Source organism: Lagenorhynchus albirostris, chromosome 4, assembly GCF_949774975.1.
Source record: "Lagenorhynchus albirostris chromosome 4, mLagAlb1.1, whole genome shotgun sequence".
NCBI classification, from domain to species: Eukaryota; Metazoa; Chordata; class Mammalia; order Artiodactyla; family Delphinidae; genus Lagenorhynchus; species Lagenorhynchus albirostris.
The window spans coordinates 40,241,462-40,529,819 of NC_083098.1; the positions used below are offsets into that span (position 1 = coordinate 40,241,462).

The 288,358-nt window shown below is 39.1% G+C and overlaps 4 protein-coding genes, 1 long non-coding RNA gene and 1 pseudogene across 15 annotated transcripts; 2 read left to right on the forward strand and 4 right to left on the reverse strand.

Moving 5' to 3' along the window:
• Window positions 1-8,344: 8,344 nt before the first annotated feature.
• Window positions 8,345-107,310, reverse strand: LOC132519252 (uncharacterized). Its single transcript, XR_009540129.1, has 3 exons — window positions 107,240-107,310; window positions 74,576-74,727; window positions 8,345-8,462 (listed from the first exon to the last, which is right to left on the reverse strand). It is a non-coding gene; the product is annotated as an uncharacterized LOC132519252 (long non-coding RNA).
• A 9,716-nt stretch (window positions 107,311-117,026) lies between these two features.
• GPAT3 (glycerol-3-phosphate acyltransferase 3) lies at window positions 117,027-174,692 on the reverse strand. 4 transcript variants are annotated; one of them, XM_060147894.1, is made up of 13 exons: window positions 174,553-174,692; window positions 173,680-173,966; window positions 166,022-166,088; window positions 136,490-136,760; window positions 133,174-133,248; window positions 132,554-132,643; window positions 129,901-129,994; window positions 125,394-125,509; window positions 124,491-124,546; window positions 123,859-123,944; window positions 122,873-123,001; window positions 122,293-122,372; window positions 117,027-118,272 (listed from the first exon to the last, which is right to left on the reverse strand). In XM_060147894.1, exons 2-13 carry the CDS (start codon window positions 173,818-173,820, stop codon window positions 118,161-118,163), a joined length of 1,317 nt encoding a protein of 438 aa, XP_060003877.1. In that variant the 5' UTR covers window positions 173,821-173,966; window positions 174,553-174,692; the 3' UTR covers window positions 117,027-118,160. The 4 variants fall into 4 exon arrangements, with proteins under 4 accessions (XP_060003877.1, XP_060003879.1, XP_060003878.1 ...); XM_060147896.1 differs by lacking the exon at window positions 174,553-174,692 and adding an exon at window positions 174,388-174,482; XM_060147895.1 differs by lacking the exon at window positions 174,553-174,692 and adding an exon at window positions 174,181-174,373.
• Window positions 174,693-203,657: 28,965 nt separating this feature from the next.
• Window positions 203,658-227,697, forward strand: ABRAXAS1 (abraxas 1, BRCA1 A complex subunit). 5 transcript variants are annotated; one of them, XR_009540268.1, is made up of 10 exons: window positions 203,658-203,835; window positions 205,922-206,012; window positions 210,472-210,508; window positions 214,227-214,293; window positions 216,247-216,440; window positions 217,366-217,485; window positions 218,472-218,556; window positions 221,185-221,299; window positions 221,674-222,207; window positions 226,494-227,697. XR_009540268.1 is itself a non-coding variant. In XM_060147901.1 (9 exons), exons 1-9 carry the CDS (start codon window positions 203,749-203,751, stop codon window positions 222,108-222,110), a joined length of 1,233 nt encoding a protein of 410 aa, XP_060003884.1. In that variant the 5' UTR covers window positions 203,658-203,748; the 3' UTR covers window positions 222,111-227,693. The 5 variants fall into 5 exon arrangements, 3 of the variants coding, with proteins under 3 accessions (XP_060003884.1, XP_060003885.1, XP_060003886.1); XR_009540267.1 differs by having other exon boundaries at window positions 226,524-227,696; XM_060147901.1 differs by having other exon boundaries at window positions 221,674-227,693.
• Window positions 209,075-209,962, reverse strand: LOC132519253 (E3 ubiquitin-protein ligase RNF138-like; annotated as a pseudogene).
• HELQ (helicase, POLQ like) lies at window positions 222,150-277,495 on the forward strand. Of its 2 annotated transcripts, XM_060147898.1 has the most exons (19): window positions 222,150-222,207; window positions 229,103-229,426; window positions 230,444-231,161; window positions 234,793-234,971; window positions 235,530-235,730; window positions 236,590-236,662; window positions 238,599-238,696; window positions 239,841-239,939; window positions 241,243-241,388; window positions 244,396-244,635; window positions 255,490-255,631; window positions 256,015-256,119; window positions 263,724-263,982; window positions 264,865-265,022; window positions 266,092-266,190; window positions 268,976-269,149; window positions 272,247-272,360; window positions 273,210-273,344; window positions 277,313-277,495. In XM_060147898.1, the coding sequence occupies exons 2-19, from the start codon at window positions 229,232-229,234 to the stop codon at window positions 277,418-277,420; spliced, it is 3,243 nt and encodes a 1,080-aa protein (XP_060003881.1). In that variant the 5' UTR covers window positions 222,150-222,207; window positions 229,103-229,231; the 3' UTR covers window positions 277,421-277,495. The 2 variants fall into 2 exon arrangements, with proteins under 2 accessions (XP_060003881.1, XP_060003882.1); XM_060147899.1 differs by lacking the exons at window positions 222,150-222,207; window positions 229,103-229,426; window positions 230,444-231,161; ... (1 more) ...; window positions 235,530-235,730; window positions 236,590-236,662 and having other exon boundaries at window positions 238,638-238,709.
• MRPS18C (mitochondrial ribosomal protein S18C) lies at window positions 224,035-229,499 on the reverse strand. 3 transcript variants are annotated; one of them, XM_060147906.1, is made up of 6 exons: window positions 228,711-229,499; window positions 227,898-227,950; window positions 225,928-226,011; window positions 224,822-224,879; window positions 224,221-224,280; window positions 224,035-224,136 (listed from the first exon to the last, which is right to left on the reverse strand). In XM_060147906.1, the coding sequence occupies exons 1-6, from the start codon at window positions 228,808-228,810 to the stop codon at window positions 224,060-224,062; spliced, it is 432 nt and encodes a 143-aa protein (XP_060003889.1). In that variant the 5' UTR covers window positions 228,811-229,499; the 3' UTR covers window positions 224,035-224,059. The 3 variants fall into 3 exon arrangements, with proteins under 3 accessions (XP_060003889.1, XP_060003887.1, XP_060003888.1); XM_060147904.1 differs by lacking the exon at window positions 224,822-224,879 and having other exon boundaries at window positions 228,711-229,493; XM_060147905.1 differs by lacking the exon at window positions 224,822-224,879 and having other exon boundaries at window positions 224,035-224,280; window positions 228,711-229,494.
• Window positions 277,496-288,358: the final 10,863 nt, after the last annotated feature.

A 288,358-nucleotide genomic window follows, 5' to 3' on the forward strand; every position in this document is an offset into this window, starting at 1 on the left:
GACCTAGCCTCTCTGGAGGAAGCAATCAGAGAGATGGGAGAGGATGTCACAAGACCTGGGAATAACAAGATGCAGACTTGAACAAAGACCTGCTCAAAATACCAAACTAAAATAATCTCCACCAGAAAAGCAGATGAGGTATCTCCTCACTTCCTCATCCTGAGAGACCAACACCCTTTCTAGAAAAAGATGATCAGTGGTCTGTGAGTGAAAGGACAGTGACCACCAGCCCCCAAACAGATAGTTAACATAAAGTCACTAGGTTTCTAAAAATTAGCACAGGCAAGCTATTAAAAACAAATGACTGACCCTGGTCCAGTCTAGGTCTAAGCAGGAATCCTAATGTCTGGTTAGCTTCTTTGAATTTTGGCTAAATCATTTTCTGTAATTGGATGATCTTCTTAGGCAGTATTCACCAATTCATCTTGGGGGAAAAAGCATTTCTTCTTGGTGATGACTGTGATAGTACCAAAAAATAGAAAATTGGGATTAACCAGATGGTACATTTTAGCCTATAATGGTTTCATGTTTGTGCACTAGAATATTCTATGGATTCCCTGTAAAATTAGATTTTTATTTTAATCTAATTTAATTAAAAATAAAATGAAAGTATACCAGTCCCCTATCGGATTTCAGAGTTATTTAAAGGTAACAATAGACGTATCAGTGAGGGTCTCGGCACAAAACAGATGGTGGGCTTGAAAGGCTTGAACTAAGAGAGATTTTGAAGTAGTTAAGAGAGTTAAAGAAACCCACAAAACATGGTGAGGGCTCCAGATATCAGCAACAATGGACTCCATTACCTCCCGCAAGCCTGAAAGGCATGAGGAGGGAAGTGTATTTCTAGAGCCTGGAGAAACTCAGGGCCTTGAAACAAGTGGTCAACTGACAAGTGTTATATCCATGCTAGTCTCAACCTGAGACCCTCTCCTTAATGTAATCAGAGGATTACACTGTGATCAATATTAATGTTATTAACAATAATAGCTAAGAATGATCAAGGTGGCATCCACTGTGATAAGCATCTGGCTTGCATGGTCTCATTCAGTTCTAAAAAAAGAACCTTATGAGGTGTATGCTATTTCTGTCCCCACTTTGCTGAGATTAAATAATGTGCCCAGTCACACAGTTTGTAAAGGCTGAATCCAAATGTGAACCCAGGCAGTCTGACTGCAGAGGCCATACTATTAACTGCCAAAAAAAAAAGGTTTGTATAATTAGAATCAGATCCCAATGTAATCCTTACATTGAATCAAAAATCAGGAAATTTGCTCCAGACTCCACTCTCTGATTTGGTTGGTTTCCTTTAGGCAGAGAGATTTCTTTAATTATGTAAAACCTATCTGAGGAACTGTTTCCTGATTCATCCCATGAGAAAAAAATATCAACAGCAACAACAAAAAACACAGTATCTTTGCATCTTGAAATTGTTGAATATTTTATCTTTTCAAAGCTGCTGGTATTTCTGTGCTTATCTTCAGGGATTTTATACACAGTTGGATCAGAGGCAGCCAGTCTGTATTTGGTCCCCAGCTAGGTCTTTCCATCCACTACATCCTGCCTATATCCAGGCCCTATGTTAACTCTGACAGGGACACTCAAAATACTGTCTCATGAAGGACTTGTAATATAGGATGAAGGACCACTTCTCTTAGAAAATGCTAGATTTTATTCACTTCTAACCTCTCACCACTCCCAACTCTCATCCTCAATGCCATTCCTGTTTTTAAGCAGGGAAATTTGCATATTCTTCTAACTTGTATTGCCCTTTAGAAACAAATTATAATCCAGTTTTAGAAAATTCATCATCAAATACATTTCATCAAACTATACAGTCCAATAACATTTTTAACTTTTTATGGATATCTTATTTAATATGGAGAAGTGTATAAATCAAAAGCATGCAGCTTAATTAATTATCAAAAATTAATAAACCCCTGTAGCTACTACCCAGGTCAAGAAATTGAAGATTAGCAGCATTTCAGAAGCGCTCTTATGTGCCTTCCTAATCATTGCCCACCCTGTCTCCAAAAGTAACCACTGCCCTAACTTCTAACACCATAGATGAGGTTTACTTGTTTGGGGATTTATATAAATGGAGGCATGAAATATGTACTCTTTTGTTTCTGGATTCACCCCTGTTGCTACATGTAACTCTAGTTCATTTATTTTCATTACTAGATAGTATTCCATTATATGAATATACCACAATTTATTTAAATATTCTACTATTGACAAATATTTGAAAGTTATAATACATAACTGACAAAGGGCCTTTTATATAAAATACGTAGAGTATACAACATAATAAAAATAGCAATAACCAAATAGAAAACAGTCTTGAGACACTTTTTTTAAAGGATATTTGAATAATCAAAAAACATGAAAAGATTCTCAACCTCATTAATCAACCAGGAAATGTAAATTTAAGCCATGATGAGATACCACCACACACCCACGATAAAGGCTAAAATGAAAAGGCTGACAAGATCAAGTGTTGATAAAGACATGAAACAACACAAAATTCCTATATAATCTTGGGGTGTAATTGGTACAGTCACTTAGAAAAACAGTCTGGCATTATCTACTAAAATTGAACATATTTCATTTTTAACTATAAATTCATTTATATTTTTAAATGCATTTTAAAAATACATCCTTAGATAAAAAGGCTAGGCAGTGATTTATGAAAAACTACTTCTGGGGTCTTAACTTCTCACAGACTTAATATGTGCCCTTAGAATTATATAGCAGCTAAAACAAAACAACAACTGTTACTTACATTACATTAATTTTTAAAATACTATGCAATTCAATCCCATTATACTCTGTCAAGACTATACTTCATGTAGAGTACTGCAACCAAACATGATATTTTTGACAGCACATTGATAATTTAGAAATGAAAGTGGAGAAGGGTTCTGCAAACTCGTTCAGTTAGTGATTAAATAGTGCATTATTCATTACACACCAACTGTGGGCCAGAGATGGCACCAAGCAATGGAAGTAGGTTGGAGAAAAGACAACAAAAGGCAAAACCTTTAAGTATTTCTAAACCTGTCGCATTTCAACACTCTACTCATTCTCTGTAGGTGATAACCTGTACTTTCAGTCTTTTCCTGAGTCTTTTCCTGTGACCTGTAGGCTTATGATTCAAAAATCCTTTTATTCAGATACCTTCTTTCAGTACCAGACTTCTGCCTTTGCCCGCATACTGGGTGTTCAGCTCCTCAGGCTACTACAGCTCATCATACTTAAAAGTAACTCATCTTCTCCCAAACTGTCTACCCCTGGGTAGGTGGTTACAGAATCCATATAGTCTCTGAAGCTAGAAATTAGTCAGTCTTTGAATTCTCCTTGTCTAATCCTCAGCATCTATTGAATTACCACACCCTGCTGATTTTAACTCTACCTTACCTGCATCCTCTTTTATTAGTGCCTGCCTGGAAGACAAAAACAGCCTCCCAGTTGTCCCTCTGTACCTCCAGTCAACACAATTTCAGCAGTACCATGAGTTGATCTATTTGATCTCCTTCTTCAAACCATTTGATGGTTTTTTGTCACCTTTAGCACAGAGCACAACCTATATCATCTTAGTTTATGTTATAAGCACAGAGAATATTCAGAAACTAGTAACAGTGGTTCCTTCTAAAAGGACAACTTGTTGACTGGGAGAATGGGACAAGAGAGGGACTTACTTTTCACTGTATACTGTTTTTATATTTTTTAATTTGGTACCAGAGTCAGATTCTGGTACCAAATTTCGAAAGTACCTTTTAATGTATGCCATAAGATTCTGCATTCTGAGCATCCTGATAGCCAAAGGAATGAGGGAAAGATGATCAGGTTTAAGTGACACATCTATTAAGATAAAATCAAACTAGCTCCCAAGAACAAGCCAAGTGCTTCCTGGTTTAAAATAAAATTTAAAAAGAAATTCCCCTGTGAAAAGAACATTGCATAGGGGAAATTTTCAACAATATTCCCAAATAATTTCAAAAGAGACTTTCAGGCTGCAGATCCTTAGAACATCCCTCTAGGCAAGCCAAAAGCATAACCCAAAAGTACAACCTGGTAAAGCAGTTGTCCCATGGGTTAATCTTCTCATTTTGGTGGTTTCAGATGCTCCACTCAAACTGGACTTTGTAATAATATGGTCAGTACATGATAACAATTTTTTTTTTTTTTTGCGGTATGCGGGCCTCTCACTGCTGTGGCTTCTCCCATTGCGGAGCACAGGCTCCGGACGCGCAGGCTCAGCGGCCATGGCTCACGGGCCCAGCCGCTCCGCGGCATGTGGGATCTTCCCGGACCGGGGCACGAACCCACGTCCCCTGCATCAGCAGGTGGACTCTCAACCACTGCGCCACCAGGGAAGCCCGATAACAATATTTTGCATTAATATTATATATGAAAGAACTTGGCGTGAGCCAGAGTTGCCAGTGATGAAACAGTCTGATTCTGAGGTAATTAGCCTACCTTCAATATCAGGGATATTATAGAGCAGATCCTTGCCTTGCTAGAAGTTTGGAGGAATAAATTCTAGGACCCCTTCAAACATTAAGATTCCACAAGGTGATATGTCCATGCATCTTGAAATTACCTCCTTAAAGTCTAAGTGCATCTCTATGTGTAAGGAGTTATTACTTAAATAAATTTAAGAACTTGAACATAGTGCCTCCTTATATTTAGGAAATTCCCTGAATACAATTAGAGGTGTTACTAACATTGGTTTAAAGGAAGCCTAAAGCTAAATTTGTAACTAGTGAGGCATTTAAGAAGAGGAACCAGGAGCCCTGGGTCCCAGTTCCACATCTATCAACTACCCTCCATGCTTAATAAGGTTAAATAATTCTCCAAAAACAAGCAGCATGACTCCACCTCTTGCCCTAGATTTTCTTACACAAGACAAGGAGAAAGTATCTCAGCCTGAGTCTGCACTATAAAGATCAGAGGGCCAATCCCTCTTTTAAATACACACATGCACAACTCAAAATTGAAATTTATTTCAATTTCCTTTATTTTAAAGGAAAAAGGAAGGGAGGGAGGGAGAAGGAAAGAAGGAAGGAAAGAAATGAAAGAAAAGACAGGAATTCATGGCCCCAGTTTACAAGGGACAAGACGGGGAGGAGATGAATGTCCTTTCCACCAGGGTACAGCCTGGCGCTGGCTTTGCCAAGACTCCCCGTCTCTGTCTCCACATTCCACTGGCGCCTGAAAGGTAAGTACCACTCCTTCTAGCCTGTGGCTGAAGGGAAACCAGAGAGGGAAAAAGGTTGAGAACCATCTGGCTGGGAGTATATACAAACTAAATCAAATGTATTGTTCAAAATTTACAGTGGGTCATCTCTTCTTTTCTCTTATTTCTTTTCAATATCGAATGAAGGGCTGACCAGCAAGGTCAAACTCCCCTTATTAATGAGGCATTGCTGGGGCTCTGTCTCATTAGGGCACTCAGAACTGTGCATTTACTGCAATTTGCAGCACTTAATAGAGAAAGGTCAGAGCGGGTCACGTTCAATTTCCACTTGGAAGAGGGAGGAAAAATGGAAGCAATTCATTTGCACAAATTTGAATAATTCTTCTCAGTCTCCTTTTCTTTATCTACGTATAGATAATTCCTGCATCTTACCTCACTCACAATCATTTCAGAACTGCCAGCGGCCAGATTTCTATGAAGGCTGTAATGGAGCTGACAGATTCTATGAATCCAGGTGTCAAAATAAAGCCGCTGGCTTTGTCTCCCGCCCCCCCTCTCACAACAGGGAATAGGAGCTGCCTCTAGTGAGCTCTTAAACTTATCATAAATGTATCAAGATTGCTGTGGGCCATGAAACAGCTGTAGACAATTAATCTTTCCACAATTCTTCGGCAAAGAATTGCTTTCCCCGCAAAGTAACATCTGCCGTGCCGAGGTGATTATTCACGGCCGAGGGCGCCACCATAGTTTCATGCATAGAGCCATCAGTGGCAATGAAGCAAAATTTATAGTTTTCCCTGGTTCGGTAAAAAAAACATTTCAGCTGCATTAAAACATCATCCATCAGCATTGTCCCAGAGCCCAGAGCCCCATCTCATCCAAAGAAATTAAAAAGTATTCATTTTAATGCTACCTTCTGAAGCTTGCAATGACATTACTGCCTTTTTTGGAAAGGGTTGGAGAGGGGGAGTAATAGTACGAGGAAGATGGGAGGAAAAGGTGATGCAGCACAGCTAGGCTGAGTATTAAACATGCTACTAGATAGTAGTGATATCCCAATTACCACACTGCAGGTTCTCATTTATTCATGACCCCTGAATGCTTAATCAAAAATTATTGAATCAAATTGAACAACTAAAGAGGGAAAGTTATTTCACAGAAACAAGATAACTCTTTGGCTTCAAGGGAAAAGCATAAAATGGATACCAAAGCAATAGCTGCCTTTTCCAATGCAGTGGGCATATTATTTCTTTAAAACAGTTGTTTAAACATTTGTCTGAAGGAATAAAATTTACCTAGAGAAAAAAAATGGTATTTGCTTTGAACCTCCCTCAGCATTATGCTAAGCTCAGGGCTTGCTCTCAAAAGTGAAAGGGCCTCCTAGTACTTTGGAACTCTATCTACAGGAAATTACCCATTTCAGGACTGGGTTATGGATATTTGAATATAATTACATAAAGGAAGAGAAAAAGGGAGTCCTTGGGGTCATCTGATCTACATAGGCCTTCATACACAGTGCAGGTCTCCAAATACATTAATTTGCAAATAAAATATAAATGATATGTTACACCCCCACTCACACTCGCTGCATTCCACTGAGCCACCCTTATAATACTTAGGTTTTAAATTTTTTAAATAATGAGTCCATAGAGTCAACATTTAGTTGAGCACTATATTCCAAGTCCTGTGCAGTATGCCAGGAGTCCACGGACTCGTTAAAGGGAACTTCTGCCTTTAAGCAGCTTGCAGTCCAAAGGGAAAGCATATAAACAAATAACTAAAATACAGATGACAAGTGATATAATAAAAGCATAAATAAAGTGCTATGGTTACACAGAAAATACATCTGCTCTGCTGGGGAGAGTAGAAGAAAGAAGGTGTCAATTCAACACAATCCAGAGAAATAGAGGGTATTTGAATACCCACCATTAGTAAAGATCATCTGGTGATTGGTAATCATATCTAAAAACACTACTATTCAAGGTCGTAAACAAACTCACTTATAAAGTCACCCCAAAAAAAGAAAGCTGAGAGGCAATGACCTGGAAGGTGAAATGTTGGCACCAGTGCCATAGCTCTGATCCGCCTCAGAGTGAGGTTTTATAAGGTGCAATGCTCTATAAAGGGTCTCAAAATCAATGTTTGTCCTTGGCATGTTTTCATCCAAAAGTGAAAGCTAATCATTTTTTACTCGTTGGAGATTCTCCTAATTTCACAGTCAATGAAACACAGATTTCAATGCAAGCCAAAACTTGAGTTTTACAAAGGTCAAAGGGAAAGTTCAAGTTGCTGTGTCAGTGAGTCTCAAACCACAGCATGAGATGTGCTGATCTGTCACAGCACAATAACCTCAACATAGAAGTGACTCCTAGCCTGACAGGTAGCATTCAGAAGAACACATATCCCAGGATACACTCATAGTACAGCAAGGTTCTCCAATATTTTAAAATGAACCTTTTTTCTTTTGTTTTCCAATGTAAAAATATTTTTGGAAATTTTGGAAGGGCTTTGTGCCTTTCGGTGAAAGAATTTTTAAATCTCCTCAATAAACTTATACTTAATTAAGTTTAAGGTTTATATATATTTATATATAATAGAGTTATTTAATATAATTTTTAAAGTTTTATACATATATAAATATATATTTATATACAACGTATATACAAACATATAAATTTATATCTAATAATTTATATATACACATATAACTTGAAAAACACCTGTATGATATATAAATATCATAAACAACTCTATATAGATAACTAGATAGATGTCTGAATATTTATACTCAATTCTCATCACATAATTTTCCATAGCACATGTCTCTTCAGCCCTTACTGAATGTATGTAAACAGAAACTCTGTGAGGGAAAATGGTTCTGGAAGGATGCAGGACTTTCAACCAAAAGCTGACAATGCAATGAAAAATTATTCTGATGAAAAAGAAAAGTTAGCTGAATAAGGAGTGTACACTAATAAACTTAGGTTTAAAACATCATGTACAAACAATGAAAATAGAAAGAGGACATATAACCTAGAAGGAATTTTTCTAATCACACAAAGCTGAAGGAATATTGTTTTGAAAGCTAAAATCCAGAACTAATTGAGGATTGGGAAAAAGTCTGTAGACAAAATGTGCTTGTTTAAGCTGTGTTTATTGTCACAAGAACAAAGAAAGCATCATCGCCAACTCACTGTGTGAAGTCAGAGTTATTCAACCCTTATTTAGTTTCAGTCTTCTCTATCGGAGCATGACCTTCACTCTGGAAAGGAAAGTGCCAATGTTGTTTAAGAAGAATTAAAGCCCCCAAAATGTGAAGGACAGTAAGGACACAGCCAGCAGTTTTAAATAAATTCAAGTTTCAGGACCCAAAATAATTATATTGAAAAGACCACAGTAGTGATCCCACACCCGTGGTCAAAACTTGAGAAATTTTGAGAATAGGAAAGACTCCCAGGAACCAGATGGGAACAATTGTCTATATTTCTAAAAAAAAATGAAATGGAATTCAGGAAACATTTTATATTGAACCTCAGGATAATTGGTGTGCAAGCATTAGAAAGTGAAAATAAACTGATAAACTGAACTAGCCTCATTTCCTCTGGGATTACTAGACTGATAAGCAGGTGGGTGCCAGAGGTTTATTCTATCTTGATTGCATCAGAGCATTTAATAAAATGTCTCAGATCTTTGTATTCAAGATAGAGAAATATGGGCTGAATGAACTAGAATATGCAGGATCCATAGCTGTTGAACAGTGTTAATGAAGTAACAGAAGGAAGCTGGTATGAGGAGTGCAGGGACAGGAATCTGTGTGCAGTATTATCTTCTTGAAAGAAGACCTATCTCTTGAGCTGCAGGTGGTCCAGAGAGAGAAGAGAGGCTAGCAACCGCATGAAGCTACCTGCCTCGTCACATTTACATAAGAGCTGGTTCATGGGTCAAAAGTAATAAGATAAAATGTATTAGATATAGGGGAGGAGCTTCAAGATGGCGGAAGAGTAAGACGCGGAGATCACCTTCCTCCCCACAAATACATCAGAAATACGTCTACATGTGGAACAACTCCTACAGAACACCTACTGAACGCTGGCAGAAGACCTCAGACCTCCCAAAAAGGAAGAAACTCCCCCACGTACCTGGGTAGGGCAAAAGAAAAAGCAGAGACAAGAATAGGGACCGGACTCGCACCTCTGGGAGGGAGCTGTGAAGAAGGAAAGGTTTCCACACCCCTTCGTGGGCGGAGACTGCGGGTGGCTGAGGGCGGGAGCTTCGGAGCCACGGAAGAGAGCGCAGTCACTGGGGTCCGGAGGGCAAAGCGGTGAGACTCCCGCACAGAAGATCAGTGCAGACCAGCACTCACCAGCCCAAGAGGCTTGTCTGCTCACCGGCCGGGGCGGGCGGGGCTGGGAGTTGAGGTTCCCGCTACGGTCAGAGCACAGAGAGAGGACTGGGGTTGGCGGCGTGAACACAGCCTGAAGGGGTTAGTGCGCCACGGCTGGCTGGGAGGGAGTCCGGGAAAAAGTCTGGAGCTGCTGAAGAGGCAAGAGACTTTTTCTTGCTTCTTTGTTTCCTGCTGCACAAGGAGAGGGGATTAAGAGCGCTGCTTTAAAGGAGCTCCAGAGATGGGCGTGAGCCGCGGCTATCAGCGCGGAACCCAGAGATGGGCATGGGATGCTAAGGCTGCTGCTGCTGCCACCAAGAAGCCTGTATGCGAGCACAGGTCACTCTCCACACCGCCCCTCCCAGGAGCCTGTGCAGCCTGCCACTGCCAGGGTCCCGGGATCCAGGGAAAACTTCCCCGGGAGAACGCACGGCACGCCTCAGGCTGGTGCAACATCATGCTGGCCTCTGCCGCGCAGGCTCACCCCGCATCCGTACCCCTCCCTCCCCCCCGGCCTGAGTGAGCCAGAGCCCCCGAATCAGCTGCTCCTTTAACCCCGTCCTGTCTGAGCAAAGAACAGACGCCCTCCGGCAACCTACACGCAGAGGTGGGGCCAAATCCAAAGCTGAGCCCCAGGAGCTGTGCGAACAAAGAAGAGAAAGGGAAATCTCTCCCAGCTTCAGGAGCAACGGGTTAAATCTCCATAGTCAAATCTCCCTGCATCGGTGGAATACCTGAATAGACGATGAACCATCACAAATTGCGGAGGTGGACTTTGGGAGCAAGATATTTTTCTTTTTCCCTTTTTGTTAGTGTGTATGCGTATGCTTCTGTGTGTGATTTTGTCTGTATAGCTTTGCTTTTACCATTTGTCCTAGGGTTCTGTCTGTCGGTTTTCTTTTTTTTTTTTAATATAGTTTTCAGCACTTGTTATCATTGGTGGATTGATTTTTTGGTTTGGTTGTTCTTTCTTTCTTTCTTTTTTAATTACATTAAAAATTGTTAATTATTTTTTGTTTTAATAACTTTTTAATTTAATTTAATCTTTTTCTTTCTTCCTTTTTTATTTTCTCCCTTTTATTCTGAGCCATGTGAATGACAGGCTCTTGGTGCTCCAGCCAGGTGTCAGGGCTGTGCCTCTGAGGTGGGAGAGCCAAGTTCAGGACATTGGTCCACTAGAGACCTCCCAGCTCCACATACTATTAAAAAGCAAAAATCTCCCAGAGAATTCCATCTCAATGCCAAGACCCAGCACCACTCAACGACCAGCAAGTTACACTGCTGGATACCCTATGCCAAAAAACTAGCAAGACACGAACAAACCACACCCATTAACAGAGAGGCTACCTAAAATCTTAATCAGGTCACAGACACCCCAAAATACACCGCCAGATGTAGACCTGCCCACCAGAAAGACAAGATCCAGCCTAATCCACCAGAACACAGGCACTAGTCCCCTCCACCAGGAAGCCTACACAACCCACTGAACCAACTTTAGCCACTGGGGGCAGACACCAAAACCAAAGGGAGATACGAACCAGCAGCCTGTGAAAAGGAGACCCCAAACACAGTAAGTTAAGCAAAATGAGAAGACAGAGAAACACACAGAAGATGAAGGAGCAAGGTAAAAGCCCACCAGACCTAACAAATGAAGAGGAAATAGGCAGTCTACCTGAAAAAGAATTGAGAATAATTATAGTAAAGATGATCCAAAATCTTGGAAATACAATGGAGAAAATACAAGAAAAGTTTACCAAGGACGTAGAAGAACTAAAGAGCAAACAAACAATCATGAACAACACAATAAATGAAATTAAAAATTCTCTAGAAAACATCAATAGCAGAATAACTGAGGCAGAAGAACGGATAAGTGACCTAGAAGATAAAATAGTGGACATAACTACTACAGAGCAGAATAAAGAAAAAAGAATGAAAAGAATTGAGGACAGTCTCAAGACCTCTGGGACAATATTAAATGCAACAACATTCGAATTACAGGGGTCCCAGAGAGAAGAAGAGAAAAAGAAAGGGACTGAGAAAATATTTGAAGAGATTATAGTTGAAAACATCTCTAATATGGGTAAGGAAATAGTTAAGAAAGTCCAGGAAGCACAGAGAGTCCCATACAGGATAAATCCAAGGAGAAATGTGCCAAGACACATATTAATCAAACTATCAAAAATTAAATACAAAGAAAAAGTATTAAAAGCAGCAAGGGAAAAACAACAAATAATATACAAGGGAATCCCCATAAAGTTAACAGCTGATCTTTCAGCAGATACTCTGCAAGCCAGAAGGGACTGGCAGAACATATTTAAAGTGATGAAAGAGAAAAACCTACAACCAAGATTACTCTATCCATCAAGGATCTCATTCAGAGTTGACAGAGAAATTAAAATCTTTACATACAAGCAAAAGCTAAGAGAATCCAGCACCACCAAACCAGCTTTACAACAAATGCTAAAAGAACTTCTCTAGGCAGGAAACACAAGACAAGGTAAAAACCTACAATAACAAACCCAAAAGAATTAAGAAAATGGTAATAGAAATATACATATCGACAATTACCTTAAATGTAAATGGATTAAATGCTCCAACCAAAAGACATACATGGCTGAATGGATACAAAAACAAGACCCATCTATATACACATACAGACTGAAAATGAGGGGATGGAAAAAGATATTCCATGCAAATGGAAATCAAAAGAAAGCTGGAGTAGCAATTCTCATATCAGACAAAATACTCTTTAAAACAAAGACTATTACAAGAGACAAAGAAGGACACTACATAATGATCAAGGGATCAATCCAGGAAGACGACACAACAATTGTAAATATTTATGCACCCAACATAGGAGCACCTCAATACATAAGGCAAATACTAACAGCCATAAATGGGAAATCAACAGTAATGCAATCACAGTAGGGGGCTTTAACACCCCACTTTCACCAATGCACAGATCATCCAAAATGAAAATAAATAAGGAAACACAAGCTTTAAAAGATACATTACAAGATGGACTTAATTCATGTTTATAGGACATTCCATGCAAAAACAGCGGAACACACTTTCTTCTCAAGTGCTCATAGAACACTCTCCAAGATAGATCATGTCTTGGGTCACAAGTCAAGCCAGGTAAATTTAAGAAAATTGAAATCATATCAAGTATCTTTTCTCACCAGAGCACTATAAGACTAGATATCAATTACAGGAAAAAATCTGTAAAAATTACAAACACATGGAGGCTAAACAATACACTACTTAATAACCAAGAGATCACTGAAGAAGTCAAAGAGGAAATCAAAAAATACCTAGAAACAAATGAGAATGAAAACACGACAACCCAAAATCTATGGGATGCAGCAAAAGCAGTTCGAAGAAGGAAGTTTATAGCAATACAATCCTACCTCAAGAAACAAGAAACATCACAAATAAATAACCTAACCTTACACCTACAGCAATTAGAGAAAGAACAAAAAAACCCCAAAGTTAGCAGAAGGAAAGAAATCATAAAAATCAGATCAGAAATAAATGAAAAAGAAATGAAGGAAACAATAGCAAAGATCAATAAAACTGAAAGCTGGTTCTTTGAGAAGATAAACAAAATTGATAAACCATTAGCCACACTCACAAGAAAAAAAGGGAGAAGACTCAAATCAATAGAATTAGAAACGAAAAAGGGGAAGTAACAACTGACATGGCAGAAATACAAAGGATCATGAGAGATTACTACAAGCAACTATATGCCAAAAAAAATGGACAACCTGGAAGAAACGGACAAATTCTTAGAAATGCACAAAGTTCCAAGACTGAACCAGGAAGAAATAGAAAATATGAATAGACCAATCACAAGTACTGAAATTGAAACTGTGATTTTAAATCTTCCAACAAACAAAATCCAAGGACCAGATGGCTTCACATGCAAATTCTATCAAAATTTAGAGAAGAGCTAACACCTATCCTTCTCAAACTCTTCCAAAATATAGCAGAAGGAGGAACACTCCCAAACTCATTCTACGAGGCCACCATCACCCTGATACCAAAACCAGACAAAGATGTCACTAAAAAAGAAAACTACAGGCCAATATCACTGATGAACATAGATGCAAAAATCCTCAACAAAATACTAGCAAACAGAATCCAACAGCACATTAAAAGGATCATACACCATGATCAAGTGGGGTTTATCCCACAATTGCAAGGATTCTTCAATATACACAAATCAATCAATGTGATACACCATATTAACAAATTGAAGGAGAAAAACCATATGATCATCTCAATAGATGCAGAGAAAGCTTTCGACAAAATTCAACAGCCATTTATGATAAAAACCCTCCAGAAAGTAAGCATAGAGGAAACTTACCTCAATGTAACAAAGGCCATAAATGACAAACCCACAGCCAACATTGTCCTCAATGGTGAAAAAGTGAAACCATTTCCCACTAAGATCAGGAAGAAGACAAGATTGCCCACTCTCACCACTATTATTCAACACAGTTTTGGAAGTTTTAGCCACAGCAATCAGAGAAGAAAAAGAAATAAAAGGAATACAAATCAGAAAAGAAGAAGTAAAGCTGTCACGGTTTGCAGATGACATGATACTATATACATAGGGAATCCTAAAGATCCACCAGAAAACTACTAGAGGTAATCAATGATTTGGTAAAGTAGCAGGATACAAAATTAATGCACAGAAATCTCTTGCATTACTATACACTAATGATGAAAAGTCTGAAAGTGACATTAAGAAAACACTCTCATTTGCCATTGTAACAAAAAGAATAAAATATCTAGGAAGAAACCTACCTAAGGAGGCAAAACACCTGTATGCAGAAAATTATAAGACACTGATGAAAGAAATTAATGATGATACAAATAGATGGAGAGATATACCATTTTCTTGGATTGGAAGAATCAACATTGTGAAAATGACTCTACTACCCAAACTAATCTACATACTCAATGCAATCCCTATCAAACTACCAATGGCATTTTTCAGAGAAGTAGAACAAAAAATTTCACTATTTGTATGGAAACCCAAAAGACCCCGAATAGCCAAAGCAACTTTGAGAAAGAAAAATGGAGCTGGAGGAATCAGGCTCCTGGACTTCAGACTATACTACAAAGCTACAGTAATCAAGACAGTGTGGTACTGGCACAAAAACAGAAATATAGATCAATGGAACAGGATAGAAATCTCAGAGATAAACCCACACACATATGGTCACCTTATCTTTGATAAAGGAGGCCAGAATATACAATGGAGAAAAGATAGCCTCTTCAATAAGTGGTGCTGGGAAAACTGAATAGCTACATTTAAAAGAAAGAAATTAGAACACTCCCTAACACCATACACAAAAATAAACTCAAAATGGATTAAATACCTAAATGTAAGGTCAGACACTATCAAACTCTTAGAGGAAAACATAGGCAGAACACTCTATGACATAAATCACAGCAAGATCCTTTTTGATACACTTCCTAGAGTAATGGAAATAAACACAAAAATAAACAAATGGGACCTAATGAAACTTAAAAGCTTTTGCACAGCAAAGTAAACCATAAACAAGACAAAGAGACAGCCCTCAGAATGGGAGAAAGTATTTGCAAATGAAGCAACTGACAAAGGATTAATCTCCAAAATTTACAAGCAGCTTTTGCAGCTCAATATCAAAAATACAAACAACCCAATCCAAAAATGGGCAGAAGACCTAAATAGACATTTCTCCAAAGAAGATACACAGATTGCCAACAAACACATGAAAGAATGCTCAACATCATTAATCATTAGAGAAATGCAAATGAAAACTACAATGTGATATCATCTCACACCAGTCAGAATGGCCATCATCAAAAAATCTACAAACAATAAATGCTGGAGAGGGTGTGGAGAAAAGGGAACCCTCATACACTGTTGGTGGAAATGTAAACTGATACAGCCATTATGGAGAACAGTATGGAGGTTCCTTAAAAAACTAAAAATAGAACTACCATACGACCCAGCAATCCCACTACTGGCCACGTACCCTGAGAAAACCATAATTCAAAAAGAGTCATGTACCACAATGTTCATTGCAGCTCTATTTACAATAGCCAGGACATGGAAGCAACCTAAGTGCCCATCGACAGATGAATGGATAAAGAAGATGTGATACATATATACAATGGAATATTACTCAGCCATAAAAAGAAACGAAATTGAGTTATTTGCAGTGTTGTGGATGGACCTAGAGTCTGTTATACAGAGTGAAGTAAGTCAGAAAGAGAAAAAGAAATACCATATGCTAACACATATATATGGAATCTAAAAAACAAACCAAACCAAAACAAACAAACAAACAAAAAAAGGTCATGAAGAACCTAGGGGCAAGACGGGAATAAAGACACAGACCTACTAGAAAATGGTCTTGAGGACATGGGGAGGGGGAAGGGTAAGCTGCGACAAAGTGAGAGAGTGGTAGTGTATATATGGACATATATACACTACCAAATGTAAAATAGATAGCTAGTGGGAAGGAGTTGCATAGCACAGGGAGATCAGGTCAGCGCTTTGTGACCAGCAGAAGGGTGGGATAGGGAGGGCGGGAGGGAGGGAGACGCAAGAGGGAAGAGATAGGGATATATGTATATGTGTAACTGATCACTTCGTTATAAAGCAGAAACTAACACACCATTTTAAAGCAGTTATACTCCAATAAAACGTTAAAAAAAATGTATTAGATATAAATGTCAACCCCAACATCTACATTCCAATGGTTGTGGCCCACACACCAACCTTAAGCTAATCAGTGACCTAATAAAAGAAGTCCCATTAAATGCAGGAGTAACATAACTATCATTTCATATTTAACAAAGTTCCAGTCAACTTAATAACACATTATAAATAAAGAAAAAAGTACAAGGAGAGATAAAAGATTGCTATCCAGAAAGTCCAAGAGAGTCAAACTATTAGAATTAGTTTTAAAAACCAATGAAAGTCGTAGTACAAGATGAAGTTACAGAAATTGCATGTTTTCTTTATGTCTAAGAAAAACCACTTTGAAAATAGAAGTATTTTTAAATCTCGTACAATTGTGAAAAAAGTTAAAAATAAGCTATCTATGGAAAACCAAAAATAAATGGCAGGATCCATATGAAAAAAATCTAGTAAACTTCTACAAAGAGTTTTTTAAAAGATTTGAATAAGTAAAGAGATATGACATTTCTGAATGTTAATGAAATTCTTACTAAAATCTCAATCAGATGGTTTTGAACTTTAAAAGTCTAAATTAATGTGGATGAATAAAGGAGGAGGAAAATCTCATTTTAAAAATAAGCATCATGAAGCAATAGCAGTCCCATCAAATATTTTTTTAAAAATTGTAAAGCTATAATAAATAAATCAGTATGGTACTGACTTGAGAGTTGTTAGATAAATTGAAAATAATAAAGCTATGACACATAATGCGGACTGCTTCATCATTCAGGAACAAAAGACAGCTTTTTAAATAAATGGTGCTGCTGAGAGTTGTCAATTGCTTCAAAATTGAAGGCAGCCTTAAAAAGCCAAAGGGAGAGGCCTCAGAAGAAACCAAACCTGCCAGTACCTTGATCTTCGATTTTCAGCCTCCAGAACTGTGAAAAAAGAATATATACTTATATATACATTAGGATCTCAACTATGTTTGAAAATTTTCCTACACAAAAGACTGAAGGGAATATATACCAAAATGACAATGGTTGTTACCTCTGAGTGGTAGAATTATGAGTCAATATTTTTATTCTTCTTTATACTTTACCTAATTTTCAAATTCTCTACAGCGAACTTATATTGCTCCTGAAATCAGGGAGGAAATGTTGTTGCATGTGAAAGCCATCTTCAAATATGAGATCATTACACTGAGTAAACCTAGAACCAGTGAGTGAAAATTATGGGGAGACAGATCATGGTTCAATATCAGGAAGAACCAACTAACAGAGCATTCCAAATAAGTGAGGCTGAAATTACCATGTTTGGAAATGTTGAAAGAAGGTATATTATTCAGTGTTCTCCAAAGAAACAGAAACAATATGTGGAGAGAGAGAGAGGTTTATTATAAAGACTTGACTCGGGCTTCCCTGGTCGTGCAGTGGTTGAGAGTCCGCCTGCTGATGCAGGGGACGCGGGTTCGTGCCCCAGTCCGGGAGGATCCCACATGCCGCGGAGAGGCTGGGCCCGTGAGCCATGGCCGCTGAGCCTGCGCGTCCGGAGCCTGTGCTCCGCAATGGGAGAGGCCACAACAGTGAGAGGACCGCATGCCGCCAAAAAAAAAAAAGACTTGACTCACATAATTATGGAGGCCGGCAAGTTCCAAGATCTGCAGAATGAGTTGACAAGCTGGAGACCCAGAAGAGTTGATGGCATAGTTCTAGTCCAGGAAGCGCCAATGCTTCAGTTCTTGTCCAAAGGTAAGAAGAGCTGATGTCCCAGTTTGAAGAGGGAGGGCAATCTTCTTTACTTAGTCCACTGATTTAAATGTTAATCTTATCCTCTAAAACCCTCACAAAAACACCTAGAATAATGTTTGACCAAATATTAGGGCACCTCATGGCCCAATTAAGTTAACCATCACAGGGGAATTCCAAAATGGGATAAAGGTTTGACAGATAACCGATACAATCATTTTGCAGTGAGACTAAGGATACTAGGTCTACCAACATATTCAAGATTCTTTCCGAGTACACGAAGTGCCTCTGTTTCCAGGAAAATTGAGGCTAATAATTAGTTTTAGTATTTTTATATCCAGTATCATGATATCTATGATGCTTGAGAAAGTAATGGAAGGATGCAGCCTCACAGAACTCAGAAATGTTGGTGAACTTAAAAAATTAATGAAATGAAATGAGCTTTTCTGCTTGCTGCTTTTCTGAAATATTCTTATTTAAAATAAAAACATAGCAGCAACTAGGAACTGTTCAGAATTCCCCTTTGACATCATATGTACCATAAAATATACCAGATTTAGTGCTGTAAGATCTGAGTTCAGATTCCTGCTCTGTCTCTAACACTGTGATACTGAGCAAATCAGTTAATCTCTCAAGACCTTCTTTTGCTTCAACTCTTTCAAAGTATGTTTCAAAAGCTAAAAACATGACTCTCATGCAAATATATAATGAATACATGTCAAAGATATTTTAACTCATTAATGGGGCAACCAGCAGGATGGTAAAGTTACCATCCTACCCCCAGGTGAATTAGATAATCCTGTTAAACCCTTTGACGTGAAAAGGACATGTGGTCATCTTTTTGCCTATCTCCAAATTTTGAAAAAGTTTCTTCACATCTGATTATTATGAATAATAATGTCTACCTTCCAGTTGTTATGAGACATAAGAAAACGTACATGGAAGTGCTTTGCTCTGAAAAGCACTACCCAAATATAAAATATTGTAATCATTACCAATGGCTTTCTAATTGAATCAGCCTCTGCTAAATACTTTCAACCTGCTCACTGCCTCTCCCTCTCCTCATTATGTTTTCCCAAACTCATCTACTAGCCATAAACCCATCGGTAACTTGATGGGTTACCACCCCCAATATCCTATCAACCACCCCCAGTATCCTATCAACTACCAAGCCTTGCCTATTGACCTCCTAAATATCTCCATTTGTTTATTTATCTCCTACTTGACTTTCAAGCCTCTACTTAAATGCCACAACCTCAGGTTTTCTTTCCCAGTCTCCAGGAGGCAGATGCTCATCCCTTTACCTATTTGATCCCACGACACCCTATATTTCCCCATTCTTTGAACTTCACACTACATGAATAAATATTTTAATTTTTTGGTCTGCATCCCCTCTTCTTTGAAGGGATGCCTCCTTTATTGTCTTGTTCAGTATTTACATGCTAGGACTTGGCATACCGTAAGAGCTCAATAAATACTTAAATATATGAATGGAATGAAAATGATCCATCCGCTAGAATAAAGTACATATTTTTTTAAAAATAAGAAGCTATCATAAAAGGATATAAGGGAAAGAAAATCATAGTTCAGGAAGGAAGGAAGATTAAGGAAAATAAAAGGAGCTGATATTTAAGACAGTCTTAAATTTTGAGAGTTGTAAAGACCTCAGAAATCATGCTGATTCCCCTACCCACTTTACACATGAGGGATCCAAAAAATTAAAGCAATTTGCCCAAAACCACACAAGTTAGTGGCAAAGCAAGGATGTCAGTCTTGGTCTTATGACTCCCTGGCACAATACCACCATGCAATGAATGTCTGCAGAGAAGAGGAGGGGAGAGGGGGAACAAACTGAGTCTCTTCTTTACTCTTAGCAATGGTGCTGACACCCAGTCACTTATTGAGTTTCAAGGTTTACAAGCTAGAGAGACAACATTCTGATTCATCGTTCCCTGGGTTCATGCCTATTCACCTTACATCTGAGTAATAACATCTCCCTATGAGACCGTGCTGTCATTTTCCTAGGAGTCCTTGAATACTCTCAACGGTCTTGTGGGAAATGAAGAGTTAGGAGTTGCATTTCCACAGAAGATGCAGAGTGGCTAATTTCCTTCTTTCCTCCCCCACACACCCATTTCAAACTAATCCATCAGATCTCAGGAAAGTACAAGACATGAAACAACAAGAATAAAAGCCTTATATTAAATTCCTTGTGGGTGAACTTTGCAGATAAAGTAGAACAATCTGATTTTAGCAAGTTAAATGGTTTGCAAATCTCAATGTGCTGCACCTTTCAGATGCACCCTTATGTAAAATAAATCACCTAGTGTTATCAAAACAGTATCTGGGAAATTTGCAAGGGCAGTGGAGTAAGAGGGCTTGCTTCAGAAAATCTGTATATATATATATATTTAATTTATGGCAGGGGTCTCAGCCATTTGGTAAGAGACAACTAATTTTTCATTTACCAAAACCCATAATTGTGTGATAGGAATACTGAGATCAGGGAAAGGGGGACTAGAATGTAGAGGGAGGGAAGGGAAGAATAAAGGATGTTGTTATTGAGTCCCTGAGTATATAGAGTCAGAGACAAGTACAGAAAAAGATGGCTTATCACTCCCTTATGAAAATCAAGGGAAAGTAAGCTTCATAGAAAGATTGTAGGATGGGATAAGGCTGTAAGATACTCTGGTTGATATTGATCTGTTGATTGCAGACTAAATATTTTCTATGTATGTATTTGTACACATTATACAACTGCATGTATGTAAATATATATATATGCATTTTTGTATATACACAAACATACATAAAGGTTGTACTTGCTATACAAATAAACAAAAATGTTAGCAGTTTGCTGTTTGTAGGACATCTACCTTCAAACCATGCCTTGACCCTACCATATATTTTCCCATCATTAGTATATGTTTGAAAACAACTTGCCAGTGTTAGAACTTCAACTTGCATTTAAGAGATGAACACAAAGTAAATTGCACAATGATTAAATCTACAAGAGGTATATGGGTGTTGTGCATGTGCACAAACAAACATAAACAAACCTACATTGCTTCAATTAATGAAGGCAGCATTTACTTCAAAAATCTGTCCAATAGCAATCTCACTACTCTGTCTATGACTAGGTAGATCATACTCCCAAACAAAAACAATAATACTAAAGGAGTTTTTTTAAGCCAATTGAAAAAATTTTTAGACTTTTTAAATTCTATAATTGTAATAATAATAGCTACCATTTAGTAACTATTTCCTTCTATACTGGGAACTGTGGTTTACACAAAGCTATATCACAACAACTCAGGCATAAGACCTACTGAAGAAAAGTTAGTAATATCATCTTTATTGAAAAAGACAGTGTGTATATTACTGACTTTAACATACAATGATCACATATGAAAAATTCCCCCAATGCTGATAAGACAGAAGTTGATTTATTTTACTTACACATGTACCTGAAAAGTGCAGCACATTGCAATTGCAAATCATTTAATATACCAACTTCAGATTGCTCTACTCTTATTGCAAAGTTTAATCAGATAGTATATATTAGAAAAAATCACTCACCAGTGTTTTTATGCCATATTCTCGTAAATTCTAGTGGGGTAGGTGAATGTTTTTTTAACTAAGAGCTGAAAAATTAAGTTAATTGAGATGGCAATTTGTTTCACACAAATAATTCAAGATTAACAACATTCATTCTATAAGGCAAAGAGGCTTCTGGAAGGCTGTAAGCTCTGTATCTGGTGAGGAATCTGAAGTTGCTGAAGGTCAATAGGATAGGCAGTCAAGAAGAAAAACTGGATGCAAATTGGGGGAAAGCAGGGGCAAATTGGAACGTGTACCTGCCTCTCACATCACCTAACCCAATAATGAAGGTGACTTACTGTCTGCCTTTGAGCTGCACAGGGACCTGGCCTACAGTTCAGAGAAGCAGAAGTTGCTGATACAGACAGAGCTGTCGGAACTGGGGGCCCAGCTGCTGCCCCCACCAAGGACGTGAGCCAGCAGATCAGTCTTCTCCACAGGTCCTTCCAGCACATCAGCAACACTAGCTGACTTGCCAAGTGCAGTGGCTGCTGCTGTGTGTCTGCCTGCCAGCTCTCACCCAGCCCTTTCTACTGGTCAACCCTAACTAGAACCACAGAGGGAAGGAAATTCTGGGAGCCATAGCTCCATCCTAGCTAAGTTGACACAGTGCAAAACCAACCTTTTGAATTAATGAGATTTTTCTTTCCTTTCTATGATATGTTTCTGCTTACTGTGAACCACATCACTGAGCCACTTGGCATTAGGCCTTTGTGTGCAGATAAAGTCAATGAGTTGGATTTCAAAGTTCCAAAACAGGTGAAATAAAAGAAAACATTTTGCTTTTGGTTCATGATTCCACTGCATTTTAGCCCAAAAGATGTTTCTCTAATAAAAAGAATTAGCTATGCATCATCTCACAACCTTGCAAACTCTACCAAAAGCAAATGCTCCTTCACATACCCACAGCAAAAGAGGAGAAATTCAGCAGTTAGGATTGGAGTAGTGAGGAAGTCAGTTTAAATGTTCACCTTTACCCTACAATTAAAAAGTCCATCTTCTTTTATATACAGTTATTTACTGTAATGTAACTTCATTAGTTTAAAAGATATTATTTCATGTTAAATGTTGAGGTCTTTTAAATACAGAAGACTCAAAAATAAATGACAGCTTCTTTTTTCAAACACATTGTTAAACCCTTATCTCTATGTGATTTTTCAAAATTGTGAGGCACAAATTATCCAGAGCAGAACACTCTGAGTCTATTTTCTGGCCTGTAAAGTCAACAGTTACGGTGCTAAAGTTTAATCAATCCCATAAAATGTTACTCAGAAAGTGACCTGGTGTTATGCCTGGAGTACATCTCCTACATTAAAAAGCACTTTCAATGCAGCCAGAATAGCATTATTGAAAGAGATAACTAATAGATACCTGGACGAGGATGGGGGAAAGGAGGGTAATGGTGGGGAAGAAAAGTCAAATGGGAGAGAAGGCCACGGAAATTCCATTTTCCAGCATTTCCCTAAGGAGATGTGGTTGCATAGATGAATGCCCAGGTTGAAAAATAAAGGTCTTTTATATTATTTCAAGCAGAGAGCTCCATGAATTTTGTAGTGAAACCAGACATAGTGTGTCATTCTGGTACAAACTAGAGATGCCAGCGCATAAAGCAGGAGGAGTGCCTGAACAGAGGTCACCAGTACAAGTGCCAACTGTGGAAATTTCAGCACTGCTCACACCAATTACTATTTTTTTAAACAAATAAGGCTTTCAACAGTAGTTACACAGATCAAGGAATAAACTCCTTTAGCTCTGAAATCACACACACTCACTCATTATGTGTACAGACAATGATTGTTTATTTAAATAAGTATACATGCATAAGAACTTAAAATGTGTTTGATTTTGAAAATGCAAATGTAAAAAAGTAAAATTAATTCAAATTCTACCATTCTGGGGGGGGGGTGGAATACCCATAGTAAAACAGGAAAAGTGCTTCCATTTCCCATGTCTCCAATTCTGCCTTTAAGAGGTAACCTGTTTGAACAGTTGGATGTTTGTCCTTCCAGACATTTTTCTACACTTTTACAAGTAAATGCAACCAGTACGTCTTGAGTGAAAACTCAAGTGTCTCTTAGATAACCAGCCACACCTATGGTCACTTTAAGCTCCTAACAAACAAAGGCTCAAATATGTATTTAATGTGTCTAAGTAAGGTAATAATCAAAACTTCATTCTTGACGTGTAGTTCAGCTTCTCTCCTGCAGATACGTGGATGCTGCCTCAGACTAGCCTCAGGTAGAACAGCTGTTATCTGGGGAAGAGAGTATGATTGATTACTTCTCTCTTTCACCAGTCGTATTTCTACTCATCCTTCTAAACTGCATCTTCTGATTCCTCAAGGGTTACTGGGTCAGAAGAAGGGAGATGGACATCTCTTAATTGTTTATTGTTGTCGGCTGACTTTGGGCTTCCAGGCCTTCAGGAATCTAAAACTGGTCCCCCTTCCACCTATATTGTCGTGGCTCTCTCATCTGTTGTTCCCTTAATGTTGGTGAATTCATCTCTCTTCCTGCTGGTCGTGACTTCCTTCTCAGCCCCAGGAATCCAGCTATACCTGCAGTTTCTCTCTGCTGTGGTTTGACTGTTCCTCCAAGTGTTCTTGGGCAGGCTCTAAGTGCTCGATCTGTGTGTGTGTGTGTGTGTGTGTGCATGCACATCTGTCTGTCTGTTTTTCTCTCTTATGCATGGCCCATATTCAGTTCATGGGAAATACATATGGATCTTCTACCCATGGGCAACCAAAGCAATAGCCTTTCCTTTGGTTTTGCTAGCAACTATCTCCCACCCTTTCTATTTCTCAGATGGAAGTCAGACCTCAGTCCACCTGGCCCCCACTTTCAGGCCACACACACCATACTTTCCAGTGGCCCTACTGAAACCCCTCTCACCACACTCAAGGTAAGGGCCGGTACCCCACAACCCCCATTCTAGAGGAAAGGAGGGGAACTTAGCACATCAGTAGGTCTCCCCAAATATCCTCTTCATAAATCCACCTTCAGTTTTCTCACCACTGAATTCTGTATATCCTCGAGGTATACAGAGGTTTAAGAATCATCCAACTTTCAGCTTTATTTTTGTAACTCCTACAGGATGGTTGGTTTTATCAGTCACTTTTTTTAGATAAAGTTATTTAATAATAATAAAATTGGTTCTTTAATAACCATTTAATTGGTTTATTTGTTTTTTCACTAGTCACTTTGATATCTTTCAATTTAGAATCTTGGTTGAAACTCATATTTTAACATCTTTTTTTTTTTTTTTTTTTTTTTTTTTTGGCAGTACGTGGGCCTCTCACTGTTTTGGCCTCTCCCGTTGCGGAGCACAGGCTCCGGACGCACAGGCTCAGCGGCCATGGCTCATGGGCCCAGCTGCTCCGCGGCATGTGGGATCTTCCCGGACCGGGGCATGAACCTGTGTCCCCTGCATCGGCAGGCGGACTCTCAACCACTGCGCCACCAGGGAAGCCCTAAACATCATTTTATACCTATATATGGATGTGTATGTGCATTCATGAATGTGTGCATATATCGTAGATATAAATAAAATTATTTGTTATATTTATACTCCAGTCTTACAGAATGTTTAGGCAATGGGCATACTGGCTAATTTGAAAATTCTCATCATTTTGAGCACAGTTGTTAAAATATAAGATGTTACAATTATTTAAATTATTTGATGCAAATAAAGCGACTTCTCATATAAGCTTTTGATTCATCTGTTTCTTTTTAAGTTGAGTATAACTGAGAAAATCCAGTTAATTCAGAGCAGAAATGAGCCAGATTCAAGTTAACATAGGTTTTGCTCTACAGGTCTTTTTTAAAACTCTTCCTCCCCTCTTTTTCTAAACATATCAAATGTATTTTTGTTGTTGTTGTTGTCGTTGTCACGAAGCCAGCAACAAACTTCGGTTCATGGTCTGATCACTCTGAAGAAAGCCTCTCCCCAGCATTTGAGTTCCCCGAAATGTTATACAAGAGAGAAAAAATATTTTCCTAACTTTTAAGAAACTCCATCTAGGACTTCCCTGGCGGAGCAGTGGTTAAGAATCCTCCTGCCAATGCAGGGGACACGGGTTTGAGCCCTGGTCCAGGAAGATCCCACATGCCACGGAGCAACTAAGCCCACGTGCCACAGTGCTTTAGAACCCATGAGCCACAACTACTGAGCCCGCATGCCACAACTACTGAAGCCCACGTGCCTAGAGCCCGTGCTCCGCAACAAGGGAAGCCACCGCGCAGTGAGAAGCCCCGCGCCACAACAAAGAGTAGATGCTGCAACTAGAGAAAGCCTGCGTGTAGCAACGAAGACCCAACGCAGCTGAAAATAAATAAATAATTAATTAATTTAAAAAAGGAAAAGAAACTCCATCTATTTCTGTTTTCATCATGGAAGATAACTATAGTTCTCTCTAAATAAATAAATAAATTCTTAATTTTTCAACTTCTTACAGTATGTTCATTTGCTGCCTTTAATACAAAGGACTAGCAACTTCCCTCCTATAACCCCAGGAGCAGAAGGGATACTGGCAACCTACATAATATTCTGCTCAAGAATGTTTTAAGGCATCCTAAAGGAAACATTCTCCAACAAAGTCTGTTTCGTTATGTATTCAATAACCATATGTTCGTTTCCATGTGGATAATTTGCAGCATAATAGATACCTGCAATGATTCAAGGAGAAGGCAATTATGGACTCAAGGGGCTTTTACTGATTAGACTCTGAATGGCTCAAACATGACCAGAACTCCAATTGGGCATTATTAAAAGTTTGCTTTGATTCTTGGGTATTTGCTCTTTCGTGCATCACTAGCTTCTAAAAAGCACACACACTATCTTCCACGTTCAACGAATGCTATGGTTAGTTATGATCCAAAACCACAATGTCATTTTACATTTTGAATAAACCTTACTAAACTTGCCCCCAGTTTAATACTTTTCACACATGAAATCATAACTTTAATTCAAAATAAATCCTCTGAAACATTTACAGGACAGTAAATATGAGTCTAGTGAATGGATACATGAAAAAAATGAACAAAGCAGTCCTACAACGCAGGTAGATAAAAGAAACCTGAAAAGTAAAATGGGAAAAATACATTCCTGGGCAATTCTTCTGCCCCAGAGGAAAAAAGGGGGGGAAAAAAAGTTAAACCACAATAATAATCTTATCACTTGTTATAGAAAATTCTAACATCTCGCAAAAGCCTGTATAGTGGGTGTGGGTAGAGGATCATTAATCACAGATAAAGCTATTGAGGTTTAGAGAGCTTATCTTTTCCCTAAGTTCATATAATTACTGAGACTTGTTCATTCAACATATATTTAAGTGCCAGGCACCTAGAAGTAAAATAACGTGATAGAATAGAGAGTAAGAAAACTGCTGTATATTGAGTGATAAGTGAAGGTCTCTCTAGAGTGGTAACATTTAAGCTGAGATCAAAAAAAAAGAGAGGGTCAGCCAAGAGAGATCAACAGAAAAAACACACCAAGGAGAAGCCATGGGTGCATAGGCCCTGAGGTGGGACAGAATTGGTGGGTTCAAGAACTAAAAGCAAGCTAGTGGGCTGGAGAGACTGAGTAAGGAGTTCTGGGGTATAGCCACCAATGATCCCTGCCTTTGGCATTCATACCTATCTACAGTCCTCTCCCACACTGTACCAGAGTCAGCCTGTATCACTAATGGTATACAGCAGAAATGACGGTATGTCATTCCTAAGGTTAGGTTATAAAAACTGCAGCCTCCATCTCTCTCTCTCTCTCTCTCTCTCTCTCTCTCTCTCTCTCTCTCTCTCTCTCTCTCTCTCTCTCTTCTCTGTCTCTCTCTCTCTCTCTCTCAGATCATTCACTCTGGGGGAAGCCAGCTGTCATCTCATGATCTCACCCAGGCAACCTATGGAGAGGCCCATGTGCCACAGAATTAAGGTCTACCAATAATATGTGAGTAAGCTTGGAGACGGATCTTTCAGTACCAGTCAAGCCCAACAAAACTGGCTGATATCTTGACTGAACTAGAACGACCCAGTTTAGCTGCTCCTGGATTCCTGACTCAGAAACTGTGAGGTAATAGATGTTTGTTATTTCAAGCTGTCAATTTAGGGTAATTTATTACACAGCAATAGATACATGTAAGTCCAAACTTAGTTCACACCCCACCTTAAATAGCCATCCTGTAGCCACTCTTGGGGGCTAGGGGAAGGTACTCTGGCTGTGTGGCCTGCCTACAGGAAAACAGACCAGAGAAGAGACCAGCAGAAATCCTGGAAGTAGGTTAGAAACTTTTTGGGCAGGAATCCCAGGATTTCATGTACCTGGTGCATGGTCTAAAAGACAAAGCATGGCTCTTTGTGGGCATACCTATTGATTCTGCAGACTCTTCACCCCATTGAGGGGGGTATAGCTGGAGAAAAGCCTTATAGCTGGAGAAAGGGGCCCTCATGGCTAGGTCAAAGCACAGAACTGCAGGATTCCCTTTAAACAAGTAAAAATCATGTTTTATCATAAGGTTTCTAGGATATCCCACAGAACTCCAGAGAAAAGAAATGCACCAGCCATCAAGAAGCACCTGGAACCAGAGGTTCACAACACTTTCAGTTGTCTCTCTCCATCTCTGATCTATGCGATCTGCTTTGCATTTGCTCTATTTATCACTTGCCCTCTCCCTAGACTCACTTTTTCTATTTTCTGGTCAATTTAGCAGAAAACAAGGTCACTAGGATTGTCAGCCACCAAAGAGAATGCTCTGTTTGGCCCATCTTGGGCCAGATTCCAACTCTTGGACTAATCAACCAATTTGGAGATAGAGTTATATTGTACTAATACATGGCGATAATGGCTGTAAACTTGAGGACTGAATGGAAGAGGATTTCCTAAAGGAAAGGAGTTCTTTTATATGTGCTCACCGTGTTCTTATAAGGTAGAATTTAATTATCAAGATCATGAACAAATTAAACAGTTTAAATAACTGAATGTTTTCACAAATAAAATTAAAGCAAATAAAAAATATCCTGGAATACTGGCAAGAAGTCTTCAGGAGACTAGAGAGATAAAGAGAATAGAGCAGGGCTGTGCATACAATTTAACAGGCTGTACAATGCTCACCTTCTAGAATACATCATTCATTATGACCCTATATTGCAGCCCCAGTCAATGAAATGTTTAGGGGAAAAAAACTGGCTTTCTGTGGCAGAGATTGCTTGGTCATGGATCATGAGTCCTTGGTATATAAGTCATTACATTTTTTAAAAAGCCTATATTTTCAAAATTTCTAAAATAGTCTGCATATTCTGGACAAATGTATCCAAATGACTGTTATTCAAATTATTTGTTAATTTAGATTTACATAAAGCTGCACACACAACTTTTTCCATATCAGCCTAAAACAAAAATAGAGTACTAATTTAAATGAGAAACAATCAGAATATCCATCTTTTTGGTCTTTTTCAGAGACAAGGCAGAAATTTCTTGAGAGGAAATGCCATTGACTCATCTTTGTAATGTGAGCTGCAGAAGGATGGACTTCATGCATTAAATTCTTCAGAAAGTCAAAGTAATTCACAGAAAACATCAATTACCATGAAGTTACAGAGAAAGTCTGTATATTTTAAAGAAAGTTAATTGGAGAAGTTGGTCTCCTCCTGGGAAGTTTAACCATGTAATCTCAAATAATTCACTGGAAACTAACTCAGCAGAACCCTCAGTTATCAAGACATTTCCCAATACTAAACTTGCAAGACAGGAAAAAATAAATCTTAGGAATATAAAATGTAACAAAATTTATTCATAAAAATAATTTCCTTTCCACCGATATTAACCTCTTATGTAGCCCGCCCACGTGTACCATGTTTTGAATGATTTTGTGTTCAAAGTTGTAATTATTAAATATTATTTAATATCTATTAGTCAATGATTTAGTTATCATTCTGAGTTTCTGATTTACCATTTAACAAAATTATGGTCAAAAACAAAGAATCTAGTATGTCAGTTAATCTGGACAACCTCGTTGAAGTTAATATATAATTTCTGTTATTTTTTTTACGGTAGTGAAAATAATTCAGTGATGCCCGTTATTACATTTGAGCCTATTAGAGTTCAAGGATCTTAGTCTAGTAACCAGAATTCTAAAATTATCATAAATTAAATTTACTCTTCAAAACTTATATCCATAATTATATATCAAAAAATTATATATTGGAAATGTTCAAGATAAAGACCATAATGTAATATCTGAATGATCAAAATTAAAATTTTTCACCACACCAAAAAATATATTTGCAAAGCGCCTTAGTAAGCAAGGAATACAAAAGCATAATGCATTTTCCCAATGAGCTCAGAGGACACTGAGAGTTATATTTATTCATTTATCTAACCAGCAAATAGTGGATACCACTTATGCACCAGGCTTTGTTAATGCTTTGTTAAATCTCTGCCCTCAAAGTACTCACTAACCAGTAGAGGGAGGAAAATAAGTGCTACAATAGGTACTGATGTAGAGAGGATTAGAGGCATGAGGGCAGGAGTAATCAGCAACACTTGGAGTTTTAGGAAATTCATTATAAGAAGGTGATATGAACAGAAAAAGTAGAAGATACTATACATATGGAATTTGAGTAGGATATTCCTGGTGATAGGAAAATGGCTAGTGAAAAAACTAAAAGACTATCACAGCCTGGCATGCTTGGAGAACTGCAAGCTGGATATCAGTAATATGATAAGATGGGAGCAGGAGAAAGGGTACAGCAAGCGATAAGAATAGGAAAGTTTACAAAGTAAAGCATATACATTTTAAATTTTGATGTAAGGTAGAATATTGTCAAAGGTACTGCAGACTTAGTTTCCTAGACAATGGGAATCTATTGTAGATATTTAAATAAGTAACTGACATGATTGCTATCTTGTATTTTCTAATAAAATAAAAGTAAATTAAAACCTTTGATACCAAAACCAGAGAAGGAGAATACAAAAAGAAAACTACAGAACCAGATATCTCATGAACATAGACACAAATTTCTCAAAAAAAAAAAAAGAAAGAAAGAAAAAGTAAATTGAACCCTACAGTACATAAAAAGAATCAGGACTTCCCTGGTGGCACAGTGGTTAAGAATCCCCCTGCCAGTGCAGGGCACACAGGTTCGAGCCCCGGTGCGGGAAGATCCCACATGCCACAGAGCAACTACTCCCGTGCACCACAACCACTGAAGCCAGTGCACCTAGAACCCGTGCTCCGCAACAAGAGAAGCCACTGCAGTGAGAAGCCCATGCACCACAACAAAGAGTAGCCCGCACTCGCAGCAACTAGAGAAAGCCCACGGACCGCAACAAAGACCCAATGCAGCCCCAAAATATTAATTAATTAATTTTTTAAAAAAAGAATCATACACCAAAACCATTCAGAGTTTATCACAGGATTGCAAGAACGGTTCAATATTTGAAAATCAATCAATCTAATTCACCATACTAACAGTTTAAGGAAAAGAAAACCATATGATCTTATCAACTGATGCAGAAAACATTTGACAAAACTCAACAACCTGGGCTTCCCTGGTGGTGCAGTGGTTGAGAGTCCGCCTGCCAATACAGGGGACACGGGTTCGTGCCCCGGTCCGGGAAGATCCCACATGCTGCGGAGCGGCTGGGCCCGTGAGCCATGGCCACTGAGCCTGCGCGTCCAGAGCCTGTGCTCTGCAATGGGAGAGGCCGCAACAGTGAGAGGCCCGCGTACCGCAAAAAAAAAAAATGTAAAGCAATACCATTTACAATTGCTCCCCAAAATTAAATACTTATGTATAAATCTAATGAAACATGTACAAGACCTGAGTCCTAGACTTTCAAGAAAAGAAATTCCTTTGAGCATCTGGGAAAAGGAGAAAATTACTCATAAGGGAAAATAACTAGACTTTCATCAGACATTTCAACAACAAACTTTATTCTAAAATAAATTGGAGTAACATATTTAAGATACTTGTATTAGTCAGACTTCTCCAGAGAAACAGAACCAATAGGATTTGGAGAGAGAGAGAGAGGGAGAAAGAGAGTGTATTTTAAGGAAATGGCTCTTGCAATTATGGAGGCTGACAAGTCCAAACTCTGGACTTCAGGTTGGAAAACAGGGAAGAGTCGATTTGATTCAAATCCAAAAGCTATTAGTCTGGAGAAAAGGGAAGAGACAAGTAGTGGAGACAGTAGTAGTGCTATCAAGTAGTGGAGAATTTCCTCTTGCTTGGAGGATGTCAGTCTTGTTCTATTCAAGCCTTCAACTGATTGGGTGAGTTCCACCCGCATTATTGAGAATAATCTGCTTTACTCAAAGTCCACTGATGTAAATCATCCAGAATAAAGTTTGACAATATACATGGGCACCATGGCTCAGCTAAATTGACACTTAAATTAACCACCACAATACTTGAAGAAAAAAACACTTGAACTAGGAATTTTATATCCAGAAAAACTGCTTTCCAAGTATAAAAAGGCACAGACAAAATATTAACATCAGGAACTCAGAGAACAATATGCTCATGAGTCCTTCCTGAGGAATCCATGGATAATGAACTGCAGAAAACCAAATTAACTAGAGAAATATTAACATAAGAGTTAGCAGAATTGAGCACCAGTGTCTTCTTAAATTACGAAAGGGAAGACAACCTGCTTCCCGAGGAAGGAACGCCACGCCACATATATAACATTGCTAAAGGATTAAACCTGAGTATGATCGAGCCTCTGGATTCAAGGACCATTTGCAGAAAATATAGAGGACAAAGGAAAACTAAACTGCCCCTTGAGATACAATCAGCAAGAGCCAGAAAATGGAAAATACAGGTCCCAGGACTCAGGTTCTTCAACAGATCTTAAGGCAAAGAAAGGGATGAAATAATGACTATAGAAGAAAAGAAATATAAATCCAAAATGTTTAAAAACAAGATAAAACTAGTATTTAGGGATGCACACTGGAGTGATAAAACTGTAAAGGAATGCAATGAGCGATTACAATAAAAATTAAGACGGTGATTACTTTTGAGGGTAAAAAGGCCCTTGTAATTAGAATGCTTCTAAGCAGGACCACAGTGTGACTTTGGTGGGCCTGAGGTACTTTGCCTTTTATAAGTTATAGTTTATGACTGTGTTGGTATAAAGAGGAACATATTCATATATTAATATTGTATACTAAAATATTTCTTCTGTTTTTCTTAAAAGAAATTAAGGCATTCCATAAGCCCCTAAAATAATTCAAAATATTTTAAGAGAAATATAAACATTTTTATGGCCAGCATGGTCATTCTTCGGTGAAGTCTCTCTTCCTTGTTCATAGCCAGTACCTTTTCATTGTGTCCTCACATGGTAAAAGGGGCTAGGGCATCTCCGTGGAGCCTCTTTTATAAAACACTAATCCCATGATGAGGGCTCCACCATCATGGGATTAGTGTTTAGCACCTTCCAAAGGTGTTATCTCCTAATACCATCTTCTTTGTGTGTTAGGATTTCAACATATGGATTTAGCGGGGGACACAAACATTCAGACCATAGCATAGACCAACAGAACAGAATGGAGAGCTCAGAAAAAAATCTACACCCAGAGATAAATTTTTTTTTTTCAGAGATAAATTCTTGATCTTCAACAAGGTTACCAAAAACACACAAAGAGGAATAAATGTTCAATAGATGGTGCTGAGAAAACTAGATATCCAAATGCAAAAGAATGAAATTGTATTCTTATCTCACAACACATATAAAAATCAACATGAAATGTATTAAAGACTTGAATATAAGACCTGAAACAGTAAAACTATTGGAAGACAACATAGGAAAAAATGTTTCTTGAGTCTGGCTTAGGCAATGATTTTTTGGACCTGACCCCAAAAGCACAGCAACAAAAGCAAAAATAGACAACTGGGATTGTATCAAAATAAAAAGCTTCTTCACAGCAAAGGAAACAGTCAATGGAGTGAAATCTACAAACTTATAGGAATTTGCTGAAATCATGACCAAGTGCTGAGCTTCTTACAGAATATTGGGAAGTCTATTTTATTTATCTCATAGACAAGGTGACTAGAGTTAACATCTGGATCAATTTCTTTTTGCTTTTTCCTTTTGTTTTTGTTTTTATTTTTTACATCCCCGCTACCACCAAAAGCACTGGAAAGAATATCAGAGAAACACAGGCTTAACTGAAGATAACAAAGCTATCATAATATTAGAAATGATAAAAATACAATAGTCTCATGAAACAAATCAATATCCAAAAACCTGTAATAAATATCTTCTAGATACCAACATTATTTCCTTCATTCAGCTTTGACTCCAATCCCTGATGCTATGCCTAGCACATTATAGGTGCCCAAGAAACAATTGTTGAACTAAATAAATCTATAGACTAAAAATCTGTCCTTATTAAGGCCTTTTCCTTAATATAGAATATTACTGCATTTGAGTTTTCACTAGACAGTTGGTATTCATGCAAGCAGTCATAACTAGGGACTTTCAAACTTCTTAAGGCATAAAAATACCAGTTTAGAAATTCCTTGTTCCTGGAATAATTTTTTTTAAGAACTGCCATTGAAAGCCTGAAAAAAAAAAAAAAAGATCTGATATTGTATCCAAAGAAATGTACTTACTAAAGCAGAGTCTGCATGCTTCTGAATACTCACGCATGTGCATAGTGAGTAGAATTCCAGAAATGGTGAATACTCCTTCTTCTCACTAAATTAACATTATGAATGTAAATCTTACAGATGAGACCACCGACAAGGAAAAGAGATTGAGTGGGTCATTATATAACTGGTATAAGAACAACAAAAAAATAGTGAAGAAAATTTTAGAAAACAATAACTTTTAAGCTGAAAAAAAAAACTGTTTTAACTGCTGCTAGAATAATTATATTAGCAGCTAAAGCTGTGTTCTGCTCCCAAATACCTGTTCATTGAAACACTTCTATTATGAAAGAGACAAATTAAAAACATAAAGAGTTTATTTCAAAAAGCAATTTCTTTATGTAGCAGGAGAAAAATATTATAACCTCACAGCTCTATAATTAGTAAAGATCATGTTAGTTTAAAGGCCTTCATTCAACTGAGCTACTCTGTAGAAAAGAGAGAATTTATATCAGAAAGAGGAAAGAAGAGGTCAGTATTCCAAGATGGAGGAAATGAGAAAGAAAAATGGGAGAGAGAGGGAGAGAGGGAGAAAAGAACAGATAAGAGACCACATGCTCTGCAATAACTTCCCATCTTGAAACATCTCCTCAAATATATAGCAAATGCTGATAAAACTTATTAGACCTCTGTTGCCTGTCACCTTATAGGGGAAGAGAAAATCACTTTAAGGGTGAAACTTGTATACGGGATGTGAAAGTATTCTTTTCAAAAACTTTTTTTAATTCTCGTAAAACACAAGTCAATGACTTATTCAACTCATTGATGAGGGGACCAGCAAGATGGAGAGCTGGTTCCAGGAGCACTGGGGGACTTGGGTGTCATATACTATGTGAAAGAGAATGCTAGAATAACATTTTAGGTTAGATACAAAACTAGTTGTATCCTACAGGACAATAAAAGCATAACCTAAGGATATAAATCATTTGCATTTCTACTAGAAAAAAAATTCAGAGGCTAACATTAATTTCAGTCTGGTCTCTGAATCATAGCAAATAAAAGCTCAAAAAAGATATTTCCCTTTTGGAGAGTTGACAAAACTATGGCTTGCAGGCTAGCCATCTGGTTTTATAAATACAGGCAAACCTCTGAGATGTTGTGGATTTGGTTCCAGAACACTTCAATAAAGTGAATATGGCAATAAAACAAGTCTCATGAATGTTTTTGGTTTCCCAGTGCACACAAAACTTATGTTAACACTATACTGTGGTCTGTTAAGTGTGCAATAGCATTATGCCTGAAAAGCAATGTACATATATTAATTTAAAAATACTTTATTGCTAAAAAATGCTAGTCATCATCTGAGCCTTCAGCAAGTCGTAATCTTTTTGCAATAGTAACATCAAAGATCACTGATGACGGAGAACTTCCCTGGTGGTCCAGTGGTAAAGAATCCGCCTTCCAATGCAAGGAAGCGGGTTCCATCCCTGGTCAGGGAAGTAAGATCCCACATGCCACAAGACAACTAAGTTCACGCACCAGAGCTACTGAGCTCGCGCGCCTCAACTAGAGCCTGCATGCTGCAAACTACAGAGCCCACGCCCTCTGGAGCCCATGCCACAACTAGAGAAGAGAAAACCCGCACTCCACAACTAGAGAGAACCCCGCACACCACAATGAAGAGCCCGCGCACAGCAACGAAAGATCCTGCGTGCCTCGACAAAGATCCTACGTGCCACAACTGAGACCCAATGCAGCCAAAAATAAATAAATAAATAATAAATCTTTTTAAATAAATTTATTTATTTCATTTTTGGCTGCATTGGGTCTTCGTTGCTGCACTTGGGCTTTCTCTAGTTGCAGCGAGTGGGGCTACTCTTTGTTGCGGTGCACAGGCTTCTCATTGCAGTGGCTTCTCTTGTTGTGGAGCACGTGGCTCTAGAGCACAGTCTCAGTAGTTGTGGCGCACGGGCTTAGTTCCTCCGTGGCATGTGGGATCTTCCCGGACCAGGTCTCGAACCCGTGTCCCCTGCATTGGCAGGCGGATTCTTAACCACTGTACCACCAGAGAAGCCCAACAAGTCTTAAAAAAAAAAGAAAAAAAGATCACTGATGACAGACCACCATAACAAATATAATAATAATGAAAAGCTTGAAATATTGTGAGAATCTGAAATATCGTGAGAATAGTGCGCAAATGTTGTTGGAAAAATGGTGCTGATAGACTTGCTCAATGAAGGATTGCCACAAACCTTCAATTTGTAAAAACGCAATATCTCCAAAGCGTAATAAAATGAAGCACAATAAAACAAGGTATGCCTATAAAAATCTTTTGGGACACAGCCATGTTCATTTGTTTAAATATTTTCTATGGCTGCTTTCAAGCTACAACAGCAGAGTTTAGTAGTTGTAACAGAGATTATATGGACTGCAAGCTTAAAATATTTACGGCCTGACCCTTTAAGGAAAAGTTTGCCAACCTCTGCCCTAGATGATTAAATAAATTACTGAGAAGTCCTGTAAAAAATACTCCACTGGGACTTTAAAAGGACATGCTGCCCACTCTTTGCCTTGTTTCCGAATTTTGAACAGCTTTTCCTTAACAAGAAAATTTAGGTAGGGTAAAGCATAACTTTTTGATGCAAGGTCCAGACCACAAAGAGTACAAAAACTAGAAATTAGCAGATATCAGAAAAGAGCTTTGAACTTTCACAGGCAATGGCATTAACTGGGGCCACAAGCCAATTATAGTGGCAAAGGGCAAGACTGCTGCAGATGGTAACTAGGTAATATAGTAACTATAGAGTAGAGGCAGTAGAGTTTGTCAAATCTTCCATACTTTCTCCTCTTTATAAAACACAGTAATAGTTGTTCACTGTAATCATCCTGGGATATAACACTATCCCGAAGTCTGTCAGTGTTTCATGAAAGGGAATTTAATCTTGTTCAGCATAGTTTCAGTGATACTGAGTATTCTATTGGTCTGAATCTTATAGTACAAACAGTATGTAATGCATGTCCTGTGGCAATGGTTTTCAAACTGCACTCGGTAAGGGAAGGTGGATGTGGGATAGAGGAGTCAGTAATTAAGACTCCCAACCTTTTTCTCTTATTTTATTTTTTTTTATTTTTTTTTCTTTCTTTTTCTCTTATTTTAATCCCAGGAGCTGCCTTCTACCAATTTTAAAAAATCAAGTGTCCACTTTGAATTAAGGTCTATGTGGCGGGGTGGGGGCGGGGGCGGGAACTGCCCCAACTGCCCAAAGATGCTGCTCAGGGGTCAAGACTTTTCAATGAGAAGAGAGAAAAAACATAGAAATGAAACAGGGAATATCACAGCCAATCTTGCAGCCCTTAAAAAGCATACTATTGAAAGTATTTTTAAAGTCATTAAAAGTACTATGGGGACTTCCCTGGTGGCGCAGTGGTTAAGAATCTGCCTGCCAATGTAGGAGACACGGGTTCGAGCCCTGGTCCGGGAAGATCCCACATGCCATGGAGCAACTAAGCCCATGAGCCACAACTACTGAGCCTGTGCTCGACAGCCCACGAGCCACAACTACTGAGCTCACACACTGGAACTACTGAAGCCCGCACGCCTAGAGCCCGTGCTCCACAACAAGAGAAGCCACCGCAATGAGAAGCCCACATCACAACGAAGAGTAGCCCCCGCTTGCCGCAACTACAGAAAGCCCGCGCGCAGCAACGAAGACCCAACGCAGCCAAAAGTAAATAAATTTATGAAAGAAAAAAGTACTATGAACAACTTTATTCTCATAAATTTGACAATTTGAAAGAAATGGACCACTTCTTCAAAAACCACAAACTACCAAAAAGACCCAACATGAAATAGGGAACAAGAATAGTCCTATAATCACTAAAAAGAACTTGGATTCAAAATCTTTAAACTCCTGAAAAAGAAATCTCCAGGTTACAATGGTTTCTCTTAGAATTTTATCAAACATTTAAAGAAATAACACCGATTTAACACAGTCTCTTTCAGAAAATTGAAGAGAGAACACTTCCCAACTTATTTTATGAAGCCATTTATTACCCTGATACCAAAACAAGACAACAATACGACTTAAAAAGAAAACTACAGGCCAATATCTCTCATGAACTTGGACACCAAAACCCTAATAAGCTATTAGTACAGTTGTCCCTCAGCATTTACAGGGGATTGATTCCAGGATGCCCTGCAGATAATAAACTCCTCAGATTTTCAAGTTCCTTATATAAAATGACATAGTATTTGCATATAATCTATGCACATCCTCCAGTACACTTTATATCATTATTTGTAATACCTAATACAATGTAAATGCTATGAAAATAGTTGCCACCAAGTGGCAAAATCTAGTTTTGCTTTTTGGAACTTCCTGGAAATTTTTTAAAATATTTTTGACCCATGGTTGGTTTTATCTGCAGATGCAGAACCTGAGGATATGGAGAGCCAAACGTAAAGTAAATCCAACAATATGTCAAAAGAACAATACACAGTGAACAGGTGGGATTTATTCCAGGTATGCAGGCTGATTCAATATCCAAAAATAAATCAGTGAAACCTAACATATCAATAGGCTAAAGAGGAAAAATCACACAATCATATCTATTGACAGAGAAAAAATATTTAACAAAATTCAATACTTATCATGATTAAAAAAAAAAATAGGCACAGCCCGAATAGAGAGAAACTTTTTCTATTCCACACAGATTGAATCATGTGTCTTGCACCCATGCTAGATTCAGGGAACCAACTCTTACACTCTGACCATTGATCACAAAGAGCATCTCCAAAAGGCCAACAGCTAACATCATACCTAATGGTGAAAGACTAAATGCTTTTCTTCTAAGACTGGGGACAGGGAAAGTATGTCCACTCTCACCAAAATATTCAATTCAAAATAATTGTATTTAAAATTGTGCCAGATGTTCTAGTTACTGCAATAAGGCAAGAAAAAGAAATAAAAGGCATACAGATTGGAAAAGAAGAAATAAAACTCTCTCTATTTGCAAACGACATAATTGTCTATGTAGAAAATCCTAAAGAATCTACAAGAATAACTCCTAGAACTAATAAATGATTTCAGTGAGGTCACAGGACACAATATCAACACACAGAAATCAACTGCATTTCTGTATACTGACAACAAATAAGTGGAAACTGAAATCTGAAACTCAAAACCATTTACAAATTTTCTAAAGAAAATGAAATAGGTATCAATCTAACAAAACAATACTTAGATATAAATCTAACAAAAGCAGTATCTGTATGATGAAAATCATAAACTGCTGATGAAAGAAATCAAAGATCTAAAAAATACATGGAAAAATAACTGTGTTCATGGATTGGAAGTCACAACATATTAAAGATGTCAATTCTCCTTAAATTGAATCTATAGATATAATGCAATTCCTACAAAAATCTCAGCAAGGATTTTTGTGGACATCAACAAGCTTATGCTAAAATTTGTATGGAAAGAGAAAGGGCCCAGAACATCCAAAACAATTTTTAAAAAGAATAAAGTAGGGCTTCCCTGGTGGCGCAGTGGTTGAGAGTCTGCCTGCCGATGCAGGGGACACGGGTTTATGCCCTGGTCCGGGAGGATCCCACATGCCGCGGAGCGGCTGGGCCCGTGAGCCATGGCCGCTGAGCCTGTGCATCCGGAGCCTGTGCTCCGCAACGGGAGAGGCCACAACAGAGAGAGGCCTGCGTACCGCAAAAAAAAAAAAAAAAAAAAAAAAAAAAGAATAAAGTAGGAGGAATCATTTTTCCCAATATTAAGACTTACTATATAGCTACAATAATCAAGACTATATAGTATTGGTAAAGGGATAGACAATGGAGCAGTGGAACAGAACTATGAACCCAGAAATAGACCCACACAAATATGCCCAATTATTTTTTCACAAAGGAGCAAAATTAATTCAATAGAGGAGAAATAATCTTTTTAACAAATGGTGCTGGACCAGTTGAATATCCATAGGCAAAAAAATAAAATAAGGAAACTTGACCTAAACCCCACACCTTCTACAATGATTAACTCAAGTAGATCATAGACTAAAATGTAAAACATAAAACTATAAAATCATAGAAAACCTTCAGGACCTAAGACTAAGCAAAGAGTTGTTACACTTGACACCAAAATCATCCCATAAAAGGGAAAAAATGGTGAATTTGATCTCATGAAAATGTAAAACTTCTGCTTTGTTAAAGCCTATGTGGGAGAATGAAGAGCCAAGCTACAGACTGGGAGAAAATGTTTGCAAACCACATATCTATCAAAGACCTAGAATCTAAAATAAAGAACTAACAAAATTGAACAGTAAAAAATTCAAACAATCCAATTAAAAGATGGGCAAAAGGGCTTCCCTGGTGGCGCGGTGGTTGAGAATCTGCCTGTCAATGCAGGGGACACGGTTTCGAGCCCTGGTCTGGGAGGATCCCACATGCCGCGGAGCAACTGGACCCGTGACCCACAACTACTGAGCCTGCGCATCTGGAGGCTGTGCTCCGCAACGAGAGGCCGCGATAGTGAGAGGCCCGCGCACTGGGATGAAGAGTGGCCCCCGCTCGCCACAACTAGAGAAAGCCCTCGCACAGAAACGAAGACCCAACACAGCTAATAAATAAATAAATAAATGTATTTAAAAGAAGTCAGGAGACATTTTCTTAAAAAAAAAAAAAAAAAAAAAGATGGGCAAAAGACACAAAGCTACATTTCATTGAAGAGGATATGAGATGACAAATAAGCACATGAAAAGATGTTTAACATAGCTTGCAATCAGGAAGATGCAAGTTAAAACCACAATAACATATCACTATACTTCTATCAGAATGCCTAAAATTTAAAATAGTGATAACACCAAATGCTGGCAAGGATGCAGAGAAACTGGATCACTCATATATCACTGGTGGGAATGTACAATGGTTCAGTCATTCTAGAAGGCAGGCTGACAATTTCTCAAAAAAAACTAACGGTGAAATTACTGTATAAACCAGCAATTGCATTCTTTGGCATTTATTCCAAAGAAAAGAAAATTTATGTTTACGCAAAATCCTGTACATAATCGTTCATAGTAGCCTTATTCATAATAGCCAAAAACTGGAAACAACCAAATATCCTTCAATACATACTGTGGAATATACTGCTCCACAGGAAAAAGGAACAGACTGCTGAGAGACACAACAACTTGGATGCAGCTCCAAGGACTTAGGCTGAAGGGGAAAAGCCAAACGTTACATAGTATATAATTCCATTCTTATGACATCTGTGAAATAACATAGTTATAAAGTGAAGAACAGATTAGGGGCTGCCTGGTACTAGGGATGGGGGTTTGTCTATAAAGGGACAGATGGTAAAGTAGCTAATTATGGTGGTGGTTACTGCATAGAGTTACACACCACACACATACACACAATGAACACATGTAACTGGTGACAACAGAATTGTACAGTGTCAATTTTCTAGTTTTAATATTGTACTATAATGTCTTATGTAAGACATTAACATTGGAGGATGCTTAGTGAAGGGTGCACAGGACCTCCATGTACATTTCTGTGCAACTTCCTGTGGATCTACAACTATTTGAAAATAAAATGTTAAAAAAATACACTGCCCAAAGATGATGCTCAGGTGTCTAAAATACAGCAATACCTCAAATACTCAAAATGTATCCAGTCTGGAAAAACAGAATCTTAATGTACACATCTTACATGCCTTTATCACTTAAATTTACTATTTTACTAAAATCTACATGTGGGATAGAGGCACTTTACATATTAAATTTGTAATCTGTTTTCATCTCCCGTCTGTACTGAAGTGGGTAGAATGTAGTGGTATAGTGGTTCTAAGCGAGACTCTGGACCTGGACTATACCACTTAGTGCCTGTGTGAGAAGTCATCCCACCTCACTTCTGCCTCAATTCCTCATCTGTAAAATTGGTATAATAATAGTATCTACCTCAAAATGTTGCATGATTAAATGAGCTGATGTATGTAGAAAGCTTTGAAGAATGCCTGGCATACTGCAAATTTTCGATGAAAGTTAACTCCATTACTTATGTCCTTGTTAACATTGCCATCATGAGAATTTACTTTCTCTCTCATCAATATCCTTTATCAGAGGACAAGTACAAAATAATGGGCCACCAGAGGTTTAAAACCATAAATAAAATCTCTTATATGATTTTCACACTGAAAATCCCTTACTTTCCATATAGTATTTCTTTACATAGTTCTACTGAGAAGCATAAGATGTCTCCAGGTAAACAATCACTGTCAAGATTCTCACTGAACCAGAAGTAGAAAACACCAGAAAAAATTCTAACAAAATCCCCTGTGAAATTGGTCTGATTTCTGCTTCAAAAAGTTTTAGATAAGGCACCAGACTTGTGGACAGTTATTGAATCTAAATCTCATCTCTTTGAATTTTTATCTTTTTTAAATGATTGATTTTTATAAAAAGATGTTTGCAACCTACAATGGATATTTCCCTCTCAAAAAAAAAGTTAGCAGTACCTTCCTCTCCCACCTGATGTCACTTAAATTAAAGCACTCACCATTATATTTTTCCAGTCAAAGCAATCAGATTGAACATGCAAATATAATTCCTTTGGGGTGGAGGCGGGAGTAGGACAGGAGAGTACCACAGGGTAAAACATGTGAGCATTATTAGAGAAAAGGTCTGTATCTCTTCCTCTTCACTTAATCCATTTGTTAATTCATAAGTGCTTCTATGTGTCAGGATTTCTTCTGGGGGCTGAAAATACAACAAAGAATAACTAAAAAGATAAAAATCCCTGTGCTCATGGAGCTCACAGCCTAGTGGGGAAGGCAGACAACACAAAATTACACTATTGTGAGATTCCTTCTATGACTGGGGAAATGCAAGATAATAAAGAAGCATGTCGGAGAAGCACTACCTTGGTCTGTGGGATCAGAGGACACTTTCTGAAAGTAGTGATATCTATGCCAAAACCGAGGGCAGAAGTTAACTGCAAGGCAAGTTTCTTTTACTTACACTCCCATTTTTTAAAAATAAGAACATTTTGAAACACTTATAGGAAGGAACAGATGAAGAAGCGTCAAAAACTGAGAAGAGAAAGGGGAAAACCAATAAACTAGGTTCCCTAAAGCAGAGGTAGGGGTAAGATACAGAGAACACATAAAGATTCGCCTCAGAAGAGAGAGGTGGGAGGTTTTAAAGGGTGAGTAGTGGGAGAGAGCAGCCTGGAGGAACACATGAGGAATTCCCAGCAGCAGAGAACACCGCTGGGGGTGGACACCGTGAATAACTGAAATGAAAGTCTCTCCTTTTCTGTGCCCCCATGTAAAGCAAGGGGAGCTTGGATGCTGTTTACATCCGTAATAGGGCATTCTTTAAAAACACTTCCAGGAAGCCAGTCTGAAAAGGCTACTTATTGTATGATTCCAATTATATGACATTCTGGAAAAGGCAAAACTATGGAGACAGTAAAAAGATCAGTGGTTTGAAGGGGGTTGGGGGAAGGAATGAACAGGTGGAGCAGAGGATTTTTAGGCCAGTGAAACCACTCTGTATGATAACATAATGATGGATACATTTGTCCAGACTCATGGAATATACAACAGCTAGAATGAACCCTAATGTGAACTATGGACTCTGGGTGATAATGACGTGTCAATTGTAGGTTCACCAACTGTAACAAAAGTACCACTCAGTGAGGGATGTTAATAATGGGGGAGGTTGCACATGTTTGTCAGCAGTGGGGCGGTGGTATATGGAAAATCTCTGTACCTTCCTCGTCATTTTGCTGTGAACCTAAAACTGCTCTAAAACAAAATTAAGAATTTTTTTAAAAAAATACCTTCAGGACCTCTGTAACAATGCATAAATAATGAGAAATTCAGGGGGAAAAAACCTCAATACATCCTGACACTGAAGAAAAACACTAACAAACCATCTGACCTGAATATCTTTAAATGTAAATATAAAATGTGATGCCTACAAGGCATCTCACTTCCCGGTTGAGATCCAAGGAGAGAGAGGTTCCCTCTGCCCAGGGTCGCACAACCCACCAGAGCCTGAACACACACCCCGTCTCCAGACTTCCAGTCTGGGATGCTCCCTATACACCATACTTTTTTCTTTCCTCCATTAGATACTTTGAGAGATCATCTCACTTCCATTTTTCTGTTCTACTACAGAGCATCAAAGTCACATTGTGAGAGGTTGCAAGTTAGTCAATTGCCAGTTGCTCAGCACAAGGGATGCGCTGAACTGATGGTTGGTTTTGGTGTCATGCAGACCCAGCCTGAGTGCTGGCCACAAGTGGCTCCTACACAGTCCCTAGAATTTAAAGCATAGATATCATTTGTCCCCCCAAGTCCGCTCTGTCAGCATCTGTCTAGAAATTGAATGGGAGGAAGTTTACTCTCCCACAGAGAAGGCTTCTTTCCCAAGCCCAGAGAGGCAATGTCTCATCATTGAGATGCCCATGTTCTAAGTCACTGAGACCAGCTCTTGCCTCTTCCACTTACTCTTTATTTCAGACTATCCAGGACAGATCAATAGGAAGACAGAGCCAAGAAGTGCTCCTCTGCCTTATGCCCCAAAGATAATTTATCTTGAATGAAAGCTTCTGCTTCCTAGCTAGTTTCTAAGCAAACATCAGTGCTAGCCATCCCCCCAAAAATGTGGTACACATGATATAGCTCCTTCCCACATATTTCCATTTCCCTACCACTTCTGCTGTCCCACTGTGGACCCCACCCTCGGATGCTTCCCTGCAATACTCTCATCTTCTCCTTCCTCTCCCAAAAGTACGTCTAAATGAAAGCTCTCCCTGTCTCCAAGTATGACATTCAAGTCAAGCATTAAGCAAAAGTAATATGACCAGTTATTTCACACCATGTGATCAGTACACTCTCATGCGCACTTATCTTATTTGGGATGTGTGTGGTTATTGTGCATAAGCACAATAGTTCTATGTGCAATTTTGGAGCTAGACAGGCCTGGGTCCAAGTCCCGGCCCTGTGGCATGCTAGATTTGTGACTGTGGGCACGTGATTCAATTTCCTGGTCAGTAAAAGGGAGATATAAGGATATCTGCCTCAGATGGGTGTAATATGAATTATATGAGGTAATAGGTATAAGTGCTTAGAAAAGTCCTTTGCACATAATAAATACTCAATAAGTGGTAAATATTGCTATTTCTGATTCATACTACATACCTGTGTTGCAAACAGGGTTTTAAATCACCATTTTATATAGCAGTCATGTGATTTGCCCAAGGTCACAAAGGAGACCTTGTATCCTATTGTTTCCACCAAAACCCTCTGAGAATATCCCGTTAATCCTCCTCCAGCATTTAAAAATAATAATAATGACAGTAATAATAATAGCTAACACTGTGCTAGGTTAGGATATTGAGGCACAGAAAGAGAAATGATTTGGCAAAATTCACCCAGCTAATAAGTGGCAGAGTCAAGAACCAAACCCAGTTAATCTGGGACCAGAGTCCAGGCTCTAAACTATCACACTGTAAAAGAAGTGCTATTTCATTCACTCATTCCATACCCAATTCTCAACTATTAATTTCTAGACACTATGCTAGTTTTGGAAACAACAGGCTATATAAAATAATCCTTGACATCAAGTAGCCTGCAATCTAGAAAAGACTAATTACCACACAATTTGTTGAATACTGTTTTAGTGGCAAATGGTTGAAATGGTCTAAGAAAGACATTTCCAAATATGGTTAACCATTAGAAAGATCTGGAGGAATATTTTTAAATATGCATTCTTAAGCCCCACCCAAATGAGTCAAAATCAACAAGGGTGGACCTGGGGCATCTATATATGTTTGTGTATACGTGTGTGGTGTAATGTGTGTGTGTGTGTATGGTGTGTGTGTGTGTGTGTGTGTGTATGTGTGTGTTACTCTCCAGCTAATTCTGAAGATGAGCCTGATTTGGGAACCACTGATGTTCAAGGAGACCCAGTGATAGTCCTGTTAAAATAGTAGCATTGAAGATAAAAAGAGGCTGGACTAAAGACACAATTCTAAATTAGAATTCTTAGGGTTTTGTGAGGAGTGTAGTTGACGCAGGATCCTCTTGTGTGAGTCCCAGGAGATACAGCAGAAGTGCCTCTTAGGACCCAAAGGAAGACAAGAGGGGCCAGGCCATCAACATGATATCCCTAAACTATCACCTAAATTCTAATAAGATATACTGAAGATTTACCTTTGTATGTTCAAAGAAGCATCACCCTGCCCTGGCTAACACCGCTTCATTCACACCTCCATCCTTTCCCCTGCTTCTCCGCTCCAACTCCAAATCAGTGTCCCTACTAAGGCCCAAATCTTGTCACTGAAATATAACCATGGCTGTTAAAACTTGTTTTTCTCAAGCCTGTCGATTAAAAAACTCTGAGTTAGAATGAATGTATTGTCCCCAGTAAATTAGCTACTTACTATTCCCTGACCTATTTTTCCTATCACAGTCTCATTTGATTATTCCAAGCAGACAAGTCTATTTTCTTCCTTTGGCACGCAGATGAGGAAGGTGGGTAGGAAGTTATATTGAGAAAAAAGTAAGTGCACTGTAGTGCATACTTGAAAGCCTTTCTGTGATAAAAGGACGGAACTTAGCTCAGGAAAGTCACAGTGTCAAGCTTAAATGCTTTCTCTACCAGTGTGCTTTGAGAGGGAAAAAAACACATAACCTGGAAAGCTGGTCCAGCAATTATATTACTGACAGAGAGTTTTATGAGACAATATCAGAGGGGAAGTGCAATCAGGCTCTGTCAAACCACAGGCAGCACAAAAAGAAAAAAAAAATGGAATCATAGAAAAGGGACAAATAAAGTTGGCAATGAAGAGGGCATTTGTTTAATTGCTTAACCTTTCCTTTCAACTGCATCTATAAATGGAGCAAAATGTCCCTCCGATCTCCTGAAGGCACCTGGTGCTTAATGGGAGAACCAGGACCCTGCAGGTGAGGTCAGGCAAGAGAGGGAGCTGATCTCCCAGGGAGAAGTCAGGACTGGTCAGTAACGGGTGAGATAAAGCGTATAACCTCTCAAATGATGTATTTCAGCCTTCCACAGAGTCCGAAATGGCAGGTGGCAAAGCTTTGACCCCAAAAGAAAACAATTTGCACTGTTTGTGCCGGTGGGAGAATTCATGGAAGAATGGTTACTTTTGCTTCATGCTTTGTAGGCACCATTAGAGATCACTGGGAAAGGAAAGTTGTATTTGGTGGGCAGCTTGGTGCAGTGGAGCCTTGGGGACCTGAAGGCTGTGAATTCTAATTCTGCCTCTGCTGCTAATTTCCTGTGGCATGTTGAAAGGATGCACTTAATATCTTAGAGCTTCAATTTCCTTCCCAGGAGAGGTGGGCCTGAACCTTACTGATAAATGATTATGAAGCAAGATTTCATTCACACCCCTAGAGCAGCCTATCACATGGAGTTATTCCCAAGAGTAGCATATTAAAATGTTTCTAGTACAATTAAGCTAACAAAAAAAACAAAATATTAACGTGATGGTAGATACACATTTTACTTACATCTAATCTTAAAAGAATGGCAGTTTTTTCCCAAAATAATCAAGCATCAAATGAGATAAAATGTTAAAGCTCTTTGAAGAGACATCCAGCACTATTCAAATACAAGGCCATGTCATTATTATTACTAAGCAAAAAAAAAAAAAAAAAAATCAATGTGTGAAATCCCAAAGGTGCTTGCTACTCCCATCCTCCAACTAAGATTTTCATTTATTCTGTTTATATTTATCCAGTACCTTTTTGGGCCTGGCATTAACTGGGCACTGAGAATGCAAAAGTGAACTGTAGCCAGACAAAAAAGAACAAATATTGTATAAGTCCACTTATAGAAGGTATCTAGAACTGGCAAATTCATAGCAACAGAAAGTAGAATAGAGGTTACCAGGGACTGAGAGGAGAGGGAATGGAGAGTTACTGCTTAATGGTTACAGACTCTCTGTTTCAGGTGCCGAAAAATTTTGGAAACAGACAGTGGTGATGGTTACACATGTTGTGAATGTACTTAATGCTATGAAATTGTCCACTTAAAATGGTAAGCTTCATATTATATATATATATATATATATATATATATATATATATATATATATATATATATATATATATAAAACCACAATTTTTTTAAAGGGTTGAAACAAAAAAAAAAATGTGAACTGAGCATATTCTTTCTCCCTCCTGACAAAGGCAGGACCCTTACTTCCCAGTCAGAAAACTCTGTTGATGTGGATTTTGTTGCTTCCTGCTCCCCAGGAAGTTTTCTCAAGGTTCTTTATCATCTTGCATCCTGACACTAAGAGCCTACTCGATTCAGGGTTATTTCCAGAATACTGAGTATTATCAAACTTTCATTATCTTGGATGTTCACTGAAGCTCTCTTCTCACAGCTGAGTAAATACTCTTTCAACAGGAAGCCTGACACATGAATTGTCTTGGCCCCGAAATGTATTTTCACATCAGAACTCAGACAAGTGTGACAGTTTCTTCCCCTAAGCTCCTCTTTTGAATAGTTTAATATGACTCAAGGCTCTACCACCTTCCTTCACCTTCAAGATATTCTTTTCCAAGACTATTTGCCATTAATAGAGACCATCTCCTCACAGGAGAGGGAGCAGTGTCCTAGCCTGGAAAAGAGAGGTGGTTTAATTGGGAGAATCAAGCAACACACTTGGGGAAGCTGATTCTGGTTCACATTCTGTGTCTAATTTAACCATAAGACCAAAGCCTACCCCTCCAATTCCCCTCTATGGAAAAGTAGCAATCATAACACCTCCTAAAAACCTCACTGTAATTTAACGAATCAACTCTTGAGGGAATACATTATGAAAATGATTTTAACTGAGCAAAATTATTTTGGTACTTCAGAATTAAACTGCTTTGGTTGGGATCCAAGACTAACCCAAATTACAGTATATTCTACTTAAAGTTATTAGTGTTATAGTCAAGTTGTTGAGTTTAGTGTTCATTTAGCAGAATATTGGCTGATGTGTTTGTCGTGCCCCTTTAAGAATATAATTTAGACTTATTTTTATATGGCAGCCTTGTAATTCACCTTAAATTTCATTTTCACTTGTTCACCAAGTTCACTGATTTGCCATTCTTAAATTCATGCCTCATCCTAGACCAGAGTTGTTCAACCTCATCTCTAATGACATTTTGCACGGGATAATTCAGATAATTCTTTGTTGCAAGGGGTAGTGATGTGCAGTGTCTGATGTTTAGCAGCATCCCTGGTCTTGTACCCACTAGATGCTAGCAGCACCCCTTCCCAACCACAAATGTCTCCGGTCATTACTGAATGTCCCCTGAAGGCAGACTAGTCACCACCACCACCCAGTTAAGAACCACAGCCCTACATCTTTTTTCTAGCCATGTAACTAACACCACAAAACTACTTCTGACAACACTACCATCCAACATTTTCAAAATGCCTAAATAGCCACAGTTTGTCTCAACTTCTGTCTTTTAGAACACCTCCCCTGCTCTGAGGAATAGGATAATTCCTGTCCAAAAGTCTCATCTATGTGTATACCCAAGCATGAGATATTCTGAAAAGTGTCTAAAGGAGACTCATTCCCTTAAATGTCTCATCATTCCTGAAAATATTAAGCTAGGAATGCTTAAATAGATTTTGAGGTGGGACTTATGGATGAGATATAGATAAAAATCAAAACTGACTAGAAACCTTCACCACAACTCAAAATGAATCTTGCCAAAATCCTTTTAGAAAACTAAAAAAAAAGTCTTCAGAAATCAAAACATCTTAACCCAATTTCAGTAAGAATTAAAGAGCAGGAAAATACTCCCTGTGTGTCAGACCCTATATCATAACCCTCCTAAACATTTCTAGGAAAAGTGGATTCTTTCTATAAACCATTCCCAACTCTATGTGGCAAACTTGTCTACTTTCAGTCTGACTGGAAATAATTTTCTGCCCACTTTCTCCCTGAACCCAACACCAGCTTCATAAATCTCAGATGGTCCTTGAGAGACTACAATGTGATTTTTAAATATCAGAAAACTTGAGATTTCAGGAAACTGATGTAAACTGTTTAATGTTTACCCCTCACTTTCAAATTTCCCAGACTGTCTAATGAGCTTCTCAGGGTGTTTCTTCCAATCACTTGCCAAGGTAAACATGGCTACACTGGAGGGAGGGAAAGAGGGGAAAGATATTTCTACAATTCTGGGTGTTTTCCACCTCTGCCACCTGATTAGGCCTGCAAATGGGGGAAACATCCATTTTGGGGGAAAGTAAGATAAATCTCCTAATTTTAAATACCATGACTATATGACCTAAGGAAGTACAATTTTTTATTATGTAAAACATAAATTCTGTTAATTATTTTAATTCAGTTAGTAAGTATCCATGTGTTTTCCAAGGAAAAATATAAGCAGACAAAAGTCCAAGAGCTAAAATTTCAATTCTTTGGTCTCAACTACCTATCACAAAGTATTAGCGAACAGGAGCTGAAACCGTGTGCTTAAGCCCAGACATGTATTGTTAAATGTGACATGCTCAATTTATCATTAGTTATGAAGTGAAAACGGATGAATACACATTCAATTTAGTTCAGCTGCTTTCTTCATTTATCACACTCTTTCATCATCCATCATCTTCCCCCACCCTTTTGATTTGAACAAATAACACTTTCATAAGTTTAATCTAATTAATCATAATTGTAAGGTAATGTTCCCTTAATGAACCATACATCTGATTTTATAAAGTTTCTTGCAATTTTAATAAAATGTGTTCCAGATAGAATCTACAAATGTTCTCTTTGAAGCCCATCCACCTAATCATTCCTCTGCCTAACTTATGTTTCTCAACTCTGCGTGGATGCTCATGCATGCACACAAACACACACCAGCATATTCTTCTTTCTGGGGTTGATGAAGATATAACAATACTGAGAGTCATTGGAGCATGCTGGTCTTCTACAGAATAACTGTTTCAATAAATTGGAAAGTGTTCATTATTTTATGAGGTGAAATAGGAAGTTAAGAAAATTAATTGCAGGGTGGAGAAAAAAAGCAAGGAGGAATGGGAAGAATTCCTCCATTATTATCATTTTATTATTATTATTGTTGTTGTTATTACTACTACTACTATTATTAATATGAGTCTAGGCCTGGATGGTAACTACAAAGACCACGACAGAAATATAAAGAAGAAATTGTGGGTACTAAATTTGTAGGTACTAAATTAAGCTACAAATCCCAAAACCCTCTCTTTCTAGTGTAACTCCAAAGAGAATCTCATAGGAGAGATGACAGTCTATAAACTGTTGAAAGCACATATCATTCCCCATATTTGAGCAGGGGAAATAAGATGAGCCTCCATCTGAGCCTACACAAGCTTTAGTTTAGGGGACAAAGTGTCAAAGAACAGTTAAAGCCAGAAGAAAACTTAAAGCCATTTTGCTCAAATCCCTTGCTTTAAAAATGAGGAGACTGAAGCCATGAGAAGTTAAAAGGGACTTGGCCAACGTCATGGAATTAGGTGGCAGTAGAATGTGACTATAAGACAAGCCCACTGATTGGCATTCCCGCATTGTTTCTCACCTGATCCACATTCCTTTCCACATCAGAGAAACCTCACAAGCCTGGTCCCTGTTTGATACCAGTTGTTTTCTCTTTTACATGAAAAAATGTGGCACATTTTAGAAAGAAAAATAGAATCTCTTTAGAGCCTAGACCATAATATTCCTATGAAGTAGCAATCTCATAGCTCTTTTTAAGCCAAGTGCGACAACGATACCATCAGAGAGGAAATACAACCCTTCTATTGTCCCCTTGTGGGACACTTTGTTTCACGTGGGCATGTTGCCTCTAGCTTCACACTTTGATTTCCTGCCAGGGAAAAGTTCTTCTTGACTGACTAGCTGCTCTTTGCACTCCTTCTCATGGGCACCTGGTCTACTTCTCCTTTGCAATCACATTAGTGACACTGGCACCGTCTGTCCCAGCTCTCTCCTTGTGTTGCCGACATTCTAGCCCAGGTAAACTCTTAAATGCCCTCTCTCCGTGTGGCGACAAGATGATGGCCAAACTGAAGAATCAATTAACGTAAATATAAAGAATAAGGCCTATTAGTCATTCCCTTGCCTTATGGTTTAAGCGCTGCAACCATCCAACAGTCCTGACAATTGCCTTGGCAAATGCTTCTCTGCCTGAACACTGATTACAAATTTCATTCATTATGCTTTGAAGCCGATCTCATTAGAGATCAATGCACAAGAAATGATAACACACAAACAAAAACACACAGACAAGGTTAATTTCTTTTTAAATGCCAAAAAAAATGCTGATGTTGATCTTCTCACACACTGCTAGTAAAAGTGCACGCTGTCAGTAGACAAGCTGAGTGAGCAAGCGATAGAGTCATACTCAACAACAGCTGTAAATTTTTGCAGACTCTGATAGAAAAACTCCAATCCCAGTAATTATTTCTAAGTAAATAATGTATATCACAGTTTGAAAGTTTGGAACATTGTTAAAACAAAATATGAGCAGCTATATAAAATGTTGTTGTAGAATAATGTTGAAAGACCTGAAGAAATAGTCACAAAATTTATAATGTTATAAAGGCAGATTAGAAAATACTATCATGGTATTAGTTATTTTTTTAAAAAATTTTATGAATATATTGCTTTCATAAATAGCTTGAATAAACATATACTAAAACATTACCTTTAAATCCAAGGAAGAAGGGATATATGTATACATGCGGCTGATTCACTTTGCTGTACAGCAGAAACTAACACAACATCGTAAAGCAGCTATACTGTGATAAAAAATTTTTTTTAATTAAAAAATGTTGCCATTAACTATCTTCATGTGTAAGAACTATGAAATATTATATATATGTGTGTGTATACATATATATATACATATATATATATATTTTGTTTGTTTTTGTTTTTTGGCCATGCCATATGGCATGTGGGATCTTAGTTCCCTGACCGAGGATCGAACCTGGGCCCCCTGCTTGGGAAGCTCAGAGTCTTAACCACTGGACTGCCAGGGAAGTCCAATTATGGAAATTATAGTTCATTAATTAACCGTGTAAATTATAACCATCTATTTAATTTCTCTCTTCTATGAAATTCTGAAAGCAGGACTTGGCCTGTCTTATTAACTCTGTTTTTATTTCCTATGCAGTTATTTATTTTTTATTAAATTTTTCCATTGAAGCATATTTCATTTATTATATTAGTTTCAGGTATACAGTTTAGTGATTCAGTATTTCTACAGGTTATACTCCATTATAAGTTATTACACAATAATGGCTATAATTCCCTGTGCTATAAAATATATCCTTGTTGCTTATCTATTTTATACATAGTAGTTTGTACCTCTTCTTTTTTTAACATCTTTATTGGAGTATAATTGCTTTAAAATGTTGTGTTAGTTTCTGCTGTATAACAAAGTGAATCAGCTATATGTATACATATATCCCCATATACCCTCCCTCTTGCGTCTCCTTCCCACTCTCCCTATCCCACCCCTCTAGGTGGTCACAAAGTTTTAATCTCACTCTATATGAATGCAACTGAAAATACAATGCTGACTATTACATTGTTTTGTATTAAATCATAATATTTTTAGTATCAATGAATCTAGCCTGATTTAGAATACGGTAATATAAGAGGAACCACAAATTAATTTGAAGGTTAGTAGTTAAATATATCAAAACCACAATGTTACAGACTAATAGGCCCTTCTATACTATGAATTGTCTGTGTTATTATTACTGAGACTTCTATTAGCTCTCTTCTAAGGATACTCATTTGACTGGAAAATTGGTTCAATATTAATGCAACACCTATTATGTTGTACTTTAAGGAAAGGAATGTCATACTTGTATAGGGCCATTGTGAATAATAAAGATGGAATATATGGTTTCTTATACGAAGTCTGAGGTGATGTAGAAAAATTAATTTTTCTCATTATCATAAGTGAACACGTTACTGAATGGTGTCCATGTGAACGACTGCCTTAGTCAAATTCACTTTAAAAAATAAAAACAAAAGCTATTTAAAATATACAATTATACATCGTGAAAGAGATTTTATTTATTTTTTAACATCTTTATTGGAGTATAATTGCTTTACAATGGTGTGTTAGTTTCTCCTTTATAACAAAGTGAATCAGCTATACATATACATATGTTCCCATATCTCTTCCCTCTTGCGTCTTCCTCCCTCCCACCCTTCCTATCCCACCCCTCTAGGTGGTCACAAAGCACCAAGCTGATCTCCCTGTGCTATGCGGATGCTTCCCACTAGCTATCTATTTTACATTTGGTAGTATATATAAGTCCATGCCACTCTCTCACTTCGTCCCAGGTTACCCTTCCTCCACCCCGTGTCCTCAGGTCCATTCTCTACGTCTGCGTCTTTATTCCTGTCCTGCCTCTTGGTTCTTCAGAACCATTTTCTCTTTTTTTTTTTAGATTCCATATATATGTGTTAGCATATGGTATTTGTTTTTCTCCTTCTGACTTACTTCACTCTGTATGACAGACTCTAGATACATTCACCTCACTACAAATAACTCAATTTTGTTTCTTTATATGGCTGAGTAATATTCTATTGTATGTATGTGCCACATCTTCTTTATCCATTCATCTGTTGATGGAAATTTATGTTGCTTCCATGTCCTGGCTATTGTAAAGAGAGCTGCAATGAACATTGTGGTACATGACTCTTTTTGAATTATGGTTTTCTCAGGGTATATGCCCAGTAGTGGGATTGCTGGATCATATGGTAATTCTATTTTGAGTTTTTAAAGGAACTTCCATACTGGTTCTCCATAGTGCCTGTATCAAATTACATTCCCACCAACAGTGCAAGAGGGTTGCTTTATCTCCACACCTTTTCCATCATTTATTGTTTGCAGATTTTTTGATGATGGCCACACCCGTCAGATGACCTGACTGGTGTGAGGTGATAACTCATTGTAGTTTTGATTTGCATTTCTCTAATGATTAGGGATTTTGAGCATCCTTTCGTGTGTTTGTTGCCAATCTGTATACCTTCTTTGGAGAAATGTCTGTTTAGGTCTTCTGCCCATTTTTGGATTGGGTTGTTTGTTTTTTTTTGATATTGAGCTGCATGTGCTGCTTGTATATTTTGGAGATTAATCCCTTGTCTATTGCTTCGTTTGCAAATATTTTCTCCCATTCTGAGGGTTGTCGTTTCATCTTGTTTATGGTTTCCCTTGCTGTGCAAAAGCTTTTAAGTTTCATTAGGCCCCATTTGTTTATTTTTGTTTTTATTTCTGTTTCTCTAGGAGGTGGGTCAAAAAGGATCTTGCTCTGATTTATGTCATGGAATGTTCTGTGTATGTTTTATAGTGTCTGGCCTTACATTTAGGTCTTTAATCCATTTTGAGTTTATTTTTGTGTATGGTGTTAGGAAGGGTTCTAATTTCACTCTTTTACATGTAGCTGTCCAGTTTTCCCAGGACCACTTATTGAAGGGGATATCTTTTCTCCGTTGTACATTCTTGCCTCCTTTTTCAAGGATAAGGTGACCATATCTGTGTGGGTTTATCTCTGGGCATTCTATCCTGTTCCATTGATCTATATTTCTGTTTCTGTGCCAGTAACATACTGTCTTGATTACTACAGCTTTGTAGTATAGTCTGAAGTCAGGGAGCCTGATTCTTCCAACTCTGTTTTCATTCTCAAGATTCCTTTGGCTGTTCCGGGTCTTTTGTGTATCCATACAAATTGAGTGATTTTTTGTTCTAGTTCTGTGAAAAATGCCATTGTAGTTTGAAAGGAATTGTATTGAATCTGTAGAATGCTTTGGGTAGTATAGTCATTTTCACAATGTTGATTCTTCCAATCCAAGAACATGGTATATCTCTCCATCTATTTGTATCATCTTTAATTTCTTTCATCAGTATCTTATAGTTTTCTGCATACAGGTCTTTTGTCTCCCTAGGTAGGTGTCTTCCTAGGTATTTTATTCTTTTTGTTGCAATGGTAAATGGGAGTGATTCCTTAGTTTCTCTTTCAGATTTTTCATCATTAGTGTATAGGAATGCAAGAGACTTCTGTGCATTCATTTTGTATCCTGCTACTTTACCAAATTCATTGATTAGCTCTAGTAATTTCCTGGTAGCATCTTTAGGATTCTCTATGTATAGTATCATGTCATCTGCAAACAGGGACAGTTTTACTTCTTTTCCAATTTGGATTCCTTTTATTTCTTTTTCTTCTCTGATTGCTGTGGCTAAAACTTCCAAAACTATGTTGAATAATAGTGGTGAGAGTGGGCAACCTTGCCTTGTTACTGACCTTAGAGGAAATGGTTGCAGTTTTTCACCATTGAGAATGATGTTGGCTGTGGGCTTGTCATATATGGCCTTTATTATGTTGAGGTAGCTTCCCTCTATGCCTACTTTCTGGAGAGTTTTTATCATAAAAGGTGTTGAATTTTGTCAGAAGCTTTTTCTGCATCTATTGAGATGATCACATGGTTTTTCTCCTTCAATTTGCTAATAGGGTGTATCACATTGATTGATTTGTGTATATTGAAGAATCCTTGCATTCCTGGGATAAACCCCACTTGATCATGGTGTATGATCATTTAATGTGCTGTTGGATTCTGTTTGCTAGTATTTTGTTGAGGATTTTTGCATCTATGTTCATCAGTGATATTGGCCTGTAGTTTTCTTTTTTTGTGACATCTTTGTCTGGTTTTGGTTTCAGGGTGATGGTGGCCTCGTAGAATGAGTTTGGGAGTGTTCTTCCCTCTGCTATATTTTGGAAGAGTTGAGAAGGATAGGTGTTAGCTCTTCTCTAAATGTTTGGTAGAATTTGCCTGTGAAGCTATCTCGTCCTGGGCTTTTGTTTGTTGGAAGGTTTTATTCACAGTTTCAATTTCAGTGCTTGTGATTGGTCTGTTTATATTTTCTATTTATTCCTGGTTCAGTCTCGAAGTTTGTGCTTTTCTAAGAATGTGTCCATTTCTTCCAGGTTGTCCATTTTATTGGCATACAGTTGCTTGTAGTAATCTCTCATGATCCTTTGTATTTCTGCCATATCAGTTGTTACTGCTTTTTCATTTCTAATTCTACTGATTTGAGTCTTCTCCCTTTTTTTCTTGATGAGTCTGGCTTTTGGTTGGTCAATTTTATATATCTTCTCAAAGAACCAGCTTTTCTTTTTACTGATCTTTAAAAATAAATCTCCTTCATTTATTTTTTGTTTATTTCTGATCTGATTTTTATGATTTCTTCCCTTCTGCTAACTTTGGGGTTTTTTTGTTCTTCTTTCTCTAATTGATTTAGGTGTAAGTTTAGGTTGTTTATTTGAGATGTTTCTTGTTTCTTGAGGTAGGATTGTATTGCTATAAACTTCCGTCTTAACACTGCTTTTGCTGCATCCCATAGGTTTTGGGTCGTCGTGTTTTCATTGTCATTTGTTTCTAGGTATTTTTTGATTTCCTCTTTGATTTCTTCAATGATCTCTGGTATTTAGTAGTGTATTGTTTAGCCTCCATGTGTTTGTATTTTTCACATATTTTTTCTTGTTATTGATATCTAGTCTCATAGCGCTGTGTTCGGGAAAGATACTTGATATGATTTCAATTTTCTTAAATTTGCCAAGGCTTGATTTGTGATCCAAGGTATGATCTATCCTGGAGAATGTTCCAAGAGCACTTGAGAAGAAAGTGTATGCTGTTGTTTTTGGATAGGATGTCCTATAAATATCAATTAAGTCCATCTTGTTTAATGTGTCATTTAAAGCTTGTGCTCCCTTATTTATTTTCATTTTGGATGATCTGTCCATTGGTGAAAGTGGGATGTTAAAGTCCCCTATTACTGTTGTGTTACTGTGGATTTCCCCTTTTACGGCTGTTAGCATTTGCCTTATGTATTGAGGTGCTCCTATGTTGGGTGCATAAATATTTACAATTGTTATATCTTCTTCTTGGGTTGATCCCTTGATCATTATGTAGTGTCCTTCTTTGTCTCTTGTAATAGTCTTTATTTTAAAGTCTATTTTGTCTGATATGAGTATTGCCACTACAGCTTTCTTTGATTTCCATTTGCATGTAATATCCTTTTCCATCCCCTCACTTTCAGTCTGTATGTGTCCCTAAGTCTGAAGTGGATCTCTTGTAGACAGCATGTATATGGGTTTTGTTTTTGTATCCATTCAGCCATCTATGTCTTTTGGTTGGAGCATTTACTCTATTTACATTTAAGGTAATTATCAATATGTATGTTCCTATTAACTTTTTCTTAATTGCTTTGGGTTTGTTTTCGTAGGTCTTTTCCTTCTCTTGTGTTTCCTGCCTAAAGAAGCTCCTGTAGTATTTGTTGTAAAACTGGTTTGGTGGTGCTGAATTTTCTTAACTTTTGCTTGTCTGTAAAGGTTTTAATTTCTCCATCGAATCTGAATGAAAGCCTTGCTGAGTAGAGTAATCCTGGTTGTAGGTTTTTCCTTTTATAACTTTAAATATGTCCTGACACTCCCTTCTGGCTTGCAGAGTTTCTGCTGAAAGATCAGCTGTTAACTTTATGGGGATTCCCTTGTATGTTATTTGTTGCTTTTCCCTTGCTGCTTTTAATATTTTTTCCTTGATATTAATTTTTGATAGTTTGATTAATATGTGTCTTGGCATGTTTCTCCCTGTATTTATCCTGTATGGGACTCTCTGCACTTCCTGGAGTTGATTGACTATTTCCTTTCCCATGTTAGGGAAGTTTTCAACTATAATTTCTTCAAATATTTTCGCACACTTTCTTTTTCTCTTCTTCTTCTGGGATCCCTATAATTCGAATGTTCATACATTTAATGTTGTCTCAGAGGTCTCTGAGACTGTCCTCAATTCTTTTCATTCTTTTTTCTTTATTCTGCTCTGTGGTAGTTATTTCCACTATTTTATCTTCCAGGTCACTTATCCATTCTTCTACATCAGTTATTCTGCTGTTGATTCCTTCTAGAGAATTTTTAATTTCATTTGTTGTGTTGTTCATCATTGTTTGTTTGCTCTTTTTCTAGGTCTTTTTTAAATGTTTCTTGTATTTTCTCCATTCTATTTCCAAGATTTTGGATCATCTTTACTGTCATTCCTCTGAATTCTTTTTCAGATAGACTGCCAATCCTCTTCATTTGTTTGGTCTGTTGGGTTTACACTTTGCTCTTTCATCTGCTGCATATTTCCCTGTTTTCTCATTTTGTTTAACTTACTCTGCTTGTGGTCTCCTTTATGCAGGCTGCAGGTTCGTTGTTCCTGTTGTTTTTTTTGTCTGCCCTCAGTGGGTGAAGTTGGTTCAGTGACTTGTGTAGGCTTCCTGGTGGAGGGGACTGGTGCCTGTGTTCTGTTGGGTGAGGCTGGATCTTGTCTTTCTGGTGGGCAGGACCGCATCTGGTGGTGTGTTTTGGGGTGTCTGTGAACTTAGTATGATTTTAGGCAGCCTCTCTGCTAATGGGTGGTGTCACGTTCCTGTCTTGCTAGCTGTTTGGCATGGGGCATCCGGCCCTGGAGCTTGCTGGCCATTGGGTGCAGCTGGGTCTTAGTGTTGAGATGTAGATCTCTGGGAGAGCTCTCACTGATCGATATTATGTGGGGCTGGGAGGCCTCTGGTTGCCCAGTGTCCTGGACTCAGCTCTCCCACCTTGGAGGCTCAGGCCTGACACCCAGCCACAGCACCAAGACCCTGTCAGCCACACGGCTCATAAGGAAAGGGAGAAAAAAAGAAAGAAAAAATAGTAATAATAAAAACTTTTTTAATTTTTAGAAAGTTATTAAAGAAAAAAAATTTTAATTAAAAAAAAAGAAAGCAACGAAACCAACAAACAAATCCACCAATGATAACAAGTGCTAAAAACTAACCTAAGATAAAAATAAAAATTAGACAGCAAACCCCAAGTCTATAGTTGCTCCCAAAATCCACGGCGTCAATTTTGGGATGATTCGTTGTCTATTCAGGTATTCCACAGATGCAGGGTACATCAAGTTGATTATGGAGATTTAATCCGCTGCTCCTGAGGCTGCTGGGAGAGATTTCCCTTTCTCTTCTTTGTTCGCACAGCTCCTGGGGCTCAGCTTTGGATTTGGCCCCGCCTCTGCGTGTAGGTCGCCTGAGGGCATCTGTTCTTCGCTCAGACAGGACGGGGTTAAAAGAACAGCTGCTTCGGGTACTCTGGCTCACTCAGGCCGTGGGGAAGGAGGGGTACAGATGCGGGGCGCGCCTGTGGCGGCAGAGGACAGCATGACGTTGCACCCGCCTGAGGCGCGCCGTGCGTTCTCCCGGGGAAGTTGTCCCTGGATCCCGGGACCCTGGCAGTGACGGGCTGCACAGGCTCCCGGGAGGGGGGTGTGGATAGTGACCTGTGCTCGGACACAGGCTTCTTGGTGGCGGCAGCAGCAGCCTTAGCATCCCATGCTCGTCTCTGGGGTCCACGCTGTTAGCCGCGGCTCACGCCCGTCTCTGGAGCTCCTTTAAGCGGCGCTCTTAATCCCCTCTCCTAGCACACAAGGTAGCTCCAGACTTTTTCCTCGCCTCCCTCCCGGCTAGCCATGGCACACTAGCCCCCTTCAGGGTGTGTTTACGCAGCCAACCCCAGTCCTCTCCCTGGGATCTGACCTCCGAAGCCTGAGCCTCAGCTCCCAGCCCCGCCTGCCCCGGCAGGTGAGCAGACAAGCCTCTCGGGCTGGTGAGTGCCGGTCGGCCCTGATCCTCTGTGCGGGAATCTCTCCGCTTTGCCCTCCGCACCCCTGTTGCTGTGCTCTCCTCCGCGGCTTCGAAGCTCCCCTCCTCCACCACCCGCAGTCTCCGCCCACGAAGGGGCTTCTAGTGTGTGGAAACCTTTCCTCCTTCACGGCTCCCTCCCACTGGTGCAGGTCCCATCCCTATCCTTTTGTCTCTGTTTTTTCTTTTTTCTTTTGCCCTACCCAGGTACGTTGGGAGTTTCTTGCCTTTTGGGAGGTCTGAGGTCTTCTGCCAGCATTCAGTAGGTGTTCTGTAGGAGTTCTTCCACATGTAGATGTATTTCTGTTGGATGTGTGGGGAGGAAGGTGATCTCCGCATCTTACTCCCCCGCCATCTTGAAGGTCCCCCCTTATTTACTCTTATATTCCCAGTGCTTTGCATGTACCTAGAGAGTCATAAGAGCTCAACAGATATATTTTGAGTGAATGATAGTGATTTTTATCTTCTTGTTTATGCTCATTTATATTTTCTCCACTGAGGATGAGAAAAGAAATAATATATTTTTTATTGATGTTATTTTTGTTCCCAGTGCCTACTGTTATTTCCTTCCAAAGTCTTAAGTGTGGAACACTTTCTTAAGAAACAGTCACAAAGAATGTCCTAAGGAAACTAGTGAAAACTCCATTCATCCGGATGTTAACCAAAATTAGATAAGAAGTGTACACATTTGCAAATCAGATGAGCATGCTTTAAGGTGTCTTTCTTTCAATCAGTAATTAATTAAACAGCAACCATGTACCAGGAATTCTAAAGTTCTTTGGGATGGAGAGAGGAGATGAATACTGTGAAGAAGAGAGTAAAAAGAACCTCTTTGTCTCAAAAGAAATTACAAATTTTATTGGAAAACCAGAGCCAATAAGCATGTAATTCCATATAAGGCAGAATGAAATGTGATACAAGACAGCTATAAATTAAATTCCATGATAGAAGAGAAAGGAGGGATTAAATGCAATTGGGGGATGGGAGGTCAGAGGAGGCTTCAAAAGAGGGGCTGACACCCTTAAAAGATCCATAGTTGAATTCTGATAGAAGGAGAAAAGGGAGTTCTTGTCTACATTTAACCTTGAATTAGAATAAAACTAATTCCCAATAGCCTGGCATTTAATCACTGCATAATCAAAAGGCCAAGCCGCCTCACTAAACATTCAGGGACATATTTTTTTCTAACCCAGAGGGCATGCAGCAGCAACAACAAATTACCAACTTTGCCCCATAGTTGGATCCTTGTCCAGCCCTCACCTGCCCAGCCTGCAGAGGAACAGCAACAGGTTCTGGGCATTAATTTTTTTTTCCAAAGCATTTATCACCACTTTATTATCATATTGTTATGTGCTCATTATCTGTCTCTCTCAGGTAGAATGAAAGCTCCCAAATGGCAGGGATTTTTGTCTACTTTCCTCACCACTGTATCCTTAGCACCTAGAACAGTGCCTAGGATATGGGAGGCATTCATTAAATATTTGTTGAATCAGTGAAAACCTTGTGGAGTGGTGTGGCACATGCAAGGTATGCTGCACCCTGGGGACACCATCACCATCATCACTACCACTCCCAGGTGAAGGGTCAACTAAGACCCTGAATCCAAGATGCATGACCACTATAGACATGTGGATTTGGACTGGTAGACTCAGGACACTTCAAGGATGCAGCAACTTCAGAGGTTTCACGTTCATTACCCAAGAAAAGACCTTAGAGTGCCTGGTTCATATCCCTCAGAAAGCCCATCAAATTCATTCATTTCCTTATTCATTCCTCCATGTGTTCATTTAACAAGAATTTATTGATTATTGACTTATATGAAGTATTGTTGCAGTGAAGAATTTGTCTTTGTCCCAGATTCCTGGAAGAGAGATTCAAAACACCTCCTGCAACGGGAGAGGCCACAACAGTGAGAGGCCCGCGTATTGCAAAAAAAAAACAAACAAACAAAAAAAAAAACACCTCTAATTCCTTGAGGGATAGGAGTGTCTTTATTATTCATCATGGGTCCTTGGATCGTATCTGGGTTTATGCTAAGGAAATGACTCAGGATAGGGGCTGGTCGTGCCAGAAAAAACAATAGGACGAGAAGTTTGGGGCTTTGAGCTAGGTGATATCATCCCAACATCCACAAAGAAAAGGGTGGTTGGAGATTAAGTTCAGCCACATGGCCAATAATTCAATCAATAATACTCCAATGAAAATTCTGGATACTGATGTCTGTGTTAGCTTCCTGGTTGGTGAACACATTGATATGCTCAGAGAGTGATGTGTCTTGATTCTATGTGTCAAGGACAGTTTGGAAACCTCCCCAACTTCACCCTATGTATCCTTCATAATAAAACTAATTATAAGTACAACACTTTCCTGAGTTCTTTGAGTCATTCTAGTGAATTCTCAAACCTGAAGGGGTCATAAGAACCCCCAAATTTATAGCCAATTGGTCAAAAGTTCAGGTGGCCCAGGGACCCCCAAACTTGTGGCTGCTATCTGAAGTGAATGCAGTCTTATTGGGTACTATGCCCTTAACCTCTACCCTATGACCCAACTCAGACTTAAAAGGCTTAAGGTATTCTCCCTTATTGCCAGTAGAACAGGGTAGAAGTAGATCTTGGTGATCGGTTAGTTGTATTACAAAGTAGGGAGACTCCCTCTGGCAGAAGCATGATTTCCCCGCCTGGTACCACCATACCAATAAGAGGACAGGGCACAGAGAAGCCACTCCAAGTTCACCCAAAGCCAACAACCCATGATTTGGCTTAGGGCTGCAGCTCCAGCGTTCCCGTGTGCATGTGTATGGGTGTGTGTATCTCAGGAGATATAATTATATACATATAAAATCTCCTGCAGAAGAATTAGTTGTTGGAATACTAGTGGAAATTCCAGAAACTAAAGTTTTTTCAATTGTAACTGAAGTGTTTCTCCCAATCAAAATTTGCAAGTACCCTCTTCTATGTAGAAAAGACAAAAAATTCCCTCAGAAAATTACCTGTGACAGTAACGTCAGTGCAATACAACAGACCCAGAAATTGGCATTCTTATCTTAAGTAATGATACATATGGTGCTATGTATGGATCATGAGATAAGAGAACAATTCTGACATTAATTTCTTCGATGAAACCCTAAGCAGTCTCTTTAACTTTAGGAGCCAGAGTTTTCTTGTCTGTAGAATGGGGACAACAACCCATGCCCCACATGCCTTAAAAGATTGTTGTAAAGGAACTAGAAGCTACTGAAAAGTATGCTTACTGTCAGATGTGGGTTGTTATTATGATACATCCCAAGGAACTATTGAACTTGAGTTTGGTATAAAAAATAGTTTCTTGGGCTTCCCTGGTGGCGCAGTGGTTGAGAGTCTGCCTGCTGATGCAGGGGACACGGGTTCGTGCCCTGGTCCAGGAAGATCCCACATGCCGCGGAGCGGCTGGGCCTGTGAGCCATGGCCGCTGAGCCTGCGCGTCCGGAGCCTGTTGCTCCGCAACGGGTGAGGGCACAGCAGTGAGAGGCCCGCGTACCACCAAAAAAAAAAAAAAGTTTCTTTTGGTTGGAGCATTTAATCCATTTACATTTAAGGTAGGTATCGATATGTATGTTCCTATTATCATTTTATTAATTGTTTTGGGTTCGTTATTGTAGGTCCTTTCCTTCTCTTGTGTTTCCTGCCGAGAGAGGTTCCTTTAGCATTTGTTGTAAAGCTGGTTTAGTGGTGCTGCCTTCTATTAGCTTTTGCTTGTCTGTAAAGGTTTTAATTTCTCCATCGAATCTGAATGAGATCCTTGCCAGGTAGAGTAATCTTCGTTGTAGGCTTTTCTCTGTCATCACTTTAAATATGTCCTGCCACTCCCTTCTGGCTTGCAGAGTTTCTGCTGAAAGATCAGCTGTTAACTTTATGGGGATTCCCTTGTATGTTATTTATTGCTTTTCCCTTGCTGCTTTTAACATTTTTTCTTTGAATTTAATTTTTGATAGTTTGATTAATATGTGTCTTGGCATGTTTCTCCTTGGATTTATCCTATATGGGACTCTCTGCACTTCCTGGAGTTGATTGACTGTTTCCTTTCCCATATTAGGGAAGTTTTCAACTATAATCACTTCAAATATTTTCTCACTCCCTTTCTTTTTCTCTTCTTCTTCTGGGACCCCTATGATTCGAGTGTTGGTTCATTTAATGTTGTCCCAGAGGTCTCTGAGACTGTCCTCAATTCTTTTCAATCTTTTATCTTTATTCTGCTCTGCAGTAGTTATTTATACTATTTTATCTTCCAAGTCACTTATCCATTCTTCTGCCTCAGTTATTCTCCTATTGATTCCTTCTAGCAAATTTTGAATTTCATTTATTGTGTTGTTCATCACTGTTTGTTTGCTCTTTAGTTCTTCTCGGTCCTTGTTAAACATTTCTTGTATTTTCTCCATTCTATTTCTAAGATTTTGGATCATCTTTACTATTATTACTCTGAATTCTTTTTCAGGTAGACTGCCTATTTCCTCTTCATTTGTTTGGTCTGCTGGGTTTTTTACCTTGTTCCTTCATCTTCTGTGTGTTTTTCTGTCCTTTCATTTTGCTTAACTTACTCTGCTTGGAGTCTCCTTTTTGCAAGCTACAGGTTCATAATTCCAGTTGTTTTTGGTGTCTGCCCCCAGTTGCTAAGGTTGGTTCAGTGGGTTGTGTAGGCTTCCTGGTGGAAAGGACTGGTGCCTGTTTTCTGGTGGATGAGGCTGGATCTTGTCTTCCTGGTGGGCAGAACTGTGTTCAGTGGTGTGTTTTGGGGTGTCTGTGACTTTATTATGATTTTAGGCAGCCTCATTGCTAATGGGTGGGTTGGTAGTTCTGTATTGCTAGTTGTTTGGCATAGGGTGTCCAGCACGGTAGCTTGCTGGTTCCTGAGTGGAGCAGGATGAATGAATACAAAAACAAGACCCTTATATATGCTGTCTACAAGAGACCCACTTCAGACTTAGGGACACATACAGACTGAAAGTGAGGGGATGGAAAAGGATATTCCATGCAAATGGAAATCAAAAGAAAGCTGGAGTGGCAATACTCATATCAGACAAAATAGACTTTAAAATAAAGACTATTACAAGAGACAAAGAAGGACACTACATAATGATCAAGGGATCAATCCAAGAAGAAGATATAACAATTGTAAATATTTATGCACCCAACATAGGAGCACCTCAATACATAAGGCAAATGCTAACAGCCGTAAAAGGGGAAATCCACAGTAACACAACAGTAGTAGGGGACTTTAACATCCCACTTTCACCAATGGACAGATCATTCAAAATGAAAATAAATAAGGGAGCACAAGCTTTAAATGACACATTAAACAAGATGGACTTAATTGATATTTATAGGACATCCTATCCAAAAACAACAGCATACACTTTCTTCTCAAGTGCTCTTGGAACATTCTCCAGGATAGATCATACCTTGGGTCACAAATCAAGCCTTGGCAAACTTAAGAAAATTGAAATCAATCAAGTATCTTTCCCAACCACAGCGCTATGAGACTAGATACCAATAACAAGAAAAAATATGTGAAAAATACAAACACATGGAGGCTAAACAATACACTACTAAATACCAAGAGATCATTGAAGAAATCAAAGAGGAAATCAAAAAATACCTAGAAACAAATGACAATGAAAACACGACAACCCAAAAACTATGGGATGCAGCAAAAGCCGTTCTAACAGGGAAGTCTATAGCAATACAATCCTACCTCAAGAAACAAGAAACAGCTCAAATAAACAACCTAACCTTACATGTAAAGCAATTAGAGAAAGAAGAAAAAAAAACCCCAAAGTTAGCAGAAGGAAAGAAATCATAAAGATCAGATCAGAAATAAAGGAAAAAGGAATGAAGGAAAGAATAGCAAAGATCAATAAAACTAAAAGCTGGTTCTTTGATAAACAAAATTGATAAACCATTAGCCAGACTCATCAAGAAAAAAAGGGAGAAGATTCAAATCAGTAGAATTAGAAATGAAAAAGGAGAAGTAACAACTGACACTGCAGATATACAAAGGATCATGAGAGATTACTACAAGCAACTATATGCCAATAAAATGGACAACCTGGAAGAAATGGACACATTCTTAGAAACACACAACCTTCCAAGACTGAACCAAGAAGAAATATAAAATATGAACAGACCAATCACAAGCACTGAAATTGAAACTGTGATCAAAAATCTTCAACAAACAAAAGCCCAGGACAACATAGCTTCACAGGCAAATTCTATCAAACATTTAGAGAAAAGCTAACACTTATACTTCTCAAATTCTTCCAAAATATAGCAGAGGGAAGAACACTCCCAAACTCATTCTACGAGGCCACCATCACCCTGATACCAAAACCAGACAAAGATGTCAAAAAGAAAGAAAACTACAGGCCAGTATCACTGATTAACATATATACAAAAATCCTCAACAAAATACTAGCAAACAACACATTAAAAGGATCATACACCATGATCAAGTGGGGTTTATCCCAGGAATGCAAGGATTCTTCAATATATGTAATCAATCAATGTGATACACCATATTAAAAAATTGAAGGAGAAAAACCATATCATCATCTCAATAGATGCAGAAAAAGCTTTTGACAAAATTCAGCACCCATTTATGATAAAAACCCTCCAGAAAGTAGGCATAGAGGGAACATACCTCAACATAATAAAGGCCATATATGACAAACCCACAGCCAACATCGTCCTCAATGGTGAAAAACTGAAACCATTTCCTCTAAGATCAGGAACAAACAAGGTTGTCCACTCTACAACTCTTATTGAGCAGAGTTTTGGAAGTTTTAGCCACAGCAATCAGAGAAGAAAAAGAAATAAAAGGAATCCAAATTGGAAAAGAAGAAAAACTGTCCCTGTTTGCAGATGACATGATACTATACATAGAGAATCCTAAAGATGCTACCAGAAAACTACTAGAGCTAATCAATGAATTTGGTAAGGTAGCAGGATACAAAATTAATGCACAGAAATCTCTTGCATTCCTATACACTAATGATGAAAAATCTGAAAGAGAAATTAAGAAAACACTCCCATTTACCATTGCAACAAAAAGAATAAAATACCTAGGAATAAACCAACCTAAGGAGACAAAAGACCTGTATGCAGAAAACTATTAGACACTGATGAAAGAAATGAAAGATGATACAAATAGATGGAGAGATATACCATGTCCTTGGATTGGAAGAATCAACATTGTGAAAATGACTATACTACCCAAAGCAATCTACAGATTCAATGCAATCCCTATCAAACTACCACTGGCATTTTTCACAGAACTAGAACAAAAAAATTCACAATTTGTATGGAAGCAGAAAAGACCCTGAATAGACAATGCAGTCTTGAGAAAGAAAAATGGAACTGGAGGAATCAGGCTCCCGACTTCAGACTATACTACAAGGCTACAGTATTCAAGACAGTATCCTCCTGGCACAAAAACAGAAATATAGATCAATGGAGCAGGATAGAAAGGCTAGAGATAAACCCATGCACATATGGTCACCTTATTTTTGATAAAGGAGATAAGAATATACAATGGAGAAAAGACAGCCTATTTAATAGGTGGTGCTGGGAAAAGTGGACAGCTACATGTAAAAGAATGAAATTAGAACACTCCCTAACATCATACACAAAAATAAACTCAAAATGGATTAAAGACCTAAATATAAGGCCAGACACTATAAAACTCTTGGAGGAAAATATAGGCAGAACACTACATGACATAAATCACAGCAAGGTCCTTTTTGACCCACCACCTAGAGAAATGGAAATAAAAATAAACAAAGGGACCTAATGAAACTTAAAAGCTTTTGCACAGCAAAGGAAACCATAAACAAGACAAAAAGACAACCCTCAGAGTGGGAGAAAATATTTTCAAATGAAGCAATGGACAAAGGATTAGTCTCCAAAATATACAGGCAGCTCATGCAGCTCAATATCAAAAGAACAAAAATCCCAATCCAAAAATGGGCAGAAGACCTAAACAGACATTTCTCCAAAGAAGATATACAGATTGGCAACAAATGCACAAAAGGATGCTCAACATCCCTAATCATTAGAGAAATGCAAATCAAAACTACGAGGTATCACCTCACAGCAGGCAGAATGGGCATCATCAAAAAATCTACAAATAATAAATGCTGGAGAGGGTGTGGAGAAAATGCAACCCCCTGCACTGTTGGTGGGTATGTAAATTGATACAGCCACTATGGAGAACAGTATAGAGGTTCCTTAAAATACTAAAAGTAGAATTACCACATGATCCAGCAATCCCACTAATGGACATATACCCTGAGAAAACCGTAATTCAAAAAGAGTCATGTACCACAATGTTCATTGCATCACTATTTACAATAGCCAGGACATGGAAGCAACCTAAGTGTCCATCAACAGATGAATGGATAAAGAAGATATGGCACATATATACAAGGAATATTACTCAACCATAAAAAGAAGCGAAATTGAGTTATTTGCAGTGAAGTGGATGGACCTAGAGTCTGTCATACAGAGTGAAGTAAATCAGAAAGAGAAAAACAAATACCATATGCTAACACATATATATGGAATCTCAAAAAAAATGAAAATAATTCTGAAGAACCTAGGGGCAGGAGAGGAATAAAGACGCAGACTTAGAGAATGGACTTGAGGACACGAGGAGGGGGAAGGCTAAGCTGGGATGAAATGAAAGAGTGTCATGGACATATATACACTCCCTGATGCATCAAGGGGAAGGAGAGACAAAGGGAAAGCCTGCACCCCAAGGCTCCTCCTCTTCACGGGCTGCATGCGCAGTCCCTGTCCTGTTCCCACACCACTCCCCAGAGTCATCGTCTTGTCCTGCTTGGAGGGACAGAGTGCTTAGGAGACTTGCTGAGTCTGGATTTTCCTCTGGGGCATAAATAAATCTTCAGGTTTTTTATGTATATCTCAAAAATCATTGTCAGCTCCTATATTTGCTGCCTTTTCCTACTGGAAATGAGAAGTGAACGAACTGATGAGGGTCATGGTCATAGATAGGTTTTGTACCCTCCGTCTATTTCTTCCTGTTGCTGGGATTTAAAATCCTTAGAAAACTGAAATAGCTCTGTAGTAGATATGATGGATAGGCACTCAACATTCATTCCACCCTCCTCCTAGTGTGTCTTCCTACAGTGCAAAGCCTGAAAAGCTAAAAAAGCACAATTGACAAACAACTAGAGTTCTAGATGCAATTTTGGTTTGATCCATCCAATGATCTTGTGCAATATCTGGATGGTGGAAGTAGGTGGAAACTCAGCTATTGCTTTCTTCTGCAGATAAGCACATCATGGAGGTTCAGCAAAATTCCCCATAATGTGAAAAGTGGGTCCAAAATTTTCAGTCATGCAAGCTGCTGTTATTACAAGATGAATGTAGTGACTGGAGCAAGCCCACATAGCTGGGAAGCTCTGAGGCTCTAGCTGCACAACTAAAATTTTTCTGTCCCACCTCAAGCTTAGCATCAACAATGACAATTGTTTTTCCAGCTTTAATATCAATGATAATTCCAAGATAGTAGCAGCAATTTCAGAAATTTCCTGATTAGTTAGTATTCATCTTTGTCATCTCCATCCAGAGAAATTGGGTTAGGAAGAATACGAAAGACGCAGGGGTCATCCCTGTAACCACCACATTCTCAAGATACCATTTCCTGGATTTCCCCGCCTGGCCTTACCATCCTCATCCCTACCTGCCCCAAGAGAAGACTTTAGCGCACTTCTATTCTCACACAGGGGTGGGTAGAGGATGACTGCCAATCACGTTATATCCATATTTTTGTTAACATGAGCTACATCATCATTGGTGTTATTGGATTTGGTTCTTCCATAGCTGCATTAGCAAGGGCCCTGTCACTAGCTTCATGGGACTTAAGAGGCAGGGTATGGGCACTATTTTGCTGGTGTGAATCATAGCGAGTTCAGCACAGTTCTGGTACAAGAGACAGTAGCAGTGACGACCCAAGCATTGGGTAGCAGTGACAACCCAAGCATTAGGCTTCATCACCAGTTAGACATACAGGAGATCCCCGCCTCCCTCACTGAACCACTTTCCTCACCTCTTCCCTGTTCCCCTTATTCCCACTACTTCACCGGTTTTGTTAGGATTCTTGCCCAAGGCAAGCAGCAAGGCAAACTCCTATTTCAATTGTCCCCAAAAATGGAAACATCCGTGTAGGAGTCCCTTGTTTCATTTCTAGGCCTTCTATTGGAGGAGATAGGTTTCTGGAAACATTTTCCACACATAATCACTACAATTCATGGTCATGAGTCACTCTTGGTTTTACACTTTAGTAAGGTATATTGCTTTACTTGTATATTAGGTTGAACCATATGAAGTGGCCTCTTTTGTAGGGCAAAAAGTGGTGAAACACTGGCAATTTCATGATTTAATCTAACACTTTAATAGATTTTTGTGGTCTAGTCTATGAAACGTGTAATATTGTCTATATAGTTCCAAATAACTGACTTACAAAAGAATTTCTGACCAATATTGCTATACTAACTTGTAAGATGCTTCAGAGCAGCTATGGTGTTTTATGCATGTTTGTATCCCTTACAATATGCACCGTAATACCTTACACACTGAGCGCCTCAATAAATGTTGAGTGAAAGGAGGATGTGGCTGTTTATATCTATACCTTGTTCCTCAAAGGATATAAGGTCTCAATTTAGAGGCTAGAACTCATCCTAATAAGGATTGATAATAACCAAAAGTTATATATAATAATTTCAAAAGAAATTTTAAAAAGGAGAGATTGACATGGAACTAAACATTTAGAAAGATTTTAGTTATAATCAGTTCAAAATTCCAAGCTACTCTATCTACACAGGATGGCCTGTCAAACACCTCTACTCAATTTACTGTCCCAAGCTCTAGGGTAACCAAATTAGACTGAAATTCCCTTGTCTGTTTCCCTAGGGTTGTGGCCAATCTGGACCAACTGCCAGGTCTCAAGAAATGAAAGACAAAGGTGGAAGACATCATTCATTCAGATTTAATTAACTTACAAAGAACTTATGAAACACTGGAAGATAGGTGGATGGATTCAAAATGCATGGATAGGTAGAAGTATGGATGAATGGTGGATAGATGGAGAGAGAGGAAAGAAATGGATAATATGCTCACATGAGGAGTAATACGATGAATGGAAAAATATTATGCATGTCTCATTCTCTGTATACATGTACACACACTGTTGTCTCCAATCTGCACAGAGATTTCTTTAAAAATAAGAAGTATTATGTATGGTATCCATTTGCCTAGCTGAAGTACCTACGTTAAAGCATTCCTGCTTTAGCAAAGTCCAATTCTGTTGAGCACATTCTCCTGCTAAGAAACAGGCTGAGCCCTGATGATTACTAAATAAGAACATAATTAATTATTTCTTCAACTGAATAGTCCTGAATTCTACCACAAATCAATCAGTTCTTCTAGCCTAAGAAGCTCTGACTCTATTTTAGCTCAATGAAAACAAAATCAATGAAGACCAATTATAGCCCATCTTGTTAGAGTATGCAAATGGTGTGCCATACAAATTCCCAGCCATTGCCTCCAGAGCATCAGAGGAGGATGGGGAAGCCAACGGTGGGCTGCTGCTGGCCCCTAGCTACTCAGGCCACACAGTACAGCTATACCTGAAGTCTGTAAGTGGAAGACCAAGGGTAAGCATTCTTCATTTGTTTCTTTAACAAATAAGTATTCATAGCAAGTCTTCAGGGTACAGGGAGCAAGTCTAAGCAGATACCCCAACATTCAAGGGTATGGATCTATATTCTAGTATAATGGCATTCTGCATATGAAAGCTGATTTCCTTATAATTCATAAGCTTGCAACCTGATTATGCAATGCCACAAAATTTCTAAGCGAGGATAACATATATGTCACAAAGGACCAGGCAAGCCTCAGGGACAGACACAGGGTTGATAAGAACAGAGCACTGAAGGGATATAAAAGAAGGCTGCCTTGCTCCCCAGGATTTCCTTGACACCCACCACAACCCAGCCACAGGGCTGACATTTCTACCACTGTTATCACTCTTAGGGCTAATGCTTTGCACCTTAGAGAGATCCTATTAAAATACAAAGGCACCAGGGCTTCCCTGGTGGCACAGTGGATGAGAGTCCGCCTGCTGATGTAGGGGACACAGGTTCGTGCCCCGGTCCGGGAAGATCCCACGTGCCACAGAGCAGCTAGGCCTGTGAGCCGTGGCCGCTGAGCCTGCGCGTCCCGAGCCTGTGCTCTGCAACGGGAAAGGCCACAACAGTGAGAGGCCCACGTACCGCAAAAGAAAAAATATATATATATATAAAGGCACCAGATGGAAAGAGTAGGTCATTAAGCTACTGTTTCCTATATTTCTGGTATTTTTTCACCAAATCTCCTTTCTTTCCAAATCATATTTATTTACCATATTTCATTGAATCTAAAATGCTCTGACGTTGATCTTTCTTGATTCGACCACAGGTGTCACCAGAAGGTTTACACCACTCTGAGTGCACTGCCTGACCTAGTCCACAGGCATCATAAGATGACACCAATTGTGTAATGTATCATGATTTCAGAGGGGTTAAAAAATTGGGGGGAAATTTGAATCTTTAGAATCTATGAAATAACGTGGTTTTTTTCGCTAAATCAATTTTTACTTAGTAAATTGCCTTAAAAAAAAAACAAAAAAACTTCGTTTTCACGGCCTTAGAAAACCAGTAGCACTAACATAAATAAAATGGAAACGTGTAGACGAATACAATGATAATTTTAAATTGGAGGTAATATAATTAATCAAGGTGTACAGTTTTTACTTACTCTCCTTTCTAGTGTATATATTATACTCAATACACACACAAAAAAGACACTCCCTGGTGGTCTAGTGGTTAGGATTCAGTGCTCTCAATACAAAAAAAAAAAAAGTTTAAGAAATAATTTACCTCCCAAGGCTTTTAGCCTGAAGACCATACTTGCTTTGTCAAAAGGGGAGATTAGCAATTGTTAAAAGATAAAACTTTGTTAAAACCACCAAAATGAAATTTTCCCCTTGCCTTAATTAGAAAGATTTGAGAAGAAATTGAAAAGGGAATAATTTTCACTCTATGCGATTCAATGTTATATAGTGCCACATTCATATGCCACTTAAAATGTTCTCCCTTGTACCATTAGTCCTACACGCCACTCGTTAAAGGACACTGAGGAACCGCCATTAACCCCTCTAGAAAGAGTTATCAGTGTTAATAAACTGTCAATTTGGAAAGCCAAGTAGAGGTTTCTAGATAATGGAACAAAGGAGAGGGAAGTTTTGGCAAGTATGTGGGGAAGAAGAAGCCCAAGACATGAAGGGCCATCACAGACACACCAGTCCAAGGGAAAATATTGACGTGAGTGAGGAGGAGGGTACTGAACTGGCAGAGAGGGGCAATTTAAAAGTCCTGGGCATCTGGGAAAGAGATGTTCTAGGATGTGTCCATGGAAAAAAGGGACAATTAATGAGTAATTGGGAGAAATAAGAAGCAAATCTTGCCAGTTTAGCAATTTCAGCATCATACCAGAATTCCCATTGAAATAGGTACCTGTTTATCGATGACTCTTGTCGAATCACTGCTCTTCCACTGAATCAAGGAACAGAGGGTGCTATGATAACACAAGAAAGCAGTACAGTCAGCCTTCTGTATCCACAAGTTCCACATTCACAGATTCAGCCAACCGTGGATCCAAAAATATTCTGAAAAAAAACCAAAAAAATCCAGAAAGTTCCAAAACACGAAACTTGAACATGCCATACATTGGCAACTATTTAAATGGCATTTACATTGTACTAGTATTACAAGTAATCTAGAGATGACAAAGTATACGGAAGGATGTGCACAGGTTATATGCAAATACACCATTTCATACAAGGGACTTGAGCATCCACAGATTTTGGTATCTAAGGCGGGGGGTCCTGGAACAAATCCCCCTCAGTTACCCAGGGACCGCTGCATATGCTTAAGGACCATGGATTATTATGCTAAGGATTTGTGGGAAAAACGAGCCCTCCATTCTGGTACATAATACTGTTAGTTTAGGGGGTTTTTTGGTCTGGCTCTCGTAATACCAGTATATCCCAACTCTCTCACACTCTCCTTTGGAAAATAAGAAAAATTAGCCAGAATGGTTTTCACGATAATCCTTCTTATACATTAGCTGTCTCTTTTCTAAACAAAACAACCCACGTCCTTTAACCTGAGATATGGCTACTGAGATATCAATCACTTAAGATGCAAAGGCTGGGTGTTCCAAGTCAGTGCGACCTGGAAGTTGGTATTCTTAACCAAAATGAGGTCAGAGTGGAGAATTTAACCATTTACCCCCACTGTTAGTTTTTCTCACTTATTTCTTATTCCGTTCATCATTTTGTGCTTCTTTCCTTGAATCTTTTCATCTTTTAATATACAGTGACCAAGATTGGTAATTATATTCTAAATAATGGTTGATCAATGCCAAGTGTATCCTTGCCCTTTTCATGTCATACTCCTGCTAATACATCTCTCAAATCCTGTTCCCTTTTTTAAAAAACAGCATTACAAATTGCTGGCTCATATTCAATTTATGGTACACAATACTCCAGCCAATTCTTTTAGTATCCTTGCAATGCAAATGCAAATTACCAGGATCTGCACATTTAGATACAGATCTCACTTATTTAAATGATCTTCCTCCAAGTTTTTTTTTTCACTTTTCATTCTCCTAAAGTATGCATTACCTATTTCCAGAGCCCCATTCACTTGATCATGCAGAAAGGTCTTTTAAAAAGACATTGAATGCCCCGTGGCCCTTTGATGTCATCATTGAGTCACTTGCTGTCCTATCTAATTAAAGAACAACACTCAGCTTTAGTCTTTTGCTCCTGATAGAGTTAAAAAAAAAGTTCTAGTTCAATTTTGGAATCTGCATTTCATTTCCGGCTTTAGTAATTCTGACCTTCTACTAACCTCTCTACAGGTATTTGTCCTTGAAGGTTCAGCTTTCTCTAATTTTTTTTTCTATTTTGGAAGTTTCTGTAATTCTTTCATAAATCAATTAGATTTTTTTTAATCTTCCCAAATCTTTTAGACATGTATGTAAACCTGCTCTCCCTCTCTCCCTTGACAAAGTTCTGACGACGTATTTTACAAAATCTAATCTCATGTTTAAAGTAATTAGTTGAAAAAGAGATGAAAGGAAGGAGCCCAAGTGAGCAGAAAGTTTCTTAAGAAAACATGTTGTTGCTGGGATTTTTTTCAACACTGAAAAAGACATGGTCACTTTATTTTAAATATTTTCTTCCTTTAAATACCCAGTAGTTCACTTTTCTAAAATATCTCCAAGAAAGATATTCCACATAGCTCCATTTACCCGATCCAAAATTTGTCCTTGACACTCTTTTTTTCTGCTCTTAAACTAAATTTCTTTACTTGCCATCTGAGCACATTTCCTCCAATAATGTCCACAGCACAGTAGGAATGAAAACTACATTGTTACCCTTCTTAATATTGTTACCATGGCTGTTAGCCTCGAGCTCCAACCCTCCTCCTTCCTTGAGGGAATGTAAGCTGCCGAGAAGTGTTATCCTTGTCCTACGGGAAACCACCAGAAGAAAAAAACAAGAGCCCACCAGAACTGGTTAGAACCGGACAAATCCAAGATGGCGGACAACCTGACCTTCAGGAGACCCTGAGCCTCATTATGTGCTCTTTGTAATACATTAGCATGCTAAGTGACACACCCACCAGCGCCATGACTGCTGATAATTACCATGACAATAACCAGAAGAGTCAATACAAGGACTGAAACGGAGTGTTTGCCTCAGTTCTGAGCAAACTACACCGCTGTTTCAGATAAGATATGAATATTCCTCCCTCTCTTTACTCAATTCCCTCCCTTTTATCTCGACCCTCCTATATATTATATATGGTGTCTCAGCCCGAGTAGCATTGAGAAGTTGATTTGCAAACTACGTTCTTGCTTCTCTGTTCTCTGGCCATTGAATAAAACTTGGGCTGTTCAGCATCGGTTTTGCTATTGGCTGTGTGAATCCAAACGAAAAACAACCTTCCCCACCAAGGCAGGCAGCTTGGGCCAGGCTAGGGCCCAAATGGGGGGGTCCATTCGACCAATTCGGTAACAATATAATCCCAAATTCTATTTATTAATGTTCTGTGACCACTTCTCAACACTCACACTGCCAATGCATTAGTTCACACCACCCAGGTAACTGCAATGGCCCCTGATTACTGGCCTGCTGCCATCCTTACCCCACCTATGGTCTATTCTCCATACAGTAGCAGAGGCATCTTTTAAAATATAAATCCATCATGTCGATTGATCCTCTGCTCTTAGTCTTAGCATCCCTTCACACCCAAAATAAAATCCAAACTCTTCATCATGGCCTAGAAAGCCTTCCATCATCTAACCCCTAACCACCCTCCTTCCTCTCATTTTGGTACCAGGGCCTTAGCACTTACTGTCCCCTGCCTGGAACACTCTTTCCCTTCACATCATTATCTGGTTAAACAATAGCCCTTATTACATTCATCTTGACCTGCTTTATTTTTCTTCATTCCAATGACCACTACCTGACATCATATTTATTATACGTGCATACATGTGTTTAACATGTCACCTTACTAGAATGTAAGTTTTGTGTAGGCAGGAATTTTGTTCATTTTGTTCTTTGCTGTATTTCTAGAAACTAAAACAGTACCTGGCATCCATAGAGCAAGTACCCAAAAATAATTTGGGGATGGTTAATGATGAAATAATTTCTGACCTTTTTACCTGGTAATTTATCACATTCCTTCAGACACACAAATTAAACACCATGATGAGAGCATATTGTTTAGAACTCATGTCTTTCCTCCTATCAGAAATTTCATACAAAAGAAAAGTATTTGACTTTATAATGATAATGCAGCTTGAAAATGTCTATTGTGGAACACTATTCTGAGTCATTCATTGCAGTCTCTCTGGGGAAAATAATTTGCAATTTATCTTCAGAGGAAAATTTTGCTTTGCCCACTGCTCTTTGCAAAGGTCAAATGGGACAGCATTGATTAGGGTACAGAGTGGGGAAAAATGCTGAGGACATAGTCATTCTGGGGTGAATTATGAAATCTAGGAAAGCATGAGAAGCATGCAAAGTACTGAAAAGAAGGCTAGAGTAAGGATGCTACTGGGAGAACTTGTTCCTTCTCTTGTGTCCACAGCTATATCTTCCAGGGAATGAAAAGCGCAAAGCATAATCACCATGTGAATTTCATTTATCACTGTGTCTATTCCGGAATAAAAGTCAGAGGGAGAAAAAAATTGTCTGTGATATATATGGACTGTTTTCATAAGCATTCTTGTTAAAAAAAAAAAAGGCTGAACAATTGAACTGTGAAATCAAAAATACTTTGCCAAATCAGAAACTCTCTATTATGTTTCCCAATGTTCACCACTGTTTGAAACCAAGATGTGATCTCTTTAGCAATTATTCGTTCCTGCTTTCCATCCTTCAGTTAAGAACTGGTCAACAAATATTTGCACACTTGCTATGTCCATGGTCCTGGGAAATAGCATCAACAGAGGTGAGAGGCATATGGTGAGGGGGTTGAAAGATGTGGTTCCCGACCTCATAGAGATTACAAGCCATAAATAAGTAAATAAATAAATAAAACAAAATAGAGATTACAAGCCATTGTGTTCATCAATTAGGCTCCAAGCACTACTGCTCAATGGTGCTCTTGTTAAAAAGAGACTTGATTATGATCCAAGCATCTAGGCATGGCCAAAGGGTCTGGAGAAAAACTATTTGGGCACTTATTTGGTCACAACCACTGCAGAAGCAATGGTTTTCCAAGTGTATTACAAAATAAACAGCTCCATGAAATTCATCATTATTAAATATGCTTGTCTGTGAGTGAGAATTGGAGTTGTTAATTATTTCTTAATGAGATTTTAATGGGTATGGGTTTTTTTAAATAGTTTTAAAGGACAGGGACTGCTTTTTCCAATGATATTTAAATTGTCTTTTCTCTCTAAACCTATTTGGTGTTAGCAAAGCGCCAAACTCCAAATAATTCAGGTTTGTGTTAGAGTTCACTGAAATCAGTTATGGGATCAAGATAACAGTGTGTGTTCTAAGCTTCCAAAGGCTCACGTGCCATTCTTTGCATGCACATGCAAAAACAAGCTTAACAGAGAAGAGAAAACTGAAGCCTTCCCAATTTTCCACCGTGTAAACCACTGTGGATGGATTTGCTCAATATTTATCCTAACCTGTGTCTACCACGCCTTCCTGCACTGCCAAAGCTGAAAAGACAAAAACTCCATTTCCCTGACTCGTTTGAAGATGAATTTGGGCAAGAATTGGATTCCAACCTGAGTCAAGCAGGGAGGGAGATACTCATTTTGCTGGTTCAGATTTATCAGAAGATCAGGGCTCCAGAGCCAACAATGATGGAGCCAGCTTCCTGACCCCTAGATTTTGGCCCAGGTGATGTGTTTCTGAACTGACAGTCAAGGCGGTGGCACCCTGACCCCAGACTCACAGCTAAGGTAACATGACCCCAGAGCCAACAGTGGACCAACTTCCTGATTGTGCTGAAGTCTTTGTTGCTTTGCTGGGCCCGTGTGCGTTGTTCTTTTGATAGCAGCTCCTGGAGGACCAGCTGGTGCTTGCTCCTCCAATACTTCCCATGATTTTGTAAGCACACTTACTCCCTGTGTGAAATTTCCTTCTGCTTAAAATAGCTGAAGAGGTTTCTCTGACATCCAACCAAGCCCTGACTGATAGAGCCCCTTACCATAACTCCACCCAGGAATTAACTCAGCCAAAAGCACATAGCCTTGCTTTTTCCACCTGTCTATAGAAAACGTTCTCTGAGTCTTATCTAATCCCTACTTTGTGTGGCATTTTAAGGATTTTTTCTTTTATACTACTTTAATGACTCCTAAAAAAGAACATAAAATCCCTTTTATGTCTCCTTGCCCCCTCTCCTCGTCCATTTTTAGTCAGCCTCCATTTCCTGGGTCAAGGTAAGCTCCTTGAAGTAGATCTGTTAATGCAAGGGTAATAAAACCAAGACGTGCCTTGCAAACGTCGGAAAGGGGCTGGGTGGGGCCGGATGGAACGGAGAAACTTCATTTTTACTTCAGTAAGAATTATTTGCTTAAAAACTTTGCACCCGAGAAACATGAAAATCTAGGATTCCATACTTCGTTTTAAAACAGAACACTAAAGATAATGTAGTCAAGCCTTCCAAAGCTGAAAAAGAGAGGCATGTAGTTCTTCTTCGTGGTTTTTAAATCAAAGAACACCTTCCATCATGTGGAGCAAAATCATTAATAATAATAATTGTTCCCAACTGGTGAGTGTGTATGCTGTGCAAGACTCTATGCTAGATCAGTGATTACTTCCAAACCTCATATCACCCCGAGACATCATTTCCTTTCTATTGATGCAAAACTGAGGCACAGAGAGAGTAAGGAAATTGTCCAGGGTTTTAACTCTGTTTAACTCTAAAAACAGTAATCCTTCCAGTACGTTCATTCCATCCATAACTGAATAAATCTCTTTTGAACGCCTCAAATTGGCCATGCTTCCCAGGGGTCCATACCCTTCATGTGCTAACGTGGGAGATGCAGCTGTGAACAGGTCAGACACAGCACACTCACTTCTTGAAACAGAAGTGGCCAGTCGTGCCACTGCCATTGCTCAAGAAACTGCATGTGACCAGCTCTCAAAGCATCAGGGACCATCTCTTTTGAAGATCACCTTGCTTTGGTTCTGACCTTTTCAGTGTTGCTCTTCCTGCCTGGGTTTGCAACCCAGCACTGCTACTTATCAGCTACGTAACCTTGGGCAAGCTATTTAAACTCTCTGAGCCTCGATTTCTTCATCCTTCAAGTTAGCATAATAAAACTGCCTACCTTATGGGGTTATCATAAGGATTAAATAGAAGATTGTAAACAGTGCACTTAGAAGAGTGCTGGCACATAGTAACATTCTATTTGTGTTAGCTGTAGTTGTTGGTATCATTGCTGCTCTTATTTCTGTAGCACCACGCAACATTAGAAGTATACGGAGTACTTACTATTGACTAGAGTATGAGAAAATCTTAGGGTATGCTCTTCTCAGAATGAGAAGGCCACAGGAACAGATCAGAGCTCATTCATTTCAATCTGAGTTGCTTTAAAGCTTAGTTTGAAGACACAGTCGGCCCCTGATTCCCAGATCTGAGGGTTACCACAGTTTGCTTTGATAGTCCACACTGACTTCTATCTCCCCAAACCAGAAGTACATTCCATTGGCCCCTGAAAAATTAAGTCCTTTTGAAATAGACTCTGTTATATTACCTAAATCTCAACTGCAGGACTGAAGGAATTTTCCCCCCAACTCCTGGGCATGCTGCCCTCCAAAGCCCTCAGCTCTCAGCCCTTGGGAATTGCCCTCAAGCTGGCAGAATGCAACCACCTTAGCCAGTCTTACCCTCTTCCCAGGGTCAACCTGCATTCGGTGACAGGTTGATGCAGGGACATGAAAATCCAGCCTCCAAGCCCCAACTGGGTGCAACTCCAAAGGTCTATTGCAGACGTGGAACTCGCCATGGGGTCGGCCACATCGCCACCCAAATCCTCCTTCTGCCTGATCCCTCCCCAGCAGGTGTGGATCCCAAGAGCATGCCCTAATAAACTCTTTGCATGCTAACCTCTGATTTAAAGTCAGCTTTCCAGGAATCCAACTTGCAACGTCCATTCTGTAGATTTAATTTCCACATTTGCTGCATGTCAAAACTGCTGTCTTCACAGACACCCATCTCAACTCAACACAGTGGGCACCCCCCAGCTTCTGTACTTCCCCATCAGCAGCATGGCCTTATATCCCAGGAGTTCTGTCCCTCTTATGTATGCTCTATCGTTGAAGCACTTCCAGTCTGCTTACAAACCTAGTGTAAGAATTTTAGCATCATGACTCTATCAGCTACTGTCTTATAGCTTTTTTTTTTCATTACTCTTCCATGAGGTAGAATATGGTCAACTAGTATTCCTCCCAAAACCTTACTCTGGGCTCGGTGAGGGACTGGGCTCATGAAGTCTGGTTCCTACCTCTCCTAGGGGTGGGGTCCTCTCCCACGTGGCTCTCCAGCACTTTATACACATTGACTTCTATCAGCCCCACTGAAACCCAGCTACCGACACAGCTGATGCTAATGTCGCTTGCCCAGTCCATGGGCTTCACCATCAACTGCTTAATGTTGTTTACTGGTAGGAGGTGAGCATAAATATTCACTTTCTAAGCAGAGAATAGTCTCATTCAACCCAGTCTGTAGCTGTAATTCTTTTTTGGCCGCGCCGGGTCTTTGTTGCGGCATGCAGGCTCCTCTCTAGTTGTAGTGCGCGGGCTCTCTCATTGAAGCACGCAAGCTCAGTAGTTGTGGTGCGCAGGCTTAGTTGCCCCACAGCATGTGGGATCTTAGTTCCCCAACCAGGGATCAAACCCGCGTGCCCTGCATTGGAAGGCGGATTCTTTACCGCTGGACCACCAGGGAAGTCCCTATAGCTGTAATTTTAAAAAGACTGAATTCCTAGTTCCCTTTGAAACCAAATAAATCATCTCAGTGGCAGAATTCAACCACGTGAGGGTGAATTCAGCACATCTACTATCTGACCTGTGTACAGTTTCCAGTTTCCCAATAAGGAGGATATGACATAAATTTGCTCTGCTGGCCAAGGTAGGTACTTCAAAGTGTCTCTCTTCTCCTTGAGCACAAACCTGGCCTTCGTTGTATCTGCTTCCTGCTCTCATATCTGCTAGACACTTGAGGAGGATTAACCTTTGACCCCAAGATGACTTTCCCTGGCACAGAAAGTCAGTGAACTGCTGCACTAAGGGCAGAGCAGAGCACACTGGGTGGTGTGGGTTTGTGCAGGTGAGGCTGCTCCCACCGGCGGTCACATGTACATGCTGTGCTGACAGTTATCCACAGGGTCTGCCTTCTACTTCCCGTCCTGGTGGTCAGCCGAGGAGAGCAGACAGCCATTGGAGGAGAGAATAAACTATATCCCAGAGGAGTCCCAGGAAGAAACTTATTAGTGCTGATGAAATCCTGGATCAGCTGGTTTGTCACACAAGTCAAACTTTAATCCTAAGGAATTTATCCAATGGATACTTTATGCTTTCAATCTGTGTATCAGCTAGAAAAGAGTTCTCAGAATTACAGTACATATCAATAAAAGGATGATTTTAGTTCAGGAAGAAAACATGATTGTATACAATGATAAGAGAAAGAAGTACCAAGTGTTATTTCCTCATGGCAAGTGAATGAGATGGCTGCCCTACTATTAATAAACGACAATGTTCATAGCTACTATTTATTGGGAACTAACTATGTACCAGAAATTGAGCTAAATTTCTTACATTACCTTATTTAATCGTAATGACTAAACTATCTTGAAGGAATTGTGTCCCTGTTCACAAATAAGATGGAGGTTTGCAGGGATTGAGTTGATTGCCCCAGGTTACACAACTAGAAAGCCATGGGGAAAGGGCTTCCAATAAAGGACTGTCTGACTCTGCACTTAGGCTCTCCTCATTGGCCATAGGCCATTTTTCACACCTTCAAAAACCAGGATAGACATCCTGCACTCAGCCGTGCTTTCTCCTCCTTCTAATAGTAAGTATAATCTGTGCCAGGGCCTGCCCATCCTCAGAATCCACCCACACACTACCTGGCTGAATTCCCGAGGCCTTCTGTCTGAAGACCCTCACCCCGCCAACCTGGCTTCTCTGCAGGTAGGATGCCTATCCGACCAAGCTCACAGTGCCCTTCCCTCAAATTCAAGACCACTTCAATTTGGACACACTTCTCAGAGGTTACAGGTGTGTTTCCTCAGGCTGCTACTCACCTGATATTAGAGACAAATACATAAAAGTTCCCAACTTATTTCCACCTTCAAAGTTTTCAATAAAGCCCAATAAAGCTTTTAAGAATGCCTAAGTCTCATCTTGAATTAAGGACAAACTCTTTCTTACTCAAGGATTTTACTGGCCCATTTTTATCTTCTCAGTAAACACTGAGGTTTTGCATGGCATTTCTGAGCTATAAGTATTTTATTTCTAATTAGAAGAGGACTATCTGAGCACAGACCACCTCCATCCTGAGGGGACCATTCCCTCCTTGGATGCTCGCAGCCTGTGTACGTGCTCCTTCGGCACTTGGTTTGCACAGGCGTGACTGCCGCTATCTGGACACATGACTCCCAGCTCCTCCAGGTAGAAAGCTCATTGAGAGCAGATTTGTTTTGCTAATCATCTGTCCTTAGAAGCCCTTTACATAGGGATTGCTCAAAAAATTGTTGTTGAGTTGAATTTTACCTTTCTCTCATCCAGAAACAAAGTCCAGAGAAAACCCGTTCTCTAGCTTCACCAACTCATCCAGGTTTGCAAAACTTTCCTGGGTTTGGCATTGAAGGTTGTATGTCCTAGGAACTCCCTCGGTTTTAGGCAAACTGGGATGGCTGGTCACCCTATCATCCTCTCTGACATATGTACATCTACTTAAATGTCATTCCTCCCACCAGTCTGAGGCAAGACTCCAAGGAAAGAACAAAATTATCATACAAACACATCTGGGCTTTTCCAAAAAACACAAAATGGAACCTAACATAGGTGTAGACCCATAATTAGCTACAAGATAAACTTTAAAAGAAAACATGATTTTAGCCCTAAATTTACTTATTTTTCTACTTCTTTTAAAGAAATAATTATATGTATTATAACTATTGAAGATACAATAGTTGGGTATTTTAATTGAGGATGAAATATTGAGGGTGTAGTTGAGGGAAAAATGATGGCAGAAAGAAGACCCTCAATGTATACTGTCATCTCTTTGAACACCAGCGTGAGGTGAACTAAATGGCACCTGTGTAATTTTAGCAGCATACTCTGCACATGGTTAAAAAAAATCAATTTTTCTTAAGAGCCAAAGGGTTAAGGAGAGGTCGCAGGCACAGTTGGAGAGCCTAAAAGCCAGATATTATTTTTGAGAGACTATAATAGCCTGGTGATCAGTTCAAGAAAATCACAGTCATTCAAGATGATGTCTTACATGTACTGGCTTCTCTGTAAAATGAATTTACCTTTTCATTATTATTTACCGAGTGAGCCAGTATTTCATTTGTATGGATTTTATCCAGCAACTAGTGGGGAGAAAACACAGAAAATCTAATAAAAAGATGAAGCTGCTGTACAATATTTTGAGTCTGTGTCCTGCCTTTTGAGGTCACGTTTCTGTCTTTTTTATGATGTTCGTTTTAGAAAATGAAAAAAAATGTGTACATACGCAGGTATGCATTTTATGCATTACAACTGACAGCAAATTCAACCTGACAAGTATAGAGACATACTTATCAGGAATGACAGCAATAGAATAGTGGCAAAAATAAAATCACAATGTCACAAGCCTTTATCATTTGAGTAATAATGTAGAATCTTGTCTGCCTGGTATAAGCATTTCAGTTCTACCATTTCAGGATGGGTGATGGGATATATTACAGTTAGATTTGGCATGTGGTGCCATTCTTCATAAAAAGTTGAACCTCTAGAAAAAATGTTCATTAGCAAGTCATCTCCTCTTGAACGGGACCTTCACTAAACCCCCAACCTTTCCATTTCTCACCATCTACGGCTAATTCCTATGTGATAGGGAGCTTCCCAATCAAACATCTTGTTTATAAGATCATTGCATCATGCTGCCATCCAGGTCAGAGTTCACTAAAAAGTATTTTAAAATTAAAATCTCTTGGGCTTCCCTGGTGGCGCAGTGGTTGAGAGTCCGCCTGCCGATGCAGGGGACAGAGGTTTGGCCCCAGTCCGGGAAGATCCCACATGCCGCGGAGCGGCTGGGCCTGTGAGCCATGGCCGCTGGGCCTGCGCATCCGGAGCCTGTGCTCTGCAACGGGAGGGGCCGCGGCAGTGAGAGGCCCGCGTACCACACACACACACACACACACACACAAATTAAAATATCTCATGCAATGATTTCCCATCCTGTGCACCCCAAGAGGCTACAGTGTCGCTATAAAGTTCTATTACTCTATTTTGGATTTTCCCAATTAATAGATACTAAAAATATAGCTACTGGAAGCAGCCCAAGTGTCCAACGTCAGGTGAATGAATAAGCAAAATGTCGTATATACATACAGTGGAATATTATGCAGTCCTAAAAAGGAAGAAAATTATGACAAATGCTGCCACATGGATGAAACTTGAAGACATTATGCTAAGTGAAATAAACCAGTCTCAAAAAGACAAATATCATAAGATTCCACTTATACAAGGTACTTAGAATAGTCATATTCATAGAGACAAAAAGTAGAATGGTGATTACAAGGGGCTGAGGGGATGGAGGAATAAGGAGTATTGCTTAATGGGTATAGAATTTCAGTTTTACAAGATAAAAATAAGTTCTGGAGATGGATGGTGGTGATGGCTGCACAATATTATGAATGTATTTAATACCATGGAGCTGTACACTTTTAAAAGGTTAAGATGCTAAATTTTATGTTATGTGTATTTTAGCACAATTTAAAAATTGGAAAAATGGGGCTTCCCTGGTGGCGCAGTGGTTGGGAGTCCGCCTGCTGATGCAGGGGACACAGGTTCGTGCCCCGGTCCGGGAGGGTCCCACATGCCGTGGAGAGGCTGAGCCCGTGAGCCATGGCCGCTGAGCCTGCGCTTCCGGAGCCTGTGCTCCGCAATGGGAGAGGCCCGCGTACCAAAAAAAAAAAAAAAATTGGAAAAATGTATGTGTATAGCTACCATCATATAAGGTTTTTTGTTGTTGTTGTTGTTTGAGGGTTTTTTTGGTTTTGTTTGTTTGTTTTGGCTGCACCATGTGGCATGCGGGATGCAGGATCTTAGTTACCGAACCAGGGATCAAACCCATGCCGCCTGAAGTGAAAGCATGTAGTCTTAACCAGTGGACCACCAGGGAAGTCGCATATAAGTGTTCTTAAACTATTTTTTTTAACATCTTTATTGGAGTATAATTGCTTTACAATGTTGTGTTAGTTTCTGCTTTATAACAAAGTGAATCAGTTATACATATACATATGTTCCCATATCTCTCGGCTCTTGTGTCTCCCTCCCTCCCACCTTCCCTATCCCTCCCCTCTAGGTGGTCACAAAGCACAGAGCTTAAACTTTTTAACACAGCAGAGTCCTCATACAGAAAAAGGTCAGAACCACCAGTTTGGTGGGAAAAGTATGGGTGGGAAACATAGAAGCTGAGTTTTACCATCTCTCAGGCACTAACTAGGTTTTGGAACCTAAGCAAGTCATCTGTCATCTCTATGCCGCAGTCTTTACATCGGATAAATGAAAGCAGATGAAGGAAACTTGCTGAGAAGTGTAAACCCTTCAAAGAAGATAGCTATAACTTATCCAGCCTCCTGCCCTATTGCTAGTAACCAGTACTCCAGGTATTGAATCAGCAACATTCATTTCTCGAGTAAATACCAAATCCACCTGGAAACATATTTATGACCCCAAATTCACTAATTAGTGGTATTCATTCCAGTCCTATCACTGGTTGTCAATACCTGACCATACTGTGGTTCCCTAACTCTTCAACTGCTTTGTGAGTAGTGGAAAGTTTACCTGTCATATGACATTGCTTCAGCATCCCAATACCTGAAGCGATATTCCCTTTTCATCAGTGAACCATCTGGGTGTCTGTCCCACCCAGATCCAGAGCCACAGAAGCAGCCCTGAACCTTATGGTCCATCAGGAGATAGTCAACAGTTACTCAGTCCTCACAGGCTGCCAGAGTAGAGGGAAAAGCTGAGCCACGTGAAGCTGGTTGGGGAGATGGGGCAGGTGTTGGCTTGTTTCCCCACCAACTATTACAAAACCTCCACTCTCATATACCTATTGCTTATTTCCTCTAGTTTGAGAATTGAAGCTAAATCCTAAATCTTAGCTCAAGCTGAAAATCAAAATTCAAGTTAAAAATCAACAATAAAATCTGCAGTAATTCTGAACAACTGTGGTCTTTGAAAAAACACAGTTTTTGCCCACTTTAAAGATAAGTTTCAGAAATTCAATACTAAAAACCTATCTGAAACCACAGCTCTGTGACCCATCTAGATGGATATAAAATAACATTATTGCTTGTACGAAATAACATTAAGGAGGAAAAATGGAATATGAAATGGTATTTTTAAGACAAAGCAATTGATTGATTATAACTAGGCAGAATGCTTATATGTACATTAATAAACAGATTATTTTGAACAATAAAAATGGTTTACTATTTATTATTTTTTGGTAAATTTAAGTTTGGAAGGAAGTTAGAATGGAAGACAGATGTGCAGAAAGATTCAATACAACTTAAGTGGAACCAGTTTTAAACAAGGAACCTGTGATACTAACTCATAAAAAGCTCCCTTAGAAACCTCTGACATCTTTAGGATCAAATGTCCATAATCCAGTGGCCATTTCATTATCTAAATCCAGTGGGTCTAAATGTCCATTGACAGATGAATGGATAAAGAAGATGTGGTACATATATATAATGGAATATTACTCAGCCATAAAAATAAATGAAATTGGGTCATTTGTAGAGATGTTGGTGGACCTAGAGTCTGTCATACAGAGTGAAGTAAGTCAGAAAGAGAAAAACAAGTATATATTAACGCATATATGTGGAATCTAGAAAAATGATACAGATGAACCTATTTGCAGGGCAGGAATAGAAACGCAGACGTAGAGAATGGACATGTGGACACGGGGCAGGGAAGGGGAGGGTGGGATGAATTGGGAGATTAGGTTTGACATAAATACACTACCATGTGTAAAATAGATAGCTAGTGGGAACCTGCTGAATAGCACAGGCAGCTCAGCTCAGTGCTCTGTGATGACCTAGAGGGGTGGGATGGAGGTGCAGGGAAGTCCAAGAGGGAGAGGATATATGTATACATATAGCTGACTCACTTCATTGTACCACAGAAACTAACACAACATTGTAAAGCAATTATACTCCATAAAAATAAAAATTAAATAAATAAAAATAAATCCAGTGTGTGCCATCCTTGTCACACGCTCCACCATCACCTTTATTTTTGTTGTTTTTTGCTCTGCCCAGATCAGAAGCTGCAGGTTGTTAGAGAACCAAAAGTGCAGCCACACTGGAAGCAGGAAACACCCCGAAATATTCGTTCAGACAGTATTACCTGTCAGAGCTGGAGGGACACAAAGCAGATCAGAGAGAAGGGTGTCTGCCATATGTTAATGCTGACCTTCTCAGGAGCAACGTGCTCTCTTTAGCTTCTACACATGTCTAATCACAAGGGATTTGTCTAGCTACACGAATTTTTCATATTTGTCAGCTAAGTCAGTGCTCCAAATGCACAATGCAGCACTTAGAAACATTATGTGAATTTATTAAATTCTCTGGAGGACTTTGGGTCCATAAAGCAGTAAATTGATTACAGGGAATCGAGGCCATAATATTTTCATCAGCAACAGAAGCAGTCGGGCTCCCATATTGTCCATGGCATGTGAAGAGAAACTGTTCCTCACTTAAGCCAGCAGGCTGAGCAGCAAAGGAGAAGGCTCTGGGATGCCCCAACATGATCTGTCATCTCATCAGTTTCTTTTAGAATGCCAGCTTTCCGGTTTATTAGTTACAAGAACACATGTGAGAAATATAAATGGCCTCTCTCCACTCTGGATTTGCGTATGAATGCTTTCAGAATTAGCCCTTGAGATCACCTGCTCATTGACTTTACCATGAAATTGTCTATTGACATTGCCATTAAAATGAGGAGCATTGATTACTAGTGAACCAAGAGGAACCGAGGTGTCAATGGTGACGACACAATTTTGATACCAAGCATCCTTATACATTGTTTGATGACCATGTGACTAACTACCTATACCCCCTTCCAAAGAGGGAAAAGACAATCCTAACATTTTCTTGGATGCCTCATACGCCAGGAATTACTATAGTTGCTTTCCCGTATATTATCCTATTTCAAGAATTGCAACAACCTTATGAGCTAGGAATTATAATTCCTGTTTTTAAGTGAGAAAACCAAGGCTGACAGTAGTTAACTAAATTGCCCCAAATAACAGAGCTGATAAGTGGTTAAGCTGGGATCCGAACCAGGACTGTGTGTTTTCAAAGATATCTTGTTCTATGACCCATTTCAGTATAATTGCTACTCATTTCTTCTAAAAGCTTTGACTCTTGTAAAAAGTAATTAGGTATCTTTCTGCTGCTGCATGGGGCAACTTTTACCATCTTGTATCTTTCTGGATGATGAGGAAAGGATAAACCTGGGGGCAATCTTGTTAGTGTCTTAGCACAAGAGATGTCATTTTCAAGCCTTCTCCTAGAATATGACTTTGACCATTTCGCTGTGTCTTTGAACCTTCTACAGGCATCCTAGAAAAGGATATGATTATAAAATTCACGTATGATGAGTGATAATTTTTTAAATCTATCACTAGATTTTAATAAACATCTAAAATGACCGTATTTCTTCCCTGTTTGAAGGGTGGTAGTACAAGGGACACAATCAGAGAGTGAGCAATTCTCACTCTTCTGTAGCCTCCGACTAGAGAATGTTTCTGTATGAGAGAAGCAGGGACCTTGCTACAGAAAGGACAACGGATTTAGGGAGTATTGACCTCCTCTCCTTGCACCACAGCCCTTGGACTGAGACCTTTAGCTGTGATGGAGGAGAAGCAGAGTCTCCATAAGGCCTGAAAACAGCTGAACTAAAGGCTAACATGGAAGGAAGGGCTCTGTTTCACTAATTTGTGGATTCCCAGCGCTTGGCCGACTGCCTGGTACATAGTAGACCCCCAATACGTGTTTATTAAATTCAATTGAAATATTAAGATAGCTCAGCAGTTTGTCAAGTTATACAATATCAGAATATTAAAAATTACTTTATGAGGTGTTTTTAGATGTAATAATTTGCAAGCATGAATGTATTTCATATGAGGCAGTTCGCAAAGCTAAGTCCAGCACCTCCCAGTTCATCTTAAAGCTGTATATTTAAGCAACTCTTGACCCTACAGCAACAGCTATCCATTATATCCGAATTTTTCCTGGCATATGTGCCTGTCCAAAATAGTCTTTCAAAACTGGAATTATCCAGGCCACACCAGAGCATATAATAGACTTAGAATTAGCCATCATTTTTGTGTATTTTTTCTTCCCCATACTATTGGCTGCAGTTGTATGAATTGCAAAGATTTTATCTCCCTCTGAATTTTTTGCTTATGGAGGGGGGTGGCTGGCTTTTCTCGCCTTATTGCTTGTCTGATGCTAAAATCCTATCAATCCTTCAGAAACTAATCTAATTCATTTTGAGATTAATGCTGTGAACTCAATACAGTCCAAACCCAAAAAGCGTCAATTGCTTCGTGAAACAGCACCACCTACTGGCAGAAGTGTCACATTGCGCCATCATATTCTCAGCCCTGAAATCCGTCCAAAATTGCTGAACTCTCTCCCTTTGGGAAATTTTGACAAGTAACTTCACAAACAGAACCGATTAGAAAGACTTAAAACTTAATAAAATTTTTACTGTATCTTACCTTCATGGAAAGTACTCCCTGCTTACAATATTTGTTAAAAAAGAGAAAAATATCTGATCTCTACCTCTTTTCATTGACCATAAAATTATAAAAGATAAAAGTTTCATTCAAGTCTGACACCAGCTTCAGATGGGTTCAAACCAAGCATTCATGTCTTTGTGTTAAATGAGTTCAGCAGTACTATCCCATGTGCAGTAAATACAAAGTACCAAAACTAGCTTTAATAATATTCATACAGTTAGTTTTTTTGCTGTGAACATTTCTTTATTCCTGATCAGAACATTCAGTCAACAAATATTTACTGACACCACAGTGAACAACCTGGGTCTTATCCCTGCCACACAGAGATTATAGCCTAGGAGAAAGAATAGAAGGGGGATTCAAGGACAACTTTCTAGCAGGCACTGCTTGTACCCCACCCATAACCCCTCAACCCACACTGAAAGTCACTGTAGCCTCAATAGATAGTTGTAGCCACACTGATGTTTTTCTACACCAAGTACTTGCATCTCCCTAACTGAGGACTTCTGTTATGTACAAAATGGGCCAGCTAAAAGTGTCAGGGAATTAACACCCCCAAAGCAACCCTCAATCTGTGAGGGATGGGAGTTGGTGGATAAATATGCCAGCTTCCTTGCCCCTCAATAGATAATCCTGAAGTGTATTCCACTCAGGTTCTTAAGAGGTCCCCAGTGGAACCTATGCAATTATTATGTTGATAGAACTGTTGGGATTTCAATAGGCTCTACAAATAACATCCATCTTTTCCACAAATGATGTTAGATGATTAAGAAAAAAGATCAGGTGGCGCAGTGGTTAAGAATCCGCCTGCCAATACAGGGGACATGGGTTCGATCCCTGGACCGGGAAGATCCCACATGCCGCAGAGCAACTAAGTCTGTGCGCCACAACTAGTGAGCCCACGTGCTGCAAATACTGAAGCCCGCATGCTCTAGGGCCGGTACTCCACAACAAGAGAAGCCACCACAATGAGAAGCCCGCACACCGCATGGGAGAGTAGCCCCTGCTCACGGCAACTAGGGGAAGTCCACGCACAGCAACAAAGACCCAACGCAGACAAAAAACAAATTAAAAAAAAAAAAAGAAAGATCAAAGAATAAGGCGAATAAGGGACTGGATATCGCGTTGTTAAAACTGGAGGATGTGGCTCATCTCTTTAGGTAAGGGGATTCCATTATACTGAACCTAAGAGTTAAACTACTTCTGAGTCACAAGCACCACTGGAAAGGGACAAGCCTCACAGAGACAGGGCCTGTCCCTGGTATATTTATGGGAAGGAGGATCAGAGTAGAATGCAAGCTTCCTGCAGACAGGCTCACTCCCAAGAGAAAAGGGGAGAGTCTGGACCGTAGCGTCATAGTTAATCCTTCCACATCCAGCAGTCAGATAAGAGACTCCTCATCGAGAGAGGAACAAAGGGGCCGAAAAGGCCAAACCTATTATACCAGAGGAGCTCCCTTCACACAGGATGAAACATCAACAATGGCCAGAGTGTCCCCAACACCACCAACCGACACCACGTCCCTGTCAACAGCACTTTAACATAGTTTTGCTAGTCCCATGATTCCTCCACAACACCACTCAGTATAATAAGTAAAAACAAAGCCTTGTAATTTCCACACTCCCAATACCCTTTCCAAGTGATACTGGCCCCCAATTAACAGAGTAATTGATTATATGAATAGACAATGATCATTAAATCAATGGTCTCTAAGACATTAATAAATGGGTTTCAGCCATGTAGTGCCTGCCTATAAAAGGTACTTAAGAAAAGCTTTTTTTTTGTACCCTAACTAGGTGCTAATACCACTACACATTTATTGAACCCTCACAATAACCTTATGAGGTGAGTACTGGTATTACTCCCACTACTCAGATCAGAAGACTGAGACTTTGGTTAGAAAATGTGCTGAAAGTCAGACAATTAATAAGAGTGGAGCCAGAATTCAAACCTTGGTCAATATAGTGCCAAAACCCATGCCCTTAAGCGCTACCCTATTCTTCTCCTCTAATCATTAAGCTAAATGTAGGGTCTTAAAATAAATCATTCAATTTGCTTTAAATTAGAAATACCAACAGGACAATGAGCTCTGAAACTGACTAATGAATAATGTAAATTGATTCCAATATTGTTTGATGATTAATTAGCCCTCAAGTGAACAAACCAAACTCTGCTTGGAACAAAAGACTAGAAAAACTAGAAAGAGGAAGAAAATGCTTCCATCTTTTTAGACAAACCATTGCCAAGTACCTTTCACTCTGAAATTCATCCCAGTAATATCACTAACTCTTTGAGGTTCTATCAATATTTACCCCTATTCTCTGTACAAATGAGATCCTCTTATTTCAGTGGTTTTTAATTTTACATAAGCAACACTTGTGAAATGTACAGAATTCTAAAAATGCTACAAGTTGAACATATATGCAATTCATACTGCAATTACAGCCCCTTACTACTTAGTATTGTAATTATTTTTCATGTCTTTAAGTTCAGAGAAGTCAGGGACATATTCCTAGGACCTAAAATGATATCTGACAAATATTAGGGGTTCAAATAACTGCTTATTTGAATAAATGATTGAATGTCTCTGAAGTGTTTGACTTACTAAAATAAGTTTCTCAGAGGATTCTTTTCTTTTGAAAATTTTCAAAGATATGTTAAGTGAACCCAAAATAGATCAATTCAAGTGAACTGACTTTGTGGTCAAGTTTTTTTTTTTCTCCTTAATGGAAATAGATTGTTGGACCAGGAGTAGCCACTCTATCTGGACCTAAGAGGAATGCACACTGTCTAGAAATCCTAAGCTTGGTGTTGAATTCATCAACTCAATGCATCTTTGAGTTGCCTCATCTTGAAGAGGGGGTAAGTTTGTGCTGTCGCATTGTACTCAGGAAAGTTAAAGTGTTTTGGCCCTTTCAGAGTTGCGTGCACAGGGAAGGGTATGGATGTGTGCTGGTGTCCAAGTAGTGGAATGTAGTGGGTTGGGTTGCTCCTTTAGTTTGCTCATTTGCCCAGCAAGCATTCCCACATATTCTGTCACTACGGTAACATATTCATGTTGCTAAGGTCCCTTCTCCTCCACCGCCAACCACAGGCATGATCACAGATTCAAGGTGGCTGTTCATGGTGCCCCATTCCCCATGCCAATGGCACTTGGCATGTGCCCCATTTGGGTCACATGCCAAGCCTTGTGCATGATTGGTACAAGGCTTGGCGTGTGACCCAAATCAGGCCAGAGTTTGTACCTCAGTCATAATGCAGAAATGATTTGAAATCTGGACCTCTGACAACACTCTTCCCTGAAGCAAGAGAGGATAAAACCGAACAGAAATGAGAAACAGAGGAGCAGGTCCTGGTCACACTGGGTCCTGGATCTAGCCTCCAAGGCCATGGCTGCTACTTCCTCAGTTCTGTGAGATAACACCTTTTCTTATTTAAGCTAGTATGAAATAGGTATCTGTCACCTGACACTGAAAGAGACCTGATTAATATACCAGGGCTTTGCCATAGCCAGATAATGTAATCTCCCTTCATGACACTAGTTCTATGGGGAGAGTTTTCAAGTCCAGACAGCCCAAAAGTCCTCATAAACTTTTTAAACAATCTTTCTGGCAGGCTGAAATGAGTTGAATTCAATACATTCATAATACTGACCACAAGATGGCACCTAAAGCATTCTTTCAAAGACTTCTCAGCCACTCAGGATGATTGCCAATGTCTAATGTCCTGTTTATGCCCCACATAGATTTTATTAGACTGCAAAATCATTCCATTCTAGATGATTTCATATGCATTCTGGTAGTTACAGTGTACCTCACAGAGTATCTTGCACTTAATGGTCTTCAGTGGATGGTCAAAATGTTGAACAAATGTAAAAAGGTGAGGTTTGGTCATTTCTTTCAGGATAACAGGTCAACCTACAATGTGTTTGGGAAATTTAGTCATATCAACAAGTTGTATGACAGCTGAGATCTCCAAACCCCTATTATGCACCCATGAAATTAGCCTGATTATCTGTTCTTTTTTCATGGCAAAACACAACTTTATATTATTTTTAAATCGTTTTCCCTGTTGACAACTTAGAGTCACAAGTTTATGTCCTTATCTCTAAACCAGATTTAATGTCCACCAATTGGCCCAAGAAGTCTTCTTAAAGCTTGCCTTCAGGTTTCAGTTACAACCTACTACATATAAGGTCAACACAAAAATATACTACATCTTACAGAGTGTATCACTGAATTGTATTTTAATGTGAGTTTATGAAAATAAAGGACAAAGCCTCTTGGATAAAATGCAAAGTTCCTACCACCAGAATGAACGTTTGAACACTCTTTATGGGGAAAAGTCCTTCTCCATTACCTCTCCTTTGATAGTAAAACACCATCATATGTTATATCCTGACCACAATCTGTAATTTTCCTTTTTTAGCACTTGGCACAATTTATAATTATACATTCCTATTTAATTATCTGCTTAATATTATTCTCCCTCTCTCTACAGTTACTATCTCCATGAGGGAGGAACTGTATCTATTCTGTACCACTATGTACTTAGCACCAATACCAATGACTGGCATTCAGTAAATATTTATTGAATGAGTAAACAAATGAGAGTGTCACAAATCTGAGTCAATTTCCTAAATACAGAGAGTTACTATAAAGCAGGTGCAATTATTTATCAGGACACGATTTATGTCTTGATAAACAATGGCAGGTTCACAGAACAGTTCCAGAGTCCAACCCAAATCCCTCTATTCCTTCATTCATCATGCCTTTGTTGAGTGACTATGCTGTTTTAACTGACATTTCCCTCTAGGAAGATCTCCCTTCTCCCCCAGCAACACATGCACGCGTGCGCGCGCGCACACACACACACACACACACACACACACACACACACACACACACCTCTAGGCGCTGTCTTCTTGATCAAAATAGTAGTAGAAAGAGCTTCAATCTAGAAATCTGTGTCTCTTTCATCTGTAACAGCCTAATTCACATGGATCAATTAAGGGAACATATGCAAATGTGTTTACATGCATAGGAAAATAAGATAGCATTTTTATTGTTAATAAAGTATTATTTCCAAACCATTTTCCCATTTCAGGGCTTTTCTCCCCTTTCTCCACTCCCCTTCTTCAATTCCAGAAGCCTGATGACTAATGGGGCTTTTGGGAAGGGGGGGATTTGCTTGTTTTTTGTTTTTTTAATGGTAGAACAAAGAGTCTGATAACCCAAATCCCAAGAGGAAGTTACAGACTGAAAATAGTTTAATATTTTAAAATTAATATGATAGTTTAATATTAAGAAGCAGGGGACATGAGGGTCTGTTCTCAGGAAGGCCCCGAAATGTCTCTCTCAGTTTCAGTAGCACCTTGGATACACTCTAGTACAGCACATAACACACAGCATTCCTGGTAATTGTGTCTGTCTGTCTCCCAGACTAAGCCGTGTGGTCTATTATCCTAGTGTCCACAGGAATATAGTCTGCCAGCCCTTCTTGAGCTGTCTCCTCTCAGGCTGGTTTCGTCGCGTTCACAATTCGTCCTACCTTTCTTTGTTTCACAGGCCTCAGTCCCCACTGCATGCAAAAGTGTCTTGTGCATCCCCGCCTTTCCTTTAGTAGCCACGCCCATGCAAGTCATCGTGGGTCCAGCTCATCCTCACTCCGAGACTTCTCCAAGTTCCTCATTGGCTCCCATTCAGTTCCACGCCCCCGTTGGTAACTGTTCTGTGGAACTGCACACGTGCACGTGGGTGAGCTGTGGGAGGAGATTCTGCCTACGCACACCACACCATTCTGCTCTTCCTCAGCTGCACCACATTACCGTGGGGCTGGAAGAGAAGGACTTCTTTCAAGGCTTGCTGCCTTCAGGCTTCTCCTGAGAAATAAGGGGCAGGTCCTCTCTGCCCTGACATCCTCCAAGACGTATTAAAAATGTCTCTCCTTTCTCATCCTCTACCTCCACCACATGGCTCAGTGTAGGACGCCCATCTCAGACACTCAGTAGCATCGATGTCTCAGTCATGTTCTCTCTGAAGCTTCGCTCCCCACCAGTCACTTAGACTTTAATGCCTGTCTGATGGGGAACCACTCCCACACCATTGCACATCCTTCTCCGGACTACAGTTAGAAAGTAAACTCAGTGCTTAAGAACTCCTTTTCTCTCTCAAAAGTCTGACTCTTCCAATAGGAAGCCTGATTTTTAAAAGTCAGGCTTTTTTAAAGTCAATTCGGAAACTCAATTTTTACACTTTTTGGGGCCAAATCAGTGAATGCTACCAATAGGCAGTAGCCTATGGGGCAACAAGAAAATTTCAGGACAGAAAAGCATTGGTTATTATTTTGTAATTTTATCTTGTCACCCTAGTCTGTGTGTTATATGAGGACTTGGAAATGAACAACGGAGGCATTTGGATATGGTTTTCTAAAGTCAAATAATGCATTAAACTAAGTCAGCAGAAGTCTTGGGAACTATATCTAGCATCATTGAAAGTCAGAGCTGGAAAGATCTGGAGAATTCATCTTTGTCTAATCCCCTCACTACAAAGGTAAGGCACTGAAGCTTCTGGGAAGCGGGGAAGAGATGGAATCAAATGATTTGCCCAAGGACATGGAAACAGACACTCCCTTTTTATTTTTAGCTACAATCTATTCAGTGCTTGCTCTGTGGCAAGCACTCTTCTGTCACTACATAGTCATTGTCTCATTCACTCCTCCCAGCACCCCTGAGAATTGGTATGATTCAGCTCATTTTACAAAGCAGTAACTGGGGCTTACAGAGGTTAATTTATTTGCCCAATGTCATATAGCTCTTAAATGGAGAGCCAGTTTTCAATGTCATGATGTTGGATGCCAGAGCCCAGGATTCTAACCTGAACCTACTGTTTCAGATACAATGCAGAGAGCTGAAAATAGAAGGAAAAATAAGGTACCCTACCTGGCCCTGAGCTGCTGGATCTGCTGACAATACAAGCTACTATTACTATTGGTCTGCTACTGTGACCTGCAGTGATATTTCTATCAGGTCAGGAACAAGGATTTCTCCTTGGAAATCTACCAGTAGCAACTACTCACTCTTAGGCAATGTCGTTTTGTGCAAAGATGACAGGCCTTAGGGTCAGAAGGTTCTGGTTCTAACCTCAACTCTGCTACCCACTCATCAGTTATGAGTCCTGTGTTAGCCTCTCTCCTCTACCTGCAAAAGCATAAAATGCCCATCCCAGTTAGCTCATAGGACTGTGGTGAATTTCAAAGAAGACTGTAGACTAGAAAGCCCTCAGCACAAGGTGAAAAATTATTGTAAATACACAACAGAAGTCACATTGCATGTTCTCCCACAAAGGTTTTCAAAACTCTTTATAAATAATTACAGTCAGTTCATGAAAATTTTGGAAAGGAAGGCACAATGTGGTTCATAGTGGGAGGGGGAGGAGGAGGAAAGAAATGAACCACAGATTAAATGAATAGCATTAGCCGTGTTCTGGCTTGTAAGCCGATCGGTGGTCCCACAGGTGTTCAAATTATTAGTATGCTTCTTAATATATATGTGATACAGACATTCTTTTCTATTAATGTATTGAATAATAAATGTTTGAATTTTTAACAAAGAAAGGAAGGCATTAGTGGAAAAAAGCTGTAAAGCAAGAGGTTAGAAATATGTGGACTCTTTTCTGAGGAACTTTTATGTTTAGGGTTCTTATATGGAGGGAGCTTAAGACCACACAGGTTTTGTGGGTAGAGGGGGGTTGAAAGCAACATCCTTAACCTACTGACTTCTCTAAACTCAGACCCCACCAAGTTTCAGCCTCAGTTCAATTAGGTGCTCACTTTCCCCATTTGAATGGAGGAGACCATTTCCTCTTCCAAGAAAAAACTCTCATCTAGTCTAGAGAGATAACACATGTGTCATAACTATAAATTTATTTGGAAGAACAACTGGGCTTTACACAGGCCATCTGGAGAAGACAAATATTTCATGTAAGCATTCGGGAAATTTCACTGACAACATATGCAGCTAAATGAACTGTCTTAAGCATTGCCAAAATGAGAAAATTCCATCACACATGAGGAAGGTATCTCAACAATCACCTCAAAATAAATACAAATCAATCTTTTAATTTAACTAAAACATACGTAAAGGGCAGCTGTATGTCTTTTCAATGTACTGACAACCAAATACACAGCCTCTGCAGAGAGATGAATTGGGTTCAACTCCACAGGGACAGTTCCGAAATCACTGCATTCATCTACTCATGTTTAAAGAAATATGTCTTCCTGCAACCTCCCCTGCTTTGCACACCTTCCACTCCTCTGAACACTGGATGTGACATCATGGAAGAGTGTTAGACAATAGATCAGAAGTCCTAGTCCTACCCTCACTAATTCACAGAGTGACCTCAAATCCTGTTACCATTCTGTTTTAGTTTATCCCCTCTAAAATAAAGAAATAATTCCTTCCCAAACAAGTTTTAAATGATACATTAAACAAGATGGACTTAATTGGTATTTATATGACATTCCATCCAAAAACAACAGATTGCACTTTCTTCTCAAGGGCTCATGGAACATTTTCCAGTATAGATCATATCTTGGGTCACAAATCAACCCTTGGTAAATTTAAGAAAATTGAAATCATATCAAGTATCTTTTCTGAACACAATGCTATGAGACTAGATATCAATTACAGGAAAATATCTGTAAAAAAATACAAACACATGGAGGCTAAACAATACACTACTAAATAACCAAGAGATCACTGAAGAAATCAAAGAGGAAATCAAAAAATACCTAGAAACAAATGACAATGAAAAAACGAAGACCCAAAACCTATGGGATGCAGCAAAAGCAGTTCTAAGAGGGAAGTTTATAGCAATACCATCCTACCTCACGAAACAAGAAACATCTCAAATAAACAACCTAACCTTACACCTAAAGCAATTAGAAAAAGGAGAACAAAAACCCCCCAAAAGTTAGCAGAAGGAAACAAATCATAAAGATCAGATCAGAAATAAATGAAAAAGAAACGAAGGAAACAATAGCAAAGAAAATTAAAGTAAAACCTGGTTCTTTGAGAACATAAAGAAAATTGATAAACCATTAGCCAGACTCATCAAGAAAAAAAAGGAGAAGACTCAAATCAATACAATTAGAAATGAAAAAGGAGAAGTAACAATTGACACTGCAGGAATACAAAGGATCATGAGAGATTACTGCAAACAACTATATGCCAATAAAATGGACAACCTGGAAGAAATGGACACATTCTTAGAAAAGCACAACCTTCCAAGACTGAAACAGGAAGAAATACAAAATATAAACAGACCAATCACAAGCACTGAAACTGAAACTGTGATTAAAAATCTTCCAACAGACAAAAGCCCAGGACCAGACGGCTTCACAGAAAAATTCTATCAAGAATTCAGAGAAGAGCTAACACCTATCCTTCTCAAACTCTTCCAAAATATAGCAGAGGGAGGAACACTCCCAAACTCATTCTACAAGGCCACCATCACCCTGATACCAAAACCAGACAAACATGTCACAAAAAAAGAAAACTACAGGCCAATATCACTGGTAAACATAGATGCAAAAATCCTTAACAAAATACTAGCAAACAGCACATTAAAAGGATCATACACCATGATCAAGTGGGATTTATCCCAGGAATGCAAGGATCCTTCAATATATGTAAATCAATCAATGTGATACACCATATTAACAAATTGAAGGATAAAAACCATATCATCATCTCAATAGATGCAGGAAAAGCTTTTGACAAAATTCAACACCCATTTATAATAAAAACCCTCCAGAAAGTAGGCATAGAGGGAACATAACTCAGCATAATAAAGGCCATATATGACAAACCCACAGCCAACATTGTTCTCAATGGTGAAAGACTGAAACCATTTCCTCTAAGGTCAGGAACAAGACAAGGTTGCCCCCTTTCACCACTCTTATTCAACATAGTTTTGGAAGTTTTAGCCACAGCAATCAGAGAAGAAAAAGAAATAAAAGGAATCCAAATCAGAAAAGAAGTAAAACTGTCACTGTTGCAGATGACATGATACTATACATAGAGACTCCTAAAGATGCTACCAGAAAACTACTAGAGCTAATCAATGAATTTGGTAAAGTAGCAGGATACAAAATGAATGCACAGAAGTCTCTTGCATTCCTATACACTAATGATGGAAAATCTGAAAGAGAAATTAAGGAAACACTCCCATTTACCATTGCAACAAAAAGAATAAAATACTTAGGAATAAACCTACCTAAGGAGACAAAAGACCTGTATGCAGAAAATTATAAGACACTGATGAAAGAAATTAAAGATGATACAAACAGATGGAGAGATATACCATGTTCTTGGACTGGAAGAATCAACATTGTGAAAATGACTGTACTACCCAAAGCAATCTACAGATTCAGTGCAATCCCTATCAAACTACCAATGGCATTTTTCACAGAACTAGAACAAAAAAATTCACAATTTGTATGGAAACACAAAAGACCCCAAATAGCCAAAGCAATCTTGAGAAAGAAAAACGGAGCTGGAGGAATCAGGCTCCCAGACTTCAGACTATACTACAAGGCTACAGTAATCAAGACAGTATGGTATGGGCACAAAAACAGAAATATAGATCAATGAAACAGGATAGAAAGCCCAGAGATAAACCCACATATCTATGGTCAACTAATCTATGACAAAGGAGGCAAGACTATACAATGGAGAAAAGACAGCCTGTTCAATAAGTGGTGCTGGAAAAACTGGACAGCTACGTGTTAAAGGATGAAATTAGAACACTCCTTAACACCATACACAGCAATAAACTCAAAACTGATTAAAGGCCTAAATGTAAGGCCAGACACTATCAAACTCTTAGAGGCAGAACACTACATGGCATAAATCACACCAAGATCCTTTTTGACCCACCTCCTAGAGAAATGGAAATAAAAACAAAAATAAACAAATGGGACCTAATGAAACTTAAAAGCTTTTGCACAGCAAAGGAAAACATAAACAAGACGAAAAGACAACCCTCAGAATGGGAGAAAATATTTGCAAATGAAGCAACTGACAAAGGATTAATCTCCAAATATTATAAGCAGCTCATGCAGCTCAATATCAAAATCACAAACAACCAAATCCAAAAGTGGGCAGAAGACCTAAATAGACATTTCTCCAAAGAAGACATACAGATTGCCAACAAACACATGGAAGGATTCTCAACATCACTAATCATTAGGGAAATGCAAATCAAAACTACAATGAGGTATCATCTCACACCGGTCAGAATGGCCATCATCAAAAAATCTAGAAACAATAAATGCTGGAGAGGGTGTGGAGAAAAGGGAACCCTCTTGCACTGTTGGTGGGAATGTAAATTGATACAGCCACTATGGAGAACAGTATGGAGGTTCCTCAAAAATCTAAAAATAGAACTACCATACCACCCAGCAATCCCCCTACTGGGCATATACCCTGAGAAAACCATAATGCATAAAGAGTCAGGTACCACAATATTCATTGCAACTCTCTTTACAATAGCCAGGACATGGAAGCAACATAAATGTCCATCAACAAATGAATGGATAAAGAAGATGTGGCACATATATATGATGGAATATTACTCAGCCATAAAAAGAAATGAAATTGAGTTATTTGTAGCGAGGTGGATGGACCTAGAGTCTGTTATACAGAGTGAAGTAAGTCAGAAAGAGAAAAACAACAAATACCATATGCTAACACATACATATGGAATCTAAAAAAAAAAAAAGTTCTGAAGAACCTAGGGGCAGGACAGGAATAAAGACACAGACATAGAGAATGGACTTGAGGACACAGGGAGGGGTAAGGGTAAGTTGGGACGAGGTGAGAGATAGCATGGACGTATATACACTACCAAATGTAAAATAGATAGCTAGTGGGAAGCAGCCACATAGCACAGGGAGATCAGCTCGTTGCTTTGTGTCCACCTAGAGGGGTGGGATAGGGAGGGTGGGAGGGAGACACAAGAGGGAGGAGATATGGGGATATATGTGTATTTATAGCTAATTCACTTTGTTATACAGCAGAAACTAACACACCATGGTAAAACAATTATACTCCAATAAAGGTGTTAAAAACAAAGAAATGTAATCAGGGTAAAAAAAAAAAAAAAGAAAAAAGAAATAATTCCTTCCCTATTTACATCTTAGAGTTTTCTGTGAAGATACTTTTAACACCTCATGTTAGCATAATATTTTACAATTTAGTAAGTGTTTCAAACATATTATTATTTCATTCACAACAAATTTATGCCCATTTTATAGATAAGAAAATTGATGCTGTATTAGGGGAAAAGCAGGGCTATAATAAATAAGCTGTAAAACATCAGTGGCTTAACACAATAAAGTTTGTTTCACATTCATGTAACAGTGTAAGGCAGGTATTCCTGGACACTGATTAGCTTTCCAGCATGAGATGATTGAAGAGCCTGGGCTCCTTCTGTCTTGTGGCTCTATAAGGCCCTAGGACCTTGGAGTATCCTGCCTCCAGCTAGCAGACAGACAAGGAGAGAGTGGAGAAACCCACCCTCTTCTAAGCAACCTCTTCCTGGCAGTGACTCAAATGAGTTCCACTCATATCTCCTAGGTGAGAACCAGTTAATGGCTCCACCTAGAAGCAAGGGGTCACTGAGCAATGTAGCTCCTGGTTGGCAGCCACTTCTCAGTTATGATGCCATTTGGTGGAAGAGAGAGCATAACTTATGGTGAATAATCATCTCTGCCATGAGAGAGAGGTTTTGTATTTACCTCAAACCTGCACAACTAGTAGGTAAGTGCATTAGCTATCTATTTCTGCACAACACACTACAACAAACTCAGTAGCTTAAAGCAACACCCATTAGTTTTCTTACAGTTACTCTGGGTAAGGAATCTGATCATGGGTTAACTGGTCTCTGCTTCAGAGTCTCACTAGGCTACAGTCAAGATGTCAGTGTGGGCTGTGGGCTCATCTGGAGGCTCAACTAGGGAAGGATCCACTTTCCCACTCACATGGTTCTTAGCAGCATTTGGTTGCTTCCAGCTGCAGGATTCACGGCAGCTTCCTTCTTCAAAGCCAGCAATGAAGAAAGACTCTAGAGTAAGTCAGCTAGCAAGACAGAGTGATATACAATGTAATGTAATCATGGGAGTAAAATCTCATCACCTTTGCTATATCCTACTGGTTAGAAGCAAGTCACAGGTCCACCTACACTCAAGGGGAAGGGATTACACAAAAACATGAATATCAGGAAAGGGAACATGGGGGCTATCTTAAAATTTGTCCGTCACAAAAAGAAACTCAAGCCCAGATTTCCTGACTACGAATCTAGTGTTCCTTCTATTTAATTATGTGTCCAGCTTTGGATTCCAAAGTTATTATCTATGATAATGTGGATAATATTTGCATATAACATACACAGTTGTTATGAGGAACAAATGAAATAGTGGATGTGAATACACTCTATAAGCTATAAAGTACTCTGTAAATTTAATGGGTATTTATTACTATTTTATCCCCTTGACTGTGATGTTTCTTTACTCTTCTTGTCTGTTTAAATCCTACTCTTCCTTCAAGGACCATCTAAATGTTACCCTATGTCTTCCACAAAGCATGTGTATCAGTTGGTACTGGGTTCAGTTTCACATAACAAAAGAACAAAATGATGGCTCAAATAACATTGAAAGCTGAGCTCATAATATAGATCCACAGAGTCACTGGAGATCCAGATTCCTTCCAGATCTCTGGTCTGCTTGGTCTAGAGTGTGGCTCTTGTCCTCAAGGTCCACGATGGTTACTAGAGCTCCAGCCAGCACAACCCCAAACTAGGCAGCTAGGAAGAAAAAATTTATTTTATAGATGCTTCCCCAGAAGTCCCACCCAATACTCGGACTGATGTCCTCTTAACAAGAACTCAGTCCCATAGCTATACCTGGTTACAACAGAGACTGAGAGTTACAGTTTTCAGTTGAGTATGCTGATATCTTGAATAAAAGTGGGGTTCTGTCAATAAGAAGGAGGAAGAAAATAAATGTGGGGACAATAAATAGTTTTTGCTGTGGGATGTTTTGGAAACATCAAGTATACACATCTACCCAGAGGAAAGACGATAAATAAGAATTTTGGTAGTTTGGAAACATATTGTGGGGAGCCTAGAATTTCAAGCTAAGGAACTGGCCTTCATTTGGCACCTAATAAGGAACAAGGACACCTTTTCATAGAAAAGGGTATTTTAGGAAGCTGAATCTAATGGTGACTTCATATTTGGAGAATTTTATTTCTAAGACTACTGTAATCTAGCAACAGAGTGAAAAGGTTTGAACACTCCCTGAATGGTGATGACAGAGAAGAAGAAAATAAGGGAGTGATCTTAAAGGAAGAATCCAGTTGTGTGTAGAGGGCTGGAGAGTGTAAAGAAGGTTCAGATGTTGCCAGCCAAGTTGATGGGGAGACAAAGGTGAGACAGAAGAACCAAAGGACATACAGTATCAATAAATTAGAAAAGCAATTAGAACTCCAAGGCAAACCACCAGAATTAAGGAAAACAAATGATGAGGAGGGTAGTAAATTTGAAAAATAAAGCAGTTAAATATGTGTGAGAGAAATATCTTAAATATATACCATCTCTCAAGCTGTGGGGCCTTAGATAGGCCCCCTACCCTCTGTGGACCTCACTTTTCTTCACCTGAAAATGAGGATAATAATTCTTACATTGCAGAGTTAGAGTTCCTGGTATACAGAATTCACAGTAGCAATGACACCTACTTTTTCAATTCAAAAGATAAAGAGAGGCACATCTGGCAGGTGACCACATGCCTGGCTGTGTGGCTCAAACAGACACCTGTTGAAGCAGGTCAAGTTCCTTTCTCTTCCAGGAAATTACATGAATCTAGTGGCTTTAGTGGGAAACCCAACACTGGGGGACAAGCAAAGAGAAACACAGTCTCCCTTACCCCTGTTTGAACTCAGGAGTCTTCAAACGCCAACCACTTCCACTGGCCACTGACAAACAAGTCAGTGTGTGTCGGCAACTGCCAGCATGGCTGGGGCCGCATCCAGTCCCTCCATGAGAGCACTACTAGCCAGCTCACAGGCCACGCTCCAACCACCACAATGAGAGGCTGGGGACATCTACCTCAAGACCAGAAAAAGATCTGCAGGCAACCTTAACACCTGCCCCAAGGCCCCACCCACAGACCAACAGGTGAGACACCCAACGTGGAAAATTAACATTTGTTTCTGTCCAATCAGAGGGTTGTCAGGAAAAGTTCTACTTCAGTGACCACTGAGTGAATGAATGAATCAATGTCCCCAAGCTTTTGTTCAGAAAGTTGAACTATAGATATAGGACAGGTGATTAATCCACAAAGTATTTTGAACTGTCACAAGATGATCCACTCTCTCAATTTCATCTGTAAATATAATATGACAACAGCAGAACAAAATCTCCTGAATTGGAATTTATTAGGAGTTGAGAGAAGGAAGAAATTTAAGACCTTTTGGCCATGTAGCAATTTCCCATTATTTAAAAAAAAAAGGAAGTTGCTCATATGACATTACTTACTTTCTTAGTAGAAGACGAAGTTGAACTTTTGGCCTCAGACTTTGGCTTGTGTCTATGAAACTGGATTTTCTTCTAATGATGTATGCAATTATTTGATGAGACCACTTTAGAAAGAAATGAGATCAGTACTAGGAAGTAAATGCTCCTTGCTCCAAAGCAAATCTCACTAGAATTCACATAACCACCTGGAAAACGCTACACTTTAAAAAAAAAAAAAAAATCTGACTTGGTGTCATTTCAGTGATGACTATGCCTTTTGTTAGCTGAATGACTTGTGCTGCCAAGACACATGATTTCCATCCAAAACTACCTCAATGATGTGCTAAAAATAGCGAAGCAAAATGAACTGAGCACAGGCAACCAAAGCCAGACTGAGTGTTGGGGTCACAGTATAAATAGAAGAAAGAAAAGATGGAGAGAAAACAAGGTCAAAAAGAAAACCAAAATGTTTTGCTTGAATACAGACTGAGATTCCCAGGGTACAGTGAGGAAAAGGGTTACTTGCTACATTGCTTTATGGAAAGCTGTCATGGTTTACACATTCTGAGATTTTCTGAGAGTTGTATTCCTGCAGATCAGCATTCTCTCCTAAAAATAGGGGTTTGTTTACAGAAGAAAAGCACTGATACCTGCCTTCTCACTGGTCCCCCTCAAAGTGTAACTATAGCATTGTGGAACCTCTAACTCCCAGTATTATTAAACCCCTTTGAGAGTCTATTCAATCACACCTTTTATGTTCAGGTCAGCGTTGTGTTCTATGCCAAAATCTACCACTCTGCAGCATTACAAAATGTGTGTGTTTACTGTTGAACATGGGGACTTGCCTCAGGCGATAGGGGTGGAATCAGGTATAGATTAACAACGAGAGATATTCGAGGCCTCAAATGTTCTTTTTCTCCAGGTCACTCTAAAAGGGGAGAGGGAGACTTCTGGAACGTCTTCCTCTACTTCCTGTGAGTTTGTGATAACTCTGCCCTGCCTCAGACTGGCTGGCTGTCTGCCCTGGCCCTGACCAGAGATTTTGTGCTCTGCAGCTGCTGAAAGAATCCATGCCTCTGTGGCCTCCATTGTCTGGGGTAACGCCCCACACTGGCTTCTCTACCTCAGACAGGAGTTCTGCATCAAGCAGGAAGCTGCCAGAAGCTCCTGGACACAATTATCTATCGTAGCTAGACTCAGGTTTAATTACGCTAATATTTAACTAGCTCAATAGTTGATGCTGTCCAAAAAAGTACTCTGAGGGAGACATTTAAATTCTATAAACATTGTCAGCAAGGTTTATTGTACTAGCTTTATTTTATTTATTTTTAATACAGCAGGTTCTTATTAGTTATCTATTTTATACATATTAGTTATATATGTCAATCCCAAACTTGCTTTATATTTAAACCATTAAAATTAGGCCCTACTTGCAACTATACCCCAATAAAAAATAAAAATAAATAAAAATTAGGTCCTACTTAATTGAAAGGGAAATTCCTTAAAAATGCATATTCAGGGGCTTCCCTGGTGGCACAGTGGTTAAGAATCCGCCTGCCAATGCAGGCGACACGGGTTCGAGCCCTGGTCCGGGAAGATCCCACATGCCGCGGAGCAACTAAGCCCGCATGCCACAACTACTGAGCCTGCGCTCTACAGCCTGTGAGCCACAACTACTGAGCCCATGAGCGACAACTACTGAAGCCCACGCGCCTAGAGCCCGTGCTCCGCAAGAGAAGCCACCACAATGAGAAGCCCGCGCACCGCAACGAAGAGTAGCCCCTGCTCGCCGCAACTAGAGAAAGCCTGCACGCAGAAACGAAGACCCAATGCAACCAAAAATAATTTTTTTAAAAAATGCGTATTCATTGCTCCAAGCCTGAGCTTTCCCTTTTGTCTTGCAGAGCCCTAGGGTTTCACAGGGTTGCCCCAGAGTATCAATGGAGGCAAAAGGAGACCGAGTGAATGGAGCTCTGGGTATCTGGAATCCTATCCCTGATCCAATGAAAGTATTATCTTTTGAAGTTCTAAGGGCAATTTCAGTTGGGGGGAAAAAAAAGAATTCCCTAGCTAAAAAGAGAAAAGTGCTTGTGTATGTACATGTATACGTATAAAATACTACACATACATTTTTATAAAACCATTTGTTTTAAGACTGTTTCATTTTCAACATACTATAGCTGTAAACTTGAACTCACTCTAAATGTGAACCCATCTAGCTTAAGTAGGAGGAAAAGATTTTATTGACTATTGTATCTGGAAATTCATAGGGTTTTCTGGCTTCAGGCATGAGTGAATGAAGGGTATCAAACTATACCATCAGGATGGGTCTCGCTTTTTCTCTCCTTTCCTCTATGTTCGCTTTATTCTCACAAGGTACTTTCCATGTGGCAGCAAAGAAGATCCCCAAGATCTTTAGATCTGCATGGTTCTCTTTCTCCAATCTCAGAAAAAATAAGAAGCTATCTCTCTATATCCCTTTTGCTCTTTCAAAAGACTCTCCTTGACACTCGTAGGTCATGTGTACACCCTGGGAACAAAGGAAGTCCTCTAACTGGCCATCCTTGGGGGGATGTACCAACCTCTGTGGCAGAGGAAATCGATTGCCCTATACTGTAACATGGCAACAACAGGAAAGAATACGGGTAAAAGTAATAACATTTACCCTCTGCATTGCAGTAGTATCAGACCTCAGTTTTCAAAAGAAAGCACAGTCCTAAAACATCTTTAATATTCTTTGTTCATTAAAGCCAAATTAGAATTTATCCAGGAAAGTCACCCAGTTATTTAAAGAGACATGGAATATGTATACTTATGTATGTGTAATTTAAAGAAACATGTAAGATTGAAAGTAAAGGTTGAAAAACGATACAATATGCAACCACTAAGCAACCCCCCACCGTCCCAAAATTCAAAAAGATGGGAATGGCTCTTCTACTTCCCCTTTCTCTGCTTCTCCCTTTCCTGAACCCTTCAGTCCTAAAGCCACAGGTGGTGCAGAGTAAGGTGGGCCCCATGCTGGTGGCCGGAAGCCTGCGGTGGACCAGAGCAGGTGTCAGAGCCTGTGCAGGGGCCAGAGAACGTCCATGGAGGAAGGACCCACAGGACTCATTTCAGGGGGAAATGACATGATTCGATTATGATGCTAAAGGATCAGACCAGCTGCAGTTCATCAAATAGACTATTTTGGAGAGACGAGCAGAGGCAGATTAATCAGTTGGAAGACTCTTACTGTAGCCCAGGTGAAAGACGATGACTGCTTGGGCTCAGGGAGTAACGGTGAGAAAGAATAAATGGCTCCAAAAATAAGAACAGGAAACGTTTCAGAGGCAAACAATTCTGTGGTTATAAACAACCCTCTCCTATTGAACTTTTTGTTTTGTTTGGGCGGGGGGAAGGGAGGGCGTGGTGCATGTAGGTGCACATGCAGAACGAGGAATCCAGTCACCTGCATTTTCCCTAATTTCATCAGAGAGCACTTACCCTCTGTAGCTCGCTGCTCAAATGTCCTCCCTTCCACACCCCCTTTCATCCCCTGCATTAACCACTTCTTCAGACTCCACAGCATTTTGCTCCTGGGCCAGAAAAAAAAAAAAAAAAAAAGGCCTTGCCTTGCCACTTCCTCTTGTGGTTAGTGGTGTTCGTCTTCAGGTCCAGATTCTAAGTTCCTGCAGTGTGGATTCCTGTCTTGGGCAGCCTCAGTACCAGCAGAGTGAATCATCGTATACATTTCATAAAGTATGTGTTAAATATCTAAAAAAAATCACTGTTTAATAGAAGCATTTTCAAAAGAGAGGTATTAAACCAACGGATTTATTGGGCGAAGCTACAGCATCTCATTCGTCCCTCTACTGGTTAACCAAATTACTGTAGAACCTGCTGGATAAGTCCTTCCTCTGCCCCATCCTGAACAAAATTCTGGCTCTTCAGGAACAATTTCAGAACGTGCTTTAAACAATCAGCGCTGAAAATTCCTTCCAGTTAGGAAGTTTGGAACTCTTTCACTTGTGCCTGATTTAGTAACAACCAGATGTCAGAGCTGCCTGTATCAGCAGATGGTTGCTATAATAAGCAAGCTTTAACCAAGGTCAAACCTTCCGTCTGCTCAGCAATGAGCACTGTCAGGTGTGCATTCCATAGAGATTAGGCCCCCCCCTTCTCCCAGTCACAGAGCTCGATTGCACTGATGCCATACTCTAGCTGTAAGAGAAGTATACTTTCCTGTAAACTCCTTCTAAAGAACGCTTAGGCATTTACTATCCTAGGCTTATATAAAAAAATTAAAGATCACTCTGAATTCCTTGTGATGGTTTTGTCCAAACATGTTTCTTGATTTTTTCTGTTTTCCACCTGCTTTAGTGGATTTCCGTAAGCCCATCAACTTTGTCTTCCTTTGTCATTGCTGTGTCCCCAGACCCAGAACAGCCACACATAGCAGTCACCAAATACAGGTGTTTTACTTTATAAAGCTTGAGAAACAGTAATGTGAATGCTTTCCCAAGAACGCTTTCGTTCCCAGTTGATTTTTACAATTGGCAAGAACTTAAGTCAAGGGACACAATTTTCAACTCTACTCAAAATAAATTAAATTCACTTATTTTTAATAGTAATGAGTATCATATTTCACCTTGTGAAGAGACTGACTCTTTGGTCTCAGTCTTCCAGACATCTCACACCCTAATCATAGCTTAGAGCTCAAAGGGATTCAAAATATTTTAGTTCACCAAGACAGAGTATAAATACTCTATTTTCAAAGCTATCTTGGGCATCTTTTCCAGACATAGAGCCAAGAGGCCAACAAGTAGCCAGAACTGCTATATGCTTCCTACAACAGTAGGGGGCACCCATAATGGGGATTTTTGACTCCCATGAAGGGCCATCAAAGGCTTTGATGGGACCCCAGCCAAGGCTGTAACATGGGCAGTCAGAGAACTTGCCAGTCACCCAAATATGCAGAAAATACCACTGCACCTGCTTTCAGCTGCCTTCATGCTGTTAGGTTTTAGCAGTATGGATGCTAAAAACCTCATAACTTTCCCTGTGTTGGTCCATATCTTCCTGTATATTGCTTCAACTTATAAAAAGCCTTCAGCAGAGTATTTAATTTTCAAATTAAGTTGTAATTCTAAAGAAGTATTTTTGTTCTTTATATTAAAATAATGACTCAGAGAAACTATATTTCTTTTGAAAGTTGTTGCTTTCTAGAACTTTTATTTCTACCAACATGTACACACCCTCTTTCTATATGATAAAAGAAAATTATTTTGATGGCTTCCATAAACTAGCAAGAAGGTTATGACCACTCAAGCCAAAGACTGAAGGAAGATAGGTTATCCCAGTAGATAAGCAGAGCAGAGAGGCCAGCTGTTGGCTTTCACCTTGAGGGTGTTGGCTGAGCCAAGCAAACTTCAGCAGTGGCTTCCAGAGCCTCAAGGACCTAAGGGACAAGAGACAAAGTTGAAGGCCAGCCCAAGGTGGGAAGTCTAACTAGAAACCCTTCTCTGAAGGGTGGGATCTCAAAGGGCTACACCCTTTAAGTAAGAAGAAAGTAGAAATCATCCATCCCTCACTCCCAGATGCCAGCCTGATAAATTGTCTGTGTCAAACCTTAGTGCTAAGTGAAAGGGAAAAATAATTCCCCCTAAGGATTTAAAACCACTTGGCAATTAAAAGGCAAAAACTACTTATAAACATAACAACATGGAAGAATCTCAAAAACATTATGCAGAGAATTCAAAACCACCAGATGGCCTCATTTGGGTTTACAGGCTAAATTCTCACTATTTACATCGTTCAATAAATCTCAAGCCAATAAGTTAAAGTGGTCCTGGATTGACTGTGCCCGAGAGCAGGGGTAGGCAAACTATTCCAGGTGAAGGGCCAGAGGGTGAATAGTTTAGGCTTTGTGGGCCATCCAGTCACTGTTGCAACTACTTAACTCTGCTGCTGTAGCGCAGAAGCAAACACAGACAGTGAGTGAACAAATAAATGTGGCTGTCTTCAATAAAATCTTACAGAAACAGGCAGAGCACAGGATTTAGCCTATGGGCTGTAGGCTGCTGATCCCTGATCTAAAGGCCTGAAGGCAGATAAAATTCCAAAGATGACATCATCATAAAAATTCTCTAACCACACAAAGAAATGACTCCGTTAATGAGAAGCCACAGGGGGATAAAAAGACTCAGACTCGCAAAAGATCGAAGACTTTGGAATAGTAGGAAAAACATATAAAATCAATACATGTAAGATGCTTCAAAACTTATTGAAGAGTAAGCACATCTGAAAAAGAATCAAATACTCAGGGAACTATATTCAATATCTTATAATAACCTATAATGGAAAAGAATCTGAAATAGATAGCTATCTATATGTATATAGCTATACTGGGTTGGCCAAAAAGTTCATTTGGGTTTTTCTGTAAGATGTTATAGCCAACCCAATATATGAATAACTGAATCACTTTGCTATACACCTGAAACTAACACATTGTAAATCAACTGTACTTCAATTTAGGAAAAAAAAATCAAATATAACTCATAGAAATGATATATATAAAAACTGAAATTAAAGACTCAATGATGGGACAGAACAGTAGATTAGAACTGAAGAATTAGTGAAATGGTACAATCATAAGATTGTCCAGAAAGAAGTCTAGCTAGAGGCAAAGAAATGGAAAATATGAAAAAGAGATTAAGAGACAGGTAGGATACAGTGAGAAAGTCTAATATTTGTTTAAGCAGACTTCTAGAAAGACAGGAGAGGGCAAATGGGAAAAAGACATTATTGAAAGGGATAACTGAAAATTGACGAAAAATACTAAACCACAGATGAGAAAACAACAAGTCACAAGCAAGATAAATAACAAGAAATCCACACCTAGATACATCATAGTGAAGTGGTAAAATAACAAAAACAAATAATCTTAAATACAGTCAAAGAAATATTACCTTCAAAGAAGTAATATTTATGCCTGGTAGCTGACTTCTCAATAGAAACTATGGAATGACCCTTAATGTGTTTAGAGAAAAATAACTGTTGATATAAACATAAACTTCTATATCCAGCAACAACTTTCAAGAAGGTGTACAAAATAAATAAACTTTCAGAAAACAAAAACTGAATTTGCCACCAGCAGACTCTCAATAAGGAACGTGATCCCAGATGGAAGGATTGAGATAAAAGAGGTAAGGAATAAGAAAGAAAGTGGTCAACATGTGGGTAAACGCTGACTATATAAAATAACCGAAATGATGATGACAACAATGACTACGATATTTTGTGGGATTATATAAGTAATTAAAATGCATAATATCATATAAATTGGCAGGAGGAATGAATGACTGGAATTCAAGGTCCTTGTATTATTCAGGAGTATAAGGATAGTGATCAGTTTTAGACTTTGATAAGTATGCAAGTTGAAATTTATAAGGTAACCACAGAATAAAAATAAATTAAGACCATTAGACTCCAATTTAAGTAGAGAAAATGGATAAAGTAATAAATCCAGTAGAGGGCAAGAAGAAGAGAGAGATTTTTAAAAATGGAAGAAAGAGAAAGCACAAAACAAGATTAAAAATAAATCCAAATATGTTATTACACTAAATGTAAGTGTTGCTCTTATACACTGCTGCTAGGTTGTGTAAAATGGCACAACCTTTTTGGAAATGTTTGGCTGCTTCTATGCTAAAGGTGAAATGCTCATACCCTATCCTGGAGCAGCCTTAATTCCTACTATACAAACAACTAGGGAAACTCTTGTGCATACCTAAAAAGAGATATGCAAGCATATTTACAATAAGCTGAAAGGAACCCTACTGTCCATTGATGGTAAATGGAATAATAGTTTGTGATTTTTCATACCTTCCAGGATCCAGTCATGTTCTACTTATTGGCCTGGTAACAAGCATGCAGGTATCTATTTTTATCACTGCCCTTAAAGTGTACCTGCACACCTTCATATACATTTGTGTGTGTTCTAGAATTTCACAATAAATAGAAAGAAGACAAGTGAGAATCAGAGAAGTAAGTTGTCAAAGGCTGAAAAGCTGATGAGTGCTAGAGCCACAATTAGAAAATGTCTTTATGACTCTTTATCTCATCTTAACCATTACTCCAAAAAAACATCAAACACCAGTAGCGTCAATTCGCTAGAAACCAGTGTTAAAAAAAGACAAAAGCAATCATATAGCTTTTGTCAAGTTCCTAATAGGGCCCCTAGTTTTCGGTACCAATCCCAGATCCCATCCTCCCCGCCAGCCTCCCAGCACAAGCTACTCAGACCCAGCAAGAAGCAGGTTAGATCTGCAGTACCACGTTTAAGAAAGTACCATATTTCAGAAACAACGACTGAGAGCAACTCTGGTCAAGAGGCAGCCCTCATGACCACAGTAACTTTTCTGTAGTCACGAGAAACCAATAGCCCTTATCATATATTTGCAGGTATCAACAGAACAACCCAAACGCAGCATGTGCACCGAGGGGATAATGGCAAATCACTAAGACAAAGTTGAGTTGGCCTTGGAAAGTCTGCTTATACAAGAAAACTTTCCTTGCCACTGTTCTTTGTCCCAGGCTGTGATCTGGGACTATTCCCCCTACGCTCTGAGTGTATTTGCTGATTCAGACATGGCTGCTCTTCCAGTCCCGGAATATGCCAGGACATTTCAGAAACCCTTGGCATTCTTGAAACTCAATGTCTATAAATGTCACCAAGACAAAGGGTAGGACTAAAAAAAGGTAACCTCAAGGCTCAGTGAATGAATCTGTACAAGGGTTAGATGAAAGTTCTTACCTAATGGGATTTTTCTACCAAATCCTGCCTACCCTTGATATCCCAATACAGTTACAGAAGACTCAGGAATACACACAATATTTCGGGCACAATATTTCTAAAGTGGGTATAAAATAATATTAGGGAAGGCAAGTCCAAAGAAGGAGTATAAACTAAATCTGAGCAGTATTTGCTTTCTAAAAACATGTTTTCAGTAACACCGTAATTCCTAAAACAACCTGAAAACTAGTTGTGTAAGTCAAAGACCTACAAGAAGGTTCTGATTAAAATAGCATTAGATTTTCTAGTGAATACATGACAGCATTATTACTTTCACAGTGCCCTTGGAAAGATACATATTATCAGTGTCCAAACAAAACAGCTGTTAGTTGTTCTATCAGCTTTTCTGAGAACTGACTCAATTAATAAAATGGATTTATTAATTCAAGCTATATTGAATATGAAAAGGAAAACGGAAAAGGAAATCTTCTGAGAAAAAACAAATAAGACAAAGAGTCACCCCAACATACATATTTGGATTTGCTGATTTTCGGTCAGTTCACCCTCAGGAGAGTTTTTGTTTGTTTTGGGTGGGGGCAAAGGTTAAAGCAAGAACAAAGGGAAAAGATGGGAGGAAGTGAGAAAAGAAGGGTAGCTGACCAAGATGGTCAACTGTTCCACAAATCTTCCCTTGGGATCAAACTCCTATAGCTTGATAAGAAGAATACTCACTGATAGCATTGGGGCAGGCCTACCTAGAGTCAGTTAAGAGAGAGTTGCCTGAGTTCACCTGCAAAAGAACGGAATCCAAGGGTCAGAGTCCAGACAACTAGGCTAATTAAAAAAAAAGAAAAAACACACCAAAACCAGCGGTTCATGTTTCTCATTTCCCAGATGTTCCAGCCCCAGAAAATCTAACTCTGTCATTGAAATGAAAAACAACAAACAATCCTTGTTTGTAATGGAAAAGAATTTAACTTACTCAAAATCAGAAGAGGGTAAGAGGGTAGAGGTGCAGGGAAAATAATGCAACAGACATTTAGAAATATAGAGTTTATTTATATTCACCGTAAGACAGTGTCACATTTTGTACATGGCTACCAGAAGAGGAATAACACTGATTGCACTAGATTGCTATCAATATTGCTTATTCTGCGGAGTCGGGAAACATGTATTTTCTCCCTTAAAAAACTTAAGGCTCAGTTTCCAAAAGGTAATTTTACCACTTATTTTCCTGTTTAAGGAACTGGGAAAGTTCTGAAATAAAGGACAAAGGGGTGGAGGAGGAAGGACAGTGCCACACACTTCACTCACTCCTACCCCCGCTGAAGACACTCAGTGTGATCTGTGGTTTTGTCAAAGGCTCCTCCTATCTGAAATGTGTTTAGTTACAAGAGCAAACAAATCAGTAGGTGGGAGAGGCCTTAGGTATATACCTTTAGTAAACAAACGGGAAAACTAAAAACTTTATCACTAGTTGCTGGCTACGTATGTTTATTTGCAAGTTGCCTGCGGATAAGTGTGCACACATAGTCATGCGGACTCACTTTCCTTTGGTAAAGCTCACCAAACAGGATGTCTCTTCTAACACGCTAGTAAAAAATATTTAATTTCCTTTCAACTTTCAGATCAAGTGGCCACAAAGCTGTCCTTTCTCCTAAATACTGTCTTCCATTTTTCTTTTCAACCTTGTAGTAGAACAAAACCATGATAGTAACTCAAACTCGTGTGTAATCCCTGTTTCAGTGATTAAAGAGAGTGGGAGGAAAGAGCGTGAGAAAGCTAATCGTGAACAAAGTTTGGGGTATTTTCTTGAGAATTACCGTATCAATGAGTTCTAAACACAACGAGTTCCCAAAGTGTTTTAGAAGCACATTTTCCTGTACAAATATTTCATTCAATCTACAATGACATAATCATTTTACAAAAGAGAATCTGTTCAAACTCAGTAAACTACCTTACAGTTCATGAGGCCAATGCTATAACAACAACAAAAGCCAAAAGGGCACCGTGGGTTCTGCCTCTGGCATCAAGAGGTAGAGACAATCACTGGGTAGAAAAGATTAACAATAAAAACAAAAACGGTAAAACAAAACAACACGCCCTCCCCCCAAAAAAATACTCCACCGCATTCCATTTCTAAGGACTAGTTCTGGAAAGCCTGGGTGGCATTCAGTCTAATTCTGAGTTGAGAGATCCATTGCCCACAATCATCTTGCTGTAGTTCTTCTGCTGCTCTTCCTTAAAGGTGTCCTTCACCTTGGCTCTCTTCAGTCCTCCATCCCTGAGAACAGAAAGACAAATAAATAAAAGATACTCCCAGCAGCGATTTAAAAGTGTTACCTATTAATACACGCTGCACGGTGCCATGACATTTAGCAGCTGGTCAGAGATTAGGCAAAAAAACACTGGATTTGGAAGCAGAAGGAACCAGATTTCAATCTCTGCTCTGCCACTCAATCAGACTTGTGTTACTTTAAGGCAGGAACAATCTCTCTGATGTTTGATTAATATAAAACAATCTCTCTGCTCAGTTTCTTTTTATAAGTTAGGGCTGCTATATTCAATATTTGGATACTGTATTAAAACTAGGATTGTTTACCTATCTTTTTCCCCAAGGAAAGTAAAGTACTAGGTATTTTTAATCTAAATCGACCTATATCTTACTAGAAAGCCATATGGAAAATTTTAAATAAACACACAAGAAATGGCGAGGATACTGAGTATGTGTGGGTAAATTCCTTAAAGAGAAATGGGTTCATCATTATTCAAATCTAATCCTATGTCTAACAAATCATGTTTTGATTCAAACCACTATATTTCAAGTACTATAATCTTCCATATTCCAAAACAGACTCAAAATAAAACAAGCAACAAAAACATAAACTGCATTCAACCAATAATAGTGCCTATGTAAGCAGCATTCCTTAATTCAGAGCCTGTGAATCTTTGAACTCTCTCCAGGGTGGAGAAAACAGACCTGCCTGGGTTATAAGTATTCTGTGCGCACTTCCTTCTTTAGACAACACGAAGAAACAACAAGCTGGAAGAGCTGGAAGGGGACTGGACTGTCAGGGCCACTCTCTCTCTCCTAATCTCATGTTTTAGATTTTAACTCCTAGGAGAGCATGGACCAAGAACTTGCTTACTTTATACTCTGCCTGTTTAATTTTAACCCAGCTAAGCATGAATGTTTACCAAGTGCTCTCTAATGATGATGAATGGATCATAGGTTAGCCAGTGAACTCAATGCCATGAAGACAGTGACCTACAAACAGACGGCCGCCTGAGACAACTGCCATGTCCTGGCCTCTAAAGTCAAAACTAAGACACGGCCCACCAGGAGGTCCTCAACTTAAAAATAGACTTTGGTCCACAAATCTTCCAGGGGGTCAGTTGTAGGAAATTTCCATGAAATAAGGTTATAAGTTGTCGTTAGGTCTCCAGAATTGCCCACAAGAGCCTCTTTTATCCACATGAGCTGCCTCTAACTATTCAGAGCATCTTTGTGAATTCTGAATAGTAAGAACTAGGGAAGGGAGGGAGAGACAGAAGAAAGGCCATTCCTCCTTTCCTGAGGTCCAGGCCAAAGCAGATAAAAATTCACAGTCAGCAACATTTGTCCTTGAGCATCCTGACATTATTTTTACACAATTCTCCCTCCCAAGCACTCCAGTAAACCTCATGCTGCTCTGAGCACCCCAGCTGTGACTTGCCACCCCCAGAGACTTTAAAGTTTTACCTAATTCCCCTTTGCAATGACAGCAGATCTTAGCTCTAAGGAGGGCAGTAGCCATATATAAAAGCCACTTTAAGATGACACAATTAAATTCTCATTTAATCTAGGGGGAAAAAAATCTAGACATGTTAATTCATATCCAAATGACAAACACATCTGGAAAGGCAGTGAGCCTATTTTCTTTTTAAAGAAGAGGCCAGGTAATTAAAAGTAACTTTTTATTATTAAACTGCAGATGGCCTGATAAAAGGAAATTTTAAAACTCTGAGGATCATTTGTGCCATTTCGTTCAAGCCAATCTGACTGGGAGTCTGTCCTGGAGCTAACTCCCTTAGGTTATTTTTGTTTCGAAAGGGTTTCTTCCTTTCCTTGGTATCTGAGACTATAGATCCAAAGCTCTAAGCTTTTCATAATGGCTTCAGGGCAGGAGCGGGGCTGGGATGTCAGGTAAGAGGAAGGGGGATAAAGAGTAGAGAACAATGAACAAGGAAGAGGAAGCCCATTACACATATGAACATGGGTGGGTCACTAGGACATCTGTAAATTAGGACATTGGTAAGCCTGTCATTTCATGATGGTAGGATGTCTGCAATTTAGTTTCACACATTCCAGTTTAGAGAGTGTAATACAAATATTAGTCTTAACCTGTCTTAACCCTAGTCTTGACTTTAGGGCCCTAAAGTGAGTTGCCCTAAATCAAGAACTCATACTCCCAGAGTGGTCAACTAGGCATTTAATCAGAAGGCCACCCTCCAGAGGTGCCACTATAAGGTTTCAGCTATCTTGATCTCCCATCAACCTCCCAAGCTTTGTTAATTAGCATAATGAATTTTAGAAATGGGTTTTCACTGTAGAAATTAGGAGTTTGTTTATTAGCATGACAGATGCCAGAGACAGGCTTTCCTAGGTGAAATTAGTTGTATTCAAGGTATGTGAATGGATAAAATATTTTATCCATTAAATACATTTAATCCTTGCATTAAAGCGTATATAAGAATCTAGCCAGCCCTTCTTCAGGAGGCTTAATCCCTAAATAGTCCTACGTTCCTCTGCGGGTTCAGAAGGCTTTGGTTGCCTGGCTGACAGCCTGACTTGGTGAGCCACATCCTGCTCCTACAACATTGCCAAAATTGCCTCCGATGAACTTTTCAAACACCAAAAAGACAGCAGGACTTTATTACACTTACAGGACTTGAAGTATGGACTATTTTGTGCCAGTTTGCAGATCCTATGTCTGTGTGTGTGTAAGAATCAATCTCCTATCATAACCCTCACTGATACAGACTAAATGTTTGTGTGCCCCCCAATATTCATGTACTGAAGCCCTAACTCCCAATAATATGGCATTTGGAGATGGAGCTTTTGGGAGCTAATTAGGTTTCAATGAGGTCATCAGGGTTGGGCCCTCAAGATGGGAATAGTACCCTTATAAGAAGACACACCAGGGCTTCCCTGGTGGCACAGTGGTTAAGAATCTGCCTGCCAATGCAGGGGACAAGGGTTCGAGCCCTGGTCCGGGAGGATCCCACATTCCGCGGAGCAAGTAAGCCCGCATGCCACAACTACTGAGCCTGCACTCTAGAGCCCGTGAGCCAAAACTACTGAGCCCATGTGCCACAACTACTGAAGCCTGCACGCCTAGAGCCCGTGCTCCGCAACAAGAGAAGCCACCGCAACGAAGAGCAGCCCCCGCTCACTGCAACTAAAGAGAAAAGCCCGTGTGCAGCAACGAAGACCCAACGCAGCCAAAAATAAATAAATTAACTAATTAATTTTTTTAAAAAGACACAACAGAGAACTTCCAGCCTTCAGAACTGTGACAAAATAAATTTCTGTTGTTTAAGCCACCCAGTCTATAGTAGCTTGTTATGGCAGCCTGAGCAGACTAATACTCCCACCTACATTCAATCTTGCTCAAAGAAACAAAAAACTGAAGTCATAGATATCCATACCTAAAATATTTTGCTTATTTCCTGTCAAGTTTTTAAGTTTTCTTTAATATAGTTATAGCTGGAGTTAAATATGAACAAGTCTGTAAGTTGCCCCTTGCCTCCCAGGGCCCATTCCTCCAAATCCATTCTCACTTTCTTCTTCAGTGAAAGAACCCTAAATTTTAGCTTGACACGTGGCCATGCAGAACAAAGACTACATTTCCCAGATTCCTTTGCAGCAAGGTGTCAGTTCAAACAGGTACAAGTGAAAGTGGCTTGTCCAATTTCCAGCCTGTACTCTTAAAGACATGAATGTGTCCTTCTTGTTTTAGTTCTTCCCTGCTAGCCATTTTGCTGTACTCACTGGGTAGAGGTGGAGCAGCCATCTTGGACCATAAAGTAGAAGCACACCAAGGATGGTAGACCAATACAGAATGAGCTGTTATAGCAGTCTAGACTGCCTATGTTTATGTATGGGAGATGAAATTCTCTCTTAGTTAAGCCATCGTTATGCTGTATGAGCCACTGTCAGTGTCAGCTAAATCTCCAGCTAACAAGCATAATAAATGACATTATTAAAATTGAGTTTTTTTAATTTAAAAAAAAGTGATAGTACTTCTGAAAAATTTCTTACCAGGGAAGCTCAGTCAACCCTCCTTGTATGGCAATAGCAGACTTAACCCGGTTAGCAAACTGGACTGCATCTTCTCCTTCCTGGAAAAAAACAATCACAAGTACTTTCTTAAGACAGAGTTTTCAAATAATGCTTTCAAATGTCTCACAATCATTTAGATTTGTTTTAAAGTATAAGATTCATATTTTAGCTCAAATATGCTCTATTCTGAATCATAGCAAGTATCATTTGTTCTATTAAGAAAATGCAGTGCTGTACTGTTTAATATTTTTATCACGTGTATATATGTTTATTATGCTCTATATTAGCCTTATTCAAGATACAAAATTCTACAATACCTGCAGGTTCAAGAAACCAATGGCAATTGTAAAAACTATTACGGAAAAGAGTCTCTGAATATAAAACCAGCTTGATTTTGAAGAGAGCTAGGTATATATACTTTTTAATGACTAATGCTGAGAAAGCAGAAAGTCCAACTGTAGCTAATGTGAGGAAGGGAGACACCCAGGTTTTCAGGTAAAGGTTTTCTTGCCTTTATCTGACTAGATAAAGCACCAAAGACCAGCTGTCTATGGCATACCTCTCTGGTCATGGGGGGCATGTACCACACATCACAGACAATTGCCCAGCTGGTCATCATTCGAAGCAGGTAGCTCACCATGTTGTATTTACTACTGTTCCAAAATGCATCACCAAACTGAGGATTATACTGAGAAAAGAGAAAAGAAAATGCATTCCAGTTAGGAATTAAGTGGCAGTTTCTCTTATCCATGTCAATGGATGATAAGCCAAACATCTCTATCAGATACCCCAAAAAAGAGAAGCTACTTTACTTGACAGAAAGGATCCAAAGAGCAAACTAGATGTAGAAAACAAATTTATGGTTACCAGGGGGTAAGAGGGGGAGAAAGAAATTGGAAGATTGGGGTTGACAGATATGCACTACTGTATATAAAAGATTTAACTAATAAGGACCTACTGTATAGCACTGGGAACTCTACTCAATACTCTGTAATGACCTATATAGGAAAGGAATCTAAAAAAGAGTGGATATGTGTATTTGTGTAACTGATTCACTTTGCTATACACCTGAAACTAACACAACATTGTAAATCAACTATATTCCAATAAAAATTAAAAGAACAATTTAAAAAACTACACTCCATTAAAAATTTAAAAAACAAACAAACAAAAAACCCAAAGAGCAACCCAGGCCATATAACTCACCTGACTAGAGCCAGAGAGCACTGATACAGGAGGGTTATTGACATGACTCTTAAATATCTGTCTTCCCACTTAACTAGAAGGTGGGTGAAAGAAGGAACAGTATCTGTTTTGCTTATCATGGTGTCCTCAGTACTCAGACACTGGCCTGGCACACAGTACCACCCCACATATCTATAAACATAACTCAGTAGAGAGAAAAAGTGATCAAATGGGGCAATTGGTCAATCTGAGTAAAGAGTCCACAAGTATTCCTTATTCTTGCAAATTTTAAGTTTGAAATTATATCAAAATGACATTACCAAGTCACTGCCCTCTTTTGGGGGGGTGAGGGCATTTTACCTTAATGGCAACTGGATATATGGTTCCTCCAATTTCAAAGCTTCCCTTTTTAAACATCATGACTGAAGTATTATTGATGCAAGTTCCTATAAGGAAATGGGAGAAGAGGGTGAATATTTTTTAAAGCAGCCATTTTTAAAATGAATCATTTTGATATAAAATAAGTTAAAATATTCAAGTCATATCAAATTACAGATTTTTTTAAAAAGAAAAAAAATTACAGATATTTTATTATCATTTTACAAATCAATTCCCGCTTAAGTAGTAGTAATTCGACAGTTCTAAGCAGGTTTAATAACGAACTTTTACTTTATTATTGGTTACTCTAAAGATACAATTTCCTCATGACAGGTGACAATTTCAGCACATCTTAAAATAAGGACTTTAAAAAGTTATGGACAATACCTTTCTAAGTTCATTACCCAGAAACAACTTCTAAGGTCAAAAAGGTACCAGGACTTCCATCAGATCTCAAAAGAAAGCAGGGAATTACTAGCTCAGAGGCCGTCCCATCCCTACAGGACAGCATAGATCTGAACTAAGAATGCCAATTCTAGAACAATCCAATTCCTCATATACTTTCGGTACTTGTTAGCAACTATAGCTTGGTAATAAGCACTGTCCCTTCTTACCTTCAGGAAAGATTAATATGGGTAATTTTTTCTTATCAGCAATATGTTCTCTTAGTCTGTGAAGAAACAAAAAGGATCAAAATTATACCATAAAAAAGAGAGAGGTGGGAATCCTTTTTGGTATTCTTTACTCTCTACTAACACAGATATACTTGTAAAGCAATAAGGAGGAAAGAAATAAGATACAAGTAAAGAAAATAAACTCAAGTTGGTCCCTTTCTAAAAAATGTGTAAAGGTTGGTAAAGCTGAGATAGAGAGATTACAGCTGCCAGAGTATATACTGCTGCTCAGTAATCTCAAGATGGGGAACAGTTTTCTAACCTTAAAGAGATTTCAACAGGTACTTTCCATTTTACTTTTAAAAGCATGGCCCACCTTCATCTTTACAGCAATGATCAGAGTGCCTTCAGTTAAAGGCCTCAGGTAAAAGCTGTTTCCAAACAAAGGTTTCTGGTAAGCAACTGTACCCCAAGCCCCAGGAGTTCCTTCTCCTGTTCCATAAATAGCATTAGCTCTGTCTGTCTCTACATGGATTTAAGTGATAACGGTCATTCAGCAAACACTTAATCCACCATCTATTTATTCAGCCAATGGTTACCAATTATTACCTTCAAGGTAGTAATTTTCAACTTTAAAAATTCAGTGACTGGACTATATCTAAGTCATGGCAATGTAAATGTATGGGCCTTCTAATCTCATCATGTATCCCACTATGACTACAGAATTCAAAAATTTTAAAATCTAGCTAAGACAGGTGATTCACCAGAAAAGGCCAACCACAAATAGAGCTCCATATGTTTTAGTTTTAACCTTTAGTACTGCTCTGCCTTCTTTGGCAGGAAGACCAAGGCTTGAAAGATTTTATGCTACCCCAATGGATACTGTGTAATGATGCTGCTTACCTCTTAGTAACCAGGTGTCGGTCCTTCATTTCTGAGCGTTCAAACCAGACATGTGGACAAGACTTGACCATAGCTCTCTGAATAATTCCCATCAATCCACCATGAACCTGGCCAACCTAGAAGGACCATGAGAAAAAAATGCAAAGGCATAGCTGTCCAAAGAAAGCCTTTTTTTCTTTTTAGTACCAGTAAGTTCCTATTTCCCACTCAGAGAAAAGATTGGCCTTCTTCTACTGATTGAAGTTCTTAGTCTGTTCAAAGGACTTGACTGGCCAAATATTAGCACAAAGTATTCTTAGTAACGCCTTTGAATTTTAAGCTATGTTGCTATACTAGCTTTACTCTAGCTTTAAAAAGTAGAGGTCTTTCAACTCAGCCAAGATAAGGGAAATACAAATTAAAACTACACTGAGGGACTTCCCTGGTGGTGCAGTGGTTAAGACTTCACACTCCCAAGGCAGGGGGCCCAGGTTCGATCCCTGGTCAGGGAACTAGATCCCACATGCATGCCTCAACCAAGAGTTCGCATGCCACAACTAAGGAGCCCAAGTGCTGCAACTAAGAAGCCCACCTGCTGCAACTAAGACCCGGCACTACCAAATAAATAAATAAATATTAAAAAAAAAAACTACACTGAAATATGATTTCTGACCATTCAAATCAACAAAGATTCAAAAGCTTGACAATGCGCTCTGAGCCAAGGCTGTGGGAAACAGGCACTCTCACACATTGCTTGGGATGAGGAGATTATAACACCCATAGCAGGAAATTTGGCAAATTTATCAAAACTACATATACATTTATCCTTCAACTCAATAATTCCAGTTCTAGGAATTTACCCTGAAGATACAGCTCCAACAAAATGGAAATATATATGCACAAAGTTATAACTGCATTATTTGTAATTGCGACATATTGGAAAATACCTAAATGTCCAAACATAAGAACTTAGATGAATAAACCATGGTACATGCACACAATGGAGTACTATACAGCTAGGAAAAGAATAAGGTTGATCTCTATGACTGATAAGGAGTGATTTCTAGGAGATATTGTTAAGTGAAAAAAGCAATTGCAAAAGAGCAAATAAAGTATGCCACTTTTTGTGTTAGATGGAAGGGGAAATATACACATGTATTTGTTTACCTCTACAAAAAGAAAACATATGCAAAACCAATGTAGTTGGAAACCTACAAGGATAGGAGGGAATGGGATAGAATGGACATGGGTGGAGTGACTTCTATGAATGTAGTTTTCTGTCTAGTTTTGACATTTCAAAACATATTAATGTCTCACAAATTTAAAAAATAAATCAACAAGGATGCAACTAGCAAAGTGAAAGCAAATTTAAACAAATGAACCCAACTGTATTTCAAATGAATAAAAGAACACTGAAGGAAGGGGGAGGAAAAAAAAAATCTAAGAAATTTACAAAGATAGTATTTGACCACATCTGCTCCATCTTGGGTGGGGTACCAAGAAATGCAAAATACCCTGAATTCTTTTTACAACATATTTTTCTTTTTGTAGTAAAACAGGTGAAGCAATCCTGAAGCAATTTTAGATGTATTATAGGATTGAGAAAATGAGTAAACATGTTGATATTGTTGGGAAAAAGGGTATTCACTGTGAAGAAAAGGGAGATACAAATATAGGTTGCAGAAAACTAAGAAAGAACTTGATGAATTGAATGAATTGTTACAGACTCAGATTTCTAATATTATATTAGTATTACACATAAATATGACATATAAACATATTAAAAGTAGAAATATTTTACACACATTTTTACATAGAGAGAGAGAAAGCAGCACATGAGAATGTAAATAATAAAGCATGGCACAAAATGTTACCAACAGGTACATGTGGATAAAGGGCATATGGATGTTCCATGCAACATTCTTATTATTACAATTTCTCTCTAAGTTAGAAAATATTTCTAGATTTTAAAAAAAAAGTAGAGAGCTTTGTTTAGGAAGAAAAAAAAATTCTGAAAAGGCACTAAGAAGAGATCTTGATGTATAGTTTATATTTAGCCAAAAGAGGACAAATACAACCTCTGGAGGTTAGCTGTACAGTTCCTCCCACTTCTGCCCTCTGCTGCCTCTGATATAAATCTGGTTGGCTTAGAAAGGATGGAGATGGGGGGAAGGGGTTGTGGGACAAAATAGTTGAAGAGGATTAAGAGGTACAAACTTTCAATTATAAAATAAATAAGGAATGGTATGTAATATACAGCATAGAGAATATAGTCAATAATGTTGCAATAACTTTATATGGTGGCAGATGGTTACTAAACTTATAGTGGTGATTAATTCATAATGTATATGTGTTGAATCACTATGTTGTACGCCTGAAACTAACATGACATTGTACTCAACTACAATTAAAAAATTAAAACTAAAAAAATAAATAAATAAATCCAACTGGCTTTTGGTTTCTATCACTCAACCCATCAGAAAGTTCGCAGGTTCTATGCTTTTCTAAGCCTTGGCTAATACTGTAACTTATACAATTGTATACTGCACCTGTAATTGCAGTTATATATGATCAAGAAGCATGGAAAATGCTAACAAAATTCTGAGGCCTTCAGTCACAAATGAGTTATACTCAACTCTTTGTTGACCAGGACAGGGAATGAATATTGTATCAGAAACACAAAATCATGATTAGGCAAGTTGGTTAAGACGCTTGAACCTCTGCTTTCTCAACTACAACATCTCAGCCCTAACCCCTTTGGATTACAGGGAAGGTCAAACACAATGGATGTGAACGTGCTTGTCCACATAAATGCAAGGAATTATTATATACACCCAGAAATGGGTGGGGTCTATCCAGGATTGTTAACATGAGGGTTTCTGGACGGGCTTTCTGGCGTCTCTGGATGGGCTTTCTGGGATCCATAAACATCTTGAAATTATACACAAAATTTTGTCTGTATGATGCAAATGTATGTTGTTGTTTTTCTAAAAAAAGGATACATAAATATTAACTGATTGCTAACCTAAAAAAGGTTAAGAACTACCAATTCCCATTAAGTCTTTTCAGAGTGGTGGTTAAAGCTTCCTTAAATTCAGAAAGAGCTCCACAACTTAGAGAAATTTAATAACATGTTAAAATGTGTTTGCCCAAGAGTTATATATATGAACTTGTGTCTTAGATTAAATATCTGGCAATGAGCTAGGAGCTTTTACAAAGGTCTTCAAACCCCCCTCAATGACTTGTATAAGCCACAGATTGTCAGCTACCAACACACATGCCAGCACTCCCTACTTGCCTATCTGCAGCAGACCCTTAAATCAACAATGGCTCCCTTCATATGCCTTCCTTTCCAGGAAAGCACACCAGACCATGAGTATCAGTCATAGGAGGAGGGGACTCAGAGGTACAAACTACTATGTAGAAAATAAATAAGCTACAAAGATACATTGTACAGCACAGGGAATATAGCCAATATTTTATAATAACTATAAATGGAGTATAACGTTTAAAAATTGTGAATCACTATGCTGTACACCCGAAACTTATATAATACTGTACATCAACTATACCTCAAAACAAATAAATAAATTAAATAACGGCTCCCTTCAAATGCCTTCCCAGGAAAGCACACCAGACTATGACTAACAGTCACTAGAGCTGACACGTGAAATAAAATCCATCTGTTCTCTCTGAAGCGCAAGCCACCACCATGAGATATGAAAAGAAGATTCCCCAGGATTCCTCTCTCATTATTCTATTCACACATCAGTTTAGGGCATATTTACCACCAGCAGGAAAGAACATCTTTAGTGATCCTCCAAATAAAAGAGAGGAAGAAAATCTTGACAAGTTCTTCAGGGTGACAGAAAACACCCTTTGAACTGAAAACATGCCAGAAATGCCACAAAAAGGTCTTGTGAGGTGTCTGATTTTTACTGTGGACTTTGTGGTTTGTTGATGGGTTTTTTTCCTTTTCTTTTCTTTTGCGGCTGTAGGCAAGAACTGAGAAAGGCAATGTGGTATATATATCTGCCTTCCTTGCTTGACCTTCATTAAAGGGACAGGGTTTTTTTCTTTAATTGCATATGACTCCCTGAAGGGAGACAGAACTAATTGGCTGGTAAGGGATTTGTACAGCTCTAAGGAGGAAGACTTTAACATCTCAAAGTGTCATTAAACATTGCAGGGATTTTTTTTTTAACTTTTTTTATTGCTTGTTAAACATTGCAGGGATTTTACAAGCAAGATGGTATCAACTTTATGAAGTCCAATCATGCTCAAGTATGTCTACATTTCATTAAGTTAATTTCTTACTACCTTAAATATAATGGCTGTTTTCCTTTTTTTTCTTGCACTATATATTCCTCATGTAAATATATTAATATTGATAACTTATATACTTACATAGTATAACACGTCACTTTCTAATATAAAACTAACTTTCTAATTTGTGCCAAAATAAAACAAAAGTTTGAACAATCCACAACACATGCAATTACTTGAAATATCAACGCGTTGTTCTTACCATAGCATAGCACCCATCAGTTGTCAAGATCAAAACATCTATCGGTGAAGTATGGTTGGCAACACAAATGCCTCCCTTCTGGGGTCTGTACTGCCTGCAATTACAAACAACGGTTAATACTAAATCTTGAAAAATGGGCACTATTTTGCAGAACAGCATGTAGAAATTCACGCTATTTTGTTTTTAAAAGTACACTAAAAAAATAAAGTTTCAAAGTATACGGGTTCATCTTAAAAAGGTTGTCTCCAGGCAGTATGATGGGAGGGGGCTAAGAGTATAGGAGGAGGGGCCCATGATTTTCCCTTTACATACATTTATATCACTTTTCTGTAATGATCATATTGTCCTTTTATGATGAAAAAATAATTTTAAAACATTAGACTGAATTACGAAGATTCCATAACTTTAATAAACTTTGTGATATGTAAGTTTTACTTATTTTACCATAAGTATTTTCACATTATTTCAATCTTCATAAGTATCACTTTCAGTGGCTTCAGGATGATCCAGAGTAAATTCACTGTAGTTTCCTCCCTCCTATCCCCCTAATACAGAGGTTGGCAAACTCTTCTTATCACAGGCCAGAGAGTAAATACTTTAGGCTTTACAAGCCAGCCAATCCCTGTCAAAACTCCTGGACTCTGTGGTTTTGGCACAAAGGCAGTAACAGATAATACCTAAATGAATGAGCATGGCTGTGTTCCAATAAAACTTTATTTACAAAAATCAGATGGCAGGCCACATTTTGCCTACAAGCCCATAGTTTAGTGTGCCAACCTCTGTCCTAAAGTTCAAATGGTATTTCACACTAATGAAGCAAAGTGGTTTTCTTTGGACCCATACAGAGAAGAAAGCGAACCAAATGCATAACAATGTTAGTATGTTTTCCTTAAAATTAGAAGTAATTCTACAATAAGTTGTGAACTCCTCTCCGTGTAATTAAAGCTCCTTTTCTGTAGAAGATGTTTCCTCTAATCATAACATTTTCTTCTAATCACAAAACATTTTCTTCTAATCCTCACCCCAAAACTCACAGCCCAATCACAAATCCTGTAATTTTAGAAATTTAAGGGGCCTTTTATGTTGGTAACACATGGTAAAGCCAAATGATGAAATGTTTCCCTTCTAGAAAAAAGACACAAACATCCAGTCACACAGATATAGAGAGCAAACGAGTGGTTAAAAGTGTGTGTTGGGCTTCCCTGGTGGCACAGTGGTTGAGGGTCCGCCTGCCGATGCAGGGGACGTGGGTTCGTGCCCTGGTCTGGGAAGATCCCACATGCCGCGGAGCGGCTGGGCCCATGAGTCATGGCCGCTGAGCCTGCGCGTCCGGAGCCTGTGCTCCACAACGGGAGAGGCCACAACAGTGAGAGGCGCGCGTACCGCAAAAAAAAAAAAAAAAAAAAAAAGTGTGTGTGGCAGGGGCATCACAGGGGTGGAGAGTGGGAGGTGCAAACTACTGGGCGAAAGACAGGCTCAAGGATGTGCTGTACAACACGGGGAATATGGCCCATATTTTATAATGACTATAAGTGGCAAGTAATCTTTAAAAGTTGTATAAAAATTTTTTAATTTTTTTTAAAAGATCCAGTCAGTAAAAAAAGAGACGCTTGTCCTAGAACTTTTTAAATAATGATATTAAATATAAAAAAATAAAATTTAGTTTCCAGAAATGTAATTCAAAAACAATCAAAATGACCTCCATGTAGTTAATAACTTCACTTACTACCTTTCTCCTCTCTGATGAGGGGTGAGGTAAGCAGAATGCTGGGTTCTGTTTTAAGGCTCAGTTGTGGGATTTTAGAAGTGGCAGAGCTGAGACTAGAAACCAGACTCAGGATTCCCAAGTCTAGTCCTCTTTCCACCATTCTGCAGGCCTGTCACCTTCACCATTTAAAAATTTTTACATGGATCCAGTTTAAAACCTGACTCTCCCATTTACTAGCCACGTGAACCTAGACAAGCAAACCCAGAGCTTCCATTTCTTCACCCCGTAAAACAGGATAACACAGCGCCTTCTCAAAGGGATGACCTATGAGAAGTACGGGCCTGGCCTGCACACCATAAATGCCTATTTATTAAGGTCATTACATGTTTATTATTATGTTCCCTCTGCAAATGGATTGCTTTTGAAAAGTAGGGGTTTTTTTGGTTTGTTTTTTAAACATCTTTATTGGAGTATAATTGCTTTACAATGGTGTGTTAGTTTCTGCTGTAAAACAAAGCGAATCAGCTATACGTATACATATATCCCCATATCCCCTCCCTCTTGCGTCTCCCTCCCACACTCCCTATCCCACCCCTCTAGGTGGTCACAAAGCACCGAGCTGATCTCCCTGTGCGATGCAACTGCTTCCCACTAGCTATCTATTTTACATTTGGTAGTGTATATATGTCCATGCCACTCTCTCACTTCGTCCCAGAATGTCCTCAAGTCCATTCTCTACGTCTGCGTCTTTATTCCTGTCCTGGCCCTAGGTTCTTCACAACCTTGAAAAGTGTTTTTGTGCACTGTTATGTCTGTGACGCTCTAAGCAGTAGGGATGAACACGCTGAAAATACTCTTATTTCACCTGCTTCCTCCCACCCACTACTGTCAATCACATGCTGATTTACCTAGAGAAAGGCTGGCAGGAAGCCAGCAAATACTCACTTGTTATGATAATGAATGGTACCAGAGAGGGCACGAACACAGATCCTGCAGCAAGTCAGGTGCACCAGTTCACTCAGCCGGTTTCTGAGACTGAAGGAAAGAGAAAACATTTTATTGTGCAGCTCTGGGCACTCCTAAGAAACAATACAATAAAAGCTTCAATGTGCTCCTTGACAGCAGCATACAGTTCAATTCTCACTGTCTCGCTGAGGAATTTAGGACAAAACTCTAATGGAAAATAGCTTCCACCCTGACCAACGATAAATCTTGACCAAGGACTAGCATGATAAAATTCCTGCCCAAGAAAGCTGAAGCTTCTTTGGTCTCAGCCTCATTAGCTTGACAATACTACAAGACTCTCTTGCTTTCCTTGAGTCCCTCAGTCCATTTGCTTCCTTCTCTTCATTTCCCCTTTTGAAAAGCAACTTCTGTCAATTTAAATGTAAGCATCATGGGAAATCAAATAAGTACTATGAAGATGAAGTGAGTGGCATTTTAATACGCGTGCTGAGGCCATAAATTTGACGCAGTACATAGGAATCACACAAATATTCTCTTTGTGGACACAGCTAAGAAAACGGACAATCCTATTAATGGCTGGGAGGAAGGAAACAGTTCACCTGCTTTCTGGCAGCTGTCCAACCAGGGTAGTTCCTATAACCAAAAAACTGATCCCAACGAAAGCCAAGGTAACCCTGAAAAGGAAAAGAAACAGTAATGCAAAACCTAGTTGAACAGTAGGGGGAAAAGGGAAGGAATATAAAGTTCATAAAAAATTAAACTGTAAATAACTTGAGGAGCATCTACGCTATGCAATATGATGCAGCCATTCAAAGAATCGGGCAAATCTATAGATTCTGACATGGAAGAATGGTTCTTTGTACATTTTGAGAAAAAAAAAAAGAGCAAACTTCAAAATAATGTGTAGAGTATGATACCATTTTCAAAATAACACCAAGCACATAACCAGTCTATAGATGCATATAGCAGGCCTGGAAATTTGTTCACAAAACTGCCACGTTCAATCTATGCAATCATCAAAGGGTTAAGTGGGCTAGTGAAGAGAATAAAAGTCTTGCCCTTCTGCTTTTCTGAAGTATTTTTAAAAATTTTTAAAAATATACACATATTAACTTCTTTTTTTTTTTTTTTTATGCGGTATGCAGGCCTCTCACTGTTGTGGCCTCTCCTGCTGCGGAGCACAGGCTCCAGACGCGCAGGCCCAGAGGCCATGGCTCACGGGCCCAGCCGCTCCGCAGCATGTGGGATCTTCCCGGACCGGGGCACGAACCCGTGTCCCCTACATCGGCAGGCGGACTCTCAACCACTGCGCCACCAGGGAAGCCCTTAACTTCTTATATAATAAAAGAGTTTTATGCTGTATAAAGGAGTCATTTCAGGTTGAAAGTAGTTAACTTACTTTGTTTGAGATACTTTGGTGTGGCATGGTGAGGTTGTAAAAGGAAAATACCTTGCAAAGGTCTGAAAATAACTTGTTTTTCTATGCTTTTTAATGATGGGGGGGAAAGGGCACAATTCAAATTTTTCTCAAAGAAATGTATAGCAAATGACGAGAAAGTTTTACTTACAGGCTCTTTCATAATAAGAGCACCAAGTTATATCACCATGTAGGAATCCTTCCATGCAAATCTAAGTGTGGTTCCTTTGTGTGGTTCTAGATAGCTCAGAAGTTAGTAAACAAGGTGACAGACAATATCTCTCATTTCCACAGACACTTTCTCATTTTTGAAAAGTGCTTTTACTTCCAAAAGGAAAGAGTCATTCTTAGAAATGTAAATAGAATTACTCAAAAAGAAAAAGCTGAGATTTTATACCTTTCAAAATAAATGGGGCTTCCTTATAAAGGCCTTGTTAAGTTGTTAAACCTTGTTAAAGTCTTGGTTTAACACCTTTTGACACAGCGATTTGAAGGTCTGATTCAGTTTTTCTTTGGATGCCATATTTTCATGTCAGTCACTAATGCAATAACTAAATGACTGCTTAATCTCATCCATCGATTACACAAAAGTTTTAAAATAATGTTGTGCCATCTTGTCCTAATGAGAATCACTTGTTCCTACACATTAAATCAGAAGAGGTTATATATTTTAACATGTTTAACAACTGGGTTCAAAACTATTGAACATTTTTATTTGCTAAATTAACAGAAAATTCTGTTTTCCAGTCTCAGTGAGCCAACATGAGAGTTCTCACAGATGACACAAGTTTTCTGCCACAATCTGTGTTGCTTAAGAGCTTTACTGAGATACAATTCACATGTCATACAATTCACCACTTAAAGTGGCAATTCAATAGTTTTTGCCACATTCACAGAGTTATTCAACCATCAACATAATTTTAGCACAATCTGTCTTTTAAATGCTCACTTTGCAGCAACTGCTTCTTTTAAAAAGCATTTACAAAGCAATTCTTTCCCATGAAGAGTATGCACTAAGAGTAGGAGCCTCAATTCTGCCATTTTCTTCTTGTTCTTGGCTGCTTATATTACTGGATTATCCTAAATCTGTGGTTTCTTTGCAAGAATCTTTTATGTCACGTATCTATTTCATGAGCATTAATTTAAACTAGATAATAGAATCATATCACTATTTGGTGGGTACCCCCAGCAAGTGAAAGCTAACCAACATATGAGGGCATCTCAAGTATTCTGGGCTGTAAAATCCTCACTCTTTCTTCAGGTTGCCTTGGATACGGTGCCTGACCCATGGACCAAGTGAAGATGTAAGAGCTCATCTATATATTCAACTTTATTGAAATTTCATTTCTTTATAAGAATAAAAATAAAATCAATGGAAGCCCTAATTATAAATAGACTAGAAACTTCTAATAAATAAAAGCTGAAACTTTTCCCAAACACAACAATGGATAATCTTGTGCATCCCCAGAGTGCATGAACCCCACTTTGGGAACACTGGCTTAATGTTCAAGCAAGTGTGTCCTAATTTCACTTTGTTACCACAGCTGAAATGATTCTCCAAAGACATACCCCAACATCTACACAGTGGCAACATGAGCACAATAAAACAGAAAGAGCTTCTTAGAAATGTGCCTTTGCCTACACTTAAGCAATCTCTTTCCACATAATAAATCGGAATGAGGCAAGGATAGGCCACCCTAGGGATGGTAAAGAGGTTTCAACTCATGTGCCAATTTTAGTCGGCTGGAAGCAACTGCCTGGAAAGCTGTATTGAGAGCACACCAAGGCCATGTCCAGGGAAATGAAGCAAGACAATCAACAGCAATATCATGCCTGGCACCCGTGCTACTACCTGCCATCACCACGCTAAACAGACCATAACCACTTTATCCCACTGCCCAGTGTCACCTCTTCAACTCACAAGCCACACTGTGGCTCCAGTAAACTGGGCTTTGAGGCTACTTCCTCATGAGGGAGCACGCAAACTCAGAACCAAAACGGGGCCCAACTGGTGAACTTTTAATAAGAAAAGTGAGTGATCAAAATTGAACTAGGTGGAACAAATTCACCTTTCCAAATATCCCTCTCCTGTGTGGTAACCACTCTGAGGAATTTTTTTTCTCCTGTGCAGCTATGAATGGCTACAGACCAGCAAAGAGAGGCAGTCACAGTTTGGATGACACTCTGGTGAACGTGAAACTGTAAATACTCTCTCTTCTTTTTTCTAACTTCCTTTTTCTATCCATCCTCAAATTTTCCATGACTGAAAGAGCAACATGGATGCAGTTAACATATACTGGATTCTGAATACACACTTCCATTTGGGAAAAATGTGAGAGAATAAATAATATGTTTTTGTGGAGGTCACGTTTAGTGGTGTTTTCTAAATGGGAAGGGGTGGGTTAGTATCATTAATACTCTCAGGTGGCCATTACATACATGATTTAAAAAGAAAACTGAACCAATTGTACCATCAAGTTACTGGGCAGGAGACGTACCTCAGAGGTAGTAGGACACAGTAGCGCACTATGACGCCCAGCACCCACACCATGGTGAGCTTCGGACTGATGTACTGGAAATTTACATTGGTCCTTGTGAGGAGATTCCATGACACTAGCTCCTCTGAGGAGAACCTCTGGGTCACTTCGTCTTCCACAATGGCTTCCAATCCCTTCTTGGAGAAATAAAACACATCAGACAGCTCAAAGTCCCTTCCTCGCAGACCAGACAGCCCTTTTTCCATGGGTGACTCATCTCTTTGGATAATACCTTAAAAGAAAGCATCAGGACATGAGAAAATGCCATAGGACAGAAGAACAACTGATCAAAGAGGCTACTTTAACTGTGCAGAAGACAAATAACTCTAATGGGTAACATGAAGCAGATTTCAGAAATAAAAGACAAGCAACTGAAGTGGGAAAAGAGGTAAAAATCCCTGAGTCTGCATGAAATGGCTTCTACCCAATGATTTCAATTCATTACAGAGGAATTTGGTCCTCAATAACCCTTTTGCTTGCATCTTCTCCCTACGAATCATTAGCAAAAGAACTCACAGAAACAAACTCTCCCCAAGTATAAATCTAGACTGTGTAGAAACAAATTTATGTTTTCCCCAGATAAAAACTATAAAGCCATAAAGCAAGCAAAATGGCAGAAGGTATTACCACAAATAGCAAAAGTTTGATGTTTTTAATATGTAAAAATTATTTAATAAGAAAAACATAGGCTCCTGCAAAAAAGTAAGCAAAGTTCATGAACTGAATTCATAGAAAAAAGATAAATAGTTAATAAATATTTCAAAGCCTTTTTACTAGTAATCAAAGAAACATGAATCAGACAAAGAGTGGCCTATTTGCATGATCAAATCAGCAACATGTTTCTTTAATGATAAAGTTCAAAGACAGAAATGACACAGGTACTCTCATACTCAATTTGTACGAGTGTGGAACTGGGAGCAATTTTGTCAAAATCTGTTTGGCATGAAGAAACTAAAAATAGTTTTGCTGATGAGTCAATAATTCCAATTCTAGGAACCTGTCATAAGAAAATAATCAGAAACGCAGGCAAGAGTGTTCACTGTAGCATTTTCATTATAATAGATCCAGACAGGGACTTCCCTGGTGGCACAGTGGTTAAGAATCCGCCTGCCAATGCAGGGAACATGGGTTCGAGCCCTGGTCCGGGAAGATCCCCCATGCCGTGGAGCAACTAAGCCCAAGCACCAAAACTACTGAGTCTGTGCTCTAGAGCCCGCGAGTCACAGCTACTGAAGCCCGCATGCCTAGAGCCCGTGCTCCACAACAAGAGGAACCAATGCAATGAGAAGCCCTTGCTCACCGCAACTAGAGAAAGGCCGCTCGCAGCAACGAAGACCCAACGCAGCCAAAAGTTAATTAATTAATTTAAAAAAATAGACCCAGACAATGAGCTATAGTATATCCATTAATAAAAACTATAATGTTAAGTGAAAAAAGTCAGGATCTAAAACTATGGTTTACTCTTAACTCTATGAAATATATATATAGTAAAAATGTCCAGAAGGAAACATTAAGTGGTTATCTCTGGGCAATAGGACTAGGTTTTCCTCTTTATACTGTTATTGTATTTTCCATAAAGAAAATAATTCAAAGATTTTTTAAAGTAGCATAAGTTTAGTAGATTGAAAAATGACTACTGCCACCCAGTTCTACCCACTGAATAAAAATAATAGATGAGAAGATCTTCAAAATAAAAAGTAGCTATATACACAGTGACATGGCTATCCATTTGTCCCTATGGGGCATATCACAAATGAATTTACTTCTTACATTAATTAGAAAAGTCAAGACTTAAGACGTTAAGTTCCCTGAAAGAAGATCCCCTTTGATTTTCTCATTTTTCAGTTTACTAGGAAATCAATGAGGAAAGTGGAGACAGCTATGTTATCTACCCTCTGGAGAACTTGGATGTGCATCTGTAGGAGGAGCTGTAATATACCCATTTTTTGAAGGAATGGCAGCATAATGCACTGGAGTAGAAAGTGAAGAGGATCTGGAATCCAAAGTCAAGTTCTGTTAGGACAACCACCAGCTTGCTCTATGACCAGGGGTAACCAATAAGTCACCTCACTTGGTGTCCTCCTTTATAAAATGGGGGGCAGGGGGCTGGGAAAGTCCTTACAAAGGCTAAAGTTTTCTGATTTTACTTTTGAGTTTTTTGGTGGGTTTTGTTTGGTTTTGCCCACATGCAAAGCTAATACCTAACCACCTTAAGAATGACAGCACTAAAGTAAGTTCTTGAATGATCATTAGATTATCTTTTTCAGTAGTGTACTCCAAGTGGTTTAATCTCTCCTCATCTCTGCAAAGGGTTTAATCAGTATTAGAAAATGAACCAAATAGTTTTGCTACTGAATTACCCTCTTGCTCTGTAGGTAATGCAGTACCACTGAGAGCAGGTTACTCAATCCGAGCACTGGCCAATATTTAGCAGTGCAAGAGTTTCATTATTTAGCAATGTATAGACTTTTTTTTTATTAAGTCTAGAAGGGAAGAGAAGAACAGTTACTTGGGAAATCGCTGAATGAAATACACTGGAGACAGGAGACTGCCCTTCTAAAAAAATAACCTTTTTCAGAAGGACCAGAGATAAAAATACAAGTTCAAGTTGCCTAATATTATTTAACTGAGCCAGGAGAGAAGAGATCTGTAAACAGAAGCCAACCCCTTAGCCACTACACATTTGATGTGCAATGTTTTCTCTGCCCTCTGACCTACTTTATTCTGCGTAACTCAAATAAAATATAACTCAATTTTATATTTTCCTTAAGCCTCTTTTGAAAAGTGTGTGGGTAACTGCAATGTGGGTAACTGACAAAGGATTCATTTCCAGAATATATTAACATACAAAAAATTAATAAGAAAAAGTCAAAGAACTCAGTTAAAAAAATGCTTAAGTATATGGCAAGGAATTCATAAAAAGAGTAAGCCTTAATGACTTACTTACTTTTAAATAAACATTTAAAATGATGTTCAGCTTCCCTATAATCAGAGAAATGCAAAAACCACAATGAGATACTATTTCATACCCATGAAGACCGATGGAAATTTTTAATTGAATAATATCAAGTGTTGGTAAAGACCTGGGACAATGGAATGTAATTAGCACAACCACACTAGAAAACAATTTGGCACTGTCTAGTAAATTTAAAGATATTCACAGCCCAAGACCCAGCAACTCTACTTCCAGGTATACCGCAGGAAGATCTGCGTTTAATAATTGCAAATATACAGAAAAACTGCAGTGATGGCTCACTTTACCCAGATCCACGAACTGCCAACGTTTTGTCACATTTGCTTTACTGTCATATCTCTGTATGTATAAAACAATACTATTTTCTAAACCACTTGAGAATAAATTGCAGACATCATGCCCCTTACCCCAAATATTTCAGCATAGATTTACTTAGGACATGGAGCTTCACTTATTTAACCACAGTACTTTTTTTTTTTTTTTTTTGGCCTTGCCGCGGCGCTTGCGGGATCTTGATTCCCCAACCAGAGATTGAACCAGGGCCATGGCAGTGAAAGCACCAAGTCCTAACTGCTGGACCACCAGGGAACTCCCATAACCACTGTACAATTATCAAAATGAGGAAAGTTGACATTACTGCAACACTAGTATCTACAAACCTTATTCAAATTCTAACGATGGTACCAATATCTTTCACAGCACTTTTTTCCTGGTCCAGGATTCAACCCAGGATTGTACAATACCTTTACATGTCGTCTCTGTAGTCTCCTATTATATGAAAAGTTTCCTCAGCCTTTCTTTATTTTTCAAGATACTGACATTTCTTAAGAGCACAAGCCATTTATTTTGTAGAATGTCTCAATCTGGGTTAACGTGATGTCTCTTCATGCTTAGATGCAGGTTGTACACTTTGGGCAGGAATACTATGTAAGTGATGCTGTATCCTTCTCAGTGCATCCCATGGGGAGGCACTGATGTCAGTTTGTCCCATGATTTGTGACGTTTAATTTTGACCACTTGGTTTAAGGTAGTCAGTGCTTACAGGGTTCCCCCACTGTGAAGTTACTATTTTTCTCTTTTTGATTAATAAATGGATAATTATTACCTATAGGTATCTATAAAAGGGAGATGCTTTGAAACTACAGAAATATCCTGCTCCTCACACTTTCACCCCAAATAAATTGGTATTATGTGTCTTTTTTTTTTTTTTTTTTTTTTTTTGCGGTATGCGGGCCTCTCACTGCTGTGGCCTCTCCCGTTGCGGAGCACAGGCTCCGGACGCGCAGGCTCAGCGGCCATGGCTCACACGCCCAGCAGCTCTGCGGCATGTGGGATCTTCCCGGACCGGGGCACGAACCCGCGTCCCATGCATCGGCAGGCAGACTCTCAACCACTGCGCCACCAGGGAAGCCCTATGTGTCTTTTAAAATAGTATTTTCTCTCTCCTTCATTCCTTCCACATTTATTATTTGGTATTCCACTTTAAGGAAGAGCTTTTTCCTTATATTCTAGAGAGCTTCTTATAAAATTGTGCACAAACAGGCATATATAAGAACATCTTGCCACATTGTTTATAATAGCAAAATAGTGGAATCAATACGAAGGTTCATTCAATAGGTGGATATACAGCAATGTACACAAATATCGGGACTTCCCTGGAGGTCCAGTGGTTAAGACTCTGCGCTTCCACTGCAGGGGTCATGGGTTTGATCCCTGGTTGGGGAACTAAGATCCCACATGCCACCCACATGGCGTGGCCAAGAAAGTTGGCCAAGAAAGTTGGCCACGCCCACAAGGCGTGGCCAAGAAAATTTTAATTTAATTTAATTTAAAAAATATATATACAAATATCGAATCATTATGTTGTACACCTGAAACTAATATAATGTTATATGTCAATTATACGTAAATAAATGGAAGCTCATATTTTTTAAAATGGATGTATGAAGTATATACTACACAGCAGTTAAAAGAAATTAACTAAAATTTACCAAATTAGATAATACGCAAATATCAGAAGGAACAAACATTTCAGAGTAATATGTGAAAGGTGATATTTTTATAGAGTTTGAATAATGCAAAACAATAAATACTATGTATTGTTTAAGAATACATACATGTATAGGGGAAGTATGAAAATATGCATAAAAATAATAAACATCAAAATCAGAGTAGTAGTTTCAGGTTTGGCAGGGCAATGGAATCAGGGAGGGATAAACAGGAGAATTTGTTTTGTAAAGCTTTATTTATTAAATTAGGTGGTGGCTACACATGTGCTATAACCAAGAAAAAGAAAAAGAAAAGTTACATGGAACTGACAATTGTTCCCAAGATGAAGCTCTATATTGTAAGAGAGCAGGTACTAGCTTAAGAGCTCTTTAATAAGGCACACAAAATCTGAAATTAGGTATTATAAAATTAGATGTCAAAAGAAGCACTACTGAATTTATAATGTTACTTCCTCCTAAATACTGACTACTGGAGGGTCAGAAATACTGACTGAATTCACCCTAAGTATGAATTTCTAACAGGAAAAAATATTCAATTCACTCCACATATAGGGGATACTCACTATGTATCAGGCATCAAAATACACCTTAGAAAAAGAGGAAATACTTCTTTTGACACCAAAAAATGATCATAAGTAGACCAAAAGTCTTCAAAATATAGATATAAGTACATATCAGATTTAACTAGCACAGACAGTTTCTATACTGGTTTTATTGTCATTAAGGAAAACTCATTATTATTAATAAATTAATCCTGATCCTTCAGAGCAACCCACAGATCTTAAATTGGTAAAACCCTGATTCTAGAAAATACTTCCTTTTGTTTCGCAAGTTAACCTCAAAAAGGGAAAGCCATAAACATTTGAACTTTGTCCTTAACCAGTGCTTTGGCCAACACGACAAGGTTCATGCTTGGATGAAAATAAAATTAGAACAATTATATCTAATGCAAGAGATGAATTGCACAAGCTGCCTGTGCCACCTGCCTTGAGCAAGTCACTGGTACATAAATAATACCAGCTATGAAAGGCCTGTTAAAAGAAATGGAGGCTGAAGTTAAAACCATCTCAAATATAATTAACTCTAAATTAGCTGAGTGAACTATTGGAATAACTGCCCATTTATAAATCACACTAGTTTTTCCATCTTCCAGCTGTAAAGTATGCTTTCTAGGTCAGCAATTACGGAAAATCAGGGTCCACCACAGACCAAAGGTGGATACAGCAGGCTTATGTATAGAAGTTGATCCTTAACCTACCAATAGGCTATATTCCAAAAGTCAGAAGCTCAGAGTTTAAAACACACTCTCTCATGGAAACTTTGAATTAGTCTGTTTGAGCTAGAGTCCTATCCAATGATAAGCCTAATTAACCCAAAATATACGTGATCATATAGTAGCAGTACCATGAAATAGAAATCTCCTTTAGCACTATTTCCACAGGAAATTTAAAAATTAAATCTGGCTTGGAATCAACAAAAACAAAACAAAAAACTTCCTTGTCTTGTAGTGACTTAGAGGGGGCATTAGGGGCACTTTCTGGGACACTGTTAATGTTCTATTTCTTGATCTAGGTGAGAGGTCCATGAGTACATTTACTTTGGGAAATCCATCAAGTTGTACATTTATAATTTTATACTCTTGTCTATGTATATTATGCTTCAATTTTGTAAAAATTGTACTTGAGATCTGCTGTACAGTATGACCTATAGTTAACAATACTGTATTGTACACTTAAAATTTTGTTGAGAGGGTAGATCTTATGTGAAGTGTTTTTACCACAATTTTAGAAAAACAAAGAATTGAAGGAGACAATATCTGTTAATCCCCTATTTCCATGATTTACCTATTATAGGATTAAATAAATACTAAATAGTATTAAATAAATACTTAAATAAATATGTCCCTTAAAAAAAAAAGTTTACTCTATATCCCCCTACCCAATTATTAAGCAATTGGGCAGGAAGGAGTTTACCTGTCCCAGCTCCAACTAGTGGTGGCAAGGTCCTTTTTCTGCTATGAGAATCTCCTCTGAGGGTCTCCGGTTCTTGGCAAGAAAGCCAGGCCTACATTCTTCCCTCCCATGCCCCAATATCCTTCCTGATCCATAAATGTGACTGGCCTGATTAAAGAGACCAGGGTAAAGTAGCTGTAAAGATTAATTGTATGTGGGCTTCCCTGGTGGCGCAGTGGTTGACGGTCCTCCTGCCAATGCAGGGGACATGGGTTCGAGCCCTGGTGCAAGAAGATCCCACATGCTGTGGAGTAACTAAGCCCATGCGCCACAACTACTGATCCTGTGCTCTAGAGCCTGCAAGCCACAACTACTGAGCCCGTGCGCCACAACTACTGAAGCCCGTGCACCTAGAGCCCATGCTCTGCAACAAGAGAAGCCACCACAATGAGAAGTCCACGCACCACAACGAAGAGTAGCCCCCGCTCGCCGCAACTAGAGAAAGCCAGCGCGCAGCAACGAAGACTCAACGCAGCCAAAAATAAGTAAATAAATTTATTTTTTAAAGAAAGATTAACTGTATGCGGTTGGGGCTAAGGAGTGGGGTGGATCAGAGCAGCTGGGATTAAAGAGCGGAAATATTCAGTGCCAGCCTCCGGAGAGATAAGACACATGTTCAATCCCTTAGGCATAGTTCAAGGTCCTGATACAATTCTAACAAGCCAGAGCGAAGGACAGATCCCTGAACAGACCACTGAGCTCTGTCCTCATTCTTCTCTAGTTCATTAATCATCATAGATATTAACACACTAGTGAGCGCATCAACTACGCAGTCCCCCAACTACACAGGTTTCCAGCCCACTTTTTGCCACCTTTTTTCAAAATAATTTACCATCGCAAGGCTAAGCTTGAGATATACCATGTGCAAAAAATTCCCTGGGCCATTAGTCAAGTTACAATTTCCAGCACATAAATTAGGCGATTGGACTATGCTTATTTCACAGTGAATCCTTTGTGTTCCTGACTACCACTGTTCTCCTTCCTAAGTATTTTTTAAAAATCCAGTTTACTGTTATTAACTTAGTTAAGTGTAATAATGGTATCCAGAGTATGTTTTTAAAAAGTCAGATTTTTGAGATGCATACTAAGGTACTTAGAGGCAAAATGACATAATATCTAGTTTTAAAATACTCCCACAAAAGGACATTCATTAAGGTGAGAGTACGGGGGATGGGGGGATGGGATGAATTGGGAGACTGGGGTTGACATATAACACTATTGATACTATGTGTAAAATAGATAACTAATGAGAACCTACTGTACAGCACAAGGAGCTCTACTCAGTGCTCTCTGGGTACCTAAATGGGAAGGAAATCCAAAAAAGAGGGGATACATGTATATGTATAGCTGATTCACTTTGCTGTACAGTAGAAACTAACACAACATTGTAAAGCAACTATACTCCAATAAAAATTTTTAAAATGAGTCACTACAATTATACATTAAAATACATGACAGGGCTTCCCTGGTGGCGCAGTGATTGAGAGTCCGCCTGCCGATGCAGGGGACATGGGTTCGTGCCCCGGTCCGGGAAGATCCCACATGCCGCGGAGCGGCTGGGCCCGTGAGCCATGGCCGCTGAGCCTGCGCGTCCGGAGCCTGTGCTCCGCAACGGGAGAGGCCACAGCAGTGAGAGGCCCGCGTACCAAAAAAAAAAAAAAAAAAAAAAAAAAATACATGACAGCACACACACAAAAAAGTGAGAATACAATGTTTCTCATTGCTTATCTGTATTCTCTGATTTTCGACATTGCTCACATACTACATCTGTAATTAAACTTTTAATTAAATAAAATACGTCCACAAAGAAAAAACTGAAAAAAAGGATAGATAAAGCAAATTCTTGTTGAATTAGGGTGATGGCTATAAGGGAATTAACTGTACTATTCTCTTTACTTTTTAAAACTGAATACTGTATTTTCTTTTTAATCTGTTTAAGAAACTCATTTGAAATGTCAGTTTAGCTGGGAATCAATTTCCTCATCTAAATCTCATTCATTCGTTCATTCAGTCATTACAGAGAGAGTTCCAGGCCAGGCACTAAAATATTCAATACACAGATGGGAGAGGGAAAAAAAGGAGTTGAACTAACTCAGTAATTCTCAAGCATGGCTGCACATTAGAATATCTTTGGAATCTATAAAAGTAAAGACATCAGGGTCCAACCCCAAATCAACTAAATTAAAATAACTACACTTTTTAAAATATATAGGAATGAGGGAAAAACTATAAGGAAAGATATCAAAATATTAGGTCTTTTCTGGGTAATAGGATTTCATGTGGGTAACTTTTAATTTTCTTATACATCTGCAACGTCTAATTTTTCAGTAAAGTATATGTATTATTTTACATAGTGAGAGAAAAGTACTAAAAATGCTATTGTTAAAAAACAAAACGAGGGCTTCCCTGGTGGCGCAGTGGTTGAGAGTCCGCCTGCTGATGCAGGGGACACGGGTTTGTGCCCCGGTCCAGGAAGATTCCACATGCCGCGGAGCGGCTGGGCCCATGAGCCATGGCCGCTGAGCCTGCGCATCCGGAGCCTGTGCTCCGCAACAGGAGAGGCTACAACAGTGAGAGGCCCGCGTACCGCAAAAAAAACCAAAAAACCCAAAATGAGATATGTACTACCACTTACCCACCACATGGCTATAATTAAAAGGGCCAAAACTACCAAGCCCTGAAGAGGCTATAGAATGCAGACACAGCTCTGAGAGTGTACAACCATTTTGGAATACCATTTAGCAGTTTCCAACAGTTAAACACACTCGTTTACCCTATGACCTGGCAATTCCGCTTCAAGGTATGTACCCAAGAAAAACAAGTAAACAGGTTCACAACAATGGTCATAGCAGTTTTATTCCTAACAGCTAAAAAATGTAAAATAACCCAAATGTCAATCAACACAATAATGGGTAAACAAATTTTTATGTATTTGTATAAAGAAATACTCCACAACAATTAAAAAAAAATCCACTGATTCATGTAACACGGAGAAATCTCATAAACATTATGCTGCTTGAAAAAAACACAAAAGAGCCCATTCTATATGATTTCATTTATGTGAATTTCAAAAAAAATAGGAAAAACTAATTGATAATGACAGAAATCAAAAGAGAGGTTACAATGAGGACTGAGGGATGAGTCACGCCTACTAGGCAGGGCCTGAGAGAACTGTGAGATCATGAATATGTTCGGCTGAATCTGGGTGGTAGTCACATTGGTTTACAAGTATGTAAAAATTCATCTTGTTGAACAGTTGATATTTGTGCAGTTTAATGTATGTTAATTATGCCTCAATTTTGGGGGGGGAATCAGAAAACTGTTACAGGGACTTCCCTGGTGGTCCAGTGGGTAAGACTCCACGCTCCCAATGCAGGGGACCCAGGTTCAATCCCTGGTCAGGGAACTAGATCCCGCATGCTGCAACTAAGGGTCTGCCTGACGCAACAAAGATCCCGTGAGCCGCAACGAAGACCCAGTGCAGCCTAAATAAATAAATAAATATTTTTTTTAAAGAAAACTGTTACATTTAAGAGTCTTCACAACTTTTAGCTATAATCCCAATTAGAGGCTCTAGCCAATCATACCTACCCTTCCCACGAATAATTTTTGTCTTCCTTCCTAAACTAAAAAGACAACTGACATTTATTGAATGCTTCCTGATGCCAGACTGTGTGCTAAACCCTTGACATGTACACTCATGTAATCCCCATAATCCTATGAGGTATTGTCTATTATCCCCATTTTACAGACTAGGAAACTAAGGCTCAGGATGATTGGGTAACTTACCTGGAGCCATGGGGAGAGAAAGGAATAGAACCAGCATTTGAAACCAAGTCTGTGACTCCAAAACCAAATGTTCTCTCATATTCTAAACATTCAAATTCCATGTCACTCTGTCCAACAGTTGCTCTTTGACAAACCTCAAAGATGTAAGATCTTTCCCATCAACTCCACATCAGCCCCAGTTCTTCCTTGCTAAAGAGGAGCCCTGAGTAGCACTTCTACTGAGTATCTGTCCTACCTTTGAAGGAAGAAATGGAACTTTGATATGGGAAAACCTATAAGTGGCCTCCACCTGTCATTAATCTGGACACGCACTTGTCACTGACTGATTTAGGCTTAATCATCCCTCCCAGGAAGCAGGAACTCAAGTCACTGGTTTTTTTTTTTTCATCTGGGGCAGGAATCTTTTACAGCCTGGAGCACACCCCATTAGGTCTTCCTACAATAAGCCCAATAGAAAACAGCCCCTGGGCAGTGGTCCATTTAATACTCCCTCAGTTTGTAGTTCAGCCAGGTCCAAGTTGCCCAAGGAGGCTGTTCTGTCCAATCTGTGATTCAGCACACAGATGTCCTGCCGGTATCCTTCCTCTTCAAGTCCTCTCTGAGGCAGAAGCAGCTGCCCCAGGCACCTTGCAGGCTAGTCAAGGTTTAGAAAGGATAATCACCCTTGACGTTTTATTGTTGTCACTGTTAGGGTTTATTCTAAAGTCATTTACCTCTGTTATATCCTCATTAACCTGGACTGTCACCCAGCCAAGGTTTGTAGAAAACAGCCTCTATACAACCTGCTATATCCTCAGCCATGACTCTACATTGAGTTCAAGGTCTCTGAGCCAAAGACAGATTGACTGTAAAACTAAGAAGGTTAAGCTTCAGTCTCCTCACCTGCACGGCCCCTTCCAAGCTCCCACACCTAATTTTGTGTATTCTTTTTCTTAAAGAGAGTCTCCAAATTGTATAAGCTTCAGGCCCCCACAACCTGGATTGGTCCCCACCTCTGAATCAAAATATCATTTTGTTGCTACAAGCGACAGATCTATGTTAACCCCTCACCCTACAACCTAAAATGATTTAGAAGAAGAAATACTTAGGATGAGAGAAACATGTTATTACCAGCAAGTATTAGAACACTGAGAGTTCACAGACACACATTAACATCTTTCTGCTTAGTTTCACCTATTATTGATAATATTTTATCTATTTGATTGTCAAATTAGCAATATACTTGTAAGAGGGGTTGCTGTTGGCTAGGTCATTTTTTGGTTGCTGTTTTAAGGTTTGAAGTTTATCTCTTCTTGGAAGTAGAGAGATCGGTAAGGATGAAAAACAAAAATATGAATACAATGCAAACTGAAGGAAAAAAAACCTCACTACATAAAAGTTTCACAAGTGTCCCTGCTTTAGAATGAGACTTGTATGTACCATATAACAGGTCCATAAAAAGAAAAGGGGGCAAAAATCAGCAGAACTATCATGACCCATGATATACATGAAATGTGCTCAAAATAAATACTGACTTAGCATCTCCTTTGGTTCCCTAAGAGCTACTCAATCATGATTGCCTAGTTTTTAAAAAAGCTTTAGAGTTATGAAACTACTTGTGCTCCCCTCCCCCAGTAATGCTTCCCCAGTTGGCACATTTCAGAGTCACATTCAACTTTTTTTTTTTCACATGAAAAGGGTAAAGTTTACTTTAAATACCTACACATCCCACTAGTTAATCCAAGTAAGAAAAACAAAATAAGGACAGGGGAGAAAGTCCACATATAATACAAAATAAGAATTTACAAAGAAGAAATAACATAAACAGAAAAGTATAAAAATCATAAGAAACGACGTTGCACAAAGTCCTATGCAAATGAATATAATAAAAAGCTAGTCAAAATGGATAGCTTTCTAACTAAGAAAACATTACTAATACTGACACCAAGAGATGAATGCTCTAAACGATGCGGGGGACGGTTCAGGCGGTAATGTGAGTGCTGGGGAGCAGCAGATGAAGCTTTGCGCGACCACCGCTCATCTCTTGCTGTGTGGCCCAATTCCTAACGGGCCTCATACCCGGGGATTGGGGACCCCTGCTCTAAAGAGAACCATTTTCACAAATGCAGTAATGTTGTGAGGAGTAAGGAAACTTTACCTGTCCCAGACCCGAACCGTTTTACAAGGAATTTTACCAAACCTTTAAATCTGAGAAGAAAGGGCATAAAGGGGGAAGGAAGGAAGTAAGTAGGTAGGTAATACACTAATCTCAAATATAAGGATCAATTGCAAAAATCCTAACTCCAATTTTGGCACAGTTTCCAGCACATATTATGACCAAGCAATGTTTAGTCCATAAACACAAAGATGACTCTAATATTAAGCTATTAATGTAATTTACCATAATATGCCTAAGGGGGTGGGAGGAATACTCATCACCAAATATACTGAAAAGCACGACAAATTCAACATTCATTCCTGATTTACAAAACAAGCATCAAGAAGTATTTCCCATAAGATGGAAAACTAGATCAAAGCCAACCTGATGCTTACAGGGAAGACGCTGCAGGCACTACAGCCTGTCCCCAGCAGGAACAGCAGCTAACACCACTGCTAGTCAATGCTGTATTGGGGTAGCAGCCAGCACAATTAGACAAGGGAAAGAAATGAAGTATAAACTGGAAAAGAAATAAAATACAAACTAAGGTTGAATAAGAAGTGGTAAAACTATCACTACTAAGATAAAATAGCTGCATGCCTGGAAAAAAAAAAGGAAATCTGAAACCTACATAAGTAGAATTCTTACTTTTTTATATCCTTCTGCCTTACTAAAATCAAAGCTTTCCAAGATACAAACAACAATCAGTTAGAAGATATGATGGAAGAAGAGACTTCATTTATAATATCTACTGGAATTATAAACTTAAGAGGAAATGGACACTGTCTAAGGAAAACTTTCAAACACCTCTGGAGGGTACAAAGAAACACCTAAACAAATGGAAAGATGTAATGTTCTTGGAGAAGAAGACTCAACACAGATAAGGTCAAACCACCCTCAGTAAACTTATAAATTTACCACAATGCCAATAAAAATAGATAGTTGTATTTCCTCTGGAACATAGACAAGCTGAATGTCAAGACCATACGGATCATAAGCAAGAATTCACAAGACAGTTCTGTAAGGAAAAGCAATGAGAACAACGATCCCTGCCAGATATTAAAATGTCAATAATTAAAACAACGTACCAGTACATGAGAAGACAAGTAAACACTGCAGAATAGAAAGTTCAGGAATAGATCCAAAACTATACTAGAATTCAGGAAATTATTAAGGTTGCATCACAAATCATCTGGGTAGAGATGGGCTTTTTAATAGACAGTGTTGCAACATCTGGATAGCCATCTGGACAAATACACCAGAATAAAAGAATCAAATATTTAAATTGTTTTTTTTAAAGCCATAAAAGTAGTCAAAGAAAACACTGGAAAATTCCCTTAAGACTTGGCAGAGGGAAGACTTTTCCTACTAAAAAAACTAAAAATCCAGAAGCTATAGAAAGAAAATATTGATAAATTTGACTACATAAAGATGAAAAATATCGGACTTCCCTGGAGGCTCAGTGGTTAAGAATCCGCCTGCCAATGCAGGGTACACGGGTTTGAGCCCTGGTCCCAGGAGGTCCCACATGCTGTGGAGCAAATAAGCCTGTGCGCCACAACTACTGAGCCGGTGCTCTAGAGCCTGAGCCACAACTACTGAGTCCGCGTGCCACAACTACTGAAGCTCGCATGCCCAGAGCCCATGCTCCACAACAAGAGAAACCACTGCAATGAGAAGCCCGCGCACCGCAATGAAGAGTAGCCCCCGCTCGCCGCAACTAGAGAAAGCCTGTGTGCAGCAACGAAGACCCAAAGCAGCTAAAAATAAATAAATAAATTTATTAAAAGAAGAAAATATCTGCATAGTAAGAAGCATGATAAGCAAAGGGGAAAATACAATTGCAAACTGAAAGCAGTATTTTTATCTCAGCACAAACAAAAGCTAATTAATCACTTTAATATATGAGAAGGTCCCAGAAATCAAAGTGAAACAGAAATCAACAGAGAGAGAAAAATGGGCAAAAGAAAAGAAAAGAAAAATTGCCAAAAGACAGTTTCCAGAAAAAGAAATACAAATGGCCCTTAAATGTAAAATGTGTACCAAATCACACTCTCTATAAAAGAGATGCAAATTAAGAGTAACATGAGTTTCCACTTCTCACCCATCAGACTGGTACAAACCCAAAAGTTTGACATACATTTACAGCATTGGTGAAGCTGTGGGGAAAGAGGCACTTCCATACACCCCTAGTGGAAGTACAAATAGTACAACCATTAATGAAGGGTGATTTGGCCATCAATCAAAATTACAAATGCTCTCTGACAGAGCAATCCCATTCATGTCACAGATTTATGTTACACGTATTTCATGTTACAAATAGTGTGAATCGCCACATATTTTTTGATAGCAAGAGGTGGAGAACTACAGGTAAGAAACCATTTGCATTGATGTAATGAAATTTCTTGTAGCTGTTAAAAAAAAAGAAACTTTCTAAGTAATAATATGGAAAGGACTATAGGCTATAAGTGAAAAACTGGCTCAGAGTAGTGTTTACTGTACATCATCTTTGGTATTAGCAACTGAAGAAAATAACAAACATTTCCATTACAATAGCACGTTTGAGGTCACATAAAGAACCACTGGAACATCCATAAGACACTAACATGGCATAGAGGTAGAAAGTAACGGCTGGAAGCTACACGTATCAAAGCACATGTTTTTAAATTGCTATGATTTTTGTACCATGTGAATGTAAATACTACCTATGCCAGAAAGTTTTTAAAAGATGTGTAAACCCAAATTTAAAATGTTTACACAAGAACTTGCACACACATATCCTTTGTGTGTCCTCTGCTGGCTCTCCCAGAATCCCATCAGTCTGATGGCTCAGCCTATGCAGAACTGCAAAGATGCAACAAAGTGAAACCGTACTACGATCTCTTTCCACATAAACCAGTGTCATCCCTGCATTTCAAATCTTACCCTAAAATACGTAATTTCTACGTTAGCTTTAGAAGTCCCTAATAACCCCGCCACCACCTCACATGTGTAGACACTCACAGAAAAGCAGTTTACAGATAAGGTATTCACTGTTTTTATTTCTGAAAAAGAGTTGATAGAAAACATCTATTGAAAAATATAGCACAAAAGAGTATCAGTGGACAGAGGAATGAGGAGAGAGAATATATAGAGTTAGAACTGTCTCTCCTCTGAGTTTCCACTCTCTTTTCCCTGGTTGATCTTCATCTGGTTCATTTATCTCTTCCTGCCCCCCTTTTTTCTCTAGCCTCTATAAATGTCTTTCACTCAGTGAGTTCATTCAATCTACCATTTCAACTTCCACCCTCTGCAAATAATTCCCAAATGTACATCTATAGTACTGACTTCTTCCCCAAGGCTCACATGTTTTTTTTTGTTTGTTTTGGTTTTTTTTTGTTTTGCGGTACGCGGGCCTCTCACTGCTGTGGCCTCTCCCGTTGTGGAGCACAGGCTCCGGACGTGCAGGCTCAGCGGCCATGACTCACGGGCCAGGCCACTCCGCAGCATGTGGGATCTTCCCGGACCGGGGCACGAACCCACGTCCCCTGCATCGGCAGGCGGACTCTCAACCACTGCGCCACCAGGGAAGCCCCAAGGGTCACATTTTTATATGGCTGCACAGACCCTCCACCTCTGCACCAGCCCCATGGCTCTGGTTCAAGGCCCCAATGCCTTCCAGAATGGCTTTCCATCTACCACCCTCCTTTCTCCACTTTCCCCACCCTCTTCCTAACCTGCTTCCAAAAAGCTACCAGATTTGTCCTGAATTTAATTAAGTAATTTCTTGGCTTGGAATTTCAAGGCTTTTTAGGATTGAAATATCCAATCTCGACACTTTGCACCTCCAACTCATCTTCACTCATCCTAGCTCCAACCAGACTAAATCAGTTCTTGGGCCCCTAATATCTCTTAGGCTCTCCTACTCTCCTGCCTTTGCTTACAATTTCTTCCACCTGATATCCCTTTTTCTAAAATTACTCAAGATTCTTCACATCAGCAGACCTCCATTTTCCCCTTTTTCATTTTCCTTGAGCCCATGAACCACCAACCCCATTCACTATATGATGCAGGAGTTGTTTTAACTGATTATCAGCAAAGACAGGGAAAAAAGTCCATGTTACATCAAACTTACAAAATATCACTTGTAAGTTTCTAAAATTAAATCAGGCTTACACTAAAAGACAGAATGGATGACTTGTCCTATGAGGGTGAGGGTGAAATGGCAAGGCAATGCCCTCCCTTAAAAAAAAAAAAAAAAGATGTTAGTTCTTTTTTGTTGATTACAAAATGCCTGTTTTTCTCTTGTACACATACCCTGATACACATGCCTCTGTATTGATTAGCAATCTTGGGCACAGGTTCATTGAGATAAGCATCAGAGGCTGAGCAACGTCACACGCTGGGATTTCGCAATGCCTGCTGGCATCACACACAATGTCTGTTGTCAAGGGTCATGCGGGTTGACCACTGACTGGCAAGGAAATTCACTGTTTAGAACATGAGTCACTGAAAATGAGGACATTCATTTAGTCAAGTAAATTTGTGCTAATGCTGTTGCAGAAGCAGGAAGAGGAAAGGATGCATCTGCATGATACACTAACAGATACCAACTTAATTTAATAAACAAAAAGCTTACCACACTTTGAAAAAAAGAACATACACCTACCCTTTGCAAAGGCTTGGAGTACTTTACATAGTCTACCAAGCAGGTGAACGCTTGAATTAATCACACATAGCCAACGTCTGTACTCTCTATCCAATCTTAATCTCATTTTCTCTCTCTCTCCTTTTTTTTAAGGGATGGTCTCTGGAATTCATTATCAACCTCCCCTCTGCTAGTTAGCTATTTATGTATGTATGTATGTATGTATGTATGTATGTTTGTTTATTTGGCTGCACCGGATCTTAGTTGTGGCACACAGGATCTTCATTGCTGTGTGCGGGATCTTTAGTTGCGGCATGCAGGATCTTTTAGTTGCGATGTGCGTGCTCTTAGTTGTGGCGTGTGGGATCTAGTTCCCCAGGGATCGAACCCGGGCCCCCTGCATTGGGAGCACGGAGTCTTAACCACTGGACCACCAAGGAAGTCCCTCCCCACTGCTTAAATCAAGAGAATGCCACTGGTTTCAAAGGGATACCTGAAATCACTGCCCTTAATGCTGTTTTCTCTTGCAACTTGAAGAAGGTTGTCATTTGCTACGTATATGCACTGTCTCCAGAGTACCTTAAATTTTGTAAAGGCCTGAAGCCATGTTCCTCCAAGTTGCTGTCCTCTGCATACAATGCATTTTTCCAGGTATCCAAAGATAATAAGGCCAAATGATCCACCGACAAAGTTTGTCCATGGCATCCCCTGCACCCTCAGGCATCAGGGTCCACTTCTATTTCCCAGGTGAAATTAGCAGGTGCAGGCTGCCCAGTGCTCAACACCAGAGAAGCACAGAGGCAAATCCTGTTTCCAGAGAGAAACACCCGGAAAGGAAGAAGGCTCTAAAGCCCTAACAGAAAAGCGTCCCGTTCTTTACTCTCATTCACCAGGTATCCCAGAAGTTACAGGAGACATAAGGGGTCTACTGGTTCTGCTCCCTGAGAAACCTTCGGAAGATGGGCTAGGGCTCCAGGGTATAGAAGCTCTTCTCTAGCCAGCCCAAGCTTTGGCGGAAACAGAGCTTTTGAGGAAGAGAAGCAGAGATACCAGGCACCTGAACTAGAAAAGCGAGGGAAGGGGTCCAGAGTAGAGCTTTTCATCACACTGTTCTGAGGTTGGCACACCAAGGAGGAGGGCCCTGCCTAAGAGTTTTGCTCACCCCCAGGGCATCCATACATCACTGGCTTCTTCCTACTCCAACCCGTGAAAAAAACTGTCTAATCACAAGTCCAATGGGATCTCTCCTTCCTCTGAGCCCAAGAGCCTATTCTCAACAAACGTAGAACCCACACTATCTGCTCCCTATCTCCCCCAACTTGCGTGTACGAGCCGTGTTTTGGTGCCCTCGCCCCTCACTTTCTTGTTGGTTCGAAAACTTATGCTGCCCCAAGTGCTTCAGCAAAAAAACAGAAAATTGGGAAATGCTATTACAAAATCTCTTGAAGAAAGGAGAAAAGGTGAAGAGGGCTTGAGGAGCTGTTGCTACTTTCTGGCAGAATAAAAGAACTGATGAAGAGCTTTCTCTACCCATAGAGCCAGTGACCCACAAGCAGACACCAATGTTACAGAGATAAACACCACATAAAGACAGACTGAAAACTGAAATACTTAAAATATTTATAGGGAATTTGTTACAACCAAGACAAAAAGGCACTGCTAAAAAATGAAAAGAGTTTTGTTATATAATTTATACCTCTCCCAAAATTCTCAATTATCTATCCAATTTGCAAAAAATCTCTATGTAATCTACCTACTAGTCTGGGTTTCATATCCTTTTTTTCAGTTTTCATATCCTTTTTTGCTAACGAGAAGTTCTTTCTTACATCTATCAATTTTTTTACTTCAATTTAAGCCAATCTTTTTATTCCATCTTTTATGGATATGGAGGAAAAGTGGGATGGCTTCCTCCTTCTAATAATTAACCAACTGAAAAAATGTATAATCCCTCAGCTTTTTTTTCTTTTTCTAAATTCAATAATCAACCCTCACAGATCTCATTAAACCCTTTATACAGGCTTCAGAATTTCCTCTTTACCACCTTTAATACAAACAGTAAACCTCGACTTACCTGTGCCTTTATATCACATCTAAACTGCTTTGCATTTGAGGCCCTTCATAACCTAATCTTATTTCTATCTTTTGTCTCTTCTATAAACTAAGCTCACTCCCATTGCTATTTAAATGATTCCCTCATTTTCCCAGTTTAGAAAGCCATCACCTTAGTTAACCTCAATCCACCTCCACATGGCCAGTTCAACACCAAACATCCACAAAAAACCCTCTCTGATGTCCCCCATCCAAAATGATCTCCTTTCATGCTACACTCATTAAGTTTCTTCCTCAAATTTATTATATTTCTATGTTTGTGGACTTCAATAACACCAGGGCTGCCTGATTCTCAACTGCCACATGGATATCCGGATCTTGGTGATATCTCCTTAACTAGGCTAAGGGTTCCTTGTGGGCATAGTTCCGAATATAACGTAGGCACACGGAAGACACGCAGGAATCACTGTTCATGGCCAAGACCAGGGCTAGTGATTCAAAGCAGTGCATCACTGTGTAGTTAAACATGCTGGCTCTTTTATGCACTGCAGCATCAGTCTAGGTTCTGTGCCCTGCTTTCCACTGCCTGCTTATCTAAAACTCTGCCTGTGGCTTTCTGAAGGGGCCAGTTCCTATCATGTATGTAACCAAGCCTGCTTTCTTATCCCATTTTGGAGCATCCTCCTTGGGTAAAGGATCTTGAATGTTTTCCTTCTCTCTGGTGGCTCATTCATCAAAACAATCAAGGTTACTTTAAACTCTATTCCTGTTTCCTAGGCTGTTTAAAACCTGACTAATTTAAGAGCATTCAGTCCACCATACTGCACTTCAATGATGTCAAAGTCATCAACGTAACCTCAAACAATACAACCAAATCTAAGCCAAACCCAATTACTCAACAGGTTCCCTTCCTTTCAGTTAGTGGTCCTCTGATGAGCAGTGTGAGAAGCCCCATCTCATCTCCAGATCAGGAGTGTGACAAGGTTTCATCAGGAAGGCCAACCCCAGGTCAGTTGGTAGTGAGAAGCTGTCTGCAGGTTTGTGCTAAAGAGGACTTTTGAGGCCACATCTTGGTTCAATGACAAAGACGTCATCAATTAGTGATGTCTGTCAGGGCCATGGGAAGGGTAACATGTAGAATGGATTTGTTGACTGTGTTATTTGGGATTAAGATAAAAGCAAAAGCTTTACTGAAATAAAGCTTCTATTTTCCTGATTTCTACATGGTTTATATACCTATAATAGAATAATTTGCCTTTTTTGTATTGTGAGTCATTTTCTATTAGTGTCTCTCAGTTATCAAGACTAAAAGTACTAAGCTAGAAGTACTGGAGATGTACTTTTAGTCTCTTGAGAAAGGTGTCTCTTTTTCATCATTATTTACCCCAGTTAGTTCTCCAGAAACTTATAAAATAATCAATGCTGATTATAAAATGGGAGGATTTTAGCCCCAGATATAAATACTAATCACAGAATTAAATATGTGTGTATATCCATTTTAAAGCATAAGTGGGGTGGAAGTATGGACATTGCAATCAGTTGCCAATCAACACTGCAGAGAAACCAACAGGCATTTAGAATAACAGGCAGAGTTTCATTTTAACAATTAACATTTTAACATCTCATTCAATACACTGTTGACCCATATCTTGACTGACATCCGCATTAACTTCGTTTATTTGGACATAAGTAGTCTGATTAAACAAGAAATCCCACAACACAGAAGAGTCCATAAACTTCATCATCAAATGAACCATCAATTCAATTAAAAATGTCAACCTTATGGTTTGGCATTTATGTACAGTATCTTTGATCATAATGCTGGATAGTCTTAATGGATTTGTTTTCTTTAAAATTTCTGTTGATGATTTAGGATTGAAATGTTATGAGTTTCCTAGGATGTGACAAAGCCAACACTCAGCAGAGGAGATACCATTTGTGGAAAAGTCACCTCAACCTTCAAAGGGAGAATTAGAAGACACTGGCCAGAGGGGCTGGTAAGGAAGGCATGGTTTAGGGTAGGAAGTGGTGGCGAGGGATTCTGAGTAGGAAAGACAAATTGGGATTCCTTTTCAGGCTATCTTTGACTAGCGATGTGATCTGAAGCAAGTTATTTGACCTTCTTCACCTGTAGTTTTCTCATCAGTAAAATGAGGATTAACAAGATGTTATCCTCATGTAAATAATGTAAATTAATTTTGCACAGTGGAGTTGGTGTATAAGAAATAGTGGTGATTATTATTACTATTGATAGGTTCTTATCTATAAGGCAGAAACAAAATGGAGAAGCTCTGGAGTTTTGATCAGGGTTTTCTCTGTGGGGTAGGGTGGCCAGAAGCGGTATGGTGAATGGGAGGTTGGTTTTGGGAACACTTTTTTATTTATTTATCTATCTATCTATCTATTTATTTATTTATTTTTGGCTGCATTGGGTCTTGGTTGCTGCGCACGGGCTTTCTCTAGTTGCGGCGAGCGGGGGCTACTCTTCATTGTGGTGCACGGGCCTCTCACTGCAGTGGCTTCTCTTGTTGTGGAGCACGGGCTCTAGGAGCACGGGCTTCAGTAGTTGTGGCGTGCGGGCTCAGTAGCTGTGGCTCATGCGCTCTAGAGCGCAGGCTCACTAGCTGTGGCGCACGGGCTTAGTTGCTCCACGGCATGTGGGATCTTTCCGGACCCATGTGCCCTGCATCGGCGGGCAGATTCTTAACCACTGCGCCACCAGGGAAGTCCCTGGGAACACTTCTAAAATGACAAACTGGATTTTGAATTTGATGGGCACCTGAGGAGATGTCTGCTCCTCCCAACAGTAAAGACAACTCTAAATAAACAGGGGATGTGTTCTCAAGTTGACTGTCCTATAATCTGATCCTATTATCTTTTCACTCTCAAAGAATCCTTGTGTCTTAGTTTTCACCCAGCTTTTTCACACCTCCACAGTTCTGAGATGAAGGTACCCTCTTCTAAACTACTGAGGTATTTGGGACTAAGAGAGCTAAATCACCAACAAGATCCCCAACTAGTTACTGCTGAGGATAGAAAGATTTAAAACCTGTTTATATTAGGTACAGTTTTTTAAAAACTAATTTCACAGAAAATAGGGACAGGGCACAGGGCAAGTCATCCACTTTGTTACAGCTGTATGAAAAGAAAAACAATCTGAAAAACAGTAGAGAGTATGTTTTATGGGCTAAAATATACCGGAAAACCTGGTTTATTAGCATGGGAGCCTTTCTTTCTGTGACTTACCACTTAAATTGCTCTTTCTCCACCCATCCCTCACAATGCAGTTAAAAGTATTAGTCTGCTCTGACATTCTGCCTTCCTCTTTCCTGCCAGAACCACTCCATCTCGCTTACTCATTGTTGGCCAGAATTACATGCTAAGTCATCTACTTTCAGAGGTGAGAGCACATACTCATATGCAAGTCTCTAACCCACTCTAAAGTAAAGTTTCTCCTAAAGAAGCAGTCTATTTTCCTTGGATTACAAGGTGAAGTTTGAAGTTTGTCTCACCTCTACCTTTCCTTAAGGAACATGCCTCCTCTGCCACCATCCAGAGACCCTGTTAACACTGTGATTCCCATGCCTTACCTTGCATTCTACCTTCCCCCAAACCAGCCACCAAAAACTGTAGAAATCAAGTTCTGCTCCTTCAAGGGGCTATTAGTTAGAAAGCTAGAATAAATTATGCATAATTATGCCAGTGAGAGTGGCATAATAGATTAATGCATTATTCACTAAGAGAGGTGGTTCCCAAAGGAATGGTCCCAAAGGAGGGGGGGGGTGGGAAAGAGGAGGGTTTTGCCCCCAGGGGACAGTTGGCAATATCTGGAGACACTGTTGGTTGTCACATTAGGGGTGTGCTACTGTCATCTAGTGAGTAGAGACCCAGGACACTGCTAAGCATCTTACAACACATAGGACCTCTCCCTGTGACAAAGAATTATTCTGCCCAAAATGTCAGTAGTACTGAGGTTGTGAAACCCAGCTCTAGGAGGTAATATATTTCAGTTAACAACGCCTTTGTTCCACAGGTTTAAGTTTCTATTCCAGGCACTAGGCATGCTGACTAGAGATGTATTTTGGAGCATGTAAGCATCAATCACACCCCTGAGACAGGTACCTATTTTCTATTCATATGAAACTAGTTCCATTTATCAGACTACAGACTCTAGCTGAAGGCTTAATGATATTTTATTTGGTTGATTTTCTTAATGTTTATGTTTAAAATACAAGTTTAACCAAAAAATATGAGTTCAACAAAGAAAAAATTCCATTGTCATATCTGCTTCAGATATTTTTGAAGAAAAAAATTATAGGTACAGTTAAAGCCCACCTCCCCATCTATTCTCCTCCCTCCTAGCAGATATATCATTTCCACATGTATTTTATACTTATCTACATACATCTACATAAATATATAGTTATCTGTTTAAGGTACTAAATTTTAAATGAATGTTATTATACTATACATTTCTTCTCTCTCAATGTTTGTCCATTTTGTTTTCTTCATGTAAATCCAGTTAGTTCATTTTGATCACTGTACAGTACAAATAAAGCAGCTTACATAATTTTCCTCCTAAGGAGTGACTGGGTCGTCTCCACATTGCCACTTTTTGTATGCACCTGTAACACGTCTCCTAACACACACATGCTGAGAGTTTGGGTAGGTCTGGTATCTTAGGAGAAGTGGAATTGTGGGGTTACAGTGCTACGAATCGCCAAATTGCTCTCCAAAGTGTCCCTGAACTAAGTTTTCATTATATTGCACTTAGAAATGCAGATGACTGATCTTACGGTTTTAAAACAAGCAAACAAAAAAGAATCAAACCTTTGCCTTCTGCAGAACTATATTAACATATGAGGATTAAAATACATGGTATGCTAGTGAATTTTTTCAGAAACACCTTCTATCAAGTAATTTTTGTTCCAAAAAGAGAAACTGTACTCCATATGTCCAATAAAGGCAGTGTCAATAAATAAATAAGCAAACGTATTTGTGGACCATGACTGAATGTCAAATCAAACAATCAGTTATCAAACCATTTTGAAACTGTTACAGAAATTTATATATGGACTATGTATTAGATGATATTAAGAAAATATTAAGCTTGTAAAAGGGATAAAAGCATTGTGGTTCTTTTTTAAAGTCCTTTTTTAAAAAATGTATAAAAAGATGAAATCTTATATCTGCACTGAATACTTTAGCAAAAACTGAGGAGTGATAGATGAATCAAGTGTGGCAAAATCTTGACAAAAGTTGGCTATATGGGTTATCACACTAAGTGAAATAAGTCAGAAAAAGACAATTATATGACATCACTTATATGTGGAATCTAAAAAAATAGCACAAATGAACTTATTTACAAAACAGAAACAGACTCACAGGCATAGAAAACAAACTTATGGTTTACCAAAGGGGAAGCCAGCGAGTGGTGGGAGGATAAGTTAGGAGTATGGGATTAACAAATACACACTACTATATACAAAATAGATAAACAACAAGGACCTATTGTATAACACAGGGAACTATATTCAGTATTCTGTAATAACCTACAGTGGAAAAGAATCAAAGTAAAAACGGATAGAGATATACACATATATACATGTATAACCAAATCATTTTGCCATACACCTGAAATTAACACAATACTGTAAATCAACTGTACTTCAATTAAACAAACAAAAAACAAAAACAAGTTGGCTATATGGGTCTCATTATACTATTTTTCTACTTTTGCTTATGTTTGAAAATTGTCATCATCATCATCGTCACCATCAGGCAGATAGACTAATAAAAGCAGGTAGACATTTGGCTGTGATAAAGAAAATCTCAACCTATAACACTTCCATATCCCATAACTGGATTATTTTTCTCTCTGCAAGTAGTCAGACACGTTCTAGGATTTTATGAGCAAGATAACCCCATTAAATGCATTATAGTCCATATCCTTGAGGACAGCAGACACTGATTTATATTCAGAGAACTTACACCAAGACAATAGTACGAAATCAACTTAGCTGATTTAAACAGACTATCAAAAACGGCCCGCCCAAGACAAAATGAGTATAGAACATGACACTCCTCAAATTTCTGTTACAACGTATTATCCCACATTTTCTGTGAAGTTCACAGATCTGCTTAATATTGATGCAACTAATATTGTATTGGCATCAACATGGCTAGTCAATTCTCACAAAAGAATCCCAAATGTAGGGCTTCCCTGGTGGCGCAGTGGTTGAGAGTCCGCCTGCCGATGCAGGGGACAAGGGTTTGTGCCCCGGTCCGGGAGGATCCCACATGCCGCGGAGCGGCTGGGCCCATGAGCCATGGCCGCTGAGCCTGCGCGTCCGGAGCCTGTGCTCAGCAACGGGAGAGGCCACAACAGTGAGAGGCCCGCGTACCGCATAAAAAAAAAAAAAAAAGAATCCCAAATGTAAAAGTAGAGAGAAACGTTAGGCAGCCTGAATTCTCTCTGGACACGTACAACATCAAAGGCTTCACCGTAGCATTTTGTCCTTTGTGTGTGTTTGAGGGGAGGAAGAGGTGGAGGGGGCTGAGGGCAAGAGATACTGGGCAGAAGAGAAACTTAGCCCAGGGGCTTAATTAACGGTGGGCCAGGTGATCCCAAATCCTTGCTGGGACAGGGCAATGTGGAGGACCTGAGGAAGCAAGTGCATTTCCCACTGCCAACAATGCCGAGTCCGGCCAGCAACACAACCCAGGGAAAAACACCGGAAGGACTGAGCCACGGCCTCTACTTATCTGTATTGTTTAGGACTCATTCCCCAGGCAAGGGCACCTTCAGGCCTTAACTCCTGCCTGTGGACATATAGTCGCTAATCACTGTGATGTCCTAGCATCGTAATGCAATTACAGTGGCATTAATCCTGAGTCATGAAAATGACATAATTAATTACATTCATTTCAATCACAATTAAAATTACTGACTCATTTAAGTCTGACAGCATAAGTTCTGGAAATCAGGTACCCAAAGAGCGAGACTGGTGGCTTCTTAGAGTCAAACGGTCCCTTGAACTAGTTACAGCAGAGTAAAATGAAAGCTGCTAAAATCTCCATCAGACCACAAGCCAGGGTCTGAGAAGATGCATTTGTTCTATGGCTAGAGTGGTAAAAGTACAGCTGATGCAAAGCAAAAGACCCAATACCCTTTTCTCTTCTTGTTTTACCACACAGTTCTCAGGGAACAAAAACTAGGGTAGAGGGTAACTCTGTATTCTCCACTGAAGTTGAATGCTTACCTATAACACAGTTACTTGAAGGGAGGAGGAAATTTATATTCACCACTGTATTAACAATGAGAAAAAGTCCTTAAACCCAGAAGAGGAAGGTACAATGATAGAGCTTCTTAAAGAGCTTTTATTCATGATCATATCTGAAGCTCAATGAGCTGGACAGTGTTTTAACAGAAGACATGGTAGAGTACAGCCAAGGACAGCAAAGAAGTATTTAAGCACAAAGATAATAATTCCTGAGGTTCAGCTTTCAGTTGGCTTATTCAATAAAAGCACAGAAGAAGTACAACACAAGAGGGGTTTAACTGGAGAGGGAGATTTGAAAACTGTTTCCAGAAATGTGCTTCACCAAGTAAAAGAGCAGCAAAAGGAATTTTCTGGTGCAGAAAATAAACATAACTCTTGTCCCTCTTTACCTCATCTCTCCCTCTCAATTCCCTAAACCTATCATCAGCACTGTATCATTCGACATCTCAAAATTGCACCCACACCCCTGGGACCCATGGTCTGCCAGTGACCCTTGCCTAAACTTTGGCCGGCTCAACATTGACTTGTGCTCGGTTGGCTGCGGTACAGAGACACGATGCTCTGAGGGCAGGCAACTGCACCAGCCAGGCACACAGGTGCTCAGTGTTTCATCACCCTCTGCCTCTGTCTAGGACTGTGATACTACCTCTCGGCTGACTCTAAACACCAGAATGTACAGGTGTTTAGAGTCAGCTGAGACTGACTCTCAACAGGGCACACACCCTGCCACAGGGCGACTCAAGCAGGATGTAAGTCAGGATGGGAGTAGAGGTGCATACCATGTACAGTTGAGGTATTAATACAGATGAAAGCAGCACATAGCAGAGCTTAAATGAGATCTCACCTCATCCTTTGCTTATGCCACTATTTTAGCATTTATCACAGTGGCCTATCAGATGCCTGTCTCCCCACAGGAGCCATGTCTTAATCATCTTGGGATCCCCTGTCAACCTCACAGGTAGCAAATGCTCAGTAACTACAATAGTCAATTCCCAACTGCACAGGCTAAAAGGGAGAGCAGCCACTCTGAATGAAATATGATAAATTCTGTAGGCATTAGCCACACTCTAAACCATTATTATATATATTTTCTCCTCCTACTCACTTCCACTCTTTCCTGGAGGTACCAAGAAAAAGGCAAAGACCAAAAATAGAAAAGACAGATGCATGATTAAAAAAAAAAAAAATCCAACAAGTGGAAATATTCACTCTCATTAGGCTGAAAAACCTAAAACAACGCTACAAACACCCTCAGCTAGTGGTTTTTTAATCCTCTTAACCTACCAAATTGAAACACTTTGTGCCCTTTTAAATTCATGGCCCAAGACATGCGCCACCACCACCCCAACCTGTAGGGTCCCATAGAATTTCACCCAAGAACAATGACAGCCCAAAATCTCACCAAGTACAACAAAAAATCAGCAATAAAGTTTGTTCTCTCCTTAAATCACAAGGGCACACATTTAAAAAGAACCCAGAAAAAAAATTTAGTATATCTGCTACACCTGAGAGAAGGTATCTCTCAGGTCAATAAGAAGAGGAGCAAGTAGAGCCAGAAATATCCAATCTTGGTTAACATGTTATTGGTGCTAACCCTTTGGTGTTTAAGTGGACACCATGAAGCTCTACTAGTTGCTTTAATCATTTGAACATAACAATCTAATTACACAAAAATGCACAGATGTTTTCACTCAGATTCTTTATTTCCTAAATGCACTATAGCATATAATTTCTACAATTCCTCTTAGACAAGGCTTCAGAAGATAAATTCCTTCTGGTGAAGTGTTTGACATTTTGACCATCTTTAACCCTAAATCAGATGTGCACAAAATTGTTTATATATTATTTTTGAAAAACACATAAAGCCTTAATCTTTTAATTAAATCAAGGGTTTATTTCTCCTTAATTTCACAGCCAGCACTTCCACAGAATTCTACTCCCCTTTGAACCCAGTGTCTTAAAAATTCTTAAAATTCTTAACCCAAGTGAAAGGGTTTATTGGGACAAAGGCAAAGCACACATATAGAAGCAGGGACTGCTTAGCTCGGTTGACTTGTTAACTCACTTCTAACAAAAATTAAGTGAGTTTCTTTACTACAGGACTTTTCTGAGCCTTTGTTACTATACATTATTAGTCTCCAAAAGGAATGTGTAGCATGTGGTGATTCCCAAGCTTATTTCACAAGGGAGTTATTTTTTTCTTTCATGCATTACTAATTAGTTTTTAGCAGGAAAGAATATTTTGAGGAACATACTTTGAGAACCACAAGTTATAAGGTGCTAATGAAACCTCAAATATAGGTTTAACTTAACACCAGTTAGTCCGATTAGCCTTTTTTTTCTTAAGACCATTAACTACCATGGGCAACCACCTTTAAATACATACCTTTAGAAATACCCTATAAGAACACATAGATGAACCAGCACATATTACATCTTTACAGTAAAAACTCATCCAAAAGTCAGAAGGCGGCTATTTTGCATAAAGGTCAGAATTATGAACAATCCAAGGCCATAAAATGTACTACTTTATGCATATTTGAAGTTCAAATTGGGTAGATACATCTACCCAATTTGGATACTTTAACCATTAAAATGAAAAGGAAGACTTACCAACAGAAGCTGAGCTTTTAAGAACTGATTCCTTTGAGACTCCTTTTTCAATTCGTAACGTGGCCCACTGTTCAAAAACAACAAGTATTAATGTAAACTGTGCCACAGACACAATGCAAGATATTTAAACCATGCTTATATAGACATGAAATTAATCATTAAGCCCTGGTGTTATGTGAATTGAAGAGATACCCCACTGAATCTCTGATATAATAGTATTCCAAATCCCAGGTATACTCTTACATTAGTTACTGGTAATGCCCAAATAAAAGGAGGAAAAGATCATGTTTACCCTATTAAAAAACCCTCACACACACCTGGTACCCCAATAAATTACTCCTTGGAAAACTCAGAAAGCATGAAGGGCAAGAGCATAGACTATGGCATCAAGTCTATCTGGGTTTAAAATTACTTAATCCCTCCCAGCCTCAGTTTCCTCATCTGTAAAATGAGGATAATAGTTCCTATTCCATAGGGTTGCTATGAAGATTAAATGAGATTAACACATGTAAAGACATAAACACAGGGCACAAAGAATATTATTTTCATAAGAAATTAGGCATTCAAGGATGAGACACACTCAAAGATGCCTAATTGCCTGTATCAGACAAAAGCTTTCAAAAGGAGCAGTGTGAGACTTGGAAAGCTGGAAAGGAATCCATGAAATCACTAACTAAAAAGACATCTGCCAGGAGACTGGGATTGACATATACACACTACTATATATAAAATAGATAACTAATAAGGACCTACGTATAGGACAGGGAACTCTACTCAACACTCTGTAATGGCCTATGTGGGAAAAGAATCTAAACAAGAGTGGATATATATATATTACTGATTCACTTTGCTGTACAGCAGAAACTAACACAATATTGTAAATCAACGATACTCCAATAAAAGTTTTAAAAACAAACAAACAAAAAGTTAAAAAGACATGTGGGGGCTTCCCTGGTGGCACAGTTGAGAATCTGCCTGCCAATGCAGGGGACACGGGTTCAAGCCCTGGTCTAGGAAGATCCCACATGCCGTGGAGCAACTAAGCCCGAGCGCCACAACTACTGAGCCTGTGCTCTAGAGCCCACAAGCCACAACTACTGAGCCCACATCCTGCAACTACTGAAGCCCGCACGCCTAGAGGCTGTATTCCGCAACAAGAGAAGCCACCGCAATGAGAGGCTTGCACACCACAACAAAGAGTAACCCCCACTCGCCTCAACTAGAAAAACCCGCGCACAGCAATAAAGACCCAACGCAGCCAAAAATAAATAAATAACTTAATTTAAAAAATCTATATATATATTATGTAGATGACTACAATTCTAGAAGCTAACAATGTCTAAATTGACCTTATTTGGGGAGGTGGGAGAAGAGCAAAACAAGAGGTAAAAGGCACTATAATTATAATTACGACTTAGGCACTCTTGAAGGGGCAAAAAGACAGAATTTATTAAATATGTCAAGGCAAAAACCTCAGCTGTTGCTGGGCTTGAAGGGCTCAAGCAGAGAGGTAAACATTTTTTCTCAAATAAATAAGAAAATAAGTAGTAGAGAAAAAATAACCTAAAACGTGTACACGAAGGTCAAGGAGCAAAGCATGATCTGACTATGTCAGGACCCCTGCACAACATCCCAAAGAGCAAAGTAGGAACATGCCATGGGTGCTTAGAAAACAGCCTATGAATAGAGGCTTAATCTCCCCAGCTTCAAGTGGCAAGTCACAAATGATAATAGGCTCAGAGTCTTAATCTGGTTGCGTCCTTTTCTCTTCCTTGCTGATCTAGGCAGGAATTCTCAAACTCCGGACTTTACTTCCCATCTCTTCTCAATAGAGGTAAAGGTTTATTTCCACAGTTTTTCACGTTAAAGCCTTGTTACCTATTATCAGTTGTAAGGAGACCTAAGACATGATTAAAATAAAACTTTGTCAACAATCAATCATCCTTATCCTGGAGCTCACTTTTTTCATTGTGGGCATGTGATTTTATATTTTATATAAATGGTAATTACCTTAGACTAGAACAATTGGTCCATGCTTATAAGATGGAAAACATTAGTATTTTTTGGCTATTATGGGCTGAATTGTGTCCCACACAAAGCGCCCCAAAAATTCATGTGTTGAAGCCCTAACGCCCAGTGCCTCAAAATGTGACTATATTTGGAAACTGGGCCTTTAAAGAGGTGACTCAGTTAAAATGAGGCCCTTAGGGTGAGGCCCTAATCCGGTATGACTGGTGTCCTTATAACAAGAGGAAAAGAACCAGGGTCATGTACAGAGAAGACAGACCATGTGAGGTCACAGCAAGACAGCACCATCTAAATCTAAGGAGAGAGCCCTCAGAAGAAACCAAAGCTGCTGACACCCTAATTTTGGACGTCTATCCTCCAACACTGTGAGAAAATAAATTTCCATGGTTTAAGCCACCCAGTCTATGGGACTTTGTTATGGCAGCAAACCAATATGGGGGCATTCCTCCAATAACATGATGTGCTCCAAAGAGCTCCCTGTGCCATCATCAGAAGTTTCAGAAGACAGACCCTCTCCTGAAATGCTAACTCTGAGGTCTATCCTCCAAAATGTAGTTACAATGTTCAAGATTAGCAAGTTTTAAGGTTGGAGGAGAAGTCACTTAATGCCAAAAGGAATTTGTGCTGGAAAACGGTTTTCTTCTTTGGGCTAACTCTCCAGTGAAAATGACCAAGTGCCTATGCTCTGCAGCTGGACAGACAGAAGTACACGTGAACTGCAGTTCTGCCACTTCCTTGCTGTAATCATCTCAGACAAGACTTTAACCTCCTGGGGTCTAAGTTTCATCATCTCTGAACAATACCAAGGGTTGTTGTAAAGATTAAAGGAGATAATCTATCCAATGACCATCACACAATCGGCCACAAGGTAGAAAAACATTGGCTTTCTCCTCCCTCCCTACATCTATATAGGTGCCAAAATGATCAGTTTGTTTTCCAGACCATCAGTGCATCTCCCAATAAATAGCTATTTCTCTTTCACCACGCCAGCTTCTCTAGCTGATCAGGTAAGCCCAAATACAGAGGAAGAATATCTCTTTAGAGGTTCTAAATCTCTTGAGGTATCTCAGGACACATCTACCTCAAGGCACCAGGAAAGACGCAGCTCTGTCTGCAAAGGGCCCTGAAGATAGCAGCTTCGAACAATCCTGGCTACCACTCCCCATCTCACTACGCCTACCGAGAAGGATGACAACTTTCAATCCGGTTTTCACCCCCACTTAATTTCAAAATCCTCTTGGAAGAAAATAAGTAGCTGTCCACAATTCACCAAAATAAAGGGTTAAGTATAATTTTTAAAGCTTAGGCCAAAAGCTTGCAAAAATGAGACACTGTCACCTAGACAATTCAACTTTCAGTTTTCACACTAACAAGACATTTAAGAATTGACTAAATAGAGGGAAAGAAAAAAAGGAAAAATGTATAAAATTATATAAAAATTCAAAATATTAGGCTTACTCAAATAATAGCTGGCCATCATCTGTAGCAAAACAAAAGTCTCTCAGCAGAGTCTGTCATTTTAGCAGAGTAGAACCCAGGCTCTAGATTCAGATTAAAATCCTGATTGTACCACTGACAGCTGTATGCCACTGTCCAGACAAATCACCTCTCTGAACCTCCATTCTCCAGTCTATCAATGGGAATAATAACTGACCCTAACCCAGAGAGGTGCTGTAGAATTAAGTTATCTGAAAAGCATATTGCTTTGGTAGCTTTTATTATTACTTTCTGTCATAAAGAGTCATGGCCTTCTAGCAGATTTATTATATTTCCAACACCAGGGATAATACCTGAGTGTTATAATAAGAGGTGTTTATCATCTGAAAATTATTGACCTGCATTTTTAAAATGACGGAAAACTAATTGGTGGATGGAGGAAATGGTAAAGGAAAGAATAATAACTAAAATAAAAGGCAGGAGTAGGCTGTTCTGAGTCTGTATGTGTGCTGACCCATCAAAGATCTGAAGGTAGGTTAAATCTTAGCTACACAGGAGCAAAAAAAACCCCAAAAAAACACAACCAAAGAGTGTTCCAATTCAAACTCCACTAAGATTTGAGCACCTACTATGTATCAAGTGCTTTTATTCACCTCTCTTCATTTAATCTGCACAATAACTCTGTGAGGCATATTCCTGTACAAACATGTAGAAACTAAGGTGGAGATGTTGAGTGATTTGCCCAAGGTTACAATGGAAATTTGGAGTAAGTTGTTCATGCAACCAACTTATTCCTCAAAAGTTGAGGGAAAAATCAGTCCATTAACATTTATCTTCTCTGTCTATTGTTTGTATTATCTGGTTAGATTAGATATTTTACATATCATTCCCCTGCCGCCTTCTTCTCCATCAATCCTATATTCTCTTCCCATTCTTTATTTCCCTCTATGAACCTTAGGCCAATGAATAGCAATCCTTAGGTCAATCAATAGGAAGCATCATTAACCTTGCAGGGCTGAGAACAGCATATTTCAACCTTTAATCCATGCTCCTGTTTGACAAACATAAAAAATTCACACACACTCTCCCAGAGATTCAGATATATACATCCTACCATGCAGATGGACTACCCTCTACAAATCCTCTCAGCCAAAAGTTTTACTTTTCATGGTTTGTATTCCTAAAACAATTTTCCCTAATATACTGCTACCATATTGGCATATATACTCCTAAGAAATCGTTATATACCCCTTGAAAATCACTGGTTTAGAGAATCACTACACTTACTCTAGGCTAAGAATTCAAGCCTTACCCTCAAGCAGCTTGCCATATCAGGGACCTATGAACACATCTAGAGATATTCAGCAATGCAGAAGGCAGCATTCAGTAGGTACTCAATAAATAATTATTACCTGAACTGATGAGCTAAGAAAGGGCCCCAAGAAGAGCATATAGCTGGCTGAGTTACTTGACAATTAGCAGTTACCACAGTCAGCTATTCTGAAGGTACCCCACACACATTGCAACTTCCAGAATTTGAGTTTATGATCACAAAAAATCTAACCATTGTCAAGAAAACTTATCAAAGTAAACACATCATGTACCAAACTAAATGTCCTTTTAAAATGGTGTGTAAATTGTGACCAAGGAAACCTGTGAAATAGCTAATTCCAATCAAAGAGCCCAAAGAATATTCTTGGGACTGGAATGCAAAAGAAAGAAAGAAGCAAATCAGTTGAGAACATACTAAAGAATAATGAGTAGCAGAAGGGCGGGGCCTTGAATGGACTCTACAAAAAGGCAGGGTATGTTTCCAGCTCTAAAGATGTTCTAATATTAAACAACCAGCACACTTTTTAAGAGAATTATCCCCATAGTTGGCAAAAAAAAGCAATCCACTGTACCAACCTCTGCCTAACAGAAATGTCTCTGAAACATCTAACGCTGTTCTGGTTAGAGGATGGAAAACCCTGGGTTGCCATCTCCCTCTTCTGTGCCTAAAGCAGATATCGCTATGGAATGATAGCTCTTTCCTGAGGGGCCCAGCTGCTTCCAAACACAGGCATTCCAGGCAGCTACCACCAAGTCAGAGTTGGCTCACAAAATGAATCCCCATTCTAATTCCATATATGCCAAGTATCTCTCTGACCTAATAACTTTGGTCTGAGCTAAGAGGATGGTTCCTTATGCTGCCATCTACCTGGTTTCCAAGCTAGGTGGTGTATCTCCCACTATAATTAGAAAACTAGCATTCTTGAGAGTTTGATTAACAAGGAGTGCACCTCTAAGTCTCTTCAAGTCTAGATGGACAAAAATTAAAACTTGAGGCCCTGCCACACTGAAGCCAGACCCTGGACTGGAGACATCCCTTCAAAGTATAATAGTTATTTGCCAGGCTAACAGCAACTAGCGGGCCTCTCTCCTTGACATCTCTTTAGCTGTATCCTGACTTACTCAAGCAAGCATATAGGAGTCAGCACCTGGAAGACAGGGTGTGCAACTTACTTTACTCTATCCTCACTTGGGGTATCAATTCCAAAAGACATTGCTACATGGGAGAACAGTTCAATCATTTCAGTTCTGAGAAAGAGTGAACACCAGCTGAAGAGGATCAACTGCTACGGGGAGAGTATTCTGAAGATCTAACAGTAAGAGGTAGCTAAGAAATTCACAGTAGAGTGTGACCAAGTTCAGAGTGTGACATCAACAAGATAAGTTCAAGACTGTGAAATATCTCCTAAGTAGAAACAACAGAACTTTTAAAACATGAGGGCTGAGGATGAAGAATCAAATATAACTTCAAAGACTAGACAGAAAAATAGCCACAAAGAGAAGTACAACAAAAATGTGGGGTAAAACAGGAGATAAGCAGCTAGAATAGATTTGCAGGAGATTAGCTGGTGGGAGATCTGCTGGTAATCTCCAGGTAAGAGATAAAAGATTAGAGATGTATATCTGGGAGCCACCCTCCTGCCTGAGGGAGAAAAGCAAATAAAGCCACGCCTGGGGGCAGACATAGAATAAGGGCAGAAAACTGCAAACCGTATTAGAAGGTACTTTAGTAGCTACAGAAACAAGGATGCTAGAATCTAAGTAATAATATTATTACTTTAATAATATTATTACTTTAATAATAAGAATAATATTATTCTTTTAATAGTAGCAAACACATACAGATACCATTCTAGGATGCTTGACATATTTTAACTCACTTAAACAACCCTATGGAAATAGTTGTTATTGTTACTCCTGTTTTATAGACGAGGCAAATGAAGCACAAGAAGTAGGTGACTTCCCTGTGGTCATATACTGAGAAGCAGAGCTGGGATTTTGGTACCAAATCGAAGCAAATCTGCATCCAAAGTCTGCACTATTAACCAATAGCTGCAGGCCCTCTCCTCAGTTAAGACTCCTGTCTCCACCACTTAATTCAAGCAAACCACTGAACGTCTCAGAGTCTCAGTTTCCTTACCTGTAAAAGGGGGAATAACACTTGCTCTCCCTACCTTCCAAGGCTTTGGGGAGCATCTGATGAGAGGATCAACAGGGAACCCTCTGTGATTTAATAAAGCCCTGTATTAAGGGTAAGCTGTAGTTGTTCCCCATCAGGCCCACTTAGAGTTGAGGTCAAGGAATATAGATTTTCAATGACATTTCAAGTGCCATTGGTTAGATTAAATTTCCATGACTCTGTTAAAATATAATCAGACTTCTTTCTACCATCCAGCAATTGGTGTCTTATATTGAGCATACACTAGAACATGATGCCTTTCTGGACAGGATGCCTTAGTCCACGAAAGGACCTCTGAAACCTGGGGCTGTAAAAACTAAGGACACTGAGGTGACAGCTCCCCGCAGAAAGGATATAAAGAAATTCGGTGATAGAAAAGGTGGTTGCATTGATATTCTGATCAGTAAAAATCATAATAACAACAGAGGGTGGAGGTAATTCTGCCTCCAACCACAGCAACAACAGGGTGGTCCAGTGGTTTTAGTCCGAATCCCTCCAGCTCTGCGGGAGAGGAGGGATGCAGCCGCGAATAAACTAAAACGCACACCCCTCCAGACCACTGACTTTCCTCACTGGTCCCCTCGCGTCTACTCGTCTTTCAGCTCTACCTTCGTTTCGCATCGCCCCAGGATCTCCCTAAAGCCCTCGGAGGAGGGGCCGCGGCATGCCCCCATGCACTCACCTCTAAAGTTTTCACCAGGATCTTCATGTAGAGCTCGGAGATGCCCAAAGACAACCCAAAGGCCGAAGGCAGGAGTATGAAGCCGAGCACCAGAGTCAGCCAGGTGTAAACGATCTTCCCGGCCAGCTCCGCGCTATCCATGGCTCGGCGCACCCAGAAGGGGTCCACGGAGGAGGTCCGAGCGCGACAGCTTTCCCTGTCCCCAGCTAGTCGGTTGGCAGCTCCGGGAGCAGAGGTGCGGGGCCCGGCTCCCCGGAGTCAGCGCCGCCGCCGCCTGCCACTCACCTCTGCAGGGAAAACAAGAGAGGACGGGAAAAACTTTCAGGAGGACAGCAATTTCCTTCCTCTTCGGGCTCCACCTCGCCGCGGCCGGCTGACTCTTTCTGGGCTGGAGGCCCAGGTCCCCTGCTGCCGCTTGCGCAGACCTGGTAGCGCCCGCCAGGCGACCAGGGCTGGGGGTGAGCGTGGAGACACGCGAGCGCAGCGGGGAACGTGTCCCACCCTGTGCCTGATTTCAGTTGGGTGGTGATTGGGGCAACTCAGCGTTGAGTCACGGAGGCCCTCCCGGAACGAGGATCCCTGCGGCGCCGTGCACCGCACCACCTCACACCAGCCGCTGGCGGAACTGACGCCTGGTCCAGGACTGCGCTGCTGGTGGGCTGGCTCGGACGCCCAGCGCCCAATTTCTGCACCCTGCCCTCGCCCCACCTCCTCCGCCACCCAACGGGGAGCTTCTAGTAGGGATCTGCACGGAAAGCGCCGCAGCCTCCCGGGCGGCCTCCAGTCTTCCCCGCGCCCCGCCTCGCCAGCACTCCCAGCGGAGGTTCTTCAGGGAACAGAGTTTTCATCTGCAACACGTTAGAATTTTCTCACCCCCGGAATGAACTACTGACTTGTCCGGAACGCTTGAGAAGGTCCTGCTTGTGTGTGTATGAAACGACCTCTCGGCAGGGCTGTCAAGGAGAGGGAAATGCCCGCGGCGCTGCTGAGCTGCGGCTTCCTCCGCTTCCAGGTCTCCCACTCCCTCTTCTCCCTCCTCCTTCCCCTCCCTACTCTAGGGAGCTACCGGGCGATATGTTGCTCTTCCTGAAAGTGGAAAGTTTTCTCCACGAGTCGCCTTCCCGGCTCAGCCGCCGTTCCCTTGGCACAGAAATCCTTCCGCCGAGGGTCGCTCTCTTCCTGGGGCAAGATTCCAACTACAGCTTCCCCTACCTTTCACCCAACACGATTCTCACAGAAGCCACAGAAAAACACCAGGCCCCCGCAAGCTTCATCCAGCTGACGCGCGCTTCCAGGGAATTCAGTGCCCGCATCGCTGCCTCGTTAGCCCTTCTTAGAACAGTAAAGGGCAAAAAGCTTGTACGGGTATTTACTTCACTGCGGTTCATGCCTCTTAGAAACCTGATCTGTTTTTAAGAGTAAGCATAAGAAGGGATGTTGAGATGTAGAAGATAAGAAAATCAGGCTCCCAGCGTTTCCAGATCGTCACTGAATAGGACCAAAATCTCGTACAGGTCTCTTTCAGGTGTAATTTCAAGCTAGAAAAACTGGGACGGCAAGCAAACTGAATTCAAAGAGTGTTGACAAATACTGCGAAAGAGGCTGCCTCGGCCCAGGGTGTGGAGGAAATGGAGAGCGGAAGAGAGGAGAACCCCCTGCAAAGAATGTAAATGTTTGGCTTCTGCACCTCCTGCAAGGCAGGTATCACAACTCCTTACCGCACTAGGAAGGGAAAAAAACTGTAACTTGGTCCTAAAAACCAAGCTGAGAATGAAGAAGTTTCAGGCGCTTGGCTTCTCAAAATTAAATCTCTTCATAGTCTGCCATTTTACGAAAACAAACAACAACAACAAAAAACCACACATGCCAAAATTCATCCAAAGTCTTTGCTGGAAACAAACAAATATTTAGCACAAAACTTCAAAGGTTATATTGACTCATTTAACACCATACATTCAGGCAAAGCTCTTACCCTCCTTTTATTTCCTCAAAGGAAGATGACTAAGGAATGCTGAATGATTGTATCAAAGTTTACCCAACAAGTCTCAGTGCAGGTAATTTCGTTTAAGGATGGCCTTTTTCTGCCCATCCAGACAGAGGAGCTGAGTGCCCACAGTCTCCAATGATTTCTTGTTGCTCATAACCAAATTTCATGAACGAGGTTTACTTCTTTGGTTTTGGTTTTGGTTTATTCTTTATGTAAGAATTATTGTCCCATAAGGGACTTCCCTGGTGGCACAGTGGTTAAGAATCCGCCTGCCAATGCAGGGGACACGGGTTTGAGCCCTGGTCTGGGAAGATCCCACATGCTGTGGAGCAACTAAGCCCGTGCACCACAACTACTCAGTCTGTGCTCTAGAGCCCGTGAGCCACAGCTACTGAGCCCATGTGCCACAACTACTGAAGCCCACATGCCTAGAGCCCGTGCTCCGCAACAAGAGAAGCCACTGCAATGAGAAGTCCGTGCACCGCAACGAAGAGTAGCCCCTGCTCGCTGCAAGTAGAGGAAGGTCGCGCCAGCAATGAAGACCCAATGCAGCCAAAAAATAAATAAATGAATAAAAATTTTAAAAAGAAAAGAATTATTGTCCCATAACGGAATGGTGGAATGGTAATAACGTGGAGTCTGAAGTCTTAGACTGACTCCAGACTGACACAGACACTTGTAAGTTTGAACAATTTGTTTAGTCTTCTGTGCTTCAGCTTTCTCATCAGTAAAATGGATTCTTTTTAGTGTCAAATGTGATTATGAGTTTGAAATTGCTCTGTTAAGGACAAAGCTCTGTGCAAACATCGAAGGCAGCTTGGTGCAAGTGTAAAAGCTCTCCACCTTTTTTTTTTTTTTTTTTTTGGCTGCGTTGAGTCTTCATTGTTGCACGTGGGCTTTCTCTATGGGGAGCAGGGGCCACTCCTCATTGCCGTGTGCGGGCCTCTCACTGCGGTGGCCTCCCCCGCCACAGATCACAGGCTCCAGCCACTGGGGCCTCAGTAGTTGCAGTGTATGGGCTTCAATAGTTGCGGCTTTCAGACTCTAGATCACAGGCTCAACAGCTGTGGCACACGGGCCTAGTTGCTCCTTGGCATGTGGGATCTTCCCGGACCAGGGCTCGAACCCATGTCCCCCACACTGGCGGGCAGACCCTGAACCACTGCGCCACCAGAGAAGCCCAGGCTCTCCATCTTTATCTCACCTAAAACACAGGAGAGCCAAGATAGGTTCATCTCTGCAGTGATGAGGGAGGGAGAGGGAAGAAGTAATGGTGGTGGTCCCCAGGCTCCCTTTCACTCACCTCACCTGCCCTTTTTTGCACACCTTAAGTCTCTTTCATTTAAACCTAGGAAGGATCCTCCCTCCCTTCCTGCACTTACAACTCCCTTCACTATATTAGTTTCCTAGGGCTGCCATAACAAATTACCACAAACTTAGTGACTTTAAGCAACACAAATTGATTCTCTCAGTTCTAGGAGCCAGAAGTCTGAAATGGAGGTGCCTACAGGGCCAAGCTCCCTCCAAAGGTTCTAGGGGTGAATCTGTCCTTGCTTCTTACAGCTTCTTGGGTAGCTACCAGTGTTGCTTGGCTTGTGGCAGCATACTCACTGCCTCAGTCTTCACATGGCCTTTTCTTCTTTTATCTTATGAAGACACTTATCACCCTGGATTTAGGGCCCATTCTAATGCAGGATGATTTCATCTTGAGATTTTTCACTTAATTATACTTAATCTGCAAAGAATTTTTTTTTCCAAATGAGGTCACATTCGCAGGTCAGGAGTTGGGCATATCTTTTAGGAGGCTACAGTTCAACCCCCCTACTCTTACCATATCTGTAAACTGGGGATAATAACACCTACCTGGAGAGGTTGTTATTGGGACTTGAGATTATACATCTAAACTTTAGCTGATAGTATATACTCAGTAATGAGGTTGTTCGAGACAATCCTGTTTTTCACCTGTTGTCCTGGCATATGTGTGTGTATATATATATATATATATATATATATATGTTTTGTTTTATTTTTTGGCCACATTGGGTCTTTGTTGCTGTGTGCAGGCTTTCTCTAGTTGCAGTGAGCAGGGGCTACTCTTCGTTGTGGTGTGCGGGCTTCTCATTGCAGTGGCTTCTCTTGTTGCAGAGCATGGGCTCTAGGTGCACGGGCTTCAGTAATTGTGGCACACAGGCTCAGTAGTTGTGGCTTGCAGGCTCAGCAGTTGTGGCTCGTGGGCTCTAGAGCACAGGCTCAGTAGTTGTGGTGCCCGGGCTTAGGTGCTCCACAGCATGTGGGATCTTCCAGGACCAGGGATCAAACCCATGTCTCCTGCATTAGCAGGCGGATTCTTAATCACTGAGCCACCAGAGAAGTCCCTGGCATATATTTTTAATGATGCTTCCTTTCACTCTCAAAAATGTCCTGGTTTGAGTGAAAAATCACATGGTTCCCTTATTCTTACATAATTTCTAAGATCTCTTCCAGTCTTAAAATATTAGACTTTTGATAAAACTGTCAAGTCCATGCGTGACCCCTTGTCAACATCTGAGGCCAAATGAAGTTGTATAGGAGAATGAAGAAGAGGGATTAGCAGGTAGTCCAGAGCTTCTCAAACTTTAAAGTGAGTAGGAATCCCTGGGGCTCCTGGGATTGAAGATTCTTCCTAGGGCTGGGATGGGGCCTGAGATTCTGCCTTTCTAAGAGCTCCCAGGTGATGCTGATGTCATTGATGTACAGACACACCTTGAGTAGCAAGCCCTTAGAGTTCGGACTAGAGGGGAGTTTTATATTTAACTAATGACAAAAGGCCATGGGAAAAACAAACCTATGGTTACCAAAGGGGAAAGGTGGGAGGAGGGATATATTAGGAGTTTGGGATTAACAGATACACACTACTATATATAAAATAGATAAACAACAAGGACCTACTGTATACCACAGGGAACTATATTCAATGTCTTGTAATAACTTATAATGGAAAAGAATATGAAAATAGAATATGAAAAAATATATATATATTACTGAAACACTTTGCTCTACACCTGAAACTAACACAACATTGTTAGTTACTTCATGAATAAAACTAAATAAATAAATAAACAGGAAAAGACCGTGGGAGTCCAGGTAATTCTCCAGGAGCCAACACAAGAAGAATTGATTCTGAAGAGCTCCTCCTTACCTGAGGACTTGTTGTATTATCTGCATCTTTTTCCATACCCCTGCTTTGACAGCAATTGTGAACAGAGGAGTTTAGGCTACAAAGCTTTGAGCAAATGTCAATACTCTCATGAATAGATGCCTATGGCAAATAAGATGTCATAGTTGGAGCCAAATGGCAGATATTGATTTAATTTAAGAAGGAGGAATCCACACTGGCAAAGGAGAAATCTGGGGGTGTAGCAGATTGCTGAAGCATTTTTTGAACAGACAAGTCTTGCATTTCTTGTCTGCAGTCTCTGTGTGAGACCTCTCTTTTCTCTCATTTCACACCTTTCTTGGGCCTTCATCATACCCCACCTTGATTTGTGTATTTGCTTCATCATCCCACTGTAAACTGCTTAATGCCAGGAACTGTGTCATTTATCTGTAGCTCCTTCCCACTCTTCTGCCCCTTCTACCTGCACAGAGTTTTACTTCATGCCACACTCCTGTTTAAAGCCAGCAGTGACTCCCTAATGGTCACAAATTAAAGTCCAAATATATCAAATATCTTAGGCTGGATCTTAAAGCACTCCAACTTTAACTCCCTGACATTACAGCAAAACCTTTCTCACCTTCCCCTGGTTTCTGCAGAGCTTCTTATCTGGTTGCTTGATCACATCACAGTGCCCCAGCCCCACTCTCATCCTCCCACACCCTGCCCTTTGCACACCACTCTCCCGACCTCTCATCCAAATCTCTCACTCCACAAGTTTGGGATCCAACATGGGGATTCTGCCTGTTACTGAGTATGTCTATTCCAATTATGCATCCCAGAACTGGGGAAATAGCCACAGGATGGATTCGGGAATTCATTGGGCCCAGTGTTAGATGCACCTGAGCTAAAACACCATTGTTCACCTGACATCCACAAGCTCCTATTTTCACTGATAGACCAGAGTGACATTTTGGGTCTCTAGCAGTTAGTGTCACTTCAGAAATAGTGTCCAGTAATCCCTGAAAAGTCTGATTATTTCCCTTTCTTCAAAGAGCAGTCACCCTGATAAATGGCCTTAGGTCCCTTTGTAGAAGACTGGGAAACAGAATAACATTATAAAACTTTGGCAGTCTTCAAGGGAACCCGGCCTCCCCTTCTTTCAAGTGGTTCTGGGTCTGTAAACTGGCTAGAGTTTGTGAATTAATCAAGAGATTGTGACTCTTTGGGGATTTGAGTTAGACATCTGTTGACTAACCTAGAACTTTTCCACTTATACAACTGAGAATTTAGTTGATTGCCATCTATTTCTTTTGATCAGTTATTCAACGCCACAAGTTTCTTTGAGTCAGACTATTCTGATTACTCTATACTTTGACTCTGCTGCCCATTACAATCGTACTCACTTTGTCTTTGGTAATCAAATACAGCCACTTGGTACCTGGCTTCTTGGAGTCCTGTTATCCTCATTGCATTTAGGGACACTAGTTGAATAGTAGCAGTTCCCACTGTAAATTCTGACCTACAGAGAAGAGCAACCACCGAGCTCTTCAAAGATTCTGGGGCTCCTCTCACAAACACGCTTCTCAAAGCTGAGGTAAAAGGTACGTCTTTGGACCTTCCCAGGGTGAATGATCAGGTCTTACATGATAAACCCACTCTAACATTCCATCTCCCTAAGCCTTTGGATGCTTCCTCTACAGTATACCAACACAATTCTGGCATTTGAACTTATTCAGTGTAGACCACTTATGGATCCATGTTTCAATAACAAATCAAACTGTTAGAGTTCTTTCTAACCCCTTGAGCTAAAACGCGAAATCTAGAATTTCTGCTTAGTGGGTCCATCTCAAAAAATTCCACCTGATCCAACTTTCTATTCCTCCCACCATGCTCTCACACCCTTGATATCCATTTCCATGCAGAGTCCCTAGATTTCTGCCTGTATAAACTGGAAAAATCATTCAGTTCTTTTGGAGCATAGCTCACCTTCTCATGGAGGTACCTCATACTTTGTACCTCACCTTTCAGGGCCTGCCGGGACTTGAGTTTAATTACAGTTCTAGAAGCAAAGAGTGACAGAGTTAGGTCCTGAGGAGGATCAGCAGTGTCTTGCAGGGCAAGTACTTCAGGGGAGGCCATTACAGGTTCTTTGGTCAGAGGTAGAAAGCTGCTTCTACTGGCAAAGATGACTCAGCAGAATTTAGGGGAGGAGTTCTGTGTTCCTAGCTTCATCAAGATCTGCCCATAGATGTCCCCATGCCAATTTTCAGGATCCTGTTTCTTCCCAGTCAATGCCCTCACTTTTGTGTTGTAGTTCAGCCACTGAAGGATGAGACTCTAGGTTTGGTTTTCAGAAATCTTGGCCAATATCTATAGGAGATAAGGATTTCCTTCTGGGGAGATATAGAAGCTTTTAGACCATTTATGTGAAGTTCAACCTGAGAATTTGAAGGCTTTTTCTCTTCCCTGCTGGAGGGCAGTTAGGAGCAACTAGCCAATTTCATTATATTCCTCAGTCTGACTAAAATGTTCTAAAATAGCTAATACATGGTCACCCAGAACTTTGCCTTCTCCTGCTATTGATTAGAAGTATCCAATGGCCATATTTTGGGTATCTCTTACATATTATGAAATGGACTACCAGTGCCCTTTCTAGCACTGAAAATAGAGGCATTAGTGTCTTTAAGTCTAGTTAAATTAGAAAATGAACTCCAGAAAACTCATTCTTGAGATTCTGTTCTTCTTTAACCAGGCCCACCCAGGTTATCTAGAATAATCTCGCCTACTTAAAGTCAACTATGTACTTCAATCACTTATAAAAAATAATGTCACAGCAGCACCTTGATTAGTGTTTGATTAAGTAACTGAGGAGCCTGACCAGGTGTACACATCAAAAAGACCGTCAATCACACGTGTGAGAAAATAAGAGTAAAAAAGTAAAATAACCTCTAAATATTACTATAAAAGCAGTTGTGACTTCATGCCCTGTAGGGATTCAAGGACTTCTGGAGTCCCTGAGCTATCCTTTGAGAATTACTGACCTACATAAAAGTATTTCTCCAACAAAAACATGACAGTGCATGGAGGCACATTACTTAAAGTGAAGCTGCCTAATACCTCATGCTGTACTTTATGTCTCATTTAATTTATTTGAATTAAATTTTATGACTAAAATAATGAGAAGAGCCAAAATTGAATAGTAGGTAACATGTTCAGATGAGAAACATAAATCTGCTTTTCCTTCTGAAGTTCTCAGTTCCTGGGAGGTCTCTAAAAGTGTGAACATTTCCTCCACTGACTGTGATTCTGCTGTTTAATGCTAGAGTGCATGTTTTTAAGAGCTTAGCCCTGAAAGTCAAGCAACTAGTTCATCTGTGCTCAGTCCAGGAAACAATGAACCTATTCCAATACTGAAGGAAAAACTGACACGGTGATAGAGTCTATCAGTCTCCATGATGGAGCATTCCCAGGTAACTTTTCAAGGATAATTTTGACATACCCAACTTTTTCTTTATGGATGGCCTTAGAACCTAATTCTTGGATCCAGGATGTGACCCTCTGAATTCTAATCTACAGTCTGATTGGGAACCACTGTGATAGGACGTGATATCTGAACCTACAAATGTTCAGATCAAGTCTCCAAAGTAAGAACCAATGACGAAAATGTTTCATCCCAGGGCACACTGTTATGATATAGTGATATACTCAATGCACACTTGCTAAATTGAACAGGATGCCCCAAAAGGACAAGAGTGTGGCTTCAAGGATTATGTACACTGACGGAAAAAAGTCTCTGACAAGAAAGCCCAGGTTCTCCTCTTCCCAATCCATTTATTCACCGGTTATATGTAAATCAGCAGTCAGAAATCAGAGGGCCTTTACAATGATCCATACAATGTTTTTTAGAAAATTTGAATTGATTGCCCACATATTAAAATATTCACACTAAGATTAGAATTTCTGGATTCTCTTAGAATCAGGCAGCACTGAGCTCCCATTCCTATAGGACATAACCTCTCCTTTGTACTCTATGTCCATCCCCCTTGTGGTCTTTTGTCATCACCATGGCACTGATGTATTTCTTATAGTAGAGTGGACTTAAGGAGAAAATGACATGTACTTTTTACTTAAGTACTTATCAAAATTTTCTTAATCCCAGCCTACTTCCTCATTTTCATTACCTGCCCAGCTTCTTTCAGTAGTTATTTAAATTTGAATATAGTTAAATTTCAGCTAGTCCCGATTAGTCAGAATTTCTTCCACCAGGAATTCTATTACCCCATCACCACCAAAGCTTTAGATTCCATTATTTAGATTTCAGTATTCATCATTATTTAGATTTCATTATTCATCATTATTTAGATTTCATTATTTTTTTTCTTTTCTCTTCTTTCTTCCTTTCTTTCTTATTTTATTTTTTGTTAGAAAGATTAGAGAAGGAGTTTGATGGCCAAGTGCCCTGTGTCTCCAAAACAATATTAAGACAGAAGACCTCACCATAGAATTTGGCACCTCTGGGGAAGGGGAGAGAGATGATAACAAAGGAAAATAAAAGTGGAGGATAATAAGAATGTTGAAAAAATTTTCCATTAAGAAATGGTTCACTTAGGGAGGGTCTTCTTCCTCAGACAGTTGTAATCACTTTTATCCCCAGTAGTATCCATAACTTATCAATCTTCCCAAAATATGGCTCCAATTTTGTAAGGATCATTATATTATTATAATAACCACTAAAACCTTTAACAGATTTTTTAAATTGACTTTATATTTGAATTTTCTGGATAATAACAACATTTTGCTCAGATGCTGACACATCATCTAGCTACTCTCTAGAGAGAGTGGGTAAAGTACTCATCTCTCTGGTGAAAGTATTGCACCGTATCTACATGCACACACATATATGCATGTACATAGGTCTTGCTTGTTTGGTGATTCCAGGCATGGTTTCATGATGTATAATTCTCTAATGGTCTAATCAATCCCACACTGAAATTCATTCATGACTGGAAAACTTGTCATAGAGATTGATTTTCTGTCTCTTTCCTTAAAGTATTCACATGTCAGGGAAAATTTTTAAAACTTTTAAAAATAAAAAATTTAAAAGACCAAAGGCAGCTCTGAATTATATATTTGGGCAAGTGGTAATAAATGGAAACTAGTATTTTAAATATTATTCAGGAACATACCTTCCCTTCACTAAGGCAGAATAAAAATAAGTAGGTTAGTAGTTAAACAGTCAATCTTATCCCAGAATTAGTCTTGGAGTCTTCCATTCTGCATGTTCATAAGTTAAAACCTTTTCAAATCAGGAACGTTTCCTTTAATTAATGAATGGCTGTCACCACCCTGTAATATATAGTGCTAAAGTTCACCTCTGCATTTTGAGCAGAGAGCAACTGGCTGACAAAGACAATAAAAAAGAAAACAACCTGCTGACTAACTAATAGCTTCAATGCACTCTGGCCTCTGTTAAAAATAAAATCTTTTCAACTACCATGATGACTGTTATAACACAGTCCGATTATTTATAATGCTTCACCCACTACTCTTTATCTGTCCCCTCCCTGGAGTCCTGAAGAAAAACACGACCCTTATCAAATCAGAGTTTAGTTGAGCAAAGCTTGATAGTGATAACGGTGCCAAGCACTTCCTGATTGATTTCTAGGCTTCAATAATCTCCACAATTCTTATTGTTATTTTAACAAACCAAAACGTTTTTGTTTTATTTACATTTTAGTCTGTCACATATTGCTCTCATTAAAAGACTAACAACACATTGGGCAGAACTTCAACCTAAATGCAAAGAAAACTGGTCACTCAACTTTGTCCATGAGTAAACAATCAGGTGAAAACCATCATCTCCCCAGTGCTTCTCAAAATGGAGTCCCTGGAACCCACAGGGGACACAGACATATTCTCAGGGGTCCATAAGTCCTCTGTAAGTAGTGGCCATCCACTTTTTTTTTTAATTAATTTATTTATGTATTTATTTTTGGCAGCGTTGGGTCTTCGTTGCTGTGGGCTTTCTCTAGTTGCGGTGAGCGGGGGCTACTCTTTGTTGTGGTGTGCGGGCTTCTCATTACGGTGGCTTGTCCTTGCGGAGCATGGGCCCTAGGCATGCAGGTTTCAGTAGCTGTGGCATGTGGGCTCAGTAGTTGTGGCAAACGGGCTTAGTTGCTCCACGGCATGTGGGATCTTCCCGGACAAGGGATCGAACCCGTGTCCTCTGCATTGGCAGGTGGATTCTTAACCACTGCACCACCAGGGAAGCCCTCCATCCGCTCTTTTATTCAACATTTCTTAAATTAGCCTAAACAAACATGTTAGAGATCTGAGAATTCTCTGGTTTGAGTACCCCAAGAAGATGGTGATATGGTTCTGAGTCTGATGAACTTAAAACCAGAGGAAGTATTCTTTGGAACCAGGGAAAGCCCAGCCTATGAGTCTGTCACTAAAGACCTTAAAAAGCAGATGGTTCACCTACACACGTGTGTTGAATGAGTTAAAGAGAACATCATCTTGCTTACTTTTGACTGAAGCTTCAGCCTCTTAGATTTTCCTATTGACCTGTCTTTACAAAAGTACATCTGGTGGGGATTTTTTCCATGACTCCTACCTGGAAAATACCATGACCCAGTCTCCCCAGACTTCCTAAAGCCAAAGCCACGCCAATGACTCCACAGCAGAGATTCAACAAGAGAGTCTGGGAATGAGCTACCCTGAGGAGGCAGGCTCTTCCCATAGCACTCCGATGGGGTTAGAGAGGATGAGACAGAATATCAAAAATGGGGACCCACCACGACCTTAGTGTGATCATCTCCTTTTGAGACAGCTAAAGTGGCCTTTGGTTTTAAAGTCAAAAGCTTGATTTGGTTGGGCTTTTGTGGCCAGTTCATAATAATCAGATTCACAGGAGACTAAGGTACAAATCTGAGTGCCAAGTGCCATGTACGATCCTATATATTTTTTTCTAGTAACCAGAACATTTTCAAAATATAGTGCCTCTTGCTTCAATGTGTCAAAGGGATGGAAGGCCAAACTCACAATCAAAAGAAATGAGAGCAAGAGAGCAGTATAGCGTAGAAAATTTTTTCATCCAGGGCCAAGAGAAACCTGAAGCAGAATCACTACTGTGGAGCTGAAAGATGAGTGACCACCATCCAGTACCCCCTCTGGTCAAGCTGCATGATAGCTACGTGATGACACCCAAGTCAGCCTCTCTGGTTTCTTTTCTTTTCCTGATTTCACCTGGACTCCTTGCCTTCCTTCTTTAAACCTGTTTCTCAATAGTCAGTGAGGTCACAGATTCTTTTCACATTAGTCATTTTCTGGTCATTCTTCTAGGACGTTTACTCTAGTCACCTTCATGGATGTTCCCCACATCTCTTTGGCCACACGTTGACTGTTTTTTTTTTCTTTTTTCTGATTTATCTTTTTTTTTCCCCGCTACCAATGGCTCACTATGCATGGTTTCATTCATCCCCTCAAATCATTTTTGGAAAACAGTGAGAATAAGAAATCAAGAAAAAAAATGATGAGCAAAGAAATACATATATATATATACATTATTTTCATTCTCAAAGGATGTTCTTATTTCCAAATTCTGGTGATCTGAGGATGTCTTACTCCATACTCTACATAATGACCTTTAAAATAATTTCCTAATGAAAAAGTCCATTCATTCAATAAGCAAATATGGAGGGCATACTATGTATATGCCAGATAGTATGATAAATCTTGGAAGTTTGAGGGGGAATAAAATAGTCCAGTGCATGCGAAGAAATTAACTATCAAGGTCCATAAGTACAGAATAAGCGAGAATGAATCCACTTTTGTCCCTCCCGATCCGTTCTCCGCTCTGCTATTGGAGCAGTCATTTTGAAAGCAGTCATCAGCATATTTGGGGTTATGCAGTCTTAGAGTCGTGTGTATGGTATCAGCATTCCAGCACAGATAAGGTTGTACTAAGTCCAGGCCTCTTCCCCATTACTGTCTCCTCTAGCATAAGGTGAAGGTTCTGGCTCTTTGGCCCTGGGACAAAAGCTCTGGACCTTCTGCAAGCAATTCTTGAATAAGCCCACACCCACCTCCTCAAGGGTAAGCCCCCTTTGCTGTAACCATCAACTCTAGGTATAAATAAAATCAAGAAACATTTCTCACCACAGAAGCAGATGAGTCTCAGTATGCAGTAATGATTCAACTATCTACAACTATTTAGAGTCCAAGCACTGACTAAGACTTCCGTCTAAAACATCTACATCCTTGTTTTTCTTTCAGTTCTCTCCTAAAAGCAAAGGGTAAGTACTTGCTTTACATTTGTGTAATCAAAGGGTTCATTCAGGTGATATCCCAGAATAAAGAAACATTTCACAGTTGAGTCAAAATAAGATTCCAAAATATATATTAGTTTTCTCTCTCAACTCAGGTAACCCTTTCACCAAGCTTTGGTCAGGACTTCCACACCCCTGACGTTCCTTTGCCTGAGCACTGGTTCTTTCCCCGGCCCCTTTCCTTCCAATCTTCTAGGTCCTTGAGAAGACTTTTCCTGATCCCAACACTAGGGGGAGTAGGTACCTTAGCTATCCTTGCCTCTAGCTTTCTATATTTTTCCTACAAAGCGTTGATCAGAATTGTAATTATGTCATCATATAAGATTATGTCTATAATGTTTCTGTCTCCAGCTAGATTATAAATTACATTGGAGCCGACACCATATCTGTTTTTATTATTCAATGTACCTTCAGTAGCTAGCAGGGTACCTGATTTAAAGCAGGTATTCATTAGGAGTGAATTCATGAATACAAGGAAAGTATAAGGCAAGATTCTTGCCCTCCAAGAACTTAGAATCTTTCTGAAGGAAGAAAAAATCCAAGAAACACCTAACTAGCCCAACAGTCAATAATTAAGAACCAAATTGTACTCATTCCTCAAATATTTATTTAGTGTCAACTTTGATCTGGGCCTATTCTAGGGATTGAAAATAAAGTGGGAGTTTGGGGAGAGATAAATAATCTCTATTTGTATGACGTTCACATTTTAGAAAAATGGTTGATATTGATAAAAAAAAATCTATAGGAGCAAAAATAACTTTCTACAATGGAAAAACTAGAACGCCAATAGGTGGAACGTAGATTTATAGAAAAGCGAGAAGACATGAAAGGGATTGCTATGGCCTGAATGTTTGTGTGTGTGTCCCCCCACCACTCATAGTTTTAGTCCTAACCCCCAGGTGATGGTACTAGAATTGGGGTCTTTGGGAGCTGATTGAGTCAGGAGAGCAGAGCCCTCAAGACTGAGATTAGTGTCCTTACAAAAGAGACCCCAGAAAGCCAACACATCTCTTCTGCCATGGGAGGGTACAGTGAGAAGAAGCTCTCATCAGACACCAAATCTGCTGGCGCTATAATCTTGGACTTCCCAGCCTCTGGAACTGTGAGAAATAAATGTTGTTAATAAACTCCCTAGTTTATTGTATTTTTGTTATAGCAGCCTAAACAGACTAAAGCAGGGATATAAGAAAATAATGTTATAGAGAAAGGGCATGATCTTGGTGGAGAGTGGAGAAGAGGTTGTGGTTTAGGGTGGTAGAAGATTAGGTGTATTACACAATGAGGCTTTTAAACAGCAGGATAATCTTCTGCTTTAGGAAATGAATTAATATGCTAGGACTGCCTTAACAAATTACCTCAAACCAGTTGGCTTAGATAACAGAAACTCACTGTCTCACAGTTCTGGAGGCTAAAAGTGCAAACTCAGCAGGGCAGGGCTGGTTCCTTCTGAGAGCCAGGAGGGAGACTCTGTCCTGTGCCCCTTTCCTGGCTTCTGGTGGTGTCAGGGGAAACGCTGACGGAAACTGCCCGCCCTGGCCAGGCCCAATAGTAACCACCTACGTGAGTTCTCTTAGAACAGGAGGTCCTGGTAAGGAACGCGGAGCTAACAAGCTACCACCAGCCAGAAGAATTCGGAAAAGGCCAAAAGGAGAGAGGAGACGCCAGTCCATATGTCCTACCAACCTCCCAGAATCCTCCCCGCTGGGATCCATGTTGGCTGAGCCATGCGTGCACCACCAGGAAGGACCCTGACTCAGAATGATTGGCCAGAGACAACCCAGAAACTAATCCCATTCCCATAAAACCCGAGACTGTGAGCCACGTGGCAGTGCAGTTCTCCTGGGTTCCCTTACCCTGCTGCTCTCCGCCTGGGGTCCCCTTCCCAATAACGTCTCTTGCTTTGTCAGTACGCGTGTCTCCTCGGACAATTTATTTCTGAGTGTTAGACAAGAGCCCACTCTCGGGCCCTGGAAGGGGTTCCCATTCCTGTAACAGTGGTTTGCCTGCAACCTGACATTATTTGGCCTGTATTTGCATCACCCCATTCCTGCCTTCATGTTCACAGGGCATACTCCCTGTGTGCATATCTGTCTCTTTACATGGCATTCTTTTGACAATAAATATAAATCTTAGGTGATTCTTAAGTGATTTGAGAGCCACTGATGTGGGAACCTATTAGCAGTACACCTCACTCATAAGTGCTTCAAAACATTTTCTGTGGTTATGAATCATATTTTGTATTTAGTTAATTCATGTTGATAAAAGCAAAGATTTACATTTGTTTTCTCCCTACTTCATTTCTTCCTCAGTTCTGATATATTTGTAGTATGAAATGGGTTCCCAGGAATGAAATTCCAATTTACAACATTGCGTCTCTAGGATATAAGGACTTGGTTGACTAAAACTTTTGAGAACTGAAAAAACTCTTGGCTTGAATACACCATTCAATCCCCTGCAGTAGGAAACTCCACCAAACTTTTACACGGCTTCTAGCAGCCTAAGCCCACTCCCTGAGGCCATCCAGGCCCCTACTGAGTTACTATATAAAAAAGTTCAAGGCTGCCAAAAGATTTACTGTTTGTTCCAGAGAAAGACAAATACCATATGATCTTATATATAGAATCTTATATGTAGAATCTAAAAAAGTTGAACTCAGAGAAACAGAGAGTAGAATGGTGGTTTTCAAGGGTTGAGGGGTGGAGAAAATGGGGAGATGTTTGTCAAAGGGTACAAATTTTGAGTTACAAGATAAATAAGTGTGGGGATCTAATGTACAACATGGTAACTATAGTTAATAATACTGTATTGTATACTTGAAATTGGTAGGAGAGAAAACCTTAAATGTTCTCACCCCACACACACAAAATGACAACTATGTGAGGTGATGGACGTATTAACTAACTTTATTGTGGTAATCATTTCACTATATATATATATATGAATGAAATCATCACATTGTACACCTTAAATTTATATAATTTTGTTTTTAAATTATACTTCAATAAAGCTGGAAAAAAAAAACCCGAGAATGATTTTGTTTCGACCTGTAAAATGATCAGCATGAATATTCATGTTGGATCAGTGATTGGAGATTATTTTTTAAACTGGCACAAATTTGAAACTGTGATCTTTATGGCTCAGAAAAACCTTCATAGGTGTATGAAAACACAGGTACTCTGTCCTTGTGGGTCCTTCTGCTGAGAAGCAGACACAAAGATAGGATTAAATGTGCAAGAGACACATTGGGGAAAATGCCCGTGAAAGATAAATGGGGAGAGAGAGTAAGAGTAAGCGGGCAGAGGCTTCAGAATGCCAGCTCTCTGACACCTGGGAAAGAGAAACGGAAGATAGGAAGACAGTGGAGGAGGAGTCTCAGGCTGCAGGGCAAGCTAAGAAAATCTTTACCAGGCTGATGGGGAGTCCTTGAGCCACAATCCCCTGTTGAAGGACTCTGGTATCTCTTAAGAATGGGCCTACATTAGTTCCTCCAACATCTCATGGATTGATTCGAAGCAGTCAGGATGGGGGTGGGGGCAGGATGGCCACAGAATCCACAGGGGCTGCAGGTGGAGGCTTTCCACCAGCTGTGCTCCCGCAGTGGGTTCTCTTGAAGAAGACCTGACTGGAGCACGTCTATGGCCATCACACACTCCATTCATTTTGAAGAAACTATATAAATAATGATATGCTGTTAAGATAACTTATTTTTTCCTTTATGATACTCATTTATCTCTATGCATATTTGTTCAAAATTTGATGTCACAAGTGCAATCATTGCTTTCCATATTCCTGCTATGATCCTTTTTATGAGAAAAATAGATGTCTAAAAATGCAAATAGAAAGGTAAAAAAATGCAGTCTTTCCTTGAAATGATTTGAGTTTTCATTAACTCATCTATTTAAAATGCCACAGATATTTAACAGAGATGAATACTATTGGATCCCAATTTAAGCAAGCAAGCACATACCTCTGAAGCATCAAACCTATAACTAACATGATTCTAATAACACAGCTAAAGTGTCTCCCTATTTTTATTGTTATTCTTTGTGCTGGTTTTATTTGACTACTAGGTCAATAACTTACATTGTTCCTAAAATTGTTATATTGTAGTGAACATAAATCCCTGGGTTTCATAGGAATTCCAAACAGAATGAGACTTATCCTCATTACTTATGTCCCTGGTGGAAAAACTGTAATATTACTATTGATTATTACATAGACCAATGTGTAGATATGAGTTTCTCCCATTGCAAAAAAAAAAATAATACATCAGTGGGATTAAAAAGTATTAATCTACTATTTTGTCTTTTTCTGTACTCTAATATTTATTTTATTATTAATTTGATGTTTACTTATTTTTCCTAGAATAATTATACATACAGTTCAATTTTTTTAAAAAGTTTCAACGTTTGCAATTCTTTTCTGGACTTTATCATTATTTACTTCATTTTGTGATTATTACTGAAAATAATTTTGTTGTATAGAGGAAGGAATGTTAAAAAAAAAAACAACATACTTGCTCCAGATGTCAATTACACTAGACTCACCATTGGGAGTTTGCATGCTGGTCCAGATTATATCATCAGCCTGGCAATCCCAGTTTAGCTCTCTCAGACTCAAAATGGAACTTTCAGAAAAATTAAGAAATAATTGGCTTTTCTTGGGACTAATTCAGAGACCTTTCACTTAGGTAGCATATTAGGAGTTTACTCTTGGTTACAATTAAACAAAGGTAAAAAGAGAATATATAAAGGAGGAGACAAGATGGGAGGAAAAAAGATAGTCTAGGAATAGTGGGCTCTATTTTTTTTACTTAAGTCATCTGATTGACTGGAAAGCATCCTTGAGGACCTGTCTAGGAGTCCACCCTGGGGCATGCTGACTGAGTCCTGAGGGAAAACAATTTCAGTTACTTGCAGATTGTCTTGAATAGCAGCTCTCAAATGTTAGGGCAGGCACTTGGAGAGGTTGTTGAGACACTGAGTGCTGTGCTCCACCACCTGAATTTCTGATTTCTTAGGTTTGGGGTGGGGCTGGAGAATTTGCATATCTAACAGCTTCCCAGATGCTGCTGCTCCAGGAATCACGTTAGGAGAATGATTGCTCTGAAAAGTCGTGAGAGCGTTATCTGTAGTGTGTAATGTCTGCCTTTGTTCTTCTGTTGGCACCTCTATCTTTGTTAAACCAGGATTATACCCCTTTCCTCACCAGAGAGTCTCAGTTCCACCCTTTTGGTCAATGTCGGCTCCTAAAGGAACCAAGTTGTCCATAAGGGCTGCTTTTTTTTTTTTTAATATTTATTTACTTATCTTATTTTTGGCTGCGTCGGTCTTAGTTGCGGCCCGTGGGATCTTCTTCGCGGTGCACGGGCTCTTCGTTGTGGCGCGGGCTCAGTAGCTGTGGCAAGCGAACTCCAGAGCGTGTGGGCTCTGTAGTTGCGGCACGCAGGCTCTAGTTGTGGCTCACGTGCTCAGTAGTTGCAGTGCACTGGCTTAGTTGCCCCGTGGCATGTGGGATCTTAGTTCCCCGACCAGGGATATAACCTGCATCCCCTGCATTGGAAGGCAGATTTTTAACCACTGGACCTCCAGGGAAGTCCCAGGGCTGCTTTTTTTTTTTTTTTTGCGGTACGTGGGCCTCTCATTGCTGTGGCCTCTCCCGTTGCGGAGCACAGGCTCCGGACGCGCAGGCTCAGCGGCCATGGCTCACGGGCCCAGCCGCTCCGCAACCTGTGGGACCCTCGGACCGGGGCACGAACCCGCGTCCCCTGCATCGGCAGGCGGACTCCCAACCACTGCGCCACCAGCGAAGCCCAGGTCTGCTTTTTTGACACAGTATTTTTAATTGGAATTGCCTTGGGGTAACGACTTCATAGCAACATTAAGTGCCTGAATGTCAAACAATGGAGAAAGGCAAAAAGTGCAGTGACAATCACCAATATCATAAGAAATATTCTGAACCTATTTTTATATCCAATTCTTTAGCCAGCCTAGGACTAGCCAATTTGGATCATAGTCAGGGTTAAATTATGTATCACAGATTTTTGTTCAAGAACTTGTAGTCAGGTCAAAAATCCTTGCACAAACCAGTGACATGCAGCGTCTTAGACCTCCCCTGGTAATTTATCATCTTAATAAAATATGAGCAACTGATGGGTTTATTTTGAATATTTGTAAAGTACAACTGACCACTGGTGCACGTTGTGTTCTTTGAAAGCCGCTGCTGAGATGGAATTTTGCCTGTAGGGCATTTATTAAGGACCAATGAAACCGAGCAGGACCCTGCGGGGCCTTCTTGGGTACAAAAGCCCCTCCATGTGCCCCACTTCTTGTTTGTAGAAAACTTTTAGCCTCCTAGGACTTCCCCAAGTTCCAAAGAGCAGACTCAAGGAGTTAATAATTAGAGAAGCAAGGAAATACAGAAACAAAGGAAAAGCAGTCAAGAAACAACAATTCAGTCATAAAGCAGAGTCACAGGACTCCTAGTTCCTCCTGAAGGGACAGACATAATAATCTGAGGCATATCTTTGAGTTGTTCTGCAGAAAATAAGACCCCCCACCCTGTGGAGGATGGTGACTACAAGCTGACCACAAGCACGTAGACCACAGACCGGTGGAAAGCAGAAGACTAATGGTTAAGATTCCCAAAACATCACCCTGTTACTTCACCACAAATTAATCAGAAGAATGCCCACAAGCTGATCAGATACCTTGTGACCCATTGTTGCCTTTAAAAATCCTTTCCTGGGACTTCCCTGGTGGTCCAGTGGTTAAGAATCTGCCTTCCAATGCAGGGGACGTGGGTTCGATCCCTGGTCGGGGGAACTAAGGTCCCACGTGCCACGGGGCAACTAAGTCCGTGCACCGCAACTACTGAGCCCTCACGCCACAACTAGAGAGAAGCCTGAACTCCACAAGGAAATATCCCACGTGCCGCAACTAAGACCCGACGCAGTCAAAAATAAACAAATAAATTTAAAAAAAAACAATCTTTCCTAAAAGCCATCGGGGAGCTTGGGTCTTTTGAACACTGGCTTTCCATTATCCCTGCTTGGTGCCCTGCAAAAAATGCTGCACCTTCCTTCACCATAAGCCAGTGTCAGTAGATTAAATTTACTGCATGTCAGGTAAGGGGACTCAAGTTTGGTTCAGTAACACCAACACCTGGGAGGCTGGGGAGTGGTGTGGGGGAATAGGATTAGGCAGAAGGTGAAATCCAAGAGTCATGCAAGCCTGGCAAAGCCTCAGCCAAACCAAATCCATAGGAAGCTCTGGGACATATATGACTCACAAGAGTTGTCCCTCATTGGGCCAAAATGGCCAGGCCTTTATACCCCTGCACGATCAGTTAGATGTCAGCCACTCTAGAAAGGGCAGGTCCTTGGACAAGGTAGCTTCCTGGAGCTAAGAGAAACCTTGGCAGCTGAAACAGTAAATCTTGTTCACCAGAATCATGTCTAAATTACAAGTTGCATTTTGATGAGGTAATCACAGGAAGAACTGTCCCAGGGATTCTCTCATTCAGGAGACAAAAATGTACAGTTTAAAGTATCAGTTGCTGTCTGAGTTTCGTTGGTCTGATTGTGGAGAACAAATGCCCTGAATTGTATTAAATAAGTCACATAATCGTTTCTATATGCCTTGGTGAGAAAATAATTAGATAACAGCTTCCATTATTACTCCCTTGTCTCTTTCTATTCTTGATGTCTCTTGGGTTTCTTTAAGGCTCTGGAAGATAATAGTAATAGCAGCTAATTATTGGAGGCCTAGAGCACACTTGACCATGTAGATATGTTGCAGTTGATAATATTCCAGAGGGTTCCAGGGTCAGTTAATCCAATAGTTGCAAAGTCCAATGGTTGGAAAGTCCAATCCTTAGAAAGATTTGCAGTCACTTTGATTGTTTGAAAATCATATTTAGGGATTTTAAAGTCCATCATCAGATCATAGATCTTGATCCAAAGGTTGTGGGAGAAAGATGTTTGTACTGAGAACTGCAAAAACTCTTGGCACAAAAGACTCCATCCAAACCCATGCACTAAGAGACTTGATCAAACTAAATGGCTTCTAGCAGATTAAGGTCATGTCCCTGGGATGACCCTGCTGCCCGTTGAATTTCTGTCTTGAAAAGCTGAAGACTGCCAAAAGAATTTGCTGTTTGTTCCAGCCAATACCGGATGATAGGCCCCTGACTTCCCTTTCTTAGAACATTTACTAAAAAGTACTTACAATTATAAATCCTTCCTTTGTCCCTTTTCCAAGAGTGTCTTTCTCAAGGACCTGAAAACTATTCCTTTGAAATGTAATCATTGGGAGGGATAGTGTCTCTGTCTCCCAGTCTCTTTGGAAGGGTAGAAGCCTAGAAGAAATGCCAATTAGCAGGCACAGACGGTCTAGGTTTAATCATATTTACATTGACCAACTCTCTTACTCTTTTCTGGTAATTTTTCACCTCCCTGCTTCTGCTCAAGCCTCCACTCACTCCCCCTTCCTACTCCCTCATTCTTCCTTGAAAATGCCCAGTCACCTCTGCACAAATTGGAGTGGAGCTCAGCTCTTTCTCCTATGGTAGTAGTTACTAAATAAAATCTTTTTTTTACCACTTTAACTAATATCCAACTTTGTTTATCTTTGACAATATCCGATGCCATCTTGATACATAAAATGTTTGGCATGTAGACCTGAAACAGACTGCCAGGTATTTCTCCAGCAAAGATGGGTTTATTCGGGATCGGCAGAGAAATACAATTTGGTGGTCTGCAGCATGGCAAGCCACATGCAAGTTCCAAAACAACAAGGGAAGGAGCACACTTTTATAGAGAGGAAATGGAAATTGGGAGGACGATAGTAAACAAAGCATCCATGGCTTTTCATTTGCTGAGTCCTTGCCAGCAAAGAATGGTCTTTCTTCTTGCTGAGCTCTGCTGCCGGCTCAGGGTGTGAGAGCGCCCCCTTCTGGTCTCCCAATTTTATTTAATTGAGGTTTCTGTTTACTAATTTTTTACAGGAGAAAGCTTTCTACTTCTGGAAGTCATCTGTTTATGGAGACCATTTAATGAACGTCAGGATCAGATCTCCAGTGAACTAGATATCTGGAACTCTAACTGCATTAGGCTAGCGGTATGGATTGAATTGTGTCCCCCCAAATGCTTATGTTGAAGCCCAAACGAACAGTACCTCAAACTGTGACCTTATTTGGAGGTAGGGTCTTTAAAGAGATAATTAAGTTAAAATGAGTTCATTAGAGTGAGCCCTAATCTAAATGACTGATGTCCTTACAAGAAGAGAAAGTTTGGACTTCCCTGGTGGCGCAGTGATTAAGAATCCGCCTGCCAATGCAAGGGACACGGGTTCGAGCCCTAGTCCGGGAAGATCCCACATGCAGCGGAGCAACTAAGCCCGTGCGCCACAACTACTGAGCCTGCGCTCTAGAGCCCGCAAGCCACAACTGCTGAGCCCACGCGCCACAACTACTGAAACCCACGGGCCTAGAGCCCATGCTCCGCAACAAGAGAAGCCACCACAATGAGAAGCCCACGTGCTGTAATGAAGAGTAGCCCCCGCTCGCTGCAACTAGAGAAAGCCCGTGTGCAGCAATGAAGACCCAACACAGCCAAAAATAAATAAATAATTAATTAATAAATAAATTTAAAAACATGTATTTAGAAAAGAAGAGAAAGTTTGGATACACGAGAGATGTTTGTGCACTGAAGAAGGACCATGAGAAGACACAGCAAGAAGGCCTCCATCTGGAAGCTAAGGAGAGAGACCTCAGAAAAAAAAAATAATCCTGCTGGCACCTTGATCTTGGACTGTTAGCCTCCAGAACCGGAAATAATTTCTGTTGTTTAAGCCCCCAGTCTGTGGTATTTTGTTATGGTAGCCCTAGCAAACTAATACAGTTGGGAAGCATATTCCCACAAGAGTATGCATTGGTGCTAGGGAACATAATTAGGATCTAAAATGTTCTTTTCTAGTATGTTCTAAGGCTGACTTCTCTTGGTGTGTTTTCTTAGATCTCCTGGTGGTACATCAAGGAAGGGTATGTCTGATAATGTTCTTTTTGGAAACATATCTTGTACCTGTTGGACATCTACTGTGGAAATGATACTTTGAAAATTCTTGGTAAGATTGGAATATTGTAGGAGGAATCAATCACAGTAGGAGTCATGCCAAGCTTTATGAGCCTTCCTATAAGAATTTCGTATGGTGGGACTTTATGGGGATTTTGAGGTAAAGATTGTATTATCATTATGTTGGGGTAAAACTTGGGCTGAAGGGAGATTATGCTTTCTAGAAATTTTAAACTATTCGGATTTTATAATAGATTATCTCACCTTATCTTCTGAGTTTGGGGACTCAGAATGACATGGATAATGACATCACTGATTCATGAAAGTATCTTGTATAGTTCTTTAAGTATTTCACCTGTAAAATGAGGTGTTTTTTTAAAATTAATAGAATGTATTAAAGGAATCCCCAGATTGGAAAAATAAAATCCATGCTTTTTTTTAGCAAAATTTCGGGTATGGCAGGGAAAGTTTCAGTCTGGCCAGAAAATTTACAAACTCTTATTCAAACGTATTCAAAGCTAAGCAATTTGGGTAACTGGAGGAAATCTATTTGTAACTTTTAAAAATAGTTCTTGAAGTGAAGATTTCAGAGGTGCTCTATTACTCAGGTTTTCCTGAGTTATCATATGTTAATTATAGAGAAGGCAAAATAAAATCTAGTAAAATTATTTTTACCAATTGATCCAATTTGTCCCTGTCATTTTGGGTTATTCCTTGCAGCATTTGGTTACCTGTTTCTTTGGTTTTCTTTATTTTTTTATTTTTTATAAATTTATTTATTTATGGCTGTGTTGGGTCTTCATTGCTGCGTGTGGGCTTTCTCTAGTTGCTGTGAGCGGGGGCTACTCTTTGTTGCGGTGTGAGGGCTTGTCATTGCAGTGGCTTCTCTTGTTGCAAAGCATGGGCTCTAGGCGTGCGGGCTTCAGTAGTTGTGGTGTGTGGGCTCAGTAGTTGTGGCTCGTGGGCTCTAGAGCGCAGGCTCAGTTGTAGCGCACGGGCTTAGTTGCTCCGCGGCATGTGGGATCTTCCCAGACCAGGGATCAAACCTATGTCCCCTGCATTGGCAGGCTGATTCTTAACAACTGCCCACCACGGAAGTCCCCTGGTTTTCTTTAATCTAGAACATTTTCTCATCCTTTGTGTTTCATGCCATTGACATTTATAAAAAGTACAGGTCAGTTATTTTATAAAATGTTCTTCAGTTTGAGTTTGGTGTTTCCTCATGAGAAAATTCACTTTTAGCAAGAATATGGCTGAACTGATGTTGTCTTCTCAGAGCTTCATACCAGGAGCCATCTGATGTTGATTTGCCTCTTTACTGGTGATGTTAACTTTCATTATTTCATTAAGGTGGGGTTTGTAAAGTTACCTTTCCTCCTGTCATTCATAAATATCTTTGGTGGAAATACTTGGACACTACATAAATAGGCTGTTGCTCAAACTTTCCCCTTTAGTTTTAGTACCTGTTGCCCGTATCAATTATGATGATGATGATGAGAGTTGCCAAAAGGGAATTTCTAATTTTGTGATTCCTTCTACATTTATTAGTTGGTATTCAACTGTAAGGAAAAGCTTTCTTTTACCCCATTTATTTATTCATCCTCTCATTTGTATCTCTATGGACTCAAAGATTTTTACTCTATTTAATAGGACATAATTTATTACTATTGTTATTTATTTTGATATTTTGCCTCAGATTTCATCAGTATCAGCCCTTTCCACCTGACTCTTATGTCAGGTTGACATGTTTACCTCATTTTTTGAGTCCATCTTTATTTTCCAACACCAAATAAATATTTCAGGCTCATCTTGTATTTTCTCTTGCTCCAGCTTTCAAAATCAGCCTTTTCTCTAAGGAGTACTAGTTCCTTTTAGTGAAGAAAGAAACAAATTACCATTAAAAAAACAGTTTTAAAGCAATTCTATTGTTTTTATGGATCCAGTGTTTAGACTTTTGGTAAATGATCTCCGTTAAGGTTCCATTCCGCAAATGGCATTAGTCTTAATTAGTAATTGCCTCTTTTTTTTAAAAAAATTATTTATTTATTTTTGGCTGCTTTGGGTCTCCGTGGCCGCGCGCAGGCTTTCTCTAGTTGTGGCGAGCGGGGGCTACTCTTAGTTGCGGTGCGCGGGCTTCTCATTGCAGTGGCTTCTCTTGCTGCGGAGCACGGGCTCTAGGCGCATGGGCTTCAGTAGTTGTGGCTTGTGGGCTCAGTAGTTGTGGCTCACGGGCTCTAGAGCACAGGCTCAGTAGTTGTGGCGCACGGGCTTAGTTGCTCCGCAGCATGTGGGATCTTCCCGGACCAGGGCTCAAACACATGTCCCCTGCTAATTCAAAAATAACTGTTACTAATCATAAGACAGGGAAGTCCTCCTAAACACGATACATTAGAAAGATTAAGGGCATGAATAGAAGCTTTAAATACAAAATTTTAAAGCTTCTGTATTAAAAGTAATTTACCTTAAATGCATGTAAAATTTAAAAGCCATCTGGGGAAAAGCAAACACTTTCAATATTTGACAGACATAAGGTCAATATCTTTAACATATAAGTACTTTTAAGTCAGTAAGATATAAACAAGAAGATATCAACTCTTCCATTTCTATACAGTATTCTCTCAATCTAATTGCAGCCCATGTTAGAGCTTCACCAAGTGGTGTTGGTGCCACAGTGCATGAGGCTCCTGTGTCAAGGTATCTCAGAGACTTCCTCATCCCCAGACACGTTTTACCTCCTCTTGTGCGTTAGATTTTGGGTCCTCAGTCAAGGGGCCCCGTTTAGTCAATCTTCATCTTGATTTGTGTGCTTGACTCTTGCCCCAGGCCATGCCAGTTCAGGTTTCTCATTGTATTCTTTGCTTTTCAGCTTTTAAAAAATTCTTCCAAACTGGGGTAAATAGAGAAGACTTGTTTGGTGCATTTTATTTTATTATTTTTTAAATTTTATTTATTTATTTATATTTTTGGCTGCGTTGGGTCTTTGTTGCTGTGCGCGGGCTTCCTCTAGTTACGGTGAGCAGGGGCTACTCTTCGTTGCGGTGTGCAGGCTTCTCATTGCGGTGGCTTCTCTTTGTTGTGGAGCTCGGGCTCTAGGTACGTGGGCTTCAGTAGTTGTGGTACTAGGGCTCAGTATTTGTGGCTTGGGGGCTCTAGAGCACAGGCTCAGTAGTTGTGGCACACAGGCTTAGTTGCTCCGCGGCGTATGGGATCTTCCCGGACTAGGGCTCGAACCCGTGTCCCCTGCACTGGCAGGCGGTTTCTTAACCACTGTGCCACGAGGGAAGTCCCCATTTCTTGCGTTTTTGATAATAGACATTCTAACAGGTGTGAGGTGGTATCTCATTGTGGTTTTGATTTGCATTTCCCTATTAATTAGTGATGTTGAACATCTTTTCATGTGCCTGTTAGCTGTCTGTATGTCTTCTTTGGAAATTTTTCTATTTAGCTCCTTTGCCCATTTTTTAATTGGATGATTTGGGTCTTTTTGTTGTTGAGTTGTGTGAGTTCTTTATATATTTTGGATATTAACCCCTTATTAGATATATCATTTGCAAATATTTTTTTCCCATTTGATAGGCTGTCTTTTCATTTTGTTGATGCTTTCTTTTGCTGTGCAGGACTTTTTAGTTTGACGTAGTCCCATTTGTTTATTTTTGCTCTTGTTTCCCTTGCCAAAGGAGACCATCTAGAAAAATATTGCTAAGATTGATGTCAAAGAGTGCACTGCTTATGTTTTCTTCTATGAGTTTAATGATTTCAGGTCTTACATTCAAGTCTTTAATCTGGAACCCTATTCTTTAGTGGTTTTAATGGAGGTTTCATTGCTTAGGCATGGTTGATTAAATCACTGGCCATCAGTGATTTTGTTGCAGCAAATATAGAAATGAAGTTTTCCCTCTCCTGAGAACAAGGAAAATAAAGGGAACAGTGAACAGGCTAGAGAAGAAACATAACCTGGCCTGAAAGAGTTAATCACTCCTAGGTTTGCTGTTTGTTTTTTTTTTAACTGTCACTAATCTGTAGTGTCTGTAACTAGATTTGTACTTCACAAAACTAACCTATTACTCTTTAACACTATGTGAATTACATCCTGCACTCCCTTGTAGCAAATCACCCCTTGTAGCATTTGCATTTCAGAAAAAAGGTAGCAGGTCTTTATAACCCAGAGAGAAACGGACCCAATTACCAATTACCAGGCTGCCTGAAGCCATCTGCAACTGTTCTGAAATAATGCAGGAAGAAGAAGAATGTAAGACCTTCACTACTTTGATCCTTATCATATACCCTGGACTGTGAGCCCCACATATACAAATCTTCTCCAATTCCCTAAGGTGGGGGGCACAGTTCTTGAGGCTCTAGCCTGCTGTGTCTTCCCTTCTGCCTGGCAGAAAAATAAAGCCATCTCTCTCTTCCTCCAAAACCTCTGTCTCCGTATTTCTGTTCCACATCGGTACACAGAGAAGCTGAGATTTTGGCAACAATTTAAACTCAATCTCCAGCCCCTCTCACCTAAGAGGTCAGGAGTGGGGCTAAAAGTTTCAATCCTCTGATCAAGACTTGGTCTTTCTGGAAACTAACTCCCATCCTTAAGCTATCTAGTCCACCACCCTCCTTCCCCAACAGTCACGTTAGCATACAGAAGACATAATTATCACTCTGGAGACTCTAAGGGTTTTAGGAACTCTGTTACTGGATGCAGGGACAGAGACCAAATATATTTTTTATTATACCATTGCTATCCTAATGGGTGTGAAGTGGTATGCCATTATGGTTTGATTTGCATTTCCCTAATGATTAGTGATGTTAAGTATTGATATCTTTTCATGTACTTATTGGCCTTCTGTATAGCTTCTTTAGAGAAATGTATATTCAAGAAGATGTTTGTTCATTTTTTAACTGTTTTTTTTTCTGTTGTCGTTGAGCTGTAGCTCTTTATATATATTTTGGATATGGTTTGCAAATATTTCTCCCATTCTGTAGGTTGTCTTTTCACTCTCTTGATAGTGTCCTGTGATGGACAAAAGTTTTTAATTTGATGAAGTAGAATTTGTCTATTTTTTCCTTTGTCTTTGCTTTTGGTGTCACATGCAAGAAATCATTGCCAAATCCAGTGTCATGAAGTTTTCCCCAGTGTTTTCTTCTAAGAATGTTATCGTTTTAGGTCTTACATTTAGCTCTTTTATCCATTTTGAGCTGATTGTTATATATGGCATAAGTTAAGGATCTAACTTCATTCTTTTGCATTTGTTGAAAAGCCTGTCCTTCCCCAGTGAATTGTCTTGGCAACCATGTCAAAAATCTTTTGACCTGGGCTTCCCTGGTGGCGCAGTGGTTGAGGGTCCGCCTGCCGATGCAGGGGACACAGGTTTGTGCCCCGGTCCGGGAAGATCCCACATGCCGCGGAGCGGCTGGTCTGATGAGCCATGGCCGCTGGGCCTGCGCGTCCGGAGCCTGTGCTCCGCAAAGGGAGAGAACACAACAGTGAGAGGCCCACGTACCGCAAAAACAAAAAAACAAAAAACTTTTGACCTTACATGTGAGGGTTTACTTCCACTCTCTTGGACTAACGTTTTTTATTTTTTAATCCTTTAGATCATTACTATCCATAAAACACAAATTACGTGAAAATCTCTTCATATTAACAGTGATTATGCTGAAACGACAGCACGAAACAATTTTAGGTAATAAACACATAATCTTTAATTCTACACATGTCTTCAGTGTGTTAGTGAAATATGGCTGCTACACAACAAAACCCAGAAATATGTAATATCAATTCAATTCAGTCTGATATTTTGCTGGCTTTCATTTAAAAACCATAGCTTTATATACAGTGTGTGGAAAATTGGCAAGCCCTGGTCTTCCTATTCCCCTTACGTTTATATCAAATGATCCATCACAGTACGTTTACACCTATCATTAAATTGTCAGAACAATGTTAAAAAGTCTGTATATTCTTTGAACTGAGTCCTCAATTTTCTAAAAGCAAGCAAACTCTCAAAGAAACCCGTTCCCCTCCTCCCCACTGCATGGGACGGGACATCGCTGGAGAGATCTAGAAAAGACATTCTCTGAAACGGTCGTTAGTATTCCAGAAGTTTCAATGAGTAATGGGCAGCATCTGACACTCTGAAAACTCCAAACGTGGCATTTCCATTGTGATATTATGCCACTAGGCAATGCCTCTATTCTGTCAGAAGTGTTCATTTATTCCACTTTTGCACATATGCCAGGGTCCCTCAGTAGCAGCTAGCCACCAAAAGCGCTGTCCGTGGCCTGGCACTGGGCAGAGGTGCCCAACACCGAGAGGGACGAACCAGAGCCCTCGTCAGAGCTGCCAGCTCCGCACCAGAGAGCCCCAGCGACTCCCCACCAACCCCGCCCCTCGGGGGAGCGAGCCGCGGCCAATGCGCCGGCGCACATCCCGCCTCCTCGCTCGGCCCCGCTTCGCCGCCTCGCCGACGCGCTGCCGAGGACCCCGCCCGGTGCGGCCCGCGCCGAGCCCTGTCAGCTCGAGCAGCGCGGGGGCGGCGGCGGCGGAAGCATGGAGGGTGAGAGCACGTCGGCGGTGCTCTCTGGCTTTGTGCTGGGCGCGCTCGTCTTCCAGCACCTCAACACCGACTCGGACACGGTGAGCCGAGGATCGGGGCGGGCTCTGGCGTCACCTCAGAAAAGGACCCGCGCGCGCGCGCGCGCGCGCGCGGGCGCCGTCCCGGCCGCCGCTGCCCGGGTCCCGCACGCGGGCTCCCGACGCCGCCGCCGCGCCGGCTCTGTGCAGTCGGGGCTGCCTTCTCCCGCTCCCGGGCGGCCCCGGAGGTGCCTCCGGTGGTGAGCCTTTTCCAGAGTTAGCCCTCCCTCTCGCAACCAGTGTTTATTTCCGCGCCCTGCTCGGAGTGTCTCGCACACCTTCATTTCTCTTTTTCAGTAGTCCCCCTTTTCTGGTTCATTTTGGTTGTGAAGAAATAGAAGGTTCACATAGCGCTCTCCCGCTACCGCTCGCTGGGAAGGTTGCCGGTTAACTTTCTCCTAACTACCGACAGCGGTTTTCGCAAAGAACTCAATTTTCCCCTTCAGAGCAGCTACTGTGCACGTTTGTTGAAATGGAAGACTTGTAAAGGAATGAGAAATGATGCATCCAGTGGCTATTTTGGGGGGAATCTTAGTAGATGAAGAAGATTAATTTCGTATATTGGATAGCTGACTTTTGTTTGCATTGGTATCAGATTTATTAGCTTGTAAGGCCTGAGCTAGTTCCTTGTCGGATACTTTCGGTTGTAATTTAAACATTTAAGTTTATCCTGAAATATTAGATATTTAAATGCTTATTTCACACTTTCGCCTAGGTTCAAAACCTCTAGGTGAAGTAGTTTTTTTTTAAAAAAATACAGTACCTATTTTTAAAAACTTTCATTTTTATGAAATTAAAAAACACTGTAAAACTTTGAGTCTGAGAAGTAGTGTCCTAGAGTAAGTGTGTAGTAACTTGCTAATACGGTTTAGAGAATATCATACTGAATAAAACCTAGTGATTTCTGCTAAATTTTGTGCCCTTCACTTTATAATAAAGGCTTGCCTTATCCAAAATAGTGTTTTGGCGTAGTCCTAATAAGGCTGGAATTGCTATCTTTCATGTATGCAATTTTAAATACGCTTGTAGATTAACACGTAGCAAAGAGCAAATATATGATGATTTAAAATGTGTGTGGCTGTAGAAATTACTGTGGAATACCTTAGTGTAAACATAACCAGAGTGGGACTGTAAGTCCTCTGTAGCTTAAAGGATTAGCACTTGCAAAGTACCGTAGTGTTAGAGAGGACTCTGTTCCTTAGATCTTTTTCCTAAAGTCCTTAAAAGGTGGTTTGATGGAGAGCTGTACTTGCATTGTCTCTTTTCCAGGGGTTTGTATAGAACGCTAGAGAGTAGAGTTCTGTATTGTTCCCCTTTGATTCCAGCAAAGACTCACATTGTGGAAACATTACTTTTGTGTTTTTCTTTTAATGAAAAAAAAACATTTCTTAAAGCATTTTTAACTAAAGAAGTTATAAAGACTGTAAAAAATTCATTGTCAAGCTCATTGGGTTTCTAAATGTGCCAAGAGAAATAAGTGAATTCTCTGAAACTCAAAGAGATCACTGCTATGGTGGCAAAATGCCTGCATTTTAAAAAGAACCGGGGCTCACAGCTCCTCTTTTATACAGCAGACTCTAATATTGAATTACAGGTCTTTGATATTGTGCACATGCTTAATCTAAAAGCCCATCCTGTGTCATTTCATAGCTCAGAAGCCTCCACTGACTCCCAGAAGCATGTGCCATTAATCCAGACTCCTTGGCCAGTCATTCAGGATGGTCCATTATTGGTGCTGTTCATAGCAACCTAAGATTTCGTTACAGATGGGAGGCTTCTATTCTCAGGCTAACTGCTCTACTCCTTGTTCCTTGAACATTGTGTTCTCATTTCTGCCTTTAAGCCTTTTATACTTCCAAGAGTGCTAAAGTCACAGTGGTATTTACAATCTCTTCTACTCGTGTTTTTTAACCTGGTTATGTTGCCCAGGTAAACTGGAATGCACCTAGTCTTTCTTTTGTGTGTGCTCCAGCTGGTAACACACGCTTGTACGTGTTGTAAAATTCTTGGGAAATACTGGTTAGTTAAGTGACTGAACTTGGAAATTCTATCCGTGTATTCCATATACTGCTTATTTTTATCCTTATAGGAAGGTTTTCTCCTTGGGGAAGTGAAAGGTGAAGCGAAGAACAACATAACTGATTCTCAAATGGATGATTTTGAAGTTATTTATACAATTGGTGAGTCACTTATTTCTGTGTCTTCTATTTTGATAGTTTATGCTGAAAGGGGTCAGTATAAGTTACTTTTTAAATTATTAAGAAATAGATATCAGGACTTCCCTGGGTCCAGCATTAAGACTCTGCGCTTCCACTGCAGGGGGTGCGGGTTCGATCCCTGGTCAGGGAACTAAGGATCCCACGTGCCGCGTGGTGCGGCCAAAAACTAAAACAAACAAAGAAACAAAAACACCAGAAATAGGTATGAATTTTTAAAATCAAATTTTTAATTTTATTTATTTATTTATTTTTGGCTGCATTGGGTCTTCGTGGCTGCGTGTGGGCTTTCTCTAGTTGCAGCCAGCAGGGGCTACTCTTCGTTGGTGTGCATGGCCCTCTCATTGCGGTGGCTTCTCTTGTTGTGGAGCACGGGCTCTAGGCGCGCCGGCTTCAGTAGCTGTGGCACGTGGGCTTAGTTGCTCTGCGGCACGTGGGATCTTCCCGGACCAGGGCTCGAACCCATGTCCCCTGCATTGGCAGACGGATTCTTAACCATTGCGCCACAAGGGAAGTCCCAGAAATCAAATTTTAAAGGAATATATTGCACTCATTTCTCAGTTAAAGTTATGGCTATGCCCTAGTCTAAAGCAAGAAACAATATGAGACATAGGAAGCAGATTAAGATTACTGGGGGGAAAGAAGGATGAAATAGCTCCTGTGTATATGTGAGTGGCAGAAAGGTGATCCAGCAAAAGAAAGAACCAATAATAAGCAAGGCCAAGAAAAAAGATAAAACAGGTTCAACAGAAATGTAAAATGCTGCAGAAAAGTTGGAAGATGAGAACTGAAAAAACTCAGTGATTAAATAATTGGAAACCTTACATAATTTCAGAAGTGTAATGGGGAAAAAGCCAGACTGCAGAGGGTTTGAGAAGTGGGTGGTGAAGCAACTGCAGCTGGTGGCAGCTGTTCTTTCAGAGAAAAAGGGAAACGGAGCTTTAAAATACATAGGGAGTTTTCTGATTCTCTAACATATGCATTTTTTTTCTAAGCATATATATATATATATTTTAAAACAAAATTGGTGGTATACTTTATAAAAAATTTGGTGTCATGATCAATTTCTCATAGTAAATAATCCTCTAAATATTATTTCTTATAACTGCATTCTATACTCTATGGTCTTACTCTTATGACTGTATGTGATTTTAGTTGTCCTTTAAATAAATAAATTATAATCAGAGTTTCCAGTTTTTCATTATCATAAATTATACTACAGGGAACATTTTGGTACATAAATATTCTACACCTATTATAGGTATATTTCTGGAAATGGTGTTACAGTGTCAAAGGGTGTGAACATTTTTAAGGTTCTTGATCTGTATTAGCAAATTGCTTTCCAGAAAGATTATATCAGTTTATACTCATACTGTACTTTTTGTTTGCTACTTTAAAAAGGTAAAAATTGAAGTATATATGTAAATTTAGTACATATTTATAAAGTAAACATATAAATTTAAACTCACCCATTAAAGTCACCTCTGTGGCAATGACTTGGTTTCATGAGTATTTTTTCACTCATTAATACTACACATAATACACACATATAAATGTATGTGTATTTTTATATTCTAAGTGGGATCATACTATATACATGTATAAATATCTCCAAGATATCGTTAGTGCAGAGTAGTATGAATGTGTATAGTTTGTCATTCTTTCTGATGTCTTCGTATTCCCGTTGTATGAATGTACCACAACGTACTTAACCAGCTATGGATGACTTTTTATTTTTTTATTAATACAAAACAATGTAACAATGCACATTTTATGGTGCATATATCTTTGTGCCTTTGAGTATATCTGAAAGCAAAATTCCTAGAGGTAGGCCATTACCTTTTGGAAGAGTCATGTCATCTTAGACTCCTCTACAATATGTGAAAGTACCAGGGTCCCCCTACCCTTATCACCATTGGGTATTATCAAATCTTTTAATCTTTGCCAACTTGATAAGTGAAGAAAAAAAAATTTTAATTTGCATTTCTTTTTTTTTGAAGTATAGTTGATTTACAGTATTATATTAGTTTCAAGTATACAGCATAGTGATTCAATATCTTTATAGATTATACTTCATTTAAAGTTATAAAATATTGACTATATTCCCTGTGCTGTACAATATATCCTTGTAGCTTATTTCCTTTATGTATAGTAGTTTGTACTTTTTAATCCCCTGCCCCATCTTGCCCCTCCCCCTTTCTAATTTGCATTTTTAAATTACAAATGAGGTTATGTGTTTGACTTTTGGGGAGACCTTTTTATTTGAAAAGAACACACCTGTTCCATGCTTTGACTATATTTCTGCTAGGCTGTTTTGCTTTTTCTTATTGATTTGTAATGCTATATCATAACTTAAGGAAATTGGCCTTTTGTCATGTGTTACACATGTTTATATTGTTTATAATTTTATTTTCTTAATGTTTTTCTTTCTGTTCACACGAGCGTAAAAAGCAAGCCCTTAGGAAGTCTTTTTTCCCTAATTGTAATTGGTGTGCTGCCCAAAGTATCTGACATATTTTAGGAGTTTAAATAAGCAACCATTTATCGAGCAACTCCACTGTGCTAGGAGCAGTGCTAAGCTTCAAGGTATCTGGCAAGTGCTGTAGTTGCACTCAAGTATTTGCTTAAATTATTTTAAAATGTTGGATTACTTTAAAACAGGTGGCAAGATCTACAAATTACTACATTGCTTTGGTTAATGAGATTTTCATCATTTTATTATACTGTGCCTTATCTACACCAGATTATGTTTGGCCGGTTATCAGTTACAGACTGTTTCTGTTCAGAGAGATTTATCTGAGGGTAACATATGTTTGCTGGAAGGAAAATATCTGAAGAGGATGATAACTTTTCCATTTTTTTTAATAGGCTGAATTACTTTTATAGTAGTATATATATATATATATATAGTAGTATAATACCAATAACTTTATATACATATCAAGTTATTGAAATGGTGACTTCATGTAGTTTTCTCCTTAAAGATAGCCTTTGCATGTACAAAGATGCAAAGATGTCTGCATTCTTCAGATGTTTACTTGAAAAGATTCTTCAACAGCAGTTTGATATTGGGTTTCCTCACCTAGATGAAGATTCACAGATTCTCCATAATCAAACTGATGTCTTTGATTTAGGTGACAAATGAAATTGCTAGTACTCTGGGTAGGATCTCCCCAAGGAAGAGAACATCATAGTCACAGGAATTATCTGAAATAGGTGATTACTGCTAGAGTGATCCTGTAAATGGTATCTGACAAAATTTGATTGTTGACACAGGGACACATAAAGATGGGCTGCCTAGAAGAATATGTATTGTCTTGATGACTTTCTGTGTGAATGTCTCACTCCTTTCCCTACTGAATCTTTTTTTTTTGCAATACGCGGGCCTCTCACTGTTGTGGCCTCTCCCGTTGCAGAGCACAGGCTCCGGACGTGCAGGCTCAGCGGCCATGGCTCATGGGCCCAGCCGCTCCGCGGCATGTGGGATCTTCCCGGACCGGGGCACGAACCTTCGTCCCCTGCATTGGCAGGCGGACTTTCAACCACTGCGCCACCAGGGAAGCCCATAAATGACTTTTTTTTTTTTTTTTTGGCGGTACGCGGGCCTCTCACTGCTGTGGCCTCTCCCGTTGCAGACCACAGGCTCCAGACGTGCAGGCCCAGCGGCCGTGGCTCACGGGCCCAGCTGCTCCGCGGCATGTGGGATCCTCCGGGACTGGGGCACGAAGCCGTGTCCCCTGCATCGGCAGGCGGACTCTCAACCACTGCGCCACCAGGGAAGCCGTCCCTACTGAATCTTGAGGGATCTGAAAGTTTGGGATGATAGAGGAAACATTATATTCATCTTGATACTTTCATGATTTGTAATGATGTCTTGTGATAGAATTTAATCTGTTTGCACAGCACCTGCAGCAACCAGAAGTTAGATGTATTTAGATGTATTATTTCTATTGACAGGAGAATAAAACTCACCTCTTCAGAGATGTTGGACTTTTTTTCTTTAGTCTACAATTAACATTGACATATCCTTTATGAAAGAACCAGTTGGAATAACAAAAGAATTCCTTTAGCAGCTGTTTTTTATCAGTTGGGTAAAATTACAGCATCACAATTTCAGAACTCAATGACTATAGCAAGTGTGACTTAATCTTTTGTGTGGCCATTACTAAACCTATTTAGAAGGAGTATAGCATTCTATCAGTAGTTGTGAGTGAGGTTCAGGGTTTGAATTTTGCCTCCACCAACTTAATCTCTCTGCCTGTTACCTCATCTTTAAAGTGGAAGGAGTGATAACATCTGTCTCATAGGTTTGTTGTGAGGAATAAACGAGATAATGGTAAAGTACATCCTGGCATGAAGTGCTCAATGTATGTTATTCAAATGATACTTAATGTAATCATAACTAAAAATTCTTTTTTTCCAGACATTCAGAAGTACGTTTCATGCTATCAGCTTTTTAGGTGAGTAGTAAGAGCAAGTAAATGATCCATTGTGAAAATTATTCTCTGCAAGTGAATTTTTGAAACTAACAAAGTATCTTAGTTATACCTGGTGGTACAGATTAAAATGTAAAGACTCTTTTTAAGTACCTGAAATTCACCTGTTCATTTCAACCCTAATAGTTCTTTCTCTGTATTTATCTGCTTCCTTTAGCTGGTCTTCACTGCCTCTCCCAGGTACCAGTTTACCTTGAGGATTGCTTTTCCTTCTCCCACCCAGTCACTTCATCGCATATTATAAACTCAGCAACACGTTCTCATACATTAACGGCAGCCCTTTTTTCTTTTTATTCCAGTTTATTTTATCATCTGTTTCTTCACTTATATTTTTTAATGTTATCTTTTGTCTATTAACTGGTTAGGTTCTTTATCTAACCCGCTTCCTATTACTTTTCCAGGGTGGAAACTTGTACTCATAGTCCTACAGATAGTAGTAGTACTCTTAGCCCTGATAGGCTATGATATTGTTAAAAACTTTTAATTGAGGTATTTACATAGAAAAGTATATAAATCAATGATGTTTCATAAAGCAAACAACTGTAACCATAAACAACACGGTGTAGTTTTGGTGAAATAGCTTTATGATTTATATAAACCATACATGAAAAATCAGCATTACTGTCTTACAGTCACACTGTATGTACCATTTCTAAGGTTGTGTAAGAGTTGCCATGGAACATAGTGTTAAGGTGAGAAACACCATTGGTAGGTGTGACAGAAGGCTTAGTGTGGTCTTAAACTGCTGTACCAGAAAGGGGCACAGCTCCTATATTGCCTAATAGACAATGCGTATAAAAAATATCTTTTGAATGAGGGACTCTTGGTGGAGACTCATAAATAGTACTTTCTTGAGGGACTCTGGGCCAGCAATGGATTAAGGAGGGAAAGTAAAAAAAAAAAAAGGTGATTCAATACCTTCTGGCAACTACCTTAAATAATTAGACCAACTTAATATGAGTCTTAGAGCCGAGGAAGCCATCTGATCCAGTGATGAGAAACCCATACCTAGGCCTTTTATTTATTTATTTATTTATTGGCTGCGTTGGGTCTTCGTTGCTGCACATGGGCTTTCTCTAGTTGCGGTGAGTGGGGGCTACTCTTCATTGTAGTGCGTGAGCTTCTCACTGCAGCAGCTTCTCTTGTTGCAGAGCACGGGCTCTAGGCACACGGGCTTCAGTAGTTGTGGCACATGGGCTCAGTAGTTGTGGTGAGCGGCCTCTAGGGCGCACAGGCTCAGTAGTTGTGGCACGCAGGCTTCAGCAGTTGTGGCTCGCGGGCTCTAGAACGCAGGCTCAGTAGTGTGGCGCACGGGCTTAGTTGCTCCACGGCATGTGGGATCTTCCCGGACCAGGGATCGAACCTGTGTCCCCTGCACTGGCAGGTGGATTCTTAACTACTGCACTGCTGAGGGAAGTCCCTCAGCCTTTTAGCTTTACAAAATTAGGGGATGGGGGGAAGAACTGGTTAGTGGTAGGGTAAAATTAGTAGAATCCGGATTTCTTGAGCTCTAATCCAACAGCATACTATGCTGTTTCTTTCTTGTTTTAAATCAGGGGTCCCCAACCCCTGGGCCCTGGACTGGTACCGGTGTGCGGTGGGTGAGTGAACAGAGCTTCATCTGCCGCTCCCCATCGCTCGCATTACCACCTGAACCATCACCCCCCACCCCCATCCATGGAAAAACCATCTTCCACGAAACCCGTCCCTGGTGCCAAAAAGGTTGGGGGCAACTCTTTTAAATGATGTAGATGGAACATGTTAAAAACAAAGTCTTCTGATACCATACTTCATGGAATCCGAGCTGGATAAGCTTTAATAACCAGGTTTATGTTTCTGATACAGAGGGTGGCAGAGTACAGCCCCATGGCCTGTTTTTATATGGACCTCTATGAATAGTTAATATATTTTTTAAGAGTTAAAAAAAAAAAAGAACAATGGAGGAATATGTAACAGAGACTGTCCAGCAAAGCCTAAGGTATTTACTATCTGGCCCTTTATAGAAAAAGTTTGTCAATCCTGCTCTGATACATTGGTTGCAAAGTTTGCCACTGAAATACACTGTTTCCCTTATCTCAGAAATCTAGGGGGAATTTGGAAAACAGCCCATTGAAGCCTAAAACTTAAAGTCACTTTAAAAAAATTGCGCAGTTTAACATGAATTCTACTGTACAGTATATCTATTTCTACCAAAAAAAAAACTGCCCCCCTTCCCAGAAGCTTCACATAAAAATCAGTGCTTGCACAGAAGACGTACACTTTTATCCTGTTGTTTTATATACCCTGGTGTATTGCATTATGTCCCAGTTTGAGGAGCTCAGGAGTGGACCATCCTAGAGAAACACAGGAATAAACTCTTGTATTTAGATTTTTCATGTTGGAATAAATAGGTAAGATGGAAGGATCTGTTCGATGAGCTGAATTATCCCCCTTTGGTAGGTGGAACACTTTGTAAGTTAAAAAGAAAAAATATATTGCCTATTAGGATATGTTTTTTCCAGTTTTATGTAACTAAATTTTTTCAGTGTGTAGATTAGAATTACCAGTAAAAACCTATTATAATGAATAGTATTTGTCAGAGATTTTGCATAATAGATATTACATCATAGAAAAGAATATTGTTGATCTTGATGAATGTTAAAAAAGAGAATATTATTTGTAATCCCTGGAGGGGAAAGAAAGCTGAAAGTAAATGCTTTAGAATCTTTTAGAATTATTTTTCAATTCTCCCTAAATCTTTGACATTCCAACTACAGAACAGAAGTCACTAAACTAAACCAATACCTATCCTCCACCCCCCCAGCCCCCCAAAACAAAAAAAACCCAACTCCTAAAGCACTTCTCTTAATTTAAGAATAGCTTTTGGAGGGCTTCCCTGGTGGCGCAGTGGTTGAGAATCCGCCTGCCAATGCAGGGGACACGGGTTCGAGCCCTGGTCCGGGAAGATCCCACATGCCACGGAGCAGCTAAGCCCATGAGCCACAACTACTGAGCCTGCGCTCTAGAGCCCACAAACCACAAGTACTGAGCCCACATGCCACAGCTACTGAAGCCCACGCGCCTAGAGCCCATGCTCCACAACAAGAGAAGCCACCGCAATGAGAAGCCTGCGCACTGCAACGAAGAGTAGACCCCACTCGCCGCAACTAGAGAAAGACCGCGTGCAGCAGTGAAGACTCAATGCAGCCAGAAACAATAAATAAAATCATAGAATAAATTTATAAAAGAAAAGGATAGCTTTTGGAATTAGCAATGAATAAATTGTCTTTATGGTATTGTGCTGCTTCATTACTCACATTACATTCTTTTGTATGTATCATCATTGTAAAAAAAGTTTTAATGAATAAATTGTGAACTAGCTATGTGAACTTAACAAATACCTGTATTTAATGGAGAGTTTGTTTTGTTTTACGTTAAAAAAAAAGTGTTACACAAACTTATCCTTTAAAGTTCCTCCACTCCTTTTCCTTTTTCATTGCTTATGGACCGCATATTTCTAGCACTTTAAGTCTGTTAATTTGAGAACTTTCTCTCCTATTTAATTTAGAACTTCATCTAACAGGCAATAAGTATATGGATTTTGGTTGGGTAGTTAGGCTAGGAGTAACTACAATTAAAAGTGCTAATAAAATCATTCATATTTTTAGCTTATTTGAAATGCCTTTAATTTTGGCTTTTACAGCTTTTATAATTCTTCTGGTGAAGTAAATGAGCGAGCGCTGAAGAAAATATTATCAAGTGTCAAAAAGGTATTCCCTGATTTACCTTTCTTTTTTTCGTATTATATGTATTATTTTCAGCTCGTAAAAACATGTAATACTTTGACAGAACTTTAAAGCAGCATTTGTCTTCACAATGTCCTGTGTAAAGCAGGTGAGGAAAGGCTTGTTCTTTCCAGAAACTCAAAGGGGTTTCCCTGAAAGCAAAGCTAGTCATTAAAAATCTTCATCTTGTTCTCATCCTCTTGACTACTCTGATTTACATTGATCTCACGTACTCTAGGACTTAATCCATTGCTGTTCTTTTACTTAGCTACAAGTTACTATTTTTCCTAGTGCAGGGATGATTTCCTATACAGCACCTAATCTGGATCCTCTGTAGCCCACTTGGTGTTCAGTTAAAACTTGCTGAATGATCAAAATAGTTTTTTTTTTCCAAATACATTTTTTCTTGGTACTTTTTTCCTCTTAAAACTTTTTGAGGGACTTCCCTGGTGGCGCAGTGGTTAAGAATCTGCCTGCCAATGCAGGGGACACGGGTTCGAGCCCTGGCCCGGGAAGATCCCACATGCCGCAGGGCAACTAAGCCCATGCGCCACAACTACTGAGCCTGCACTGTAGAGCCCGTGAGCCACAACTACTGAGCCCGTGTGCTGCAACTACTAAAGCCCACGTGCCTAGAGCCCGTGCTCTGCAACAAGAGAAGCCACTGCAATGAGAAGCCCGCGCACCCTAACGAAGAGTAGCCCCCGCTTGCCGCAACTAGAGAAAGCCCACGCGCAGCAACAAAAACCCAATGCAGCCAAAGATAAATAAAAAATACTAACAACACATTTGTTTAGCGTGTTATAGTTTACAAAACCCTTTAATATGATCTTAATCTTGGAACCAGCTCTGTGGGGTAGGTGATAACATTCCCATATAAATTTCAATTAAAAGCTATTGGGTTCAGTTTACTTACTTAGCAAACCAAGTATCCATACAGGAAGTTAACTAGTTTTCATTGGTGTTTTCTTCATTTAAATTTTGACTAAGGGTTAAAAATGTTAAGACAGTAAATGCCATTAAGAGGAACTAGAGGAAGTTAAGAATTTATTTTCTTTAATCTGTATTGAATAAAATTGTAGCCTGGTAAGTAAATGGAAAGTAATTTAACTGCAAGTCAGTTTGCATGCTTTATAAAAGGTAAAGTGTATTCTTAAGTGTACGTTTTGTTTAATATAGGCCCCAAATCTTGGTAAATATTAAGAAAGCCATTTTTTTTAATTTTTTAAAAAATTTTATTATTTATTTATTTTTGGCTGTTTGGGTCTTCATCGCTGCGCAGGGGCTTTCTCTAGTTGATGCGAGCAGAGGCTACCCTTCATTGCAGTGCGCAGGCTTCTCATTGCGGTGGCTTCTCTTGTTGAGGAGCGTGGGCTCTAGGTGCGTAGGCTTCAGTGTTTGTGGCACGTGGGCTCAGTAGTTGTGGCTCCCGGGCTCTAGAGCACAGGCTCAGTAGTTGTGGCGTACGGGCTTAGCTGCTCCGCGGCATGTGGGATCTTCCCGGACCAGGGCTCGAACCCGTCCCCTGCATTTGCACTGGCAGGCAGATTCCCAACCACTGCACCACCAGGGAAGTCCCAAGAAAGCCATTTTTTAAAAAGTTTATTTATTTATTTTATTATTATTATTTTTTTTGCGGTACGCGGGCCTCTCACTGTTGTGGCCTCTCCCATTGCAGAGCACAGGCTCTGGACGTGCAGGCTCAGCGGCCATGGCTCACGGGCCCAGCCGCTCCGCGGCATGTGGGATCTTCCCGGACCGGGGCACAAACCCGTGTCCCCTGCTTTGCAGGCGGACTCTCAACCACTGCGCCACTAGGGAAGCCCAAGAAAGTCACTTTTAAGGTTTCCAGTTTTACTGCTTGATTATGACAGTAAGATACATAATAACTGTAACCATTAAGGTATTCGCCTGATGTTTTTCTATATTTTCCTTCAGGATGTGGTTGGTTGGTATAAATTCCGACGTCATTCAGACCAGATCATGACATTCAGAGAGAGACTGCTTCACAAAAACTTACAGCAGCATCTTTCAAGCCAGGAACTTGTTTTTCTGTTATTAACACCGAGTATAATAACAGAAAGCTGCTCTACTCATCGGCTGGAGCATGCCTTATACAAACCTCAGAAAGGGTAAATGTTGGCCAGTCACTGGCTGTTTTCAGCTAACAGAAAAATGTACTCAATATTTTTATTGTACTTTTTATGGCTTACCAACTATTTTCGTATATTGTTGCATTAGATTGTCACAATAACCCTTTTTAGCCTTTCTTACCATCGGTTCTTTATATGGGAGAATGAAGGTCAGATAAGGAAATTAGAAGCCCAGTATGGAATGATGACTTGTGTTTCTGGCACTGAGGATTTGCTCATATTTACCATAAGGTGGAAAAAATATGCATGCTTTAGGTATTGGTTGCTAAGGAATATAATGTAGAACTGAAGCCTGCATACCTGAGCAGCTTTTCTCTAACCTCTGCCAGGAAGCAGGGTGGTTCTTGAGGATCCACCAAAATGAGTTAATAGGACTCCCCACAGGTTATATAGACAACATTTTCATGGAGTATGAGAATGAAGTTAAAAGAGTACCAAGGGGGCTTCCCTGGTGGCACAGTGGTTGAGAGTCTGCCTGCCGATGCAGGGGACACGGGTTCGTGCCCCGGTCCAGGAAGATCCCACATGCCGTGGAGCGGCTGGGCCACAACAGTGAGAGGCCCACGTACAGCAAAAAAAAAAAAAAAAAAAGAGTACCAAGGAAGAGTAGTTTTATCATTCACGAAAGATAGGATGAATCGCAACAATATTGCCTTTATTTTTACATGTGGTGATCAGTTAAAATAACCATTAAAGTATTTTTTCACAGTTATCTTACACTATGCACATTTCACAGTTTTTAAAAGCTATTTGCCTCAAGTCAGTAAATTCTGTCATGGATAAGTAGTAAGGAATGGGGTTTTGTTTTTTAATCTTGTAGGGGAAAGGTAGTCTATATACTAATAAGTAGATGCTAATCTTTCACTTTATTTTAAATTTATTTTTAAAAATTTTATTTCTTCAGGCTTTTTCATAGGATACCTTTAGTGGTGGCCAATTTGGGCATGTCTGAACAACTGGGTTATAAAACTGTATCTGATTCCTGTATGTCCACTGGTTTTAGTCGAGCAGTAAAAACACACAGGTGAGATTCCTCAACTGCTTCCCCACTAAACTTAACTCCTATTTATTTTTTGAAGTTAATTTTTTTTATTACACAAGAATAAAAATGAAAGGAAAACTGACTAATGACATTACTCAAGTAAACCAGACTTTTAATTTCTCAGTATTTCCTTCTAGCACCTGTCCATTTATAAAATACAAAAGAGAGGGGCATTGTTGTATAGCCTACATATTTTAACATATTTATTCTAAAAATAAGGAGCTAGCCTCAAAATAGTAATTTTCTAAGGCAGCAGTTCAGATTAAAGGCAAGAAATTAGATTGGATATGAAATAAAGACAAAAAATGAGGCTTTAGCCAAGACTTACTCACACTGTAGACTGCTGAGCTATAACTTTTTTGTGGGCAATAAGGGAATAATTAATGTCAGAAATAACAACACTGGTACTACAGGATACTTACTAAGTGTAAACTTTATGAGAATAATGGACTAGATTTCATTTATTTTTGTGTTCCCACAGTGCTTAACAGTGTCTTATAGAAATTGAATACCACATTTCATTGATACTAAGACACAGTTTTACATTTATCTCAAATTGGGATTTTTACAAAACATGCCTTAGAATTGTTTTTCTTTTTTCTTCGTGGTATATAAAATAATGTTGCCTCTTTCAATCAATGATGACTTAAACTCAGTAAAATAATTGACTGATCCTATTGCCAAGAAAGAACCACCCCCCCTTCAGTCTTTATCTGTTTTCATTGAACCTCTTTTCTGAGTCCTGGAAATAGTACTTAGGAGGCTAAAAAGTTTGCTGAGGTGAAGATAGATAACTAGGTTTTCTGGTTGGTTTTACTTATTCTGTAAATAAGTAGGTTGACAAAATCATGGTCCCTACAAAGCCAGTAAAAAGAATCATCTATTGTTCCTCAACTACAAATAAATTTTTCATTGTATCATTAAATGAGTTCTGTACATTTGCCTGAGGAAATGATAATATTTTACAGCTCTAAATTTTTTAAAGAAGATGGATCTTTAAAGGAGGTACATAAGATAAATGAACTGTATGCTTCTTTACAAGAGGAATTAAAGGTAAGTTAAAAAAACATTTAAAGATCACCTATAGAGTTCATATCACATTGCTCACTGAATATATGTTTATGGATAACCTGACAGTTGATTAGACATAAATTTTTTATTAGTTTAGCTTCAGTAACAAAGGCCTCCATCTTGGTGGGCTACGAAAACAAAAGTTTTGTCTCACTCACATTATATCTTGGCTGCAGCTCTGCTCCTGTTCTAAATGTCATGTTCATTCTAGGATCCAGCCCATCTGTGGGACATGCTCTTCTCATGACAAAGGGAAAAGAGCAGGAAAGCTGGTGTAAATTCACAACAGCTCTTAGAATTTCTGCTCAGAGCTGGCCTGTCACTTCCACTCACATTTCATTGGCCAGAGGATGTCATGGCAATAGGCAGGGAGATATAACCCTTTTACAGGATAAAAAAGGGAGCAAATATTTGGGAACAAAAAAGTCTACAACAGTACTAAGTTCTACCTCATTGTGTCCATTCAGGTCCCTTGAGGGGAGGGAGCAGGAGTGGCAGGGAGACTTGCAATGTAAGTTTGACACCTGAGGAAGGAGACAGGGAAAGGAGAATGATTGGGTAGGAAGAGCTTTAGACTGCAAGGCCTGAAAAATTTCAGCCAGGCTGATGGAGAGTCTTTGAGCAAAGGCATCCTACAGGAATAGAATTATACTGATATCCTCACTGTGCTCAGTCGGTGGCTAAGAGCAACCTAGGGGAAGCATGACCTAAGCACAAGCACAGCAGTGGACCCAAAAAGATGGCACCTGGAACTGTCAGTCAACTCTGCTTCCTGCAAATGGAGATCTGAGTAGTATATTCCATGGCCACCATACTCACCAATAGAGCACACTAAGAGAAATGGGGTTAATGCATTTTACACACTGATAATATTGCACATTGTTTTTTAATATAATACAGGAATTTTAGAAAATAGGAAAACATCCAGAATCCTACCATTGTAACTTAACTCTTTGCACTTTCCAATTTTCTCCAGTTTCCCCCTAATGTATACATGCTTTTACATTGTTGACAGTGATGGGGACATAGAAATTTGTGTCATGATTTTTATTTGATGTACAATTAAACACTTTCCACATTTTAGTTCTTTTTAATAGCAGTATATTTCTTAGAGCAGTATATTAGAACTCTAATGTGAAAAGTACCAACTTGGGGACTTTCCTGGTGGCACAGTGGTTAAGAATCTGACTGCCAGTGCAGGGGACATGGGTTCGAGTCCTGGTCCAGGAAGATCCCACATGCCGCAGAGCAGATAAGCCTGTGAACCACAACTACTGAGCCTTCGCTCTAGAGCCCGCGAGCCAAAACTAGTTCGCCTGCGTGTCACAACTACTGAAGCCTGCGCACCTAGAGCCCGTGCTCTGCAACAAAGAGTAGCCCCTGCTCGCTGCAACTAGAGAAAGCCTGCACGCAGTAATGAAGACCCAACGCAGCCAAAAATAAATAAATTAACTTAAAAAAAAAAGTACCAACTTGGGCTAAATTAGGGAATGTAGAGGTATGTGAGAGGAACTGTGGGCAGAAGGCCACTGAGCTCTAGGAAGGAACTGGAACCAGGAGCTTGAATGCCATCAGAACTTTAACTCCTGGGAGTTCCCTGGTGGTGGTTAGGATTTGGCGCTTTCACTGCCATGGCCAGGGTTCAATCCCTGGTCAGGGAACTGAGATCCCACAAGCCGCACTGAGTGGCCAAAAAACAAACAAACAAAAAAACTAACTCTCTCCCTTTGTGTCTGCCTGTTTGTTTCCTTCATAGTATTTACAGATCTTGCTGTTTATTCACCCACTGGCTGACCAAAGAGCTAACCTATAGCTTCTGCATTTAATCTCTTCTATTCAAGAGATTAGGATTTGCCAATTGGCTATTGTAATTATCTCTGCTTGGGTCAGCTAGGGTGAAAGTTGGTGAAAGGGTTACTGGTGAACTCTTACGGCAGGATGAACAAGTTCATGAGAAATAGGCTGGGCAGATGTTCCATGAAGTATCCACTAAAACTGGCTCTAACAACCCATTACACTATAATTGGAAATTAGTTACTTCTGATTTGACACTATTCTAAGAAACATCATGTTATATAAATTTTTGTTACTGATCCAAGATATATTCCCAAAATGAAATCACTGAGTCAAAGGGTATTAGTACTTAAAAACTGATGACACAGAAGGCCATTCTGCTTTTCAAAAGTAGTTTTACGGGAATTAAAATCTTCAGTAGTTTTCTTTTGTAATAGTGAAAGTCACTTTGTTATTGGCAGTTTCTTAAATGTTTGCAATAAGTATGCATCTCAAAATAGTACAGTATTTTTTGTTTTGAAGCAGTTAAATATTTTTGTTTTTTATTTCTGTGTATTATCTAGGAAATAACTTGAATGATAAAACTTTGTATAAATAGGAAGTTAATACATCTGGAAAGCATTTTGTAACCTATGAAGCACCATACAAATGCTTGTTGGTGAGTTCCTCCAGAAAATAGCAAAATAAAATAAAATTTTTATAAAGGAAAATATTTGATGTTATACACCATGAAGGATTTCATATTATTTGTGAATGTAGATTGTAGTATTACAATTTGGAACTTTATCTATGCTGTTAAATTACTTTATTTTCCAGAGTACATGCAGTAAAGTAGAACACAGTGAGAGAGCAGTAGAGAAACTACTAAAGGATATAAACAGATTAAAACGAGAAATTAAAAAAAGAAAGCAAGCACAGATTCAAGCAACACGTAAGTAAAAAGTTCACATATCACTACTTTCTGTGCTTTGAAGAAAAATTCTCACTGATTGGAATTATGGATGAGCTGCTTGCACTAACTGATCAATTTGTTCACTTTAGGATTAAAAATAACTTTCATTAATACTCTTAAATCCCACTGAACGGAGAACATGGTACTACTATAGATATACTACCTTGATTTTAAAAAATATAACAACTTTAATTTTCTCTGAGGATATTGTGGCATATAAATTTGGGATTATCATTTCTCTTAATTTAGATAATTCAATATGATTCTTTAAAGTCTCTGACTTTACTAACAGATAACTATAAAACCTTTGTAGTATAAATACTGTATGTTGAAATATTTGTTTGTTTCTTTAGGAGAGAAGAATGTCCAGAAAGACCCTCAGGAGAACATTTTTCTTTGTCAAGCCTTACAGACCTTTTTTCCCGATTGTGAATTTCTTCATTCATGTGTTATCTCCTTGAAAAATAGACATATTTCTAAAAGTAGCTGTAATACCAACCACCATCTCAATGTGGTAGACAACCTGACCCTAATGGTGGAATATACTGACATTCCTGAAGCTAGTCCAGCTGGTAGTGCGCTGCAAATGATTAAGCGTAAAGCTTCAGGTACAGATGGTGGATGGCAATTCAAGAAGTCACGGCTGTTAGAGATACAGAACCAACCATCTAAAACAGATACTGATAGTAGTAACCAAGAAAAGGCATCCACAGTGAGCAGCCCAGAAACAGATGAAGAGATTGAGAAAATGAACGGTTCTGGTGAATACCCACAGTCTCCTACCTTTTGATTCTTTTAGGCCGAAAGGAGATTTTTCATCAGAAGAAGGGTAAAGCCAAACATGCCTATTGTTTTTACTATGTTCAGCTCTTTGCAATAACACATAGGTAAGTTCTAGTTCATTTATTTTATAAAGTACTTTAAATTGAGTCAGTTCAGAATTTGAGTACAGAACAAAGCCTGGTAATGCAATGTTTGGGATCAGCAGTTGGTTAGTTAGGTGAAAAGGCCAGTTAAGTGGGACTCAAATGATACATAAATAAGGTGTCTATCAGAGATTTCACTTTAACATAAAGCAGAAGTGTACATTCGTCAAACTTTTGTTGCAGGGCCAGGAACTTTTTTACGAATGTGTTGGAGTTCCTATGTAAATCAAACCCATTACTTACCCTATCTAATCCCCAATTTTAGTTTCTTTAAAGAAATTTGCAAAGCAACCTAAGTACAAAATGCTACTAGGTTTTTTCATTTTCCATTCCCAATCTTATTTGTCCTAACCACACCTAATTTGACAACTATTTTTTTTAAAAAGCTAGTTATCTTTATCAAGTCTTCTCAGAGCCTTTACTTGGTTTTCACTGCAACTGAAACTTTATTTTTAATGCTCATATTCATCACTACAAAAATACAACTGATAAGGTCTGGGAACAAAATAGATGACTCTTGGTAATGTAGAACTCAACAGGTTAAGAGTCATGGGCTTCCGTGTGATTTTTAAGGAGGATGTAAAGCCCCTGTTTAATCCAGTGAGTTGGTTAAGTGGAGGTTGGTTAAGAGAGCTTTTACTGTTTGTTTTTTCTATTTATCCTTTCCATAACAGAATTTCCCATAAAGCATACACATCACATGACGCCTTCATGCTTTACTCACTGGGTGAAATGCTGAACCCACATGTTGACCACTGCTCTTCCATCACTTATTTCCTAAATGATAGAGCAAATTCATAGCTAGTATCAAAAACTATCATCTTTTATCTGTGTGTTAACATGCATTAGTTACCATGGGGTGTTTATGAAGCCCACATAATACCAGGGATGATTTGTGCAAATAATGAGTTGCTGTTGGGATTGCTTTACTAGTTACATAAGAAGCACAGGGCAGGAGAGGAAATGGGGTTCATTCTGAACCCTAATGTTAAAATAATTAAGTTTGATGTCCCAACTTTCAGGGTACTAAATGAAAAGGAGGAAAAGAATCCTTGTAGGACATTTTTTCTCAGTTATTCTCCATCTTTTGGCAATCAGTTTGTATCACTGGAGTAAGAGAAGATGATACAACAGATTGCCTATGGATCGGTTTATTTACAGGACACTACCAGTTCATGATAGACTAGTCCAGGAGTAAGTGTTAGGTCCTGTGACAGACAGCACCACTGTTCATCCCCACATAACATCTCTACAGAGGGAAGACCCATAGTCCTAGCCAGGCATAATTATTTACGTGTTAGAAAATCTTCCTTAGCAATTTCAAATCCACACCCTATCATGTGGGATTTGTACATTATATAAGCATTCCACTTTCCCGCACCCATATCCCTACAATACTATTTACAACACAGAATCTGGGCCTAAAGTAAAATCCCAATACACGTCATCCCTTCCATGTTTAACATCTCATTATCAGTGGTATGCTGTATGAGCTATTTAGGGGCCAGATATAAGTGAAAATCCCATAGTACCTTTTTTTAATTCATATGTATGTAAAATATAACAAGTATTAACATTTTAAATAATCTGATTTACTTAATGAACATTCTGATATGGAGAGGAAACTTCACACTTGAAACACTTTTTCCTCATATAATTTCAAATTATTAAGAATTAAAAACATAATACTTTATAGTTTGATAAGATTTAGCCTATCAGTTCTCTATTCAAAGGTTATTAAATCTTACAGTTTGAGCCAGTATTAATACCACACAACTATAAAATAAATTTATTGATGATAACTTTATAGAATTTATTCCCTGTATTTGATGTTACAAACTTTAGGGTCTTTGAGATATGCAGGATCCTTGTATGTAACTGGCATAAACCCTGTAAAGAGATAATGAAAGTTCTTCACAAAAGATAATGAGCAAAATTTTGGTTAGCATAATTCAGTTTTTCAGATGCTCTTACCCATTATTTGAGCTCTCTTAATTGCTTTTGTGATTTCTTTTTGTTTCTTCCCACAAAGACCTATAAAAGAAATTGCTTTCTTATTCGTAAAAAATGCCAGTAATCAAAATGCATAACAAATGTCTATGTCATGGAAGGATTGGAAAACCTGTAAACAGCCAGATAGTAACTATCTTAGGCTTTGTGGGCCATACAGTCTCTATCATCATTACTCAATTCTGCTGTTGTAGCTCAGACACTATGGAAACTAAGCTATCTACAAAAACAAGTGGCAGATCCGATTTGGCCTATAGGCAACAGGCCCCTGGTTTAAATAATAGCCTGGGGATGATTATAGTATACTCCCAAACAGCAAAGCAATTTTTTTTAAGCCCAAGTTTTCTACATATTGTCAGCCTATAGTTAACTGAGTATAAGAAGACATGCAAAATAATTATCCTTTGGCCTAAGAAGAGGCTTTCTCAAACTAGCCATAGTAACTGGTGTCATAGTAATTTGTAGCACTATTTGAAAATCTGCCAGTTTCCTTAAATAACAGAAGTAGCTTTATATAAGTTCTTACCTACATTTAAGTTGCTATAATATATAGAAAACAAAATACCTGTTATGTGCCTTCCATAAATGCATCCAGTAAATGGAGAAATAAACTGGGATAAAAGCTGTTTTGAGTTATATTTGAAAAGGAAAAAAATTTACATTAATACACTTGTTATTCAATCTTGAATGGTAAATTAAAAAAAAACCTTATGCCACACCTTCAAGTTATGTAAAGGTTTATTAATACATTTCAGACAAACTTCAAAAATATGAATAAAAACACTGAATTATGTTCATTCTATTAATAGGTCATCTTTTTAAATAACTAAAGTAATCACTAAAGTTGACATCTCTTATCCAGTGTGTCAAAAAGTCTATACAACGGATTAATGAGCGTATTCTTTCAGTGCTAAAGCTGTTCTCTTGACTTTTCCACAGATAACTTTTCTCAAATACTGTTGCTTTTATAACAAGGTACAAAACACTTCATCTATCATGATAGGCTATCACATAATATCAGACTACAATGAGGTCTTCAAGATGCACAGGTACATCAGGCCGTTTGCTGTTATTTAGGTTTTATTAATTTAAATTCTTTAGCACTTTCTATGTACCAGGCATCATTCTAGGCACTATGCATAATCCTAATATGTTGCATTTTAAAATTCCTTGGCTTTTCTCCCACCAAGGCAGCTATCACTTTATACTACTGTCAGTATACTTAGCTCCAGCACCATTCTCTCCCCTAAATTTGCCACTTTTAATTTGCTGAGTGCTCGACAACAGATAAAATTACATTTGAAATAGCGATATTGGTGGTGAGGTACAGAGATCAACTTCACCAGAGGAGCTTTTCCCAAACTACTGAACTCCACCAACTGAGAATCACTGCCACAGCGAGCTACTGTAAAGACATTTTGGGCAAAGAAAAAAGAGGAATGCTAAGCTGAATTAACAGTAAATGAGGGACAGCCAAGGGGCTCTTATTTGAATAAAAGAGATGCCTTGTATCAATACGTAGAAGTATAACGAGATCTGAAATTATGCAGTCGCTAAAACAGTCACCCTACACAAAGCCTGTTATAAAAACTGACTTGCTTCTCTATTGTATTAATAAAGGAGCCAAAATCCCAAAATCAAGTATCATAGTGAAGTAAAACCAGATCTCACCTGTACATTCTTATAATCTACACGTTTTCCACACAAGATACATTTTTTCAGAGGCTCCTTATAAGGATTTTCCATTGGAACAGGCTAAAGGAAAAAAATATATGATAATATAGTTTGTATTAACTTTGAATCGAAAAAACGTAAAATCTTAGGTTACCACATTTAAATCTCTCCAAGGGATTAGTTGTACCTTTTTACTGTGAAAGAGAATACAACAGCTAGGCTTGTAAAGGAAAAATCGAGTATTTCAGAAAAAGATTCACTATTTTAAAGGTTTCAGTGTACTCAAACATATTTTGTGCAAGTGTCTTGTTTAAGTTTGGCTAAGGAGGAATTAAGTCATGGAGGAGGATTCTGGGATAAAATACAATCTTTGGAGAAAAAAGGGCTTATGGGAGGGGGAAAAAAATTCAAATCTTCGATAAATGATTCTCTCCTCAAATGCTTTGTCCAGACTGTAGGTGACTAAAAACTCTCAGATTTAAATCAAGAAAAACTTAAGCACAACAGATACCATATGCAATTCTTAAATTATAATCCCTAAATCCATCCCCATATTTCTTCAGATGTTTTATCACTATTTCTCTTGTAAAAAGACAATGCAGGACTTCCCTGGTGGCACAGTGGTTAAGAATCCGCCTGCCAATGCAGGGGACACGGATTCGAGCCCTGGTCCAGGAAAGAGCCCACATGCCGTGGAGCAACTACCCCGTGCGCCACAACTACTGAGCCTGCGAGCCACAATTACTGAGCCCGCGTGCCCGTGCTCCGCAACAAGAGAAGCCACCGCAATGAGAAGCCCGCACACCGCAACGAAGAGTAGACCCCGCTTGCAGCAACTACAGAAAGCCTGCGTGCAACAACAAAAAAAGCCAACGCAGCCAAAAATAATAAATAAATTAAGATAAAAAAAGACAAGGCTTAGCGTAATACTATCAGGTTCTTTGACTACAATTTTATGGCCCCAGACTGTTTTGTAAGTTTCTGTCAGCATTTTTCGTTTTTCTTTGTTCACTACTGCCTCTAATGCTTCTATCACAAAGGCCTCCCTCCTAAAATCAGTTTAGGTGTCTCCAGTATAGATTCTTAATGTAGAAATGGCTATGGAAGTCCCTGAACCGCTGTAGTTGTATGCAAATTTTCAAATAAATGGGACTGTGTGCCTTTTTCTGGGAGAGCCCATAGCTTTCATTAGTCTTAGTGGGTTTAATGACCTAAAGAGGAGCTCTAGTAATTTCCTTTACTCTCTTGACTATGGTGTGAATTAGATGACCGAGATGGACGCTCAGAGGGACCAGAGGGGTTCTTCTGTTTTTTTCCAACTCCTCAAATGTTCTTAATCCAATTTACATTCAGCTTACCTGTAATGACTGTGTTCCTTCTCTACACTGTGCAAAGTGCTTTATATGGTCTGATTAGTGTCAAATTATCTTTGCATGTAGCAAGAAAACCTATACTGCCCAAGCCCAATGATAGTACTTGAAACCCATAAAAATACATCTACAGTTTAGAAGAGACTGTACTTAATGTCCTGGTATAAAACTTTAATTTTGATCCCGCATTGATTAAAGCAGCCGCCACCCAGCCAAAGTGATGAATAGGAGGAAGACAGAATTGAATTTGAAATGAGGAAGAGAGCCAAGGTATATGTAAACTTTGTACAATCCCTTTGTTAGGTTTTCTGCAATTACTGCATGCACCAAAACTACCTTTTTAAATTCCCAAAGCACATATCTAGGAAGCAAAATATGGTGTTACAGAAGCCATGCTTCTTGCTAGGAATCTAGGGATTCTCTTACTTCAAAATTCACTTAAGTAACTACTCAATAAATTATAATTTTCCAACACAGACTAATGATTATCATCTTAATTGTTTTTGTCCTTCAGCTGAACTCTATTCAAATAGCAAAGACATAAGAACTTGGTCGTATTTGCAAATGCTTTATTACAAGTAAGAAAAAAATTCTTACCAGGTCCTCATTGCTGGTTACCTGTTTATATTGTGAACAACTTCTCCACAGCACTGCAATTAAACAGAAACAGCAACGAACTAATTATTTTTGTTAGCTGAGCAGCTAAGGAAAGATTTTGCTTCTGTGGAGGCGAGATGAATTAAGGGACCTAACAGAAAAGAAAGGTTTTATGTTCATTATACTAACAAGGTTAAATGAAGGTTAAAAGTCTTCAGATTTGAGGCAGAGTTAAACTTAGGATAAATGTGCTTTCTGGGGCTTTGGGAAAAGGGCATATATATCTCCACCCATATAACCTCCCTGTTCCGGAAATTTATATTCCCTTCTCTCCATGGGAAGAGACAGATTTTAATGCAAACTGAAAGGCATTGTCATACCAAAGGAAAGTGAAAAGATTTTTACAGACAAGCACAAAGTAGATAAAAGTGCAGAAATGATAGATTCCAGGGCCCATGTCACAATTTCGCCCAGATCTGGGCCCTCAGACATCTGGAATTTGCTGCTAGGTGACTGAAAATGCTCCTTCCTTACCAAGTCTACCCGAAGATCTTGGGCAAGTCCCTGCCTCTTTTTAAGAATCACCCCATCACTCTCCTCGTACGTTTAAAAAAAAAAAGTACTGGGCTATATTTCACGCCCTCTTCAGCTTTAAAATACTAGTCACGGGCCACTACAGATTCCCATTTACCTTGGAGAAAACTGCCTAGACACCGGAGTCCTTTAGCTAACGGTGACGACTCCACCGACCTAATTAGGGCTAAGCCAAACGGCTGCAATGCTATAAAGGAACCTAGGATATGGAGACTTTACCTGCATGAGCCCCAGAATCTGTGAGGCAGACAGCAGCCGTTACGAAGTGCTTTAACGCTCTCCTTCCTAGCCCACTGCAAAGGGCTACCATAGCTGCCATGGTTCGTTGCTCCTCCTCTTCCTTTCCTTTTTCCAAATCGTCTGGACAAGCCACTTCCGGTATGCTTCCCCTGTTAGCCCAAGCACTCGGTTCAAAGGTTCCGAAGGCGAGCGCTGGGAATCCAAGGAAAGAGCAGGTGGGGATTTCTATACACCTGCGCAGTACCTTCCCGTTCGCCTCCTCTCCCTCTTGCCGCGCCGCAAGATTGGACGAAGAGAGGGCGGGCTCCTACGTCTGTGCTTCCGCTTCCGGTCCCAAAGCCCTGACAATTGGTTTGTGATCCTTCCCAAAGGTGGATGGAAAGGCGAGCGCAGTTTCCGCCTGTTGCTACCTTCCCCCTGTTGCTGCGTGCACCCCTTCACTGGGGTTTGGCAGCTGGGTCACGCAGAACGACATCCGGGCAGGGCCTCCAGCCCCTGCCATGGATGAAGGTTGTTCCCGCATCCGCCGGCGGGTGTCGGTCCGCAAAAGGAACCGTCGTAGCTTGGAGAGCGTTTTTGCCCTCACCGCGGCCGAGCTTAAGCCCGGCGATGAGGAGAAGGAGGACGAGGACGAGGACGAGGAGACGGTGGCTGGGAGCCGGCGGCGAAAAACCATGGACGTGCAGCCGGTCGAGGTACAGCCCCGCCACCTCTCAAATTCCCCTGAGTTCCACGTTCCATTTCCTACCTGTGGGTTGATGATACAAAGCCAGGTCTCCCACTGCGCATGCTCACTGAAAGAGGCGCGGGAGACCAGCTGAAGAAGGCGTGGTTGGAACGCCAAGAAGTTTGGCAGTTCCCTTCCCAGGTGCAAACAATTGACCAATTATCTACTAGCCTTCGTGGGCTTACCTCGTCTTTGTTATCGCTGTTAATCCTCACCTGTGAGGTGTTGCACTGTTAGCCCCATTATTATATAGATATGAAACCCCGAGACAGAAGTTGTACATGCAGCAAGTAAGTGGCATGACCAGACGCAAACCTAGACTTCCAAGTTTCTGCTGCTCCTTGTACTAAAAATCTACCATTTATTGCAGACCTATTATGTGCTGGGTACTTTGTTAAACTATTTACGTTATCTAGATTTTACAACAGAAATCTGGCCCTGAGAAGTTAAGAAACTACATTTCCTACTCCAAATCTTGGGTTCTTAATCACTCCCCTATATTGCTACCTCCAAATTCCATCTCTTCTGTTTATAGACCATACCAAGTCAGACACTCCCTTTCAATTCCAGATTTCTAAGAACAATCTCCTTGGAGTGTCCAGTGGTACAAGCATGATTTTATTACAGGCCAGTCTCTGCAGAATGGAGTATCGGAGGTGAAACAGCACTGCAGTTATCAGAAACTTCTCCCCTTCCAGTAGATGGTTATCGGTCTTGCTGCCATTTTAAAGGATTTAGCACTAGCTTAAGAATTAGGATCCCAGCATCACTAGGAGGACAGTTTATGCCAGTCACTTAACCTCTCTGGGCCTCCATTTCTTGATCTGTAAAATGGGATGATAGTATCTATTTTATAGGCTGATTTACATTTAGGTCTGTGATCCATAAGTGACCATATAATTATATGCTTGATAGAGCCCTCAGCTGGAACTTTTATTCTTAATGAAGCTAGAATTGACCATAAATCTTTTTGTCTTCTTTCCAGAATATTGACAGTGAAGAGGACATGTTTGGTGACTATGATAGCTTTGCTGAAAACTCTTTTTTAGCTCAAGTTGATGACCTGGAACAAAAATATTTGCAACTTCCTGAACATAGGAAACATGCTACAGACCATGCCACTGAAGATCTTTGTTCAGAAAGCATTAAACACAACACACTCAGCATTACTACTGTAGGCGACTGTACTGAATTAAAAATAGATGAGCACACGAAGAACCAGAGTGGGCATGAAGATGTCCGTATTGATCCTGAAGCTGATGTTTTGTATGATATACCTTCTTCACAGGTTTTATTCTTTGAAAATTTATATAACTCTTCAAATGATTTGGGTGATCCATCTACTGAAGAGAGGGATTGGAACTCATCCTCTCACAAGACTGTGAACGAGGAATTGCCCATTAATAACGTAGAGCAACCACAGCAAACTGATGAATCCTCTTCCAAAGTCAGAACTAGTTCAGATGCGAATAGGAGAAAAAGTCTTAAAGATCATCTAAAAAATACCATGACTGGAAATGCCAAGGCTCAAACACCAGTATTTTCTAGGACTAAACAGCTCAAAGAGACTCTTCTATCTGAAGAAATTAATGTTGCTAAGAAAACAATTGAGTCTTCATTAGATGACCTTGGTCCTTTTTATTCATTGCCCAGCAAAGTGAGAGACCTTTATGTTCAGTTCAAGGGAATTGAAAAATTATATGGTAATGCTTTTTGCTGGAATGAAAAAAATTTACCATCATCACTGTAATATCGATGCAAATCAAAAGAAAACCGTTGCTTCCATCGTCATATGTCTCCCCTTAAAACAAATCAAAACATCAGTCCTCTCTGAGCCTTCCATTCCTATCCTGCTACTATTGAACTTCTTTCCTTCCCTTCGTGGTCACACTTCTCCAGCGTGTTATCCTTGCTGCCTCCCTTTCCTCACTTCAGATAATTCTCAGTCCACTCCAACTCTGGGTTCTGTGCTGTCACTTAAGATATAATGACTAGGGTGTCGCAACTCAGTGATACTTTTAGTTCTTACCTTCTTTGACAGTTGCTTACCTGACAAAATTGACCAAACTCTTCTTGAAACACCCATTTATTGACTTCTTGGCATTCCACTCTTGGTTTTTTTCCTCTGGTTGTCTAGCTGCTGCTCAGTTTTCTTAGCTAATGCTTCCTTAGCTGGCTCTTACTTTACTACCAAAACTTAGTTGCTGAAATTCCATTGACTACTAATATGTCTTGAGTGAAAGAAGTCAGTATTTGTAAAACTGACTGAACTGTTTAGTTTGATGAAAACTAAACATTTTTAAGGACAACTAACGTTAGGATTTAAGTGCAAAGAAATAGTGATAATAATTCATTTGTCTTGTAACGTTTTTCAAAAATCCTGGGTCCTTGCATATATTTCAAATATGTGTCATTTTAGACAGAAAGGATGCTTGCTTCCATCCCTGAAGAGCAGCCTATCATCCAATTACTTCAAAATTATTTCTGAAACTCCTAAGTTAGTATCTTATGAACCACTTGAAAACATGAGTTCGCATCTCGGGAGAAGACAATCGGGTTGGAGAAATAGGACTACAGGAAACAAAGTCTAATATAAGGCTCTACAAGAGTCTAACAAATTCTAAATTGCAAGGTTTGCAGTTTAAGAGCTACAGGTGTATATTGCCCTTGAAGTAGATGTTAACTTTTTTCCCTCTGCTTTTCTCCTAGCACCTTGTTTTTTGTCTAATCTGCATCTCCTGCCAGAATGAGTACCCTGAGGACAGGGCTCTATCTAACTCATCTTTTTCTTATGTGACTGGCACTGTGCCTGATACACTCTGGTAGGTTCTCTACTGCTGGGGTTTGTCAGCCTAGTTATGAATTCTGGCCATGTCACTTAAACACAGGTTTTGCACTCTGAGCCTTAGTTCCTGCTCTGTTAAAAAGGGATAATAATAATAGTTGTTTTTCCAGTTCTGTGTCAAGGACATGCCAAGTTAGACGTTGGTAATGACTGTCAGTAGTTATATTGATTGCTTCTAAGTAAGAACTTCAGTAAATAACTATTTTTTTTTGGCTGCGTTGGGTCTTAATCTGCGGCACTCAGGATCTTCGTTGCAGCATGCGGGATCTTTCGTTGTGGCATGCGGGCTTCTCTCTAGTTGCAGCACGCTGGCCTAGTTTGCCCTGTGGCATGTGGAATCTTAGTTCCGGACCGGGGATCGAACCCGCGTCCCCTGCATTGGAAGGCGGATTCTTAACCACTGGACCACCAGGGAAGTCCCAGTAAATAACTTTTTAAAATCTCTTTTTATTTGTAAATCTGGCTTAAGGATGACCAAGTTAAAGCATAAATATATGTGCTACTTTTCATTGAGCTAAAACAATGCTTCTCAAAGTGCAGTTCCTACTGCAGCATCACCTGGAAATTTGTTGAAATGCACATTCCCAGGCTCCACCCTGGCCCTCCTGAATCAGAACCTTGGGGTGGGACCTAACAATCTGCTTTAGTAAGTCCTCCAGGTTATTCTGATGTGTGGGACGTTTGAGAGCTACTGAGCTAGAGAACTTCAACCTTAAACTTATTTTTGCCTCTTAAGTGTAGAATTATGCTTAATTTGTTTTATAGAAATGTTGGGAACTAAGTTAATGTAATTTTTTTTTTTTTTTTAGTGTGTGAAGATAGATGTTATTCCTAAATATTCATTATTTTGGTCATTTTATACTTTAAAAGTCTGAGTTGGATAAAATGTGGATATGGTCAAGTTGTGTTTTCACACAAACATCTGCAGTTTGATAACTAGTGGGTGATACTAGTCTGAAGTATTTTTTAATATTTAAGTATTAAACATTCAATTTATTTAAATATTTTTGAAATTTTTTTATTTAAGCATAGTTGATTTACAATATTAGTTTCAGGTGTACAACATAGTGATTCAGTATTTTTATAGATTATACTCCATTTAAAGTTATTACAGGGGACTTCCCTGGCAGTCCAGTAGTTAAGACTCCATGCTTCCACTGTAGGGGGCACAGGTTCGATCCTTGGTCAGGGAACTAAGATCCCACATGCAGCACAGCACAACCAAAAGATAAAAAAATAAGTAAATAAAGTTATTACAATATAATGGCTGTATTTTCTTGGCCTGTAAAATATTGAGATACTTTTAAAGTAAAAATACATAGTCATCTGCAAATATTTCAGGCTGCAAAGAATTACATCATATGATTGTGCAGTAATTCAGTCTTTACCCCTTGATGGCTCTTTGTTATATATAAACAATGCTATGGTGAACATCTTGCACATATACCCTTGCTTTTACTTCTGTAGGTGTAGAGTTCTACAAGCAATACTGCTAGATCAAAGGCAGTGTGCAGTTTTATTTTTGATGCTGCTAGATTGCTTTCCAAAAAATTGTAACAGTTTATGCTTTCGTCAGCCACACACAGAAATGCCTGTTCATGTCCAGTCTAGTAAACTCTGGATTTTATGTGTGGGGGCTTTTTTTTTGGTAGCTGTTTAACATTTTTTATTTTGCCAACCTAATAGGTAACAATAGAGCATCTTTTCGTGTATTTATTAGCCATTTGCATTTCTCCCTGGTGTGAATGTCTTGTCATATCTTTTGCCCATTTTTCTAGGGATAAAAATGATGCATAGTTTGAAGACTTTTGATGATCCACATTGTCAGATTTTCCTACAGAGTAGTTATACTAGTTTTCACATTGTTTCGGATCTGATGTGATCCTTTTCATACATTCCACCTTGCTAAGTTGTAGAAATCCTGGATGTCCTAGTTAATGATCCTAGTCTTTTATGGTTTAAACAGTCTCATCAATCAGTTTAAGGTGGTATTCAGGCCATTCAAACTTCAGCTCCCTGTGAGAGCTTGTTGAATAGTCTTTCTTACTTTGTGTAAAACCTCATAAATTTTATTCCTCCTCGCCCTGTTTCTCTCTAAGATGGTATTTGGGTGAATGAGCAAGGGAAGCTCACACAGTATCCTTGCAGAACATAAGAGGAAGGCCTTAGAATTCACACAGATCCTTGAAGTGCCCGTTAGCCCCTCCATGTCCCAGGTGACATCTCTTGTCCAGCAGGTGCTGTCTGCCCTGTGGAATCTTAGACCTCAGCCTGCAGTGGGCAAATAGGTGGGCTAGTTGCCCACCTCACTGACCAGGCCTGAACTAGAATGCACACCATGCGTTGGGGATTTTGACAATTAACATTGATATATAGTTACATTTATCACTATGAGAAGATGCTACACAGAGTAAGATTTGATTCTATCTTAGAAAACTTTTGAGATTGTAGAAGGGGAAAATAAGGCTTTTTTTTTTTCAATTCCACAGAATGGCAACATGCTTGCTTAACATTGAATTCTGTGCAAGAAAGAAAAAATTTAATATATTCCTTGCCAACAAGTGGTGGAAAAACCCTCGTGGCTGAGATTTTAATGCTGCAAGAACTGCTTTGCCGGCGAAAAGATGTTTTAATGATCCTACCATATGTGGCAATTGTTCAAGAAAAGGTGTGATTTTTTTTTTTAACAAGTGGTATTTGCTAATGTAATTTCGACATTCAGATATAAAAACTAGCATAAATGTAACAACTTTTTATTGACTGAGAAAAGGTATCTCTATTAATGATGGAGAATTATTATTTTTAGGATGTGCAAATACAGTGTGGAGTACTTAATCGAAAATCTCTTCTGTTTCAGAAGGGGTTTTATTTTTTTCTAAACCTGTGGATTAAACTCCATTTTACATGTTGTATTGATATTTAGCCTGCTTTTTCAAGCAGAAACTAACCAATTATTTTATCAAAATAAATGAGTTATTCTGATTTTTTTAACATCAGAGGAGACACTTAAAATTTATATTTATATTATCTAGTTTAAAAGTGGCATTTATTTGCAAAGATTAATACAGTAATTATGACATTTCTTATATATATGTAGGTATGTATTATCTGTGACCTTGTTCCCATTGTCAGTATTAAACACTTTTAGATTTTTTAAATCCCTGTGAACACTTAACAATTAGGGTTCTTATCTGATATTTTTTGTTTATTTTAACTAATATTCTAGATTTCAGGTTTGTCAAGTTTTGGTGTAGAACTGGGTTTCTTTGTTGAAGAATATGCTGGAAGCAAAGGAAAATTTCCTCCAATTAAAAGAAGGGAAAAGAAATCACTATATATTGCCACTATTGAAAAAGGACATAGTCTGGTGAACTCTTTGATTGAAACCGAAAGGATTAACAGTCTGGGTCTGGTTGTTGTAGATGAGGTTGGTTACTCCATTTATTTATCAACATTTTTATTATACTAACATTTATTATGTGGATCTGCTTAATACCTTTATGAAAATAAGTAATTTATTTTAATATATAGATAACACAGATAAAGACATTTCATGCATGGTAATCTTCTTTTTAAAACATTTTTTATTTCTTTAATGTTGTATCTGTTTTATTTATTTTTGGCTGCATTGGGTCTTCGTTGCTGCGCGCGGACTTTCTCTATTTGCGGCGAGTAGGGGCTACTCTTCATTGTGGTGCACGGGCTTCTCATTGCTGTGGTTTCGCTTGTTGTGGAGCACGGGCTCTAGGTGCATGGGTTTCAGTAGTTGTGGCATGTGGGCTCAGTAGTTGTGGCTCGTGGACTCAGTAGTTGTGGCTCACGGGCTCAGTAGTTGTGGCTCGTGGGCTCTAGAGTGCAGGCTCAGTAGTTGTGGTGCACAGGCATGGTTGCTCCGCAGCATGTGGGATCTTCCTGGACCAGGGCTCGAACCTGTGTCCCCTGCATTGGCAGGCGGATTCTTAACCACTGCGCCACCGGGGAAGCCCCCATGCATGGTAGTCTTAAATTCAGTTTTGTGTCAAGTGTTTCTTGAAGAGTGAATATATGTATATATGTTCAGTTTTATAATAGTATTTATGAATTCCAGATGCCAGAATGTTGTACTCGGGACAACCTCATTAACTTAAAATACCAGTGAAATAATGTATAGGTACTCTAGTTGCCATAACGAAAATGTTTGAGTTATAAAGCAAAGATGGCTTCTTCATTTCATCCAATGTATGCTTATTTTATTTAGGTATTTTATGCAGATTTACTTTTCTCCCTTTTTTTTTTAAATCTCGAAGTTGCACATGATTGGTGAAGGAAGCCGTGGGGCTATACTGGAAATGACTCTAGCAAAAATCCTCTACACTAGCAGTAAGTATTCTTTCAAATGTGGTCACTAATTGATTTATAATCGAGAGACCTATAAAAGACTTAATTCCGTCACTAGCTAGATTATGTAACCTAGAGTAAGGTACTTAAGCTTTCTGCCTTAGTTTTTTATGTCTAAAGTAAGCTTATAAATTTTTGTTGGAAGAATGGATGAGTGAGTAGAATTGTGAAGATAAATGAAGTTAACATTTGAGGATGTCCCCTATCAGTATCCTCCACTTACTAGCTATGTGTGCTTAGGCATGTGACTCAACCTTTCTTTCTTCATCTGTAAAATGGGGATAATAATGGTACCAACCAGATGGGATTATTGTGAGGATTATATGAGTTAACACATGTAACGGACGCATTCAGCCATGCCTAGCATGTAGCACAATAAGGGTTTGCTGTTGTTGCCACCATCAGTATGATCATCATACCAAGAAAACATTGTATATAAATAGTCACTTTAAGGAGCTATTTTACAACATCAGATAGTCTTTAAATGTATATGAAATATTCTAAATATCTTCTCTATTATTTTTTGATATACTATTGCAATAGCTTATTAGTTGTTGTATATTGTTAATAGTTTATATACGGAAAATTATTAATCATAAAGATCAGATCTTAAGAATTATTTTTAAAATTTTGATAACAGTGGTATTTAGGCAGGTTGTAGCACTTTATAATCATTTATTAAAAAAAATTTATTTAGTACCCCCTGTGCATCAGGCCCTGCCTTTATCAAACCTATATTTTAGTGAAAGTGAACAGATAATAAGCAGATAAACAAGAAAACATACAGTGTGTCAGATGGTGACAAATTCTATGGAAAAATATAAAGCAGAGGAAGAGGAGAAAATGATCATCTACTTGTCAAATCCAGTGTACACTGACTGTCCTTGTCTTAATTTCTCTTCAGCATTTGATTATTTATCATTCATTTTTCCTTTGGATGCTTAAACATCATTCTGTCTTGGTTTCCCTACTATCTGTCTGTAAGACTGATCATGTGTTAGCATTGAGAGATAGCATAGCATAATGGCTAAGGGCAGACTCTGGAGCTGGATTCAAATCCTGGCTCACTTTTAACTTTGTCTGTGACCTTGGGCAAGTTATAGTAACTGTGCCTCTTTTTCCTTATGCATCAAAAATGGATGATAGTAATAGAACCTTCCTCACTGAATTGCTGTGAAGATAGCACGAGTCAGTCTTTGTACAGCATCTAGCATAGTACCTGCACATAATGGACATGTGTTTGCTACTGCTGTATACTTATTTGTCCTTTTGTCACCAGTGCCTTACACTTAATAGATATTTGAATGAAAGGAATCTCTTTAGTTTCTCCTTTTGTTCTCCTTTGTGACACTGCTTTCTAAGCGTATTCATCATGTACATTGGTGTTACCATAGATTCATCTTAGACTCTTCTCTTGTTTCTTACTTCATACAATTTCTGCTAATTCGCATCCATACTCATGACTTCAAGGGCTCCTTGTGTTTGATGGCTCCCAATCTGTGTTACCAGCTTATACCTCTCTTCTGAGTAATATCATCTGCCAGATTAATACTCTGGTATTATACAGTTGACCGTTGAACAACACAGGTTTGAACTGCATGGGTCCACTTATATGTGGATTTTTTTCAATAGTAAGTACTACAGTACCACATGATCTGTGGTTGGTTGAATCCAGGGATGCAGAACTGAGGATATGGAGGACCGACTATAAGTTTTACACGGATTTTCGACTGCGAAGCAGGTTGGTACCCCTAACCCTCGTGTTGTTCAAGGGTCAACTGTGTTGGTATTTTTCTTACCTGTCCCCTCTTTCTCAAATCACTCAGGAAGAATAAGAACACTAAAAGGTTGCTAAAATTATTGTTATGATATACTAAGTAACACATTTTCATCAATACTTTGGGTTTTTTTTTTTTAGAAACAACTCAAATTATCGGTATGAGTGCAACATTAAACAATGTTGAAGACCTACAAGAGTTCCTGCAAGCAGAATATTACACGAGTCAGTTTAGACCAGTATGTACCTAAGGTTTGGTTTGTTATGTATCATCTTCTATTTAGAAAGAAAAGTAGCAAATGTACTGTATAAAAATTCTAAGAGTAGTGAAGGAACATAATGCCACTCACCATGGCTAAATGGTAGCAAGTTTGTGTGTAGAGATCAGGGATCTTGGCTTGGGTCAGTACTGTATGGGGAACACCTGGAACAGTGAGTGACCCATGGGCCTTCAATGAATATTTATTGAATGGAATTTTTCAGACCCATTCTGCTTTTCTACTTTATATTCTGTAAGGTAAATTTTTTCATTCAGTGAGAATTTAGTGACTCATGTTTCAAGTTATTGGCACATAAAAAAAATTATCTTAAAAGTTAAAATATTTTCAAATATTTATGCTTTGGTAGTTTTAATGCTTTTTTAAAATAAGTTAAGACTTCACATGGATTTAAATTTAAACTCCCCAATAATAGTATTCCTAAAAGAAAGAAAGTAAATAAATGTAGTTCATAGTTATTCAAAAGTAACTTATAATGTACATATACTCTGTTTGAAGTTTCTGTGTCTAAATAGGTTTTCAGAAAATAATTTTTTTAGAATCACCAAATTTTAATTTGAAATTTAGTGTTTTTACATTTGCACCAAATATGAGAATTTTCAAGAGACATTTTCTGACCTTAATTGTCAAATTAGATGCTGTTCTTTTAAAAATTCAATGAGCTGTATTTACAAGCTTTTTTTGTCTACAAATAGTTAAATTAATAATTTGATAATTTGGTCAGTTTTAGATTAAAACTGATGACTAATGAAGCTATAAATCTTGAGGAATACCATAAATAACTCCTTAATAAAAGATAGAGTCTGAACACTTGACTCATTTATACTTCCTCTTGTGACACATACAAGTATCTGATTTTCTTTTAGGTATGTGGCTATTCAATTCATAAGTATTTCTTCAAGGATATTAATCCCTGTTTTGATTTAAAGGGAAAAATAAACTTAAATGGGAAAGAAGTAACTTTTAAGTTGAAGCATTCTACATACCTTAGAAAAGCTAAAATTTTTGTATATCTTTCCTTTTTACAACATATTTTACAAAATTTGATACTCTGGAAAAAGGAATTTACATGTGATATTAATTGCAAATGTCCTTTTAATTCGAGGTTGAATTAAAAGAATATCTGAAAATAAAGGACACAATATATGAGGTTGACAGCAAAGCTGAGAATGGCATGACTTTTTCACGTCTCCTTAACTATAAGGTAACCTTGATAATCCCTAAAGGTGAGGTTCCCAGACTTTGTGCCCGGCTTCCCTGGGGCACCACAAAAGAGTTGCATGGGTACCATGGGGTAGTTTAGTTGTTTCAGAGAAACAGCTGATGCTTGACAACTCTTGGACACCACACAAACTACTGGTTCAAGATAGGCAGTTTCCTATGTCAACATTAGATCACACTACATTACTTTCTACGATATTGTATCTTTGTGAAGTTGGGGGTTGTTTTTGCACTTACTGTAAGCAAATACCATGTGAAAATCAATGTGGGACAGGAAATGAGGATTTCTAAGATTTGAAAGACTGCAGGGCCCAGTTGTGTGCACATCCTGTTAGTGGGCTCTGATGGTTATTTAAGAATGAAATAAAAAAAATTTTATTCAGTTGATGTGTATTATTTATTTAGATGGCTACTAATTTGTGAGGAAATACATACTTATTAAGTTGTTTGGACCTAACTACCTAAGAATCAGAACTGTTAGTTATTTCTTTTGACCTTGGGGCTCCAGGAACCAAGAACGTTTGGAGACCTCTCCCATAAATGTTTATTCATTCAGCAACAACAGCAAAACAAGAAGAAATATTTGTGGGCTGTATAGCTCAGATACTGGTGTATGAAAATGTTAATGTATACTATGTTAATGTTCTGTGATTTATGTGAAGGACATTAAAAGGAAGAAAGGGATTTTACAACAGTTTTAGAATTCTATAAAGGTATATTATTCTCAATTTGTATCTTAATTAGTTTTCAGTAAAGTCGAAGGAAGTGAGGAGATTTTAAATAACTTTACATTTTTCTTCATGTTCTTTGAGTTCTTTGCATCTGCTTGATAAATGTATTTTTTATTTCTGAAAATATGTCCTGTAGTATGATTGAATCTATGTTTTTGAAAACTGTTAGTAAAGCAGCAGGTTTAGCTTATTTATGCAGTTCTTTGACTATTATTAGGATCAATCTGTGTTTCTCTCTGTGGACTTTTTCTGCTTCAGTGGAGACGGGTGTGCAGTGGGGTTATTAATAACATTAACTATTTTCACTTCCTTTATTTAAAACTAAATACACCTAACGAAACCCTAATAACCCAAGAGAAAAGTGGGACTTAACATTTTGCTGTTTAATATAGGTTGTATCTTTTCTTTTAAATGATCATATTTTAAATGAGAAGTTCAAAATTATGGTTGGTTTACTTACCTTTCAAAGCTTACCTTTTTACTTACCTTTTACACTGGTAAAATGAAAGGCTTTCATGGTTGCTAACTACTTTGTTCCTAAATCTTGTTGTGCAGTATTCTGATACTCTGAAAAAGATGGATCCTGATCACTTGGTAGCATTGGTGACAGAAGTTATTCCCAATTATTCCTGCTTAGTTTTTTGTCCCACTAAGAAGAACTGTGAAAATGTAGCAGAAATGATATGCAAAATTTTAAGCAAGTATGTTACTCTTTTAAAAAATATTGTTTCATTTTTATTATGATTTACATGCTGTATGTTCTGTTTATTCAGCAAGCACTAATTACTTCTTGCAGAACATTATACTAAGTTGTTATAATAGATTCTAAAGGCCCTGACCTTGAAGAAAGTTGAACTGTGAAATTCACATACGTGAAATGGCCAGAGAAAAATTCTACCTGTAAGAGAACGCTGACTAATATAATTGCTTGGCTGCACAGTGAATCATCTTGGAGCCTTTTTAAAATTTCAGTGCCCAAGCTACATCCAAGACAAATCAGAATATATGGGAGTGGGACCCAGGCACCATTATTTTGTAAAGCTCCTAGGCAGAGTCCAGCATGCAGCCAAGGTCAGCTGCTGGCCTACATGATCAGAGGACTGATCACTAATCACTGTGTGGATGAATCATATCTTCAGCTTAACTTTCTTTTTAATTAAGTACTGTTGCCTTTGTTTTCTTAGTAAACTTCACACTTAGGTTGTGTGGACATTTGAATTGAATTTCCTAAATAATTAAGAAATGTATTAGTTTGTAATTTTATACTATAAAATGTTAATGTTGGTTCTGTTATGTCATAGAGATAAGTATAAAATGAACTTAAGTATGAACAGTTTAGTTTTTTCTGTACCTTTTTGTCCCATGTGTACTTTTATCATATTTTTCAGACTTCTTTTTGGCCCCTGAGCCAGTGCTATCTCACTGTTCACAGACCAGTACTATGGATTCTAATCTAGCCATCCTCCGCCTCCCCTCCCAATCCTGCTGTCATCATGGATTGATCTAATATAGAGTTAAATTCATTGACTAGTACAGAGATGCAGATGTTCGGGATAAAGCTCAGGAGTTTCCGATTTCAGTAACAGAGTCTGCCTTTACAGTGGTGATGTAGACTATAAAAACCTAAGGAAATTAAATTATCATTGAGATATTCTCAGTAAATCAGTTGTTTTCTTAGAATAAGGTAGTGTAGCACTAAGTGATGGGGAAATTTAGAGACAAACTTTTGACTGGGAGATGTGAGGTTTATTATTAGTCAAGTTATATCCTTGACTTATTTTGCTTTTTGGTGATAACAGTTTATTTGGGTCATAAATGTTGATGTTTAATATTGAATTACTTAAAAATTTGGTTCTCCAGAACCCTTAGTTAATGAATTATTATGGACACTTGATACTTTCTTAAACTCTTTCTGAAGGAAAACTTCCTCTAAAATACATTTTCCATATTACTTGCTGCTTTCATAAGGTGAATGTTCTGAGTATAGCTTAGCCCCCTTTTTTGGTGGCTGTTGGCTAAAATGTCATGTTTAGAGCATACTTTTTCATATTATTCTATAGTTTACATGTAGATGAAGTAAAATCTGGGGCTAAATGGTTTCTGATCTCAGTATTGTCCTTAGAACGTAATTTCATGAGAGTCCTGGAATATCAGCCTATGTCTTAATGATTTGCCTCCTAATCAGACATTTCATGTGAAGCAGGTATAGTAAAATCACCTAGAATATGCTTGTATGTCTAAGTGCAAAGACTGAAGCAGATTTTTTTCCCAAGTGATTGTCTCAATCTCAAGGAAAATTATCTTTTTTATAGCTATTACCACCTTTGACTTCTAAGTTAAGGATGTCTTTTAAACACTATTTGCTGACAACTGCCAGAGCTCTGGTCATATCACTTTCCCTAAAAATGTCCCTGAAAATGATACCACAGTGCTTCTTAGCCTAGAATTCATGCTAAGATAATGACTCAACTTACTTTTCCGTCCTTATTTCTTCCTTTCTTTATCCACCCTGCACTTCATCCAGACTGAACTACTTGTCTTCTTTGTTTATTCTTGAACTTCCCATTTCCATGCCTACAATCCTGCTTTACCCTCTGCCAACTCTGCACTTTCCTGCCCCCTCATTGCTGCCTCTCTAACACCTGGTCTTCAAGGCCCAGCTCACATCTCAACTTCTCCCACAAAACCCTTCTCCATATAATTATGTCTTATCTGGTCAGTTACAAATAATGTCTCCCTTCTCTAAAATTATAAGGTGATTATCCATAAGTCTTAATTCCTTGAGAAGTATTTGTCCCTTTCAGGACCTCAAACACTGGCCGGAAAGTAGTAACATAAAGTCTGCTGCTCCCTACTCAGCGGCCACTTCTAGTTCTTGCACTGATGAATCTTGACCACTTTCTTCCCAATTCTTCACTGTCTCCTGGCCTCCCATTTCTCAACTTCATGTGAAATGACTGTCCTTGTGCAGTTAGCACCAGCCAGAGCTCTCTATGCTTTCCATGAAGCATGCTAAAACAACATAGGGCTGTGTGTATTATATTTATATCTTGGACTATATTTGTTTGCTACTGGTATTCAGAAGTTGTTGCTTTGTAGTCAGTTAGTAGTTAGTTGTACTTAGTCTTTCTTTCCTTTTTTTCTTTTCTAGAAGGGAATTTAAAATAATAGGTGCTTCTAGGTAAGAAGACATTGTAGGATATTACTGAGGCTTCTAAAATGCTAGAGTTTAGACAGTTTTACATATAATTCATATGATTTAATAATATGTTTTCATCTTCAGAGAAGAAAATTTATGACTTAAAACAAATCATCTTCACTAAAGATATATGTTCTTGTGAAAAAATAATTGTAACATCTAGAGCAGGGGTCTACACCTGGAGTTCATGTATTCATAGGAGGTACAGGATTGAACTTCAGGAAGTCCACGAATCCTTGAAATTATATGCAAAGTGTTGTGTTTATGTGAATATTTTTTTCCTTAGTTTTAAGCAGATTTTCACAGGGCTCTGTGATCCACAAAAAGGTTCATTAGCCTAATAGCTAATGAAGTCAAATCAAAATTCTAAGAACATTCTATGTATTTATATCAATAAAAGTAATAAGTTCTTTTAAAAAAAGAATGTTTACATGCACCTACTGAAATTAAAATTTTAGGTACTTTGTCACTATAAGATCAAGGGTTCACGTCTAACGTCTTTTTCCCAGGGAATATCTGAAACACAAAGAGAAAGAAAAACATGAGGTGATTAAGAACTTGAAGAATATCAGCAATGGCAACCTGTGTCCTGTTTTAAAGCACACCATCCCATTTGGAGTTGCTTATCACCATGGTGGTTTAACGAGTGATGAAAGGAAGCTCTTGGAAGAGGCCTACTCCGCAGGAGTTCTCTGCCTTTTTACCTGCACATCCACCCTAGCAGCAGGTGTTAACCTACCAGCTCGAAGGTAAGATATAAGTCATTGTTGGCCGGTCTCAAAACTTTCCAGTTCCTAGCTTGCCAACAGTTTTTTTTGTTGTTTTATTCTTTCTCAGTAGTGGGTGAGAATTTATCAAATGTTTTTTTCAGCATTTGCTTAGTTGATTGTTCGGTTTATTTACTTTAATATTTTAATGAAAAATAACACTAGTAGATTTCTTGCTGTTAGAATTCCTTCTTTCTTTGTTACTCTCCCTATCTGGTTTTGATGTTATGGTTTATTATCCTGGTTGTGTAGAAACAGTTGGCAAGCTTTTGACCATGTTTTATGATCTGAAAGAGTTTATTTAACAGATTTCCTTGAAACTTTAGAGAACTCATCCAGAAAGACTTTTGAGTCTAGTATCTTTTTTTAAAGAGTAGATCCTTGATTATCTTTTTGGTTATTACCAGTATAATTGATTTCTACTCTTTGTCATTTGTGACATTTTTTCAAATAAATGGTCAGTTTTTATAAATCATCCATGAGATTTAAAAAAATATGTATTTTCTGTTGAGTATGTAGTTTCATATAGCTCAATGTATAACAGTTATTAGTCATCAGCTCCTCCCTTTTCTTTGTGATTCTTTGATTTGTCAGTTTCAGAGTCTCCCACTGTAATGATGGAGTTGTCAACTTATCCTTTTTACATTTTTAAAAGTTCTTGCTTTGTATTTCAAAACTAGGTATATAAAGGTTTACTGCAAATATCTTATTGCTGAATTATACCTTTTATGAATAGAATACATCCTTGTTTTCCTCATTTAGTGATTTTATTTTGAATGCTGGGACTACATTTTTTGCCAAGTATATTTTTTTCTATTCTTTTATTTTCAAACTCTGTCACTGGCTAAGTTTTCTATTTTTTCAGACAATTGTTGAAATAAAAAAGGAAGTTATCTATCCTATTTCTCTTGTTTCAATGGTTACTCTTAAATTTTTTAACAGTTGTAAAACTGTTAAAAAACGCAACTGTGTTTTTCTGTCATTTTAGAATTAATCAATAACTATATCCTCTGCTTGAACATAACAAGAGTCTTAGCATTTGTGTGTTTTTCTACACTGCCTCATGTATTGTTGCATTTACCTGGAATTTTAGTTCTAGATTTTAAATTTTCTTTCATCTTATAATCAATAGTTCTTTAAACTTACCTGTAAATTATACTTTTTGTGTGTGTGTGTGTGCCTACCACTGCCTCTTGTGTCTCACATCTTCCTTCTATGATCCATTTTTTATTTTGCCATCCTTGGGTAATTATTTTTTAAATGCTGCATTGGGAGTAAAAATTTTTGAATCTTTGCGTAGCTGAAGATGTCTTTATTTTAGCCTCACACTTGAACACCTTGCTAGGAGCAGAATTCTAGGTTCAGTTTTTTTTCTTTGGGGCCCTTGTAGTATTCTTCCATGTTTTTTAGGCGCTAGTGTTGGTCATTTTTGTTTTTGCATAGGCGTGCTGTTTTTCCCTTTCCAGAGGCTTTTAGACTTTTCTCTTTAACCTTAACATTTTGTCATAGTGTATAATAATAATTACAGTTATTACATGCCCTCACTCATGTCATAACAGCTTTACATGCGTTGACTTAATAGATCCTTACAACAGCTCTGTGAGAAAGGTCGTATTTTATTATCCACATTTTATAGAAGGGAAAACTGAGGCACTGAATAATGAAGTAACTTACCCAACTTCACGGCCAACAAATGAGTTTCAAAGCCAAGGTTTGAAACTGAAGAAACTGAGAAATCTAATTCTGCAATCCTAACTCTCCCAGTTTAGCTACTTCTTATTCATAGGGCTTAGCCCTTTGGTACATGCTTTCAGTCTAAAGTTTTTTTTTTTTTTTTTTTTTACATCTTTATTGGGGTATAATTGCTTTACAATGGTGTGTTAGTTTCTGCTTTATAACAAAGTGAATCAGTCATACATAAACAAATGTTCCCATATGTCTTCCCTGTTGCGTCTCCCTCCCTCCCACCCTCCCCATCCCACCCCTCCAGGCTGTCACAAAGCACCGAGCCAATATCCCTGTGCCATGCGGCTGCTTCCCACTAGCTATCTACCTTGCTGCGTTTGTTAGTGTGTATATGCCCATGACTCTCTCTCGCCCTGTCACAGCTCACCCTTCCCCCTCCCCATAACCTCAAGTCCGTTCTCTAAGAGGTCTGCGTCTTTATTCCTGCTTTACCCCTAGGTTTTTCATGTCATTTTTTTCCCTTAAATTCCATATATATGTGTTAGCATACGGTATTTGTCTCTCTCTTTCTGACTTACTTCACTCTGTATGACAGACTCTAGGTCTATCCACCTCATTACAAATAGCTCAATTTCGTTTCTTTTTATGGCTGAGTAATATTCCATTGTATATATGTGCCACATCTTCTTTATCCATTCATCCGATGACGGGCACTTAGGTTGTTTCCATCTCCGGGCTATTGTAAATAGAGCTGCAATGAACATTTTGGTACATGTCTCTTTTTGAATTATGGTTTTCTCAGGGTATATGCCCAGTAGTGGGATTGCTGGGTCATATGGTAGTTCTATTTGTAGCTTTTTAAGGAACCTCCATACTGTTCTCCACAGTGGCTGTATCAATTTACATTCCCACCAACAGTGTAAGAGGGTTCCCTTTTCTCCACACCCTCTCCAGCATTTATTGTTTCTAGATTTTTTGATGATGGCCATTCTGACTGGTGTGAGATGATATCTCATTGTAGTTTTGATTTGCATTTCTCTAATGATTAGTGATGTTGAGCATTCTTTCATGTGTTTGTTGGCAGTCTGTATATCTTCTTTGGAGAAATGTCTATTTAGGTCTTTTGCCCATTTTTGGATTGGGTTGTTTGTTTTCTTGTTATTGAGCTGCATGAGCTGCTTGTAAATTTTGGAGATTAATCCTTTGTCGGTTGCTTCATTTGCAAATATTTTCTCCCATTCTGAGGGTTGTCTTTTGGTCTTGTTTATGGTTTCCTTTGCTGTGCAAAAGCTTTGAAGTTTCATTAGGTCCCATTTGTTTATTTTTGTTTTTATTCCCATTACTCTAGGAGGTGGGTCAGAAAGGATCTTGCTTTGATTTAGGTCATAGAGTGTTCTGCCTGTGTTTTCCTCTAAGAGTTTGATAGTTTCTGGCCTTACATTTAGGTCTTTAATCCATTTTGAGCTTATTTTTGTGTATGGTGTTAGGGAGTGATCTAATCTCATACTTTTACATGTACCTGTCCAGTTTTCCCAGCACCACTTATTGAAGAGGCTGTCCTTTCTCCATTGTACATTACTGCCACCTTTATCAAAGATAAGGTGTCCATATGTGCATGGGTTTATCTCTGGGCTTTCTATCCTGTTCCATTGATCTATCTTTCTGTTTTTGTGCCAGTACCATACCGTCTTGATGACTGTAGCTTTGTAGTATAGTCTGAAGTCAGGGAGCCTGATTCCTCCAGTTCCTTCTTTCGTTCTCAAGATTGCTTTGGCTATTCGGGGTCTTTTGTGTTTCCATACAAATTGTGAAATTTTTTGTTCTAGTTCTGTGAAAAATGCCAGTGGTAGTTTGATAGGGATTGCATTGAATCTATAGATTGCTTTGGGTAGTAGAGTCATTTTCACAATGTTGATTCTTCCAATCCAAGAACATGGTATATCTCTCCATCTATTTATATCATCTTTAATTTCTTTCATCAGTGTCTTATAATTTTCTGCATACAGGTCTTTTGTCTCCTTAGGTAGGTTTATTCCTAGATATTTTATTCTTTTTGTTGCAATGGTAAATGGGAGTGTTTTCTTGATTTCACTTTCAGATTTTTCATCATTAGTATATAGGAATGCCGGAGATTTCTGTGCATTAATTTTGTATCCTGCCACTTTACCAAATTCATTGATTAGCTCTAGTAGTTTTCTGGTAGCATCTTTAGGGTTCTCTATGTATAGGATCATGTCATCTGCAAACAGTGACAGCTTTACTTCTTCTTTTCCAATTTGGATTCCTTTTATTTCCTTTTCTTCTCTGATTGCTGTGGCTAAAACTTCCAAAACAATGTTGAATAATAGTGGTGAGAGTGGGCAACCTTGTCTTGTTCCTGATCTTAGTGGAAATGCTTTCAGTTTTTCACCATTGAGGATGATGTTTGCTGTGGGCTTGTCATATATGGCCTTTATTATGTTGAGGAAAGTTCCCTCTATGCCTACTTTCTGCAGGGTTTTTATCATAAATGGGTGTTGAATTTTGTCAAAAGCTTTCTCTGCATCTATTGAGATGATCATATGGTTTTTCTCCTTCAATTTGTTAATATGGTTTATCACATTGATAGATTTGCGTATATTGAAGAATCCTTGCATTCCTGGAATAAACCCCACTTGATCATGGTGTATGATCCTTTTAATGTGCTGTTGGATTCTGTTTGCTAGTATTTTGTTGAGGATTTTTGCATCTATGTTCATCAGTGATATTGGCCTGTAGTTTTCTTTCTTTGTGACATCCTTGTCTGGTTTTGGTATCAAGGTGATGGTGGCCTCGTAGAAGGAGTTAGGGAGTGGTCCTCCCTCTGCTATATTTTGGAAGAGTTGGAGAAGGATAGGTGTTAGCTCTTCTCTAAATGTTTGATAGAATTCGCCTGTGAAGCCATCTGGTCCTGGGCTTTTCTTTGTTGGAAGATTTTTAATCACAGTTTCAATTTCAGTGCTTGTGATTGGTCTGTTCATATTTTCTATTTCTTCCTGATTCAGTCTTGGCAGGTTGTGCATTTCTAAGAATTTGTCCATTTCTTCCAGATTGTCCATTTTATTGGCATAGAGTTGCTTGTAGTAATCTCTCATGATCTCTTTTCTCTCTGCAGTGTCAGTTGTTACCTCTCCTTTTTCATTTCTAATTCTATTGATTTGAGTCTTCTCCCTTTTTTTCTTGATGAGTCTGGCTAGTGGTTTATCTATTTTGTTTATCTTCTCAAAGAACCAGCTTTTAGTTTTATTGATCTTTGCTATTGTTTCCTTCATTTCTTTTTCATTTATTTCTGATCTGATTTTTATGATTTCTTTCCTTCTGCTAGCTTTGGGGTTTTTTTGTTCTTCTTTCTCTAATTGCTTGAGGTGCAAGGTTAGGTTGTTTATTCGAGATGTTTCCTGCTTCTTAAGGTGGGCTTGTATTGCTATAAACGTCCCCCTTAGAACTGCTTTTGCTGCATCCCACAGGTTTTGGGTCGTTGTATCTCCATTGTCATTTGTTTCTAGGTATTTTTTGATTTCCTCTTTGATTTCTTCAGTAATCTCTTCATTATTAAGTAGTGTATTGTTTAGCCTCCATGTGATTGTATTTTTTACAGATCTTTTCCTGTAATTGATATCTAGTCTCATGGCGTTGTGGTCAGAAAAGATACTTGATACAATTTCAATTTTCTTAAATTTACCAAGGCTTGATTTGTGACCTAAGATATGATCTATCCTGGAGAATGTTCCATGAGCACTTGAGAAAAATGTGTATTCTGTTGTTTTTGGATGGAGTGTCCTATAAATATCAATTAACTCCATCTTGTTTAATGTATCATTTAAAGCTTGTGTTTCCTTATTTATTTTCATTTTGGATGATCTGTCCATGGGTGAAAGTGGGGTGTTTAAGTCCCCTACTATGAATGTGTTACTGTCGATTTCCCCTTTTATGGCTGTTAGTATTTGCCTAATGTATTGAGGTGCTCCTATGTTGGGTGCATAAATATTTACAATTGTTATATCTTCTTGGATCGATCCCTTGATCATTATGTAGTGTCCTTCTTTGTCTCTTTTAATAGTCCTTATTTTAAAGTCTATTTTGTCTGATATGAGAATTGCTACTCCAGCTTTCTTTTGGTTTCCATTTGCATGGAATATCTTTTTCCATCCCCTTACTTTCAGTCTGTATGTGTCTGTAGGTCTGAAGTGGGTCTCTTGTAGACAGCATATATAAGGGTCTTGTTTTTGTATCCATTCAGCTAATCTGTGTCTTTTGGTGGGAGCATTTAGTCCATTTACATTTAAGGTAATTATCGATATGTATGTTCCTATTCCCATTTTCTAAATTGTTTTGGGTTCGTTATTATAGGTCTTTTCCTTCTCTTGTGTTTCTTGCCTAGAGAAGATCCTTTAGCATTTGTTGTAAAGCTGGTTTGGTGGTGCTGAACTCTCTCAGCTTTTGCTTGTCTGTAAAGGTTTTAATTTCTCCATCAAATCTGAATGAGATCCTTGCTGGGTAGAGTAGTCTTGGCTGCATGTTTTTCTCCTTCATCACTTTCAGTATGTCCTGCCACTCCCTTCTGGCTTGTAGGGTTTCTGCTGAGAGATCAGCTGTTAACCTTATGGGGATTCCCTTATGTGTTATTTGTTGTTTTTCCCTTGCTGCTTTTAATATGCTTTCTTTGTATTTAATTTTTGACAGTTTGATTAATATGTGTCTTGGCGTATTTCTCCTTGTATTTATCTTGTATGGGACTCTCTGTGCTTCCTGGACTTGATTAACTATTTCCTTTCCCATATTAGGGAAGTTTTCAACTATAATCTCTTCAAATATTTTCTCAGTCCCTTTCTTTTTCTCTTCTTCTTCTGGAACCCCTATAATTCGAATGTTGGTGCGTTTAATGTTGTCCCAGAGGTCTCTGAGACTGTCCTCAGTTCTTTTCATTCTTTTTTCTTTATTCTGCTCTGCAGTAGTTATCTCCACTATTTTATCTTCCAGGTCACTTATCCGTTCTTCTGCCTCAGTTATTCTGCTATTGATCCCATCTAGAGTACTTTTAATTTCATTTATTGTGTTGTTCATCGTTGCTTGTTTCATCTTTAGTTCTTCTAGGTCCTTGTTAACTGATTCTTGCATTTTGTCCAATCTATTGTCCATTTTTTCTCCAAGATTTCGGATCAACCTTACTATCATTATTCTGAATTCTCTTTCAGGTAGACTGCCTATTTCCTCTTCATTTGTTAGGTCTGGTGCATTTTTATCTTGCTCCTTTATCTGCTGTGTGTTTTTCTGTCTTCTCATTTTGCTTATCTTACTGTGTTTGGGGTCTCCTTTTTGCAGGCTGCAGGTTTGTAGTTCCTCCTGTTTTTGATGTCTGTCTCCAGTGGCTAAGGTTGGTTCAGTGGGTTGTGTAGGCTTCCTGGTGGAGGGGGCTAGTGCCTGCGTTGTGGTGGATGAGGCTGGATCTTGTCTCTCTAGTGGGCAGGTTCAAGTCTGGTGGTGTGTTTGGGGGCGTCTGTGGCCTTATTATGATTTTAGGCAGCCTCTCTGCTAATGGGTGGGGTTGTGTTCCTGTTTTGCTAGTTGTTTGGCATAGGTTTTCCAGCACTGTGGCTTGCTGGTCGTTGAGTGAAGCTGGGTGCTGGTGTTAAGATGAGGGTCTCTGGGAGATTTTCGCCGTTTGATATTATGTGGAGCTGGGAGGTCTCTTGTTGATCAGTGTCCTGAAGTTGGCTGTCCTACCTCAGAGGCAGAGCCCTGCCTCCTGGCTGGAGCACCAAAAGCTTTTCATCCACAGGCTCAGGATAAAAGGGAGAAAAAGTAGAGGGAATTAGTAGAAGTATGAGGAAAGAAAGAAGGAAAGGAGGGAAGGAAGGAAGGAAGGAAGAAAGAAAGAAGCAAAGAAGGAAAGAAGGAAAGAATGGAGGGAGGGAGGAAGGAAGGAAGGAAGGAGGGAAAGAAGGAAAAAAGACAGAAAGAAAGAAGATACAGTAAAAATAAAATAAAGTATAATAAAGTTATTGAATTAAAAACTTCTTATTTAGAAAAAAAAAAAGGGACGGAAAGAGCCTTAGGACAAATGTTGGAAGCAAAGCTATACAGACAAAATCTTACACAGAAGCATACACATACACCCTCACTAAAAGAGGTAAATGGGGAAAAATCCTAAATCTTGCTGTCAGAGACCACCTCCTCAATTTGGGATGATTCGTTGTCTAAAGGAGGGAAGGAAGGACGGAAAGAAAGAAAGAAAGAACGAAGGTAAAGTATAAGGTTATTAAAATTAATTATTATGAAAAAAATTAAAAAAGAAACATGGACGGATAGAACCCTAGGACAAATGGTGGAAGCAAGACTATACAGACAAGATCTCATACAGAAGCATACACATACACATTCACAAAAAGAGGAAAGGGGAAAAAATCATAGATCTTGCTCCTAAAGTCCACTTCCTTAATTTGGGATGATTGGTTGTCTATTCAGGTATTCCACAGATGCAGGGTACATCAGGTTGATTGTGGAGCTTTAATCCGCTGCTTCTGAGGCTGCTGGGAGAGATTTCCCTTTCTCTTCTTTGTTCTCACAGCTCCGAGGGCTAAGCTTTGGATTTGGCCCTGCCACTGCGTGTAGATCGCTGGAGGGCGTCTGTTTTTTGCTCAGACAGGATGGGGTTAAAAGAGCCGCTGATTGGGGGCTCTGGCGCACTCAGGCCGGCGGGGACGGAGGGGCACAGAGTGCGGGGCGGGCCTGCGGTGGCAAAGGCCGGCGTGACTTTGCACCAGCCTGAGGCGCGCTGTGCGCTCTCCCGGGGAAGTTGTCCCTGGATCCCGGGAACCCGGCAGTGGCGGGCTGCACAGGCTCCGCGGAAGAGGGGTGTGGAGAGTGACCTGTGCTCGCACACAGGCCCCTCGGTGGCGGCAGCAGCAGCCTTAACGTCTCCCGCCCGCCTCTGGGGTCCGCGCTTTCAGCCGCGGCTCGCGCCCGTCTCTGGGGTCCGCGCTTTCAGCCGCGGCTCGCGCCCGTCTCTGGATTCCGCGCTTTCAGCCGCGGCTCGCGCTCGTCTCTGGGGTCCGCGCTTTCAGCCGCGGCTCGCGCCCGTCTCTGGGGTTCGCGCTTTTAGCCGCGGCTCGCGCCCGTCTCTGGAGTTCCTTTAAGCAGCGTTCTTAAACCCCTCTCCTCACGCCCCAGGAAACAAAGAGGGAAGGAAAAGTCTCCTGCCTCTTCTGCAGGTGCAGGCTTTTCCCCGGACTCCCTCCCGGCTAGCTGTGGTGCACTAACCCCTTCAGGCTATGTTCAAGCCGCCAACCCCAGTCCTCTCCCTGCGCTCCGGCCTCAGCTCGCAGCCCCGCCCGCCCCGGCGGGTGAGCAGACAAGCCTCTCGGGCTGGTGAGTGCCGGTCGGCACCGATTCTCTGTGCGGGAATCTCCCCGCTTTGCCCTCCGCACCCGTTGCTGTGCACTCCTCCGCAGCTTCGAAGCTCCCCCCTCCGCCTCCCGCAGTCTCCGCCCGCGAAGGGGCTTCCTAGAGTGTGGAAACTTTTCCTCCTTCACCGCTCCCTCCCACTGGTGCAGGTGCCGTCCCTATCTTTTGTCTCTGATTTTTCTTTTGCCCTACCCAGGTACGTGGGGAGTTTCTTGCCTTTTGGGAGGTCTGAGGTCTTCTGCCAGCCTTCAGTAGGTGTTCTGTAGGAGTTGTTCCACGTGTAGATGTATTTCTGGTGTATCTGTGGGGAGGAAGGTGATCTCCGCGTCTTACTCTTCCGCCATCTTCCGCCTTCCCCCCCAGTCTAAAGTTTTATGCCTTTATTCATCTTAGAGTAATTTTTTTCAGTTATTTTATTATTTCTTTTCTTCTGTTTTCTCTGTTGTCTGCTTTTGTAACTTCAGTTAGACAGTTGAAACCTCTTAAATTGAGCTTGCATCTCTTAATTGTTCTTACACATTTTTCAATCTATATGAGCTATGTGATTTCTTCACCTTTACTTTCTTTTTTTTTTTTTTTTTTGCGGTATGCGGGCCCCTCACCGCTGCGGCCCCTCCCGCTGCAGAACACAGGCTCTGGACGCACAGGCCCAGTGGCCATGGCCCACGGGCCCAGCCGCTCCGCGGCATGTGGGATCCTCCCGGACCGGGACACAAACCCGCGTCCCCTGCATCGGCAGGTGGACTCCCAACCACTGCGTCACCAGGGAAGCCCATCTTTACTTTCTGTATAACAAGATCAGTTTTTAATTGTATTCCGTTAACTGTGTTTCATTCATTATTCAGTTGTTCTATTAAATTGTTTAAATTAATTAATTCTTTTTAATTTCTAAGAACTCTCTTTTATTGTCCTTTCTTTATAAGAGTCTGCTCTCATAGTGTGAATACAGTACCCTTTAGAATTTTCTGTGGATACTAATTAGAATTTTTTAAAGTTCTTTTCTGTTCTGCATATTATCTGCTTCTGTCAGACATTTTTTCTGTATGCTCTCATTGTTTTTCTTTTATGTCATTGGTTTTCTTCATGTATTTGGTAATCTTGGCTGTCCATTGAGATTTATAAATAAAGAGGTAGGCTGATTGTTTTAGGTAAATGACAGGTTTTCTCTCACCTTTGAATAGGAAAGCTGGCTACAAACTTCTGTATATGTGAACAGGATTGAAATCACCATATTTGTAGGTCAAAATCAGATGAAATCTACAATTTTATGTTGACAGTATTGTAAGCTCATAAATGAATATGCATATGTTGGTGGTCCATGGTCAGATTTTTCATTTATGGAGTATCAAATCAAAACTATTTTGAGATTATTGCTCTAGTGGATTGACCATATGTTTTACAGCTAAGCAGACTTAAGTTCAAGTTATGGTTCTGGTAATTACTAATTTTGTGAGTTTTGCTAAATGACTTAATGTATATATATGCTTTAGTTAACTCCTTTATAAATAAGTAAGAAAGAATGTTATCACCAAGAGTTTTGTAAGATTATAAATAATGTACATAAAGAGCCTAGGACATCATAGATTCTTGGTAAACAGTAGTTGCCTATTATTTTGAGTTAATATGTTACTAAATTTAATATCACATAAATATAATGAAAACTTTAAAAAATAGAAGCTATTGCTATAGATGGAATACCACTTTTAATTAATTTTATCAATTCCATAGAGTTATTTTAAGAGCCCCCTATGTTGCTAAAGAATTTTTAAAGAAGAATCAATATAAACAGATGATTGGCAGGGCTGGCCGTGCTGGAATAGATTCTACTGGGGAGAGTATTCTTATATTGCAAGAAAAAGACAAGCAACAGGTAATAATCTGGTGGATGGTTGGTCATTTTGTTGTCTTTTCTTGGACTTTGGTCTAGCCTTTTTATGAGATTGTCTTTTAAAAATTAATTATTAATATTCCTTTAACTAATGTTTCCTTCTCTCCCATGATTAAGAATTAGAAAGAGTAGTTCAAATACTTTTCTATTTCAGGCAAACAATGAAAAGTATTTTCCTTATTTATCTTCTTCCATTTTCATGAGAACACCTGCTAAATTCTTATTTTTTTGTCTTTATGTTTTTTATCTCCCCCAGCCTTCACACAATCTATGCAAAATATAAAATTTATATGGAACACCATTTATTTTTTATAGTAATGCAAAACATAAATTTATTTTTTATAATAATGCTTTAACTCTTGTAGGTATTGGAGTTAATAAGCAGACCATTGGAAAACTGTTATAGCCAACTTGTTCAAGAATTCACCAAGGGAATCCATACTTTGTTTCTCTCTTTGATTGGTTTGAAGGTATTTTTTAATATTTTTATATCTTATTGCTGTTACCTGAGATAATGGAAGTTAAAAAGTTTTGAAAACTACAAGGTATGAAAAAAATGTTAACTTCTAATCTAATGTGGAAAAGAACAGTCTGTGACATGATAAATCTGAGTCTGGATTTATATGTGCATTTTTAATCCTTTGAATTATAAAGAATGTGAAAAATCAACAAATCATAACTGGGCATCCATTACAAGTAAGAAACTTTGGTGTATACTATGGAGGATAGAAGGAGCTCTAAAGACATGGGTCCTGATGTGGGATAATCCTGCATCTCTGCCACTGTTAAGAATAAGGTTCATTGTAGTCCTGTGACCATAAACATTTGTCAGATCAGTATAGCCTTTATCAGGCAGAAAATTAAAATAAAAAAAATAGTTGGGTGGGGCATAATGGGAAAACACTCTTTTTTTCCTAAGATTAGAAATTGGCGCTCTTTTTTAGGATATCTCTTGAGCTAAACCTTTTTTTTAGGGTTATCCTTAAGTAAATTTTAACTTTGTGCCCAAATCACTCAGCCCGAAAGTGGCAAAGCCAGGGTTTGAATTCAGCTTTCTTTAATGATAAAACCAATGTTCTTAACCTATCATGTAGTCTCTCTTCATCAACCTGAATGGTTTAAGGGAAAATCCAAAATTTAATTGATAAATAAAAGATATGAGACAGGTTTTGATTACCTTGCGGATGAATGGTGTAACGTTGCAGTATCCCCTGGCCATTTACAAGAGTGAAAGGCTACAAGAAAGAAAAGGAATTAATGCTGGGTATTGACGGAGATAGAGGTTTTAGATAAGCAGAGGGAAGGAATGAGCCATTCCAGGTACTTAAAATAGAATGAAAGATGAGAAACTTTAAGATGATGTGGGGTAACAGTCAATAGATATTATAGCTGTAGAGTAGGGCTGAAGATACCAAAGAGTAGAAGGTTGGGTGGAAAAAGTTGGGGCAGAGTGTGTGCTGTAGATTGGGGAAGACAGGAGAGAGTGCTTAAATATAGACTCAAGAGTTGTGACACAGTCACTTATCAGTGGAGTAATAGTCAAAGTGTTCTGTGGTCGTTTCGAGCAGGGGCTCTGATATCACACATATCTGTGTCTGGGTCACAGCTCTGTCTCTTGTTATCCTGTGTAAATTACTAACGCTCTCTTAAACCTCACTCAGTTGTCTTATCTGTAAAATGGGAATAATAGTATGCAGAAGTATTGCAAGGCTAGTTTGGAAGCAACTGTAGTAATCCATGTATAATGTAATAAAGACCTGCAATTGGAGGGTTGCCAAGGAATTAATAAAGAAGAGAAAGAGATCATGAAGATCATTGAGTCTTATTACATTTATATATTGAATAAGGTAACAGAGAATTCGTGATTGGTTTAAGGTCATTCAGTGTGTTCTGTTTAGATGAGATTATAATTCAGGTTCCTGCCTTGCTGGCCTGTACTCTTTCCAGTATGCCATTGTGAATGTGGAACATTCACTAAGTGCACTTGAAAACTCACCAAAATAGGCCATATTCTGGGCCATAAAATAAGTATCAGTAAAGTTAAAGGATTGAAATCATATAAAGAATGGTATCTAATGACAACAAAATTATAGTATACATCAATAATAGAAAGGTAGGGATTTCTCTGGTGGTCCAGTGGTTAAGAATCCACCTTCCAGTGCAAGGGACACAGGTTCGATCCCTGGTCGGGAAACTAAGATCCCACATGCCTCGGGGCAGCTAAGCCCTCACGCTGCAACTGAGACCCAATGCAGCCAAATAAATAAATAAGTATTTAAAAATGAATAAATAATAGAAAGGTATCAGGAAAATACCCAAATATTTGGAAATTAAACAGCATACTTTTATGGTCAAAGTAGAAATCACAAGGGAAATTAGAAAATATCTTGAATGGAATGAAGATGAAAACATATATCAGAATTAGTGGCAGGCAGCTAAAGAAGTGCTTAAGGGGACATTTATAGCTTTAAATGCTTATTAAAATTCAAGGAAGATCCAAAGTCAGTGATCTAAGTTTCACCTTAGGAAGCTAAAACAAAACAAAACAAAAAGCCCCAAAGTAAGTAGAAGGAAGGAAATGATAACAGATAAAAGCAGAAATCAATGACAAAAAATAGACAAGAGAAAATATTAATGAAACCATAAGCTAGTTCTTTGAAAAGATCAGTAAGATTATTGATTGAATTGATCAGAAGGAAAAGAGAGTCGCATAAATTACCAATATCAGGAATGAAAGGAAGGTCATCACTGGATATCCCAGAGATAGTAAAGGTAGTAAGGAATTACCCTTGAATAGCTGTATCCTTGAATACTGAAAAATGAATTCAACAACTTGGATGAAATGGGGGAAATTCTTTTTTTTTTTAATTTACTTATTTTATTTATTTAATTTTGGCTGTGTTGGGTCTTCGTTGCTGTGCGTGGGCTTTCTCTAGTTGCGGCGAGCAGAGGCTACTCTTCATTGAGGTGCTCAGGCTTCTAATTGCTGTGGCTTCTCTTGTGGAGCACGGGCTCTAGGCATGCGTGCTTCAGTATTTGTGGCATGTGGGTTCAGTAGTTGTGGCTTGTGGGCTCTAGAGCACAGGCTCAGTAGTTGTGGTGCACGGGCTTAGTTGCTCTACAGCATGTGGGATCTTCCCAGAACCAGGGCTTGAACCCACGTCCCCTGCATTGGCAGGCAGATTCTTAACCACTGCAACACCAGGGAAGTCCAATGGGGAAAATTCTTGAAAGACACAATTCCCGAAATTGACTGAAGAAATAAAAAATCTGAATAGTCCTATATTTATTAAAGAAATTGAATTTATAATTTAGAACTTTCCCACAAAGAAAACTCTAGGCCAACTGACTTCACTGGTGAGTTCTAACAAACATTTAAAGGAGAAATAATATCAGTCATACACACATTCTTTCAGAAAGTAGAGGAAGATGGAACACTGCTCATCTTATCTTATGAGACCAGCATTATGCTGATACCAAAACCAGACGAAGATATTACAAGAAGAGAAAACTACAAGCCAATGTCTCTGGTAAACATACATATAAAAACCCATATCAGGGCTTACCTAGTGGCGCAGTGGTTGAGAGTCCGCCTGCCGATGCAGGGGACACGGGTTCGTGCCTCGGTCCGGGAGGATCCCACATGCCGCGGAGTGGCTGGGCCTGTGGGCCGTGGCCGCTGGGCCTGCGCATCCGGAGCCTGTGCTCCACGGCAGGAGAGGCCACAGCAGTGAGAGGCCCACGTGCTGCAAAAAAAAAAAAAAAAAAAACCATATCAAAGTACTAGTAATACAACAATACATTATTAGAACAATATACCATGATCAATCAGAATTTATTCCAATAATGCAAAGTTGGTTTAACATTCAAAGTTCATCAGTATATTGATAATTATCCATTTGACAGAACTCAACATTCATGATAAAAGCTCAACATACTAGGAGTAGAAAAGAACTTCTTCAATCTGATAAAGGTTGTTTATTTAAAAAAAAAAAGAAACTACAGGTAACATCACACTTAATGGTGAAAAACTAAATGTTTTTTCCCCTAAGATCAGGAAAAGAAATCTGCTCTCACTCTACTAATCAACATATATCAGAACTTGTACCCAATACAATAAGACAGGAAGAAAAAATAAAGCAAACAGTTTAGAAAGGAAGAGTAAAACTGTCTTATTTGCTGATGGCATTGAATTCAAGAAAAATCCAAAGGAATGTCCAAAAAACCAGAGTGTAATTAGTGGTGTCACAGGATACAAGGTCAATGTACAAAACTCAATTATATTTTTATATACTTACTGCAAATAATTGGAAAAACAATTCCATTTACAGTAAATTCAAAAAAAACATGAAATACTTAGGGGTGAATTTAACTAATATGTGTCAGACCTATACACTGAAAACTATGAAACACTGCTTAGAGAAATTAAAGAAGGCCTACATAAATGGAGAGAGATAGCATGTTCATGAATTGGGACACTCACTTTTGTTCAGATGTTACTTCTTCCCAAATTGGCCTATAAATTCAGTGCAATCCCAATCAAAATCTCAACAGGTTTTTTGGTAGAAATTTCACACTGATACTAGAATTTATTTGGTAATGCAAAGGAATAGAATAGCCAAAAATAGTTTTGTAAAAGAACTTGACTTCAAGACTTACTGTAAAGCTTCAATAATTAAAAACAGTGTGATATTGGTGCAAAGATTGACATATAGACCAATAGATCAGTAAGTCCAGAATTAGGCCCATATATGATCAATTCATTTTCAACAAAGGTGCCAAGATATTTAAATGGAGAAAGGATTTTTTTTTTCAATAAATGGTGCTGAAACAAGTAGATACCAATATGGAACAACCACAGACAAATTAACCCCAACTCTTACCTCCCACTGTCCAAAAAAATTAACTCAAAATGGATCATAGACCTAGACCTAAAAGCTAAAATAAAACTTCTACCAGAAAATCTAGGAAAATATTTTTGTTACCTTGGGGTAGGCAAAGAGTTCTTACGTGGGAAACAAAAACCGTAAACCATGAAAGAAAAAAATCAATTTAATAGGCTTCATCATTATTTTAAAATTCTCTTCAAAAGACCCTGCTTAACAAATGAAAAGGCGGAGGAAAATGTTTATACATCTGACAAATATGAGTATGTCATGAGTGAGGACTCCACAAAAGGCAGTGGAATTAGGAGGGAGTTGGGACTTCAGTGCACTCCCTGTGCACTGAGACCAGTGCTCTCAGGTACAGGACTCCTGGGGGAACTGACTTGGCCACAAAAGTCTGGTTTTATGGGCCTGGCAATGCAACCGTTGTTTTCTGTTTTAACAATTGAAGTACAGCAGCAAGAAGTCCAGGCAGAGTCAGCTCAGGAGATTAGCCTATAGGCAGCTGTTGTTTCAAGCCTGCCCATAGGAGACTACGGGGCCCCGTCCTGAGGAGGACAGGCCATCAGGGTTCCTCCTACTCCTTGGGGTAAGGCTTCACAACAGGGCTCTAGTTGTGGAAAGAGGCCGGAATTACAGACCGGGTGGAGAAGTGGGAAAATCTTTAGAGTTAGAACTGAAGCAGAAGTCAAGTCCTCTGGACAGGAACAACCAGGTGGGATAGGGGTGAGAGGCAAGAAGGGCAGTGTGAGGTCAGGAGGCAGAAGGTAGAGGTGGGCATCCCTGGAGAGACTAGGCCCAGGGTTTGGTGGAAGAGACGGAAACTCCAGGAATTAATAAGAGATCATAACAGTTGTTGGGCCATGGGATACAGGGAGCCTCCAATTATTGTTTCTCACAACTATGTTTCAGATGCTCTGCTAGACACTTTATATGTTTTATCTCTGATCTTTGCATACCTTTGAATAAAGTAATATAACTGTGCTTTCACAAAAAAAGAATCCAAGGCAAAAAGGTAGGTTACGTAGGCTGCTTGCACACGCTGGTGCATACTACTGCGGTCTTGCCTGGATCACTGTAATGGTCTCCCAGTTGGTCTCTTTGCATTCACTCTGTCTGCCCTGCCTTCCCACATCCCCTCCAAGTAATTCTTCAATAGACTGATCTTCACAAAATATAAAATCCGAATGTATCACCCCCTTCTGCTTAAAATTTGTCACTGGTTGTTTCCCGTTGCTGTTAGGATTGAGCCCAAATTCCTTATCATGGTCTACTGTGGTAGATTTGGCCTCTGCCTGTCTTTTCATCCTCATCTCTCACCAGCCTTCGTATACTCTGTACTCCAGACATACTGGCCTTCTATTACATTTCTCAAACATTCTATACTTGCTCCTACTGCAGTGTTCTGTAAGCCTGGGACTCGCCCTTCTTACCTCCCCGTCTCCAGTTTCACCCTCACCCACTCCCACTTAACGGTCAGACTTTCACTTCACCACCACTTCCTCAGGGAAGCCTTTCTTTGCCACTGAGTCCAGTCAGTCTATTGTATGCTTTGTAGAAACACATTCTTTCCTTTAATAGCACCTATCAGTTTGTAGTCGTATTCTTGTTAGTGCCATTATTTGGTTAATAACTTTACCCCAGTGGAATGTAAGCCCTGTGACAGCAGGATCCACATGTATTGTCATTTATCACTGAATCCCAGTGACTAGCACAGTGCCTGGCATGTGGTTGGCACTTGGTAAACACTTGAATTAATGAATGGGTTGACTTTGGAGTTGGTCATGGCTAAACTTGCAGGTTGGGGCAACAGTGAAGAACCCAGCTTTGAGAAGCCAGAAGCAGAGTCTCTACCAGTGGGTTTAAACCACTATGTCTATAAGTTTTCAGAGGGCTAGAAAGGTAACCTGTTGGTCGCCAGAAGGATCAAGTAAAGGATTTTGTTTGTTTGTTTACTCCCACGGTTAACTGTAATCGGCCAACCAAAAAACAATATAGAAACTAAGTATGCTGATAATCTACAAACTGAGTATCTTAAAAGTACAATTTGGCCTGAATGAATACTATATTAAGAATGATTTTTATTAAAAGGAGAAACAATAGGAAATGTCTGTGCTCCATTTTATTTTCTGTTATCGCTTATAATGGTTTAATATGAAATTACTAGTTAAGTTTTCCAGTTGAAATATCGTCAGAGTTGTGAGAGAGAAAAATATGCTTATTGATTGACTATATTTTAGTATAACTTGTTGATTTCATTGAAATTGGCTAATATAAATTATTCTAATTCAGAGACAGCTCTACATCTGAATACCAAGTGGTGAGTTAAGTATTACTTATGATTGCCATTATAAGTTTTAAATAGTGAGTAAGTGGGGAGAAAAAAAGGCAGCAAAAGAACAGGAAAAGGAGATGGGAATGAGAGAGACAAAAAGCAGTAAAAAACTGCTGTCTATTTTTAGGTAATATGTCAGGGAAAGTATTGCCTGATCCTGTTTTAGTGGAGGCTTTCAGTTGTGTTTTCCATGTTTGTTTGTTTTTTTAATACAATTTTTAAAGCTAAAGAATGTTTTCACATGTGGCTGGAAAGGGGTGGAGGAAGGATTTCTGAAGGAGGCTAAGTGGGAATTAGTGATAATTGAGGAGTAAACAGAGAGCACAGCTTTGGAGGTATTGTGAAAAATTATTCAAAAACCTAAGGGGTTTTTGAATGAGAAATGTGTAGATGTTTTCATTAAAAGTATGAATATGGGGCTTCCCTGGTGGCGCAGTGGTTGAGAGTCCACCTGCCGATGCAGGGGACACGGGTTTGTGCCCCGGTCTGGGAAGATCCCACTTGCCGCGGAGCGGCTGGGCCCGTGAGCCATGGCCGCTGCGCCTGCGCGTCCGGAGCCTGTGCTCCGCAACGGGAGAGGCCACAGCAGTGAGAGGCCCGCGTACCGCAAATTAAAAAAAAAAAAAAAAAAAGTAGGAATATGATAACTATCTTTTCCCTTAAATTGCTTTCTTCTTTTGATTTTAAAATGTTGTTATAAAATTACCTTTATGCAACTATGTAGATTTTATAATAGTTTTTTATTTAAATAGCTTTGCGGTATGGAAATGAGTCATCATCTTGATTAATTATTCATTCAAAATGTTACCTTGAATTAGGGAAGATGCTCTAATGATGTCCTGAATTGTTTCAGATTGCAACAAATCTCGGTGACATATATCACTTTATGAGTGGTACATTTTTTGGTGTTCAGCAGAAGATTTTGTTGAAAGAAAGAAGTCTCTGGGAAATAACTGTCGAATCACTTAGATACTTGACAGAAAAAGGACTCTTACAAAACGATACTATTTTGACAGAAAAAGTACTTCTACAAAAAGACACTATTCATGGGTCGGAAGAAGAGTTCCAATATAGTTTTCACATTACAAAGTTGGGACGAGCTTCTTTTAAGGGTAAGAGTTTACCTAAATCTCATTACTAATCTGAGAAAATGCATTGGAAAAAATAGAAATTATTATGTAATGTTAAGTTGGATTTGTAATTTCATATTAATAATATTAATCTTATCTTACAAACTGTTGGACTACTTCAACTTTAAAAAGTTGAAAAGTGTTTTGAAACAAGTAATTTAGAGTACTGTAGAGGTATATGGAGAAAAGGGTGGTCATCCCTCCTTCATGCTCCCCTCCCTCAGCAGTCATAAAATCATAATATCTTACCAAGAATAACAATTTGGTATATATTTTTGCAGACATTATCTGTAAATTTCATAACAATTTGATACATATATCCTTCCAAACATTTTTATGTGTACGTGTATATGTGTATATATATATATACATATACATATATATGTATATATACACACACACACACACAGAGCTTGCTTTTCTCACTTATAAAATATCATGAGCATCTTCACATGTTAATCCCTTTAAATCTACCTCATTTTTCTTTTACTATAATAGTCATCCATAGTATGGATACCATAATTTATTTCACCACTCCCCTATTGATGGACATTTACTGTGTTCCTGATTTTTCTCCATTATAAACAAGGCTGCTTGGGCATCTCTGCTCATGTATTTTTGGAATTTTGTGGAAATGTTTCTCTGGGTTAGATTCCCAAGATTAGAGGGGTTGGGTCAGAAGGTATGTACTTATTAAATGCTGATGGATACTATCGAAATGACCTCCAAAATAGTTGTGTTAAGTTACATAGTAAGAGATTTTAAAGACTTTTGTAGTTAACTCCTAAACTAGACTTACTTTAAAGTCACCTCTTTCCCCCTTTGGTGATTATGAAAGATGAACTATTTGTGTCTTTCTTTTAGGAGCTATAGATTTGGCTTATTGTGACAGTCTCTACAGAGACTTGAAGAAAGGTCTTGAAGGACTTGTGCTTGAAAGCCTTCTTCATCTAATTTACCTAACAACTCCCTATGATATGGCTTCTCAGTGTCACCCTGATTGGATGATATACTTCAGGCAGGTGAGACAATAAGAGTCTGCAATACAGGCTACAATAATGGATCAGGATTTGATTTTTGTCAAGTGATTATTCACATTTTTTCTTTATTAAAATATATTTGAAATTGGGCCCTTTGTTTTTGAGTTTTTAAAGTAGTAATATGGCAATAACATTTTTTGTTTGTTTCACTTAAATATTTTCTGTTAAATATAAACATGTTCATTATCAAAAAAATAAAGAAAGGTGCAGAAAAGAAAAAAAGGTCATCCCTGGTCCCATTTCCCCAAAGGTAGTTTACTCGTATGATTTGGTGACCACTACATTTTATAATGCCTGGAATATAAAGAAAACCATGAAAACCATCCCTGATGATTGATAGTTTAATTACATGAAAGCTCTATTACAGTCACACGTGATGTCACATCATGTCACACCAAACCCGGTGATGTTAATACCTGAGAAGGAATATCATCTTTATCAACAGTAGCAAGGTGGAACTGGCCATACTTGTTACAAAACCAAGTGGTAGAGTACAGTCTATTATGATTTTACTGTGAACAGGCTAGATGCATGAACACATATTAGGCAGAAGCAATATGCAGCTTTTAATTGCAGGAAATTAACTGTCTTTTTAATGTCGTTTTTTAAAATTGTTACTCTAAGTTTTTCTAAGTGGTATTATACAATGCAGTTACTTTCAAAAGCTTTCCCTCTTCTCTCTTCCCACAGACATCTCCCATATTAAACATGAGCCCATAGTCCATGGAAATCATAGTCCATGGTCACAGTATTTGGGGCCATGTCTTTAAGTCATTCTACTAAAGTTTGTTATATTGGGTTGGCCCAAAAGTTCGTTCGGGTTTTTCTGTAACGGCTTACGGGAAAACCCGAACGAACTTTTTGGCCAACCCAAATATTTTAATACTGTATCTTTTAAGCTTGCAATATTTGTAAACAAAATATGTGGGTTTTTTCGTATCTTTTATAATAATGAAAGTGTGATATGACTAAATACTGGATTTGATTAATGGCGGACTTTTTAAAGTTACAATTTAATTTTTCAATATATTTATGCTCTTTTTCTCTGTAGTTCAGCCAGCTCAGCCCAGCAGAACAAAATGTGGCTGTTCTGGTTGGAGTCTCTGAGAACTTTATTGGGAAGAAAGCATCAGGTCAAGCTATCAGGAAGGTACCATAGTCTTTTTTTCCTTCCTAAATAACTTAAGTTCATAAAACAAAATTAATGCTGTTGTATCATCTCCTTTGTTGACTTGATCCTTTTGGTTCACTTTTTTTCTCTTTAATATAATTCCCATTTTACTATTTAAAACATCTGAGGACCAGAAATTTAGGTATTTTTTTTAAACAGTATTTATTTCTGGGTGGTGTGATGGCCCTTTTTTTGTGTACCTTTGTATTTCTAAAATAGTCATGCACATGTAAGTATCATAGGAAAAGGTAAACCTTATTTTATCTATTTTTCTTAGGCTACTTATTATGGCTTAAATTATATAAATTGTAAAATATTTGTAAAATGTTTTCACAGTATTATGGAATCCTGAAATAAGTGCAGTTAAAGGGAGAAAAAAATCTTCTAGAAACCTTTTATTAAGCATTCTACTTGGTATCAGGGATTCTAAGATAGGACGAGTTTGGGATTTTTGTTTTTGTTGTTGCTGTTGTCCCAAAGAACTCCCAATGTACTTGAAGTACATAAAGCATTTTAGAAGGTTGAAGTGGAAAAGCCAATACTCTTGTGTGATATCTTATATTTTTGTGTTTTAAAGTTTAGTCAACAAACATGAAGCAAGTGTTGAATGTACACACTAACCTTAAGAGAAGTGGAAATAATTCTGTGGCAAACATGCATTCAGAATCCTTAAGTTCATATAATCTTCCACCTCATAATACACTTTTTTTCATTTTTCATTTTCTTTGGTAATCTAATCTTCCTTGAAACGTAATTATCTTACCTACCATTTCCCCTATATCTTTAAAATTTATATAGATTTTACTGATTTCATTTTGAAAAATGGAAGGTGGTGTTTACTTATATTTGAATTGAATTGTGCAGCTGTCCCCTGTATTGATGTATCATAAAATTATAAATATATATCACTTCAGTATTCATGTTGTCAATATTTAAATTGGGTCTTTTACCTCAGAAATGGCTATGTTGTTTAGGCCTTCAAAATGTTGACTAAAGATATTTCTTAAAACAAGCCTTTTGTATCAAACTCTAAAATATAAAATAAAAACAAAATCATATTAGTTTGCAACTCATTACCAAATAATAAACATTTATAAAACCTTATTAGAATAATGTATCTTTTAAAACTTGAATCAAAATTTATTTTTGTTACACTTTATGAAATATAGTCAATAAATGTTTGTTCAATTGATAATTAAATATTTAAAATAGTATGGGCATGGATTTGTCTTAATTACAAATGGGTTAGTTACTAGTTCAGTGCTTTAGAAGTATCTTTTTAAAAAACTTCTGCAGAACATGATGTTTACTTAGAATCTAATTGATGTCTTCACATTGAAAAAGACCTTTAAACATTTTTTGTAAAAATCTTGAAATTGGCATGATGTGGCTTATCTTGCCATGTAATATAATCACATCGTTTTTCTTGGCTTAGAAAATACATTCTAAGCAAAATCTACATTGACTCAATTTATAGTTAATAATGAAGATGCACTAAAATTGGGAAATTAAAAGGTAAACTTTTCCTACTTGTTTTTCAGCTATCATGCTTTTCAGCTTAATGCTTTTTAAAAGGGTGATCCAGTACAACATGCAGAATCTGTAATTCTTATATCCTTCAATGTGCCACCCTAAGTTCTCATCTTAAACATTCTTTTACTGTAGTAAAGGATATAATTTTATATTTTAAACCTACTTTTTCTCTTTAGAATTCATCTTTTTTTTCCTCTGATTTTAAGCATGAGTTACTCAGTTTCTGAGTTAGCTTAATATTAGCTATGAAATGCTTTACCCAAAAAATAATCACTAGGCAGCACAGGCAAAAGCACATAACAGAATAGAAATAGTCAACTACAGGAAGCATTTTTCTTTCAGTGTTTTAACTTTGGAAACATTAATTATTTACCATGACCATGTGGAAATCATAGAATCTAGTGTTTACTTTTTAGACTTATTAACATATTTATCTAAACAAATGCGTTTGTCTAATTTATAATCACAGTCACACATATATATACCACCTATAAATACTACAGTGAATGTAAAGGTTTCCCCAATTCCTTTCCTTCCTGTATTCTTCCCTAAGGCTACCATAACAAATTAGCACAAATCAGGTGTCTTAAAACAACAGAAATGTATTCTGGCACAGTTCAGGAGGCCAGAGATCTGAAATCAAGATGCTGGCAGGGCTGTTCCTTCTGGAGGCTCTGAGGAAGAAACCATCTTGCCTCTCTCCTAGCTTTTGGTGGTTGCAGGCAATCCTTGTAGATGTATCCCTCCAAAGTCTGCCTCCATTTTCACATTGCCTACTCTGTGTCATTCTGTGTCGTCTCTCTTGTAAGGGATGACAGTCATTGAATAATGGGCCCTTAAGGGCCCCCTGTATATCCAGGATGATTTCATCTCAAGATCCTTAACTAATTACATCTGCAGAGATCCTATTTCCAAACAAGGTCACATTCAAAGGTACCAGGGGTTAAGACTTGAGCATATCTTTTTTGGGGAACAATTCAACTCACTACACTCCCTATAGAAGGAACTTTAAATTGGGAACAATTTGGCATATCTCTTTTTTTACACTCAGAAAAACGGTAATTTGAACTCATCTAAAGTACGTTTGTTAGAACTTAGATTTATTTCTGTGGAACCATTCTATCCTTGCTCTCCTGTGGTACAACTTCATGCTCTTTACCTTTTGTCCATTTTGAATGTAATGTACATTTTTTAGCAGGTCCAGTACATAAACTTATTTGTGTCTTTCTAGAAGGTGGACAAGAATATTGTCAACAGACTATACCTGTCTTTCGTTCTTTATACCTTGCTCAAAGAGACCAACATTTGGAGTGTGTCTGAAAAATTCAATATGCCTCGAGGATATATACAAAACCTTCTCTCTGGAGCTGCCGCATTTTCCTCTTGTGTGTTACACTTCTGTGAGGTAATTCCATTAAATAGATGATATATGCTGTGTACATCTTCTGTTTTAACCGTTACTGAACTCAAAAGCCAGTTAGTCAATATGTTCTCTTGTTTCTTCTGTTATTACAAAGCACTCAAAATTTGTTTAAAATATATCTTTGTTTTTATCCACTTACAAAAATACTATATACATGCATGTAATAAAGGTATTACAGAATGACAGAATCAACTAAAACATAATGAACAAGTAGGAAGTCCTTAGTTATCCCTACTTTTAGAGCTATCATTAATAGTTTCAAGTATTTGGAATCAACTCTTTTTTTTTCTACTCCTTCTTTTTGTTGTTGTTGTTTTTTCTTTTCTTTCTTTCTTTATTTTTGGTTGCATTGGGTCTTAGTTGCACCATGAGGGATCTTTCATTTCAGTACGTGGGCTCTTTGTTGTGGCACACAGGCTTCTCTCTAGTTGTGGCATGAGGGCTCAGTAGTTGCGGCATGAGGGCTTAGTTGCCCTGTGGCATGTGAGATCTTAGTTCTTCAATCAGGGATCAAACCCGCGTTGCCTGCATTGAAAGGTGGATTCCCAACCACTGGACCACCAGGGAAGTCCCTGGAATCAACCCTTAAAATAACTTTTCTCCATTGATGTAGATTCTGTGTGAGTGTCTTTCTCCTGAGTGGTAACTATGTAAAGTGTTTGATTGGCATGTTACCAATATCCAGCAGATACCTGACTACTCAGTACCATGTTCTTTTGATTACCACAGTAATTTCCCATTTTTGCTTCCAGTGTCAAGCAGCTACGTCAGTTTCTACATCAAATGTGTGTTTTATAAAATAAAGAAGAAAACTTAATTTTGGCCATATGCATTTGAGATCGATTTATTTAAGACTTTACTAAAAGAAGCTTTCAGAATTTCCTTAAATAACACAACAAAGCTTACCAGAGTTTTCTACCCAGTTTTTTTTTTTTTAAATTAATTAATTAATTTATTTATTTTGCGGTACGCGGGCCTCTCACTGTCGTGGCCTCTCCCGTTGCGGAGCTCCGGATGCGCAGGCTCAGCGGCCATGGCCCACGGGCCCAGCCGCTCCGCGGCATGTGGGGTCTTCCCGGACCGGGGCACGAACCCGTGTCCCCTGCATCGGCAGGCGGACTCCCAACCACTGCGCCACCAGGGAAGCCCCTCTACCCAGTTTTTGATGAGTTTATAAGATAAGCCATTTTTGTTGCATTGAAATTTATTGTTTTGGGGTGGCATAGTAATATTTGTTTCTGTACTTTTTTTTTCTGTACTTATTTTTTTTTAATTTTTTCCACAATGAATTCTACTTTTAAACTTAAAATCTACTTCATTTGCCCTATCTTAAGCCTCCATATTCTGTGTATGTATAGGGCAATTAGTTCTATCATATATGCTAATGTAGTAAATAATCCAAAACTACTTGGCTTTGGATTGAATGATAATTATTTTAGCAAATTTACCTTTTAAATACCTTTTATTTATGCTGATTTTTAAATTTTAGCGTGTATTCCCTAATTACATGGTAGCTAATCAGTACACAAACATTATGGATAATAAGGAGAAGCTGGCCTTTAAAATGTATTTTCTTAAGTTTACTGTGTTTGTTCTTCATATTTAAAAAGGTGTTCCATGATAATTCTATCCCTTTGTTTTACTTAGAACTATAAGGATGTGAGCCTTACAGAATTGTTCAAGTGAAAGAATCTATAGGTTGAACTTCAAAAGCAACTATAATTTGATGGTTGATCCTAGGGTCAGTCTACCCGACAACTCTCATGAATGTATTTTCAATATTTTAAAGCATTTTTTTCTTTATAAAAAGTTATGTAGGACTTCCCTGGTGGCTCAGTGGTTGAGAATCTGCCTACCAATGCAGGGGACATGGGTTCAATCCCTGGTCTGGGAAGATCCCACATGCCATGGAGCAACTAAGCCTGTGTACCACAACTACTGAGCCTGTGCTCTAGAGCCCACAAGCCACAACTCCTGAGCCTGCATGCTGCAAATACTGAAGCCCGTGCGCCTAGAGCCTGTGCTCTGCAACAGTAGAAGCCACCACACTGAGAAGCCCATGCACTGTAGTGAAGAGTAGCCCCTGCTCGCTGCAACTAGAGAAAACCCACGTGTAGCAACAAAGACCCAACATAGCCAAAAATAAATAAATTAAATAAATAAATAAAAACAAAAAAAGTTATGTAAGTGGAATAAAATAGTACACCGATCATATTAGTTAAGATACTTTTAACTGCAAGTAACAGAAAAATTCCATAGAAATTTAAACAATAAGGAAAAATGAATATCTTATGTAGCAGGAAAGCCAGAGCTAAGGCAGTTTAGGATTGATTGATTCAGTAGTTCTATTCAAGGTTTTCTTTTCTTCTTTTTTTGCTGCCATACTAGTGCATTGACTACTTTCCTACTAGTAGGAAAGTAGTAGGTCACAAAGTAGCTAGCTAATGTTGTTCCATGCATCACAAATGCTCACAGTGATACCCAAAGGTTAGAAAGGAAACTTAAAAAAAAAAAAAAGAAAAAACCAAACTACTATTACAGAAAATTTCAACCCTATATTTAAAAAGACAAGGTAATGTAATGAATACCCATTTACCCACCCAGCTTTAAGAATTACCAACTCATGGTTTCTAATACTATTTTAAATATTGCTGCACTGAGCATCATCTTGTATTTGAATCCTTCCATATTCAGTATTTTGTCTTCAGGATAAATTTCCAGAGGTAGGAATTGTTTTCAATCATTTGGGAAAGAAAAACTATGCAATCACTTGCTGATGTTCTGATAAAAATGAATAGAACTCTTCTTATTGACTTCTTTTTCTTTTTTAATTGGGGTATAGTTGTTTATTTTTCAATTTTCAATCTTTTTCCTCATCCTAAAACCATTCCATCAAATTCCTCAGTCTCTGCCATGTTTCCTTGTAACAATTTTGCTTGGAGTCATTGTTCATCTCTGGCTTAACCCAACTTCCAGAATTTACAGAAGGGAGCGTCCTCTCTGAGCCCTCTACCATGCAAACTAGATTTTGAAATAACTTACCAGATTTAAATTCTGCATATTTCTTTGTGTTCTGCAGGAACTTGAGGAGTTCTGGGTTTATAGAGCCCTTTTGGTAGAACTTACCAAGAAGTTGACTTACTGTGTAAAGGCAGAGCTAATCCCTCTCATGGAAGTGACTGGAGTTTTAGAGGTTAGTAGCCTCCCAGTTTCCCACCTGAGATGATTTCAACTAACAGAAAAATCAGGTTTTACTGTCATGTCACAGGGTAAGTGACAATAGCCTTATTGTTCATTTATCATGGGAATCTTTTTTTTTTAATTAATTGCTGCCATGGTCTCCCAGAAATCCCTGTTAATCTGGAAAAAGTTCTGATGAAAAATCACATTCATGGGAAAAAATAACAGTAGGGATGGGGTGACTCTTCCCAAGTATATGTGTCATTCTTAACATCCCTTCCTTCCTCTACTCCAGTGAAGAATCACCTTCTGTCAGTTTAAACAGTGCTTGTTGAAGGTGGTGGTGACTTGGTGGCAGTGAGGGTCATTTACGTTTTCTAAGGGAGTGAGGAGAAAGTATCCTCAGCTGGTTTCTTAGCTTTCTATTTTTCACCAACCCTTGATTTCAGTTTATCCTCTGTTATTCAGTTCTTAAATCAGAGGAGTTCTGTTTGGGAATGCAGACACACACCCCTACCTCAGGTCCCCTGAGTAGATGGTAAGAACATTTTAGGGGTACTGGACTAAAACATTTGATTGGGGATGCCCCTAGCCTAAGTGCCCTAATGGGTTTCTTATTTCTGATTGCAGCACACATCAGTTCACTTAAGCTACACAGAAAACTAGCTATCTTGCAGTCAGATTGGAACCACCCAAATGCGTCTTTTAAAATTCCTCGGGATTCTGATGTGTTATCTCTTCATATTTATTATCTTAGTTTATTCCTGTCTCTGCAAGTGAATTTTTTCCCTTCAGTAAGACACTTAATTACTTTTTCCTAATCCCAAATTCTGATCCTAATGATTTTTGTAATACTTTTCAGGGTCGAGCAAGACAGTTATACAATGCAGGTTATAAAAGTCTAATGCACTTAGCTAATGCAAATCCTGAAGTGCTGATAAAAACAATTGATCATTTATCAAGACGCCAGGCCAAGCAAATTGTTTCATCAGCCAAGGTAAGCAAACTATTTTCTAATCTTTATGATATATATATATTTTTTAAAGTAATTAATTAATTTTTGGCTGTGTTGGGTCTTTGTTGCTGTGCACAGGCTTTCTCTAGTTGCGGCGAGTGGGAGCTACTCTTCTTTGCGGTGCGCGGGCTTCTCATTGCGGTGGCTTCTCTTGTTGTGGAGCATGGGGTCTAGGCGCTGGGCTTCAGTAGTTGTGGCTCGCGGGCTCTAGAGCGCAGGCTCAGTAGTTGTGGCGCACAGGCTTAGTTGCCCCACAGCATGTGGGATCTTCACGGACCAGGGCTCAAACCCGCGTCGCCTGCATTGGCAGGCGGATTCTTAACGACTGTGCCATCAGGGAAGCCCAATCTTTATGATATTTTGTAGTGTAATCTCCTTATACTTTAGATATAAAAGCAAAAACGTTTAACTATATATGCAAAAGTTTATACTCACAATATTTGGATAAAAATAATACACGTGTTATGATACAAGGTTTGCTAAAAGGAGGAAAAGGATCTCCTAAAAAATAAAGACGCTTTCAAGAGTTCATTGAAGTACGAGGAACTCTGGAACTCGCTGAACTCTGCCTCCCGCTACTCTTGACACAGAAGTCCTTTCCTCAGCATCCCCAACACCTTCACTGACAAGGAGCCTACAACCTCAAAAATTAAGTAGTTCTATTTTTGGACCCCTAGTGTTACAAAGAGCATCCCAATATAATGAGGCTGTGTTAAAATGTCTACCATGGCATCATAGAGTACTACCCTGTGGAACTAGACTGTTGCTTTGTTCATTTGGTAGCTTTTCACATACTTGAAAATGGCTCTTCTTGCCTCCAAGGGCTTCCCCTTTTCTGTTTCTTTCACCTGTAGTAAATAACCTAGTTTTAGGCTATTCACTATACTGGTTACCCTTTGCTAGATGCAATCCAGTTTGTCATTACCCTCCTGCTCCATGTGGGTAAATCCATTACACAACAGTTTGGGATTATTTCCTTCTTGATCTCAACTATAATTCTGTCCTTGTGGTCTGAAATCTCATAGTTTTTTGTTTTTGTTTTTTTAACTTCATCGTTATACTATTGTCATATATAGATCAGAAATGGCTGAAAAGTAAATTTCCATCTTACTTTGTGAATAGTGCTCACATTGTTTGTATTGCTTTGATTGATCTTTACAACAATCCTCTGAGGTGGGCAGAGTTGGTGTTACATTCAATTTACAAATGAAGACACTAAAACTTGTTCCATTAGATTAGGAGTTCTTTGGGTTGATAGGGATGAAGTTATAGTTATTTCCATTTCTGTAGCACCTAGCACAGTATTCAGCCTATAGTAGATATTTAGCAAATATTTGAATAAATAAATAAATAAAATTGGGGCTTCCCTGGTGGCGCAGTCATTAAGAATCTGCCTGCCAATGGGAGGGACACGGGTTTGAGCCCTGGTCCGGGAAGATCCCGCATGCCGCAGAGCATCTAAGCCTGTGCGCCACAACTACTGAGCCTACACTCTAGAGCCCACGAGCCACAGCTACTGAGCCCGCAAGCCACAGCTACTGAAGCCCGCATACCTAGTGCCCATGCTTGGCAACAAGAGAAACCACCGCAATGAGAAGGCTTCGCACCACATCAAAGAGTAGCGCCCGCTCTCAGCAACTAGAGAAAGCCCGTGCATAGCAACGAAGACCCAGCGCAACCAAAAATAAATAAATAAATAAATAAATAAAATCTATTAATAAATAAATAAGATTTAAAGAAATTGATTTACCCAAGGAAACACAGCTAGTCAGTAAGTAGTAGAGCAGGACTATAGAGTTACACTATATGTTATTAAGGATACAAATGGAGCTGCGGTAACGATGGCCAAAATAAGTGACTTTAAATGTTAAAGGTTTATTAGTGTTCACAGCTGATATGAGGAATCAGTTGTGTGTCCAAGGACCCATACTGCCCCTGTCTCATTGCTCAGCCAGTCTTAATATATAGCTTCCATCTTATGGACTGAGGTACAGGCTCTCCTTCCCACCATCCCTTCTGCTTTTCCAGTAAGCTTGAAAGAGTAAAATGGATATTCCTTGCAGGATTTTGAGTAGAAGAGTGGGTTAGAGGTTGCAAATAGGGGATGGAAGTAAGGAAAACAGTTAGGATTATACTGAGGTTAAACAGGTTTTTGCAGGAATGCCACAAAAAAGTTGTGTGTCCTTAGTACATCAGATCAGGAGCCACAGGATGTCACTTTATCACATTACTGATAATGACTTTGATCATTTGGTTAAGGAGGTGTCATCTGGCAAGCTTTTCCACTGTAAAATTATTATTTTTCCCTTTTTATTAGTATTTTTGGAGTGGATACTTTGAGACTATGTAGATATCCTATTCTTCATTAAACTTTCACACACTTGTTTTAGCATTCATTGATGATTTTTGCCTCAGTTATTTCTATGATGTTTGTCAAGTGGTGATTTTCTAGCTCCATTGTTCCCTCTATATATTTTTTATTGGCATTTTACTATGAGGAAAAGCTATTCCTTCCTCATTTATCTTTTAATTCATTTATTTATATCAGAGTGAATGATGGGTTCATACTTATTTTGATACTCAAATGGTCTCAGAGTTGGCCAGGAAGAGCCCCTGCAGACTGGCTCCTGTGTCTTTTTGGCGTGTCCCCATCATTATTGGTGTACTTTCTTACTTTCTGGTTGTATCTGTCAGGGTCTAATCATTAGGAACAGAAACCACACAGTAATTTGAACAGGAAAGCTTAATATAAAGAATTAGTCAGCAATGAAGACTCAACATAGCCAAAAATAAAAATAAAATAAATTAAAAAAAAAAGAATTAGTAACAGAGGTTACTAGTTGGCCTCTGAGGGGTAAACAGAACACTTCAAGTCATTTGATGTTGGTGGTGTTCTCTGTATTCTAGTAATGTTGACATGTGAGTTTTGTATGGTTTACTTATTGTCCTTTGTGATCTGTAGAGTGCTTACAGGATGTGTTGGCAGATTCATTTTGCAGGGTCACCATTACCTCAGTTACTGGAAAGCTTACCTAATTACATTTTTTTTTCCTTGACTTCATTGCTTTATTTTTTTTTATATTTGAAATTTCCTTTTTTTAATTAATTTTTATTGGAGTATAGTTGATTTACAATGTATTCATTTCTGCTGTACAGCAAAGTGTCAGTTATACATATACATCCTAATTACATTTTAGACTCCTTTATATAGTGCTAAATAATGCTATGCTTTATATCAAATTGGTAGAGAGTGGTTTTCTTCCTCTGTGTGATTTTGCTGACCTTTTTATCATAAAAATGTTATAAGAGAAATAGTGCAAATATTTCACACCAATATACTCAAAACTCAGATGCAACAAATACAAATATTTTATTTCTGGCTTTTTTAAAGAAAGGGGAGAAATCGTTATTCAGCAAATATTCATTGACATCCACTATGCGCTGGGTTTAGAAATACTTTCTTTGCTCATTATGCTTCTTTTGAAATTAGCCATATTAATTTTCGGAGCTTGAATAAAACTTTTCTTTGAAACACTGATAAGCTTTTAAAAGATAGCATACTAAACTTTGAGGAATAGTAAAATCCATATATAAAGGATAACATTTTCAAGAACTAATTAAATTTTTGCAAAATTGTCTTAAATTTTATAGATTAAAAGTTAATTTTTAAGTGGCTGAGTCTTCAATAAAACAAATCTTTGAGAGTATTAAAGCTCCCTTATTTTTGGTATACCAAATGCAGTGATCAGCTAAAATGGCTTTAACTAAATGTCTTAGCTTCATTAATTGTAATCACTTGTTCTTAAGGGGCCATTTTTCAATCTCATTATTAGTTTTAATGTCTAGTTTGGTGGTATGTAAGGATTCAGGTGTCAAACAGATGGTGGTAAAATGTTAGCAGTTCTCTAGAAATCGGTGTTTTTGCCTCATGTCTTGATTTTTTATTGTAGTTGCTGTTGCATGAGAAAGCAGAGGCTTTGCAAGAAGAAGTAGAAGAGTTATTGAGACTGCCTTCTGATTTCCCTGCTATTGTGGCCTCTTCTGTTGAAAAGGCATGAAACTGTCACATGAACATTTTTAAGTGTGAATTATTTATTGTACATATGTTTTATTAAAGATTCCCTGTAATTTATGAGTGAAAAAATATATTTTAATTATATATTAAGAACTGTGGATGATGTTTGAATATTCCTGTCACCCATAATTGCATACATAATTATGCATTATTTCTTTGCTCAAAAATCTGGGGTTTACCACAAAATGAAATCCAACTTTCTCAACATATCCCCAGCCTACCCTTGTAGCCAGATCTTTCATTATCCTCTTACCCATTTCTTTCATCAAACTGGACTATTTAAAATCCCAGAATTTTCCCTGGGATTTCCAAACTCTCTCTTTCCTAACTGCTTTATGCTATTCCCCATGCATGGGAAATTATCTTTAAAATGTACTAAATACTTCAAGTTTCAACTAAGAATGCTAGAATACTATCTCCTCTAAGAAATTGTCCAAGTTCAACCTCCTCCCCACCCCATACATCATGGGTTCTTACCCTCCTATAAGTATTGTGAGTCCCTCATTTATGCCCATGTCTTTTTTATTTTTATTTTCTTTTAATCCCCATTTTTTTTATTCAAACGGAAAGTCACAAAAATTATAATCATCCTCATCAGTTCACTCAGTCCCATGTAATTAATTTTTTTTCATCTTGATATTTTGTTAGCACTTTTATGAATTCATCAGCTTTCCATTAGAGTTCTGAAAATGCTTATTCATTCAGCTCAGCAGTATAGTCAGTTACCAGAAACCTGTACTTGTTAGAGTCTTTTCCATGAATTCCTTGAACATGAAACCCTTTTATAGGAATATATTTGCAAAAGCATCAGAGTACACCCAGAACTGTCTGCAAATGACAAAAGACTTAAAAATGACCACGGTTAAAGATTTGATGAAAGTTCATGATAATGCAATTGACAAGGAAATTTAGTTATTTCTGAGATGTACATTTTAAAGTAATAACTAGAATTATGACTTATTATACCAGAACATATAAGATTTTTAGAAATTTCATGTACTGTCTGAAACATTTATATTAACATATTTCCATACAAATAACCCAAAAAAGTTTAATATTAGTTGTTTTTTTGTTTGTTTGTTTATAGTGCAGGTTCTTATTAGTCATCAGTTTTATACACATCAGTGTATACATGTCAATCCCAATCGCCCAATTCAGCACACCACCATCCCCACCCCACCGCGGTTTTCCCCCCTTGGCGTCCATACGTTTGTTCTCTACATCTGTGTATCAACTTCTGCCCTGCAAATCAGTTCATCTGTACCATTTTTTAGGTTCCACATACATGCGTTAATATACGATATTTTTCTCTTTCTGACTTACTTCACTAGGTATGACAGTCTCTAGATCCATCCACATCTCAACAAATGACTCAATTTCATTCCTTTTTATGGCTGAGTAATACTCCATTGTATATATGTACCACAACTTCTTTATCCATTCATCTGTCGATGGGCATTTAGGTTGCTTCCATGACCTGGCTATTGTAAATAGTGCTGCAGTGAATATTGGGGTGCATGTGTCTTTTTGAATTATGGTTTTCCCTGGGTATATGCCCAGTAGTGGGATTGCTGGATCATATGGTAATTCTATTTTTAGATTTTTAAGGAACTCCATACTGTTCTCCATAGTGGCTGTATCCATTTACATTCCCACCAACAGTACCAGAGGGTTCCCTTTTCTCCGCACCCTCTCCAGCATTTGTTGTTTGTAGATTTTCTGATGATGCCCATTCTAACTGGTGTGAGGTGATACCTTATTGTAGTTTTAATTTGCATTTCTCTAATAATTAGTGACGTTGAGCAGCTTTTCATGTGCTTCTTGGCCATCTGTATATCTTCTTTGGAGAAATGTCTATTTAGGCCTTCTGCCCATTTTTGGATTGGGTTGTTTGTATCTTTAATATTGAGCTGCATGAGCTGTTTATATATTTTGAAGATTAATTCTTTGTCCGTTGATTCATTTGCAAATATTTTCTCCCATTCTGAGGGTTGTCTTTTTGTCTTGTTTATGGTTTCCTTTGCTGTGCAAAAGCTTTGAAGTTTCATTAGGTCCCATTTGTTTATTTTTGTTTTTATTTCCATTACTCTAGGAGGTGGATCAAAAAAGATCTTGCTGTGATATATGTCAAAGAGTGTTCTTCCTATGTTTTCCTCTAAGAGTTTTATGGTGTCTGGTCTTACATTTAGGTCTCGAATCCATTCTGAGTTTATTTTTGTGTATGGTGACAGGGAGTGTTCTAATTTCATTCTTTTACATGTAGCTGTACAGTTTTCCCAGCACCACTTATTGAAGAGACTGTCTTTTCTCCATTGTATATCTTTGCCTCCTTTGTCATAGATTAGTTGACCATAGGTGCGTGGGTTTATCTCTGGGCTTTCTATCTTGTTCCATTGATCTATGTTTCTGTTTTTGTGCCAGTACCATATTGTCTTGATTATTGTACCTTTGTACTATAGTCTGAAGTCAGGGAGTCTGATTCCTCCAGCTCCATTTTTTTTCCCTCAAGACTGCTTTGGCTAATCGGGGTCTTTTGTGTCTCCATACAGATTTTAAGATTTTTTGTTCTAGTTCCGTAAAAAATGCCATTGATAATTTGATAGGGATTGCATTGAATCTGTAGATTGCTTTGGGTAGTATAGTCATTTTCACAGTATTGATTCTTCCAATCCAAGAATATGGTATATCTCTCCATCTGTTGGTATCATCTTTAATTTCTTTCATCAGTATCTTATAGTTTTCTGCATATAGGTCTTTTGTCTCCCTAGGTAGATTTATTCCTAGGTATTTTATTCCTTGTGTTGTAATGGTAAATGGGAGTGTTTCCATAATTTCTCTTTCATATTTTTCATCATTAATGTATAGGAATGCAAGAGATTTCTGTGCATTAATTTTGTATCCTGCAACTTTACCAGATTCATTGATTAGCTCTAGTAGTTTTCTGGTGGCATTTTTAGGATTCTCTGTGTACAGTATCATGTCATCTGCAAACAGTGACAGTTTTACTTCTTCTTTTCCAATTTGTATTTCTTTTTCTTCTCTGATTGCCATGGCTAGGACTTCCAAAACTATGTTGAATAATAGTGGTGAGAGTGGACAGCCTTGTCTCGTTCCTGATCTTAGAGGAAATGCTTTCAGTTTTTCAGCATTGAGAATGATGTTTGCTGTGGGTTTGTCATATATGGCCTTTGTTTTGTTGAGGTAGGTTCCCTCTCTGCCAACTTTCTGGAGAGTTTTTATCATAAATGGGTGTTTAATTTTGTCAAAAGCTTTTTCTGCATCTATTGAGATCATCATATGGTTTTTATTCTTCAGTTTGTTAATATGGTGTATCACATTGATTGATTTGCATATATTGAAGAATTCTTGCATCCCTGGGATAAATCCCACTTGATCATGGTGTATGATCCTTTTAATGTGTTATTGGATTCTGTTTGCTAGTATTTTGTAGAGGATTTTTGCATTTATATTCATCAGTGATATTGGTCTGTAATTTTCTTTTTTTTGTAGTATCTTTGTCTGCTTTTGGTATCAGGGTGATGGTGGCCTCATAGAATGAGTTTGGGAGTGTTCCTTCCTCTACAATTTTTTGGAAGAGTTTGAGAAGGATGGCTGTTAGCTCTTCTCTAAATGTTTGATGGAATTCACCTGTGAAGTCATCTGGTCCTGGACTCTTGTTTCTTGGAAGATTTTTAATCATAGTTTCAATTTCATGACTTGTGATTGGTCTGTTCATATTTTCTATTTCTTCCTGGTTCAGTCTTAGAAGGTTATACCTTTCTAAGAATGTGTCCGTTTCTTCCAGGTTGTCCATTTTATTGGCATAGAGCTGCTTGTAGTAGTCTCTTAGGATGCTTTGTATTTCTGTGTATTTCTGTGTATTTCTTTGTATTTCTATTTTGTATTCTGTGTCTGTTGTAACTTCTTTTTCATTTCTAATTTTATTGATTTGAGTCCTCTCTTTTTCTTGATGAGTCTGGCTAATGGTTTATCAATTTTGTTTATCTTCTCAAAGAACCAGCTTTTAGTTTTATTGCTCTTTGCTATTGTTTTCTTTGTTTCTATTTCATTTATTTCTGCTCTGATCTTGATGATTTCTTTCCTTCTGCTAACTTTGGGTTTTGTTTGTTCTTCTTTCTTTAGTTCCTTTAGGTGTAAGGTTAGGTGGTTTATTTGACATTCTTCTTGTTTCTTGAGGTAGGCTTGTATAGCTATAAACTTCCTTCTTAGAACTGCTTTTGCTGCATCCCATAGGTTTTGTGTTGTCATGTTTTCATTTTCATTTGTCTCTAGGTATTTTCTGATTTCCTCTTTGATTTCTTCAGTGATCTCTTGGTTATTTAGTAACATATGGTTTAGCCGCCATATGTTTGTGTTTTTTATGTTTTTTTCCCCTGTAATTCATTTCTAATCTCATAGTGTTGTGGTCACAAAAGATGCTTGATATGATTTCAATTTTCTTAAATTTACTGAGGCTTGATTTGTGACCCAAGATGTAATCTATCCTGGAGAATGTTCCGTGTGCACTTGAGAAGGGAGTGTAATCTGCTGTTTGGGGATGGAATGTCCTATAAATATCAGTTAAATCCATCTGGTCTGTTGTGTCATTTAAAGCTTCTGTTTCCTTATTTATTTTCATTTTGGATGATCTGTCCATTGGTGTAAGTGAGGTGTTAAAGTCCCCCACTATTATTGTGTTACTATAGATTTCCTCTTTTATAGCTGTTAACAGTTGCCTTATGTATTGAGGTGCTCCTATGTTGGGTGCATATATATTTATAATTGTTATATCTTCTTGGAATGATCCCTTGATCATTATGTAGTGTCCTTCCTTTTTTCTTGTAACATTCTTTTTTTTAAAAGTCTATTTTATCTGATATGAGTATAGCTACTCCAGCTTTCTTTTGATTTCCATTTGCATGGAATATCGTTTTGCATCCCCTCACTTTCAGTCTGTATGTGTCCCCAAGGCTGAAGTGGGTCTCTTGTAGACAGCATATATATGGGTCTTGTTTTTGTGTCCATTCAGCAAGCCTGTATCTTTTGGTTGGAGCATTTAATCCATTCACATTTAAGGTAATTATCGATATGTATGTTCCTGTGACCATTTTCTTTAATTTTTGGGGGTTTTCCTCTCTTATGTTTCCCACTTAGAGAAGTTCCTTTAGCATTTGTTGTAGAGCTGGTTTGGTGGTGCTGAATTCTCTTAGCTTTTGCTTGTCTGTAAAGCTTTTGATTTCTCCATCAAATCTGAATGAGATCTTTGCTGGGTAGAGTAATCTTGGTGGTAGTTTCTGCCATTTCATCACTTTAAGTATATCATGCCACTCCCTTCTGTCTTGTAGAGTTTCTGCTGAGAAATCAGCTGTTAACCTTATGGGAGTTCCCTTGTATGTTATTTGTCATTTTTCCCTTGCTGCTTTCAATAATTTTTCTTTGTCTTTAATTTTTGCCAATTTGATTACTGTGTGTCTCGGCATGTTTCTCTTTGGGTTTATCCTGTATGGGACTCACTGTTCTTCCTGGACTTAGGTGGCTATTTCCTTTCCCATGTTTTCATTAAGTTAAGTTTTCAACTATAATCTCTTCAAATATTTTCTCTGGTCCTTTCTCTCTCTCTTCAACTCTGGGACCCCTATAATGCGAATGTTGTTGTGGTTAATGTTTTCCCAGAGGTCTCTTAGGCTGTCTTCATTTCTTTTCATTCTTTTTTCTTTAGTCTGTTCTGCAGCAGTGAATTCCACCATTCTGTCTTCCCGGTCACTTATCCTTTCTTCTGCCTCAGTTATTCTGCTATTGATTCCTTCTAGTGTAGTTTTTATTTCAGTTATTGTATTGCTCATCTCTGTTTGTTTATTCTTTAATTCTTCTAGGTCTTTGTTAAACATTTCTTGCATCTTCTCGATCTTTACCTCCATTCTTTTTCCAAGGTCCTGGATCATCTTCACCCTCATTATTCTGAATTCTTTTTCTGGAAGGTTGCCTATCTCCACTTCATTTAGTTGTTTCTCTGGGGTTTTATCTTGTTCCTTCATCTGGTACATAGCTCTGCCTTTTCATCTTGTCTGTCTTTCTGTGAATGTGGTTTTTGTTCCACAGGCTGCAGGATTGTAGTTCTTCTTGCTTCTGCTGTGTGCCCTCTGGTGGATGAGGCTATCTATGAGGCTTGTGCAAGTTTCCTGATGGGAGGGACTGGTGGTGGGTGGAGTTGACTGTTGCTCTGGTGGGCAGAACTCAGTAAAACTTTAATCCACTTTACTGTTGATGGGTGGGGCTGGGTTCTCTCCCTGTTGGTTGTTTGGCCTGAGGCAACCCAACACTGGAGCCTACCTAGGCTCTTTGGTGGGGCTAATGACAGACCTTGGGAGGGCTCACACCAAGGAGTACTTCCCAGAACTTCCGCTGCCAGTGTCCTTGTCCCCACGGTGAAACAGAGCCACCCCCTGCCTCTGCAAGAGACCCTCCAACACTAGCAGGTAGGTCTGGTTCAGTCTCGCCTGGGGTCACTGCTCCTCCCCCCGGGTCCTGATGTGCACACTACTTTGTGTGTGCCCTCCAAGAGTGGAGTCTCTGTTTCCCCCAGTCCTGTCGAAGTCCTGCAATCAATTCCCACTAGGCTTCAAAGTCTGATTCTCTAGGAATTCCTCCTCCTATTGCCAGACCCCCAGGTTGGGAAGCCTGACGTGGGGCTCAGAACCTTCACTCCAGCGTGTGGACTTCTGTGGTATAAGTGTTCTCCAGTCTGTGGTCACCCACCCACCAGTTATGGGATTTGATTTTACTGTGATTGCACCCCTCCTACCGTCTCATTGTGGCTTCTCTTTTGTCTTTGGATGTGGGGTATCTTTTCTGGTGAGTTCCAGTGTCTTCCTGTCAATGATTGTTCAGCAGCTAGTTGTGATTCTGGTGTTCTCGCAAGAGGGAGTGAGAGCACGTCCTTCTCCACCGTCGTGGTTCCTCCTTCCCCATGTCTTTTTTAATGTGACTAGTTTGAAATCTCCTGGAGGGCCAAGACCTTTGTTACCATCTTTGTATCCACACAGCACCTACCCCAGTTTATCGCACAAAGTAAGAACCTCTGTGAAAACGGAATTCTACTCAAATTAATAATTTAAAGATTCTCTTTAAACACAACTTAAATATTGGCTCTCCCCCCTCCCTTTTCAGATTAATAGTTCAAATGTAGATGACTGGTTAAACTAGAAAAAAAGTAATAACTAGCAATATTTATAAGTACTGAACTGGTTTAAAGTTTTCCTCACCTATCTGAGAGACATCCATTGGAAACTTTGCAAATAGATCCACAGTCTAAGTTCTTTGTGCCTTACCATTATAGACCATTATGATATGGGCACACCTCAGAAATACTGTGGGTTCGGTTCCAGACCACCACAAAAAAGCAATTATTGCAGTAAAGCAAGTCACATGAATTTTTTGGTTTTCCCATGCATATAAAGTTATGTTTACACTCTACTGTAGTCTGTTAGGTCTGCAGTAGCATTATGTCTAAAATAAAACAATATATATATCTTAATAAAAAAATACTTTATTGCTAAAAAGTGCTAACCGTCATCTGAGCCTTTAGTGAGTTGTAATCTTTTTGCAGTAGTAACATCAAAGATCACTGATCACAGATCATCATAACAAATATAATAATAATGAAAAAGTTTGAAATATTGTTAGAATTACCAAAATGTGACATAAAGACACAAAGTGAGCAAATGCTGTTGGAAAAGTGGCGCCGATAAAATTAGAGTAACTTGCCCAAGGTCACGTACTGTTAGTGGCAGAGCAGGGATTCAGACCCAGCCAATCCCAATCTAAAGTCTCTTTACTTAACCAATATACAGTATTGTTTTCGTATAATTTTTCCCATTTTGTCCTTCCTGAATGTCCCTTTCACCTTGCTTGATTTTGTCCCTAGCATTACATCACATTGTCACACCTCACCCCTCCATATGAGGCACAGTATGGCATCCTAATGTCCTGGTAGAATCCTGGGCTGTACTGCACATATTCCATTTATTGCAACTAAAAAGATTGTAAAAGAGCAGCTGGCCCACCTACTGGCTGCTTGGGTACAGCCACTGAGGTGTGCCCCAGAGGTCCATAGTTAAGCCTTCAGTGTTTTAAAATCTAGAAACCCCAGTATGGTTAGTTTGCTCAAGTGAGCAAGTCTCTAAGTGAGCCCTGATTCTTGCTAACCAGTTTATAAGAGACTGATCAATAATCCCAACTTATTAGTTTAAGATTCGAGATGGCAAGTTGGAGGGGTACCTTTACGGAAACTAGAAAACCTGTACCTGCAGTCTGGGACCATCTCCCCCTCCCCCAATCAGTGTCTCTCTAGGTCAATCCAACTGAAAGGCTGTAACCAAGGGTAATGATGGGCGATTAGCCCTGAAAGATATTAAAACGTAAAGAAATTGAAACAGTTCAGCTGTAGAGAAGAAGAGAAAAGTAGATTAGTGGGAACAGAGTGGAGAGTAAAAATAGATTCAAAAACATTTAAGAACTTATATATAATATATAATAAACATGGTTTTTCAGTTTTGATTGATAGAAACTCAGGTATATCTAGCTTAAACAAAAAAGAAAATTTAGTAGCCACATTCTCAAACCATAGCAGTCATAGAACTGGCCTTGGAGCAACTGGAGCCAGAGACTCAGCACCTCAGGACTTGCCACCTCTTCTTTGTCAGGCAACTCTAGACTGACTCAAGAGCTTCAAGATCAAAGCAAAATGAGCTCTCTGCTGCCATTCCAGGTAGAGAAGCTGCTGGGAGGGATTCTCATTGGTCTAATTGGTCCTTTGCCCACCTCTGTGGCCAGGGTGTAGAGTTTTTGTTTTGTGTTAGTTTTTTCAGAAGCTGGAGGGGAGGGATGATAGGCAGAGAAATCAGTAGCTACTACAGGTGACACTTGAGTCACAGTGGAGAAGATGGATAACTCAGTGAATGGAATTCAAACAGTGGCTATCTCATGTTTTAGGAAAATATTAAGCTGAATCTCTACCTATGTTCCTAAACCAAGTTAAATTCTAGGTAAATGAAAAGATTTGAATGTGGACTTTTTGATGGTATCATCTGACTGCATGAAGCATCAAGGAGTGTACCCACAGTTCCTTTGTATCAAGCTTCAAGACATTAAAATTTCAGCAAGTCCAGGAAAAAGGAAAAAAATTTTCCTTTTTGTATTTTTTTCAAGCTTGCCCATTTCTAGAATGTTTAATTTCACCAACATCTTTATAATGTCCTGGCTTCTTTGGATTTGCATTATAAGCTTAAACAACCACCACCAAAAAAGAAAAAAGGATTTTTTTTTTCTATTGGGTACATCAAATTTTGGGTCAAGTTTAAGTGTTTCAAACCCAGCTATCCTCTCAACAAATATCAAAACTGATATTTCTTCAGTCCTTTCAGGAAGGACTAATGTAAGACTCTCCTGGGCTTTCTGCTTCCATTTGTAAGAACCTTCCCACACAAGAATCACTACAGCTTTTTAATTCCACACTGTTTTCCTTACAGCCATCTGAGATACATGTTTTTTACCCTATGTTACAAATGAAGAAAGTGTGGCTTGCCCAGGATCACTCCATTAATAAGAGACAGAGCCTAGGTCACACCTAGGTCATGCTGATAATTCTTTCTCTGATTGTGTTTATTTGCATTATAAGCTACCCTATGTGTGTTTGGAAAGGAGTTGATCAAGATGGCAGACAGCATGTATCAATATAATAGCCCCTCGTCCTGCCTAAAATCCTGTGAAGTGATTAAAAATACAAATTTGCTGTGATGAATTAGCATGCTTCATTTTTCATTTTTAAAATAGTCTTTTGATCCTTTTCTTCAGTAAGTGGTTTCCCAAGTGATATGTGGTCACTTGGAGTAAAACTTAAGATGTGATAATTCTCTTTCAGGAGAATTACATACATCTCTTTCAGGATTTTTGTAATGTATAAAAAATTTGCTATTAGAATTAAAACTACCACTTTAGAGGAAATGAGTGATTTTGCTCCAGCTGAACCAAACGTATTAGATGATTAAACCTCCCCAAAATGATCCATATGCACAGAGAGGGCAGTAGAAGCTTTAGTCTAAGGGCTGCACTAAAACATGTGAACCTGGCGGCACAAGTTAATACACTGATGGAAGGGGCCTCAAGCCAAGGCATGCAGGCAGCCTCTAGAACCTGAGGAAGGCAAGGGAACAGATTCTCTCCTAGAGCCTCCAGAAAGGAACTCAGCTCTGCTGACACCAGCTGTTAGCGCGTTGAGACCCTTTGAGACTTCTGATCTCCAGAACTGCAACATAAATTTGTGTTGCTTTTAACCACTAAATGTGTGGTACTTTGTCACAGCAGCAATAGGAAACGAACACATCTGAAAATAGCCTGGAACACAATTGGGGAGCTACCATTCTGCAGGACCCCTTCTGGATCTTAGCATATGAGCAATCTCAGTTAAATGTGTTAGGCCCATTGACAGGATTATTTTGTGTTCCTGAAAACTATAGAAATTAACTGTGGTGAATGCCTACATTTTTTTTTAATAAATATATTTGTTGTATATTTTTGACTGTGTTGGGTCTTCCGTGCTGTGTGCAGGCTTTCTCTAGCTGCGGCGAGCAGGGGCTACTCTTTGTTGCGGTGCACGGGCTTCTCATTGTGGTGACTTCTCTTGTTGCAGAGCACGGGCTCTAGGTGTGCAGGCTTCAGTAGTTGTGGCACGAAGGCTCTAGAGCTCAGGCTCAGTAGTTGTGGCTCGTGGGCTCTAGAGTGCAGGCTCAGTAGTTGTGGCGCACGGGCTTAGCTGCTCCGCAGCATGTGGGATCTTCCCGGACCAGGGCTCGAACCTGTGTCCCCTGCATTGGCAGGTGGATTCTTAACTACTACACCACCAGGGAAGTACCCCTACCATTTT

Bases quoted from the DNA above. Each gene is read 5' to 3' on its own strand.
- GPAT3 (XM_060147894.1), bottom strand. From the start codon at position 173,820: ATGGATAGCGCGGAGCTGGCCGGGAAGATCGTTTACACCTGGCTGACT. The intron at 166,089-173,679 runs GTGAGTGCATGG...GTTTTTGAACAG, and splicing joins TCCTGGTGAAAACTTTAGAG to TGGGCCACGTTACGAATTGA. The intron at 122,373-122,872 runs GTATGCCATAGA...GTTTTTTTCCAG, and splicing joins TGCCCCCCATGACCAGAGAG to GAAGGAGAAGATGCAGTCCA.
- ABRAXAS1 (XM_060147901.1), top strand. From the start codon at position 203,749: ATGGAGGGTGAGAGCACGTCGGCGGTGCTCTCTGGCTTTGTGCTGGGC. The intron at 218,557-221,184 runs GTAAGTTAAAAA...TTTATTTTCCAG, and splicing joins CTTTACAAGAGGAATTAAAG to AGTACATGCAGTAAAGTAGA. The intron at 221,300-221,673 runs GTAAGTAAAAAG...TTGTTTCTTTAG, and splicing joins AGCACAGATTCAAGCAACAC to GAGAGAAGAATGTCCAGAAA.
- MRPS18C (XM_060147906.1), bottom strand. From the start codon at position 228,810: ATGGCAGCTATGGTAGCCCTTTGCAGTGGGCTAGGAAGGAGAGCGTTA. The intron at 226,012-227,897 runs GTAAGAATTTTT...TTTTTCCTTTAG, and splicing joins TAACCAGCAATGAGGACCTG to CCTGTTCCAATGGAAAATCC. The intron at 224,137-224,220 runs GTAAGAGCATCT...ATCTCTTTACAG, and splicing joins TAAGAGAGCTCAAATAATGG to GGTTTATGCCAGTTACATAC.
- HELQ (XM_060147898.1), top strand. From the start codon at position 229,232: ATGGATGAAGGTTGTTCCCGCATCCGCCGGCGGGTGTCGGTCCGCAAA. The intron at 239,940-241,242 runs GTAACCTTGATA...CTTGTTGTGCAG, and splicing joins CACGTCTCCTTAACTATAAG to TATTCTGATACTCTGAAAAA. The intron at 272,361-273,209 runs GTTAGTAGCCTC...AATACTTTTCAG, and splicing joins AAGTGACTGGAGTTTTAGAG to GGTCGAGCAAGACAGTTATA.